The sequence below is a fragment of the Engystomops pustulosus genome, chromosome 3, assembly GCF_040894005.1.
Source record: "Engystomops pustulosus chromosome 3, aEngPut4.maternal, whole genome shotgun sequence".
Taxonomy (NCBI): domain Eukaryota; kingdom Metazoa; phylum Chordata; class Amphibia; order Anura; family Leptodactylidae; genus Engystomops; species Engystomops pustulosus.
This window is the reverse complement of record NC_092413.1, coordinates 40,759,222-41,047,579: the sequence shown is the minus strand read 5'-3', so window position 1 is coordinate 41,047,579 and position 288,358 is coordinate 40,759,222. Positions and strand designations below refer to the sequence as shown.

The 288,358-nt window shown below is 41.3% G+C and overlaps 1 protein-coding gene and 1 long non-coding RNA gene across 4 annotated transcripts; one reads left to right on the top strand and one right to left on the bottom strand.

The window, feature by feature from the left end:
- Nucleotides 1-113,453: 113,453 nt before the first annotated feature.
- BCL11A (BCL11 transcription factor A) lies at nt 113,454-217,936 on the bottom strand. 3 transcript variants are annotated; one of them, XM_072140586.1, is made up of 5 exons: nt 217,876-217,936; nt 217,107-217,742; nt 212,451-212,780; nt 120,116-122,135; nt 113,454-114,984 (listed from the first exon to the last, which is right to left on the bottom strand). In XM_072140586.1, the coding sequence occupies exons 2-4, from the start codon at nt 217,159-217,161 to the stop codon at nt 120,118-120,120; spliced, it is 2,403 nt and encodes an 800-aa protein (XP_071996687.1). In that variant the 5' UTR covers nt 217,162-217,742; nt 217,876-217,936; the 3' UTR covers nt 113,454-114,984; nt 120,116-120,117. The 3 variants fall into 3 exon arrangements, with proteins under 3 accessions (XP_071996687.1, XP_071996688.1, XP_071996689.1); XM_072140587.1 differs by lacking the exon at nt 217,876-217,936 and having other exon boundaries at nt 120,244-122,135; nt 217,107-217,736; XM_072140588.1 differs by lacking the exon at nt 217,876-217,936 and having other exon boundaries at nt 120,396-122,135; nt 217,107-217,736.
- On the top strand, nt 174,783-176,293 carry LOC140121236 (uncharacterized). The gene is made up of 3 exons (XR_011854044.1): nt 174,783-174,875; nt 175,183-175,253; nt 175,877-176,293. It is a non-coding gene; the product is annotated as an uncharacterized lncRNA (long non-coding RNA).
- Nucleotides 217,937-288,358: the final 70,422 nt, after the last annotated feature.

Below are 288,358 nucleotides of genomic sequence, written 5' to 3'. Positions count from 1 at the left end.
GGTTTTTATGGACTGGGGTTCTGGTAGAGGTATCAGACAAGTGGGAGTGTCACAAGAATTGCCTGTGGATGTATTGTTGGGAAATGATTTGGGAAAAATGACAACTGTGTATGTGCCTGATGTACAACCATCATATGAGAAAATGGGCAGAAGCCCAAGGGGACTGGTCTGGGAAGGAGGACAGGATAGCAAGAGCAAGGCTATGCCTGCTCCAGAACCAGAGGTGTCCCAGTATGAGGAAGCAACGGGGGAGGGGGTGGTGAATGGGCCCCCAGAGATAACCCTGCAGTCAGCAGATATGATGAAGGGTGTGAGAGGCTGCCAAGATGGAGTCTCTGAATCTGCACCTCAAAGCTCTAAGGTCCTGAGTGTGGATCTGGTGGAGCCCATTACTCAAGGAGAGGTCCTAGAGCAGACAAGAGGTGTCAAGATGAGTAAGGCTCAGAGCATGAGCCACAAAGATGCCTCTACTCAGACTGGGGAGATGCAGTGTGTCTATGAGCCAAAGACAGATTATACACTAGAACCAGTGCTGATAGAGGAGATTGGGGTCCACAGTGAAGTTGGGTGCCCAGTGATGAGTGTTGCCAGTGCAGTTTTGAGGAGCGGTCAGGAAGTGGAGCAGGAGCATAGGGACTCTCAGGAGAGTGTTCAGTCAGTGGTCCAACCTAAGCCCTGTAGTATCAATGGTAGAGGGAGGAACCCCAATAGCTGTACAGAAATAAGACCAATACATAATTTAACTGGATACAGTAGTCCTCCACTTAACTCCACTGGTATTTTGTCCAGCAGGGAGAGGGTTAAACATTTCACACTTGGTAGAGGGGACACAGAACTTAGTGTTTCTGCAGCACAAAGCCATGAAGTCAGCAGGGGGTCCCAGCACAGCAGTGTACAAGTGACCAGGGGAGATAGTACTTGGCCTTATACACAGGACAAAGGACCAGATGGTTGATGTGCCCAGGTAATCACATCTTATGGCAATGATTTTTATGGTACTGCACTTCTGCAATGTATTATTGGTAATTGGCTTGGGAAAATTTAAAATGGCGTGGGTCATTTCAAATTTGCCCAATCTTGAAAGGGGGAGGTGTCAAGGAGATATTAATTGTGAATGTATAAGATTGGTTTAACTATAGGGTAATTACAAACTTTGTTTAAATATTTGGCATCTATTGAAGCGTCCAGGCAGCTTTTATGACATCCTGGAGCTTTAACAGCCTGATAACCTCTGAACTGAAGACTGGTCTGTTCAGACCCCAAAGGACATTTGGTCTCCCTACCCCCCTCTTCTGCATCAGGATTTGGAAACAAAAGACTGTTTAAATATTCCTGGACTCTCCCCCCTCATTAAAACTTTGCCCAATCGTGAATGACCCTCTGGACTAATTAATGAATGGGCGGTTCTGAAATCTGAACCAAACTGAGAAGTTATAAAACAATATGAAATCCAAGAATTGGTGTTCACATTTTGGGGGCTGCTTGACAAGCTGAGTGTGTCCCTTATTTCTCCCACCTCCAGGGATCAGGATTTACTTTAAGTTGTAAGTTTCTGTTATTTTTCTCCCTTTTTATTTTATAACTGTTTTGCCGTGTTGTGTGTCATTTTATTTTGTAATTCTTTTGTTTTTAATATCTTTTTATGCACTGATCAACTTTTTGTAATTAAAGCTTTTCACTTTAATTTTGGTCCCTGTATGCTCTGCGAACTCATAGCCTTGTGAAGGGTGGTTAGCTGTGTGACTGCTGGAGTGCTGAGTGTGCATGTCTAGTGGTGTGACAAGGTGACTGCCTGAGAAGCAAGAATTGATGTAGAGTGGGATACTTATTGGTCCCAGTATAAATGCAATAAGTGGTGGCAGCGGGTCTGGTTCTGGTGCTGGAGCTGTATGAGGTGTGATTTAGGCTCAATTTGTGTCCTGAGTAAAAGGTGAGCGCAAGTTTGAGTAGGCTAAATTAACCCGTACAGTTGCACCCCAAGTCACGTGACGAGGCGGCGGCGTCCTTCGCCGTGACAACTAAATTAACATTATGACCATAAACCATGACTACCACATTCATTCCTCAGCCATATGAGAAAACAATGGTTTCAGAATGGCTTTGGAGACTTTACTCTTATTTAATAGAAAAAAGTGGTTTGTAAGACGGTAAGACCTAAAATACTTAATTTAATCTGCCTGCACTGATGTATAAATTCTATAGGACTTGGTCTAGATTAAAATAAACGCGTTTCACCCTTTGTATCTGATACTATATTGACCTTTCCTACTGACCCCATAGTTTCTAATTAGAAGTCATTGTCAAAAAGGAAGCCCAGGAAGGATGCAGCATGAACTATTCCCTGATAGCATACGATAGGAAACGTCCGCTCTGTGGATCAAACATTTGGCTGGACTCTCGGGTAACAATTGTTTAGACAAATATTTCATACTTTGCCACTTGTCATTTGATCCTGCAGAAACCTTAAGGAAACATTTTATTTCCAATTGTATAAACTTGTACACTTCTATCAAGCCAAAAGAGGGAAGTAGGAAATCCAGTAATGAAACGTAAGGCCTTCCAGGACTCAGCCACCTGCGTCGCTTACTCAAGAAATATTGTTTCAGCTTCACATCAGCAGAGCTGCAGTATGTTACCATTTAGAACTGTCTTATTTGCCTTGTAACTAAGCATGTCTAAAACTAATACACAGATGTTCAGACTAGGGTGAAGTATGTATGAAATAATGTTATCCCTTTCTGAATCCATTAATTGGAGCTTGCAATAAATGCAAAAAAATGATGGAATGGAAGCTAAGAACTGGAGCTACATTTTAATCATTCAAATAATAATGCAAACAAAGTAATAATAATAAAATAAAAAATATCAATGAAATCCTATGAAATACTGCAGCATGCAAGACTCTCAAACCGTAAGATATGCACTACTAACAATTTTGTCATCATGTGGGCATAATAGGTTAATTATTTTTGGGGCCCATAATAGAGAGCAACGACAACAAGGATCCTCTGGTGTTTTTTTTTGGCAAGGACCAACTCAGAACAATACAGGCAGTCCCCTGGTATGTACAGGATAGGTTCTTTAGGCTTTTTCGTAGCAAGTATATCTTAGAATTATAACTCCAGACAAAGAGAGCTTCACCAGAGGTCATAGTGGGCAGAGAGATCTGTCTGCAACTAGGGGTCCTCTGTAAGTCGGGTGTCCTTAAGTTGGGGACTGCCTGTATCTGTAGCAGAGATCCTACATACACACAACATCTAACAAGTGCAAAAAAGTGCATCAGGTTTTAGCCGGAAGTTCTATCATTGAATTCTATGAACGAGGGGGAAAATAGACTGGCCCCATCTCAGTGTATTTTCAAATAAACTCAAACTCACAATATTTGGAAATATTTATTAAGCTGAATGCACCAGAATTAGGGCTTAATTTGCACCAAGGACTAGAATAAAAAAACACCTATGCCAGAATCAGTGTAGCTGACGGAGGTGTTGAAAGGCCCTCTTTAAGAAGGGACTCTGTATTCAGAGTTCCATCAGAAATCTAGTAAAAAAAAAAAAACTTGTCTGTAAACGACATCTATTATCAGCTTTGCTGAAAATGAATATTACTGACCTTCCTATCCCGACCCCACAAAGAAACTGCTGGATCTAGGTAACAAAGATAATAGGCAAATTTTACATCCCAAGAGCTATTGATTTGTAATAATGAGGCGTAGTTTTCCTTTTCCCACCGTGAAAAACTTATTTGCATATCCCTTACTGTACTTGTAATACTCTATACTTACAAGACAGAAGGACAAATGACAAGGGAACGAAGCTGAATACAGAAGATAAAAAAGAGAGCATTGTAAAAATAGACATCATCTATCAAAATAAATCCAAATATTAAGAGCTAGATTTATTAACTCTTTGAACAACTCCCATATTTAGCAGTAGTTTGATCTACATTTCATTTAGATATTTGGTTTGTTGATATGTTATTCAATGACCACATCAGCCGTTCAATAAGATCTGTCGAGTGCTTTTCCATCCCCACCGAGAAAGTACTCCTTCCTATCATTACCTAAATCTTAAGAGAACCCTTGTCCTATGCAGCTGTACACTCGGCGGTGTATTGTATACATAATGAAACGCCATTAAACATATAAAATGCTGTCACATGATGGCGGAAATAGCAGTGTGAAAGCTGGGATGCTTCTAGTCTGCCACCTATCCTTTATAGAATCATTTATCTAAAACCTGCTTTTCTCTCTCGGATAAAAAGCGCTGTCTCCTCCTCAAAAACCTTTTTATTTCACTTTTATACAAATTAAAGTAATTTTCTCTTTATAACATAGTGTTTGATGTGAAATTCAATTTTGAGAGGCAGCTAGTCTTCAGTAAAAACAGCATTGACAGATTCCCTATTGAGAAGATACTGAGGAAAGGGGAAAAATGTGCATGTAGCTGTGCACGGCTGAAGCTATTAGGACTGGTCTAAGATGGCACCCCGGTGCCCTACCACATCCTGTCTCCTTGGTACCAAAGCTGAGATATTCTTATTGTCATGAGTGGCAGATGATTATCTATACCGAGGGTCTCAAGAGTGCTCAAGGTATGCTGCCAATTGAGCTGAACGCTACAACTGATGGGTTTTAAATGCAAGGCCATAGGACCATTATCAGCCACTTGCTGTATACGAGTAGGGGGAGGGGTGCAAACTGTATCAGCTCCTTCCTAACACTGCATTTTTAGCGACAGTGCCCTTGCCAGTGGACGACAAGGTTATGTCAACGTGCTTAAGGATCCTATTGATCAATGATGAAAGGATTGTGAAATCGTATATAAAACTGTAACTCTTCCATCGCCGTGCATGTTATTAATAAATAAATGAAAGTGAATATTGAGTTTTAGGTAAAATATACATTGTGGCCCAAGTGCTGAAAAAAATGTGTTTTTATAGTATATCTGTTACTACATGGATTAATTTAAGTACTAGAAACACAAGTTGAAATAAAGGAGGCAGAAGAAGTTGTGAAAGTGTATCGCCGTGATTTCACTCCTTTTCTCATTACTAGTTATTTTTGCCTACAATACCCAAGGGTTTTTTTTTACCTAATTTGCAGCTAAAATAAATTGGCTAATTTTCCTATTTAACTGCTGCCTGTATCCACTTTATATTCCTATATAATTTATTGGGTAGTAGTGTTTATGTCTCTACTTTCTGTCCTGCTATTTGTATAAACAGTAGGTCTAATCACAAAAAGTACTGGTGGTCCCCTACTTAAGAAGACCCGACTTACATACGACCCCTAGTTACAAACGGACCTCTGGATGTTGGTAATTTACTGTACTTTAGCCCTAGGCTACAATAATCAGCTGTAACCTTTATCAAAAGTGTCTACAATGATGTATTGTTAATCCAGGTCTTTAGGAAAATCTAACATTTTTAAATTCCAATTGTCACAGAGACCAAAAAGATTTTGGCTGGGGCTACAATTATAAAAAATACAGTTCCGCCTTAAATACAAATTCAGCTTAAGAACAAAACTACAGAACCTATCCTGTGCATAACCCTGGGACTGCCTGTACAGGCAGTCCACGGGTTACGTACAAGATAGGGTCTGGAGTATTGTTCTTAAGTTGAATTTGTATGTAAGTCGAAACTGTATATTTTATAATTGTAGATCCAGACAAAAAAAATGTTTCCCCCAGTGACAATTGGAGTTTAAACATTTTTTGCTGTAATGGGACCAAGGATTATCAATAAAGCTTCATTACAGACACCTTATAGCTGATTATTGAAATAAGGGACTATAGTAAAGCATTCAGAAAGCTTCACCAGAAGTCAGAGGGGTCTGTCTGTAACTATGGGTTGTCTGTAAGTCGGGTGTCCTTAAGTAGGGGACTGCCTGTATAGGAAACTCAAAACGTGAGATTTCTGCATGGTGAGCTCACAAGCACAGGTGAGGAGAGTACAGCTACAGATAAGATCTTTATCGGGGGAGGCACAGCAGATATAACAGTATGTGTTATAGGCGAGATATAGCAGAGCTGTGTGTGTTATGCCTGTGATAGTAGTCATGTGTAATATGCATCTCATTGATCTCATCATCTCTCATCTCTGATCTGTCTTTTTCTATGTATCAGATTCTAGTGAATGTTGAGAAGCTAAATGTAGGTGTAAATAACCCTGGACCCTGATAATCTAACCACATTGTCAGCTCACACAACAAGATGGATAATAAAGGAGCACATTTACTTACCCCGTCCCTGGAGTTCACCTAAAGTGCATTGTCTGAGTCCAATGCACTTTGCCGCGATTCAGTAAGATTGTGCGCCCGATATACTGCATGTTTCACTTCCCCGCTCAGGTCCGACAGAGTTCACCTTCTTCTTCCTGGTGCATGTAAGTGCATTGTCTTGCGACACAATTTGAAAGTTAAATCCCGCACTCGAAACGTAAATGAGCCCCAATGTGTCTGCTTAGAGAGTCACCCCCCACACCCTGGAATTTTACACTGACCATCACTAAGTTATAGAAGCTAAAACAGTAATAAAACTGAGTAAAAAGGGGTTTAAATTATCTCTATTTTGGAAACATCACTAGGGGATTAAAATTTAAGAATTTTCTTTCATGGGCAAACCCCTTTAAAAACTTACCTAGATGTGAGTCCGATAAGGCACATCAGACTCACATCAGAAGATCCCGCACTAGCGCCTTATCTCACTGACAGGTTCCCTTTAAAGGGGGATTCCAGTCAATTCATGTCCCATTCACAGGATCAAGGCTAAGTTTTACATTGGTGGCTCTCTATAAATTTCTTTAGGAGTACCAGGCTTAATCGAGCATCAATTAATCCGGGGACACATAATTTTAAGAATTCCAACTAGTTCTACACAGATGACACTGTATAAAGAACCATCTTCTGCAGCAATTCATGGGAATTTGATGCTGGATGAAAAATGATTAACAAGATGGCATACAACTATTCTGCTACATCAAATATTTGTTGTTAAATTTCATAAGATATCATTGTTTTGGTTGAATGAATCAGTTTTGATGCGTTTTAGGTATGTATGATCAGGCCAACTGTAGGCCAATCAAGCAGTTTGCTGCAGATTATTTATTATTGGTTTATTACAGTATACAAGGAAATTAGTCTTTTTACTCTTTCTGACTTTTCAGAATACCAACATGCAAGATATATTATAGAATTGGAAGTATAACTAAAACGAAAACATAATGGGTCTTCACATCTCCAGAGAAGGCAATGGTAAGAAAGTCTTAGTCAAGTGACCATCTAAGTATCTATAGCTGTCGACTCATTGGGGGTCACTTACCCGGTCCTGTCACGATCCAGCGGCGCGTTCTCCGACGAGAATTCGGGTCGTCCGGCGATTCACGGTCGTGCGCCCGTTGTCCACCAGGTGTCGCTGCTGCGCTGAATGTCTGCATGTAAGTGCGTGTCAAGCGACACATTTAAAAAAAAAAATACTGCAGTTTTTCCGAATCCATCGGGTTTTCCAACGGCCACGCACCCCGATATCCATCGCATGCATGCCGGTGCCGATGCGCCACAATCCGATCGCGGGCGCCAAAAAACCGGGGCAATTTGGCACAAACCGCTAATTTTCTGGAAACCCGACGAAAAAGAGTGATTCAGACCCTTAGTAAATCTGTCATCAGACTAAGAAGGTGCGCAGGATGTCTTTCTCATAGTCTGTGGTTGGAAAAGGAAATAACACTTTGAGTTATCAAGCTGATCTTCTTATATTTGTAATCAATAGCCTCTTTCCTTCTAAAATCAACTTTTAAAATTATGTAAATTAGCCTGAGTGGCTACCCAAACCCCTCTGTGATCTTGCTTTACAGGGGGTGGCACTGTCTCACCCTGCCCCCTTCTTCCTCAGCACTTGTGTAGTGAATACTCCCTCAGGCTTATTAATGTAAATCTAAAAATTTATTTTTGAAGGAATGAGGCCATGGGTATAAATATAAGAAAATTACTACAGTCACGGTGCCTGGATCTATGAGTAAGTGTCCCTGGTTTATCATGATGGATTTTGATTTCCTTTAAAGTAAAGCTCAATACATCAGCCCTGAGTGGCAGAATAATGTACTTAGCCCTTTAAAGACCGGTGAAGTAGATGTCATATATAAATTAGGACTTTATAGTAAGTGACTGTGGTATTCTTAATGGCATAGTGTTGAGATGTGACTCAAGAAGCAGAAGACGCGTAAGGCGAATCCATCACTGATAAGTCACTGCTGGGAGAATTGTCACCTGTGAAGAGTCCACCATGATGAAGACCAGGACCGACCAGACCAGCACAGAGAGGACAGAAGCTGCAAGGGGTTTATACCATTAATGATGGCAGCCGTGGTGTGCAGTATATGTATGATTAATGTATATGTGTGAATATGTTGAGGAGTTCCTATAACAAATCACAGTAGTAGTCGTGGTCTAACCAACTGCTTATCCGCCCTTATTTTAGTAGGGACCTCTGAACTAACCTGTTAAGGTTTCTTAATATGTCTTTAGTTTCTGTGCATTGATCGATGAACAATTGGAACCTATAAAACCTTTAAACTAACACTGTCCCCAAATTTAATCACATTAACTGGTTCACGCCCGCCCGCCGTGTATTTACGGCGGCGGTCGGGTCCCGCTGGATGGAGAGGGCTCACGGGCTGAGCCCTCTTTATTGCCGGTAAGTCTTTGCTGCATATTGCCTAGAATCGTCGATCCCTGTGACATCATCGGGGAGCAGCGATCCATCTCCATGGCAGCCTCGGGTATTCCGAAGACCCAAGGCTATTTTGTTTTAACCCCTTCATTACAATGTACTGATAGCATATTGTAATGAATGAGGATCAAGATCCCCATATACTGCCATACTGTAGTATGGCAGTATATATGATAGGATCGATCAGACAACCTAGGGTTAAAGTACCCTAGGGAGTCTGAAAAATAGTAAAAATAAAAAAATAAAAAGTTTTTTTTTTTTAAATTATAATAAAAAACCTAAAAATGCAAATCAACCCCCTTTTCTCTAGAACTGACATAAATATAAATAAACAGTAAAAATCATAAACACATTAGGTATCGACACGTCCGAAAATGCCCGATCTATCAAAATAAATTAACAGTTTTTCAATGCGTTCAACCCTGTAACGGTAAATAGCGCCCAAAGCTAGCGAAAATGGCACTTTTTTGCCATTTTGAAAAATATGAAAAAATCTATAAAAAGTGATCAAAAGGTCGTACAGTCCGAAAAATGATATAATTGAAAATATTATCAAATGTCGCAAAAATTGACGCCACCCACAGCTCTGTAAAACAAAGTATAAAAAAGTTATTAGCGCTAGAAGATGGCAAAATAAAAAAAAAAAAATTTGTACAGGAGGTTTTAATTTTTGTAAATGTATGAAAACATTATAAAACCTATACAAACTTGTTATCCCCGTAATCGTACCAACCCAAAGAATAAAGTAGACATGTCATTTGGGGCGCTCAGTGAAAGCCGTAATATCCAAGCCCACAAGAAAATGGCGCAAATGCGTTTTTTCACCATTTTCACTGCATTTGGAATTTTTTTCCGCTTCCCAGTACATGGCATGGAATATTTAATACCATCTCTATGAAGTGCAATTTGTTACGCAGAAAACAAGCTGCCATAGAGCTCTTTACGTGTAAAAATAAAAAAGTTATAGATTTTTGAAGGTGGGGAGTGAAAAATGGAAATGAAAAAACAGGAAAGTTCCCGGTCCTCTTACATGTGAAATTTTGCCAGTTTACCAAAACACCTCCAAAGTCAAGGGAAAATGAGCAGAGAGGAGTCATATTTTCCCTGAGATGAGTCAAGCTGAGAGGCTGCAGGGGGTTGTCCATTCAGTCGCCCCTATCTTCAGTTATATAGTTCCTAGACACCTGCTAGGAACCTCATCTTACAGGCCTGTGGTACTTTGATCTATAGAACTGGAGATATGGGAATTTAAAAAACTTTGTTGGAAAAGTGGAGCTGCAGATAAAGAACCGGTTTCCACCCATTCTGTATTTCATGTTCTGTTGCTCATTTGTCTCAAATATTCTCAAAGTTCTTATTTTTAACCCCTTCCTGACATTTGACGTAATAATACTGCATGGCGGGAGATGTGTTCCCGCATTTTGCAGTGTTATTATGTCATGCTTCTGGCACCGGCTCCGTATGTTACAGCTGTCACCAGTCTCTAGTTCCCGTGATCGGAGTTTCCTTGGATATGTTAAAGCATTCCGAAGTTATAACCACTTATAGTGACACAGGGCAGATTTGAAAAAATGGGCCGTGTCAGGAAGATGAAAAGTGGCTCCGACGTTAAGGGGTTAATAACAGAACTATAGAACTCAATATAAAGGCCTTTGAAGTGATTCCCCTGCTTGACTCATTTCAGTGCAAATATTACTCTTCTCTTCTCATTTGCATATGACTTTAGAGGATACTTTTAGGATAAACAAGAGAGATTTCACATAAAAAAGAAAATTCTAAAACGGAAATTTCATACCCTTCTTGAGGGGGCTGCACATTTAATGGAGTAAAATCTGATAACAGTTTCCCCTTAAGTACAGGGAAATGTAATAATGTCGTGTACATACTATATCTTGCTTATATTATTTTAAGAATTATATATTTTCCATTATTTTATGTGTATATTATAAATTTGCCAACATTTTGTATTCAATGCAAGTTATATAATCTGAATTTGGTGTTTCACAAAAATGTAGAACAAGTTATATAACAATGTTGGAGCGTATTTACTCTTGCCCATACCTTGTATACAGGGCTTGGTGTTTCATGCCTTCAGGTTCTGATGCTCTATGGTTCATTGGACAAATTGTTCTGATATCAAGGACCACCTGTTGTGCCAGCTGTCTCCTCCTAAGTAAGAAGCCGTAGAGCTCAAACCTTTTGAAACTGGCATTTTATATAGATATCAGTGACCAAATTCCCATGCCTCTGAACAAATCCAGTGGGGGGAGGGGATGAGCCAGTTCTTTTATACTCGATGCATGAGTGACCTGGTTTTATTCTTGTCCGATTATCATGAAAGAACATCCAAATGGGAAAAAGCCTGTAAGATGTTGTGCACCACATGAGTGATGAGCAATGCCCAGGTGGCAACAACCATCGGACGGGATACTACCCTGACCTTGTCCAGATAAAATAAATGTACGTAAAAGCTGGATATCTTATCACTTTTGTAAATAAGAAAAACAGGCCTTTGTAACTAGACAGTGTCTAGACTAGACAGGGTCATTTATTATTGGCCTTTTTGTGTTTTTTTTTTCTTGCTGGGCCTTGTGCACTATATTTATGAAGTGTCAGCGTCAGAATGGGGCACATTTACTAAGAACAGGGCAAACTGAACTAAAGGCAATGGGGCATATTTATCAGGACCTCTGCGCACCGCCAGTGGCGCAGAGGCCCTGAAATAATCGCAAATGCTAGCTTATTGCTAGCTTTTGCGATTATTTTTCACTATCCGCCACCTTCACGCCAGTGGGGCGTGAAGGAGCGTGAAGGGGGGGTGCGGCCGGCCGAGCCGGAGGTGCGGCCGGACTGGAGTGGGCCAACGCGGGGCGTTACTGTCCCCGCGCCTGCGCACTCGCTGCTGCCGGCGACTTTTCATACGTGAAAAGTCGCCGCTTGCGTTTTTTTCTACGCCAGGCCCTGCCTGGCGTAGGAAAAGCGCTGCGCAGCTGGCAGCCCGATACATGAAGAGGCAGAAGCCTCATCATGAATCGGGCTGCGAATTTGCAGCGGCGGGGCTATCATACGCTGGCGCACGAGCGCCAGCGTATGATAAATATCCCCCAATTTGCCTGTGTGGTGTGCAGGGGGCGCCAGATTCAGGGTTTTTGGTGCACGTTTTAAATGAATCTGGAACTCCCTTCACTGTCCCTACAGAGTTCACCAAATTTTTTTGTTGAACCTTTAACATGGGGCTTGTCGGACTTTGCATGTTAAATCTGGTGCACAGTCTGACTGAGCACTGGAAAGCCCCTTAATTTGTATCGCATGGTGCCTAGTGCAGCTGCGCCAGAAAAGGGTCACGTGCGACACAATTGTGGTGCAGACACTTCTTAAATACATGTGCAAGCAGTTTCCACCTAAAGAACTTGCAAAGTCCGAAAGAAAACTGGTGCAAAGCCCTTAGTAAATGTGCTCCAAACTGAAGCGTTTTTCTTTGGTTGCTCAATTTAAAGGACACCTGTCATCAGGTCTGTGCCACTAGTCCTGTCACCTCTACCTGTTGGAGCAGCTCACAAGGATCCCATCCCAGCCTTTATCTAGTTATTTCATACATTATTCATTGTAAAATCATCTATTCTTTATTATGTAAATGAGACTGGTCACATGGTCAGAGGCAGTGATGTCACCCCTGTTACCCCTCCCCTCTCCTCCCCCTGCTCATGTCTGTGTGTAATGTATAGTAAAGCATGGCAGTGTGTGTGCTGCATCTGCTGACATGCTGCATCCTCCTAATATACAGGTGAGAGACACAGACATCAGCTACACATGAATCTGACATGTTCTGCTGTAACATGGCTGCCTGGAGCTGCGGTATCTCTCCTATACACACACACATGCACACACAGGCTGCAGGAGGCACCAGCACCAGGAAGCACATCATTATACAGCCTCACATCATTATACAGGCTGTCAGTCAAGCACTGGGGTGTGGCTGTGCCTCCCACTCATGAATAGAGTGGACAGCTTGAATATGCTAATGCTTCATTGGACATTTCACAGGTCATTTGCATACAGCTTTAGGACCTCATTGCTTAGGTTTACAGGCATGTAGAGGGACAATAAAGGGATAGAGGCAATGCTCTCTAATGGTAGTTTATGAAAATATATTTAGTTTAGGGGGGTTATTTTGCATGACGGGTTCTCTTTAAGTGTAGAATGGTAGTCCTGACACTTTTCCTGCGCTTCTTGCTGCGGTTTTTTTTAAGCAAATAAAGCTGGTTTACCAAGTTCTATTTCTATAACTTTTCAGTTTTGCGCCAATTTATTAATCCTTTGGGCCACAATCTAACATTCCCGTCTAACTTACCACACAAAAAACGGACCAAGTGACGCTATAAATGTCTATTATTAGACAGCTATCAATAATATACTTTATGTGTCCACTTTATGTGTATATATAATACCAAATGTATATAAATGTCAAGAGGACACCATACCAGAGGGTTCATACCAGCGATTAAATTTAAAGGAAATCTACCATGAGGAATCTACTATCAGAAGTAGATCTGATGGTAGATTCCTCTCTGTCTCTTCCCTAATCTGTAATTTATTAATCCTGGAACCTAATCTAACTTGGTAAAAACTTTTTTAAACTTGGTAAAAACAATTTTAGTAATATGTAAATTACCAGCAGAGGCTACTGGGGCGTGTACTAGCATTAGCTCCCAGTGCCCGGCCAGGCTAGTACACGCCCCAGGAGCCTCTGCAGGTAATTTACATATAACTAAAATAAAGTTTTTACCAAGTTAGGTTATGTTCCAGGATTATTAAATTACAGATTAGGGCAGAGGCAGAGAGGAATCTACCATCAGATCTACTTCTGATAGGAGATTCGTCTTGGTAGGTTTCTGTTAATCTTCAGTTCTTTTTCACCAATATTAGCACACCGTGCAGGACACATTTTAAGCTGTATAGAGTAGCATAGCCAGCGATATAGCAAAGTATATGTTAGGGGATCCGATGTATACTGAATGACTGATTTGTCAAACTCACTGTGTGCTCTGTCTGCACTATATCAATAAAGGAATTATTATTATTATTGTTGTTAATAATGAACAATAGTAGATATTTAACAATCAGTTTATGTCAGAAATCTTAAGAAAAAATTGTCCCCTGCCACATTTATCATTGTAGACAGCTTTTCGGTACTTTGAAAACTAGTGTGACAAATGGGAAATGATCTAGCGGAGATTTCAGCTATTGTCTCCACCAGTTTCCAATTGGAGACTATAGTTAATGTAGCAGGTAGAGGCATGCGGATACAAAATGAATACAAAAGGGATGAGCAATGGATAAGCCTGTGTGAATAAGCAAATTTGTTATCATTTAGCATCAGACAATTTGGGGAATCAATGTAGTTTAAGATGCCTCTAACTTTGTGTCTAAGATCACTTTCACACAGTCAGTATTTGTTCAGTAATTTGCATCAGTATTTGTAAATCAAAAGAAGAAGTGGGCCCAAAACACAGATGAGTAGCAGTTCTTTCAATTCAAATTCACCCACCAAATTCTATACCAGGGTCTTAAAGGGGTTGGCCACTTTCAGTAGATAATTGATATTATTTGTGTAATGAAAAGTTATACAAGTTTTCATTATACTTTCTGTATCAATTCCTCACGGTTTTCTAGAAATCTGCTTGCTGTACTTCTATAGAAAGCTTCTGCATTTACTTCCAGTGGATATAATCTTCCCATGCTGATGTGATGGACATGCAAGTGCATGAGCCATTATCTATGAAACATAGAAGCTTTCTATAGAATGACAGCAAGCAGAGATCTAGAAAATGGTGAGGAATTGATACAGAAAGTATATTCAAAAATTGTATAACTTTTCCTTACACAAACCACATCAAATATTTGCTGAAAGTGGACAACCCCTTTAAGCCATGAAATCCTTGTTATATGTGTACACGGGAGCTATTTCAGGACCTTTCAAAGGCCTCTGAAGGTCCCAAAACTGCATATTGAAAACAGGAAGAATGGACACATCCTCCATTCCCCAAGAAGCTTGATCCTAGTACAGGCATTCCCCAGGTTATGTACAAGATAGGTTTTGTAGGTTTTGTTCTTAAGTTGAATTTGGATGTAAATGGAAACTGTATATTGTATAATTGTAGATCCAGACAAAATTTTTGCCCCAGTGACAAATTTTTTGCTGTAATGGGACCAAGGATTATCGATAAAGCTTCATTACAGACACCTTACAGCTGATCATTACAGTCTGGGACTATAGTAACATCCAGAGAGCTTCACCAGAGGTCACAGTGCGCAGATGGGTCAATCTTTAACTATGGGTCGTCTATATGTCGGGTGTCCTTAAGTAGGGGACCATCTGTAACAGAAGTAGGAAGTGATTATATTAATTATAATAAGGAAGGGGCTATAATACTCATACAGCCCTGGGCCCATTACAGTCTTAATTTAAATACTGATCAAATACTGACAGTGTGAAAGTGTATTTGAGACAATTTTAGTCAATATATTCCATTTTAGGCACAGCTCTTGTCCCATAAGAAATCCAAATACATTTATAATGAGAAAATATTTTTCTACAACTGATCCTGAACCGAACTAAATTTGAAACATTCGCTAATTTTAATTGTATTTTTTTTTTCCTACCGAGGGCTCAAATAGACTTTACCAAGTGCTAAACATCCTCATTTTGTCTGATTAATTTCCAAGGAAAGGGATTATTGGTTTTAGTTCTGTAAATGTTAATACAAAAAGTCAAGTCTGGTGCGACCTATGGTAAAGTAGCGGCGTGGATGTGATTTTGCCGATCACTAGATATAAATTCTAAATGCGATTCTTGTGCGGAGACTCACAATTTTTTTTCCAGGCTTTAGATTGTGTGTGAGTGTGTGTTAAGGGCCGTTGAAAAATAGTGACCTTTAATAAAGGATTGTATCCTGAGACTATTTTCCCAGACACTCCGTGACCTTTCAAACCAGACTGGGGTGAGGGGGTGTGGAGTTTGGACTTTGAACCGGCCGTTTCCCGCTGTGTTGCTGTTGTTTGCCAGGCTACTTTTTATGGTGTAACAAGGGAGAGGTTTTTTATGCAAAGCGAGCGGAGCTGCCAGCCTCAACCTTTGCAAATCAATTTGTCTGTGAAGACGAACCCAGTGGAGTGAAAGATAGCAGAGGAGGACAAACTTCATCCCTCATTGTGATATCATCGCTTGTGGCACTTTTGTCACTCACATCAATGTTAAAGGGTTACGGGTGGAAAAAAAAAAGTCTTTTTAACTCTTTCCTATTGCATAATGATGAAAGAGATTACCCCCCCCCCCCTCTCCCAATTCTCATGGTGAAAGCTTGACTGTCTTTTGCAAATCCTTTAAATAAGCACAGCTGCCCTGGGTTTCTGGACATTTGGCTATTTTCAGTGCCAGAGACTCAATATTAAATTATTGTGCTAAGTATGCCCTGCGGCTGTTAGGCCACTTATATATTGGGAGAATAAAAGAAAGACTGTACAGATTTTCTGTGTTGCAATAAAAAAAAAATTAAAAAAAATTAATTTCGTTATTTAGCTTTTTCCTATTTATTTTTATAAATTGTAATATTTGCATATTTAGATCGATGATCTGGATTGATAGGTAAAACATTATTGATCCTCAAAGAGGAAATTATTTGTCATTTCAGCAACATATGGAAACACATAAAGAATACATACAATAAAAATACAAATAACATCTACTTATGTGTCTTCGTTATGAAGAAATGTGCCTCGGTTTATTAAATAAAAAAAAGTTAAAAAAAAAATACTATTATTATGAAACATTATGTGAGACTCAAGAACATGTGGTTTAATTTGTATCCGTAATTTAAATTGAATAAAAAAAAAAAATATATAATAAATAAGTAATCATGTTTGATGCAAGAAAATAATGAGTACATTGTAGCGATCATCTGAAAAATAGATTATGGAGCTCTAATGCCCTGCAATAAAAAGGAGAAAAAAAACACACACACACAAAGGTCTTGGAGATATGAGAGCATCTGGGTGGCGGAGAGCAGAATGGTATATTTTTATAGGATTCATTAACGTTCCAGACGCGTGGACGCTTCAAGTGAGTAATAACAAAGGAAACTCATGTAAATTACCTGGATAGGAGTAATGTATGTCTACATGAAATAAAAAATGTCCAACCTGAAATTCCGCAATAACATTAACCCCATGAAGAGCGTATGCAAAATGTTCATAAGTGAGAGAAATGGTCAGAAAAGCACAATTAATATATTATTAGCCCCTTCCCGCCGCAGCCCTTTTTCGTTTTTGCGTTTTCAATTTTCACTCCCCACCTTCACAAATCTATACCTTTTTTATTTTTCCATGTGTTATGGCTTATTTTCTGCGTAAAAAATGACACTTCAAAATGGTGGTATTTAATATTCCATGCCGTGTACTGGAAAGTGGGAAAAAAATTCCAAATGCAGTGAAATTGGTAAAAAAAACGCATTTGTGCCGTATTGTTGTGGGCTTGGATTTTACGGATTTCACTGTACGCCCCAAATACATAGTATTACGTCATATATCGGTTAGGGGTTAAATTAAAGGGGTTTACTCATTTCAGGAAATTAATGTTATTGTTTGCATGATGAAAAAAATTACAGTATACTTTCTGTAGCAATTCCTCACGATTTTCTAGATCTCTGCTTGCTGTCATTTCATAGGAAGCTTCTATGTTTACTTCTAGTGGACAGAATCTGACCATGGTCACACAGGTGCACGGCTCGTTATATCATAGAGAGTAATCAGTGTGTGTGATATAACGAGCCGTGCACCTGTGTGACCATGGTCAGATTTCTGTCCACTACAAATAAACATAGAAGCTTTCTATAGAATGACAGCAAGCAGAGATCTAGAAAACTGAGTAATTCATACAGAAAGTATATTGAAAAATTGTATAACATTTTACTATACATACAATACCATTTATTTGCTGATATGGGAAGACCCCTTTAATGCCATACACTCAATATTCCTTACTATACATTAAAGTGTATTATAGTATCGCTAGGTTAGGTTCTATATATTAGACTATAGGCTCATGGACATAACCACATGGCTGCATGGAGCTGTAATATGGCACCTCACACATCCAGGGGCCCCTCTGTACCTCCTTGTGATTTCCTATACTTGTGAACTTTTTCTACCTCTGTACAGGATCCAAGCTTCGTGCATGAGACCTAAGGCCATGTCAGTTTGCCACATCTGTTAGTCATGCAGCCTGGAAGGTAAAATAGTCCTATGATAGTCTCGCCTTTTATCTGTCAGCTCGCACTTAATGTTTACCAGTTGTGATTAGCAAATAACGATCATGTTTAACTTGCCCGTGAATTGCTTCAAGATCTTCATGTACAAGCTCCATTTATCAAAGAAAGTTCAATAGGAGACCAACCAATTTTTTTTTTTTTACCTTACGGGTAATTATGCATCTCAATTGCATCCAAATGTGGGCAGACTCGCTGCAAACACTTGAGATTTGTTTTACTTAGCTGGTGGAAGGTCGATGTTTTATAGCAATAGGATTGTAAATATGTACAATAATTCCTATTACTGAACACTTTCCATTGTAGCTAAACAAACAAAGAGGAAATATTATGCTTGTTGGATGTTAGGATCCTGGGGTGTGCACAGTACCAACAGTGCTGCTTGACTTTGTGGCCTCACTTCCTGTGGGTGCTACATTACACATATAGGGACCCACTAGATTGAGGTCACTGTGGAGTGGTTAGTGGGCTTGTGCAAAATGATTATGATATGTACTAAGGATATTAGGGACAATGAGGCAGATTTACTTACCCAGTCCTGTCGCGATCCCGCAGTGCGATGAGGATTCGGGTCCGCGCGATTCATAAAACTCGTGCGCCCAAGTTCCTGCATCCGCCGCTTCCCCGCCGAGGTCTGTCGGAGTTCACCTGCTTCTTCCCGGTGCATGTGAGTGCTTGATCTTGCGACACAATCGTGTTTTTAAATCCTGCGGACCACCCCCCCAGATTATTGTCGTGTGCACGCTGGAAATTGTTGGGAAAGCTGAAGTAAATGCCCCCGACAGACCCTTAGTAAATGAGCCCAAATGTATTAAGACTGGGGCTTTGTGAGCCAGTCTTAAGGTTTGGCAAACCCAGTGAAAGACACACTAGTATTGCTTAAAGGGGTATTCCAGGAATAAGCATAATTCATATTCAAATGAGTAATTAAAATAAAAGCTAATGTGTAATTAGTCTTTATTCACAATGTTGCTCCCCATGGCAGAAAAATGTTGTGGACATACACTATTATGAAGAATTAAAATGCTACTGGCACTTTAATCAGTCTGTTTATATTGCACTCGATGAGCAGACACAGGACAGAAGATGGCCGCTGGTCACATGTCCAGATCACATGTCCTGCTCCAGCCTGGGCAGGTCATGTGATCACCACTATGTTTGGCTGTAGTCGGTTGGTTGCAGTGCATCCAGTATGGCCAGTGTTGTGGTGAGACATCAACTCAGTGAGGTAATGGGCAGTGATGGCAGTTACACACCATTACTATGGTAACAGAGCAGGACAGTCTGTTACATCATCACTGGGAGCAGAGCATGAGATGGAGGAGGAGTTACTGAGAACTAAAGAATCATGGGACTTTTCAGTGGTGGCCATCTTGGAGATAACTCAAACCAATAAAATTTTGTGAATCATAAAAACAAACTATTTAAGCTCCATTTTGTGATTAATGGCTATGGGGCACATTTACTTACCCATCCCGTCATGATCCCTGCCATGCATTGTGCGACGAGGATTCAGTGCTGCCGGGATTCACTAAGATCGTGCGTCCAATTTCCTGCATCTGTCGCTCCCCCCGCTGAGGTCTGGCGGAGTTCACCTACTTTTTCCTGGTGCATGTGAGTGCTGATCTTGTGACATAATTTGCTTTTTAAATTCCGCAGTTTGTTCGAATCAGTTGGTTTGTCCGACGTCCATATCCCCCGATTTGTGTCGCATGCAAGCCGGTGCCAAAAACCAGGCAAAACTGAAAAAAAATCGCAAAACCCGATGAAAATACAGCATTCAGACCCTTAGTAAATGTGCCCTATTGAGTTTTGTTGTATTCACTTATTTATAGCATTATGGGTTTTTGTAGCAGATGCTCATATTCATGGAATACCCGGAAGGGTTCTGGCCATAGTGAGGTGGCCCGATGTACTGGCTCCAGTCTCTTGGTAGATCCAGAACCCTTCTCTGCAAGGTCAGACCTGTTTAGACCAGGTCTGACCTGGCGTTGTTGTGCAGAAGCTATAACAGCAGAGACTGTGGTACATATGGTGGGCCGGAGGTTTCATACCCCTGTCCACCTCCTTCCTATGCTGCTCTCTGCAGGTGGTGTGCAAGAGCAGAGTGGCAGAACAACTAGTAGGGAAGGGGCTTATTACATGCCTTCTGTGCCATAGAGAATTATGCCAGTTATTTGTAAACAAAGGCATAATAAACTCCCACCGGTCTGCCAAATTTTTTTTTTATTTTAATATGAATGGATTGTGGACAAATGGTCCAAAATTTCCAAGCTATAAATATTAATAACATATCCATGCCTATGAAAGCCGGATGAAGCTCTTTTAGCCCAAAATGGCCAACGCTTTTTTAAAGGGGAACCCCCTGATGTACATCCTCTCTCCCATTTTGATGTTTTACTTTCCCAATCTATGTTTGTGAGTATGTAATTAAAAGATTTCTTGTTTGGAAATCCATAGAAAAGGTCCTGAATATAGTGAGTGATAAGGGTCCAAAGCCCAGCACCCCCACAGAAAGGCTGTTCTCAGCAGCTAATGCTCAGAGAAGGGAACAGAGGACAGCTCCATTTTCAGCTTAGTGACTGAACCAGGACACTGCAGCTAAGCTCTCATTCAAATAGATAGGAACTCATTTGCATCAACCTGATCTGCCCCTTAGACAGAGAACATAACTGGACTCTATTGATTTTTAGACTGAAAAACGTCTTCGAGCAATGATTGATTTACACACCGGTTAGCCGTATATTGCTGCCAAGGCTATATATTATGTTGAAGAAAGATAAATCTTTTTGGTCAACTTTAGAAAAAATTACTTTGATTCAATGTGGTATTAAAAAGTAAAGGTGATCATGAACTCAACAATAGCTTTATTAAAAACCTCCGTGTGGAACCCATTCTGCCTGCGTTATTGATCATAGTACACGGACGTCAGTCTAGACTTCTTGCCTATCATTTTGCATTAAAGCAAGCATTGCTGTGTATTAGATACATGTATCTGTGTATTAGAGCATGTTTCGGCAGCTACAGCCTCCAATGATCAGACTATTGGTGCACATTGATAAAAAATTCCTGATTGGGCACAATCCATCAACTCCTATGAAATAGACTCTAGTAGTCTCCAAAGTGGCTTGTCTTCTTCTGCACCCTAGTATTGGGTCAGGCCAAGGTCCACTTCCAGTACTCTAGTGGGCCGGTCCCACACTGAGTGAAGAAGTTGAACAAAGCAGCTACATTCTCTTTTGTAGTATATACCGGTATATATTTTATTATTTTTGCACACAAGATTGTTTGTAAATGTGTTATTGGCTGGAAAAATAAATCCACAGTGTGCAATGAGTAAGAGCCATGTCTGTTTCATACTGCGCCAACTTCAGAAAGGAGATAATTAGCAAGTCACAGGAATGACACCTACTAATTATCTCCGGAGCTCTACATAATGATGTTCCGAGTTGGTGCTTCAAAAACTATAGCATGCTTAGATGGCTCCATTTTTCCATAGCTTGTGTTTGTAACATTTCAATGTTTTTTTTTTCAGCTGGTTAATTTATTACTTTTACTTTTTACTTATGTGTTTTATCATAGCAAGCTTGCTTTGTCCTGATATCACATTTCCGCTTTCTACCCATTTTCATCTATAAATTCCAATTCTTTAGATTGTGGACATATTCTACTACACATGGCATGTTTATGGATTGTTTTCATTGATTATGACTGCAGCAGTTGAAAAAAGTTGGGTTCTGCCACAGAAAGACCTGAGGAAGGGGGTGAGGTTGTAGCTTTGCAGAGAACTGATTGTTTCTAGCTAGTTCTTTACATGTAGAAAAAGTTGATGATTTTCTCCAAAATGAATGTCCAAGACCCACCATGTCAGACCGTGCAATGATCCGAGAATTTGACATTACAGAGCTCACTTAGCATGTTAAATGTTCAAGTTCATGACAGTGTTTGGTGCTAATACATAGTACTATGTTTAGTGAAAACCAAATCCACTTTATCAGTGCAATTACTTAAACCAACTGTGAAGCATAGTGGTCAATAGGTAACGATTTGAGTGTTTTGGTATTTTGCAGTCATTTAGTTAACCATGAAATGTCTACCAATTTTTCTAGATAACATGTGAAGCCATCTATACAAAGGCGAGAGTTTGTCTAAAACTGGGGCATTCAACAGGACAATGGTTCCAAGCATTTCTACAACTCAATAGCTAGGAAAGGAAAAAAATCCAGCTATTGCAATTGTGTAGTCGCAGTCTAGGCATCAACACAATTGGTATGCTATGTTGCAGAGCTGTGCATACACCCACAAACCTCAAGGAACTGAAGCAAAGAAGAGTTGGACAAAATTCCTCTAGAACATTGTGAGAGATAAAGTCCCATGTTGTAATTGCTTTAATGGTGGTTCTACAATCTACTGAATCAAGTAGGGCTTTTGGCTTCATTTCTGTTAATTATTAACATGAGGGAATTTGTTGTGTCTTTTAACACCTTCTAAGTACTAGTTTTTAAAAAATGTTATGCATATCGTGAATTGACCAGGTATCTGAAAGGTGTAGCCTTGAGGATTTCTACAAGTCTGGGAAAGGACCATGTAGGACATTCTACAGACTACTGAACAGTGAGGTCAACTATATTTATTTACTTTTAGCTTTTATTTCTAGGTTTACTGTACTTTTAAGGAACATGCTGTATTTGTGATCATTGCACATTATTGGACAACTGTTCAGCCAATCTAAAATAACCCTAAGGCCCATTGCATACGACCATATATGGCGGCTGTATGCTAGCTTTATGCAAGTGCATTGTGCATGGCATGATATACCGAGCACACACGTGTATCCCCATACCATGTCAGTTGTGGACAAAAAGATAGAGCATGCTCTTTCCTTTGCCGAAGGATGGCCCAGCAGCACGTCACGCTATGGAGAGGAGAGGGATGAGGAGTGAGGCAAACTGTGCGTAGTTATGGGCCATTATGCTGGTCGAAAAACTGGGGAAAGACTTAACCCAAAGTGTGTGAAAAATTCTGTGAAAGTTGGTGGAAGAAGTGTCATGGTTTGGGGAATGTTTTCTTCAGCGGGAATATGATCGCTGATACAGCAACATGCCAGAGTAATAGCTCTTTTCTATCAGAAACTTCTTCTACAACACGTTCTTCACTCAATCAGCCAGCAATTTTCATGCAGGACAAAACCCATGTGACACAGTAAGATGGGTAAAGCAGCTGAAACAAAAAACATTGAAACAATGAAATGGCCAATCCAGTCCTAGTCTTAATGTTATTAATTGGACCTGATGAGGACGGTTTGTCCTCAAAACGCGTAGTCCGCATAATAAAGTTGTGTTTCATTTGAATACATGCTTTCTCAAGTCTATGAGGCAGCGCGTACACAAAAAAACTATGCTATCCAATTTTCTTAACTCATATGCAATATCACCAGCCAACCACTAATGGTCACAGGATACAGTGCAGCCCTATACCTTTTGTCATACATCGTCTCAGCTACCCTTTTCACATACCTGTGGTGGTGCCACGTGAGATCTTTTATATCTCTAGGATACAGAATTGACACAGATCATGTCCCTTACTTCACAAGTCCTCAAAAACGTACGCAGAATTTGTGTGTCTCGGCCTTGTACCGGTACATCACAGAGTAGAGAGAAAGCTAATGTATTTAGCCACCTGTTACTGTATGTAGGGAAATAGATTTTCCTCAAGTGAACTTTAGCTTATCTCTTTGTTCCTCGCCTCCTTTCACAGGAAGGTCTGTACATTAGATGACTGTAACTGTTTGTTTAATAAAACACACAATGTAACTATATTAATGTCACTCGCTTTTCACAAAAGGTCACCAGCTCCTTCCTTCTTCTCCCCTTGTTAATATAATATATACAATTTAAATGCAATTTTATGTAAATTTTACCCGGTGCATAAATTATGCACATTATTCGCCTGAACTGTAAATACAATGTTAAAGATTGGTGATTGTGTTTTTTCTCATAATTCCGACCTTAATTATTTATTACTGAATACTGGGAGCATTTTGCATATTTTCCTGATGCAGTAAAACCGAACATGTTTATTCTGATATTATCAGATAGAATCTGTATCAAAAAATTTTCACTGACGACCAGATATATGCTACAAAAAAATAGGAGAGATTTATTAATGTGTTGGTCTCTACACCAGTGCAGAGTAAAACTAGACAGATCTCAGCTGCTCCAGATAAATCCCTGTGTCTGATTCTGGATGATTAATCTGGTGTAGTATAAGGGCTCGTTCAGACTACCGTTATGGGCAGTGAACTGGTCACGTGATTTGCGACCAGATCGCAGCACCCATAGACTATGACCATGACCAAGAGCACACAATGTGCCACCGCACCATGACCATGAGTTGAGCAGCCACTGGTCTACCAATTGCGGGGGGACAGAATGTTGATTTATTATAAAGTTTAGCCCCCTCACAATTTAACACACTTTAAATAAATCAGCAATAGTAATATTTTCTAAGGTCATTCTAGGATTTTTTTGGTCTGTTTTTCCACAAGCTTTCTTCTCTCCAATCACTCTCCGTAATCTGCTGTTGTCTCAAAACTGCTCTCTTCTCCTCCCTACAAACAACTTCCATGCAATCTGACACCTCAATGTGATTTTTTTCCATCTTTTTGCCAAGTTGGAATTAAGCAGAGATTTTAGAGTGAAAAGAAAATTAGTAATGTTAGGAAAGAGGGATGGTGATAAGAGCCATGGTTAGTAAAATGGAAGCATTTTAGATACCAAATGCGAGACCACAGCTCCCAAAATGCCTGAGAGAAATTATTATGCTTATATAAACAAGCTTTTTGGGGAATTAAGATGGTGGTCCTGCCATTTTTACATTTTCCATCACTATTTGAGATGAGGGGGCTCTTTCAAGTTTCACAAATCCAAACAGAACACTCCAACCAGTAACACCTGGGACCACTGTTGGCACTCAGGGCCATCACTAGGAAGTTTGGGGCCCCTGAGTGATACATTTTTTGCCCCCCGCCCCTCATAATGATGATCAGGCCCTGTTTGCTCAGTGAGTTCCCTTCACCTGGAAAGGGAGGAGGGTTTTATGTGACCTGGGACCCATTATCCTCCTCAGGGCCCCCTGAACACAGTCACACTAAACCCCCCCTAAAGGTGGCCCTGCTTGCACCAAACGTGGGTGTTATCCTTTAAAAGCCAGCAGTGGCGCTTAAATACCCTGCATTTTACTTAGCATTGTGTATGCATGCACTGAAAATCCTATCTTTGTATCTCTGTTTTTTACTCCCCAACTTTCAAAGGCCACAATTTTCAACTTTTTCAATTTGTAGAGCTGCATGAGGGCTTATTTTCTGTGATACAAATTGTACATTCTAGTGGCATAATTCTATATCCCTGCAATCTACTGAGAAACAAAAAAAAACCTTCCAAATACGGGGAAATCATCTACCACACTGATTATAGTTGTTAACACCTTAAGGCCACGGCCTAAAATGGCCTTCAGGCCTCTTTTACCTTTTTTCCTGCTCAAATTCCAAAAGATATAACTTTTTTATTTCTTAAATGACATGGGCATATGGGGGCTTGTTTTTGCAGTAAGATTTGTTTGTTTGTTATGTTTTTATTCCTCTGACAATACAAGTATAATAAAGTAATAGACCAAGGTTGCTACAGATGGGACAATACAAATGTTGTGTCTGTGTGGGGGTACGAAAATGGGTGTGTTTTGTTTTAATTATTTATTTATTTTTACTTTGTTTAACTTTTTTTACTGTCCCACCAGGGGACTTACATTGGGGATACCTTGATCCCTTGATTTACTGACATCATGTCTATTAGACCCAGTCAGACCCCCGGCTGCTATTGAAATCCCCCTGCGCCCTGAGATCACACTGCGGGGGGCTGATGGAGTGACAGAGGGAACCCTGTCTCTCTTCTTAGCCCCCCGCGATCATACTCAATCTCGACAGTTAAGGGGTTAAACTGCCTAACAAGGAGCGATCTCCCTGCCGGGCAGACGCAGCTGAGTCCAAGCTGTATAGAACCGCTGATCTCCTGCTGTGAATCGCGTTGGCACACTAACATTGCCAGCACAATCCTGAAGACAATCAACGGGTGCTGATTAGGACAATCTATATCATCACGTGGCATCTCGTGGAAAGGGCTCAGCCAATGACCCTTATCCATAAAAGGTTGTGGACCATGTTGTTTAATGATCAAATACATTTTGGGGAATTTAATAACCTAATTGTAGAATCTGTTTTTAATTTCAGATTGGTACAGGTCTGACACCTGGGACCGATGTGGCTCTTGTTTGATGCTCATTCTCAATATCCAGTCTCTCAGTCCTTTGTCCAAGTCTATCATAGTTCCTATGGGACTACTGTCCTGTCCATGTTTTAGCAGGAATAGGGAACATTCTGACTAACAGTTTTAACCAAAGTATGCTATCCATTTTTTTTTTTGCTTATAGCATACTGACCCATGAATCTGTTCACATGTCTGGTTTTTTTTAGACTGTGCAGACTGTGTGAAAAAAATTGCAGCTTGCACTATGTTTTTTCTCATCTATAGAAGTCAATGGATCCATATGGCAGGGTGACACCCACATGACGTCTTGAAAAAAAGTGAATGACATACGCATTTTTTGCAGACTTGCAATGAACACACCTATTTGAATGAGCCCTGAGGTTTTGGAAATATGGTCAACATGTGGACAGTGTGGGGGCATTTATTGTTGACTTTTAGATGGAAAACCAGCAGATTTTTCCTGTTCCTTGTTGTGCCTGTTGCGACTTATTTATGAACTGTGACCACACAACATTTGCGATTTTCTGACACTCACGAGTGGCACTTTTCCGGCGCTTCTAGTTTACCAACACATTTTTTGCCGCAATTTTAAGTGCAAACTTACAGCAGCAAATAGGTTCTATTTCACCTTCATTAATGGAGAGTTAGATGACACCATTTTTACGTGCCAAATCATTAATCCCTTTCAACACAAACTTACATCCCACAGAAAATTATAGCACACTTCCTGCGCCAAAATTGATGTATGCCTGCCCTTATTTCTCAGACTAAACACAGCCTTGAGAAACTGGCCTTAGTCTTTTGTAAAGTTGTAGATAGGAGGTTCAGATCTCTTTGAAAAGACAATCAAAGTGTATCTACTGAAAACAAAAACACTGGATGAAACTAGTTAAGAACACAGGTAAGCTACCGACAAAAAGAAAGAAAAGCGGGAACATGACTCAAGTGTATTAAGGTCTTAAGAAGGTTACCAGAAACACAGAAAAGAATCAATAATGATGAAAATACATGCTGCAAGTGCAGTACCAGATATTAGACTCTGTGAAATGATAAAAAAATGTTTTGTACTTTTGACAAAATGCCAACATATTTCTAAGTCAGATTAACAGTTTTAAGGTAAATTCTACATTTTAAAAATTACCCAGAAGGAAACAAATGCATCTTAAGTTGTTAGCAGTCAGCAGGTTAAGAAGCAGACCTTTGAGCTTGGAAATGTTCACACTATAACTCTGCTTACCTGCTTCATTATCGGAATACTTCTCATTCTAATGTCTGAATAGCATGTTTCCTCCATATCTATCTATCTATCTATCTATCTATCTATCTTGGCATTGGTTCAGCCTCACCTGGAATATGCCGTCCAGTTCTGGGCACCAGTCCATAAAAAACATACCCTGGAGCTGAAAAGGGTACAAGGAAGAGCCACAAAAATGATGAGGGGTATGGACTTTCGGGATAGGGATATAATATTACCCCTGTACAAGGCACTGGTTCGGCCTCACCTGGAGTATACCGCCCAGTTTTGGGCACTGGTCCATAAAAAGGATGCCCTGGAGCTGGAGAGTGTATTGCAGAGAGCCAAAAAAATGATAATGGGTATGGAGGGTCTCAGTTATAAGGTAAGATTAAAACAAATAGATTTATTTAGTCTGGAAAAGAGACGACTAAGAGTGGACATGATTAATTTATACCAATACATGAATGGTCCATATAAAAATATGGTGATAAGTTGTTCCAGGTTAAATCTAAACAAAAGACGAGGTGGCACTGTCTCCGTCTGGAGAAAACAAGGTTTTATCACCAGGGCTAACAGAGCTTTTATACTATGAGAACTGTTAATCTGTGGAATAGCCTGCCTCAGGCGCTGGTCACAGCAGGGGCAGCAGAGAGCTTCAAGAGGGCCTAGATGCCTTTTTACACCTAAATGACATTGATGGTTATGTTATATAGAATTGTTTCCTCTAAACCCCTTCCTTATCCAAACCTTCCTTCCCTTTCTTGGTTGAGCTTGATGGACATGTGTCTTTTTGCAACCATATAAACTATAATACTACGATCTATCTATCATCTATCATGTGTGTATTCAGTTTTTCACATTGCCCTAAAACGGACAGTTATCTTAAATTTCTAGCTTTCCATCTATCACAGCCTGCTCTCCCTACCTACCTACCTATCTACATGCCCTAAAAGGGAAATTATTAAAGGATTACAGCCAAACTCTATCCCTCTAGCTGCAGACTCTCTCTCTCTTGACTATAGTTGGGCTGGAGCATGTGGCCGACCATGCTTCTTGTACTGAGGGGTCAATGTCATAGTGGACATGGTTGTGGTTGTCATGAGCTACAAGCTGGTTTTCTGTTATACCCTGAACCCACATCCAGACCTCTGACTGAAGTCTGGGTCTGTGGACCAGAACCCGCAAAGTTTGGCTTTTGCACTACTCCCAATGACTCTAGGACATATTTGGCAAATGACTCAAGCTTACCATCCCAAGCCTATAAAGAACTTCCTTTAGCTCATGCTACTTCCATCAATGTTGTTGTTGTTGCTGGCGGCACATATTTCCAACAACCATACCAAGAGAGTTGTAGAATGCCTGCACTGTGCTGATACTAAAACAATAAAGCCTAAAGGATTAGGCTGCAGACCTAATCAAGGACTTAAGTCACAGGTCACATGATTAGACCCCAAAACAACCTACAAGGACTATGCAGCATCAGAACTAAAGTGTCAGAGGATAAGTGTGTGTGGACTTTTTGAAAAAATAAGTTAGATGTTTTACATGATCCAAAAATTAATTTTACTTGGGATCTGTAAAAAGAATTTAGACCCTTAGATTAATGAGAAAACAAAACAGAAAACTAGTCAGAACACAGACCAGACCTGGAATTTGAAACCTCAAGTTCAAGTTGCTTCAATGGTACTCAGTAACCCCAAAGTCCATTCGTGGCTCAGACCAAGCCTACATCAAGTCAAATGCTGCCTTAATATAGGCTTGGCTGATGGAGGCCATGTTCCCTTGCCCTACTTCCTGTTTGGAGGCCATGTTCCATTGCCGTACTTCCTGTTTGGGCGCCATGTTTCATTTCCATGCTTCCTGTTTGGGAGCCATGTTCCATTGCCTTAATTTTGGTATCACTGTTATGATTTCACATTCCTGGCACTTACAACTGATGTAACATCTACGCATTAAACCGAAGTTTGTTCACAGCATTCTACATGGTACTGAATTTATTACCATCTTGAAGTAAGTATGAATAACTGTTTGATATAATGACATAATTTATCTTTGTATACACCTAGATGTGGAGTCTCTGATCTCTATATATCTTGTTGCTATTGGCACTTCACTATGAAATTTTGTATTAGATGAAGGATTGTTATGCTTATTTTAATATTGCTGATTGCTATATGCATTTTTTAAAGAATACATTTTTATTGGAACCTTTTTCACAAAACTCGCTATAGTGAGTGTCTATTTGCGCCATTGTTGCAGGTTTTTTTTTATTTTGCATATGCTTTTCTGGCCACTTTGGTGTTGGTGGTTCAGAGTTACAGACAGCAGGCTACACTTAGGCACCAAGAACTTATTGCTGTTTTGGTATACAGTGGCATCGATCTAATTGGGATATAACTCCCTATGGGGTTATATGCATCTCACCAAGTGGTATTCAGGGGAGCAGCCAATTTGGGGTTTTACACTTGGACAACTTTCTGACATTATTACTTGCCGTCTGTGTGTGTTTCCTTTTTTTCTGCTTTATGTTCAAGGCTGCTGCAGCAGCCCGAGTGCCTGTATCTCAGTCTCCTAAATGCATTCTTCCTTTACTTCACACAATACTCCTCCCTCCCCTGCCTGGTCAATGCATATGAAACAAAATTGGAAAGATGGATGAGTGCGGTGAAGAGGAGACCTTTACACAGGGTGGAACTCTGTAGAAACGTACTATTTAACATTGGGGCTCATTTACTAAGGGTCAGAAATAGGGGGGGGGCCATCGAACAACCCGAAGAAGCAGGTGAACTCCGGCGGACCTCAGCAGGGAAGCAATGGAGGCAGGAACTCGGGCGCACAATCTTAGTGAATCGCGGCAGACCCGAATCCTCGTCGGACAACGCACCACGGGATCGCGTCAGGACCGGGTAAGTAAATGTGCCCCTCTGTGTCTAAGCTTCTCTTTTAGTGGCTGCTATAGAGAAGCGCAACACAACATTCCATGTTTTCCATAACTGTCCATGCAATTCATGAATAGCCTCTATGGTCACTACAGAGTGTAGAAATGACTTATTCTATGTATGTGGAGAATGAGGATGTGGATGTCTGGATTCTGCATCACCTTTATTATACTTAATCTTGGAATGGGGTTTAATAGATATTGTAAATATGAATATGATGCCTCGATGTCCACACACTTTATGCTATTTTATGCACATAAAAAGTTCAGCTTGCATATATTAATACTATTTCAAATTAAAGGACAATTTAAGTAATCTGAATTAAGAAGGTCAATAAATGTGGCCAGGAAACTACTTAAGAATGATATATTTAGGGGATTGTCCATGCCACAACCTCTCATGTAAACGTCACTTTTGGCTTTTTAGGACTAGTTTGTGGTTTTTCAGCTCTGTGTCTTTTACTGCCCAGTATGTAATTTTGGGTGCACAACACGCCATTTACGTTTTATTTTACTAACATCTAACTCGTTTATTGTATGCATTAAGGAACCTTTGTCCTCTATGGTAAATGATACAGAAATCACACAATCTTATATAAAAAAGAATGTATACACTTGAGTCAACACAATCAACAAAATGTAACTAATTATTCACGAGCCTTCTTCACACATCTGTTGTTCACACAGAACAGAAACTGCTCCTATTTAATGTTTAATGTATGTATTCAGAGATGTATTTTATTTGATAGACCACAATTCTGATAGCAAAAAATTAGAGACATCCAGTAGCCCTTGTTAAAGATTAACCTGGAAGGCCCAAGTTTGGCCTTCTTAACTATGTGAACCAGGAATGCAAGCCAACACAACATTGGAAGATGTGATTGGTGCCTTGCAATGTGATTGAGAAGGTGAAGCCCAAAGAGGGCTCAGGGGCCCAACAGGGATCTGTTTGCCTGTGGGCCAGTCCAGGCCTGAGGCTTCAGCAACAACTCTGTGATCATTCCTGACTGGCCCAGCCAGAATCCTGATCTAAACCCAATTGAGCATCTCTGGAGAGACTTGAAAATGGCCTCCTATAACATTCACCATCCAACCTGAGGGAACTGGAGAGGATGTGCAAGGAAGAGGCAGAGGGTCCCCAAATACAGGTGTCTAAAACTTGAGAAAACTCTTGGCTGTACTAGCTCATAAGCTACTTCTACTCAGTACTGAGCAAAGGGACTGAATACTTATGACCATGTAATATTTTTTTATAGATAATAAATTATCAAAAAGATCTACATTTTTGTTTTTTTCTTTCAAGATGGGGGCAGAGTGTACATTAATGAGCAAAATAAATACCTATAGGACTCGGAAATACCTAATATGTGCTGCCATTGTGTCATTGTGCTGCTGAAAGCAGCTCTGGGGTCCTTGTCACAAGTGTTGCTATTCAGATGGTCAGCACCCCTCCCCGTACCTGGCGCAGGGGGGTGGGTTGGTGGGGGGTAATATGAGGAAGTCCTATAGGTGCCTCTGTCATGTTTGACTGCGGCACATAAAGGATTAAACAGCCGGGATCAAGGCTATTGCGCTCTCAGCTGTTACATGGGGCTCCCGTAGTGCTGTCACCATTGGCAGCTGTCATCTGTGACAGCAGTGCAGGATGTAAATGCACATCCAGGGGCGGGAATTACCTATGCATTTATATCCTAGGTCCTTAAAGGGTTAATGAATATGTATCATAGCAGACCTCTTGTTAATTAATATAAAGCAGCCTCTCTTATTGTTAATAAAGAGTTTAGTAGCCCCTCCCCTTTATCAATTAATATACTGACGAACTGCTCCCAGTTTAAATTACACTGACCAGCCCCGTTATAATATGTATACTAACCAGCAGCAGTCCCCAAGTTACAATTTCCCTGACCACCATACACCAGTTACAATATCACTGACCACCATCCACCAGTTACAATATCACTGACCAGCATTGATCAGTTATAATATCACTCACCACCATCCACAAGTTATAATGGCACTAATTAATCAACAGTCTCCAGTTACTTAGCACTGACCAGTAGCCACCAGTTACAATAGCACTGACCAGCATCGATCAGTTATAATAGCACTGACCAGCAGCCTCCAATCATAATATAATTGACCAGCAGCAGCCACTTACAATATCACTGACCAGCAGCCCCCACTTACAATATCACTGACCAGCAGCCCTCACTTACAACATCACTGACTAGCAGCCCCCACTTACAAATATCACTGACCAGCAGCTCCCACTTACAACATTATGGACCAGCAGCCCCCACTTACAAGTATCTCTGACCATCATCCCGCACTTACAATATCACTGACCAGCAGCCCCCACTTACAAATATCACTGACAAGCAGCCCCCACTTACAACATTATACACCAGCAGCCCCCACTTACAAATATCTCTGACCATCAACCCGCACTTACAATATCACTGACCAGCAGCCCCCACTTACAAATATCTCTGAGAATTATCCCCCACATATAATATCACTGACCAGTATCCCCACTTGCAATATCAATGACCCACAGCACCCGCTTACAATATCTCTGATCAGCAGCCCCACTTACAATATCACTGACCAGCATCTCCCGGTTTTAATATATCTGACCAGCAGCCCCATTCCTTACACTATTACTAACCAGCACCCCCATTTGTAATATATTTGACGAGCAACCTCACTTATATATATTGTAGCAGCACAGGCAGAGGCACACATTTTACCTGTGCAGACACTATGACACTATGGTGTAATTACAAGGTGATTATGAATTGTGAAAAAAGGTGAATTTTTCTAAAATAGTGTGTAAAATCTGTGGCAGATTACAGTAAATGCAATTTTTAAACTACCCATGTATAAAATCCGGGTTCAATCTCCGCCAGGTCTGACCGGTTTAGACCAGGTTTAACCTGGCAGAGCTTTCCACTTTAGTCTCTGTTGGTATTTTTGGAAGAGACTATAGTAAATGCGGCGAGCCATGTGGGAGGCATTCATGCCCCTGCCCACCCACCGCCTGCCCTGTTCTCCCCACAACCTGCCCAAGGTGGCACGTGTGGCAGAAAAATCTCCGAACTAGAAGATGGGAAGATTAAAGGGAACCTGTCAGCAGAAATTGACCTAATAAACCACCAGCAGTATGTTGTCAAGCAGCTGAACACCTTCCAGACCATGTTTCTTTCATGCCCCAGTGTGGGGGCATTACCTTAAAAAAATCAACTATGAAGTGAGATGTATTTGGATGTATGAAGTCAAGGAGGCAGAGATTTCAGCATTGAAGTCAACCTCTCCTGACCTCAGAATGCCCCCTTTGCTGTCATTGAGGTCATTCAGAGGGCTTCAGAAGAGACAAATAGTGAGACACTTGACAAAAGGTCATCCCATAAAGCAGAGGAGGCATTATAGATAGGGTAAGGAGAGCTTGATTTCAGTGCAAAATTCTCTGTCTCCTTGACTTTATAAATCCAAGTTACATCTCACTACAAAGAACATTTTTTAGATGATGCCACCACAGTGGACCACAAAAGAATTGTGAACCGTAAGGTATTAATCTACTTGACAATGTGGGGTTTATTAGCTCAATTTCTGCTGACATGTTCCCTTTAATGTGCCTTCTTCACTAGAAAACTGATGGAGAAGACATAATAAATCTCCCCCATGAAGTGCAGGGAGATCACCTCTTGTGCACGTACCTTTAGAGGGTGCTCTACAGATTACTTACTACACACAGATTTTCCATGCAAAATTCCTGGCTTCTAGTCTGGTAAAACTCAAGTAAAAAATCGTAGTTCCAGAATCTTCCGTATATCTGAAAATTTTTCACATGTCAGATTAAAGGAATTACAAGATGGTTATTGCATATATGGTTATAAGGACACCTGATAGGATTTGTATTAAACAGTGTGTATAAGATATGCATCGTCTCGTGAACACTTTGGCATGTTTATATTTTGTCTATAAATTCCATTTTTCTGTAAATACCCACAGGTCAGTTGCACAAGGAGGTTAAATACATGAGTTGTAGTTACTGAGCCTGCATGGATGTGAATTATTTCCTTTCTCAACCTTGGTTCTTATTCTATGTGTAATGCAAAACAGCCAAAGCCCGCAATCCTGGAAGGTAAAACAAGAAGGTTATTGTGTGTGCCAGGCTGTGTGTGAGTGCATGTGTGTGTGTGTTTTTCAATTGAACTTCCTGGTTGGTCAGGGCTGGCCTCACAAAAGGGTTCCGTTCTTGTCCAGACACATTGCAGACTTCTGGCAAAATAGCCGCAGCTCACGAAAATTTACACAGCTCTGGCACAGAGCCGAGCCCAGGGCTGTGCTGTAACTTGGCCTGCCTTGTGTTACAGATTCCATTTTTGGCGGTAATGGGGGTGTTTTTTCTGTACGCAGGGTCAGGACTGTTGAAAGGAGTAACAGTTAAAGTACAGAGAGCAATTCATGTAATTATATCTGTCAGATGACTTATAATCAGTGCAGCTACAGTCGCTCGCTGCTCTTGTGGTTTTTCCCTTTTCAGGCTTGTTCTATTGGGATATTAAGGCAGAACATCCAGCTTCCAAAAATATTGTTAAGTTACAAAACTTCTTAGATCTGCCCACTGGTTAATGTGGTCAAAACATAGGGTGAGAAGTTTCATTGGAGGAGGTAAATACATCTGTATATCACTGGCAATATCATGGTTAATCGGAATAAACTCCTGGAATTCAGCAGAGTGAAGCCAGGAATTTTTATGATGATTTTATGGATAAAGATTGTAGTAGTAACAAAGTATGGGGCTTGTGATGTAAAAAAGATAAGTATTTTCCCAGAGGACAGAAATGTTTCAGGATTTTACAGTAGCGGCCAGTAGCCGTGAGTACATGTAAGGTGGCGAAGCCAGGTATGTGGGCAATAGCCTGGCAGAAGGGGTGCTGTGAGGGTTCAAGGTTGCTCCCACTGGGGATGTTGTACTGCAATAGTGATTAGTGAATGCCATCTAATATATAAAGCTGAGTGAATGTATGTATGTCCGCTAAAGGAATCTGCACCGTCGCGTTTACAATCACCAAATTTTGCACAGTCGCTCTCTGTGACTCAGGGAATGTCACAGACTCGGTTTTGAGGCGAGCACTTTCCAAAACACGCTTATTAATCACCATATACAGGAGCCATGGGTACGCAGATCGCACTTTCGTAGTATTTTCAAATGTTTTCAGGATTTGTGCAGCTGAGACAGGTATTTAATTGGGGATTGTGTCACACGTGATGGGATTGAGGCAATGAGTATAAGATGCTTATGTGTGAGGTAAGATGGATAGAGAGAGGAGGACACAGAAAAACAGAGCAACAGGCAGAGTGACAGACAGGGAGAGTGATTGACAGAGAGCCAGACAGGGAGAGTAAGTAACAGAGAGACAGACAGGAAGTGTGAGTGACAGAAAGACAGACAGGGAAGGTAAGTGACAGAGAGACAGACAGGGAGAATGAGTGACAGAGAGACAGACAGGGAGAGTGAATGACAGAGAGGCAGACAGGGAGAGTGAGTAACAGAGAGGCAGACAGGGAGAGTGAGTGACAGAGAGACGGAGAGCGTGAATGACAGGGAGAGTGAGGGACAGAGACAGAGTGTGACTGACAGAGACAGACATGGAGTGTGAGTGAGAGACAGACAGGAAGAGTAAATGAGTGAAAGAGAGACAGACAGACAGGGAGAGTACCTGAGAGACAGACAGGAAGAGTAAGTGAGTGGAAGACAAAGTGACAGCAGGGTGAGTGAGTGAGAGACAGAGAGACAGACAGGGAGAGTGAGTGACAAAAAGACAGACAGGGAGAGTGAATGACAGAAAGATAGGCGAGGGTGTGAGTGACATAGAGACAGACAGAGTGTGAATGACACAAAGATAGACAGGGAGTGTGAGTGAGAGACAGACAGGAAGAGTAAATGAGTGAAAGAGAGAGAGACAGACAGGGAGAGTGAGTGAGAGACAGAGAAACAGCCATTGAGTGTGATTGAGAAACAGACAGAGAGAGTACCTGAGAGACAGTCAGGAAGAGTAAGTGAGTGGAAGACAAAGTGACAGCAGGGGGAGTGAGTGAGTGAGAGACAGAGAGACAGACAGGGAGAGTGAATGACAAAGAGACAGACTGAGAGTGTGTGTGACAGAAAGAAAGACAGGGAGAATGAGTGACATTGAGGCAGACAGGGTGTGTAAGTGAAAGAGAGACAGACAGGGAGTGTGAGTGACAGAAAGACAGACAGGGAGTGTGAGTGAGAAACAAACAGGAGGAGTAAATGAGTGAAAGATAGAGAGACAGGCCGGGAGAGTGAGTGAGAGACAGAGAGACAGCCAGTGAGTGTGAGTTAGACACAGACAGGGAGAGTGAGTGACAGAGAGACAGACAGGGAGTGTGAGTGACAGAGACAGGGAGAGTGAGTGAGAAACAGACAGGGAGAGATAGATAAGAAGAGTGAGTGAGTGGAAGACAGAGAGACAGGCAGGGAGAGTGAGTGATTGAGAGACAGACAGGGAGTGTGAGTGACAGAGAGACAGAAAAGGGTGTAAATGACAGAGAGACAGACAGAGAGTGTGAGTGACAGAGACAGACAGAGAGTGTGAGTGACAGAGACAGACAGGGAGTGTGAGTGACAGAGACAGACAGGGAGTGTGAGTGATAAAAAGACGGGAAGAGTAAATGAATGAAAGAGAGAGAGAGATGCAGGGAGAGTGAGAGACAGCCAGTGAGTGTGGGTGAGAAACAGACAGGGAGAGTACCTGTGAGACAGCAGAGAGAGTAAGTGAGTAAAAGACAGAGACAGGCAGGGAGAATGAGATAGATGCATAGATTGTTAACCATTTGCATTTTGTTATAGCTAATAGCAGTTATTTACCATTCTGGGCCACGCCGGGATCTACAGCTAGTCTCATATATAAATCTGAGTGTATGTGTGTGTGCATGTATGTAGGTATGTCCACTGAAGGAATCTGCACCATCATGTTTACAATCACCAAATTTTCAGTTAGCAGTTAGAAGCTGAGCCATGATTGAGACAGATAGACAGAGACGGTCAGTAGCAGAGACAGGCAGAGACAGTCAGAGGCCGAGACAGTCAGAGGCCGAGACAGTCAGAGGCAGAGACAGTCAGAGGCAGAGACAGTCAGAGGCAGAGACAGTCAGAGGCAGAGACACTCAGAGGCAGAGACACTCAGAGGCAGAGACACTCAGAGGCAGAGACAGTCAGAGGCAGAGACAGTCAGAGGCAGAGACACTCAGAGGCAGAGACAGTCAGAGGCAGAGACAAACAGGGACAGTCAGAGACAGAGACAAACAGAGACACAGATGGAGTCTGCATATTTTTTACCCATTCTATTTTGTTATAGCTAAGAGCAGTTATTTACTATCCTGGGCAATGCCAGGATCTACAGCTAGTACCTAATATTTTCTGAAACCAGTGTAGAGGCTGTTGTGAAGTGGTTAGTGAGGCAACTTGATCAAATGTAGACATGGCGGTCATGTTTCCTGTATGTGGTGTAATGCTTCCCTGGGGCTGGATTTCTTTGGCAGTGATTAGGTTTTCCTATCTGGATTTCTTACCTTTTGCTTTGTTTCCTGATCAGCCCTTGCACCTTGATTCTGTACTTAATTGCCATCTAGTTGTCACCTCAACTTATACTTTGACTTTTCTCTGGTTTGCTATTTTTTACTCATGTGACCTCCCAGATTTTCGACTAAAATTGCTCACTACAGTGTTTTCTCCCCTCTCCGTATCCTTCATGGTATTCAGTAATGGAAGTGATACCCAGTTAGGGAGCATCTTCCAGAGCAATTATCAAGTAGTCATGGACAGCTGAGGGGTGAGATAGTTTCACTGCTCAAGTACTGTAAACCCTCACCAACTATGCATTGCAAAGGTAGGAAGCCATGGGTCAGTTTGTGCAGTGAGGTTTAGTTACAAAACATTGATGCAATTTGTCCACAATGCTTTTATTGCATGCTGCAACTGGTTGGCTGCTGATTACACCCCATGTGGTCCTGGTCTTTAAGGGTTTCTTCAAGTAATTTCTTCAAAATAATAACCGTGACAGTATTTTTTTATAATAACCTCCCACCTGTACCAAGTAAACAGCAAACCCTTGGAACTACATTCCAAAACTTTATTCTTATAAAAAATGTGGGGATCTTTATTAGAAGGGTCTAAGAGCAGAACCTCTCTAGTCCTCCATGGCAACCAATCATTTTATAAACAGCTGTGGGAATATGAAAGCAGAGCTCTAATTGGGATCAGACACTTCGGATAAATCTCCCCCATTGTCTTTATTAGTTTATATGGTATTAATAGGTCTCCTCAGACATTCTAAAAATACAGAATGTTGCTCATCAAGCATTTATGGGCACCTCGTGCTTCTCTACCCACAAAATAACCTTTTTAAAGTTTAAAAACTGCTGCTTCGTACTACCTGGTGCCAGATCACCGAATGTGGTTGCTGTCAGTGATTGGTGCAAGCTGCAACTAATTTGAATGTTGAAGGGATGTCTCCATTTCAGCAAGTAAATATTTGTGTTTGTATAATGAAAAGTTATACAATTTCCCGATATACTTTCTGTATAAATTCCTAGTGTTTTTTTTTTAATTTCTTAAAGTTTTGTGCAAGTACAATAAACAAAACTGAGTAACAAGACCGCTGGCTACTGCTTATTCTTTCCATGTGGTTTTCTAGATCTCTGCTTGCTTTCATTTGATAGAAAGCTTCTTTACTTCCAGAGGATAGAAATCTGTCCCTGGTCATGTGATATCACACAGCTCTGATTACTCTCTGTGACACTAATGAGCTGTGCACGTGTGTGACCACGGTCAGATTTCTGTCCACTGAAAGTAAACATAGACAATTTCTATCAAATGACAGCAAGCAGAGAAAATTGCATAACTATTCATCATTCAAACAATAACATTAATTTGCTGAAATGAGAACACCCCTTTAAGTATTTTTATTATGGTTTCTATCATTATTTTTGTGTTATTTTTGTATTTTGTAAAGTGTTTTACAATTTTAAGTTTTTTAAATATTTTTTTTTGGGGAGGGTGGGTTGAAAATGATTTTAATATACCCAATGCAAGATGTCAAAATTTCTGGTGCATGCCCTAACTCTGGCAACTTTTTCCTTATTTCAAACAGTGGGTGGAGTGAGGATTAACGGGTACTAGAAATACCATAAAAATCAAGGTCAAGCATGATGGTACTCTTAGGGTACATTCACACACGTTTCCATAAGAAACAGCGGCGCACGGCTGCACATGCTCTATCTTTTTGCGGTGTATGGCGTGGATTGGTGCCACACATGTGTGGCACCATACCGCCGTCGTGCTGCCATTGCCATCTATGCAGACGTATATGCAGCCACAAATTTGCGGCCGCATGTACGTCCCCATGAACGGCCGTGTAAATGAGCCCTTACTCATAGATTCATGGCCTCCTTCCTTTTAAAATCAACTTTTAAAATTTTGCTAATGAGACCCTCCGTGCTGTGGCTTTACAGGCTGTTAAACTCACTAACCCACCTCTTACCTAGGCACTTACTCCCTCCATCTGCCTGATGTATCACAAGGCAGCAGAGGTAATTTCAGCACACAGTGGGAGTGGAAAAGTGCTCCTGCAGCATGGAGGGGCTCTGTTAACATCCCCAGAGCCCTTCTGGCTGATTAGAATACTTTTAAAGGTTTATTTTAGAAGGAGCGAGACCATGGCTAACAAATCTAAGATTACCACAGTCACGGTGCCTGGATCTATTCATTGCACCATTTCCACTGTTTTTTTTTTTTCAAAAAATGTTTTTTCCTATCAAGTTTACATTTCCCTTTTGAGTTGCGTATGTTTGCAGTAGCCTGGAGATATTGCAAGCACCTAAATAGACAAATAAACCCCTCCAATTTCTTCCCATATTAAACCAGCACCCAGCACCTTCTATTTAGAAATGAAAAGGACAGTGTGGCATTTACATTGCAGACTTATATGTTTATAGTAATGAAGGTTTTTTTTTTTTGTTCCAATAAAACGCAATATGCTGCATCGAGAAAGGGGCAAAATGCATCAACAAACAACGTTGTCAGATAGCAAATGAAACGGTGAATAGGTTGTAATTTATAATGCTAATCCTTCATCACTTTTATTGGGAACAATAAACTGAAAAGCAAAGGGGCGGGGCTGAACATGGAGATCGGCGCTTGTACGGAGGAATAAAATGGTTCATTTAAATTCTTAAGAACTGTGTAGGAGGCAAAAGAGACAATGAATATCTGAAAGAAAAGAGGCCATGAGTTGAATCAACTAATCACATGGTAATCAAAGGGGAGTCTTTACAATGCATACTTAGAAGCACTTTGGAAGAAGTTGGGAATAAAAAAGCCAATGTCTTTAATAAGTGACATATTAAATTAATTATAGATTAAAATGCATAAAAGACTATCTAGTGAATAGGAGAATGGCTCAGAGCTGTCATTCGACTGTACACGAGCTGGAATGACATGTGTAGAACTATGTCTTCAGTTACCATGGTTTACATATAGACAGGTGATGACTGACTGTGAATGGAAAAAAAAATCGGTGCTTCACTGGTTACCATTAATGAGTTACCATCTGTTATGTTATGTAGGTGTATATGATACTTACATTATTAAATCCTTATATAATACACTGAAACATAAAATGATCATATCAAATGGTTGAAACTTTGTAGTTTAACAAGTGACTGTATGCATAGAAAAATAAAAGAATCAAAACAATAAAATATTGTCAATATCTATTAGGAAAAATTTGTAGGTGCTTTGATTATTAAATAATTACTGTATATACTCGAGTATAAGCCGACCCAAGTATAAGCCGAGGCCCCTAATTTTACCACAAAAACCTGGTAAAACCTATATTTTTTTACTCGAGTATAAGCCGAGTTTGGGTTTCCAGCACATTTTTTTGTGCTGAAAAACTAGGCTAAGGCCCCTTCCACACTAGCGAGTGTGATGCGATGAACTCGCATCACACTCGCAACGCAAGCTGCCGGGAACGCACGGCCCGAACGCTGCACCGCGGGAGTGAACTGACATGCTGAGTTCACTCCCGCGGTGCAGCGTTCGGGCCGTGCGTTCCCGGCAGCTTGCGTTGCGAGTGTGATGCGAGTTCATTGCATCACACTCGCTAGTGTGGAAGGGGCCTTATACTTGAGCATATATGGTACATATATTTTGATTAAAGGGAGTCTACAAACAGCTTTGACCATACAAAACTGCAAGAAAGTGTTAGGCAGGGTCAGCTCCAGGTTATTAGTGGGCCTCTGGGCAACAGAGCCCCAGTGTGCCCTTTTTTCAGTGAACTCATGTGGCAGCTTTAAAAATTCTGAACCTAAATTAGTCTCCTGTTCCCTAAAATATTCCTTAGTTTATCGTCTGAAACAGCCCCCTTATGGTTATTTGATACACAGCCCCCTCATGTTTTTTTTTTTACACATCCTATGGATTCATTAGATTATATTCATCAGCCTTATGTGGGCCCCCTCAGCTGCTTTGGGCCCCAGCACTTGCCCAGGTATGCCCAGTGCTAGCCGGCCCCTGGTGTTAGGTATCCTTTCGGCAGATCTTTATAACCATACATTTTTGTTTATGTAAGAAATAAATTTATATTACCGGATTGTAGCGGTACCTGGAAAACTTTAAATGCACACTATTTTCCTGGGAATCATCGTCCCCTTTGGCATCATTGGGAAGCCACTTTCCCTTTGCGTGCAGCATTTAAAGATTACAGGTTTTGCCAGCAGGGGGCAAGCACCGAACCCAAACTTCTGGCTGAAGTCTGTGTTCAGGGACTGTAACATTGTGGTTTTGGGTCCACTCATTACTTATTATTATTTCCAATATTAATAATAGTAGTTTTCATTATTTTGATGGTTTATTTGTGATGGAGAATTATCCAATGCGGCACAACTTTCTGCTGTAGAAACAACTGGCACAAAAAGGGTTAAAAGCCACGCTGCGGGTTCATTTCTAGACATAGTATAAAGATGCAGCAGATTAATCATCATCCAGTATCGACTATTCCTTTTAACCAACCATCTGGGGGGGGGGGGAGTTGTGTATAAATGAAAAAAACCAAGGCCAAAAAGACATAAAAATTATAGATGCAGATAAAACAGACTCCTGGTGGAGCACAATGGACACTTTATACTGAAAGCGCCCTTATGAACCATATGGAGATCTCATTTGGTACTTCTGGGATGCACAGTTGGCCAGGGAATAGACGATCCACACTGGTGCATGGACTATACATCAGTGTAGTTGGTGTAGGTCATAGCGCAGTTGTGTGCCAAGCAGGGCCTGGCACAGAATTAGTCCGGATGCAAAACCTCACGCACCAGGGCCTCTCAGTATATCCAGCGCATTGTGCGGGATGGAGGGAACCCAATGCGCCAATGGTCATTGTATGGTTGAATTATTCACTTATTATATGTGACTATTCTTTGGTCTGAATGCTCCCATTATTTGGTTTCCATATGGCATATATAAGTATTATTTGGTAATGATGACAATAGTCATGCAGTTGAAAACAAATGGAAACAAACAAGAAAGTAAGAAACATATGTATGGTGAACTTGAATCATGATGTTTCCACAAGTGAATAAAAGTTGATGGGACAGAAACTTCCTTTATTACAATTATCATCCCGTTATGGCATCTCCATGCCAAGGAAGCATGGAGGGGCGTGACGGGTCCATGGCCAGTGGGTCAGAAGGCCAGTTCAGGGGCCTTCCTGCCCCTCACCTGCGCACTCCTTGCAGAAGTGAAAGTTTGCATACTACACATATTTAGGCTTTGCAGCCGCCCTGCAGGATGCAACAGGAAGCCTAAGTCTCTTGATGTATCTGGCAGCACCGGAAGGGGAAGGGATTTCATCATATGCAGGCGTAGGAGTACTGATGTATGATAATTCTTCCCCCTACAGTGTAGAAATATTTTCACCAGTGTCAAACCTTAAGATGTCCATGAAGAGAGAAAGGATGGAAAACGGTCCCCTAGCTTCAGCCAACCCATGTCTCAATTGAAATATCACTCCTCATGATGCTCAGCATGTTTGGAGATACCAATGTCATAGGTTGCCTTGTTAAATGTGTGAAAACTAACAAAATCAAGTGATAGATGTTAATTATTAATTTGCTGGTTGAACTTGAGCATTACATGCCCGCTGCACTGTACCGTTTTATCGAGAGACGATTTCTAACTTCTAGCAAAAGACAAATTATTTTTATGAAGCTAGATTGACCCGCAGTATAAAGGTATAGCAGTTGACCTCTGAAGATTGAGCGACTTGAGAATTTGTGGAGTGACTCTATGGATTGTCTGGACTGAGGAAAGTGAATTGTGTATGTAATGATTCTCCATGTTTATTGTTTTCTCGGCAATTTCGCAGACAGAGCCAGAAATCAGGCTGACCCGATACAGAACAAATGTAGCTATTGCTCTACTTAACTACCATCCGTGAGCCCTTATTTGCCAGCTGCCCGGTCACTTGGTCTCTGGGACGAGATTTAATATTCTTATCTACTGTACTGAACATCAAATATTTTCTTCATGTACAACTAAAATTGCATCAACAAAATTACATTTTTGTAATTAAGATTTTTTTAAAAACCACAAATGAACAAAGCAACAAAAATGACACACAAGTCAATTTGGTGGACAGCTCATCCTTCTGTAGTGTAGTAAGGCAGAAATTAGACCTTAATGGTGAAATAATGACCTAACGAGATTTCGTCTTGCCTTGAGCTGGGGCAAATGACTGACCAATTTAGAAGACGGGAGTGGACTTGAAGTTTTTTTTTTTATCATGATCTGTTTCTTTTCAGGATCTTCTTAATCAATATCTGCAGGAGTAAATTCACAGCTGTCCGCATTATGCATACTATCCATCAAAGAGATCTAATTATGACCCCGTACTAGACGCTTTATCATAAAATAAGGCCTGATCCTAAAAGAAAGCGTAATATTGCCACATCAGAAACGGCAGATGATTTTGAATTATGACCGAAAGAGACGTTCGCAGCTTAAGACGTCTTCGAAGGACAGAAGTAAAAAAAAAAAAAAGTAACAATCTTAATTTGCAGTTACTTTAGAACTTGACGGCTCTTATGGACTTCAAGATGGCCTTTAAATTGGCATCGCTGTAAAAGTTTAGTGCTGCCTCTCCTTTAGAGATGAAAAGAAGGAGAAGATTGAAACCTAAAAGGTTAGGATGAAATGCACTTTACTGCTATCTAGGAGAACAAATGAGTTAAAAAAATTTCAAATACCAGAATACCCTACAGGGAGGAGATATTACTATTAAAGGGTTGTTATAGCTGCAATAAATGTAGGAACAATAAAAATAAATTGATGAAGTAAATGTCAAAGCTTTTCCCCTGAGCTGCCCCCACACCTTTGTCCAAAACTAGAACATCGCCAATTACGGAGGGTGGAATCAGCTTTCAGTGACAATGTGACAAGAGCAGGATTCAGCATACTGGCACGGAGAACACAATTATGCATAGCCTTGAAATATTTTATCAGAGTACAATGTATGGGAGAAATCAATTAATGATTCAGGGTCCCCACCTCTGTCTAATATCTCTGGTACTGAATTAGAAAAAATCATATGTGCTCGAATAGGTTGGGGGGGGGGGGGCTCTTCAGAATATGGCCATGAGTCACAATATTTAAAATTAATGGAGAGCTATGATACTTTGAATATTAGTAGTTTAAGGTGGTATGGAAAGACAAGAGCACTTATTCAATGTCTGAATGGCTTTCAAGAAGGAAAAAATGCTATGAATAGAATGAATACATCCTCTAAAACAATGTGACAAGAAGAGGAAGGAGAAAGTTACAGGAATGTTCAAAGCAATGGGTTCTTCTGCTTTCTATTGATACTCGGTGCAGAATGGAAACATGTTTAACATTGTGGTATGAAAATGTATAAAATGTTTTTTATACAATCTTGCCTGATAGGGGTGGGGGGCATTAACTTTATTAAAAAGGGTCAGCCTCCCAGGTCATATGTAAATCAAACATAAGCGGGCTTATTTATCAAGGCTTCTGTGCCAGAACACTGGCGAAGAAGCCCTGAAAAATCGCAGATTCTAGCATATCGCTTGTACTTGCAATTATTTTCCCCTTTCCACCACCTCTACACCAGTGAGGGAGTGGTCCGGTGCGGGGCATTCCTGTCCTTGTGCCGATGCACTCGCTGCAGCCAGCGACATTTCACATGTCAAAGGTGGCTGGCTGCACTTATTTCTATGCCAGGTAGGACCTGGTGTAGAAATATAGCACTGTGCAGCCGTCCGTGGGATACGCCTCTTGATGTATCCAGATGTGTCGGAAAGGAGGCGAGGCACAAGCCAACATCATAAATATGTCTTTCTTCAAAAAATCTATTGACTGAATGCAGAGAAATCTTTTTTATTTATATGCAAATGAGCATCCCGGTGCACCTTGGGTGTGGTCCCAAGGATTAGCATCTCCTCTCTTGCCCAGTTACTCCACCAAATTATCCAGTTACCCAGCCACTCTTGCAAAATTGGGCAAAAGAGAGTTTTTCAATGTTAGCCAAGGTGCATCTCATTTGCATATAAAAAGTGTTAATTTCTTTGCATTCAAACCACAGATTGTCTAAATAAGATATGCTAATGATGCAAGATGCTTAACCTATGAGGTCATATGATTATGTGTGACACATCAGCTGACAGATCCCCGATGTTGACCGATGTCTGCAGCATCTGTTCTGGTGGTACTGGATCTTCTGCCTTTCTCTGTTCCTCCAGCAATAATGTGCATGGCTTTGTAACGGCTGCATCCAGTCACGGGCCAAAGAAAAGACTTTAACCATGTTCCACAGCAGTCACATTACCTTTGTGACACATCATTGGTAAAGCCTATAAGGAACAGAGGGCATTGGAAGACATTGCAAGCAGTAGAATTGGAGCACCAGGAAGAGGTCACATCTTTTTTGTTTTATAGAATTTTTGTTTTTTGGAGATGGAGATGTTAAGAATTGTTTTTTTGGAGATGGACAACCTCTTTAAGAAGTAGAGTGAAATTCTATATGGTGCATATAATAGTGCAGCCAGGACAATAAAGGGTTGCATGCTCCACATATGTGGTGCAGACACTTCTTAAATACATGTGTAAGCAGTATACATATGAAAGAACATGCAAAGTCTGACAGAAAACTGGTGCAAGGGTCTTAGTAAATGTATCCCATTATGTTAATGTGCATTCTCCGACAAGGATGAAGTCCGCCGAGATTCTTCAAGATCATGCGTCCATTTTCCTGCATGTGCCGCTTCCCCGCTGAGGTCTGCCGGAGTTCACCTTCTTCTTCCTGGTGTATGTGAGTGTATTGTCTTGCGACACAATTTGAATTGTAAATCCCGCACTTAGTCCAAATCAGTCGGGTTGTCTGTAGCCACGCCCCCCGATTTGTGTCGCATGCGAGTCGGCAATCACGTGCGCCAAAAGCCTCACTTAAATGCGGCGCAAATTGGAAATAGCCGGGAAACCTGTGCTGTGCAGACCCTTAGTAAATGTGCCACAATATGTGACATTTAGCATCTTGCTTCTCTACTTCCATAGTTTTGAATGGAAAAGTCACCTCCTAAAAGTGAATAATTGCCCTTCATGATGTATTTAATACTAAATGTTTAAAGACAAATTTTGCTGTGTTTTCCCAGTGGTACCTGTTCCCCACACATGAATGTTGCGGCTCATCTACCAATTATTCTACAACATGATTAGATTTGTCATCGCTCAATTCAATTAATAAATAATGTAATAACCCCTTAATGAAGTATAATAACAGTACACCAAGAGCATTCTATTGAAAGCCAATTAGTATATCAGCCCAAAAGGAAATCTACCGAGAAAATATTCCGCAAATACTCATCTATAATAGTATCCGTCCTGGATGATGCCAATTTGACCATAATATTTGCTAATAATATCTTGAAAAAGGAGCCACATCCCATCAATGTGGAAATGTCACTTCACCTTTTATAAATGAAAGGAGAAGAGGAATAAAACTAATATCGCGCTAATTTGAGCATCGCGGATTGTGTATTTTTGTAATCTTTAAATTAAGGTATAGATCTCTAAGTACATGTGCACTGTACTCATTAACCTTGTCACTTCTATTGGTGGCCCAATTAACCATTTTACAACTTGCTGAAGCAATTTAGAACTACTGGTTGTGTTGTGTTAAGTAGCCCTGTCATTGTTATCAGTGGTGAGTCAATTGTCATTTTCCTTAAGGTCAATTAACCATGTTGCTGTCACACTCATTAATGAACTGATTGTTAGAAGGGGCAGAGCATGCAGAAGCCTTTCTTATAACATTGCCATGGCTATCAGTATATAATTAGGCTAAACTGCACCATATTCATTTCCTCTAGATGTGAACACATGTATACAGTGGGTTAAATATTCCAGTTATATACAATACATAACAGATATGTATATTCTATTAATTAAAAGGGGAACAAAAAAATCTAAATAGATAACTCATTAAAAATTATTATTAATATGCAAATTATTATTATTAATAAATATAATTAATAACACAATCAATAATTAATCCTATTGTATAAGGTTTAAGTCAACTTTCCAGCATGGTTTTTAAAGAACTAAACAACATTCCCTTTAAACTAGCTCTGCCTTCATATTCATCCTTCTCCTTTATGGTGTTCCACTGTTGCACCTTGCTTTATGATTCGGAAATGTATACAGTATATGGTCAATTTACTTTTAAAGGGGTATTCCCATTGTTTTTATTTATGACATAGCCACAGAATATGCCATAATTACTGGGTACACCTACACCTATCCACACTTCAGGAACATCTCAGGAACAAGGTTCTACTGAACCACTGTTCATTGCTTCTAAAGCTCTCCATTTGGCTATGCTGCAGGCACGGGGTCAGTGGACTCCTGTTCCCGAGTCAAGTGTGAGTTCCAGAGATGGAACCCAAACCTATCATGCATTTATGACGTATGCTGAGGATATGTCATAAATACTGACGATGGGAATACCCTTTTAGCTCAAAATTTTGTATGACATGCCCCGGATCAATTTGATGTTTGTCTCTTTTTATTCTGTCCTTCCCTTTAGAAGATATGGCCCCCAGAAATCTATATGTGGAACCTATAAATTTATGGAAACATATTTCCTCTGTAGGTTTCTCTGTGTGCTGTTCCTCCATGATTATTATGACCTCTAGGACTATATCATTTGGCCAAATTGAGGCGGAGCACTGCGGTAATGAAATTAATTATGTAACAGATTTGACATAATTTTAAAAAAAAATTTAAAAAACTAACTCCCACAATGACAAATACTTTGGCCACTTTGGACAATCAGAGGCTACATGCCACACATGTCAGCTTCTCTCCCTGAGGCTAGAAGGCAATCAAATAATGGATGCAGCTTCACTTCTGTTATTCCATTCAAACCAAAAGACAGTGGTGGATAGAGAGGACCACAGGTCCTGGGCTGTTCTAAGAATTAGCTCCCAGTAACCCATTTATCCACCACCACCCTAGAACAGGTTTACTTCTAATTTACTCCAGATCAAACTAACTCACTGTTAAGGTCATTGTATTCCATTTACATTTGACTTTATTGGTCTGTTGACTCCCTTTTTGCAGCCAGGCTGAATGGAGAATTAGTCACACCAGTGGCCACTGTACGTTCATGTCTATTGGAGCCCCAAAAATAACCAACTCAATATCCTTGGCTATTTTCTGCACTGCTATAAGTAGCCCCGGCCTGGCCAAGGGAAGAGAGTAGGCAGACCTATAGGGGAGCATTTATTATTGAGTTTCCGAAAGTTTTTTGTTGTTTTTTTACCTTGCTGCATCTGCTGCGTGTTAGGATCAGTGGATCCTCTGGACCACCGTGGGAGATGTAACTAGCCAACACCCGGAACCGGAGCCTAGCGGCACCTGGTTTTCACCAGAGCCCGCCGCAAAGCGAGTTGGACTTGCTGCGGCAGGATACCACTAGGTCGTTCCCAGGTGTGACTAGCCCACGGTGGCAGCCGAGGTCGAGGTACCTTAGCGGATGACAAACTCGTAGTCGGGTCCAGGCACAGGGTCAGGGCAGGCGGCAGAGATGTAACATCAGGTTCAAGTCCGGGGTCAGCAACAGGAGGTCCAGGCAGGAGAGAACGGGAACACAGGCACACAGCAACAGGGAGGAACACAGGTAACACGGCAACACAGGACTCAGGAACGGGAACACACAGGAATACAGGAATACACAGGAATACACAGGAACACAGCAATACTCGCTAGGAAGCTTTCTCTAAGGCTAAGAGGCACAAAGATCCGGCAGGGAATGATGGGAAACAAAGGGTTATATACAAAACAGGAAATGACCAATACTAATCACCTGTGCGCTGGCCCTTTAAATCTTGAGACAGTGCCGCGCGCGCCCTAGGGAGCGGGGCCGCGCGCGAGACCTAGTCCGGACGGGAGCGGGAGCCAGGAGAGGTGAGTGCACCGGAGCGGGACCGGGGCAGCGGAGGGAGGCACAGGTGCACCCGCGATCCGTGGTATGGATCGCGGGGGTGCCCGCAACGGAGGACCCCCCCCCCCTTCGACCTCCCCCTCTTCTTCTTGGTCCCAAGAAACCTCTGGAGGAGAGTCCGATCAAAAATATTCTCTTCAGGCTCCCAGGATCTCTCCTCAGGCCCGAACCCCTTCCAATCTACAAGGAAGAACCGCTTACCCCTTACGAACTTCATGTCCAGAACCTCCTTGACTTCATATACATCTGGAGAATCAGCCTCAGGAGCCGGAGGAGGGGATTGCTGGGTGAAGCGGTTCAAGACGACTGGCTTCAGGAGGGATACATGAAAGGAGTTCGGGATGCGCATAGATGGAGGAAGGCGGAGCTTGTATGCCACTTGATTAATGCGCTTGATTACCTCAAAGGGGCCAAGGAACCAGGGCCCAAGTTTATAGCTGGGTATCTTAAGCCGGACGTATCTGGAGGATAGCCATACTTTGTCACCAGGAGAGAAGACAGGAGGAGCTCGACGTCTTTTATCAGCCTGGGTCTTGGTACGGTCTGAAGCTCGTAGAAGGGACTGGCGGGTCTGGTCCCAAACAGCCTTGAGATCCTGCACCAGATCCTCCACCGCAGGGACAACAGAGGGAGTAGACAGCGGGAGAGGTGGGCGAGGAATACGTCCATAGACCACGAAGAACGGAGCCGAACCAGCAGATCCCGAGTCCAGAGAATTGTAAGAGAACTCAGCCCAAGGTAGAAGGTCAGTCCAATTGTCTTGACGGGCTGAGACGAAGTGGCGCAAGTAGCAGCCCAAAGTCTGGTTCACCCTCTCTACTTGACCATTCGACTGAGGGTGGTAAGCAGAAGAAAAGTCAAGGATGACCTGCAGTTGGTTACATAAAGAACGCCAGAATTTAGAGACAAACTGGACTCCTCGATCGGACACAATGTGAAGCGGAAGGCCATGCAGATGGAAGATATGTTTGAAGAACAAACTGGCAAGCTGTGGTGAAGACGGAAGACCTGGAAGGGGAACAAAATGGGACATTTTGGAAAACCGGTCCGTCACCACCCAGATGACAGTATTGCCCGAGGAGACAGGCAGATCAGTAACAAAGTCCATTGCCACGTGAGACCACGGGCGACTGGGTATCGGCAACGGGAGTAACAGTCCAGCCGGTTTGAGACGAGAGGCTTTATTGCTGGCACAGGAGGAGCAGGATCCCACAAACTCCCGAACATCTTTGACCAGGTCTGGCCACCAGTAATAGCGGGAGATGAGGGCCAAGGAGCGTTGCACCCCAGGGTGCCCAGCCAGACGAGAAGAATGTCCCCAAAACAGAATCCTCTTCCTGAGAGCAGGTCTAACATACGTCTTGCCAGGAGGCAGCTGCCGAAGGTCCACCGGAGCTGCAACAACAAGCTGATCAGGAGAAATTATGTGCCGAGGAACTGGTTCATCTCCAACAACATCTGACGAACAGGACAGAGCATCAGCCTTGACATTCTTGTCTGCCGGACGAAAATGAATCAGCAAGTCAAAGCGGGAGAAGAACAAAGACCACCGGGCTTGCCTGGGATTCAGGCGCTGGGCTGTCTGGAGGTACAGAAGATTCTTGTGGTCAGTGTACACACAAACAGGATGGAGAGCTCCCTCCAGAAGATACCACCATTCTTCAAGAGCAAGTTTGATGGCTAATAGTTCTCTGTCTCCAATGGAATAATTTCTCTCAGCTGGGGAAAAAGTCTTGGAAAAGAAACCGCAAGTCAAAGTTCGGCCCTTGGGCCCTTTCTGAGTGAGCACCGCTCCAGCTCCTATGGAGGATGCGTCCACCTCCAGAAGAAAGGGTTTGTCCGTATCTGGCCTAGAGAGTACGGGAGCCGAGGAGAAAGCAGACTTTAACTTGGAGAAGGCCATTTCAGCAGCTGGAGACCAGGCACGTGGATTGGCACCCTTCTTGGTGAGCGCCACGATGGGGGACACCAGAGTGGAGAAATGGGGAATAAACTGACGGTAATAGTTCGCAAACCCCAGGAACCTCTGTATGGCTCGGAGACCCTCTGGACGTGGCCACTGAAGAACTGCAGACAGCTTCGCGGGGTCCATCTGGAGGCCTCTGTCGGAAATTATGTAACCAAGGAAGGGAAGGCAGTGCTGGTGAAACAGGCATTTTTCTAACTTGGCATAGAGGTGATTGACACGAAGTCGACCTAGAACTTGTCGTACGTGTGCCTGGTGGGACTCAAGGTCTGGAGAGTACACCAAGATGTCATCGAGGTAGACCACGACACAAGTATAAAGAAGGTCCCGAAAAATGTCGTTCACAAACTCCTGAAAAACAGCAGGGGCATTACACAGTCCAAAGGGCATCACTAGATACTCAAAGTGCCCGTCACGGGTGTTAAACACCGTCTTCCACTCATCACCTTTGCGGATCCGGATGAGATTGTAAGCACCACGGAGGTCCAGCTTGGAGAACACCTTGGAACCACGTAGGCGATCAAAGAGTTCTGTAATCAACGGCAGGGGGTAACGTTTTTTTACCGTGATCTTATTCAGCCCACGATAGTCTATACAGGGACGAAGGGAGCCGTCCTTCTTGGTAACGAAGAAGAAACCTGCGCCAGCCGGAGAGGAGGACTTGCGTATAAAACCCCTCTGCAGATTCTCCTTGATGTAGTCGGACATGGCTAGAGACTCAGGTACAGAAAGAGGATAGACACGACCTCTGGGAGGAGTGGCGCCAGGAAGAAGATCCACAGGGCAATCATAGGGATGATGTGATGGTAGAATCTCCGCCTGCTTCTTGGAGAAAACATCCGAAAAGTCCCGATAACAAGCTGGCAAACCCTCCAGAGACTTGGGAGCCAGAGTCGAAGTCCTCACAGGTAGCGGACGGGGAATCTGCATACAACGTGAAGGACAGTTCGGTCCCCAACGGAGGATATGCCCGGAGGACCAGTCCAGTACAGGGGCATGAAGCTGCAACCAGGGGAGACCCAGCAGTAGAGCAGATGTGCTCTGGGGCAGCACAAAAAAAGAAAGTCTCTCTTGATGTAGGGCACCAACTTGCAGAAGCAGGGGCTACGTGCGAAACCAGATGGGCACGGAGAGAATCTGACCATTGACCGAGGCAATAGACAATGGCTTCTCGAGACGAACCACCGGGAAGTGATGCCGAGAGACCAAGGCTGCATCCACGAAGTTCGCTGTAGAGCCCGAGTCCAGGAAGGCAGTAACCTGGATCTGGGTACCGGTGCCAACGCTGAGGAGCACGGGAAGAGTCAGACGTGGAGAAGCTGTACTTACACCTAGGGACGCTTCTCCCAAGAAGCCTAGGTGCTGGCGTTTCCCGGACGTTGAGGACGGACAGGACAGGAACCGATGAAATGCTCTGGGCTGGCACAGTACAGACAGAGGTTCTCCTGTCGGCGTCTTGAACGCTCTTGTAGAGTGAACCGGGTTCGGTCAACCTGCATGGGTTCCTCAGCAGAAGATTCAGGCGGGCCCTGGAGCGGCCTTTGGAAGACTGTCGCCAGGAGAGGAATGTGTCTAACACGGCCTTGGGGATACTCGGAGCGTAGTTCCTCAGCTCGCTCCTTAAACCGAACATCAATTCGAGTGGCCAAGGTGATGAGGTCACTCAGAGTAGATGGAAGTGCGTCCTTGACCTGCGCAGAGAGCCCTTTCTTAAATGTAGCGATGAGGGCTGCATCGTTCCACGCAAGTTCAGAAGCCAGGGTGCGGAATTGAACTGCGTACTCTCCCACCGATGAGTTGCCCTGACGCAAGTTCAACAATGCAGACTCCGCAGAGGAGGCTCGTGCTGGTTCTTCGAAGACTGACCGGAACTCTAACAGAAACGCAGTGAGGCTAGACACAACCGGGTCATCTATGTCCCAAAGCGGAGTAGCCCAGGTCAGGGCTTTCCCGGAAAGAAGGCTGAGGACAAATGCCACCTTGGACCGCTCTGTGGCAAATTGCGACGGCATGAGTTCTATGTGCAAGGAGCACTGGGTTATGAAGCCCCTGCACATCTTTGGATCTCCATCATACTTGCCGGGCAAAGAGAGGCGTAGCCTGGGTTCAGCAGCAGGAAGATAAGCCGGGGTAGCAGGGGTCGCAGCGGCCGCTTCAGGAGACTGTTGCTGATGTTGGGTAGCAAGTAGTTGTTGGAACATGGCGGTGACTTGCTCTAGCTGATTCCGCTGTGCTGCAATCTGCCGGGACTGGTGGATCACGATGGTAGCGAGATCAGGCTGACTGGGAGAAGGAGCCTCGGCGGGATCCATGGCCGGATCTTACTGTTAGGATCAGTGGATCCTCTGGACCACCGCAGGAGATGTAACTAGCCAACACCCGGAACCGGAGCCTAGCGGCACCTGGTTTTCACCAGAGCCCGCCGCGAAGCGGGTTGGACTTGGTGCGGCAGGATACCACTAGGTCGTTCCCAGGTGTGACTAGCCCACGGTGGCAGCCGAGGTCGAGGTACCTTAGCGGATGACAAACTCGTAGTCGGGTCCAGGCACAGGGTCAGGGCAGGCGGCAGAGATGCAACGTCAGGTTCAAGTCCGGGGTCAGCAACAGGAGGTCCAGGCAGGAGAGAACGGGAACACAGGCACACAGCAACAGGGAGGAACACAGGTAACACGGCAACACAGGACTCAGGAACGGGAACACACAGGAATACAGGAATACACAGGAATACGCAGGAACACAGCAATACTCGCTAGGAAGCTTTCTCTAAGGCTAAGAGGCACAAAGATCCGGCAGGGAATGATGGGAAACAAAGGGTTATATACAAAACAGGAAATGACCAATACTAATCACCTGTGCGCTGGCCCTTTAAATCTTGAGACAGTGCCGCGCGCGCGCACGCCTTTTTTTTTCGGGTGCATAATTTGGGCCCAGCTTGGAAATCCGACACTTTTTCTGCGCTTCCGATTTCCCAACTCCTTGGAGCAATTTTTGGCACACACTAAGAGCTGCAAATATCTAGTCTATGGAGTTCTATTTTACCTTCATGAATGTTGAGATAGTTCAAACCATTTTTGGTCCTGTGTCAATTAATGAACCCACAATCTAACATCCTAGTGTAATGTACCACACAATTCATGCAACAAAAACAAGTATCAATATTGCCAATATTGATAAATGCCACCCATGGAGTGTAATGTAAAGTTAGCAGTCCTGCAGCTTAAACCGCCCCCGCCCATAGCATGATGCTGCCACCACCATTTTTCACTGTTGGGCTGGCTGAAGAGAAGAGATGGTGATGCCAGATGATAGAGAACAACTACAGTCCGAGGACATATAACATGCAGACACTGGGGTATATTTATCACACATCGGCGTTCATGCATTTTTGAATCAGCACATATTAAGAGGCTTCCACCACATATAAAAAGTTGCCGGCTGCAGCAAGTGCGCCGGCGCGGGGATAGTAACACCCCGTGCCAGCCCACTCCCGGCCGTGCCCTTCGGTATGCCGGCTGCGCCCCTCCCCCTCAAGCCCCACTGGCGTGAAGGTGGTGGATAGGGCAAAATAGTCGCAATTCATCTAAACTCCGGCCGGCCCATTCAATCTCCAGCCGCCCACCCAAACTCCGCCTGCAGCCTGCACCCCCCACTTGCCTGAACTCCGGATGCCCACTCCGGCAGGCAGAACTCCAGGCGCAACCCCCCTCCCCATCCGAGCTCCGTACGCCCGCCAAGCCGCCGGCATGGTACACCCACCAGCACGGCCACCACCTTGGACACCCAAACGGCAAGTAACATTATATGTATTTCTATATATATTATATCTGTGTTAGGGCTTATTTTCAGTTATTTGTTATTCCATGCCAATGTGGTGAAATTGGTGGATATCGGCTACAGGAAGAGGAGCCTCAGGGTAGGCTTCGGCACAGATGCAGGACAGGGGGGAAGGCTACAGGAGGAAGGGAGTGGGCTAGAGGACAGTAGGAGGAGAACATTGAAGGGCAGGAGGCTGGAGGACAGAAGGAGGAGGCTGGGGGACAGAAGGAGGAGGCTGGTGGACAGGAGGAGGAGGCTGGGGGACAGAAGGAGGAGGCTGGAAGACAGAAGTAGGCTTGGAGTAGGCTTGGGGACAGGAGGAGGCTGGAGGACAGGTGGATGCTGGGGACAGGATGAGGATGCTGGAGGAGGAGGCTGGGGGACATGAGGAGGAGGCTGGAGGACAGGAGGATGCTTGAGCAGGCTGGTGGACAGGAGGAGGCTGGAAGACAGCTGGAGGCTGGGGACAGGAGGAGGCTGGAGGACCGGAGGATGCTGGAGCTGTCTGGGGAACAGGAGGAGGATGCTGGGGGAGGATGCTGGAGGACAGTAGGAGGAGACTGGGGGACAGGAGGAGCCTGGAAGACAGAAGGATGCTGGAGCAGGCTGGGGAGCAGGAGGAGGAGGCTGGAGGACAGGCGGTGGCTGGGGACAGGATAAGGAGGCCAGAAGACAGGAGGATTCCGGAGGAGGGTGTGGGACAGGAGGCTGGAGGACAGGAGGATATTGGAGGAGGCTACAGGATAGAGGAGACTGGGGGACAGGAGTAGCCTGGAAGACAGAAGAATGCTGGAGCAGGCTGGGGGACAGGAGGAGGAGGCTGGAGGACAGGTGGTGGCTGGGGACAGGATAAGGAGGCCAGAGGATAGGAGAATTTGGGAGGAGAGTGTGGGACAGGAGGCTGGAGGACAGGAGGATATTGGAGGAGGCTACAAGATAGAGGAAGAGGATAGAGAACACAGGAGGTGTCTGGAGGACAGGAGACCACAGGAGGGGCCTGGATGACAGGGGCTACATTAGGAGCCTGGAGGACAGAAGCTACATGAAGAGCCTGGAGGACAGGAGCTACAGAAGGAGGATAGAGGACAGGAGGACACAGTATAAGGAGGATGGAGAATCACACCATGTGAGGAAGAGTAGGGGTAGGAGTACAGATAGTATTATGTGTAAGTTTGGGGAGATAAATAAAAGTGGAAAATCAAATGTAAAGGGAGGATGCAATTAAAGAGGGGTTTTATATGTTGCAGAGTTGCATTAGGGGGTATTAAATGGGTCCATGGGGAGGGGTTGGCCAATTAAGGGGCATTGTACTATGTGGGGACCATTAAGGTTGATATTATACCAGGAGGAGGAGGCTGTAGGACAGGAGGATGCTGGAGCAGGCTGGGGGATAGGAGGAGGATGCTTGAGGAGGAGGTCGGAGGACAGGAGGATTCTGGAGGAGGCTGGGGGACAGGAGGAGGAGGCTGGGGGACAGGCGGATGCTGGAGGAGGCTGTAGGACAGGAGTCTACATGAGGAGGCTGGAGAACAGGAGGCTACATGAGGAGGCTGGAGAACAGGAAGCTACATGAGGAAGCTGGAGGACAGGAGGCTACAGGAGGAGGCTGGTGGACAGGAGGAGGCTGAAGGACAGGATGAGGCTGGAGGACAGGATGAGGCTGGAGGACAGGAGGAGGCTGGAGGACAGGAGGAGGCTGGAGGACAGGAGGCTACAGGAGGAGGCTGGAGGGCAGGAGGATGCTGGAGGAGGCTGTAGGACAGGAGTCTACATGAGGAGGCTGGAGAACAGGAGGCTACATGAGGAGGCTGGAGAACAGGAAGCTACATGAGGAAGCTGGAGGACAGGAGGCTACAGGAGGAGGCTGGTGGACAGGAGGAGGCTGAAGGACAGGATGAGGCTGGAGGACAGGATGAGGCTGGAGGACAGGAGGAGGCTGGAGGACAGGAGGCTACAGGAGGAGGCTGGAGGGCAGGAGGATGCTGGAGGAGGCTGTAGGACAGGAGTCTACATGAGGAGGCTGGAGAACAGGAGGCTACATGAGGAGGCTGGAGGACAGGAAGCTACATGAGGAAGCTGGAGGACATGAGGCTACAGGAGGAGGCTGAAGGACAGGATGAGGCTGAAGGACAGGATGAGGCTGGAGGACAGGAGGAGGTTGGAGGACAGGAGGCTACAGGAGGAGGCTGGAGGGCAGGAGGCTACTGCTGTGTAACTATTACACAGAAAAATATCACATGGGATCCTCTGACATCAATGGTCTCTCTGTGTAATTTGGATTATCAGAAAATGTAAGAGATGGAAAAGTAAAGTCATCACTGGATTTTGCTTTAGAATTAAAAAGCTTGTCTTATGTAATGCATATAATTTGAATCTCAAATGAAACAATTTTGTATTATTTTTACTCAACAAACAACCCTTTGTATGATGTTGTAGCGAGTGATAAGCGTGCCCCAATCACAATATTCAGGTTCATCCTGAATATTGCAGATTCGGATCCATGAACTTGGAGTTCGGCCAAACACTGATCGGTAACACCCATGATCATTGCTGGCTGGTGGTTTTTTTTCCACCAGTGTTATCCTTTTTCTGAGGATCTTTTTACTCCCTGTGACATCCCAGGGTTAAAAGCCGTCGCCGGGTACACAAATCCAGACTTTTGATCCAGGTTTGGCTGAACCTGCCAGATCTGAATCCCCCTTCGGTTTGTCATTTCATACACATATTTGGATCAATTTCCTAGCAGAACTATTTACCCATTTGTAGGGTCATGGAGTATGGGGGAGAACCGGGGAACCCAAAGTTGAACATATAGGGGCAGATTTATCAAGCTGTCTGAAAGTCAGAATATTTCTAGTTGCTCGTGGCAACCAATCACAGCTCAGCTTTTATTTTACCAGTGCTCATGAATATTTTAAAGGGGAGCTTTGATTGGTTGCCATGGACAACTAGAAATATTCTGACTTTCGGACAGCTTGATTAATCTTCCCCATAATCTTGCAAATATGTCTATGGTTGAATTGAAACCCAGGACCAGAATTCTTGCCATGGACAACTAGAAATATTCTGACTTTCGGACAGCTTGATAAATCTCCCCCATAATCTTGCAAATATGTCTATGGTTGAATTGAAACCCAGGACCAGAATTCTAGCATGGCTAGATGATTTCAGATGGACATCATGAACTGAAGTGGAGAGGCTTCTTTTTATTAAAAGCACTACATGGGGCACAAAGAGGGGGTTTTTTTTAAATCAAGAAGAATGGCCTGGGTTTTTACCTTTATCCCCTCAACAAAACATGTGGGGAGCATTTGGCAGATGCCCTTTATCAGATAAAAAAAGCTATGGACCTTAGACTTTAACAAACTTCTGGGTGGAAGGGAGGACACAACCCAACCTAAGGCCAGAACCTAGGTGTGCTTAATTACTCAACGCAACAAGAATCTCATGCATTTCATGAAATACATTTGTATTATGTTACTGGACAAGGTCTGGAATGTATATTGTCTGCAATGTGTAGGCAGAGCAAGAATCTAAGACCTTTGTACCTTTCTACTCCATTAGCATGACAGGTTAGAAGTCCTTCAATGCATAACATGGTTTTTAAGATTAAAATTTTGACCACCCTGAGTAACAATGCCTGCTGATAAAGGGTTACAAGTCCTCCCCATATCACCTAAAATTAGCTGCCAGTGGGGCACTGTACCTTAATTTCAGACCTGACTCTTTGTGACTCTTCTCTCTCTCAGGATGGCAGTGAACCATGCCCCATTATTCTGACTGACAACTCTGTGTCTCTTTAAATCACTGCTTTGCCTCTTTGTACTTAGAAACCGTCTGCTAATATTCAACTACAGACATATAAAGCTCTATGTAGAAAAAAGGAAAAATTGTGTCATTTTTTTACATGGTGGGTGCCTTGTGTTACATTCATGTCATGTGACCAGTGACGTCATCGCAGGTCCTTTAGCCTTCTAAGAATAGCAAACTTTACATCATGTATGTGATCACATGAAATCACAGCAGCCTCCATGGAGAGGAGTAGAAGTCCATTGAGGCTGCTGTGACTTCATGTGGTCAAACTTTAACTTGTGGCACTTTATAATGAGGTGGATTTGAAACAGGTGAATCAATGTATTGAGTAGTATGAGTACTGAGATCTTGTACTTCAATATTCTGTGTATCTGTATCCCCAGCAATGAACACTCTCAGCTCTGTTATACACAGCTATTTCAGGGCTGGGTCAAACTGAGGAGGATATAAAAGAACCTAATGGATATATGTAGCAAAGATAATATGCAAAGTTGTTCTACATACCAAGAACTATTGATTTGTGGGAAAAAATGTTACAGATGTGCTTTAAAGAGTAACTGTAAAGGTTTTTTTTCCACAAATCAATATCTCTTGATGAGTTTCTTTGCTATCCCCCTCAAATTAGCTCATTGCTGCAATGGCTGCCTCCTCTCCATGTGCTGACAAGCCCTATGAATCAGTACTTTGTTTACACTTTGTTTCTGGGTAGGTTTCTGGGGAGGAGCTGCTGTTCCCTACTCACAAAGGAGGAGGTCATGTGACAGTGAATGTAGCAGGCTGGGTGTGTGAATGCAGATGTATCCTGCACAGAATAGTGAGGTACAAGATCTTCCTGTTCCCCATCAGTCCCTCCATCCCAATCTGTGATTCTACAGAACCTTCTCGGTGTCTCCTGTCCTTATACTGCTCCCCCCTTCCCCCACCTTGTCATTGGCAGTATCAGCTCTGTGCAGATAAACTATTAACCCTTAGTGCTCACACAGCCTAGGTAAAGACTTCATGTACATATGATTTCTACCACTTATTGAATGTTTCCTGCTCCTCCATGTAATGGAAGCTGCCAAGCTAGTCACCATATACGTCCTATATGTATACTGTACAGTGTTCAGTGGTTTTATTTGTGGTACACTAAATGGATTTAATACTTCATTATTTTGAGAGAAAACACAAGGCATCATGGGATCTGTGGGCAAGCTAACTGGCCTCAGCTTGAGAGCATAGATTGACAGACATTAGTCTCCTCCTGCTTCAACTATTGTATGAGAGATTTTTGTCAAACACTTTCAGAACAGAAAATGCCATTACTTTGGAAAGAAAAGGACGAGCAGCACAATATCGGCATCATTCTATTTGTTTTCAAGGGGGAATCCCATATAATAATTTGGTAAAGTCACTATAGTTTACATTTACACTTTAAGTCATTGTTACCATAATTCATAACAAAATTATTATTAATAACAGTTTGATGTTAACAGTACATGCAACTGTTACTAAGCAATATTACTAAGTAAGAAATAAGGTCATGATTACTTTATTGATGCAGCTGGCTGCAATACAGCCGCCTCTCAGCCACACCATAGCCGCATCAAAGCCGCACCGTTTAGTTGCACCCTAAGGAGACATTTGGTCAAATAGATTAAAAGACTTAATTCTCCTTTAAAGGATAGAGTGTGCATTATTAGCCAGCAATACTCAGTATATGGTATGGTACAGTTTGCAATTCACATGCACTGAGTGGGCTGCTTTTCATTTAGCAAAACTAATTATATTGTTAATTCGATTAGACTTCATACACAATAATTACAATAGAACACTGCATCCTTTGTGTATGCTAAAAATGGATTACTGTGACATTACCGCCATCATTCAAGTCGAATCCTTGATCCTACATCTTAAAATGTGCACTGTGTGTTTTGTCAAGAAATAGGCTCTGGATACTGCCATTATGCAAAATTATCTATTTGTCTAAACAGGCGTAAGGCTACCTCAATGGCCGCCCGTCATTGCAATGGAAAGACAATAATGTGGGTATTGAAAGGTGATGTTTCGAACATTATCATTTCTTTATCTGGTTAAACAGACTTTTATACATACATGTAGATGAGATAAAAAGATGCATTTATACAAAAGAAAGCAGGACTAAATGCTCATGAATGGTGCAATTGGAGAAGTGGAAATTTGTAAAGATGAACAATAAAAAATATTTTTTTGAGCAGTGATTAGGAATAGTGTTTAACCCATTCCTAAGCTATAAAAGATTTCTACATCATGGACGTACATAGAGTCGTGGATATGCAATTCATTTTGATCGTTTTGCGAGCTGTGGGATGTACAGGTATACCAATACATTGGGGCTTATTTACTAAGGGTCATGTGGATCGCATTTCCGTCGGACTTCCCGACATTTTCGGGATTTGTGCCGCTGGGACAGGTATTTAACAGGGGATTGTGTCGCACGAGATCGGATTTTGGCGCAGTGGCACTGGTTTTCAAGCGACATAAATCGGAGGGCGACTGATTCGGACCGAGCGCAGGATTTAACATTCAAATTGTGTCGCAAGATAATGCACTTACATACACCAGGAAGAAGATGGTGAATTCCGGTGGACCTGAGCGGGGAAGTGTCACATTCAGGATATCGGGCGTACGATCTTAGTGAATAGCGGCACAGTGCATTCCGGTCGGACAATGCACTTTGGGTGAACTCCATTGGCCGGGTAAGTAAATGTGCCCATTCAATGGTACTTAAAGGAAATCTATCATTTGATTTCACGCATTATGAACCAAACATACCTTGAGAATGCTGTAGCTACACGGATGCAGAAACATATCTTGTTTAATCCCTGTGCTGAGTGGTTTTGCTGAAAAAACAATAATAACATTCAAGACCTTGGGAAAGCATGATTGCTTTAACCTGCCATTGATAAACACATTACACAGAGCTTTCTGAACTAATAATGACCCTGAGCTGGAACACTCATACACAGCAGCTGGTGGATCGTGCTGCGATTGATTACTTCTGCCTCTCAGGGATAACACAGGGATTGCATCATCCTCGGGTGCAGCGCATAACTAATGTGAGAGGAAAAGCACTGAGCCCAGGCAAAGGAGCGTCACAGCTTTATTATCATAATTTTATAATTGCTTTTTCAGCAAAACCACTCAGCTCAGAGATTAAACAAAATATTCCTGCATAAGTGTAGCTACAGCATTTTCAAAGGAAGTTTGGTTCATAATGCTTGAAATCAAATGGTAGATTTTCTTTAAATATTAAGATAAAAAGAAAGATAGATATAGATAGATAAATACCTTCTCATGCTATGTATATACAGCTTTCAATACCATGTAATAGATTACCTTGTGGCTACTATAGGTATTAGCTGTTTAAAGAACAGCCAGGCAAAAGTAGGCTACTTGGTTACCATCTCCGGCTCTCGAGAAGGACAAAGAAAGGGAGACCTTGCTTTGACATGCACACTGGTGGCGTGCATAATTACGCTAATACCAGATCGCCGAGCCATCTGTGTCACGGCATGAGGAGTGCCCAAGCATAATAAGCATAATCTTATAATCAATTTTTTTGCCAACAAACTGATTTACAAGACAAGATAAGTTCCTGCATCAGCTTAACAAATGTTGGCTTAAGGTATGTTTAGTTATAAAAGCACCTTAGAAAGTGGTAAACTTCCTTTAACACCTTACCGACGCAAGCTGTAATATTATGGCGGGCACCGGTGCATGGAGAGGGCTCACAGGCTGAGCCCTCTCCATAGCCGGTAAGTCTTTGCTGCATATTGCATTACTGGTGATACCTGTGATGGATGCTAGCACTGATCGCTAGTTGCCGGCGGCTTCAAAAAGATCGCGGCGCATGGGCGCCATCTTGCCAAGTAACGTTGCTCCAACGTTGGATTCGGGTCCAGCCGGGATTCATCAAGGCAGTTCTTCCGACGTCCACCAGGTGGCGCTGCTGCGCTGAAGTTCCCTGAAATGCACTGAAGTTCACGATCCTATACTGGATGAAGGTGAGTGCAAGCTCAGCGACACAATGTCCTTTTTTAAATGCGGCGGTTTTTCCGAATCCGTCGGGTTTTCGTTCGGCCACGCCCCCGATTTCCATTGCGTGCATGCCGGTGCCGATGCGCCACAATCCGATCGCGTGCTCCAAAATCAGGTACAATCGGCGCAAATCGGAAATATTCGGGTAACACGTCGGGAAAACGCGAATCGGGCCCTTAGTAAATGACCCCCAGTGTAATGAATGAGGAGGAAAATCCACATATACTGCCATACTGTAATATGGCACTATATGATAGGATATGATAGGATCAATCAGACAACCTAGGGTTAAAGTACCCTAGAGAGTCTGAAAAAATAGTAAAAATTTTTAAAAAAAGTTTTAAAAATTATAATAAAAAAATCTAAAAATTCAAACCCCCCCTTTCCCTAGAACTTATATAAATATAAATAAACTGTAAAAATCATAAACATATTAGGTATCACCGCATCCAAAAATGCCCGGTCTATCAAAATATAATAAAGGTTTTTCACTGCGTTTAACTCCGTAATGAAAAATAGCGCCCAAAGTCGAAAATGGCACTTTTTTGTCATTTTTTTTTTAAATATTAAAAATTCTATAAAAAGTGATCAAAAGGTCATACAGTCCGAAAAAATGTAGCATTGAAAATGTCATCAAAATGTCACCACCCACAGCTCAATATACCAAAGTATGAAAAAGTTATAAGATTGCAAAAAAAAAAAATTTGTACAGGAGGTTTTAATTTTTGTAAATGTAAGAAAACATTATAAAACCTATACAAACTTGTTATCCCCGTGATTGCACAGACCCAAAGAATAAAGTAGACATGTCATTTGTGGCGCACATTGAAAGCCGTAAAAATCCAAGCCCCAAGTAAATGGGGCTCATTTACTAAGGGTCCGAACACCGCACTTTCAAGGGGTTTCCCGAATATATCTGTTTTGCCCCAGGATTTTGGCACACGCGATCAGATTGTAGCGCATCGGCATCGGCTTCATGTGACAGAATCCGGGGGCGTGGCCATCGGACAACCCGACAGATTCGCAAAAAATGCGTAATTTAAAAAACGATTTGTGTCGGAAGATCACGCACTTACATGCACCAGGAAGAAGAAGGTGAACTCTGGCGGCCCTTGGCGCAGCAGCGACACCTGCTGTATATCGGGTGCACTACCTTAGTGAATCCCAGCAGACCCGAATCCTCGTCAGAGAATGCGCCATGGGATTGCGACTGGACCGGGTAAGTAAATGTGCCCCAATGCGTTTTTTCACCATTTTCACTGTATTTGGAATTTTTTCCCGCTTCCCAGTACACAACATGGAGAATAAAATCCCGTCATTATGAAGTGCAATTTGTTACGCAGAAAACAAGCCATCCCACAGCTCTGTACATGGAAAAATAAAAAAGGTGGCAAATGTTTATATTTTTACAGGTTTAGCTTTGGTAACATATGACATCTATTGGATGGTAAGTCGCTAGTAAGGCAGAAAGAAAGTATATGAAAAAAAATGTACAATAAATTTACAATAAACACTCTCAATGACAAGCCATGGAGGGATATACAATGAAAATTTTGGTCAATCTACTGTTTTCTGCCACACAATGTGAGAAAAGCGCTAATAATTATAAAACAGATACAACACTCAAATCAACATGACCATTTTTATATGGCCTTAAACAGGGCTGCTTTTAGACAAAGTCGGTCCCTTGGCAAAACTAAAAGTAGGGACCCCTAAATAAAACTATTTTATGAACAGTCACATCCAGTAAGACAGTGATTTTCAACCTGTGTGCCGCGGCACACTAGTGTGCCGCGACACAAGGTTGAGTGTGCCGCGGGGGAAAGTTGCCCGAACTAGGCTGCCCCGGTGTCGAGCTGCCGCCGCGCCCCCCTATTTCTGCCCCATACTTACCTCCAAGTCCCGCGTCGGCGATCCGCCCGTCTTCTGTAGCTCCTGTACCGCGCGGCCCATGTCACGTGACTGACGCGACCTGACGTCAGGTCGCGTAAGTCACGTGACCAGAGGCGCGCGGTGCAGGAGCTACAGAAGGTGAGCGGATCGCCATTAGGAGTGAAGGTAAGTGGAAAAAGACATCAAGGGTAAGTATATAAGGTTATTATTTGTATAAGGAAGGTAGCTAGGGTTTTTTTTTTTTTATTAGTAAAGGTAGGCTGGGGCTTTTTATTTGTTAAGGGAGGCCTCTAGGGCCTTTTAATTAGTAAAGGGGGGCCTCTAGGGCCTTTTAATTAGTAAAGGGGGGCCTCTAGGGCCGTTTAATTAGTAAAGGGGGGGCTCTAGGGCCTTTTAATTAGTAAAGGGGGGGCTCTAGGGCCTTTTAATTAGTAAAGGGGGGGGCTCTAGGGCCTTTTAATTAGTAAAGGGGGGCTCTAGGGCCTTTTAAATAGTAAAGGGGGGCCTCTAGGGCCTATTAATTAGTAAAGAGAGGCCGCTACGGGCTCTTAATTTGTAAAGGGAGGCCGCTACGGGCTCTTAATTTGTAATGGGAGACCGCTAGGGCCTTTTTATTAGTAAAGGGAGGCAGCTAGGGGCTTTTTATTAGTAAAGGGAGGCTGCTAGGGGCTCTTGATTAGTAAAGGGAGGCCGCCAGGGGCTTTTTATTAGTAAAGGGAGGCAGCTAGGGGCTTTTTATTAGTAAAGGGAGGCCGCCAGGGGCTTTTTATTAGTAAAGGGAGGCCGCCAGGGGCTTTTTATTAGTAAAGGGAGGCAGCTAGGGCCTTTTTATTAGTAAAGGGAGGCTGCTAGGGCCTTTTTATTAGTAAAGGGAGGCAGCTAGGGGCTTTTTATTAGTAAAGGGAGGCAGCTAGGGGCTTTTTATTAGTAAAGGGAGGCCGCCAGGGGCTTTTTATTAGTAAAGGGAGGCCGCCAGGGGCTTTTTATTAGTAAAGGGAGGCAGCTAGGGCCTTTTTATTAGTAAAGGGAGGCAGCTAGGGCCTTTTTATTAGCAAAGGGAGGCAGCTAGGGCCTTTTTATTAGTAAAGGGAGGCAGCTAGGGCCTTTTTATTAGTAAAGGGAGGCATCTAGGGGCTTTTTATTAGTAAAGGGAGGCAGCTAGGGGCTTTTTATTAGTAAAGGGAGGCAGCCAGGGGCTTTTTATTAGTAAAGGGAGGCCGCCAGGGGCTTTTTATTAGTAAAGGGAGGCCGCCAGGGGCTTTTTATTAGTAAAGGGAGGCAGCTAGGGCCTTTTTATTAGTAAAGGGAGGCCGCCAGGGGCATTTTATTAGTAAAGGGAGGCAGCCAGGGGCTTTTTATTAGTAAAGGGAGGCCGCCAGGGGCTTTTTTATTAGTAAAGGGAGGCCGCTAGGGCCTTTTTATTAGTTAAGGGAGGCATCTAGGGGCTTTTTATTAGTAAAGGGAGGCATCTAGGGGCTTTTTATTAGTAAAGGGAGGCATCTAGGGGCTTTTTATTAGTAAAGGGAGGCCGCCAGGGGCTTTTTATTAGTAAAGGGAGGCAGCCAGGGGCTTTTTATTAGTAAAGGGAGGCAGCTAGGGCCTTTTTATTAGTAAAGGGAGGCAGCCAGGGGCTTTTTATTAGTAAAGGGAGGCAGCCAGGGGCTTTTTATTAGTAAAGGGAGGCAGCTAGGGCCTTTTTATTAGTAAAGGGAGGCAGCTAGGGCCTTTTTATTAGTAAAGGGAGGCCTTTTATGACTGTTTTAGTGTCATTTTGTGCTATTTTGGTTGGTGGTGTGCCCCAGGATTTTCTAAGTATAAAAAGTGTGCCGCGGCTCAAAAAAGGTTGAAAATCACTGCAGTAAGAGGCTCCTTTAGCCCCGCACAATAATAACACTTTGTAGTTACACACAGTAGTAGGGTAAGGCAATGTGTAATTTGGGGCTGTAGGAAAATGTTATGGAGATAGACAGATGATAGGGAGATGGATGATAGAAGGTAAATATGAAAGATGATATAGATTTATAGATGCATAAATATAAAGTAATTTATATATAGATAGGTGATATGAGATATACGTACATGAAAGATAGATACAGTAGAAGAGAAATAAAAGATTGATTGATTAATAAATGGATTGATAAAAGATAGATAGATAGATAGATAGATAGATAGATAGATATGAGATAGATAGATAGATAGATAGATAGATAGATAGATATGAGATAGATAGATAGATAGATAGATAGATAGATAGATAGATAGATAGATAGGATATAGATGGATGGATGGATAGATAGATAGATAGATAGATAGATAGATAGATACATGATAACTAGACAGGTAGGCAATAGACATAAAGCCAGGAGATAGATGATAAGCATCTTTACCCGGGCATTCAACCGAGCGGTATTTAAGGAGCAATACATCCTCTGCCCACAAAAGGACAGTGGGCCCTGGGCAAATGCCCAGTTTGTCACCCCCTAACGCCGACCTTCCCCTAAAAAGAGACAATGTACTCAATGGGGCAGATTTACTTACCCGGCCCATTCGCGATCCAGCGTCGCATTCTCTGTGCTGGATTCGGGTCCGGCCGGGATTTATTAAGGAAGTTCCTCCGCTGCTGTGTTGAAGAGCATCGGAATGCACTGGAATACCTTCACTCAGCCCGGCTCGGTGTAAGTGCAATTTTCGCAACACATTTTTTTTTTAAATGCGGTGGTTTTTCTGAATCCGTTGGGTTTTCGTTTGGCCACGCCCCCCGATTTCCGTTTCCGTCGCATGCATGGAAATCGGCGCAAATCGGAAATATTCGGGTAACACGTCGGGAAAACACGAATCGGCCCCTTAGTAAATGAAACCCTCAATGTGTGAACTCACCCCAAGAGTGTGATTGTATCTTACAGAATGCAGCCACATTATACTTATGGTAAAAAAATATTTTTTATTATATGGATTATTCCCTTTAACCCTATATAATATATTAAAATTGGCACATTCATTGTCAATCTTACCCATGTTTACCTCATGGTGAACACTGTATATTAAAAGAAACATTTCAATAAATTCTATGTATCCCAAAATGTTTTCATTAAAAAATGCAACTTAACCTGCACAAAACAAGCCCTCCCATGGCTATAATGACTCAAAATGTTGAAGGTTCTGGCTTTTCTAAGATGCGGTTGTAAGAAATTACAAAAAGTGTGTAGACTTCTAGGCCAAAAACAGGCTGGTTACTAAGGGGTTAAGTACATTGGGCTTTTATATTATTTTTTATATTTACTGTATAATCCTGAACAAAAAAAAAACTCACTTGCATTTATGAAAGATGAAAGAAAAAATGTTCTCTTACAATAAACATTCATCCTAAAAAAAGTGATCTATTTGATTTATATATAAAGGATAGATGACACTGGACCTTCTGCATATTGTAAGAATGTCATCAATCCCCCAGCTATTCTTCTCGGAGGGCTCCCAGCTTCAATCAATAGGAAGAGCAGAACAATGTAATTGACAAACACCTGATATTTGAATAGCTCCTGTACAAACCAAGTGTAGCCGCTTCATTGTACATTGCTGAGAGGCGATATACCCTTCCGAGCTTGTATTAAAGAAAAAGTACCTAAAGTGCTTATCTAGGTCATAGACTCATGGAGAATAGTAAATCCTTTATGAAACTGTAATTATACAAACAGTTTCAGATATGATATAGTCTACAGGATCAGAGACCTATTCAATGGAGTAATTATTGTATGGGGTACAGGTCCTGGGGGACGGAAACAGGGGTTCTCCACTTTCAGCAAATAATTGATATTATTTATGTAATGAAAAGTTATAAAATTTTCCAATATACTTTCTGTATCAATTCCTCACTGTTTTCTAGATCTCTGCTTGCTGTCATTCTATAAGAATCTTTATTGTTTACTTCCTTTACATAAAAACCAATCCATGGTCATGTGATGTCACACAGATGCACGCCAGAGAGTAATCAAAGCTGTTTGGTATAATGAGCCTTGCACCTGTGTGACACCACATGACCAGGGAGGGGTTCTTATCCTCAGGAAGTAAACAATGTGTGATGGGTCACACAGACCACAGAACTAAAAGTCTCTATGGGAAGAGTCCAGAGGGAGGAGTCTGTGGACCAGTGGACCCTCTGGAACACTGCGGGAGATGGTATGAGGTCCGCGGTGGCAGGCAAGGTACTGGGTATGCAGGAAACAGTCCAAACCTGAGATGACAGCAGCAACATGGAGGAACACTGGTAACGCTGGCACGGACTGGAGACACCGCTGGACTGGGAGGCACAGAAGGAAGCACGGAGGCAGACTGAAGACTTGACACAGGATGGCAGGAGCACACTGAGGTACCCTGGTAACGCTGGAGACAGGAACACGGAGGAACACTGGTAACGCTGGCACGGACTGCAGACACCGCTGGACTTGGAGGCACAGAAGGAAGCACGGAGGCAGACTGAAGACTTGACACAGGATGGCAGGAGAACACGGAGGTACCCTGGTAACGCTGGAGACAGGAACACGGAGGAACACTGGTAACGCTGGAGACAAGATAACCAGAAGTGTATGGGAACGCTGGAGACAGGAGACACGGAGGCATCTGGAAATGCTGGAAGCATGGGAATGCTGAAGACACAAAGGAACACAGAAAAGCGTCTGGAAACACTAATGGCTTAGGGAAGCCTGGCATGGAAACCATAGGAGATCCTAGGAGGAGCTCTGACGAGGAGTGAAGGGAGGTGTCGGATTAGCAGGAGCCAATTAGGAGGACGCTGGCCTTTTAAGTCTTAAAGAGCTGGCGCGCGTGTGCCCTAGCAGTATGAGCACACGGCCTAGCAGGAGTAAAGGCAGGAGCGTGGAGAGGTCAGTTGAGGCCAAGGAGCGGGACAGCGGGTGTGCCCACAATTCGTTACAAGGATCGCGGATGCGCCTGTGACACAATGAAGCTTCCTATAGAACAGTGGTTCTCAACCTTTCTAATGCTGTGACCCCGCAAAAAAGTTCCTCATGTTGCGGTGACCCCAAACCATATACAAGAATATTGTATTTGTGCCAAAAAATGCAATAAAATCGTGGCTCGGATGGCTTTAGGCGACCCGTGTGTTTTGATCGTTCGACCCCCGGCGGGGTCGCGACCTACAGGTTGAGAACCACTGCTATAGAATGACAGCAAGCAGAGATCTAGAACACTGTGAGGAATTGATACAGAAAGTATATTGGAAAATTGTAGAACTTTTCATCACACACACGATACCAATTATTTCATGAGGTTGATGACCCTGTTAATAAAAACAAAAAAACATTTTACAAATAAAAGTAATTTTTTGCTCAATGAGGATTGTTTGCCGCACCATTTATAACTTTTACTTTTAGGTTGTGAATAGACGGAGCAGCCATGATGCAGCTGTGATACATTTGTTATGTGGCTAGCTGAATTAAGGATTTGATAATTCACAACAAAATTATTATTTAGTGACAATTGCATGTTAACAGGACATTATGAATTATCATGAATTATGAGTTCCTTAACGGCGTTGGCAACTTTACCTTAATTTTTTTGTAACGTGTGTGTGTGAGTATAGGGGAAGATATGAGGTAATTTACCAATATAAATCTATCATTAGTCCTGCATCGCTTTCTTGATATGTAAAATGAAGCCTCCTGTCTTTCACCTCATTGGCCAGACATGGCCGCAGATGGAGGGTCATGTGATCTCTAACTGGTGATGGATAAATAAGATCACATGACCCTTCATCTGCGACCATTTTATGAGAACACAGATGCCATAGGACTGAATGCAGCTGCAGGGTGTCTGGGGGTCCTATTATCATGAGCGGAGGTCCCAGCTGTTGAACCATCACCAAATAGGAAGTTACCCCCCAACCTGTGGATTGGGGATAACATCTGAAGTTAGAAAAATCCTGTTAAAGGGAAATTCCTATTTCTTGTACATGCACTAGATTCCCTATCAAAGTGAGATGCATGTGAATCCCACCTCTGAGACCACAACCTACCTTCAGAGCTCAGTACCCAAGGTGCTATTGGAGTCCTGTAAAAGTTTATATAATTGGGAACATCTCAACACATAGTAGCCGTAAACAATGCTCAATTATCCATATCCATAACATTTTCCTGATCGCTTTATCTAATTCTTTCTACACATTAGAAGACAATATAAATACCGGGAAGCGTAACTTATTATTACAAACCAAGCTGCTACACCTCAAGGTTTATTAGGCTTCTATTCACTTAAGGTCATATACTTGGCAAAATAGATATGAAATAGTTTGTTACAAAGAGAAGTATTATTAAGATTCTTAGTGAGAGTTAACCTTGCTTTCAATTAAATTCTTCCTCTTTTTTAATCACAATAGACTCTGTTGTTAGAATTATTCAAAAGGTCCCTGTCATTCTTTGCCTGGGGCAAGAATCTGTTGAAAATATTGTTCTTTATTATAACCCCACGAGACAACTTCCTTCTCTAATGGTCCTTCTTTTGCATTGCACTCTTATGTTTTTGCAATTTTAAAATTGATGATGTGGACCACGGTAAAAATGAGGATCACGCAAGCAGACGTTACCTTGAGATTATCAACCTGTGAAATATTCTATCTTTGATGCACTGTTTTAATGTTGAAAGGCTAGTCTACTGGTGAAAAGGCAACTAAAAGTTATCCAACTACATGTCTGAATATATTCAATGATAGTTCCAAATGTTTTATGTGACATTTATGTAGAATTTAACTGTCACAAATTATATTAATTGAATTTTTACTATTATTATAACTCTTGAAACTGAAAACTCAACGGGCCCATTTTGGCATCTATTGGGTTTGGTTGATACCTCCTTTGCTCAAAGATAAATAGCAATGAGGTAGTAGCTGTCACCATTTTTTTTATCTACCGTATACACATTTTTATATATAGTCCATTCAATGGGGTTTATTTACTAAGGGTCCCACGGGCGCATTTTTGTCGGGTTTCACACAACACAAATCGGGGGCGGGCCGTCAGACAATCCGACAGATTCGGACTATGCTTGGGATTTAACATTAAAAATTGTGTTGCAAGCCAAGCACTTACATGCACCAGGAAGAAGAAGGTGAACTCCGGTGGACCTGAGCAGGGAAGCGACACAAGAAGGAAATCGGGCACACGCTCGTAGTGAATCGCAGCAAACTTCATCCTCGTTGGACATCCCGGATCAGGGATAGCACAGGGACCGGGTAAGTAAATGTGCCCCATAAAGTTTCAATCAGTAAGTAATTGCTGACTTGGATCTCTACAGATTCTCAGGACACAATGGGCTTCACATCCACTACTACACTTCACACCAATGGAGTCACAATGCTATAACCGTATTCAAAGCGAACCTGGTCAAATTCATCAATTTATGACAACAATAAATTACTTGTTTTTCATCACATACTCCATTTTTACTTTTCCAGACCCGAGTTGTGCAATAAAATAGAATGAGCACAAGGGAGCCACATTATTTGGTGATTGGTGGGTGATCCATCAGTGTAGACTGAGTAATGCTAAGCTTTTAACCTAAAATGTGGATAGATAAATGTAGTCCCAGTGTAGTCCCATTTTGATAACCCATATTGGTCAACTTATCCAAGACATCTGAAACACTGTCCCGGCTGCTAATTGTGCACCCCCTGGCACCTTCCTCTCATGTGACAACACCTCACTCTCCCACGCTCCCAGTATGGGAGAGAGAGGTGCGGGGTGTGCATAATTAGCATCTTGTGAGATGCTAAGGGATCACCTAGGGACGGACTAGGGACGGACAGCAACGGGATCAAGATAAAAAGGAGCGGAGGTGAATATCATTTTTTTAAATGTTTTTTTCAGTGGTTAATTTTCTTTAAAGTTAGCCCTGAGAGTAAGGAATACATGACTACAGAGCAGCAAGCCTCTGCTTGTACAGGGGATGGGGGTCCACTAAGCTCCATGCCCACCTCTGGATTTCCCAGTTTAAAAGGGATTCATCGGACAACCTCACAATTTATATAATGATCTAGGTTTCACGATATTCTGGGGGAATTCAGAGAAGGAGGTCCAAAGATACATGGGGGACGCCAGAACTGTGCCTACAAAAGCATTTTTTCATTATACCAATTTGAAACATCTCTATTCACTTGGCCTATAAAAATGTAATGTAGCATCGATACTTTTAATAGGACAAATGGAGATATTGTGTCTAAAGTAGATACTTAATTATTGTATTCATTGAATGGATGGAGCAGATCTTGTTTACTTTTCTTTAATAATGAGGACCTGACATGTTCCTTATAAAACATTTTCTTTTAATAAATCACACATTGTTTCATAGGCATTGATAGTCTCCTATAAACACCATAATTACATGTGTTATTATTTTTGTGCATGAGTCTGAATTAGTAGTGTTCAGAGATCAAGGTTGTTTGTTTTGCACAGTTTGTGTTGAATGCCACCATCAACTTTTCTTATATCCTTGGGAATATGAGTGATATTCAGTGCAAATGACAACAGCATTGTGCTGTTAAGGGACCAGTGAGCGATAGAGTGCTTGTAAAATGGAAAAATGTTAATTATAAACATGGGAACTATTGTCACATTCAGAAGGTCTGATTAAACAGCAGGGATGAAGTAGCCTTGTGCTTCTAACAGATTTCTACCATCTCACAATCCAATTAATCCTATTAAGCATGTTCCCTTCAGATGCAATGAAAAAATGACATTATAAGTTTGAGTAAACCAAAAAATGCATTTACTTCTAAAACCCATATTGATAAGACATGCCAGCAAAACTGTTAAAGGGGTTGTCCAGAACTTGATGGCTTTGCCAGCGGCATTTGCACACTTTAAAGGACATTTACCACCATGATAAAGGATAATAAACCAAGCCCACTGATATACTGTTGTGTGCCACTCTTCTTTAAGCTTCCTATGCCCTTGTTTTTAAGGCTTTAAAAAATATGCAAATTAGCTTCAGGGGGATCAGGCTCCAGTAACAAAAAGGTTTATTTTGTAAAAATCAGGGCATAACAAGCTAAGAGAAGCTGTCGCGACGTGATACCACCTGGTCGTTTCACAGGTGGCCGCCAAGGTGAAGTACAGAATCATAAGGCAAACTCGTGGTCAGGGACAGGCAGGAGGGCAAGACAGGCAGCATAGGATCGAAGTCGGGCATGTAGCGGTAGGTCAGGAAAGGCAGCACAGGATCAGAGTCAATTTGGAAACACAGCAAATCCCATGAAATAGCTTTCTCAGAGGCACTAGTCACAAAGATCCAGCGGGGAATGCTGGAAGAGGCCGGCTTTTATCAATTTCCTTGGAATGGCAGTTAAATCCTTGAGCGCTGGTGCGAGTGTCCTAAAGGGCATGGACGTGCGCCGAGCAGGAACACGGATAGGTAAGGCAGGGAAGGGAGGCGGGGACCTCAGAGAGGAACAGGACCCAGGACGTGGGTTGTGGGGCACCCGAACAGAGAGGGGCCGGGTGTGCCCCCGACCCGGAACGTGGGTCGCGGGGGGACCCATGACAACAGTTATCTCCCAGATTTAGCTGAATAATGATGAGAAAAGGATGACTATTCTGTTTTACAAATACAAATTAAGCAGTGACAACCACATTTTAGCTCCTAAAGAGCACCTCACCCTAACTAATTCCCTCTTCATGAGATGCCCACCTTTTAAGCTGAATAACATAGCCATTAAGACTCCTATTTAGTTCTGATGGACAGAAAAAAACAATGGGTAAAATCTCATACAAGTGGTCCCGGACTGATCACAGTCACTGAACTCAAAAAAGCTTAGACATTGAGGCAACAATTAAATTAAAAAACATCAATCCTTTTTACAACAATCTATAGGATAATCAACAAAAGATTCCTAACAGACAGAAATAGAGATGAGCGAGCACTAAAATGCTCGGGTACTCGTTATTCGAGACAAACTTTTCCCGATGCTCGAGTGCTCGTCTCGAATAACGAGCCCCATTGAAGTCAATGGGAGACTCGAGCATTTTTCAAGGGGACCAAGGCTCTGCACAGGGAAGCTTGGCCAAACACCTGGGAACCTCAGAAAATGATGGAAACACCACGGAAATGCACAGGAAACAGCAGGGGCAGCATGCATGGATGTCTCTGAGGCTGCTTAATCGCACCATTATGCCAAAATTATGGGCCAACAGCATGGCGATGACAGAGTGACCGAATGAGGCTAGATAGCATCTAAAACATCCAATAATTGACCTTGACACTATAGAAGACGGCATGCAGAGGCAGCGGCAGCAGCGGCAGACTAGAGAGTGGCATGGCGCCATACCCCAAATGGACTCAGGCTTCAAACCAATTGGTGGCAGAGAGGAACCAAAGGAGGTGAGCAAGAAGCGCTGAAATGATTTCCTATGTGAACAAAAGGTTGACGGTATATTTAGTCGATAACACAGCATGGTGGCGACATAGTGACCAAGTTCCATAACGTATCTGGTGAAACACCCGAAAAATGAGCCTGACACAGCTCGTTTGATAAGGGGACGACATGTGGAGGCAGCCATGGAGACGACTTCCATGATTAAGAGTGACAGTATGCAGCATCCATATTGCGCTTCTATGATTGCAACTTCAGGTCTCCAGCATGGCGGCGACAGATGCGCCGAGTTCCATTATGTATCTGGTGAAACACCTGAAAATTCTGCCTGACACAGCTCGTTTGATAAGGGTATGATGTTCTGTATATCCTCTCGCGCTCCAGTGTCTGGAGTATAGACAGTTGAAAGTTGCGCATGGAGACATTGGTGGACGCTGTGGAGGATCGTGGAGGCGAAATGGACAGGAAACAGCATGGGCAGTATGCATGAATGCCTCTGAGGCTGCCTAATCTTGAGATGGAGCTGGCGGTTTGCTGCCAGGCGAGCTTTCGCCTGTCCAAGCCCCTATCTCTCGGCTCCTCCCCACCCAAAATGGGCCTGGGGGCCAGAAGCGTTTCCTTTGAAAAAAGTATCATTTTCAAAGCAGGCGGGGGCTACAAACAGCACTTCTAAGAACCTTTTGGATAAGATCAAGTGTAGTACTGTTCTTATAAGTTTTGGTTATGGTGGGTGAGGGGAATGTAAACAGATGCGCAAGAAGCGGTGAAATAATATCGGTAAATGATAAAAGTTTGCCAGTATATTTTGTGGATAACACAGCAGGGTGGTGACAAAGTTTGATGTGGAAGCCATGAAAACAACCCAAAATTCTGCCTGACACAGCTCGTTTGCTAAGGGGACGATGTATCGAGGCAGCTATATGGACGACTTTGGGAGGCAGCTATGGAGATGATGTGTGGAGGTAGCAATGGTGACAACGTGTGGAGGCAGCTATAAAGACGACGTGTGGAGGCTGCTATGGAGACAATTAAATTTGTATAGTGCCTGTATGTTGTCTGACACATGCTGGTGCAGGGCTCCGTGAAACATTTGGCGCTGATGCACCAGCTCTGGCCCTGCCTCTCCGTCTGGCCCCACCACTGCCTCTTCCAACCTGTTCTCGTCGAGGACTCACCTCCGTCTCAGAAGCACTGTGTTCACCCGGCCTATCAACCCAGCTTGGGTCTGTCACCTCATCATCCTCCGATCCCTCAGTCTACTCCCCCCCTAGGACTTCCTGCCCTGACAACAACTTCCCCACTGTCTGACAACCGTGTCTCCTCATCGTCCGACACCTCTTTACACACTTCTTCCACTACGTCAACAATGTCATCATCACCCACAGACTGCGACCGGTGGAGAACCTGGGCATCGGAAAAGAGCTCAGCAGCAACTGGACAAGTGGTTTGTGACTCTGGGAAGGGTCCAGAAAACAGTTCCTCAGAGTAGGCCGGTTCAAATGCCAAATTTTCCTGGGAGGGGGCAGACTGGGGGCAAGGAGGCTGAGGTGGAGGAGCTGGAGGAGTGCTGATTTCGGTGACATGGATGGACTGCGTGGAAGACTGACTGGTGGACAAATGGCTAGAAGCATTGTCCGCAATGCACGCCATCACCTGTTCGCACTGTTCTGGCTTCAACAGTGCTCTACCACGAGTCCCTGTAACTTGAGACATGAACCTAGGGAGTGTAGCTCTGCGGCGTCCCCCTGCTCCCTCATCAGCAGATGGTGTCTCACCCCGCCCAGGACCACGGCCTCTGACCCCTGCAGTAGTTGAACGCCCACGCCCTCGTCCTCTACCCCTAGCCCTCGGGTTCAACATTTTCAAAATTAAAGTGTAAACTGTAAATTTTTTTGAGTTTTTTTGGTGTTTTTTTGGGTTTTTTTGTGTTTTTGTTTTTTTAACAAAACAATGCTATCCTATTGCTATGGCTAGTTTCTAGCCTACACTGACAGCACACAACAGGATTTTGTGCTGTGCCTGATGACTTTGAGTTATAAAAAAAAGAAAAGTAAAAAAAAAAAAGAAAAAGCAGACTGTGCCTAATTCAATGAAACCCCTTATAAATTGTCCCACTTAGGTGTTTGAGATGGATATGTGTGTCACTAAGAGCTAAACAGAACGTTTCCAAGTCTCCCTGCAAATTCGTCACAATATGGTACTAGCTTCACTACTAGTACCAGCAAGGCCAGCCACAAGCAAATCAACAAAATATATATATAACGCTATTGTAGCCCTAAGAAAGCCGGTTGTGTTCTTGTATGCCTAGTTTCTAACCTGCACTGACAGAACACAACTGGATTTTAAGTCACTTTAACCCCTTAAGGACGCAGGGTTTTTCCGCTCATTTCTCGCTCTCCAACTTCAAAAATCCATAACTTTTTAATTTTTACGTGTACAGACCTGTGTGAGGGATTATTTTGTGCGTAACAAATTTTACTTTCCCGTAATGTTATTTATATTAACATGCCGTGTACTGCGAAGCTGAAAAAAAATCCAAATGTGGAAAAATTGAAAAAAAAACGCATGTGCGTCACGTTCTTGTTTCGACTTTGACTTTGCACTCAAAATAACACCACAACTTTATTCTTTGGTTTGGTGCGATCGCGGTGATACCAAATTTATATAGGTTTTGTTGTGTTTTAATACATTTTCAAAAATTAAACAAATGTGTACAAAAAAGAAAAAAATTTTTTTGCCATTTTCTGACGCTAATAACTTTTTCATACTTTGGTGCACGGAGATGTGTGAGGTGTCATTTTTTGCGAAATGAGGCAACGTTTTCATTGCTACCATTTTGAGGTCTGTGCAACATTTTGATCATTTTTTATTTCATTTTTTATGTGATGTAAAAAGGTGTAAAAGTCGCATTTCGGACATTTGGGCACCATTTCCCGCCTCGGAGGTCACCGCCTGCCGTAACCGTTTTTATATTTTGATAGATCGGGCATTTTGGGACACGGCGATACCTAATATGTTTGTGATTTTTACTGTTTATTATGTTTTATATCAGTTCTAGGGAAAGGGGGGTGATTTGAATTTTTAATATTTTATTAATTGTTTTTATTTTTTAAACTTTTTTTTTTCTTTTTTTTCCCACTATTTCTTAGACCATCTAGGGTACATTAACCCTAGATGGTCAGATCGCTCCTACCATATACTGCAATAGTTCTGTATTGCAATATATGGCATTTTTGCAGGTCATTCATTACAATGAGCCACTGGCTCACTGTAACGAATCTCCAGAAGCCATGTAGCCTCATGTCAAAAGAAGACCCGAGGCTACCATGGCAACTGTTCGGGGGGCGCGGCGATCGTAAAAAAGATGGCGGCGCCTGCCGGCGGCAATGACAGAGTTAATAGCCGCGATCGGTGCAAGCACTGACCGCGGTTATTAGCGGTGGGGGTTTTCTGCAAAATGCAAAAACCCCCACCTTTGTATGAAGAGGACTCAGCCCGTGAGCCCTCTTCGTACACTCCTTATACCTCTGCGCCACTTAGGTGTTTGAGATGGATATGCGTGTCACTAAGAGCTAAATATTACGTTCGCAAGTCTCCCTGCAAATTCGTCACAATATGGTACTAGCTGCACTACTAGTGCCAGCAAGGCCAGCCACAAGCAAACAAAAAAAACATAAAATATATCGCTATTCTAGCCCTAACAAGGGCTGTTGGGTTCTTGTAGAATCACTCCTGCCTAACAGGAAGCTAATATATAACAGCCTAACGCTATCCCTGCAGCAGCTCTCTCCCTAACGGCATCCAGACAGAGAATGATCCGAGCAGCGCGGGCAGGGGCTAGTCTATTCCAGGGTCACCTGATCTGGCCAGCCAACCACTGCTATCGACGTGTAAGGGTACCACGTCATGCTGGGTGGAGTGCAGAGTCTCCTGGCTTGTGATTGGCTCTGTTTCTGGCCGCCAAAAAGCAAAACGGCGGGAGATGCCATTTTCTCGAGCTGGCGAAGTATTCGTCCGAGCAACGAGCAGTTACGAGTACGCTAATGCTGGAACAAGCATCAAGCTCGGACGAGTGTGTTCGCTCATCTCTAGACAGAAACTTACCCTACGACTAGTCAACCTTTGGCAACTATAGTAGCCAGCAACATGACCCTTATGGGCCAAATTGAAAAAGTACATCTTAAATTATTCAAGCCAATAAAGTCACAGTGCCCAAAGGTAGCAAGTATAATCACATAGCCCCCAGCAGCCAATAAAATCTCAGTGCCCCCACAGTAGCCTACAACACGCATACTATTAATGTTAGTGCATGGTTTCACCATTAAGACCATTTAAGACCATTTAAAGCAACGGATTAGGGCTACATTAAAGTTATGCAACCCCATATTCAGAAACAGGACTGTGACATCAAAGTTTATTATTTGTGGGATTGGTATGTCTTTATAAAGCCTTTACATTGCCTTCCGTGGATCACCAAAATGTAACTCCCTGTCGTGTAGACTATGACATAAAAGTCCAAGGCCGCAAGAGCTTTCAGTGAACAAATTAATATTCTAGTCAATCATTTCTGAGACAATACAAAGAACTCACATTTCACACCTGACTCATTTACTTACATGATTTTTATATGCAAATTAGTAATTTCATCAAGAACCAGGGCAGAGTAAATAAGCCATTGCAAATTAAGTGACTTTCAGTGCCCATTTGAAGGTATCATTTTAAAGTATATTTCTAGGTATTTGATCAAAACCAGTAATTCTAACACAATTGCTGCATTTGATTGTAAAAGCCTAAATATACATTTGATATTAGCATATGATCCTTATAAAGATCTTGTATTACAATAACTGGCCTGACCCAATGTGTTATTGTACTGCACATTGAATTCTTTAAAAAGAAAACACATAAAAAGATAACTTAATGAAAGAAAATCTACCATGAAAATCCATCATGACAAACTGGGGACACTTACTCATAGATCCAGGCACCGTGTCTGTAATAGTCTTCTTATATCTGTAATCCATGGATGTAATCCATCCCTTTTTCTTCATCTTTTAAAATTATGCTAATGAGTCAGAAGGGTTCTGGGGATGTTACCAGAGCCAATCAGTGCTTCAGATTCACAGCCTGTTACAATGAGCAGAACACGCCTGGGTAATCAGGCAGCAGTAGGAGGAGCAGGAGGAGAAGAGACCTACTCTGCTCATTGTAACAGCCTGTGAAGCTACAGCACTGAGGGACTCTGGAAACACCACCAGAGCTCTTCAGACAGGTTCATTAGCATAATTATAAAAGTTTACTTTAGAAGGAAAGAGGGCATGGGTAACAAAAAGATTACAATTATCAATGTGGCTGGATCTATGAGTAAGTGTCCCTATTTTTTTTTTCCTTTTTTGATGGTAAAATTCCTTCAAAATGTTACTAAGTAATGGACAAAACTCTATGGTGTACATTTACTTACCCGGTCCACGGAGTTCACCGAAAGTGCATTTTTCGTTGATAATGCACTGTGCCGCAATTCACTAAGATCGTGCGCCCGATATCCTGCATGTGTCACTTCCCCACTCAGGTCCGACAGAGTTCACCTTCTTCTTCCTGGTGTATGTAAGTGCACCAGACTTGCAACACAATTTGAGACTTAAATCCCGCGCTCAGTCCGAATCAGTCGGAACGCCCGATGGCACGCCTCCCAATTTCTGTTGCATGAAAGACAGCGCAGCCACACCACAATCCGATCACGTGTGACACAATCCCAGCACAGACACCTGTTAAATACTTGTTGAAGCCACGCAATCCCCGAAAACGGTGAACAGTTTGAAGAAAGTGCGATCCGTGACCCTTAGTAAATAAGCCCCTTTGTATTAAAGGACATTTACCACCAGAAAGAAAGCCTGTAAACCAAGCACATACTGGTGTGTGCCCCCTCTGGTAGGATCTGCTCTTCTTTAAGCTTCCTATACCCTTGTTTTTAAGAAAAAAAAAGGCTTAAAAAATTATGCAATGAGCCTTTGGGGCTCCATGCTCTATAGATGTTAATGGAGCCTTGAGCCCCTCAGACTCATTTGCATAATTTTAAAAGCATTTTTTTAAACAGGCCATAAGAAGCTAAAATAGGAGATCCTTCAAGAGGGGGTTTACAATCCTTCATCCTGGCAATAATGTAGATAATAATATGAAACATGGATCAAGAGTGTTGCCCCTTTAATGTAGCCCTTAGTGTTTATATGCCAACATGCCTATGTGCCGCCATTTTTCCAAGGATAGTTGCTCTCTGTGACATATATCTTGGGAAAATAGCCTGTGCAATCAGAATCCTTGGGAGCATTTGTGGGTATTGACAGTGGGTGGGGTAGGGAGTGGGGTGTTGAGCCAAACACCAAACCCAAACCTAAGGCTAAAGTCCAAAGTCCACACATCACTAGGTGCAATGAAAATTGTATAATCAAGCAAACCTCACCCTCACCACCTAAAGCTGCATCTTATACACTTGTACACTTACCACATCAACTGCTAACGTCTCACAAGGCAGCGGAAGCCATGAATTCTGTCTATTTCTTTATTTTTAATCACTATAAAACCAGGTTTATAGATGGCAAAATTGTGGCAGAAATTCCGAAAAGTACTTTAAAAGGGGTACTCGCAAGGTGGAAAAACATGGCTGCTTTCTTCCAAAAACAGCACCACTGCTGACCATGGTTTGTCCAGGTATTGCAGCTCAGTTGTATAGAAATGAATGGAACTTTGTGGCAATACCACACACTACCCATGCTCAGGTTTTTAAATTGTTTTTGGAAGAAAGCAGCCATGTTTTTTAACCTCAGGAGAATCCCTTTAAATGTTAACTAAATGAGTATATTTTTGCAGCATGTACACATATAAACATATTGGGGCACATTTACTTACCCGCTCCCTCGGAGTTCCCGAAAAGTGCATTGTCCGACGACAATGCACTGTGCCACAATTCACTAAGATCGTGCGCCCGATATCCTGCATGTGTCGCTTCCCCTCTCAGGTCCGCCGGAGTTCACCTTCTTCTTCACGGTGTATGTAAGGGCATTGGATGTGACACAATTTTAATCTTTAATCCCACACTCAGTCTGAATCAGTCGGATTGTCCAACGGCTCGCCCCCCGATTTCTGATGCATGAAAGCCAGCGCCACTGTGCCAAAATCCGATCACGTGCGACACAATCCCCTGCTAAATCCCTGTCACAACTGCGCAAATCCCAAAAATTGTCAGACGGAAATGCGATCCGCGGACCCCTAGTAAATAAGCCCCATTCTGTCCGTAAAATAAGGAGTCCTAGCATGCTGCAATAGTTTTCTAACATTTACCGAGTCCTAACATCTTGTTTAAAATCTTTAATTAAGATATAAACTGATCCAGGGCAATTTATTTATTTTGTCATGGTGACAATTTTAACATTAAGATTTTCCATTCCTAATATTCTAATGAAGTTCCTTGGTAAACAAGAAAATAATCAGTATATATTCACTTTTACGCCCATTAATTTCTTTTAATTTAAAGTACAATAGATAACATCCGGCCGTCGTACCGGAAAAATAAAGTCATTGCAAATGTCAGTGAAAATTGAAATTTGGAAAAATTCTTAAACTGCCTTATCCCAGAATCAGTTTGCACTTTTATTTAAGGTTACCTTTTCATATTCTTCAATTGCCACTGCTTAAATCATGTTTAAAATAACATCTCAGCTGCAAACACATATTTTCCAGTAAATTACTTTTTTGGCTGTGAGCATAATCCTGTTTTTATCCTAAACTGTCAAATAAATGTAATTTTGACAGAAATTAGTGACAAGTTATAGAATACGTGGTAACTAGGATTAGGAAGCAGAGGTTCCAGGATTTAGATGTTAAACAATGGTCATCATTTTGTTGGTCTGAATCTGGACTGTTATTAAGAGAGGGCAAGAATATTTGAAATTAATATATTTAATATCCATAAATACTACAGCTTTTTATGCTTTTTAAAATATGTATTTGTTTTACATGACAAGTTAAATGTCTTGTTTCTCTGGTGTAAAGAATTTAATAGATTCAGTGTCCTATTGGAGAAAGTGATGGATATTTGTAGATACGAATGTAGAGTTGTTAATTATAGTAACCAATCAGTTTCTCTATTTACCGCATATACTCGAGTATAAGCCGATACTGGTGTAATCCAAGGCCCCTAATTTTACCACAAATAATTGGGAAAACTTGAGTATAAGCCTAGGGTGGGAAATGCATTGGTCACAGCTTCCCCAAGTAATGAAATGCCCTGCAGCAGCCCCCCAAATAATGAAATGCCCTGTAGCCCCTTATTAATAAAATACCCTGCAGACCCTATTAATGAAATGCCCTGTAGTGTGCCTATTAATGAAATGCCCAGTAGCTCCCTTATTAATGAAATCCTCTCCAGTCCCACAGTTGAAATCCCTTGTGCCCCCCCCCCTATTGAAATGACCTGCAGCCCCCTATTGAAATACCTTGTAGCCCCCATTAATGAAATGCTCTGCAGTTCCCCAGATAATACAATGCCCTGTAGTCCGCCAAATAATGCAATGCCCTGTAGTCCGCCAAATAATGCAATGCCCTGTGATCCCCCTAATGAAATGTCCAGCAACCCAATGAAATTCTATGCAGCCCCCCATTAATGAAATGCCTTGCAGCCCAACGGTGTATAAAAAAATAAACTTACTTACGCATTTTCCAATCTTCCCCACAGCTTCTCTTACATCTTCTCTTCCCTCGTAGCAGAGCGGGCAGAGACGTGTCCATCTGCTCTGCCAACCAACACAAACTATAATGCGGCTCTGTCACCGCTGATGATGTCATAGGGAAGAAAAGAAGGAAGAGGAACAGCAGGGAGCATTGCAGAGCATCAGAAGGTGAGTATATATTGATATTTTGTATACACTTGTGTATAGGCCAAGGTGGGGGTTTTCAGCACAATTTTTGTGCCGCAAAACTCGGCTTATACGTTACATGAGCATATACGGTAGTTTTTTATTTCAGTCCTAATAAAAAACAAAAACACAGCGAGAGTGAAAAAAACTGCTAACTGCTCACCGACTCCTTTTGGCAGGTGGTCCCACCTTGCTAGTTGATGCTCCAATATGGAACGGGATGGTGAACTGATTGGACTGCAGACGTTGTTCAGTAATAACAAAGGATCAGCCCAGCATTGTGATAAAACTTCTTCAATTATTATTATTTCATATTAAAAGATCATCGAGCATAATGTAGAAAATCGCTGACACGTTTCAGGCAATACAGTGCACTTACTGATCACTAGGATGAGGGGCTGTGAATTGCCCAAAATGCATCAGAGATTTTCTACTTTGTGATTTATGATCTTTTAATATGAAATAATAAAGATTTAAGAAGTTTTATCACAGTGTTGGGGTGATCCTTTGTTGCTCCAGAAAAAATAACCCAACAGCCTGATGTTATGGGCAATAAGTCTCTGCATTTTGAGGAAATGAGTTTTGTAACTTTTCCCAAATCATTTTGTAAGAGGTTGTTTGGCTTATTTTTGCAAAAAATAACATAAAAAGGGCTATGTAATTATTAGCTCCCTAAGATCTGCAGGGCAAATGGACCTGTCATTCCAAGGCGTTATCCATGTTCATCAAAACATCAACAACATGGAATTTTACTGTTGTAGCCAATCCCTTGCCCCAGTGGTCAAGTGGAATACATTCGGGCATCATGACAGCGATGCTCATCATTAGGGCAAGAGTAAAACAAATACCAACCTGGGATCCCAGGGATATTGGTGCAAGGCTGATGTTTCCCAAGCAAGAGTCATTCAATGCACCATGGAGGATTTTCAGATACTGTTCTGCTTATTTATTTAACCATGGTAAAAAAGTTAGTGCTAATTTTTTTTCCAAAGCTTTATCCAACTCCAATTGTGATTTCATGTGAGAGAATAATATAATATTACAGGCAGTCCCTGGGTTCCGTACAAGATAGGTTCTTTAGGTTTGTTCGGAAGTTAAATTTGTATGTAAGTCGGGACTGATATATTTAATAATTGTAGATCCAGAAGAAAAAATGTTTTCGTCCCAATGACAATTGGATTTTCATACTTTTGTGCTGTCATAGGAACAACGTTTATCATTAAAGCTTCATTACAGACACCTTACAGCTTGACATTGCAGATTTACTAAAGTAGAGCACCCACAGAGCTTCACCAGAGGTCACAGTGGACAGAGAGGTCCATCTGTAACTAGGGGTCACCTGTAAGTTAGGAGTCCTTAAGTCAGGGACTGTCTGTACAGTATATTCGTTTTTTGTTGAAATGGTAAAGAATGTCAAAACATGGCCTTTTGGGTAGCTGTTAAGCAGAATTCATGTACATCCAACACTGAACATACAGGAAGCTGCTTTTCTCCAAGCAGAGAAATTCACTTAAATAAATAGGGGGTGTATTTCGGCACTGATTTTTCCAGTAGAATATTAATGGCAAAATAATTCGAGTGAACTGACTCTTAAACAATAGAAACATCCTGAGCAGGAGAGACCTTACCATATAGGGGAACCTGCAAATATGCTATACAGTAGAAATGTATAAATTTAACACTATTGTTCATGTTGAAAATATTAGTCTGACCGTTCTGGTTCCTGACTTAATGGTGTATTCATAAAGATAATTTTCATGGAAAAAAACACATTCCAAGAAAGTTTCTTACATCTTTTCCCGTTGTGGGTTACTCTAACTTAACATGTTACATTTAGAAGGAAACTGTATAGAAATACAACTTTCATTGTGCGGGGACTTTTCTCTCTCCAACAATACATAGCAAACATGCAAATGAAGATATCTGCCATCCATTGCAAAAAAAACGCCTAAAACATTCTGACTTACCCTGACCGATTTATTGAATTTCTTGAATAAATTAAGCGACGCACACCAAATGTTTTATTCCTCAATTACTATGCTTAAATAGAAGCGCACTATCCTGTTCCCATGGAAAACAACAATGGTTAGCTAAATCTTCACACCCATTAATTGCCTCTACCGCGCGCCTCTCTCGTGACATTACTTGAGATTCTAAAGGATGTTTTTAGCAGCTAAGCAATGATATGATCATCAATATGCACTCTTCCCTAATTACTCCAAAATTGTTCTTTGACAAAAATTGAAAAATGTTTTCCACTTTATATTGTATATTCAGCACTATTAAAAAGGATCTGTCAAAATCAGCCTGAATGCTTCTTCCATATTTGTTGAAAAGTTTCTAGGAACAAATCTCTTAAACTATTTTACAATTAAGCTTAGTGCGGTACAAGTAACACCCCACCACCAACATCCCTGGTAAAAATCCACTCCAGCACTTCTCAAAACCCCCACCAGCAGGAGAAGATTAGTACTGCCGAGGGCCCTGGGCTGTATAAATATTATAGACCATACACCATCAAGCTTCTTGGGGAATGGTGGATGTGTCCGTTCTGCATGCTTTCAATCTGCAGTTCTGGTACCTTTGGAGGACATTCAAAGGCCCTGAAATGGTTCTTGTGAATATTTGAATTGAGAGGAGGAACAGATATATAAAGATTTTATGGGTGAAGGTCCATCACAGTATAAAATTTGGTGCCTGGTTTGGGTGGCCATGGGCCCCCTTAAAGGCTTGGGCCCGGGCTCCTGCCTAAACTGCCTACATTATAACCTTTACTGCCCACAACCACCACCCAACCCCCAAGCACCACCAGGAAGTATCTCCTCCATCCAAAAATCTACAAGATGGCAATTATTATGGCAGATTCTAATTGCTAAATTCAACCATTGCAATTGAGAGTTTGAACTCTGGTCCTCAACACAGATAACTCTTCATTGTCTCTGAATGGTGTGATGTTAGTTGTGATTTATTTCCCAGAATCCCCTAGTGGAGCATCAATGGCTATAAATCTGGTAATCTGTTCCTTCTGGATATACTGGTTTGTTGGTAATCCCACATCACGTCATTAGGCTTCCTGAAAGTTATGCTTGATGTTAAGGGGACTGCCTGCAGAGTAGCAGAAGAGGGAGTCTTAACCCCTTCCCAACTTTTGACGTAATACTGCATGGGGGAGGTGCATTCCAGCCACCCCCCGCTAACACTTGCAATCAGAGATTCCTCCGATAGTAGGTGTCAACCCCTTACACACCCTGATGATGCTTGACCTCGGCATGTAAAGGGCATCTCTAGTGATTTGGACACCCAAATGGGGGGGGGGGGGGGGGCGCTGCTCGGATGGCCACTGCCCCAGGGATGCGCAATTACTTCCGTGAGCTGGGTCCTGCCTTCCAGCAGGACTCATCTATAACACACTGAGCATGTGCATCTATATTACACTGTGTTATATGAATGAGAGCTTGAACAAGCGATCAGAGCATCGCTTACTCAAGCCAATCTGTTAAATAAATAAAGTCTTTGTGATAAAAATAATTAATTCAATAAATTAAAAGTCCCCAGAACATAAACATTCCCTATACACATCTAGTAAAGTAGAGAAAAGTACAAAATCACCAAAAAAGCCCACAGATTTGGTATTTCCGCATCCGTAACAATCTGTACAATAACTCTGAAAACATTATTGGACACTCTCGGTGAACGCCGTAAAAGCAAAACATAAAAAACATACCAAAAATATTAATTTTTCATAAAAATCCCTTCACAAAAATAAATGCTTCAAAAAGTGAGAAAAAAAAGTTATGTGTGCCAAAATGGTACCACTGCAAAGGACAACTCACATATAAAAATAAGCCCCAAACCAGCTCTGCCAAACAAAAAATATTAAAGTTATGACTCCGAAAAGATGGCGATACGAAAACAAATGAGATTTTGTCTATTTAAGTTTTTCTCCAGTAAAATGGTAAAAATATACCGAAGACCCGAGGCTACTTCGTTTTAACTCATTCATTACAATGTGCACATTGATTACAACCAGCACATTGGGGCATATTTACTTACTCAATCCATTCGCGATCCAGCGGCGCGTTCTCTGTGGTGGATTCGGGTCCGGACGGGATTCACTAAGGTAGTTCCTCCGACGTCCACCAGGTGGCGCTGCTGCGCCGAAGTCCGCTGAAATGCACTCAAGTACACCGGCCTATTCCTGGTGAAGGTAAGTGCAAGCTCCGCAACACTTTTTGTTTTTTAAATGCGACAGTTTTTCCGAATCCGTCGGGTTTTCGTACGGCCACGCCCCTGAGTTCCATTGCGTGCATGCCAGCGCCGATGCGCCAAAATCCAATCGCACGCGCCAAAAACCCGGGGCAATACAGGGAAAATCGGCGCAAATCGGAAATATTCGGGTAACATGTCGGGAAAACGCGAATCAGGCCCTTAGTAAATTACCCCCATCGTATTGAATGAGGAGGAAAATCCCCATATACTGCCATACTGTAGTATGGCAGTATATGATAGGATCGATCAGACAACCTAGGGTTAAAGTACACTAGGGAGTCTGAAAAATAGTAAAAATAAAAAAAAGTAAAAAAAAAATATGATAATAAAAAAACCTAAAGATTCAAATCACCCCCCCCCCCTTTCCCTAGAACTGAAATAAAAAGAAATAAACAGTAAAAATCATAAACACATTAGGTATCAACGCGTCCGAAAATGCCCAATATCTCATAATATAATAAAGTTTTTTCACTGCGTTTTACCCTGTAGCGGAAAATAGCACCCAAAGTCGAAAATGGCACTTTTTTGCCATTTTGATAAATATAACAAAATCAATAAAAAGTGATCAAAAGATTGCACAGTTCTAAAAATGATAGGAATGAAAACACCATCAAAAGTCGCAAAAAATGACACCGCCCATGATCGCACCGACCCAAAGAATAAAGTAGATATGTCATTTTGGGTGCACAGTGAAAGCTGTAAAATTCAAGCCCACGGGAAAACGTCGCAAATGGGCTTTTTCACAATTTTCACTGCAATTGGAATTTTTTTCCCGCTTCCCAGTACGCAGCATGGAGTATTAAATGCCGTCACTTTGAAGTGCAAAATGTTGAGCAAAAAATAAGCTACCACAGAGCTCTTTATGTGGAAAAATAAAAAAGTTATAGATTTTTGAAGGTGGTGAGTGAAAAATGGAAGTGAAATAACTAAAAAGGGCCATGTCGTTAAGGGGTTAAACGAACGGGTTGCTAGGTGATGTGAAACAAAGTCATAAAGTACCAATTTAAGAAGGATGTGATTTAAAAAACACGTGTGAAAAACGTAAAAACGCTAATGACGCTAAGAAAAAATGAACCAAAAACGCAGCAAAAAACTTCAGTTTTTCACGCATTGCACCCTGACATGAACTGCAACGCAAGTTTGGAAGAGGCCAAAAATGAAGTATTTGTAAAGTGCATCTCATGTTGCAGAAAATAAGCCCTTATATGTCCAAATCGCCAAAAAAATAAAGATTGTATAGCCAATAAAAAGTGACAATGCATAATCTGCTCTGAATGGCGCAGCTTCCCTTCGATGCCCTGGGGTGTGCCCATACAGCAGGTTACCACCACATATGGGGTATTGTTATACGCGGGAGAGATTGGGGATTGGGGACTTGAAAGCTGAGCAGGTGCCTCAATAGCAGGATTTTGCATTTTTTATGAAAATGTGAAAAATCGCACCTAAAGTTCCATGCCCCATAACATTTTGCGAAAATGAGAGGATGCGTAAAAAATAGAGATGAGCGAACATGCTCGTCCGAGCTTGATGCTCGGTCGAGCATTAGCGTACTCGAAACTGCTCGTTGCTCGGACGAATACTTCGCCCGCTCAAGAAAATGGCAGCTCCCGCCGTTTTGCTTTTTGGCGGCCAGAAACAGAGCCAATCACAAGCCAGGAGACTCTGCACTCCACCCAGCATGACGTGGTACCCTTACACGTCGATAGCAGTGGTTGGCTGGCCAGATCAGGTGACCCTGGGATAGACTAGCCGCTGCCCGCGCTGCTCGGATCATTCTGTGTCTGGATGCCGCTAGGGAGAGAGCTGCTGCTGGTCAGGGAAAGCGTTAGGGTGTTCTATTAGCTTACTGTTAGGCAGGAGTGATTCTCCAAGAACCCAACAGCCCTTCTTAGGGCTACAATAACGTTCTACTTTTTTTTTTTAATTTGCAGCTAGTACCATATTGTGAGGAATTTGCAGGGGGACTTGCTACCGTTGTGTTTAGCTCTTAGTGACACACATATCCACCTCAAACACCAAAGTGGGAAAATTTATTAGGGGTTTGATTTCAATTAGGCACAGTCTGCCATTTACTTTTTATTTTACGTTTATTTTTTTAATAACTCAGTGTCATCTCATCTGGCATAGTAGTGTGCTTTCATACTTGGCTAGAAAATAGCCATAGGAGAATCCAAACAGCTTACTTACGCCTACAGTAGCGTTATATATATTTGATTTCTGGTTGATCTGCTGGTGGCTGTACTTGCTGCAGTGCATCTACTAGCAAATTGTGAGCAATTTGTAGTGAGACTTGCGACCGGTGTGTTTTGCGCTTAGTGACGCACATATCCATTGCAAAGACCGAAGTGGGAAAATTTAGTAGGGGTTGGATTTCAATTAGGCACAGTCTGCCATTTTTCCTTTTTTATTTTACGTTTATTTTGTTTCATAACTCTGCGTCATCTCATCTGGCATAGTAGTGTGCTTTCATACTTGGCTAGAAAATAGCCATAGGAGAATCTAAACGGCTTACTTACGCCTACAGTAGCGTTATATATATTTGATTTCTGGTTGATCTGCTGGTGGCTGTACTTGCTGCAGTGCATCTACTAGCAAATTGTGAGCAATTTGTAGTGAGACTTGCGACCGCTGTGTTTTGCGCTTAGTGACGCACATATCCATTGCAAAGACCGAAGTGGGAAAATTTAGTAGGGGTTGGATTTCAATTAGGCACAGTCTGCCATTTTTCCTTTTTTATTTTACGTTTATTTTGTTTAATAACTCTGCGTCATCTCATCTGGCATAGTAGTGTGCTTTCATACTTGGCTAGAAAATAGCCATAGGAGAATCTAAACGGCTTACTTACGCCTACAGTAGCGTTATATATATTTGATTTCTGGTTGATCTGCTGGTGGCTGTACTTGCTGCAGTGCATCTACTAGCCAATTGTGAGCAATTTGTAGTGAGACTTGCGACCGGTGTGTTTTGCGCTTAGTGACGCACATATCCATTGCAAAGACCGAAGTGGGAAAATTTAGTAGGGGTTGGATTTCAATTAGGCACAGTCTGCCATTTTTCCTTTTTTATTTTACGTTTATTTTGTTTCATAACTCTGCGTCATCTCATCTGGCATAGTAGTGTGCTTTCATACTTGGCTAGAAAATAGCCATAGCAATAGGATAGCATCGTTTGGTTTTAAAAACTCAAAAACACAAAAAAAAACAAAAAACACAAAAAAAAGTTAAAAAAAAATTAAAGTTATAACTCTCATTTTAAAAATGTTTAACCCGAGGGCTAGGGGTAGAGGACGAGGGCGGGGACGTGGGCGTCCAACTACTGCAGGGGTCAGAGGCCGTGGTCCTGGCCGGGGTGAGACACCACCTGCTTATGAGGGAGCAGGGGAACGCCGCAGAGCTACACTCCCTAGGTTCATGTCTGAAGTTACTGGGACTCGTGGTAGAGCACTGTTGAGGCCAGAACAGTGCGAACAGGTGATGTCGTGGATTGCCGACAATGCTTCGAGCAATTTGTCCACCAGTCAGTCTTCCACGCAGTCCACCCATGTCACCGAAATCGCCACTCCTCCAGCTCCTGCACCTCAGCCTCCTCCCCCCCAGTCTGCCCCCTCCCAGGAAAATTTGGCATTTGAACCGGCATACTCTGAGGAACTGTTTTCTGGACCCTTCCCACAGTCACAAACCACTTGTCCGGTTGCTGCTGAGCAATTTTCCGATGCCCAGGTTTTCCACCAGTCACAGTCTGTGGGTGATGATGACCTTCTTGACGTAGTGGAAGTGTGTAAAGAGGTGTCCGACGATGAGGAGACACGGTTGTCAGACAGTGGGGAAGTTGTTGTCAGGGCAGGAAGTCCGAGGGGGGAGCAGACTGAGGGATCGGAGGATGATGAGGTGACAGACCCAAGCTGGGTTGATAGGCCGGGTGAACACAGTGCTTCTGAGACGGAGGAGAGTCCTCGACCAGAACAGGTTGGAAGAGGCAGTGGTGGGGCCAGACGGAGAGGCAGGGCCAGAGCTGGTGCATCAGCGCCAAATGTGTCAACTAGTGAAGCTCCCGTGGCGAGGGCTCTTGCGGCGAGGGCTAGATTTTCAGAAGTCTGGAGGTTCTTTAAGGAAACACCGGATGACCGACGGACTGTGGTGTGCAACATTTGCCAAACCAGGATCAGCAGGGGTTCCACCACTACTAGCTTAACTACCACCAGTATGCGCAGGCATATGAATGCTAAACACCCCACTCAGTGGCAACAAGCCCGTTCACCTCCGGCCGTGCACACCACTGCTCCTTCCCCTGTGTCAGCTGATAGTCAGCCCCCTGCCCAGGACCCTGCCACAAAAACCCCATCGTCGCCTCCACGATCCTCCACAGCATCCACCAGCGTTCAGCTCTCCATACCCCAGACGCTGGAGCGGAAACGCAAATATAGTGCAACCCACCCGCACGCCCAAGCCCTTAATGTCCACATCTCCAGATTGCTTAGCCTGGAGATGCTGCCCTATAGGCTAGTAGAGACCGAGGCCTTTCGCAACCTCATGGCGGCGGCCGCCCCTCGGTATTCGGTCCCCAGCCGCCACTACTTTTCCCGGTGTGCCGTCCCAGCCCTGCACCAGCACGTGTCAGACAACATCACCCGTGCCCTGACCAACGCCGTTTCTGACAAGGTCCACCTGACCACGGACACGTGGACGAGTGCTGCCGGGCAGGGCCACTATATATCGCTGACGGCACATTGGGTTAACTTGGTGGAGGCTGGGACCGAGTCTGACCCTGGGGCTGGTCATATACTGCCGACGCCGAGGATTGCGGGGCCTACCTCGGTCCAGGTGTTTCAGGCCTACTATGCCTCCTCCTCCTCCCACCCCTCCTCCACCTCCTCCTCCGAACTACCATCCGTGGGCACGGCGCCATCAGTCGGTAGCTCTAGGCACAGCAGCAGTGCCGTCGCTAAGCGACAGCAGGCGGTGCTCAAACTGCTGAGCCTAGGCGATAAAAGGCACACCGCCCAAGAGCTATTACAGGGCATCACGGCGCAGACTGATCTGTGGCTGGCACCGCTGAACCTGAAGCCAGGCATGGTTGTGTGTGACAACGGCCGTAACCTGGTGGCGGCTCTGCAACTCGGCAGACTGACACATGTGCCATGCCTGGCCCATGTGTTAAATCTGATAGTTCAGCGTTTCCTCAAGACATACCCCAATCTGTCAGACTTGCTCACGAAGGTGCGCCGCATCTGTGCGCATTTCAGGAAGTCCAGCACAGATGCTGCCACTCTCAGGGCAGCGCAGCGCCGCCTCCAACTGCCCGCTCACCGACTGTTGTGCGACGTGCCCACGAGGTGGGATTCAACACTGACCATGTTATCCAGAGTTTACCAGCAGCGCCGAGCCATTGTAGACTGCCAGATGTCAACTTCCACCAGAACTGGTAGTCAGGTCAGTCAGCTTCCTCAAGTCTACAATGAGGAGTGGACGTGGATGTCTGATATCTGTCAGGTGCTGAGTAACTTTGAGGAGTCAACACAGATGGTCAGTGGCGATGCCGCCATCATCAGCCTCACCATCCCGCTGCTTGGCCTGTTGAAAAACTCTCTGATCAGCATGAAGTCGGAAGCTTTGCGCTCGTCACAAGAGACGGGGGAAGAAGATTCCCTTGTTGATAGCCAAAGCACCCTTAGGTCTGTTTCTCAGCGCATATCGGAGGAGGTGGAGGTGGAGGAGGATGAGGAGGAAGAGGAGGAGAATGTTGGCGAGACACAAGAGGGGACCATTGTTGAGTCCTTTACTGTTCAGCATGTATGGGCAGAAGAAGAGGAGTTGGAGGAGTTGGAGGAGGAGGAAATGGACAGTCAGGCCAGTGAGGGGAGTGAATTCTTACGCGTTGGTACTCTGCCGCATATGGCAGATTTCATGCTAGGCTGCCTATCCCGTGACCCTCGCGTTCAAAGAATTTATTCCAGCACCGATTACTGGGTGTTCACTCTCCTGGACCCATGGTACAAGCAAAATCTTTCCACTCTCATCCCTGCAGAGGAAAGGAGTGTGAGAATGCATGAATACCAGCAGGCCCTGGTGCACAAGCTGAAACAGTATTTCCCTTCTGACAGCGCTAGCGGCAGAGTGCGTAGTTCTGCGGGACAAGTAGCGAGGGAGAGTAGGCGAGCAGGCAGCTTGTCCAGCACTGGCAAGGGTACGCTTTACAAGGCTTTTGCCAGCTTTATGTCACCCCAGCAAGACACTGTCACCTGTCCCCAGTCTCGGCAGAGTAGGGCTGATCTTTACAGAAAGATGGTGAGGGAGTACGTAGCTGACCATACCATCTTCCTAAATGATCACACAGCTCCCTACAACTACTGGGTTTCAAAGCTGGACATGTGGCACGAACTGGCGCTGTACGCCTTGGAGGTTCTTGCCTGCCCTGCCGCTAGCGTCTTGTCCGAGCGGGTTTTCAGTGCAGCTGGTGGCATCATCACCGATAAGCGTACACGCCTGTCGACTGACAGCGCTGACAGGCTGACGCTTATTAAGATGAATAAAGCCTGGATTTCTCATAATTTCCAATCTCCACCAGGTGAAGGAAGCTCAACCTGAATAATTGATCCACTCCTCCTCCTCCTCATTTTCCTCCTTCTCCTCCTCTTTGTACAGTAAAGCAGAGGAAACTGGCTATTTTTTGACAGGGCCCACTGGCTCTTGCTATAGTACTTTATGCATTTAATTTTTCTGGAGGGCCACCGACCCGGTCCTCTGTTTTAAACAATTTTTGGGAGTGCCACATACAGGCACTCAATCTATTCAATTTTTCTGGAGGGCCACCGACCTGTTCCTCTGTTTTAAACAATTTTTGGGAGTGCCACATACAGGCACTCAATCTATTCTATTTTTCTGGAGGGCCACCTACCTGCTCCTCTGGTTTGAAAACTTTTTGGGACTGCCACATACAGGCACTCAATCGATTCCATTTTTCTGGAGGGCCACCTACCTGCTCCTCTGGTTTGAAAACTTTTTGGGACTGCCACATACAGGCACTCAATCTATTCAATTTTTCTGGAGGGCCACCTACCTGCTCCTCTGGTTTGAAAAATTTTTGGGACTGCCACATACAGGCACTATCCAAATTAAATTGTCTCCATAGCAGCCTCCACACGTTGTCTCCATTGCTATCTCCAAAAGTCGTCCATATAGCTGCCTCCATACATCGTCCCTTTATCAAACGAGGTGTGTCAGGCAGAAATTTGGGTTGTTTTCATGGATTCCACATCAAAGTTGTTAACTTTGTCGCCACCCAGCTGTGTTATCCACAAAATATACTAATAAACTTTTATCATTTACCAATATTATTTCAGCGCTTCTTGCGCATCTGTTTACATTCCCCTCACCCGCCATATCCCAAACTTATAAGAACGCTACTACACTTGATCTTATACAAAAGGTTCTTAGAAGTGCTGTTTGGGGAGTAGCCTAGAGACAGGGGCTTGGATTGGCGAAAGCTCGCCTGGCTGCGGAGCGCCAGCTCCATCCCAAGATCCAACTAACATAGTTTTAACTGCAGCACCTTTAATCTACTACTAGTTCACTGCCTCCATAATAATAATAATAATCTTTATTTATATAGCGCCATCATATTCCGTAGCGCTTTACAAATCATAGGAAACAAATACAAATGTAATGTAACAGAGCACAACATTTGTATGGAACAACAGGAGTGAGGTCCCTGCTCGCCAGAGCTTACGGTTTATGAAGATGATGGGGTAACACGAGGTAAAAGAATATTTAATGGTCAAGCCATTCTTCTTAGGGAATAGAACAAAATATAATAAATGGAATTGCTGTCGCTTGAACCACTCAGCCGTCATCTTATATACCAGGTCCAGGGTGAATGGGACTGTAGAGAAGTCTGGTGCCTGTTGGTTGCTGGATAACAGATGGGAGGACGACACAGGACGGGTTAGTAGAAGAGTTAAAACTTCATGCAGTTAATGAGTGTTATAGGCTTGCCTAAAGAAATGGGTTTTAAGAGCACGTTTGAAACTTTGGAGGTTAGGTATTAGTCTGATAGTCCAGGGCAGAGCATTCCATAGAATTGGTGCAGCTCTAGAGAAGTCTTGGAGACGCGAGTGGGAGGTCCGCACTAGGGTAGAGGTTAATCTAAGATCACTGGCGGATCTAAGAGCACGGGTTGGGCGATAGACTGAGATAAGAGAGGAGAGGTAGGGGGGTGCAGCATTATACAGAGCTTTATGGATGAGGGTTATTATTTTAAACTATTCGAATGGAGACTGGCAGCCAGTGCAGCGACTGGCATGAACTGTAAGCATACATGGTCCCCTTATCAAACGAGCTGTGTCAGGCAGAATTTTGGGTTGTTTTCATGGCTTCCACAACAAACTTGTTAACTTTGTCGCCACCCTGCTGTGTAATCCACAAAAAATACTGGCAAACTTTTATCATTTACCGATATTATTTCAGCGCTTCTTGCGCATCTGTTTACATTCCCCTCACCCGCCATATCCTAAACTTATAAGAACGCTACTACACTTGATCTTATACAAAAGGTTCTTAGAAGTGCTGTTTGGGGAGTAGCCTAGAGACAGGGGCTTGGATTGGCGAAAGCTCGCCTGGCAGCGGTGCGCCAGCTCCATGCCAAGATCCAACTAACATAGTTTTAACTGCAGCACCTTTAATCTACTACTAGTTCACTGCCTCCATACATGGTCCCCTTATCAAACGAGCTGTGTCAGGCAGAATTTTGGGTTGTTTTCATGGCTTCCATGTTAACTTTGTCGCCACCCTGCTGTGTAATCCACAAAATATACTGGCAAACTTTTATCATGTACCGATATTATTTGAGCGCTTCTTGCTCACCTCCTTTGGTTCCTCTCTGCCACCCATTGGTTTGAAGCCTGAGTCCATTTAGGGTATGTCGCCATGACACTCTCTAGCCTGCTGCCGCTGCCTCTGCATGCCGTCCCCTATAGTGTCAGGGTCAATTATTGGATGTTTTAGATGCTATCTAGCTTCATTCTGTCACTCTGTCATGGCCATGCTGTTGCCCATAATTTTGGCATAATGGTGCGATTAAGCAGCCTCAGAGGCATCCATGCATGCTGCCCCTGCTGTTTCCTGTCCATTTCCGTGCTGTTTCCATCCTTTTCTGAGGTTCCCAGGTGTTTGGCCAAGCTTCCCTGTGCAGAGCCTTGGTCCCCTTGAAAAATGCTCGAGTCTCCCATTGACTTCAATGGGGCTCGTTATTCGAGACGAGCGCTCGAGCATCGGGAAAAGTTCGTCTCGAATAACGAGTACCCAAGCATTTTAGTGCTCGCTCATCTCTAGTAAAAAACCATGTCCAAATAAAGTAGACATTCGATGTATATAAGTGATTAAGTTTTTTTCTGTTATGACTTTGTGTCAAAAAAGTAAAACATTTTCAATTTCGAAAATAGAGAATTTTTCCAAATTTTCATCAAATATCTGATTTTCTCATAAATAAACACAAAAAATAACAACAAATATTTCAACTAACATGAAGTTCAAATTGTCCTGAGAAAACAATTTCAAAGTGGACAAATAGGTTGGCCTCTATAACATGCTTAAAGGGGTATTCTCATCTGGGCACTCACATTCAGTTTCATTAATTTGCCATATATAAACATTTCTTCAATTGGATGTTATTAATAAAAAATGCTCCTGTGTGAAGATAATTTCTCATAAATGTAGTCATTTGGTCCCTTAGAAACGAGATAGCTTCCTCAGATACGGCCACCTCTACTGGAGAGATTGCACAAAGAAACAAAATGTTTTTGTATATGAAATGTCCGGGAGTTACTGCAGGTCCCATAGCCGTCCTGTGGTAATGATTGCTGAATCCTGGTGGTCCGGCAGGGCTCAATAGCGCATGTGTGGCCACCGCTGCCAGAGTGTGACGTGGTCGTATCCGAGGAAGCTATCTGCTTTCTAAGGGACCATATCACTACATTTATAGAAAATTATCTTCACACATTATTAACATCCAATTGAAGAAATGTTTACATATGGTAAATGAATTTAATTAAATGTAAATGCCCTGATGAGAATACCCCTTTAACTAGGGTAAGTGCAAGACTCTTATACCATATTTTACCTGGTACAGTTTATGTAAAGCCACCGGCACCATAATGTCCCATGTCCTGCAGCATTCTGGGTAACAGAGGGGTGCATGCAAAAATAGCAGAGGTTGAAGGGCCATGCTGATGTCCTTGGCACACCCCTCCAACCATTGCCAAAAAGTGTTATGACAAAGGGCGGTACAAACAGTAATGTCTGCATGGCCCCACCATCTGCTTAAAGTCAGTAGGACATGGACTTCAGAGGGTCTTGCTGCCAGTCAGTCACATGACACACCAGTACCTGAAGAACACAAATTTTACCAGGTTAAGTACTATATGAGTGACCCTACTAGAGCCCTGAATTTAACCGAGCAACAGTGGCCAGCCCCTTTAAACTGTGTCAGATTTATCATCTAGCATCCTCCTCTCTGAAAATAAATTTAGGAATTTATTGAATCTAGTTCTAGCACATTTCTTTAAAACTTCTTTTGGTAAAAGTGCCTTAAAAGATTAATAATAATAATTCATAATAGTAAATCTGTCAGCAGTGATGAGCAGACCCGTTCAAAAGAACCCGGACCTTGATAAAAGTTCAGTTTGGGCACCAATCGTGAGTGGCACAATTTTTCTTAGGATCGTTGCTCCCCAATGATGTCACTGCAACATTTAAAGGGTTAACAAACCCGAACTGTGCCAACCTCCATCACTGGTTTCACCAGCGGGGGTGAATCCAAACTTCTGGTAGAAGTCCGGGTTTTTGGGGAGCCAAACGTGCAATGTTCAGCACGGCACCTAAACATTGCGGTTTGGGTCCACTCATGCCAGTCCAAGCTGGGGAACAGAAGGATAATAATAATAATTCTTTATTTATATAGCGTACACAGATCTTGCCAAATTGGTCACTGTCCCCATATTTTGGGGTTGGAGTTCTTTTATAGATGATAAATAATATTTTAAGCCTCTTTTACCAGTGAGCTTGTTTATAGTTTTGTATTTTCATTACAATAATGTTGCGATTTTGCCATTTAACACCAGTAAGAACACAATAAGCTGTAGCCAAATATTTCTATACATACTGGATATTTTGGGTCTCTTGAGACGTGAAAGGTGAAATTGCCCTGATGATAACTCAATTGCAGAAGAGAATTATTGCAGCTGCGTTAACCTGTCACATTCAATAGCTCGTTTTGCATTTTATATTAAGCGATGTTCAAATAGTGTCACATATCAGACTCTTACGGCCAGAGAAAGTAAGATGTTACTTCAAGCTTTGTGATTGCAGGTAAATAAAATATGACAAAACACCAAGGTGCCCGTTTATCAATGATTTACGGCCCTTTACATTATAAAGCCGAGCGCTGCTTCTATGTGGGTAAGAGGAGACGATCTCATTTATCAAGCAACTGCTGCCACTGTGCCTATGCTTCAGCAATTGCAGTTGTGGGTAGGAAATAAAAATACATCTAGTCTGAAAACAATGTAAGCAAAGGGCGACTTACATTCACACTCATAGTGAGCACGTTCATTTAGTAGTATGTAAAGGGGGTCATTTTAGGATTTAAAGGAAACCTGCCATGAGGAATGTACTACTTCAGATCTACTTCTGCCTTCATCTGCCCTAATCTGTAATTTAATAATCCTGGAACGTAACTTGTTAAAAACTTTATTTTAGTAATATGTAAATTACCTGCAGAGGCTACTGGGGTATGTACTAGCATTAGCTCCCAGTGCCCAGCCAGGCTAGTACACACCCCAGGAGCCTCAGCAGTTAATTTACATATTACTAAAATAAAGTTTTTAACAAGTTAGGTTCAAGGATTATTACATTACAGATTAGGGCAGAAACAGGGAGAAGTAGATCTGCTAGTAGATTCTAGAGTTTACCAAAAAGGGTCCCTGTCCCTTATGGGGCTCATAATCTAATCAACCTACCAGCATGTGGGAGGAAACTGTAGGACCCCCATGCAAACACAGAGAGAACATACAAACTCTTTGCAGACGTTGACCCTGGGACATGAACCCAGCTGCAAGGCTGTAATGCTAACCACTGAGCCCACGTGTTGCAAAGACTCAATGCTGTTTATTATCTATACAACAAATTTTAGGGGTCAAGCTCATTTGAATGTTAAATGGAACATCTACTAAGGGTCTGCGGACCGCACTATCATTAGATATTCAGACAATTTCTGTTTTGCGCAGCATTTAGCAGGGGTTTTTGGCGAATGGATTTTGGCGCATCGAGACACAAATCAGGAGGCGGGCCATCGGACTCATTCGGACTAAGAGCGGGATTTAAAATTTAAATTGTGTTGCAAGCCAAGCACTAACATACACCAGGAAGAAGAAGGTGAATTCCGGCGGACCTGAGCGGAGAGCAACACATGCAGGATATCCAACACACGGTTGTAGTGAATCGCAGCACAATCCATGATCGTCGGACATTCCGGATCGGGAATCGCAACGTGGACAGGTAAGTAAATGTGCCCCATTGTATACTTAATGGAAATACCCCAGTTCATTAAAAAAAGGTGGTGTCTTATTTCAACCATTATATAAAAGTCTTTGTATAATGAAAAGTGATACAATTTTCCAATAAACTTTCTCTATCAATTCCTCGCTGTATTCTAGATCTCTGCTTGTTGCCATTCAACAAGAAGCTTCATTGTTTACTTCCTGTAGTATAAAAATGGTCCTGGTCATGTGATGTCACACAGATGCACTGCTGGTTTTATCACACAGCTCTGAATACTCTCTATGATATAACAAGATGTGAACCTGTGTGACATCACACGACCAGGGACTGTTCTTTAAGCACAGAAAGCAAATGAAGCTTCCTTTAAAATGTCAGCAAGCAAAGATATAGAAAACTGTGAGGCATTAATACAAAAAGTATATTGGAAAATTGTATAACTTTCCATTAGCTCAATCTCCCCCCTGAACCAATAATGTTTGCAAATGGTGCTGGCTCTAAGTCGCCATGGGGCATTTAAATTGTTATGTGACAGGACATTACCCTTCCCCCTACGACCCTAAGGTGACACTAGTAACCAAGATTGACAAGAACTAACAATAATACCAAATATTGTCAAAAATTGTCAAAATGCAAAGTACCAAACATTGTTTAGATGATAAGACCTAAGGATAGGTATCCAGGGCAGAACCAATGGTGACAACTCACAGCCAGCTTTCTGTATCAATTCCTCACCGTCTTCTAGATGTACAACGTATGCCCAAAGGAAACAGGTGAGAGTAGCCAGTGGAGGTGGTGGAGAACAGCAATGGAGTGGAGGGGTCCTAGTTCCATGCGTATTATCAGGTTGGGAGCATTTGTGGTTTCCAAGCCCGGACGCAGGCTCTAGATCCAATGTTCGTATGTGATATGTGCACTTTTTATGTGTTTTAAATTGTCTTTCTTTGTTATTTCTTGATTTATATTACAATATTAATTTGTATAACTGTTTGTCACATCTATTTTCTTTTATTATAGTCTGATATTGGTCTGGTTGTATGCAGGGCTGTACTTAGTATTGATGTCGCCCAATGCACTCTCAGTGCCAACAAGCTAATTCCCCAGCATATTACTAGAAGTGATGAGCGCTGGACCTAGGAGGAGTCTCTCCAATGATCCACTTCTAGCATTAGATTCATAAACTGCTTCAGGCTGCGTTCACAAGATATGTTCGCCTTGTGCTTCATCACGTGTAAATACATTTTCTTAGTATCAACATGTGTGTGGTGTGTGACATTTTTAGTCTTCACTATTATTGTTAAAATGCTAAACACATGTTACTACTTACAAAAAACGTATGCGTTTGATGCGTTTTGCCAGTGCATTTCACCACAAGTCCAGTGCAGAGCGGAGGAGTTTTCAATCACATCTGACTTTACGCTGTAGCACTTGCAAACTGGAACCTGCATCACGTGTTTTGCATTGTGCACATATAATCGGGAGAAATTCCTCTCCACTGTGAATAAATTGCGTTCATAAATGTAATTCAAGCGCAGCGTGTGAACCACTGGGAACCTAAATGTGGCCTCTAACCCTAACTCAACTAAACCTAGCCCCATTAACCCTGAGCTACTGACCCACTAACAGATACAGTGTCCTCCATAATTAAAGGCAGTTGCACCCCCTCTGGTGGTCTGGTCCAGTGCTTTGTCTCCCATCACCCCTGGTCTGTATGTATGCAGAGGCATCACAACCAAAGCGGAGTGTGGAGGTCCTGGCTGTGGTCTGCATAATGCTTACACAGGCCGCAGGCGGAGGCTGCAGGGGTCCTGATGTCACAGCTGCACCTCTGTATACATACAGAGACCAGGGGAAATGGGAGGCACTGCCCTGGACTGGAGACCCACAGGGGGGTAAGTACAACTGATTTCTTCTTTATACACCCTCCCCAATCCACTGTAAAAAATATACAAGCCTGGCCAATGCATTTATCTATATATATAGTGTAGGAATGTATAAACACAAAAACAGATCTAAAAACAGATCTCCCTCAGTAGTTACAGTGCTGACCCCAGAAACCAGAACTTGCCACCAGTAGTTACAGTGCTGCCACATCAGTCAAAGTGCTGCCCCCCAGTAAACACTGGACTGTCCCAGGCTACAGTAGTCTCAGTGCTGCCGCCAGTAGCCAGTTTTACCCCCAGGCCCCAATGGTCACAGTGCTGCCCCATCAGCCTCTGTGCAGCACCTAGTGGCACCCATTGTGCCCCCAGGCTACAGTAGTTGCAGTGCTACCCCCATTAGTCACAATGCTGCCCCCGGTAGCCACGGTGCTGCACCAGCATCCACAGCACTGCCCCCAGTAGCTACAGTGCAGACCCACTAACCATTACTTGCCCCCAGTAGCCACAGTGCTGACCTCCCTAACTAGTGTTTGAACCCAGCTAGCCAAAGTGCTGCTCCCATGCCCCGGTTGCCATAGTTCTACTCCAGTAGCCACTGCTATCCCCATGCCCCAGTAGTCACAGTTATGCCAGTAGCCAGTGCCCCCACACCAATAGAGAAAAAAAACATACTAACCTTGCTCCGGGCGTCTTCTTCATAACTCTGGAACAGGGGATCTATAATGGCATGGCGCAGGCGAAGTACAGGAACTAAGTCCCTTTAGAATTTTTTTTTCTTATAATAAATCAATAAATAAATCAATAATAACATAAAAATATATAATAAAAAGGAAAAACGGGAAGAGCTACTACTGCATTGGCGTCCTCCTATATATGAGATATTAGTCACATTATATTTCATTTACCTGTTTTGTTTGTCTTTGTGGGTGATATTTTATTGTGCCCATTGGTTCCATAGGGGCATATTTATCATAGGAGGGCGCTTCCACCTCTTGATGTATTGGGGCAGCCAGGGCCTGGCGTGGAAAAAAATGCAGCTGGCGCCTTTTCACATATGAAAAGTCACCAGCAGCAGCGAGTGCGCCGGCGCGGGGACAGTAACGCCCCACGTCGGCCCACTCCCTCCCTCTGCTCGGCCGGCCCTGCACCCCCCCTTCACGCCCCACTGGTGTGAAGGTGGCAGATTGGGGCAAATAATCGCAAGTGCTAACAATAAGCTAGCATGGCATGGCACAGAGGTCCTGATAAATATGCCCCATTGTATCTATATAGCCCATTTAATTTAACAAAATCATAGATATACCACAGATACCAAATGTGAATTTGCTTCATATATTTGGAGTACCGTATATACTCGTGTATAAGCCGATATTTTCAGCACAAAAAAATGTGCTAAAAAACCTCGCCTCGGCTTATACACGAGTCAGTGATAAAAATAAATACATTAATACTCACCCTCCGGTGTCCCCGATGTTCCTCGCGGCTCCAGGCGGCTCCCGATCCCTGTCGCGGCTCCCGGCGGCTTCTTCACTCTTCACTGGCCGTGAGATCGCGCTGGCCGTCGCACACTGTGATGCGCCGCTGTCGCCGCGGATGACGTCATCAGCGGCGACAGCGCGGCATCACAGTGTGCGACGGGCAGCGCGATCTCCCGGCCAGAGAAGAGTGAAGAAGCCGCCGGGAGCCGCAACGAACATCGGGACAACGGAGGGTGAGTATTAAGTTTATTTCTTTATCTGTATAGGGGCTGCTGTATACTACTGGGGGCTGTGCTGTATACTACTGGGGGCTGTGCTGTATACTACTGGAGGCTGTGCTGTATACTGCTGGGGGCTGTGCTGTATACTACTGGGGGCTGTGCTGTATACTGCTGGGGGCTGTACTGTATACTGCTGGGGGCTGTGCTGTATACTACTGGGGGCTGTGCTGTATACTACTGGGGGCAGGCTGTATACTAGTGGGGACTGTGCTGTATACTACTGGGGGCTGTGCTGTATACTACTGGGGGCAGGCTGTATACTACTGGGGGCAGGCTGTATACTACTGGGGGCAAGCTGTATACTACTGGGGGCAAGCTGTATACTACTGGGGGCTGGCTGCATACTACATGGGGGCAAGCTGTATACTACTGGGGGCAAGCTGTATACTACATGGGGGCTGCTGTATACTACTGGGGGCAAGCTGTATACTACTGGGGGCAACCTGTATACTACTGGGGGCTGGCTGTATACTACATGGGGGCAAGCTGTATACTACTGGGGGCTGGCTGTATACTACATGGGGGCTGGTTGGCTGTATACTACATGGGGGCTGGCTGTATACTACACCCTCGGCTTATACTCGAGTCAATAGGTTTTCCCAGTTTTCGGTGGTAAAATTAGGGGTCTCGGCTTATACTCGGGTCGGCTTATACTCGAGTATATACGGTAAGTTGTCTGAAGTGAAAAGTGCAGTGGTTTGGAAAAAGTTGCAAAAAATGTGTAAATTATTAGTAAATTGTTAGACATTTTAAAGAATAAAAATTTACATAAATGCGTTAATATATACCCCCATAGACTTTACTACTTAGTGTAGCAAATGTGCCTATTCAAGTTTCAGGATCTTTCTCTGCCCATAAAGTACAGCAAAAGATCTGCTGCTGACTATGATTTTGTATTTATTTTTCATTATGCCCTACACTAGTCTGAACACTGGCTTATTTCATCCTTGGTTGTCTAAATTTATTTCCACCACAGACTTTGTTCTGGGCTGCAGTGGGTTAAATTACCTGCGAAGCACAGATCAGTTTTCCATTCACTTACGGTATGTCTCTTGCTAGTCTGGTCTGTCAGGAGGCATTGTGGTGTTGGAAGGGAGCTTCAGCCAGTTGGTAACTGATGTTTAGGTCAAATAGGTAGGGACAGGTGGAGGATCTAGCTTTAGGGTTCATTGTCCGTGTGTCCCCCCTGCCTTTCTATCTTATTGTCCATTCATCATCAGCTGCTTTAAATCAAATTGGTTAAAATTGAGCCTTTCTTGTCCATACTTGTCCTACTGCTGGCTACACTTCCGTTTTCTACGTATCTTATTAAACAGCTTCCAATTGGAAGTAACATTGTACATGCTGTCATTGATGATCATAACCATTCATCAAGTTGTTGTCAATTGAGTCACACATTTCTTCTAAATGGGTTTCCTACCTATTACACCAACACCCATAAATGCTTGGTTTGTCAAAATGTGTCTTCAATGGGGAGAGAGGAGTAGGGTGGTTCCAAAGACCTTGAGTGACAGATTATGTATTGTGAGAAAAACGGATCAGGCATCTTGAAAATCAAAATGCCAATCGTTCTTTCCCTCTAGATCAACTGTCAACCTTAGCTCACTTTGCTCTTCTGTGTATGGGCACCCTTAAGTTAACATGCACCAGATTATTGATTTATGAGGAATGTGAGTATTGTCAAGTATGGTGACCGCTGCTCTTGAAGCTGCTTCTAAACATCATTTTAATCACAGCAAATCCTGCTGACTTCATCCAGACCTAATATGTTTGGCGGTAGATGTCGAAAGAGGTAAGAATTGCTAGTGCTGTCCAGATGTAAGCCATGGAACAAAATGGCGCATAATAAAGAATGGATGGGCCCAGGTACAGATTTTGCTCACTTCATAAACATAAGATTTTGAGACTTTGCTCATTTCATAAACTTTACCAAACGTTCCTGTTTTAGGAGAAGAAGCTGAAGCTCTAATATGTATGAGGAGTTCAGCTATCTGGTGGCAACTAAGCTCCATTCATCTCTATAAAGTTACCCTGCAAAACCAGCACAAACCATGGTCAGGTTTAACACTGTTTTTTGGGGAAAGCGGCCATGTTTTAGAACCTTTAAATGACCTTTTTAATCTCCATGATATGCACAAACTTGCAGTTCCTTAATCAGCGCCTCTTCTTGATGTCATGGCCTCAGTTTTATTTAGCTTCCTCTTACTTTTTCTACTTTTTATTTAATTTGTAGCTTTTTTAATATTGGTTGATGTCATGTTTATGATTAAAGGTGGACTTTTTATTATTTTTGTGGAAGATATTCAAACTCTGACCCCTGACACTTACAAGGCATAGTAAATGTTCTTCCTTTTTTCATATCAACCCATCATTTATTTTTTTTTAAATACAGTACTGTATGTTTTATTCCACTATAAATAACCAACTGGAGAGAAATAATATAATAAAACGCGGGAAAGGAAAATATAACCTGCCACTTTTTCAAATATATATAGATAAAAACATAATAATAGGAAAGAAGACTTCCTTGCTGAAGTAGCAAAGTTGTGCCACCGGCTATTTGATTTAGTGCCGCGCAGCCGAGGTGCAGAGTTTTATTTATCTAAACTTTTCCAAGAAGCTGCAACAGGATGTGAGATCCTGTTGTGTCATCTGAGATGTGAATAGCTTCTCTCAATGATACCTATCTGTCGGGTATTATACGAAAAGTCATTGTAATTTGATCCTTATTGCAATGTAACATTTAAATATCGATAATTTAACACATGAAAGTTCAATCATGTTTTTTTTTCAGGCGATAAGCGTTGTGCCTACATGTCAATATTAAATAACAATATATCACGAAAAATTCAATGAAATAATGCCCATGGCTTTAACTGCCCTGCTTTGTCACAAGACAATCAATGATTTTTTACTATTCTTGCTACGATGTTATTATAAATGCAGAGTGAACTTAAGAGACTGATTTAATGATTTTACAAACATAGTTTACTGTGGGCTCTACCTCCAAGTTTTTGGAATGTTCCACTGCATGCCATGTTATAGGGCAGTGGTGGCGAACCTGTGGCATGGGTGCCAGAGGTGGCACTCTGAGCCCTCTAAGTGGGCACTCAGGCTGTTACCCTAACACAGAATTCACCAGACAGGACTTGATGGATCCTCCTACAGGCCCTGGTAGCCCAAAACGTGAAGCATCTGGGCCTACCTGAGACTGCAGTTAGAGAAGGTGTGGACATGGTCAGATTATCATTGGAGCCATTGCTCTTGGCCCCACAATTCTTCCTGTTCAGGGAAGCTCCAAATGCAATCTTAATTTTCCCACCTTCTGTCAACAATATTGGTGTCTTCGGGACCATTGAAAGCTGTGGTATAGCACAGAGCAAGAAGATTTTAATAATTTAATGCTAGATTTGCTGGGTTGGCACTTTGCAATAAATAAGTGGGTCTGGTTTGCATTTTGGGCACTCAGTCTCTAAAAGACTCCATCTGTTATAGGGTAATGCATTATAGAAGGAGTCCATAAACGGTCATTGTGGCCCCAAGACAATAACAGGTTTCTCAAAAATAAGCTTGTCACACATTGTCCCACTTTTTCACCTCCAGGTATCATAACTGCCTCTCTTTACCTGAACTCTCTGTAGACTTTATTGCTTTTTACCGCCCAGTGTAACATCTGTGCCTGTTTGGGCTCGGTCTTTCTCTACCCATTAAGTAAGGCAGAAGATGTGTTGCTGACTGTGATTTAAAAATTAGTCTGCATTCTGTTCCACACTAGTCTGAACACTGCCTTATTTCATCCCTGGCTATCTAAATGGAATGCCACCACACCCATCAATTAACTGAGACAATAAAAGATTCCCTCAACAATAAGCTTGTCTTACATTGTCAACTTTTCAACCTCCAGGTATCATAATGGCCTCTCTTTACCTGAATAACAAGGATCTATGGATATTGTCAACTTTTGAGAGTGTTGGATTAGTTGATGGCTGCCTGACATGAAAATTCCCTGTACAAATCTCATAGCATCCATTCTCCACTCCTCAGTTTAGCCTGGAGACAAATCTAGTCCAGTGGGTCAAACCACTTGTCCAAATGTCTGATGATGATATGGACCTTGTGAATTAAATTATTTTATAATTATTTTATTCATTGGTACTATACAGCTCTTTGAAAGAAATACTACACAGGATCTTAATTGTTTGGGCCTATGATCATCAACCCTAAAGTAGAAGATTATCCTGAAAGAGTACGCCTGACACACTAAGACAGGCTATATCCACCTTGTTTATAGGATCTTGTTGATGCAAGACAACATTAGTACTTGGTTTTATACACCTAGTTATAGAATCCCATATTGATTATCATTAAAAGTCATCTAGCATCTCCAAAATTACACCATAAGTAAAACCAGGAGTCTCACCTTTCTGCAAATGACTTTCTTGTGGCCCCAGAGGCATGGTCGTACCTGCCAATGCAGTTCATTTCTTCTTTCTACCGTGGTATTATATCATGATTGAACTCCTCTGTAGACTGAAGGTGTACAAAGACAAAAACTGTAGCTCGAGGTAGGGTCATGTCTCTGCTACATTGAAAAGCTTATTTGGTTAAACACAACAATGGAATTTTTTCTAAAAGTATTTACTTTCGGGGTTATTTGGGGATTGACCTTTAAGGTTAAAGTTAGTATTATGCTGATTTTACTTAAGGCCTCAGGTACATGACCATATGCTTTTTCTTGCTCTGTATATACAGCTGTATTTTGGCATTAAATACAGGACGTTTTATGCCCATTTGAGCATGTATGGCACCGTCTTACGTACCATATCTGTATAAAATATGGTTGGCTGACAGAATGCACCTCCCACTGGTTCTGATCTCCCTGGATACTGCTTCTATATACGGCAGCATATAGTGCACAGCTGTATGTAGCACTTCTGAAACCCGTATTTTATATATTCCCATAGACTTCAATAGACCTCAAATACACAAGAAAATAGGACATGCCCTATATTTTCTTTTATGTCTTATTCACGGTACAGTAGGGTATGTTGCACAATACGGCATTAAAATGGATTGCCGCATTGCCCATTGTAATGAATGGGGCTGTATGCTACATGTAAATATGGCCATGTGAATGAGGCCTAACAGTAATAGTTTCTGTACCCTTGCCCATCCACAGTCGACTAGGCAGGCACGGGTATGACACTTGTTTTTCCACCATCACTCTGAGCACTGAGCACCCATGAGAAGATATCAATAGCCGGACTATGTTGGGGACAATACAAATGAATTTTTGAGGAGTTCTTGAAGGAAATATGCTTTAGTGGCCCTAATTTATTAAAGAACTGAGAAATGATTTCATTTGGGAGCCAAAGGGAACAAGTTAATGAAATCTCATCATCCCGGCAATTGACTGCAAAAAGAGGTATTATTATATCAGAAGGAATTCATATCCATTATCTCTTGGGTCCCTTCTCCCTGGCAGTATAGTGTATATATTGGCTTTACAGGGATACACTGAGTCCCTGTTGCTTGATATTACTGAGCTATGAGTACACTGTATGCCAATATTCTATCCTAAAACCAGTTCTTGTGGGGGAAAATATAGCAAATGGACTATTTTTAATAAAATTGGACTTAGACTCTGTAGACCGAAAGATACTTACTTGGCCACATTATGAGATCCCCATTATACTAATATAAAACTAAGATGTTGTGAAAGATGCAATACATGCTGATCTATGTAAAGCCTTAGTGTAGTAAATTTTGGAAGCTTCTTTTCCATTTAGGAAATGCTGTTGCCGACCAAATATTTTGACCTGCTGAACGGATATCCATTCCTCTGGGCATAACTAGAAGACTTCTACATGGGGAAGCCCCTCCCCTTAAAAAAATATATACATTTTTGTACACACACATTTATACAATCACACACATTTATATACTTATATACACACACAAAGTTCTACACACATACAGACATGTATATACACATACAGTAGAAACACATAATATAAACACTCATGCAAATATATACATTCATGCATTTATACACACATACAGTATATCAAATAAGCACACATTCTGAATAGTAAATAGTAAATATATATGTATATATATATACAACATACACTTAAACATGCAGTATATGCACACCATTTATACACATACATACAGTATTAACACACCATATACATGCATACTGTATATACATACACATACCATATCCACACATATATAAATTATATAGAAACCACACATACATACCATACATACATTATATTCACACACATACAGGAGATACACACATACACACCATAAACACTCATATAGCTTATACATTTATACACTCATATACATGAATATACTCACTGTTAGGCAGTCTTATCCTGGGGCCCAGTAGCTGCTGACCACATGGGGAAGTAGATGGCAGAAAGTAGAGCTGAGAACTTCCAAGTCCTGCTGTTCTGCTGTCCACTCCCCCGACACTTCTTATTTGGGCTGCCTGCTCAGGTGTGTACTATGTAAGATGTGCACTGTTATATACTTGTTATGTTATACAAAGTGTAGCATAATAAGTATATAATGATGTACATCCTCCATTCTTTAAAGTGTCAGGTCAGGTGGCCAGGCCACCTGACACAGTGGACCCCCTAGAAACTGCTATGGTTACTACCCCTGTAGTTACACCCCTGGTGTCTATATGATGGGTCAAATCTCCATACAATGCCAGGAAGACCAGCTGCAGCGGCATCTACCAAAGTTGTAGTGGTCACAACCATTGGTTTCAGACTGGGATAGATAAATTTCAACTATAGAAATAGAGGGATTTCATCCTAAGGAAAGGTTTGTCCACAAAAACATTATCATAATGACATATTTAAGGCCATAAAAATATACAGCTTCCTTATAGTTTGGATACTACAGAAACTTTCATTACCTATAGATGAGAGGATGTAATCAATATATCAAACGTTGCCATCATCATCCTATTGAGGGTTGTGCTAAAATTACTTTATACATGGTCCCATATTCCTATATACAAACTTAACTGACCAGTATGTGTACTGAATAATATGTGAAAGCCTAACTGTGCGGCTGCCAGGTGTGGTCAGCTAATGTGTTCTAAGTTATGAGATTTTTGTAATTGATGGTCCTTCTACAACTATGCCAGGAATTTTCAAGAAGTCCCCTTGAGCCTTCAAACATAGGTAAATTATGAAATTCCAATAGATAAGTTCAAAGAAAGTAGACACAAGCTATGACTCCAGATGTTCCAAGTCTGCAAACATGTAACAGTTCAATGTGGAGAGCTCAATGGATCACAAACCTGCATCCACTGTCATCGAGAGGTTGACCGGTGCTGATTATATATGCGTTGCTAGAAGAATTGTCTTCCCACTTAATTTTTTTTCTGTTTTATAGTTTTAGCTTTTTTTTAGATAGTACATGATTGTGGACAAAACATTCCCTGTGCCCTTTTTACACCAAGCATTCAGGGGTTAAACCAGAATATGTTTAAACCGGCTCTGTCATATACACAGAAAAAGTGAAGGATGGGGTCACAGGTTACTCTTTGAGGCTCAACAGACATCTGTAACTGAAACGGGAACCAATTTTTTTTTAAGAATTGTAGCCTAGTGGGTCATTAACCCCCTCACCATCGTTTACCAGACACTAAAATACATTCACGCAGTCAGAGGGCTAAATATATGCAAGGGCAGAACGATATGTTATGTGGCTGCTTACATTAGTGTATTGATTATATCCAATTCCCAAAGTGGCAATGTACTCTTGAACTTGGAGGTGTCGTTATTCTTGTTGCGGTCGTGCGGATCATCTCCTGTATTTATCTGGTACACCGTTTCTCAATAAAGGTAGCGTACAACTTAAGGCAACAATTTCCAACTTTAAAAGAATTTAACAGACCTTGTGATTTCAGGTAACAATCATTGATTTTTTTTGTTGTTTTCATAAAAAAAAAAACAATGAGAAAATAAAACAGGCCTAAATCTTTACAGTTTATTGTGTCAATTTAATTTCTTTTGTGTTTCGGGGGCCTTTTTAAAGGCAAAATGTATAATGTATATTAACAATGATTCCTGGAATATACTTTCAGTATATAACAACAGTTTACATCACATTAAATTCACCCAAAATGGGTAACAATAAACATAAGAACTGGCAAATTTGTTTTACCCTACAATATGTTATACTGTACAAACTGCATTAAAAGGACCCCCAACCCTCCCACACACCCCTTCTGTTCATGATGCAAGCAATATTTAGAATTTCAGGCACTGATACTAGATCTCCTTTTATTCCAGATTTATTGCAACTTGTAGCAACATATAAGTGATGTCAAAACCAAAAAGGAAAAAAAAAAAAAAAACGAGAAATATTTGTTGTACCAACGGTCTTCAGTATCTTTGCAGAAAGTATCGTTGGAGATACTTTTGCCTCGAGAGCTTATACAAGATATTGATGTGACAGTTTTTTTTCTTCTAAAATATAATTGAATTTGGGCCTCCAAAATCTAACAGTAAACGGTTAAGGGTTACCACGTTATTTTGTTTTGTTTTTTTCCGGACTGACTTTTTTTTTTTTATCTCCAACATAGAAATATATTTATAAAATTTTCTCTGGACGTTAGGTCATGCTTGCATGAAATTTTACAGCAGCTTAAGAACACATTATGGGTGCCATATAAATCTGGTGCAGATTTCTAACAAACTTGAAAAGGCCTCAATGGTTCATGGTTTTTATAACACCATTAATTTATCACACAGTTAGAAAATGTCACACTTTGTATTACCATTTTTTTTTGTTCCTTTAGAGCTCCAAGTACAACATGTCATTTGTAAATGATGTTCTTGTTGACTAGGTTTTAAAGCCCCAGTTATCGAGGCTGCACTGTATATTATCTCTTAAATAAGGGTGTTACAAAGTCCTAAAAAGGTCAAGACAGAAAAATGCCCTGCCTAGGCCTGGGATTTTTTTTTTGATAGTATCTCTCAATTTTAGTCCAGCATTTAGTACATTGGAATAACAGTTTATACTCGTACGGTGTTATTTTTGATATTTTTGCAGAATTTGTGTGAAAAAAAAATGACGTTAACGTAAATTTTTATATCTTCACAAGATCTTGATTATATCCTAAATCCTGTGCTGGCTTTTGTGGCTATTTGTCTTTAAGAAAAAAAAAAGAGTCAAAGTCAAGTCAATACAGGGAAGTAATGTACTCTAAGAGCATTCCTGCTAGGTGCAATGACCAATAATACTCAACTACAAGTGTAATACATAGAGGTCAGGTTGAAGGATTATTTTTTCATTTACAATAGGTTGGCCTGTTCATATCAGCGCGTTCATCTTCTCCTTTGTCTTCGTTTCTTCCAAAGCTAGGTGGTAATTTTTTTGTTTTATTATTTCTGGCCATATTGGTATGCATATTTTTTTACACTTTTGCATATCTTTTCAGACTTCTTGCCATATAAATTTGATTGTTCTGTCCTTAGATTTAAAGATGCTGTATTTTCCCCCTAGAAAAAAGGGATACAAATCACACTCTTAGTAAAAAAAAAAAAAAAAAATGTACTACCATAAAGACATGGGGAACAAAAAAAGATTACAAACCATTATGCATAGAAAGAAAACAATCTTGTTTTTTTTGTTTTCGCTTGTTCTAATTGTGTGGCAAATTATTATTTTTTGCCTTTTTTTGACAGATATTCATAAAAAAAAAAAATTACAGTACATGGAATATACAAATAGAAGCCATATGAATGGTGATGCATGCGCGGTTTGTAAAATAAAAAACAAAGGAAAACCAAAAAAAAAACTGACACTTTAATAACTTATACAAATATGGAAAAAGTAATGAAGTTGGTGAAATGTCGGATGAAGTTGTGAGTTTTGTTCCCCAAAATATTTTAACTAGTGTGAAAACATTTTAACTATAATTGGATAAATTTTTAAGTGCCAGTTTACTACAGTTTTTGTTGTTGTTGCTGTAGTTGAGGTTTGTTTTTTGTCTTTATGGCTTGACTTGTTTTTCTAACTTTAAAAGGAAGAACCATTATAAGTGATTGAAACCATCTATGTATCATGGTTGTAAATGTAGAATATATATAGACCTTGAATGCTTAACACTATTTTTAATTAGAAACTATGATGACAAGTGTAATTAATCAAAAATATTTTTTTGTTTTCCATGGTATTTCTTCCCAAACTATATTTCAGAATCAAGTCAAATAAGGTCACAAGAGTCTGATGCCGTGTATTTTATTACTTTTTTATTTTTCAATAAAAGGGACAAAATGGGTATATGAACAGGATAATGCAGACAACTGCCAAAAAAACACAGACAGTGGTTTCTCCAATAGAAATTAACAGACCAGAAACAAATACAATAAAAGCCAGGTTTTTTGCATGACCTTTGGTCATTTAGAAATAAAATTTAAAAAAAAAAAAAAATAATAAGAAGAAAAATATTTTAAAAAAGATCAAAACATGTGCCTCCGTTTTAAACATAAGCACACGACCAATAATAAATAGTGACTCCCATAGTAAAAGATAAAATTTTCAAGTTACGACAAACAGCGATCATTACAGGAATAGAAAAGGCCGATAACAAAATATTCTACATTGCCATTTACAAAAAAAAAAAAAAAAAGAAACAAAAATAGTATCGACTTGAGCGATCTTCCACTTTTAATATGCTTTGCATATGATTTTTATTCCAATCTAAATATAAAGCACCATTTTTTTTTTTAGATTTTGGCAATGAAAAGAAATAAAATGTGTTTCTTTTACTGCATATGAAGTTTTGATGCTGGAATGTAGGTGGAAAAGAGGGACAGAAAGCACGCTACAGAACAAACCAATGCCATCGGGTCGCGGTACTGTGTACAGTATGGCAGCAAGAGAGAAGAACAAAATAAAAAGATATGTACAGCCCTCTGTAAGACGGCTCGTTTGCATGACATTCTAATCGGTATTCCCAAGTAGCCATCATATGGCTTCTGTACTGTACAATGTCACACTGGATTTTTTTTTTTTATTATTTCATTTTTTTCTTGTTTTAAAACATACAAATCATTTGCACTATATTATCCTGCCGAAATAAAAAAAAATAATATATATATTTATATATATATGTATACATATATATATACTGTGGCAGCCTGTGTTTTATTCCACTACCATAAAAAAGGTACACTTATACCTTTTCCCAAAAAAGAACAAGTAACTGTTAAAAATACAAAGCTTCAATATAAATACTATAGTTCCTACACTAGATGAACATTTAAATTCAAATACCATCCTAAAAGTACAGGAAAAAAAAGACAATAGATGTGTTTTTCTTTTGTAGCATAGGAATCGACGTGAGTGTGCATTTCCCTAGATTTAAGTACTATATAACATGGAACCTTTATCCCAATGCACATTTATAAACAACCTGAAAAAAACCAGGATATATCCAAGGCATAGAAATTCCTCTACCAATTTATTTGCAATGAATATCTTGTCTTGAGCAAGACAACGAAGCCCTAAAATACAACTCCCCTAAACGAAACGTATGTGAATATAAAAAAAAAAAAAAAAAAAATTGTACACCAAAAATACCCCTGTACTGTAAAGGCCAAAATGATCATTATTTTGTAATGTACATGTGGTCTGTTTCCTTTCACAGCATTGTCTACATGGTTATCTGTAAGTCAAGTACATAACTGGCAGAGTATATATATACATGCATACTTGTATGTATATATATAATTTTTTTTTATTCATTTATATCTATGTAAGTGTACATGTCTGTATGGGCATGTAGTTGCACATACACACATCTTTTCATATACTTATATCTATATATATATAATTTTTTTTGCAACATTTCCCTTCTATGTAAGCCTGTAAACAGGGAAAATTGTACAGTGCATTTATATGTATCTGAGCATTCTTTATACTCAACCACAGTACCTCTGATTAAAGGAAAAGGTACACACATTTCTGGAAGAGTCAAGTGCTATTTGAATACCAAGCGGGGCAGATAGTAGCTTAATATTGAAACAATGAATCTGTATACTTGTAATAACAATAGACAGTGCAAAGAAAGAAAAAAAAAAGAATAGCAATAGAGATATACTGTTGGGTAGAATTTGTACTTTTATGCATGTCTTTTAAGGGGGTATTTTTTGAGGCAATCCTCAAATGTTCGTAGTTAATCATCATGATATTTAGCTTATATTCCTGCTTCTTTTCATTTACCTCTTCGACTATGTCTCTATTGTGCCACTTGATAGAATATAATTATAACCTACCGCTCCGTACTCTACGGAATTTGACAACATTGTTACCGATTGTCAATCAGACAACCGCATTACGTCGTTAATAATTTATTTTGAGTTCTTTTACATTCATACTTTTTTTACATCTTGCTCACAGAAATTTCTAGCTTAGCTTTAGTGTAAAGGCTCTTTCCTGGGTAAAAAAAAACATTGATGGCCTGTCATCAACATAGGCCATTGGGGGCCCCTGTGTGTCAGACCTATATAACTACACAGGTAAACTGTCATCAGAAATTGGCCTAATAAACCACTACCAATATGTTGTCAAGCAGCTGAGCAGCTTCTAGATGATGTTTCTTTCATGGCCTGGTGTGGTAGCATCATCCAGAAAATCAACACTGAAGTGAGATGTAATTGGTTTTATGGAGTCAAGGAGGCGGGGAGTTTAACACTAAAGTCAAGCTTTCCCTGGCTTAGAACACTACCTTTCACTGTAATTGGTGGTCCTGCGTTCAGGGACATCATTGATCAGATTTACTGAAGGCCGTGAATGATGTCAATCACATGGAAAGAGGTGTTCAAAGGCAGGGAGAAATTGATTTCAGTGTTTAATTCTCTGCCTCCCTGACTTTATACATCTAACTTACATCTAACTTCAAAGTTGATTTTATGGATTATGCCACCAAGCCGGGCCACAGGATATAGAAACTTCTCATCTGCTTGACAACATACTGGTTGTGGTTTATTAGTCCAATTTCTGATGACAGGTTCCCTTTAAGCTGTACAGTGGTTTTAGGGACATCTGAATGAGCCATTGTGCCTGGATAAAAATGTTGTCATGGGACATGGCCACTACAGGAAGTCGGTCTATACGTCACCTTGATGTAACAGGATTGGGACTTTAAATCTATCCGACACACAAAGTTTTACCTGTGTGTAACGACCCTTCTACTGTTGATCATTGGAGGTCAGACTTCCCACTTTGATGACCTATACTAATAAAAGACCATCAATGTTTTTCTTCCTGGAAAACCTCTTAACATTAAGATTTACATATAAAACAGGAAATAAGTATTATATTTCTTCAACTCAAGAGCAACTATCTTGTTATTCTTTCATTTAATAAATATCAAGGGGATCCCTGTCTTACATCTCCAAAACTATAAACTGATGACTTATTCGAAGAGTTAGCAGAATCAGTTAAGTCTTGTACCGTGATTTTAGCCAAATCTGAATGAGCCATTGGGCCTGGATAAAAATAGAAGTGGATGTGGCCAATATATGAAGTCAGTCTATGTGTCATCCCGAGTTAAATGGATTGGTACTTTAAATGTAACCGATACATGGGCAAAGTTTTACCTATGTCTAACGGCCTTCTAATGCTGATCATTGACCGTCAGACTTCCCACTTTACTCATAAAAGACCATCAAATGTTTTTTACTACCTAGAAAACTCCCTTACCCTAAAATTTACAAATAGATAAATCGGGACATAAGGATTATATTTCTTCGATTCAAGAGCAACTATCTTACATTTTATATTAAATAAATATCAAAGAAAAATGATGATTAACTAGGAAAAACTGGGTCATATTTTAGGTAGCCTCAGTTGTAAGAAATACAATATATTATACTTAAACATTAGATCAATGGAGACCTACATATATCCAAGTTGAATTAAGCTACACCTTTTTTTTTTTTTAACATAGGAACCATTGACATGGTTTCAAATAGACTGAAGGCACTCAGATATGCTTAATTTAACCAAATGATAGTACAAATTATTATTTGAAGGCCTTTTTTTCTATGTTATTTCTTGTTTTGCTTCTTTTGCCATACTATTTGCTTCTCAAAACATGAAAAAGTAACCCCTAGCATGAGGAGATGAGGTTCCACCAGCATTTGCAGCACTATAATACCTGTCCCTGGAAGTCTGGTGAAGAGATGTTCCCTCTGCACATCAGAACACAAAAACTGTACATGATATGTATTGCAGAATGTATGCAGCATGGTCACTTGTCAGCACAGAACTGGAAACAGTAATGTTTGTTTTGCAACTAATTCAGGGACAAATGAAAATAGCTAAACATACCATACATGCTGTCTAGCATATAAAAAAAATTAATTTAGAAAAAAACAACATACACAACATGTAAATTATTGCACAAGAGAAAGGCTCAAAGTTTGCGTAAAATGCAATAGTATTGCCCCAATAAAGAACATGCATTCAAACGGTGAGAACAAAAAAATAAAGAAAAAAAAAATTATATAAAAAAAAAATCAGAAGTGCTAGTAATAAGCACGGTCTTGTATCCTTAGCTTTCATTATTTTTTTTTATCACAAGGGACTAGAAAAAAATCTACATGGGTTTTATCGATATACCTCTATTCAGTTTTTATATCATTATTCAAGACTCGATCACTGTGCCATTTTTTCATGTGTTTCTCCAGGGTACTGTACACGCTAAAAGGCATCTGACAAATTTCACATTTGTAAACGTCCTTTCCCACCTGACCATGTGTTTTCATGTGCCGGGTAAGTTTGCTACTCTGCGCGCAGGCGTAGTTGCAAAGCTCACACTTATATGGCCTTTCACCAGTGTGGCTCCTCCTGTGAACAGTAAGGTTACTACAGTTCTTGAAGATTTTTCCACAGTACTCACAAGTGTCGCTGCGCTTGCCCTCTTTAGAACTGGGCCTTCCAGGCCCGGGGCCACTAATATGGGGAGTGCTTCCTCCACTTCCTGTGCCACTACGGCCTGAAATCCCTCCATCCATCTCCCCTGGAGGTGTAGAGAAACGTAAACTACCATTTTCAGATGAGTGCTCTGAAGAAGAGGCAAATGGCGATTGTCTAGAGTCTCCAAAAGTGAGGAATGGATCTTTTAGCTGCCTAGATGCGGCATAGCCAGCAAGCCACTGGGAGTAAACATTTTCTGTGTTAGGCATAGCTGCAGCAGGGAGGTCAAATTCCTTCTCAAGTTTGATGCGTTTAGAAAAAGGACTCATGGAACTTGGGCTACCAAGAAGCAATTTTTTTGACAAGCCTCCTGAAGCAGATTCACCAGGTGAACAACCCCTCCCATTAACAGTACCACCATCTATGCGGTCTGATTCTCCTGCCACTGAGTCTTCATCACAAGTGTCTCTCTGCGCTTCTGGCTCAGATAAATGCCCTCTTTTATGTTTATCAATCAACGCCTGATGGAAGGCATCACTAAAGTGATGCATTGCACCAAGACCCACACCTTGCATGACATCAGGCATAGATCGGCTTTCCTCACCAGATCTGGAGTTGTTTTCATGGTGACGAGCAGCTTCAAGATTTAGAGCAAAACTGTAATCCGGCCTACTGTCTGTTTCTGTCAAATCCTCCTCCTCCTCCTCTTCTTCCTCCTCTTCCTCCTCCTCTTCTTCTTCCTCTTCTTCCTCATCACCATTCTCTGGGATCATGTTTGGATCATTTTCGCTTTTGAACTTGGCCACTACAGACTTGAGGGCATTGCTTGCACTGCCAACTAAATCACTGGTGCCTGGCTCGGGAGAACTGGCCGTTGATAGACCATCATCTGATTTAACTGTCATTGGAGAAGATTTATGCATGTGTGTTTTCATGTGGCGCTTTAGTTTGCTGGCTTGTGTGCAAGCGTGGTCGCATAAGTTGCATTTGTAAGGTTTTTCTCCAGTGTGGCTTCTACGGTGTACTACTAAATTGCTTTGAAATTTAAAAGTTTTCCCACAAAACTCACAAGATTTTGATTTTATAGGAGGCTGGGAGGGAGTAGGTACAGATTGAAGAGGAGGGAGGGGTGGAGTTGCCAAAAATGGTGGTTTGCTGCTGGACTGGAATGGCTGCAGTAACCTTTGCATAGGGCTTGGCCGGTTGGGTGACAAAGGGGGACTGGAACTGGAAGTGTTACCAGCTAGCTCTCTAAGTCTCCTTGAAAAATCCATTGCTGGTGGCTCCATAGCCAGGGGGTTAAGTCGCAGTACCCTGTCAAAGGCACTCGGGTGATGTGTTGCGAGGGCCATTTCTTCTGCACCCAGACGTTCTATGCGATGTGGATCCAAATGATGCCTTGGTGGGGGGCTAAATAATGGGGGAGTTGGTGGGAATCGACCCTCAGATAGACCAGAAGCCTCTCTTGATACTGATCCAGGGATTCTCAATAGGTTAAAAGGATTATTGTCAGCAATATGAATTCCATGGAGTGGTGGCTGTGAAGGACATTCTGCACCCAGTCCTGATGGAATGCCTACCCGGGGTGTAAGAGGACTTCCATGTTCACTTTCCAGATAGATTCTGAAGCCGTGAGTGTTCTGTGCATGTTGCAGGAGAAACCATGCACTGGAGAATGGCTGTTTACATGTTGTACATGTATAGCTGCTGGGCTCATCCTTGCCTATAAAAAACAGCACAATAACAAAAGTCAATTATTGATGAATACAAAGCAAGAAAACAATATTTGAAATTTAAATAAAATCAATGAATCAATCAGAATAAATATTGCTAAAACCTTTTGCACATTTTAAGCATTTTCTGTAAAGAAACTTCTACAAATATATCCAGAAACATAAAGGGAATCAGGAGTCTAAAACGCAACACAAAAACTGTATCGCAGAAGCGAGAAGACTTCCATTACAATAGGACCATACTTGGCCTGACCTGTAATTTACTTTGCAATGCATTTTAATCTCATTAAATGTATCCTGCTCTTGGATAAATCTCTTTACGAGATTAGATCATACAGAATGAAATTAGGTTTTAAACATTTGCTTGGTATGAAATGCGAAAAGTAGCTAGATTTTATAATAAAATACCGATGGCATTACAGTTGCACTGTGCAGTCACTTTTCGGCATTATTTATTGTAATATATGAATTTCACATATCAAAAGTCAGAGTCATACTGTCCACACTCTTGATATAATAATTCATTCAAATCAATTATGATACTACAATGTTCATTTCCTGGCCATAGACTTATAGTAGATGTCTCCATGGTTGGCGTTGAATCTCCCCCAGACACCCTGGAACGAAGACTCTCTGGGGGAATGTAATCATTTTTGGTGCAAGTTCTGTTTTCTGTTGCACAACTATAGTGTGGTTTTTCAGTATGATTTTATATTTTGGCGCATGGCCATTTGACCACAATTAGACCCACCACAAATAAAACAAATGAGCATCAAAAATAAAACACCAAATCTAGCAAAGGGTGAGAAAGATTTTGACTGGGCTAAATAAACGCCACAAAATACCCCCAAAACAGGTCTAAGACGTGGTTCACCTTAGGACTTTGTCGAGACAGATGAAGATACAGGCATATTATGGTGCTGATGAATAAATTTGGTAGACTCTGGCACCAACATATTATTTAAAAAAAAAAGTCAAACAACTAACGTGAAGTCATTAATATATATATGTTCTCCCCATGTTTTGGGAGATTTCTATGGTGTCCAATAGTGCCATAAACTACAGTATAATGCAGAATATTTTGGTAGCACATAGGCAACAGGAAATAAAAGTGTCCTTAAAGGGGTTGTCCAGAGGCCGGAAAACATGTCTCCCCTTATCCAAAAGCACCACCCCACCTGACCATGGTTTGTGCCGAAGTTGCAGCTCAACTGTATAGAGATGAATGGAGCCTAGTTGCAATACCAATACCAATGCCATCCGGAACTGCCCTTACACAATTATTGTCATACTATGTAAAAAATAAGAAAGAATAAATCGGGTGCACCCAGTTTATCCCCGCCCATGGTGCACTAAGTAGCTTGCTTACATAGAAATAAATACTACGTTCTCTCTTCATTCATTTAGAAACAGGAAAGGTACAGTAGGTCAGGAGCACTTATGAAGTGCAAGACATAGGTTTCATTTTGCCTGTTCCAGAAATCATAGCTATAGATCCCCTGTACTGAGAGATGAAACAGAGGGTTAATTTGAATGTATCACTGTTCATCCAAGTTTTCCTTTAGAGGAAACGGAAAGCCTCCATTTATTATATAATGGTGATTCAGCGCACAGTGCTTGATGATTACAGTTTAGTCTTTCTGCTGGCGATATCAGAGGAGAAGTACGGTAATGTATTAATAATAATGTCAATGAGAGGAGTTGTTAACCTGGGACTTCCATATAACATTAAGAGAGCGGCTTTGAAAATGGTAATTATAAGTAGCCAACTAACAGCAAATAATGCATTACTGTTACTCCTTGCTCTCCGGATTTGTCTCCGCCGCCGCTTGGATGCTATTATACTGAGCGGCCTCTTCGCATTCCACAACTTCACACCATCAATAAATGTGCTACTCGCCATAATCAACTAAATTACTTTGTTCAGACCGTCTTCAACTGCCTAAAGATCAGGATTGATCTGCGTGGCAAAATTATGTTTTCATTGATTTGCCGGAGTGTAAAACGTTCATTTGCTTTGAAGAAATAAATTCAAAAATAAAAAAATTTAGTTTTTTTATATTTCAATTTTTTTTTTTTTGCAATTTACGATAAGGCCTTTTTATTATCTTCCTAAACAACTCCAAAAATACCAGGGGGGTCAGTTGATGTGAAATGTGGATAGAAATGCTGAAGGTTGGAGGGAGCTGCAGACCCTGTCTGTTTCTCCGCAAGCTTTCAAGTCTTTAGAAGAATAACATTTACATCAAAGGATTTAACAGTTAAATGCATTTTACTGGCGTAGATTTAACTAATGATCATAATAGCTCGGCGCACACTCAGCAAATGTCACCTATCCGCAGTCGCTTTAATTCGGGAGCATAAAATGACACCAGCACAATCCCGATGAGACCAAATAAACTTGATGCAAAGATATATGGAAGATAAAATTGCTCGATACTTTCCGAGTGGGTCTAAATTCATTTCAGTGTAGCAGCGGGCGATATTATTGTGGACGCTGAAGAGTCGTTTTTTACATGAGGTCCTGGGAGGACAATCACCGTGTGACCCCTAGTGATGGCAAAGGCAGGTCAATGGACACATTAAAGTGTAAGTTAGTAAATAAAGTGACTTGTTCAGCCAAGCATGTGTTAATGATATACCAGGAGAGCATATCGCTCAAAACTCTATTGATCAATGTGAACTTTTCATCCTGGCCAGACATCCTCTAAATAAATAGGATAGTTATCAGCAGCCATGATGACATTGCGACTGCAAAGCAACCCTCATTCTAGATACAGTGTTTGTACAATAGCTCAGATATGTGTATATTTACTCTATCTATCTATCTATCTATCTATCTATCTATCTACACATTCATAGGTTCTGAGACTCGAATGCAACACAAACTCCATTTACACACATGCATTGAATGAACCCAAAGTCCCTCTGTATACCAATGTAACCCAAAAGAGTATAATTTTGTCTTTTATTAGATAGTTTTGTAGAATTGAATTTTTAGCTGCAATTTATAACCGTGCATATTGGGCTCATTAGAAAATATGTTCTGTGTGGTATACGGCCTTTGACATTGGCACCAGATGCCACATTATATCATCCATTAAACAGATGCGTCTGAGGCAGTAATAAGCAGACCTGTTCAAAATCTGGTTCGGCTAAGTTTGACTAAGCACGAATTTAAAAAAGCCGGACCGGACCTCAACCAGTAACACTCCCAACCATTGCTGGCACCAATCGCTGGTGTTTAATGTTCAAATGCCACTGGCATTTGGGGAGGGTGGTCACTCCTGATGGCTTCATAGGAGAGTGACAATCATCCACAAAATTGAGTTGCCCTGTGCCGCTAGCAGGTTCCAGCGCATTTGTGGACCCAGGTAATCAGCACCAGCACCATTCAGCACCAGCACTTGAGTGTTAATGGCAAGGAGGGGGGAGGGGGGATTGAGACAAATACCACAATGTTAGGTATGAACTTGTCCTTTGTTTTTCAGGTCCGCTCAACACTAGTCTGAGGTTTCTCACCTAATGGACAGATAGACATTCAGTGTGAAAAGAGCATTAAACTCATTGCCCATGAGTAAGTTTTGTCCAAGAAAGCCACTCTGTACACGAGCAGAACTTCTCTGCTTCTCTGACCAAACCTCATAGGAATCACTGGACTGAATGGAAATGCTGAGTTCAACTCAGTGATTCACGGTTCGATCCTGGAAATCCTACAAATGTATGGAGAGTGTTTCTTGAACCGTACTTACCTGTGGGCAATGGACTTCAAGGCTGACCTGTCACCTAGAAAAAGCATTTCTGTAATCCTGGAACATAATATGATGGAATCAGGGAGAAAAGTTGTACAGCAAATACCTATCAATGTGTTAAAACCGTCTACGAGACAGAAAAATTGTCTCAGCAAACACTCAGAGCACAACTTTTATGTTTTGTAAAAAGCGGAATATAAAATGAAAGCTGTGCCATTATTGGGTGATAAAGACTTCAGTGACAGTTTTGTTAAATGTACCTTCTGACTTCTGTAAGTGCAATAGTATGACCCTGTACAGCCTGGAATTTGTCGGTCTATGTACATGAGTGATTGGTGGCCACCTCTGCAACTAAGGCCTTTCAGAAGCAGTTGCCATCCAGAAGGCTCCCATTAACTAATCAGTCTCAAATTACTAATTAGTAAGTCATGGATGTAGGGAATAAACTGTGATAGTTCAGGATTAAAATAACATGGTGGCTGAATTCCAGAAACAGCACTACACCTGCCTATGAAACGACGACATAGCTCCGCAGATGTAACCAAAGCTATGATGCAAAGCCACAAAAAACATGCGGAAGACACTGATTCTTGGAAAAAAGACGTGTTTTTTAAATTCCATACAATCCCTTTAAACCACAGTTTTCTTCAACTGGAATGGTAATTACACATCTGTAAAAATAAATTTACATGACAGGACCCCGCTGAAGGATCAACCTTTAATTCAGATTTGATTACTCTCAACTCGTTTAGCTCTACACATGGTTTTACCCACACAAGTTAACTAGGAGTATACATAGAAAAAAGGGGGGCAACACAGATCAACTCCCCCAGCTTAATATAATTATATAATCTGAGGATCCAGTTTCGCTGAAGTCCTGCACTTTTGCCTGAATCCACAAATAGAATAAGAATGAAGAGGACTACATCCTACTCTGTTTAAGGCTCAATACACACAAACGATGTTTGGGGATGTGTGCTGGCCGTTTTTTTCGACAACTAGAATGCTTTTCCTTGTATTTCTATGGGGTAATGTCTCATGTCTGTGGTTTCCACAGCCCAAACCACAAATTATGAAGCAGGTCCTACTCATCCATGAGTTTATGGCTCAGTCCGGTCTTTCATTGGCACATGAGTGGACCTCACACGCCGATGACAAACGGCCTGCGAAAACCGACCAAGATCCCCTTGTTTTCAGCCTGGAAGCACAACAGTGTTGTGTGCATGTCCTACAGAAGTAGCATGTATACAGTGGATTACAAAGACTATTGGGGGACATTTATGAAACTCCACTCCTCAGGCTCTGGCAGATATGTCCAAAGGCATAGAATTGCACTGTTGCCAGCGAATGTTCACAGGCAATAGAGAGCACATAGGTGCGAACATGGACCACCAGCCCATTCTGCTGCCGGCTATGACCGCTCCACACTCGTACTAGTACGAAACACTACTGGTGTACAAACTCTGATAACTGTCCCCCATTGTCCAAATAATCTTGCTATTTCAATATAAATGTCTGTTAATTTAATTTACTAATCATCAAAAGAAGAATTTTTGAAAAACTACAAAACACAAAACGATGAGAAGATTTATTATGTGGAAAATTCTATTCAAACTCAAGAAAGAGGCAAAGCTGTACAATATGTAACTGACTCAATGTCAGTCTTTGGCATGTCCATAGCCACCAGCCGTGGAATCAACCAAGAGGCTGGGGCGCGAGCCAAAAGAGGAGAGAAGCAACATGAAACTACTGAACTATAACAAAAATGTTTCTTTGCCAACAGAATGCAAACCCAAAGTAAATTCCTCACGTGCCAACTAGCTGTAGAAGCCAGTTCCAATATTGCCTCATCTGAAAACGAAATATACTTCAGCACTTCATAAAACATGTGAGGCATTCGGGCACTTGTATGGCTGCAACAAATATTACAGGAATACAAAAATGAATAATTAGCTAGGAAAATAAAAATAAATATTAGGGTTGTATATATATATATATATATATATATATATGCCTTCCTAGTTAACCCTAATGATAAAAACACTGGTCACATTTAGAAAATCTAATTTTCAGCGTTAAATAATGGTTCAGCATATAGGTAAAAAGGTGAAAAAGTGTCTCTTGTCTTCACAGAAATATGATTTGAACTAGAAGAGTGCAATTCTTAACTTCTCCTGTGGGGGCATTGTAGGGAAGCTGAACACAAATTATAGCCTAGACAACTGATTATTGGGAGCCCACAGCCACTTATATGCAAACGACAACTATGATTTTATTTGTAAGATACTGTATTACACTTATCTTGGTTGTAAAGCATATTATGGCCTCCATATAATATTTTCATCAGACACAGATAAAAAATGATTAATTTTCCAAACATCAAAGCATTTTTGCATATACCAAAGTAATCTTACTATCTAATCTTTGCATGCATACCAAATATATCCCCTGAGGCACAAAACATAAAACAAATACTATCTCTTGACTAACAAATGAAAAAAAGTCATAATAATCCATGAATCATAATGATGCTGCCCATATCTTGTCATGCAGCAATGAACGGAACCATGATAGAGATGTATAAGGATAGACGGATATATGGATACATACTGTACATAGATAACGGGAGATTTATATGGGTTGATAGATAGCTCTGTACATAGTGGTTATATGTGTGTTATACATAGGTCACTTAGGCCCATTGCCTGTTATTGACTCTCCACAAGGCTTCTAGAAGGATTCATGTGGGTCAAAGAGATCCTTCTATATGATGTTCTTTTGCCCTACTAGATCTCATACTCTTACGATGTTTTGATAAATTTCGTTAAGGTTCCTCATCTTTATATATTTGTCAATAGATGTTGACGTGATACCTCGTAGCCATGGGACAAAACAAAGGTCCTTCAAAATGTTACCCTCAGGCACAAAACTGGCCATCCATTGATCCATTTTTAGTTAAATAGGTCATTTTGCCAGAAATCACACTTGTTTGTGATAAGTAAGTGCCTTCTAGAATGATAAGGATTTAGGGAATTTCATTTATGGAGCCATGAGGATAACTAGTGACCACACATTTTCTTACATATAATATATAATCCCATTTGCCATATAGTTGTTGTTTTTCTTTTTTTTTACGGTGACAGTATATTAGACCGCATCTGTAGAATCATAACTCATACTTGACCTCCCCTTAGACTGTATATCATCCATTTTACAGTAAAAGGACAACATGGTAAAATGGAGCACAGAAGGCCGATACATGTAACCTTTTACATTGTACCAATTAACATTACAGACGCATGCGGACTGAAGACTCTGTACGGCCGCCACAGAGAGATCTCATTGTGTCACTCGTTATGTGTTCGATCATTTCCTATAATAGAATGTATTATGTCTTACATGTTCAAAATAAACATATTAAAATAGAGCCATATGGTTTGGAAGTAAAAGCACAAATACTAATACAAAATCACCCAATTAGGCTTTCCAGTTACTAATGCAATACAAAAGAACTCCCCAGAGTAGTCTGATGTAATGTGATGTTTAAGGCCACTTTCATCTCTGCTCCCAGGAATAGAAATTGCATTCTGCACTCTTAGTAATCATGACTGCTCTGCTGGATATAAACACTGGATACGTTTCAGTTAAAAATGGGATTTTTTATTCTACAGGATTTTAAACCTTACTTTGGGGACCGACATCAAAACATGTTCCTTCACTTATAAATGTTTCATTGTGGACAAGATTGAGCATGGCGGCTGCATGTGAGACATGCTTTATGATGACTGTGACTAAAGAAGCTGTAATAGTATTATTTCTAGGGAACCAACATAAAGATCTGTACCATATTGAATATGAAAAATTTTTTGAAGAGCTTTTGTTATTAAAGTGATGAGCCAACACACCAACTGCTGTCTGATCTTGTCGGGGTTTGCTCTTTATTGTATCTTTGATGCAGTTATATAAATATGTATTTGTTGCCAGCATTTCCCCTTTGTGTAAATAGGGGATGTGCTGCAGACTTTATGAGAGGAGATGGCGAATGTATGGTGGCATGAACAATGCTTTGTAGATCATTAAAACATTAAAAATGACAACCGTTGATCAACAATCTCGATTGGCAGATTATCTGCCCTTTTACTTCAAGTGGACCTTAAGCCATTGAGTAGGTAGATTGGTCATTTCTAACAAATTTTTAATACAGCCAGTCAACTAGAGGAATTATTTAATTTTACGTCCAATGTCAGACTGGGGTTCCTTGGGCCCATCTTTCATCATCACCCTAAAAAAAAACTCTACTGGCCAACAAAAAGGTTGTCTTCTGTTGTATCAGGGGTCCATACTAGGTTAAAACTTGGGTCCATCAAGGGATCCTCTGGTACATTAGTGGACCAGTCTAACACTGATGAAGCCTATACCTTGAAGGTTGCTTTACATAATAATTCGAGTAAAAGTACTCAATTGGGCAATTGTTAGAGTTAGCATAAACTTACGCAATGGGGAAGTCGTAGCGCCATTAATGGGCACCAGATTTGTGGACACTTGTCCTCCCCAGAGAACAGAGGAATTGGGCATGTTGAAATCCAACAGCCCAATACCTCTTTTCCTCGACATTGATGCAAAGTAAGGACAACCCTTTGCATTGCTGTATGATTACTTGGTTCCACCAAAATTTGCAGGTTCAATCGGCATTAATCTACAATACATGAGGATAACAATGTATATTGCTCTGGCAGCTCATCCTCTCAAGTGTAGCAATCTTTTGATACAAAACAAAAGTAATTATGATTAGGTTTGCTCTTACACAATTGGAAATAAGCATTTATAGTGAGCCAAAAAAGATATTCAAAAATACAACAATATTAATAATGGAACAAAGATGAAAAGCTGAAAGATAAAGCACTATATGGCAGTTATACTTGCTGTTTTACTCCAATCACCTAGAATATTAAATTATGAGCCGTCCCACAGTCATCTAAGATAGAGGAGACAGAAAATGCTTTTTACTTATTGGGAAAAGCTCTAAATGCCAGAGAAACAGCCTAATTATGATAACAAAAATGGAATTGGTTCTATTCACTTTCATTCATATTGAGTAAATCGCTTAATAATCGACTAATATTGTGTCAAACCAATTCACGTTATAATTAGATTTTTCTGAAAGATTACAGGAGACTGCATTACTGTGCTCTTACTTCCACCAAAGTCGAAATGGCATATTCTTGTGCCATATCCAGTAGCCATACATAAGTATATAATAATAGCTATTAATAGCTCAGAAATGTAGTAATAGCTATTTACAGAAATCAAAAATACAAGTGAATATGTAAAACTTTGTAGTATGTGTTATCAGAGAAAACTACCAACTACTACTTTCAACAACCTATAGTTCTCTGTCCTTGGTCTACAAGGAAACAGTCACCTGTTCCCAATAAGTCAAATACTAAACAGGGAGGAGGGATATGCGGCTGCAGGAGCTACCTGAATCATGCTGTGAGAGGGGAAAGGGAGCAGCAGAGAGAGAGATGTACTGATTATTCAAAGCACAGAGAAGAGATCCAACCAGAAAGAATCTACCGACTACGTACATATATAGGTTCATAAAAAGACCCATAATTTCTACTAATTCGGAAATAAATGCAAAATAAATAAAACTATTCTTGTGACGTACATCTATTATCCCTTCCTTTATTCTGACCAAATCTCTGAGATGTGTGCTGAGATTGTAGGCACAACTCCTCAACGGTAGGAATAACGGGATCGGCGTACGATATAGAGGTATGAGAATTACTATGAATACAGATGAGTGAACCACTTCTTTAAATTGTAGATTCGGTACAATTCTGCCAATTTTCTGCCAATGAATCAAATCCCAATTCGGATGAACCAATGTTGCTCCTATTGTCCTGGAGATCGGTATACGACCCTTCCGCCCTTCGCAACCCCCCCCCCCCCCATTTCTCTATTTCTTTTATAAAATGGTCCTTCCTCTTTTCATTCATTTTGTACAATTTTTTTTTCATTAGGTTGAGGCTTAAAGTACAAGGTGATTTGAATTTTTTTGGATAGGACTAGAGGATGTTATATACCATCTTAGTGAACAATTGATGGAACATCGGTTCAGACTGATTCGATTCGGGACCGGAACCAAATCTTTAGAGGAATAGAGGGAGTTGTATACCAGTTTCAAGAACAATTGGAGCAACATTGGTTTAGACCAATTCGATTCGGGACCCAAATCAAATCTTTTGAAATCTTGAATGATTCGTTCATCTGTAGTTAGAAAGGACTGCAAAACTTACTAAAACAGATACGTCAGGAGAGGTGACAGCTCCTTTTTACATGACCAAAGAGGTTTCAAGGTTAAATCGCACACTCCGGAAACAGCACTGCGGTATTGACTTCATACAGCAGTCTGCACTTGTGATGTAGCCATGTTTAGCTGGACTCAGTTCATACGATTATACAGTGTCTTGCTTCCTAGAATATGTAATCATGTCTTCCTGATGACATTTTAAATATCCAAGCAGACAAATAATTGCGGCAATAATTGATAGTCCTGGCAGGCCGAGAGATTATTGATTGGCAGAGTATCCACTGGAAAAAATGCTTCGTGCTCAAGCGTTACACTTTGGATATGTATGTCCGACCATTTCTATTTATTTACCAGGACCTTCCCATGTAGAATCAATGCGCCTATTAATTGTCATACAGAATAAAGTGCAATGGGGAGATTTAACTAATGAATAATGGAGAGTTATGCACGGTAAGTGAAATGGATAGAAGAACTTAGTACATCCATTACTTTTATAAAGGGCTCAAATACCTTACTCACATTCCTTCCAGTCGGGGGCAGAATATTTCTTGTGATTAAATAAAACATGGGCTCATTATTATAAAATATTCCACTATAATATTTATAGTAAATAAGTAATATTGTATCTAAGGGAATAATACAGGTTCTTGTTGTCCATGATAAATGTGCCCTGTAAGGAAGATGATACATTATTTTCATCTATGCATCTGGAAAATGCATTAAAGATAACACAAAGGAAATAGTCAAATGACAAATTTAGCTTTTATGTTTGAGATAAAAGGTTAAAAAAATATTGTAATGTAGAGTGGAAGTAGCAGATTTGAGTGCACTTATCAGTTATTATATCAGTTATTATATCAGTTATTCCAAGGAGACACATAGGGGCCATTGTAAAAAAAAAAAGTTGTGATTCCTGGTGTACTTCATGAGATTTGGGCCTTATGCTACACGCGTGCCTCCAAATGTGGGCCTCAGGGACACAACTACAGTGGTAGAAGCCATAGCATTGGCATGAAGAGCCTGTATGTGTGTGTGGTGTATTTATAATGTATGTGTGTGTATATGCTGAGTACCATAAACTTTTTGTGTCACCAACCTTGAAATGGGTTTGCAGGATGATTAATTAATGACATATCTAAAGGGATGAAGATGAAACTATTGATTGGGAAACAATTTTAGATAAACTTAACACATTGGTTTTATGTCGTTCTAGTTATTTTTGGAAAAAGTAGGAACAGTGGGGTGGGCAACGTGGCAGGTAAGGACGGGGACACTTACACAAAAACTGGTGCAAGATACAGCTAAAAATCACCATAGTGTAGGTTTCAATTCTAGTGCATAGGACCCGCCAAGAGGTATCCGTCACATATCACACCATTGTGGAACTGATTGACACTAACGTACTGAAGGTAATGCCAGTCTTCAAAAAAGTTCCTCCATAGAGTTCTGTCTCCAATCCATATATTTGCCCTTGTGTTCCTCTAGTTAATTCCCTTACCTTCCCCTTATAACACACAAGTGTTCAAAAACCTCCGAGTTATGAGGGTGTTTCCTCTTTTTAGGATTCATAAATGTTTTACAAAGACAGAAACTTACAAGTTGCATTCCTTATACACGTTGTGCTGTTACAAGCTACATCTACTGTTATTTCCCTTTGGTTAATATTAACGACAAGTTTCACTTTTACTGGCCTGAACAGTAGGGTAAAACACTGTTCACATGATCTACTCTGTAATATGTAATAATGAGAGTCCCCAAATGTGTGAGGATTGTTCATAAAGAAACCCGCTGCCCACAGGATATAGAAAAATACCCATGACCTCGGAAAAAGAACTGACACCTGCTCCCTCCCCACTAAGTCTATGTTGTAGTATTTATACCACTTTTATGTATACTGTCCTTATGTATAAAGGTATTCTGTAGGATTATGTGAAGATATGTGAAATTAATAGTCAGTAGGTGGTCCTGGGTTTTTGTAAGTAGGGGGGTGGTACAAAGCCGGGATATCCTAGAAGTATTTATAGGTCATCATTATTAAATGGACATGGCTACTGATCAGCTGATTTCATGGGGCCCTGGCACTTGTTCAAAACCTGTAGCCCAATAATATATTATAATATGGACGGTTTGAGCAACAGATCACAAACATACATGGATACAATGACCTTCGAGGTCCTTTGAAGATCCTCCAAAGGCTCCAAAACTGCAGACCTAAAAGCATTCAGAAGGGACCCATGGTTCTTTCCCAAGAAGCTTAGCTCTGATACTGCATTTAGGCAGCAAATACCCTCCAACCCTGCAATTCTCATACATGTGTTCCGGCCCTTGACACAAATGTATTCAAGGACCTTCCAGGACCTTTGAAAGCTCTCTAACGGTCATTAAACTGCAACTCTGTAAGTGGACAGAAGGGTCCAATCCTTCTGATACTGTATGTAGGCAGTAAATGACCGCCAATCCTGAAATCCTCGAACATGTGTGCCGTCATTTAAAGGGCCTTCCAGGACCTTTGATGGTCCTCCAAAGATCCTTAAACTGCAGTGAAAGCAGACATTCTACTTTCCAAAGAAGCTCGGTTCTGATACTATATGGAGGCAGTAAAAGTAAAATCTTAAAAAAACTAGACTTGTGGGGCCCAGCATTTTCAGACAGCCAAAGGTCCTAATCTGCCCCTGCTGTATATCAAGTGCAGAATCATACATTACATAGCAGCTCAACTGACCTGCATACATTGTAATGGAGTTGGATACTTTAAATGCATTATCCTAAAACTGCTTCTCCATAAAACCCCCTTTAAGCATCGTCACCTTCTAGGTACTATTGTCCCATATTATAACTGCAGGGAACTGTACATTAGGCTAAGATGATTAATATGTGACCTGCATCCACCATGTCTATATCCAGAATGAAAATATTTGAATACCAAGAACTGATCTTCTTGTCTCCGTTCATTTTTTTTCTACTTTTTAGTGAATCATTTACCTTGAGCGATAAAAAAAAAAAAAAGCAATGAATTCAGTGGGTGGTCCTACGGAGGTGGTATAGCGAATGTCAACGTGGACTAAAATTAGATATTACAGCTGAATATTTTAGTGTGGAAGCAAAGAATTTAATTTCATGGAGGGGAGGACCTGCAGATCTGCTCTAACATTCTGAAATAAAGTCATTATGAGCTGATGGAGTCTCATAGCTACTGTTAAAAATCAGAGGCTTGTTAGAGGTAATGATTATCTGTGCCTTGACACTTACGGCATATGAGGGGGCTTGTCGAGCAGCTTTACTCTAATTTACAGTTCTGCAGTTAATTAGATGAGCCCTATGATTTTTTTTTTTTGTCTGCAAATACAGGTCACTATCGACAGCTCTGATCTTTGGTGCTGCCCCTATGACAGTTGCCGGACTGACCTTCCCTACCCTGCCAGGGTCATCTAGACTTTACTATGTCAGGGAATTCAGTCCGGCCTGCCAGCTCTAGCAGGAAGCTCACCAGTGAGGATACAGTGCTCATATACCCTGTTTCCTCACATTAAACAAACGCTGACAAAACCGGCTATAAATAGACTTTTTTTTTTTTTTTGCAGAGAGTCAAACAGGGAGGGAGGTCAAGTAATGTCACAACGTGGCCAGAGTTTCCAGGTTATTATTGGACTGGCATCTGCATGTTAGAGCTTTATGTTAAAGATCACATGCAATGAGGCTATCAGGTCTCAAGATTGTTGGGAAAAAATAGTATGGCAAGGAGATAAGGTCTCTGATCCCAAGGCGGTTTACAATGACCACAGAAGGACTCATTAGCAATGCCATATATATATATATATATATATATATATATATATATATATATATATATATATATATATACACACACACATACATACATATTATATATATTTGTATTATTATCGTATGTATTTGATTTACATTTTTTTTTCATTGAGAAAAAAAAATCACCCGAATTGGCTTTGCGAGACTCGGTAGATCTGTGATTCACACATCTGAAAGATTCACACCTGTCAATGTGATAACGAGATATTTGGGGGTGGCAAAATAGTGAAAAAAAATTGTAATTTTTTTTTTTTAATTTCAAGAATTAATAGTATGTTCATTAAATTCTTATCCACCAGGAATTTGGAGATACAGAAGTCTACTAGTTATCACATATAACATGATGATGGTGGTAAAGAATCCATCAAACGACAGACACAGTTGTCCCAAAATTATAGGTTGCCCTTACTGCAGCCAGCCGGTGGCTGTAACAGTGATTGGTTACAGTCAGTTACTGACATTACCTTTGGACCAGGAAGGGCTCATCGTGATTGGGGAGGTTTTCCATAGTTCTAAATATCTTAATGTAACCCTTTAACTTAGTTAAACCTGACAATTTTGGCAAGGCCAGTGGACTGTTGTCTATTGGGTTGTCCTGACGTTCCCTCAACATGATTTAGGGATGAAAGAACTAATGGTTTGAATACCTCTCTTGGTCACTTCATCAAGCCAATCATGGCTACGTACTGGAAAGTCAGGGGAAGGGGTCTACAGGAATAGCCGTCAGTAATAGCTGTAAGCCATTTTGGCCAATACAGTCAACCCCTTTATAAGCAATGGTGTCTTGATAAGCAAAGCTCGTTTTAGCACAGTGAAGCATTTATCAACATTTGCTCATGTGGTAGTTATTATATAATTTACAAAAGCTTAAAGGTTATCTATGAAGGTCATCAATGGAGGTCACCAAGATAACCCATCACCACCATAGTAAGAAAATAACTTCCATTTTAATGGCACTGTATTCCCGTCTCACATATAAAAGTACCTATGATACAAAATACAAGCCTTTGAAAGGCTTAGACATCAAACTACACCACAAATTGATAAAATTCATAAATTAACATGGAGCGGTCTGTTATAGATGGGTTAACTTTATATAGACTTTAAAGGGCTTTGTCAATGTCCACTTCATCAAACTTTTTAAGATTTTTTTCTGGCATTTGCCTCCGAGATTAAAACGATACTTTTCCCTGTTTGTCAGATGACTTAGATGAATTATTCTGTAATGTGGCAAATAAAACAAAAGACAAGGGTACGCAGGGTGTTCTAGAAATTGCATCAGGTTCACTTAGATTCTTCCCTAGTGTCCGTGGCAATCCAGTTAAGAGTCGACTGCACTTAAAGATCACGCTATTTAAGATAATGGGACAGTGCTGTAACAGGATTACAGGAAATGTGAAAGAAAGGACACAGGTACGAAATGTCATTTAGATAAATTCATCACGGAACGGTTGATGAGTATATTGGTCGACCAAAAACATACACGCTAGCTAATACATTAACAGCTTTGTGAAAGTCATAAATTCTTTACAGTTAGTTGAACATTAACAGGTCACTAAAAAGTGTCCTTGTCACACTAATGACTCGCTATCGCCCGGACCTAATTAATTGGTGATTGTTGAGGTGTCCATTATACCATGATTATCATTATTATGATTGCTAATACAAATAAGACAATCCCAAAATGTCCAAATTCCATAGGATGATATTTATATCCACAACCTATTAATCTTCCTCCTGAAGGAGGAATCAGAGGTAATATCCTCCTGTTTTTACATTTGCATATTTGCCTCACCCTAAGGTCAGGGGTGAAAAATATGCCCAGTAGGATGTTTCAATGGGTCTGATATTTGTTCCCACCCTAAGGGCAAGGGGTAGGTAATGCCCCAGTTAGAAGTTTCATGGGTCACAGGACACACTTTGGACAAGGCATGGCCTCTTTGGACCACAGGGTGTCACTAATATTGACCAGGGAAGGTCACTTCCTTTGTAGTCTCTAGGTCCAAGAAGGCCACTTATTGGCTGAAGCAGGTCACAAAAAACAGAAGTATGGGAACAAGAAAGGAACCAGGTGCCAGAGCAGGATAAGTATATCTTCTTTTCTCCTGTCCATGCCCAGATTCCTTTGTGGGGAAGGGGGAGCAGATTCATATGAGATCCCCAACTTAAGCTTAATATCTTAAAAATGAATGAGTAGCCAAAAGAAATATGCAAATGCATTTTCCAGCGTCAAATAAGGAAAACTTGGTTGGTTTGGCTATTATCGGGGGCCCGTCAACCATAAGGCGAGTGGAGCCACTTGCCTCAGGCATCAACCTGCAGCAAGATAAAAAAAAGGGCAGTATCAGTGGTGCAATTATCTGCTACAAAGCAAAATCTGCCACTTAAAAAAAGTCTCTTCACACTTGATGTCAGCACTGTTATGAGACACTGCATGGAGAATCCACTTACTAAAAAAATAACCATATTACATAAGTATTGGACTTATTATTATTGGATGGGGCAAAGAAGGGGTGCGATTCTATAGCTCGCCTCAGTTATCCCACATAACTAGGCTTCTTTTAAGTAATACGTTGTGTAAATGGGGCTGCCTTTCAAAGTTTTCTTATCTTATCTGGGAAAATGTATTTGCATATTTCCTTCCCAGAATCCCCAGCGGAGTATGCATGGCCTTTAAGGCTCTGTACATTTGAAAGGGTGGCCTTCATAGATAAATTCTCTATTTGCAATCCCAAACATAAAGTATAAAGGCGACCACATGGCCTGACAAAGCTTAGCGCATCTGTTTCACTATACATGTGTGGCAAGGTGGCTAAGTGATCAGCGCTATCGCTTGTAAGATTGGGAGCTTGAATTTGACCAAGGAAACATCTGCATGACCCTGTTTCTGCATGTGTTTCCTCCGGGTACTTAGGTTTCCTCTAAAACTCCAAAAATATAGTTTGGTTCATGTCCTTTTTATCACGGTGGTTTTGGAAAGTGTGGAAGTTGGCAGAAGTAAGAAATACTGACCCTTACAATACACCTACCCAAAGCATGGGGTAATATGGTACCAGCCCGAAAGCTAATGGGATGAGCACCTGCTGCTCAGTTGATAATATACACTAAAAGGAACATATGAAGAAGATTCCAGCTGAAACATTGATACATGTGTTATAGGTGTAAGTGCTAGTTACACTGACGTAGGTCCATTCTATTCTAGTCTATTCACAGTTCATACCAAAAAAAATGAAAAATCTTCGCCTTTTGAAATGCAAGTAATGTCCTGGTTTGGAAAGATCATGTTAAGGAATTTCCCACTTTTATGGACGTCTATATATCTGGTTAATACCTATAGTCTTGTCCACTGAAATAACATTTACATGGATTCCTTATCAGTCAGTACCTCATTGGGGTATTCATTTTGAGAAGGTTTCATTTCCTTATGGAGAGGAGCTCATTTGCATAAAGTTACCAGAATATACTGTACATTCTTATCACTATGTAGACAGAAGTTGGAAAGTTGGAAACAATTCTGGGGCTTCATATTCCAGTTTTCCTAGTCTCAGTATAAGAAAATAAAGGTTATTATATTTTGAATGGGGTGCACAATGTATATATATACACATACATACATACATATATACATATATACATATATATATATATATATATATATATATATATATATATATCATATATATTGCATAGAAGAAGTCTTATAGTCTTAATAAGGTCTTATCCTAGATCCAAAGAAACATGTCACCAGGTTTTACTCCATTAAACCACTATCCCCCTCAGGTATGAAATGTCCTTTCCAGAATTCTCCCTTTTTGAAATCTCACCTATTAGCCTTTATAAAAATCTCAATCCCAATCTTAAATCATGAGTAATTGAGCAACAAAGTAAAAGAGAAAAGTTTTTTAAGATCATCTCTCGCACAAGTTGTTGTTTTAAGTAACCATTGCACAACTTGTGTGATGGTCAGTACTGTTATCCAAAAAATCCAGAATTTAAATCAACATTAAAACATCTACATTTCTTGATATGTTTAATAACACACAAGTACCATTAAAAAACAATATTGAATGTGATGTGTTTAGGAATATAATCCTTAGTCCTACCAGGACTGATTCCATGTGTAGTTGAGCAGAGAAGAGTCATATTTTCTTGAAACGAGTCAACTCCTGAATGGGAATCAGTCTTATCTACGGTTCTATAATACTTAGAAACACACTTTTGGTGTCATATTAAAGATAAGAGTCTGAGGGTTTAGGTTCTTTGAGAACTGGACAGAGCTGGAGAAACAGGCACAAAGAGAAAGGCTGGAACTGGATCTTTTAAGCATGTTTCTAGAACCCTTGAAAAGGGGCATCTGATGCGATGCTCCTCTTGCTGCCTTTAAAATTGACTCATCTCGGGCAAATATGACTCTTCTCCCCATTTTCACATGACTTTGGAGTAGATTTTTTTTACATAATAGAAAGAATTCTAGAAAATACATTTCACACCCTACCTGTGGAGGCTAGTAGTTTAATGGAGTAGTTTTTAATAGAGTAAAATCTGGTATCAGAATCCCTTAAATGCAAATTTTTTCTTTATTTTTGATGAATTTTTAAAAAACTGCCCTCATTTGTGTAATTACAGCTTCCAAGAGCCTGTCCATGATTCACTTTTTCCCTGTTTAGAATTCCGAAAATCCAAATTAGACCTGTCACTGCTTTTTAAGGGGGCGAACAGTGTTACAAAGCTTTTGGTGGATAGTTACGGCGGCTTCCTTAAATAACATCTTTGCAGATTCTTTACTTATCACTCACCAAACAACTACACACCTGCAGAGTCCCACAGGGTGATCAGAACGAGCTTCAAGGACCAAGGTCACCATAGCACTTGTAAAATCAGAGACGGGGTGGGGTATGAATAGAGAGAGGGAGAAAAATACACACTGGAGCAGATCTGCGGATAGAAGGCTCCTTTGGGTGCAGTCTAGTGGCCTCATTACCTAGGCAGCTGGATCTGGTTTCCAGCACTTAAGCTCCCACAAGAGAAAACAACAAATACACATAGGATGCTGACATATGCTAAACCGATAGGAGAGGTGAAAGCTTATCCACCCTTCACAGGGTCAGTAGTGCACGGACATGTGGAGAATGAATGACGTTCTCACGAAATAATAACCCTTTTTTTTTTTTTTTTTTGGTGAATGCCTACTCTCCAGTCATTCAATGGCCACCTCACCACCCCGGAGGTTAACAATGACTTCAACACCTTGCAAATTCTCTCTTTTTTTCAGTTTTTTTTTTTTTAATAATATCGCAGCTGCCCCCTTCTAGCCGCTAAAACAGCTTCCTCATTGTCACAGACCAGACGTTTTCTTGTGTGCCAAGTGATTGACCACAAACAAAAGCTTGTTTGACCAACACTTGTTCCCTAACAAAACACTGGCTGAAGGAGGAAGTGCAGAATAGAAGGCCACATTGATGTACCGATCATTTCAGACCCAGACAGGGAAGCGTTATCCCCTGTTGCTTAACAATACTGTCTGGACTATATATCTTTTTCCTTTTCATCTTTAAGTTTGTCAAGAGAGCTAGCGTCATGGACGTCTCCCATTACCGCTCTATATGTAAAATGATCACATAGTAATAATGACAGCATAATATTTAGAAAAGTTACAAAAGAGATTAATAAGGAACCATTAGAAAATGATTTCTCGGCTGTAAATATAATTTGTTATCATCATAATCGGATTATATCGAGCTTTTACTGCCATCTAATGATCCAAAGAAAGGGGACTTCTTGGTTGGAGAAGTTGGTTATATTCATATCACGTTACAAAGCTCTCGATCACACACTAATAACAGCTTGTATATTTTATACGGAGAAAGACTATTGAGAAGAGTGAATTATGGGGAGACGTCTTGCGCTCAATGGTAGAAGACATCAATACCATACGACACTCTATATTGTTAGAGATATTTTAGGTGAGGGTCTCCAAACCCTCATGCACCTAAAATATCTTTAACAATATAGACGTCCAAACCACACTTGTGGGGAGCAAAAGATATAGGGGCTCATTTACTAAGGGTCCGCGGAGCGCATTTTCGTTGGGTTTTCCCAAATAATTCTATTTTGCGCCTTTTTGTGCCGAATTGCCCTGGGTTTTTGGTGCACGCGATCGGATTGTGGCACATCAGCGCCGGCTTGCACGCAACAGAAATCGGGGGCTTGGCCGTAGGACAACCTGACGGAATGTAAAAAACGAAAAGTGTCACAAGATCAAGCACTTAAATGCACCAGTGCACCAGGAAGAAGGTGGTGAACTCCTGCGGATCTCAGCGCAGCAGCAACACATGCAGGAAATTGGATGCACGACCTTAGTGAATCGTAGCAGACTCGAATCCTCATCGGTCACCGCACCGCGGGATCGCGACAGGACCGGGTAAGTAAATCTGCCCCATAGTCGCACCCATCCCTCTGAGCCGTGGAGTCCCATACAATGTCTATTCCCTAATTCCCAAAACAGACCAGAACACCAACTCTACGAACCATAAATTATAGGTGGGGGCCGAGTACAGATTGTGCTTAAAGTTATACCAGAGATTTTACCAATAAACAATAATAATAATAATCCTAATTTATATGGTTTCTATATATGTATATGACTTCTTTTGGTATGGCAACTAGCAATGCAAAGTATCTGTAGATATCTGTAAAGCTAGGGCTACACAATGGGGCACATTTATCATATGCTGGCACTAAGTGCACCAGCATATCATAATGCCCCTGCCCCCCAGCAACCACTGGATTTATCGAGAGTCTCTTGCCTCCAGATAAATCCCAGCAGGCAGCTGTGATGCGCTGCGGGGCACTGACCTGGAGTAGAATTGCACCGGGCGCAGACAAAAGTGTTGCCAAGCGCCATTAATTGTTTCTAAATCATAGCTTGTACGTCTGATTTCAGCCATACAAGCAGTGATAAATCCCCATCCCCAATGATATTTTGCTCCACACTATTAAGATTTTGACTTCCCACTGTTAATTAGTGATGATAAATGTGAAAATTTACCAAGGTTGGATTTCTACAGACTGTCAGGATGTTGTTCTTTAAATAAAATGTCACAACACGACTACGACTACATCATCAGGTGGGAGGTAGTGGAGCGCTTCCATTAATTTATATTTTAAAACAACAATTATTCATCTGGATCCAAAATTCGATTTACTGTCCTAGTCAAGTGTCTACATATTTGGTGCCATAGTCATTTGGCTACATACAGTACTTGGTGCCCTAGTCAAGTGTCCACCCGGTTCCCTAGTCAAACTTTTATATAACTGGCTCCCTCGTCAAGTGTCATGGCAAGGATTTTTTGTTACTTCTACCCAACTCCCAGCACCCAGACCGCATGCCAGCCCCTCTATAGTTATGCTTTGTCCTTACGATGAATGAGGTTTTATACTATCGATGGTTGTTCACATTATAAAGTCATTGACACATTGTGACAACCAGCTACCTGCAGACAAGGAAAGAGTTAAAACAGGACAAAGTGGCCACGGACATAAATAGACACAAAGTCCATGAGTGGTGGTTACCTTTGCCCTTTCACTCCCATTCTTGTTCATGACACGTGATTTCAGGTCTTGCTGGATATTCTACTATCTGCGCGGCAGCTGAAATGTGTCGATTTCGAGGAAATAAGCGACCAGGGCTGAATACACAATTGTTGCACCGTGTATGTTCGTTGTGATATATTGCTATTTTATCACAGAGTCTGTAACTTGACTGATGTTACTTGCACTCTGGTGCTGTCGTACCCATTGTTCTGCCACCCTCAGGAATACTTAGTGTTCATGCAACCCACAGTTAACCCATGCATTTATAACACCCAGTGCTGGTGGGTGGCCGCCTCTCAAGCATTGTTCTTGTCCTGTATCACACACTAATCAAGCCCGGTGGGAGAGAAGGCAGTAGAGGTCTTTACTAAATACACAGCTGTGGGGTGATATTGCCATCTTAATTGAAAAACAAGGGGGGCTTTTATTTTGGCTTCTATAAAACAGAAGATAAATGTGTCTCTATGCAGTAGTGACATGTGGATTCTCTTACAGATTTGGGACTCATATCTTGGCCCTGCTGTCTGTAATTTCCACTCTTCTCTACATAAGTGCCAGGCGCTGTCAAAGTGGTCAGCAATGCATTACAAAATCCTTTGTGGGTAAAATGATACAGGAACTCAAACATCAGCAGACTCTTTGCTTCCAGTTTTAGAAGAGAGGAGAAAAAAAATGGTCTGATATTAATCAAAAACGGAACAACATTTTACCACCACAAATACAATTTCTTACAGAAAGTCCTAGCACCATGATGGTCCCCAAGCACACAGATGTGCAACTACCAATATCATGACACATATCATTGCTAGGAGTTCATTTGTCTTCTTTCATATAGACGGATACCGGATTCTACTATAATAGTTAATACACTATATATAATACACTATAGATTTGTAGTACAATTATAGACACCAGATTATACTAGCTAATTTATACAAGATAGATAGATAGATATATAGATAGATAAAGATAGATAGGCAGACAGAGAAATAGATAGAAAGAGATAGATAGATAGAAAGAGATAGATAGATAGATAGATATAGAAAGATCTTACTATAATAGTCATTTAACAGCATCTAAAGATACAGACAATAGACAGAACAAATAATAACTAATAAACAGAAATAAAGATTGAGCAATATGTTTTGTAAGAAAGATTGAATATTGTTAATTCCCTAATATATAGTATATTTATTGGGTTGGTCCATTTAGAAGCAGAATCTTGACATATTCACAGAATCCAGTCACAATAATTCTGCTGAAAGCTCTGGATAGATATATGTGAATTGCTCTGAAGATAACTAATACCCAAGTAATGTAGGACCAGCTCCTGTACATTCATGAATATAATATACTGTATTTGGCCAGATAAATGAGTATTTACAAGACTGACTTTCAGGTGCCACATTCTAAAACAGAATATTAAGCCTTTGATGAGAAGTGAAGCAGAGGAAACAGTGCCACTCATGTCAAGAGGCTGTGTCTGGTACTGCAGCATATATCAAAATTTGTGACAGAAGAGACCATTTCCCTCTTACTTCATGAAATTCCTTTTATTATGACAAATAGGATCTGTTTTAGTTCAAATAATATTTTTATTAAGTGTTATTCTGTTCAATATGCATGTGAATGATTATAATAGAATGTATATAGGAATATACTCATAGTGCAAATGTAACTGGGGCGGGGGGAGCTTTATAGTCTGGGACGCTGGGCTAGGACAACTGTTGGTGATAGTTTACATGAGCAGCTCGTAAGCAAACATGACAGCATGGTGTTCAGTGATAACAATTTTGACAAGTTCAACTGAGATATCCCTGCGAACAGACCCGTCTCCTGATATGCAGAACGCTGCGCCAAACAGAGATAAAGCACAAAATAGTTTCTACTTGGTGGCCAATTCCTTATTACATAACAGTTATGAATTTGGAGACGTAATCTTTACATAATATGCTCCAAAACGTGTGAGCATAATACCCTCATAGTGTATATGTATATAGAATCACTCGCTACTATATCTGGGATAAAGTAATACAAAATCTATTAAATTCATGTTCTAAAATTCTCACTAATCTTGCAAAATTTAGAAAAAATGTATCAATTGTGCCACAACAAAATAGCTTATAAAAGTAACCGTACATATGGATAAATCAGTGTAATAACTGGTACTTTATTCACATCACTAAACTGATAACGGAAAATATGGTCCTTCTTCAGGCTCACCATGAATAAGTGTGACTATGGAGGTAGGTCTTGCACGAAGAAGGGTCCTGATTATTCTGAAACCACGGCCGCATTTACATTGGGCTTTCCGACTTTTCGGGGATCGCGCCGCTGGGACAAGGATTTAAAAGGGCAGTGTGTCCCACGCGAGCAGATTTTGGCGCAATTGCACTGACTTTTATGTGGCACAAATCAGGGGGCGGGCCGTCGGGATTTAACTTAAAAACTGTGTCGCAAGCCAAGCACTTACATGCCCCGGGAAGAAGATCGTGAACTCCGACGGACCTGAGCAAGGTGCGACACATGTAGAAAATTGGGCGCACAATCTAAGTGATTTTCGGCAGCAGTGCATTCTCGTCGGGGAACGCACCTCGGGAAACTTGGATGGACGGATAAGTAAATGTGCCCCACTATCTCAGTCCTAATTTCCAGTTATAATTTTTGCCCAATTTTGCCGGATTCTGGATAATAGAATGCTGGATTGTGGGGATTTATTGGTGAAACAAAGACATATTTCTATGTTTTTATTAAAAAAATGATTACCAGTTATTGCAGAGTTTTCCTTTTAGTCTATTTCTGGACAATATATAAATCCAGAGGGGAAAGTTCTTATTTTTTTGTGGTTGACACAAATGTTGGGGTGTCTAGGATGCAGAAGCCAAAGTCGCCACTATACCAGGGACAATATGGCTTTACCACTTTGGAAGGGACACAGCTCAGTCCATGGGTAAATTTTACAGATTCAGATAATCCAACACTACTTTGGTTCCAAATATAACAAATTTCCTTGTACCGTATATGATTAACAAGTTCCCTTTATACAACAATATAGGATCATTTGCGCTGCCAACAATCCTCATTGAGCAGGGGGCACTGAATATCGATTATATACACCGTTGGCTGTATATTGGTTGCTCTGACCTATAGTACAAGCCATACTAATAATAATGCCATTAGAATTATCCCTAATGGTCAGATGCAGCTCCAGACACTGCTCTGGTCAGTCGATCAATCGATCTATAAGAGGATACATGAGATGTCCTATGAGTCTAGACAATCCTAAAAGCGATAGGTTTACATCAAAAGCCTCTATGATTGACAGGCCCTCCACCACCATCCCTGCCCTTCCCCCTCCTCTCGCATACAATGGCTCCGCTCAATGAAATGTGACCGTATGGAAGGTGTGTTATTTTTCACAATATACTTTCGTATTAATGATGTCTATTTCCATTCCTACAGTTCTTCTCTCCAAATGTTGCACATGAAACACTGACATAATTCAAGGTTATACGAGACGTTAGCAAGCTTGTCATGTCTCACTCATTTCAAATGAGTAGCATCCACTGGAGAGTATGCACACTCATTTTCTACTTCAATAGTCTCATTCACTTCAAGGCATGGGCCTACTCCGCACCACCAACACTGGCTTTGTGCAAATTGCCTTTCCCTGGCATTTTCATCTTGAGCACATGCAAAAAATCCCCTATTTTTTCAGCCAGATAGCAGATTTATCATTACTTCAAAATCCATAAATGACAATGCACGGAATTGCTACAACAACCAAGCAGATGCCTACTAATTAATTTCTGCATAGACAATGAAGGTGGCCCCTGCTTTAAAGGACAGAGCACCAGGGTAGGGAGACAGTTGTCCCCATGTGTCCACCTTTGAAGATCTGTCCTTGGGAGAATATGATCCTGAATTTTTTTTCATAGACGCAAAGGTCAAGCGTTCTACTCTACTCTTATGTCAGGTTCTTACGTCAGGTTTTTTGAGACAATCACATACAAAGATTGCATTGTTGTCTATTGATGTCATTTTTATCATTTTTTCTTACATGTAGACAAAATACGGTATATATAAAAAAAAATATATATACATAGACACACATAGGGAAACGTCTATAAGATGACCACATACAATTGGTCCGTAAAGCGTATATTGGGGCAGATGTATCTTTTTATTTGGGTTTTCTTTTTGCTTTCTTTTTTTTAGGCTTTGCACATTTTTTGTGACTTCTCAGAAACTTTTGGCGCACTGGTTTTCCTGCTTTGTTCCAAATTCATCCTCGAACTGCGCCTGCTGCCAGACGTTGGTGCATGATTTGTCACCGATTTGTGCCTAAAAAGTTGCCAAAAAAATATGCAAATACACTCCAGTGTACACCAGGTGAAGGAAACAGTTTTATATAGGTTGTGCCCAAAAATTATGCAAATAAGGAAATTGTGAAAAATGTGCTAAAAAAAGGGCTTGATTTATCTAAAGTAAATCAGCCCAAGGATAGAGGGGAAGGGGGTGGGAGTCCGGGGGAACCTGAATCCACAAAGTTCGGTATGAACCTAAACTCTGCAGTTTGGGTCCACTCAACACTAGTCATCTTCTGCAGAATTTCTAGATGCAAACAAGAGTGGAAAACTGTGATGTGTGACTGAACTAAATGAAATACTTTTTAATCAGGGATTAGGACCATTCGCTGTTATTTTAACTGAAATATTTTTAAGTGTCCATTCTGTTAAAAATGAGAGCATGTCCTAGTCTGAACCTTTATCCACGGATAACTCAAAGATGGTTCATGAGGATCCGAAACAGATGAAAAACGACAATGAGAATCGCCTTGTTCGTGTGCATGTAGCCTCACTGTATGTGGTTTAAATAGTATCAGTGCTAGAAACTTATTTTTAACTACGTTGTCATGCTGATAGGTGGTGCAGAGATAGCAGTGACCTTAGGCCCTGGTGTCCGAGAGGCCCCAATGATCACTTACCACACAGGAAAGCAACTGAATTATAAAGTGTCTTGTAGAAATCTATTACAGATGTTACATTCCCTTAAAAACAATCATGGAGAATAATAAATGTGTTCTAAATAAAGGAATTATCATTATTATTATTAAGTGTTAACAAGGTCTACATAAGCCTGTCCAGTAGCTGGGGAATCAGAAGAATCAGCAAAAGCTTAAGTTTATATAGTTTAACTTTTATTCATCTTATCACTTCCTATTTTTGGAAAATATAATCCAGCATCAAATCTATGGGAATACATACTGAATATTTCTTTCTAAGCATGAAAAAAGGTTGCAGGTCTCCAGACAGACTGCAGGTGGCGCAGTGGAGCTAGTCATGACTCCCAACAACAGCTTCTTCTGGTCAATATGTTTCAACGGAAAACAGATTACACTGTAGTCATGAATGGACCTCAGACTTCATCTATTGCTGCAGTGTCCTTGCTATGTTTGATCAGTCAGTGTTATCGCTGCCGATATCAAAAGAAATTGGGTGACGTTGGAAAAAAAAAAAAAACTTGGACGGCGTACAGCAGCTTGTGTTGTAATACTGCGAAGAGAAAGAGTTATCTGCGCTGTATAAATATTTGTAGAGACACTTATCAAAAGCAGCTATCGTATATCAGGCCCCTTTTAGATGAATGGAGAGGGTAATGATATTACTATAGTCTTGAACTCAAACACAATTATGCAAACACAAATGCACTTGTTAAGTGGCAAAAACAAATAGCCTTGGTTTGTGGAAGTAATACAACTCTCTGCAAAGGAGAATTTCAGCGCAAAATGCTGAGAGGTGCATAGAAATAGATCACGATTGCTCGAAACGTGCAGCGGAGAAAGAGAACCAGGAGCAGCTTTATCCCCTTGTAATATGGGCTAAACTTCCAACAAAAGGAGAAAGACATGGCTTGCCTCACATTATATTACTTTCAACTGATAATATGCAAAAATTAGGGAGGTACAGGGACACCATGAGACTGTTCAATCCTCAGCCTGGGCAGGCGTTAGGGGGTGGCAAACTGGGCAGTTGCCCAGGGCCCCCTGTCCTTATGGGCCCCACTGCATGTGGATTTTTGTGGGCAAAGGATGACCCCTTGGATTAATTCCTGGGTGAAGGTGCTTATCATCTATCTCATGTCTATATATCTATCATCTATCTGCCTAGTTGTCTATCTCATATATATCTGTCTATTGAACCATTTATCTATTTATATATTTAGATATCTTTATATACACCTTTATCTATAAATCTACCTATCTTCTATCTATTGTTTATTTATCATATCTATCCATTTATCTATCAATTTATCTTCTCTCTCTCATGTATATATACCGTATATGAAGTCTACTTTATATTTTTGCATCTATAAATCTATCATCTATAAATCTATATCATCCTACAGTCCCATATTATGGATTCCCTTACCCTACTACTGTGTGTGACTACAAAATGTTATTATTGTGCAGGACTAAAGGAGCCACTTTCGGGATGTGATTGTTCATGCGGACTTGTTTTTTGCAGCCATAGAGTGCACATGTTCATCTATGTATAGATTGGTAGGAGCCAAAACCTGAGCCTGCAGAATGCTAAATGAGATCCAGTGACCCATCGTAAACTACCAGATTACCCAAACTGGAATATTTTGGGCACATCCTGCTTAAAGGGGCATTTCAGTTGACCACTTGCATAAAATTAGAGATGAGTGGACCTGATGTTCTCGTCTGAATTTGACTGCTCTACCCAGACTCTTTGCCGGATTGGCGGCCAAACAGCTATGACTATGATATGTCTGGGTTATGTGGCCCAACCCAAACACAGATGTGGGTCCACTCATCTGGGTGATCAATTAGAGATCACTCAGAACTTTGTGAAAGTAGACATGTCGTTCATTGAGCAGAGACGGGTGATGTCTTGTACATCCTGTCAAGTGAATGCTAGAATCCCCTTACCGCAGTATTATTGGATACACCAGTATTGCCCATGCACATATGACTGGGGCTTCATGAAGACAAATGTGGTTTAGGGGGATGTGTACTCGCGGTTGTTTCAAAAGCTAGAAAACGGCTCATGTGTTTCAATGGGTTCATACATATGGCCATGGTTTGAGCAAACTCGCTGGGCCAGAAATTAGAAAGTCTTATTCCCGCACGGCTTGGTCAGAGTTCTTCATGTACGGGTCATGTACACACGTTCATGTTCAGGTAGCTGAAATTTCCCTTAAACATCACACACACGCAGTATGTATGTATGTATGTATGCATGAATATACACATATATATACGCACACACATACACATACTCCTTGATACAAGTAGCTCCTTGAGACATATAGTAAACTCCTTCATACTACAGTGAAGCCTAGGCCCAGGCTGTGGGCCACCACTATGGCCACTAGACCACGATGAGGTTTGCAGCTTTCTGTAACTGGCCATTAATGAATGTTTTTAATGCTATAAGGTTATTAAATGATTGAAAATGTTCTTCTTTGTAACCGTTGAGGAGTCAGTTATTAACACTGATAGAAGGAAGACATAGTTTGGATTATTACCTGCACTTTTATGACGGTCACATAGTTTTTATTGCACATGAATAACGAGGGTAATGAGAAAACTGATTGTTAAATATTAAATATGCCTCTACACTTAGCTGGGGTCAGAGCTATACTACAGCTGGCATGCCAATAAGCAGAAAATTAAAATTTGTGCAAGTGCATTTTTAATAGGTTATAAATGTCTTTCTTTCTGTTAACGGCTACTGACTACGATTCTAAGGCTACGTACACACTCCTGTGGTCAAGATTTTCCCAGAGGCAAAAAAGTAGAGAATGCGCTTGCCATGTGGTATCTAGACACAGATGACATATGGAAAATGGTAATGAGACCGTAGTTTAATGTAGCAATATAGGGCATGACGTGTCTGGATAATGAATTACAACATTCCTGCTTATGTATGGGGCTTTTTTTTGTCATTTTAAATCTATATGTGTTGGATTATATAAACTTACGTCCATTAGATTATGTTTTATTATTATGTGAGTAAACGTAAAGATCAGACGAGTCACTCAGGCCTCATTTTACTCAACTGAACGTCATATGGTTTCAGCATTAACCTCACATAAACAGTATGGCGGCATTATACGCCAAGTATGGATCTTCTAACCATATCCGACACATGAAGTATGTAATGGGGGCAACGTACATTATAATGCTGATACAGTGGGATTCGCTGTTCGCCTGAAAGCAGAAGTATTAACATTAGTATTAGCCAGTGTGTGGCTGCTACCGATGTTTACAATGTTTTCCCCAGTGATGTAACTGATCTTATATGAACACTTACATCACTACGGACCATTTATGAGAGTACACTCAGTGGAGGACAGGGAAAGATGCAATACTTTACATCCATCACCCTATAGGCATATGGCCATTACTGAGCATAGACATTGCTCTGCAGGAGGAAGCAGGATGGAGAGGCATAGCTTGGTGCCTATTCTCACCCTATGTTTCCCCCAGTATGCAACATATACAGTCAGTAAAAGTCAATGAAAACACTAAACATAAACATCAGAAGTTTTCATTGCTTCCGCACTGGTCATATAGAAAATAGCTTTGAATGTAGCTTTACTCTGATAATTTATCATCACAGAAATAAATGTAACCCAGTAGTTTGTCCTAACCATAACAAGTACTCCCTGTAAAACTGTCAGGAATGCTGTCGGGTGAAAGAGGGTTGTTCAAGGTAAACTAATAGCCCAAGATAAGTCAAATTTTTGAGGCCCTGTCTTTGAATTTATAATAATAACAGTTCACGTATTATAGAATCATATTCCATGTAAACACTGAGTAAGCATAACTATTGTAACACATTATACACCTTTAGAAAATCAATGACATCTTAGGTATCAGAGAAATTTCCTATATAGGTTCCCCCGTCCTCCATGGAATGTCAATACACAATTTAGTAGCTGTTAGTTTAAAGGGGACTTGTCACCAGGGACCCATCACACCTGCAGTGCAAATATGTCTTTCTGCCTTTTCTACGCATTTGCATTGCAATTTAATTGTGTGTTATAACTTACCTTTCACCCTCACAAAATCCTCTGTTAAGTCACAGAGGTTGATCTTCGGTTTGGATGCATTTCAAAAGACAACATGTGACTTGCTACTCACTCCTCAGCTCTCAGTCCCCACCTTTGTGCTCCTCTACAGCTCCTCCCACTGATGTCAGCTCACCAGGCTATGACCCCTGAAGGAGGGCTATGACTTCCTGTGTACAGGAGCACAAAGGTGGGGACTAAGAGCTGATCAATGAGCAACACAGAAAACCGGTAATTACTCACCGGTAATTGTGTTTCCTTGAACCACGACAGCACCCAACCAGAGAGAGAGGGATCCGCCCCCAGGGACAGGAAACCCAGACTTCAAATTCTGCGGTACGCCCCATCTCCTTCAGTGGATTACAGAGACTGTATGGGACTTAATGTTCTTGATTAATTCTGACCACCGTGTCATTCAGTATCACTTTCAATGAGAGAATCTCACACCTCTGTGACACACACATAACACTGAACACCCAAGTGTGAAAAAGAATTTACAAGGGAGGGAATAACCAGGGTGCTGTCGTGGTTCAAGGAAACACAATTACCGGTGAGTAATTACCGGTTTCCCCCTCTCACCACGACAGCACCCAACCAGAGAGAATAACATAGATGAAATCCTTAGGGAGGGATAACCGAAGAAAGAACCCTTCGCCCAAAGGAAAGCTCCTGTGCACCTGCTACATCTAGCCTATAGTGCCTATAGAAAGTGTGTGGAGAAGACCAGGTGGCAGCCTGACAAATCTGATTAACCGACACCTCTCTAAATTCTGCCCATGAGGAAGAAACTGCTCTAGTGGAATGGGCTTTTAGACCTTCTGGTATCGGCTGACCGGCTGCTAAATAAGCGGAGCTAATGGCTTGCCTAATCCATCTAGCTATAACTACCGCTGAGGCCTTCTGCCCCCTGTTCTTGCCACCAAAAAGAACAAAAAGACTATCAGATTTTCTCCAATCTCTAGTCCTATCCAAATAAAGCTCAATGGCCCTCTTAACATCCAACTTGTTAAACTCTCTCTCCCTATCCGTAGAAGGGTTACTACAGAAGGATGGGAGCCTGATCTCCTGGGATCTATGGAATCTAGAGACTACCTTTGGTAAAAAGGCCGGGTCTGTCATCAGAACTACCCTGTCATCCAAGATCTTGAGAAAAGGCGCTCTACATGACAGAGACGATATCTCTCCAACCCTACGGGCTGAAGTGATAGCTACCAAAAATACAACTTTAATGGTCAGCCATTTTAGTGAACAAGACTCCAGGGGCTCAAAAGGGTCTCTTATCAGATAATTTAATACCAGAGTGAGGTCCCAGGGGGGCACCGTACATCTCCTAAATGGGGTCATACGAGATGCCGCTTTTATGAACCGAGCTATCCAGGGATGAGAGGCTAAAGGAGACTCAAACAGGGAGCTAAGAGCAGAGATCTGAACTTTAAGGGTGGCAGGTTTTAGGCCCTTATCTAATCCTGCTTGCAGGAAATCTAATATCTTAGCTATATTTGGATGAGCTAAGTCTATTTTATCTGGGGCACAAAAATCTGAGAATACTCTCCAGACCCTGAAATAGATTTTAGAGGTAACTACTTTTCTACTCTTCTGCAGGGTTGTAATTACCTTGTCCGAGAGGCCTTTTTCCCTCAAGATGCGCCTCTCAAATTCCAGGCCGTCAGATGGAGGTTCGTAATCTGCGGGTGGAATACTGGGCCCTGGGAGAGGAGATCGTGACTCTCTGGGAGGATCCAAGGGTCTGATATCGATAGCTCTCTCAGTACCGAGAACCATGCCCTCCTGGGCCAGAAGGGGGCTATAAGAATAACTTTGGCTTGGTCTTGCCGTATCTTCTTCAGAACCCTTGGAAGAATAGACAGGGGTGGAAATGCATATGCTAGGCTGAAGTTCCACCTGATTGAGAAGGCATCCAGACTTAAAGATCGGTCTCTCGGGTCTAGGGAGCAGAAGAGCCTGACCTGTCTGTTCTTTCTTGTGGCGAATAAATCCTACTTCTGGTTGACCCCAAAGCCTGGTTATCTTGGAGAACACCCTCCGATTCAGGGACCACTCTCCCTGACGTAAGAGATGACGACTTAGGAAGTCTGCCTGCAGGTTGTCCTTGCCCCTTATATGAACCGCCGATATTGATCTTAGATTGGCTTCCGCTAGTTCTAGAATCTGATGCGAGAGGTTCATTAAGGACCCGCTTCGGGTACCTCCCTGGCGATTCACGAACGCCACCGCTGTGACATTGTCCGAGGCAATCTTCAGGTCTGTCCCCCGAATCATCGGCAGAGCTTGTCTGATCGCCTGCAGGATGGCCTCTAGTTCTCTGTGATTTGAGGACTTTTTCCTGGATTCTTCGTTCCATGATCCCTGGAATAAGAGGCCCCTGACCTGGGCTCCCCAACCCGTAGAGCTTGCATCCGTAATCATGGATAGAGGGTTCTCCTCTCTCCAAGGCCGGCCTGCCTGGAGGTTCTCCTCTCTTAGCCACCATCTCAGGGAATCCAGGATCTGTTGAGGAAGTGTAATCCTCTGGTCCAAGGAGGACTGGTCCCCCCTCCAGTTCTCCAACATGAAGAGCTGTAAGGGCCTTGCGTGATACATCGCCCAAGACACCGCTGGGATTGCCGCTGTAAAGAGACCCAGAGTCCTCATAATGTCCCTTATGGTAGGGGATGGCTGTCTGTACAGCCTCTCCACCGAGGTTACTATCTTCACCACCTTGTCCTGAGGAAGGAAAGATCTCTGCTGAGTGGAATCTAATGTGATGCCGAGAAATATCTTTGATCTGGCCGGAGTGAGGGAGGACTTTTTCAGATTTACCATCCAGCCCAGGCGATGTAGGATCTTCATCACCACCTTTATTAAGATCTGCAACTCTTCTGCTGAACCTGCTATCAGCAGGAAGTCGTCCAGATATGGCACAAAGATGCCCTGATATTTCCGTATGTAGGCTCCCACCTCCGATATTAGTTTTGTGAAAACTCTCGGTGCTATCGCCACTCCAAAGGGCAGAGCCCTGAATTGGAAGTGCTCTATCTTGCCGTCCATCCTCACCGCCACTCTCAGGAATTTCTGACTGTCCGGATGAATAGGGACGTGGTAATAGGCATCCGCTAAGTCTATGGAAGCCATAAAACAATCTTGAAAGAGCAGGTTTACGGTTGACCTTATCGATTCCATCTTGAACTTTTCCACTTTTAGGTAGCAGTTTAGTGGTTTTAAATTTATAATGGTCCGGAATGTTCCGTCCGGTTTCTTTATAAGGAACAGGGTTGAATAAAATCCTGTCCCTCGATCCTGCAGTGGCACCTGCCGTAGCACCTCCTTTTCCAATAGGGATCTTACTTCGGACTCTAGAGCCTGTCTTTCTGCTCTTCCGGCCACTGAGGTTATCTTGAAACGCTGTGGGGGAGGGGATAGAAAAGGTAATTTTAGGCCATCTTGTATGATCCCCAAAATCCACTTGCTCCCTGAAATCTTGCTCCACTCCGCCTTGAACAGGGAGAGCCTTCCCCCCACAGGACCCCTGGCGTCATTGCTGACCGGGACGTTTACTGGAATCCTGAGGCCGGGAAAACATGAATCCCTTAGACCTCCTAGAGGGTCGCCACCCCTCCTTCTTGTCTCCGGATCTCTGAGGAGATCTAAATCGTCGTGAGGGGCGAAAAAACTTCCTCTCTTGAGGCCTTGTACTAGGAAAACCTCTCTTCCTGTCAGCTGCCTTTTCCAAGATGTTGTCTAGTGCAGACCCAAACAAGAATTCCCCTTCACAAGGAATACTACATAGATGACTTTTAGATGGGAGGTCACCTGTCCAGTTCTTCAGCCATAAGGCTCTTCTGGCAGAATTAGATAAGGCTACCGATCTTGCCGATAACCTTAAGGCGTCCACCGAGGCATCGGCTAAGAAGGCAGAGGCCTTCTGTGCAGTGGTAACCTCCGAGATGAGATGTGACCTGGATGCACCAGCCTTAATCTTCTCCTCTAGCTGGGAAAGCCACACAAAAAGAGACCTAGAAACGCATGTAGCTGCGACATTGGGTTTGAATGCGCCCGCTGCTGCCTCCCAGGAACGCCTTAAGAAGCCATCTGCCTTCTTATCCATAGGATCTTTAAGCACACCTGAATCCTCCACTGGAAGCGCACTCTTTCTAGACACTTTAGACACGGCAACATCTACTTTTGGCGCCTTGTCCCAAATTTCTGTCTCCTTCTCAGGAAAGGGATACTTCCGCTTCATAGCTCTAGGGATAAAAACCTTCTTGTCTGCCTTGCGCCATTCTGCCTGGATAAGGGAGGAAATATTCTCATGGATAGGAAAAACCTTTCTCTTCTTTTCTCCTAGACCCTGGAACATAACGTCTGTTACAGAGCGTTCTTCTTTTTCATCTTCTAACTCCATAGTTGATCTTACTAATTTTATTAGATGATCAATATCCTCTATAGGAAACAGGGGTCTGCCTGACCTGTCCTCCTCCTCTGACTCAGATGATTCTCCCGAACTAGGGCCAGAATCTTCAAGTTGCCTGGAAGTGCCTGGGGAATTCTCTGACCTGAGGGATCTCCTTATTTCTTGCACAGAACTACGCACCTCCTGCTGGATTAGCATACGCATGGATTCAAACAAGGTAGACTGCTCTTGTGCTAACAGGCGCTGAACACACTGGTCACAGTTAGGTTTTAAATAAGAGTCAGGCAGATTATCTCCACAGATTCTACATGCATGATGTTTAGACTTTACAGTGGCTTTCCCCTTACGAGATTCTTCCCTCTAAAATAAGAATCACATAAGACATCATCAGAACCAGTTTAAAGGCATGGTAAGGCCACACTCACCAATCAGCGGACCATCCCCCTACTCAAACTTTACCGTAGCGGTGTCCACCGACTCTCTACCACCTTCATTGGAACTCATCCTATTCAGTGGTGAGGATACAGCTCCGTTTCCATCCACGACTGGAGCAACTCCTGTGGCTGGCTGTGGGTGCTAGAAACAACACACAGGACTCCTGTGTGGGATCTCCTTTTAAAATTACCGCGTCTGACGTCATCTCCCATGTGGACGCTGGGCGGCGCGTCACTTCCGGTCCTCACCGGAAGTGGAGTCGGCGCCATTTTGGGGAAGACCATCGCAGAGGAAGAGGCCAGCGCTCAGCCGCCCTTCCACACACACGCCTCCACTCCGGATCGGAGGCGTGCCGGAGTCCGCCCGCACCCACAGACTGCGCTGCACCTCGCAGCATTCACTTCTCCACCGCCGCCGAGTGACCACCCTCCGGTAAGCCTCGGCGGGGGACCTGTGCAGCCACCTGGGGGTACCTGGGACTCCCATTCCCCCCTTTCACCGCGACTCCTGAGCCTCACCGAGACTCACTGGATCCCCCGTCAGGGACAGGAAACCACTGAAGGAGATGGGGCGTACCGCAGAATTTGAAGTCTGGGTTTCCTGTCCCTGGGGGCGGATCCCTCTCTCTCTGGTTGGGTGCTGTCGTGGTGAGAGGGGGAAAGTCACATGTTTTTTGAAATGCAACCAAACCAAAGCCCAACCCCTGGGAATACGCAGAGGATTCTGTCATGGTGCAAGGTAAGTTATTACACACAATTATATTGTAATGCTTAGAAAAGACAAAGGCATATTTGCTATTCAGGTGTGATGGATGTCTGCAACCTGTCTTTAGTGAAAATGAGGTCCTTGGTGACAAGTTCTCATAAAATTTTGCTCAGTCAGCAGTTATTCCTTATTAACTTCTCTAACACATACAATCTTGGATCAGCCAAGCAAGCACGTGTCTCCAACATGAATTAAGCTTCATTTAGACATCTCTATTATGGTTTGTTCATTTCGAGAATATAGGATTGTACATTTTCAATTCATTGTACACAATTCTTTTTCTCTCCTGATTTCAAATTGTGAAAGTAGTAGTGGCAAATTTTTCTACCCTTCGCAAAGATGATTGATATGGGATCAAGCTACTGTAAGTTATCCAAAATGTTACGCAGTCACATAGTGACCTGTTGTGGGGTAGTCTACTGTCAGCAAATAATCAATATTGTTTGTGTAATAAAAAGTTATACAATTTTCCAATATACCATTTCAATTCCTAACTATTTTCTAGATCTCTGCTTGCTGTGATTCAACAGGAAGCTTCTTTGTTTACATCCTGTTTATGAAACCGTGCCCCCTCATGTGATCTCCCACAGCTCATTACATCACAGAGAATAATCAGAGCTGTATGATGTAATGAGCTGTGCAACTGTGTCACATCACATGACCAGGGATATAACAAGCTGTGCAGCTGTGTGACATCACATGACCAGAGACAGATTTATATCCACAGGAAGTAAACAATGAAACTTCCTGTTGAATGGCAGCAAGCAGAGATCTAGAAGGCCACAACAAATTCATATAGAAAGTATATTGTGAAACTGTTAATTTCACAAACAATATCAATTAGCTGAAAGTGGACAGCCCCTTTATGGTTCCTTGGGATGGCTGCAAACTTTTCAGGGATTCCCATTAAATTGGCTAGGTCGTAGAATATCAGCAACAATTGTATTATGGATAAAAGCAATAACCTAATGGAGATCTGTTACTGCAAGTGTCAACGTATGGGCCCCACTAATTCCTTGTAACAGAAAACTGCTGCTTGTAAAGATGGGGATTGAGATAATGGAAGTAAATTATGTGACTGCTATAAATACATGTTTGTCTAAAGTAAATGACTGGTGTACAAAAGTTATCAGAATTTTTCGGATCATTATGTCGTTTTGAGTCATCATTGGTCAGTGGAAGTTCTTCAGATCTTTGGACATTGTAAATATTTATTGTCCATAATAAAAGATAATAAGCACAGTATTGTAAGACTATATACATTTTGATGCCACAATGGACACGTTAAACATTAGTACCATCTAAGTTGTTTTGCCAAAAAGCTCCAGAACGTTCCGGTGACCTGTTCCTAGTGACGGCTGTTTCCTGTTATGACATATCTTCTAAAGACACTGGAGGTTATTTATAAAAAGCCTCCAAACTAAAAGGAGAAATTGTAAAAGCCTTCAATCAGAACGCTAGTGTCTTGTATAAAACTGCAGGGGGGCAGTGTCTTTAGTGCTCTCTGATCTAACAGGTCAATGTCAGGCTCCCATCGAAACCCAAAACACTGTTATTTCAGCTGGGGTACCTATCCATTAATCTAGGTGGGCAACGCAAAGAAAAGCAACTCATATTACAAAAATAATAACTAAGGCTTGTGGTTAACAAAAATAATATATGGTTATATGTACGTTCAACGTAGTAGATTTATTGAAACTTTTTTCATATTAGCTTGTTTTACGTTTATCCATATACATATGTAAGGCCCAGAACTAAAGTGGCATTTGTATACTGTGCCGTAGAGTTCACCGATATAGCTTAGCTTTTCTTCTAATATAAAAATACAATTTTGGGGGCTTCAAATTGGTGGGTCCTCAACAGAGGAAAAAATTCCAGAGAGATAGCGCTGCTCGGTGCAAGGTTACCCTTGGTGGTGGGAGAGAAATTATAGATCAACTACATCATAATAAACACTAAACTCTAGACCTGATGAAGCTCCCACAGTAAGGGAGCGAAACGCGTTGTCAACTTTGAATAAACTAACTTTGACCGAATACACGATTAGCCTTGCGTCATTAGAACATCTATTTTTTTCCGAGGGTTCAGCTGACTATCATTAGTCATACATGATACCCCTGTTACCTTCAATTTTGGGGGCTTTATTTCAATGGGCCAGATATGACTGTCACCCATGAGCTCTCCCTCATCTTATGTCCATCTCAATGGCTTATCAGGATTAACTTGAAGAGGTGGTGAGCTTTCAGCAAATAATTGATATTGTTTGTGACAATGAAAAGCTACGGCGGGCAATGACCATCTGAATCCAGCCTAATGAACACATTTTTTAGTCAACTTTATTAGATAAACAAAATGCATAAAATGAGCACAATATAACATCTTTACTGCCTTTGTATCTATGTAATCTATATACAGTTATTGTTCTCTGGGACTATTTTATTGTCAACCAGAATGAATCCTGTCACAGACAGATGCGGGTCATCACATGTTCCATTCTGTGAACCATGGTAAACAAAAGATCCTCTCTTGTTTAGGTTAATTTTGTGTTTCAGACTTTACGTGGCTTTCAAAATCAGCAAACCAAAAGGAAGGCACCAGTTCAAAGTTCCCCTTTTCAGCAGGGTTTGTGGATCTTGCAGGAGAAATAATAACCTTTGGAAGCACAGAGCGCTGTTGGGACATGCAGGTGAAATGTAGGAGAGCAGCTGTCACCTCTAGGAATCACTCATCATACGTGGAGCTGGGTGGGATTGGTTTCAGCTGGACAAACATTTTATCTACATCAACTGATGTGCAGCTCTGTCCTGCTGAGTCGATCAGGTCGGATCACATGCTCTTTAGCTCTCCTTATCGTTCTATCAACACGCTATACAGGTGGCTGTTTTTTTATTGCTGCACCCAGACTATGCAAACAGGTCTAGAAAAAAAAAAGTCAAAAGAGCGGGCCGGCCTCATTGTGACCAGACTGTATCAGGGCATTCAGCTGCTCCAGAGAGGATCACAGCTTGTCCACACAGGCACATAATACATGTTATAAATATCAATTTCTGTACAACTATAATGTAGACACCACATCGAAAGACGTTAAAGTCAACATGCCCAATAACCAGGTTTGACTCGTCTCAAATACATGTCATCGCCTTCAGACAACGCTAATCATATTTTATGATTGGTTGCACCATTCAGCTACTCTTATACATTAATATACATGATTTAATTGTTCAAGTTTGTAGCCAAGGAATCCAAAAAATCCTTTCAAAATCATTAATGGTAGAGAAGATTTTCCACGAATGACGTCATTAGTTTAGAAAGCGAAAATCAGACTTTATGGTGCGTTTAGTGAGAAGCATGTGATGGGTTTGGAACAGAGAAGGAGATATGGTCTGTTTGGCAGCGGCACAGCGTTGCTGTTAATTTTGTGGATTACATATATCAATAAGCTATTAATTCAGTGTAATATGGACTGACTTTAAGGGGGAAGGGGTATAACATATGTGTTCAGGTTTTTTTTAACACATCATATTCAACAGATCAGAGATGGTCTTTACAGAAACTGTAATTACTCATTAATGACTGCAGCAGTAAAGCTTCAAGGCTCCATGGCTGATTATGACATATTGCAGTTTATTACTTAAGGTAGTGGAAATCTTGCCTCTTGATACAGAACATATATAATGTATGGCCATTTGAAAAGATGGATTTTACAAGCTGCGGTACAATTTAGCATAAATGAATATTCTAATGATATATGAATACACATAAACATAACTCATATGTGCGCTGTAAGAACCTCTTCTGGTGGACTGAAAGCTACATTTCTGTCATTAGCTAATAACCAGACATTGGGGCTTATTTACTAAGGTTCGTGGATCACACTTCCGTCGGAATGTTTATGGTTTCCGTGATTTGAGCAGCTGTGACAGGTATTGAGCAAGGGATTGTGTCGGACGCGAACGGATTTTTGTGCAGCTGCGCTGGCTTCCATGCGACAGAAATCAGGGGGTGGGCCGTCGGACGATCCGACGGATTCGGACTGAGCGCAGGATTTAGCTTTTGATTTCTGTCGCAAGACAATGCACTTAAATGCACCAGGAAGAAGAAGGTGAACTCCGGTGGACCTGAGCAGGGAAGCGACACATGAAGGATATTGGGCGCACAATCTTAGTGAATAGTGGCACAGTGCATGATCATCGGACAATGCACGTTGGATGAACTCCAGCGGCCAGGTAAGTAAATGTGCCCCATTGTTTGAAAGTGCATTCAATTATCGCGCCTTATTATGTGACAGAAAATATCTAGAACTTAGGGACTATGATACGCTGGGGAGACAGGAGTTTGGTCATTTGTACCTGACTTAATATATATAAGCCAGTTGCTGATTGGTTTTTGACATTCTGCTGGTACTTCCCGCTGGGAGAGTAGAAGAGTTGCTCCATTCAAATGCTTCTTTACAATGCTACTGTACAGATCTCAGATTGCAAAATACTTGTAAAATAAAGCAAAAAAAAAAAAAAATATATATATATATAAAAACTATGTATGGACGTAAGCATATAAAAAAAATCAATGCCATTTTAAGCTTTTTGTTGTGCTAAACTGCCATTAATATATTAGCATTACATTAGTAGCTTCTCCACCTTGTGACAGTAGATATTACGGCAGAGTTAATTTGTGTGGAAGTAATGTAAAGCATGAATTTCCCAATGTGATGGGGATGGAACCATGAATAGCCTGACTACTGACCACACCATCTATAAGGAATCCTGCTGAAATGAATGATCATCATATGACATGTCATAAATGTAACTGAATGATGAATGCCTACAGGCACATTGATAGTTTTTCATGTAACCTTACTTTGCTTATGCCTCAGAACTTTGGTATGTTGTATTCTATTATTTCAATGACTCAAGTTTTTATGAGGTTATAGGGTGTTAATAGATGTCATTGTGTTGTGGCATGTTGCTGTTGTAAGGTAACAAATGTCCCTTATAATAGATGTAAACGTGTATGTTCACCAAATATCTGTATCATTGCCTTTACTTTTCGGTCACTTGCATAAGGTTTTTTCTGTCACCTCCTTTGGATCTTTTATAAAGAACCTCAACCTGCTTATTGCCTTAATACCATTGCCTCTTCTTATAGGGTTGGGAGTTGTACAATCCACCAGTCATTTCCCTTGCTTAAAGGATTTGTTCAATTACAATTTATCTCATTGGTGCGACCCCCACGGATCATGAGGAGATGGTCAATTGTCCCTCTATTGTACCCCCATGGTACCCCCATGGATCCCAAGAACGGGAATCTGTTGAGTCCTGAATTAATGGAATGGCAGGTCAGTCCATTCACTGCCTATGGTACTGACTTTGCATTTGCAACCCGCTGCTCTGTTCATTTGTGGTGTATCGGACCCCATTCTCATGATCCATGGGGTCTCAGCAATTATCCCCTATCCTGTGGCTGGACAACATCTCTAAGAAATGAATAATTGTTTGAACATGGCTATGCTCCTGTGATAAGTGATGTGAATAAGGTGTTACATTGATTTACATACTGTTATGATACCCATATAGAATCCATATGGTATAAAACATGCGTTTAAGAAACTATGGAACATTTGTTAAGTTTTTTTTTTTTTCTGAGAATCGCCCTGTACTAGTCAGCACAGATGGCTCTACTACAGGGTACGACACATGAGTTGTGCCATATTTATTGCAATTCCACACCCTTTATCTGGATGTTATGATGATGATTACAGACAGATACACAGAGTCACACTGGATAATTAATGGAGAGTATAGCGATTCCAAGAAGTAGCTGCTTACTGCAAACACTTTGCCTTAGGCACTCTAATAAACTCCAATTTTCATTTATGGAGAGCACAACTCTATAGAACACAGTGGTAACATAATATACTGTACACTAAATTATACTGCCAGGTTCATTTTACAGAAAAAATATAAGAATATTTTCATATGGATGCAGCCAAGGAAATACAAGCAACTTTATGGTCAATGAATGGATTCAAAATATTAATATTTTTTCATTTATATAATATAAAAATACTAGCAAGTAGCCATTTTGTAGTAAAGCAAGTACTGGGGTATATGGTAGAGGTGTTTACATGGTAATGTGCTCACCCAATCACTCTAGATCTCATGTCAGATGGTTTTAGGTAGCCCTATATTCATTCATGTACAATAAAATCCATTAGACATGACATAAAGAAAGTACTGATATTTCAGAAATTAACATATAGGCAGAAGTAAAACCTTAGCCTGGCCATTCACATTGGCAGTTGAGGGTCATGGCAGAACATTTGTTTGGCCATCAGGTATCACTCTTAGACCCTCATACATTTGCACACCTTTGGCGGTCTACAGTACGAGAGAAGAGTCAGGGCCCTCAAACAAGTTACATGGTAGACCTAACCCCCTTCAGCAGACATTTAATCTGTTTGGCTTGTTTAGGGATCATCTAGTCAATATATTTATCTTGATATTATTTTGGAATGGTCAAAGTTTCACCTGAATCCTTGGCACTGTGGAAGCCCCACCAAATCTGTCATTATTCCCGATGGTCAGATTAAATGGTTTTCTACAATAATCTTGGTTATTTACCTCAATATCACCCCAGCCTGGCTGAAAACTGTGCGAGACAATACAGGGTATTATATGTATTTCATGAGTAATTAATCATTTAGACGGCTCGAAGTTGTTGCGTTCCTGTGAATAACGCTCTTGTATATTAAGGCCAACATAAGGATGAACATGTTGGGCATCTTGCCACAACAATTATGTCTTCATGGCAAAATCAACACTTGAGACTTGACCTAAGATATCACCAATTCTCACCCTGCTGTGATATCTCTCAGTCATTTTTCTTCTAACACATTAATCTTCACCTCATATAAAATAATGAAATAATCACCAGCGATACTAGGAAAGGAACCTTTGCATGTTAACATGTGTTATTTATGTTTCGACTGGTCTTTCGGTGCTGCCTATGACAGCTGTTGGAATGCGAGTAAAACAGTACAATATTGTAGGTGTATTGGTAGATTCATTATAGAATAAAAGTTTCACAAAAATCTAAGTATTTTATTTCTCTGATTATAATTAGGGTTCGACACTACCCTTCTAAAGACTGGGGTTTGCGATCAGGCATGGAGGGTCACGGACCCCCCGGAAAGTCGTAACTTCCAGTATCATGCTAGATTCCAGCAGATGGGGGGGGGGGGCTCGGGAATTACATTTTCCTGCTGGCTTATGGCAGCAGGTGGGGGCTGTGCAGTCATTACAGTCTGAATCCTCCACCATCAAAACCACTTTTCTATCAGTAATTGGAGGGGCATGCAAATAGACAGCAATGACCGCATGGCCCCCTCCATCCAGGACATGGGGAAGTTACAGGAAGTCCGTGTCTAATCTATGGTGCTGCTGCCACTTTTCCAGTTGCTTCATTAAAGCTGGTTTAGTAGACCCCAACCGCATTGTTCACGTCCCACCCTTACAGTAAAGTAAGGCCCAGGTGAATTAGGCCTGCTACACACTATGATTAAAGAGGTGCCAGAAGCAGGGACAAAGGTACGTGTAAGGGTTGGACTAAAATAATATTTAGTCAAATTTAGGACACCATACCCAAATCACTGTGACAAGTTCCCTTGAAAGCTGCTATAGCCACCTCATAGGGTAGTATTTCACAATGGTGGCACATGATTGGACAGGTGTTATCAAGATATGGATTGAGTTAGGCATTGCATTCTATCTAACCAAGCCTTCATACATGCCGCACATCAGGGTGACACAAGGACGACGTATCCTTTGAAGTTAATTATAGAATTTGGCTGAATCTTTATATGCTGTATCACTACTGTTAAAATAGTTAAAAGTAGCATGATTCTGTTTATGAAACAGCGATTTAGAATGGTTACATTCATTGAATGGCCTCTTTGGTGTATGGGACGGACAGAGACAGTTGTGTAATAAGCGTCTTCGTTGAACAGGAAACACCCTTGATAAAGAGGAACAAGATACAATTCCTGGTTCTACATCATAGACAGTGTCTGTCCGGTCTTCAAAAAGGTAAAACACGAGGTAATGGTTGGCAATCCTCTGCCAGACTTGTGGGGTCAACATGTGATTTTAAGCCTTTTAGATTGATCAAATACAATGAGCACTGTTAAGAGTACAGGCGGTCCCCTACTTAAGGACACCCGACTTACAGACAACCCATAGTTACAGACAGACCCCTCTGCCCACTGTGACCTCTGGTGAAGCTCTCTGGATGCTTTAAAATAGTCCCAGACTGCAATAATCAGCTTAAAATTGTCTGCAATGAAGCTTTATTGATAATTCTTGGTCCTATTACAGCAAAAAAATTTGAAACTCCAATTGTCACTGGGGCAAAAAAAAAATTGTCGGGAACTACAATGATAAAATATACAGTTTCGACTTACATACAAATTCAACTTAAGAACAAACCTACAGTCCCTATCTTGTATGTAACCCGGGGACTGCCTGTATACGGCCAGCCTCCAGTGACTAAACAAGACACAATTGTACCACATCACAGGATTCATATGGTCTTCAAATGTCCTTCTACTGATATGGTCTTTGTGTCTGAGATGTACCCAAACTAATAATACAATGGGCACTATTGCAAATCACTAAGTAGGATCTTTGCGGTTACTCATTACAAGACACCAACATGGACTTCTGATTGCCCATAAGCAATCTACCCAAAAAAAGTGACAAATAAAAAAGAAACATTAATACAGAGAAGAAGTCATACTGGTGTATAGTCACCGAATGCAGAATAAGTCTGAGCGACATGAAGGGCTGGAAGAAAGGCTTCATTACACAGTACAACGCCCCAGGCCAACTCCTCTACAGTGGTGAGACACGTAGGCCCAGCAGTACAGTCAATAGCTACATAAAATCTGACATTTACACAAACAAGAAGGGCTGCTGGCTGCTGTGAGACAAACATCCATAACACAATTTTTCAAGGAATACAACTGTAGGGTTATGTAACACCCGGCAAAGAGCTACATTCTGTATAGGACCTTAACTTTCTTTTTTAACCAACAATGAATCATTCCGGAGATAATATTAAAGTTCTCAATGTCTTTCATTGAGTTCAATAGGATAAAATAAAATGTGGTTTTCTTCTCTGTAGTTTAAGTAGCTTAGAAGCTCTATTCATCCTTTGAGCGCCTGTGAGGTCTCTTTTTGACTTTCTTATTGTCACATTCAGCATGACCTGTGTAGCTCCAATTGGGACTCTGCGCCATATTCAAGGCCACGGAGAAACTTAAAAGGTTTTCGTGCTGTAATATCCTTCTATTTAACCAATGACTAAAAAAAGTCAGCTATGAAGAGAAAGATTTCTGTGTTAATGAAATAATATGAGGTCTATCATGAAGTATATGGACACTAATGACGAGGTAAATAAGTAATTTATGGAAATATATCATTAAAATTAGGGAGACTTACTCACTGATGCAGGAACAGTGACTGTGGGAAACTTCTTATATTTGTTATCAATTGTTTCCTTTCTTCTAAAATCAACTTTGAAAATGATGCCAACTAGCATGAAGGGCTCTGGGAGGCATTACCAGAGAGATTTTCCATTTGTAGCTTCACATGCTGTTACACTGTGTAGGAGTAAGCCCCCCTCCCCTTGCTTCCTTGGCACACATGCTCCTGTATAGTGTAACAGCCCATGAAGCTGCAGGATGTAGGGGCTCTGTTAACACTCCAGAGAGCTCTTCTGGCTCATTAGCATAATTTTAAAACTTGATTTTAGAAGGAAGGAGGTTATGGATGAAAAAATATAAGAAGATTACCACGTGCTCGGTTCTTGTATCTATGAGTAAGTAATCCGGTTTTTCTATGCGTGAATTAGATTTCCTGGTATGTTACATTGGATAACATCATTAATATCTGCTCAGCAAGGACCAGAGAATAGTATCACATCACCTAGCAATATAACAAATCATATAACCAGTTGTACCATTAGGTTTACCAATTTTATATAGTAAAAATTATCAAACTTGTAGCAGTGACAGAACCAAAAATATGTTTTCATAATCATTTTTAGATCCTTTCCCTCACTCTTAGATCCTGTTCAGATTACATTTTTATCTCAGTTTAAAATATATGCCAAGAAAAGATCTTGTTGTATATGTAAAATAGAGGCTGTAATAGATGTTCAATGGTGGCTACAATGAACAATAGGCTAATATGTTACAAACAATGGGGAAGATTTATTAATTTGTCGGGCCTATAGACCAGTGCATGGTAGAACTAGACCGTTCCCTGATGCTCCACGTAATTCTGTGTCTGATGAAGGATAAGACTGGTGAGTTGTACTTTGCGCCTCCTATTAGTTGGTCTGAGTTTTCTGGTACAATGGTCTAAAACTTTCAGTAAATGGGGTGCGGGGCTTTTCAGATCAGAATTTCTCCAGTTTTCTGGCATAGACAGATTGATACATCTCCCCTAATGTTTACAATTTTTTACTTGACTTTAGGCTACTTTCACACTGCCGCATGGGGGAAGTATATACGTCCCCCATAGACGGCAATGGCCGCACAACGTGCGGCACCGTAACGCTCCGTACCCCATGAAAATATAGGACATGTCCTATCTTTTCACAGCATATGGCTCGTGCGCCATGTATCCCTATGGAGAGGGACAGGGGTGAGCAGGGCTCACCTCCTCCTCCTGTCCCCGCACGCTGCTATGGCATGGCAGGCAATGGCTGTGTGAATCCAGCCTAAGTTTTCTATATCGTTCCACCATCTTATTGTGGCAAGATCAAGACCATCATCTGCCTATTGGTCCTATACCTTTAGGTCCTATGGACAAGTTGAGCTTTCACATCCAGGATCTTGTTTTACATAGAACAAAATTTTACAGCTAAAAATTCACATTGACATTCAATGATGAGTTGCGGTGACGCAGGCTTGGGCTATGTGCTCTTTACAACCCAAATAATCATTGTTAGTAAATTAATAGTTGAACTTGTTTTCTTCTTCAATAACAACACAACGTTGGTTATTTTCCTCTTAGGTTGGGAGTCGCTTGTTTAGTTTAGTCCCGGAATTCTTGTCAATGCATATAGAGTCTTTTTACATTATAGGTCCACACCCTACTCCCAAGCTATGATCAATATTGTTGTTTCATCTATGTATGGAGCCTTCAGCTCCTAAAGCTTTAGAGGGAATAGTTTAACAAATCAATATTTTTGGATTTTATGGGGTTTTTTAATATTCTATTGTGTACACGATTACGGGGAGGCCATCTTGCTTGAGCTGTCGTTAACAGCATATTGTGATATGCTTTGCAGTAGTTAAATAGGATCATAGGCAAAAAAATGTGGAGATATTTTGGTAGAGTTTTAGAGCCATGATCTGTGACCTGTCCAGAGGTCATTGTGTGGGGTGAGAGAGTAGATCATCTGGGAACATTATCTATTGTGAGTGGTGGATCCTTTAATAGACATGTTATCTTGATAATGAGAAGACTGCTGAAAAGTGACCAAAACAGTGTCCAGAACAGGATGTGTTAGACTATTATTAGGTTTAGCTGCTCAAGAGAAAAACTACAGGATTTAGGATTTACCTCTAAGTTATATACTGATAGGGATAAAAACCCTATGATGGAACATATCGCAAAACAGTCAATAATAACAATGGGAGAACCAGCACTAAACAGAATTAGTGCATCTGGTGACCTATTTTATGTAACAAACCGGACCTAAAAATATTGCTGTTATCGCCCATGTGTTCGAGGATATGAGAAAGACGAATTAAAATAACTTGCCAATTTGGAAATTAATGCCATTTTGCCCGGCTGCTTTCTGTTCCATTACCGATAAAACACTTAAAGATGCAATTCATGCAGACATAAAGTACTAATGGGTACTTGTTAACATGTTTATAATGCTAATATTTTTCTCTTGTTCAGATGGTTCTCTTTTTTGTTCTCTATATTAAAGGTAGTGGAATACTAATCTGATCATGAAGACTTAAAGAGCTTCAATCTGCATAACTGTACTATTAATGACAGCCATTTTCATCCGCCGCAGCATTTCATATAAACAGTCATCATTCAGTGCACCTCCTCTCCGAGCCGTACCAGGCGTCACGTGCATACTTAATCAGAATGTTGCCCATTTGTCTTAAAGTGGCTTAATATGTAAATATTTTTTATCTTTGTGAGCTATAGTTCATATGTTCAGCATATGTTGCCTGGAAAAATATTGTCTAGACAAAAGTTACATTTATCAGAACTTTGTCAGTGTTGGCATGATATGTGAGAATTGAGTATGGGGTTCATTTCCAAAAGCAATTCCAGGTTAAGGTACCTGAAACATACTGAAGGAAAATAAACATGCCTTGTCAGTGTGCAAGACAAGTATAAAGATCTTTGGGATTGACAGGTAGAGAACGGGGAAGGCGAGTAATGGGCGACGGCATGAACACCCTGACCTGCCTTGTTTACTATAGTCTCTGGCACAAAACCACCTGAAACTATAGCTAAAATCTGCGCCAGGTCAGACTTGGTCTAAACATTTGGCTGACCTGGCAGAGATTGCTTCCGAATTTACCAAGAGGTCGGAGGCTCTTAGTTGTCCCGGGAAATTAAGACTGGTGTTTAAAGCCCCAGTCTTAATAAATTCCTCCAAACTATGACCCAGCAGAGATAGTCTATGGTCAAGAGGGATAATTATTCTCTTTAGAGTTTTAATAGGGTTCACTTATTCACCGTATAGGTGATAAATATCTGATTGTTAGAGCTTCAAAGGGTTGGAACCCCCATTAACCACTAGCACGAAGGTGCCAAGTCCCGAGCTATGACAACACCGTCCCGACCTATGATATTATGGAGGGAATTTATCATGCGCCAGCGCTTCTGCACTTAGGCCTCTTGATGCACCTGTCGGGTGGCATGGCTGCAAGGAAAAACTAGATTCATGTAAAATAGTTTTTTTTTTTTTTTTTTAAGTATGCAGGCACGGGACAGGAACGCCCTGTGCATTCCCATTCTGACAGCAGCCATGACAGCAGCATGGAGGGGACATATACTGGTGTGAAAGCACTGATATGTCTCCCTCTATGGCAGTGGTGGCGAACCTATGGCACTGGTGCCAGAGGTGGCACTCGGAGCCCTTTCTGTGGGCACCCAGGCCCTCACCCCTGCATGAAGTTCACCAGACAGGACTCAAAGAATCTTCCTATAGAATCTTCCTACAATGATAGGCGAATTTGCCCTCCTCCTTTCAACTGCGTTGGTTTCTTTAGGAGGCTGAACAATTGAAAGTTGTCAAAGAACAAGGAGAAATAAATTACTGCTTAAATTGCTGTGCTGGCACTTTGCTATAAATAAGTGGCTTTTGGTTGAAGTTTGGGCACTCAAGCTCTAAAAGGTTCGCCATCACTGCTCTATGGGTTCAAGACATTAGATGCCCAACTGGAAGTCACAGCATCCTAAAATCACTATAACGTTAAGTTATATATTTTATTGTTTTTACTTTAATATGGTATTTTACTTAATTTTACTTTTTACTTGGAAACTCTTTAAATCAATAATCATTTTCTATGGAAACTTCCACAGATGTCCAAGAATATTAAAATGATGCATTTATTAGAAATTGAACAATTATCGGGTTACTTCATGGTTAAATCTGCTTCTGACCTAAGCTTGGTTGCTTCCAATGCTGGTACATAACACTGTATTACATGACAGCGTTCTGCAGCAAAGATCACAAGACTGATTTAGTTTTAATTAAATTCGACAAGTATAATTAAAGTCTTTACACAAATCCATGTAGGTTTGTAGCCCACTAAATAAATAATACATTGAACTGGAGAGATTGCATTGAATATCCATGCAATTTTACTCCATTTACTATGGTCCTATACTACATGGCTGTTCTTATGTGTAGAGTATCAGGCAATGCGCAAGTAGAAAATGTATTTCTCCAAAAACTTTTGTAAACATAAATATCAGAGGAGTCGATACTTACCCTTGTTAACAAGATATACTATAAAAACTAGTATGAAAACATGTATTCAATCTCAGATCCATCTAGAATTCACACAGATTTAGGGCAGATGCACACAACAGTGAAAATCATCCATGTGATGCCCGTTTTATGAACTGTAGGCACACAGCTTCACTAAAGACAATACTTTTTAATGGATCAGTGCTCATGGTCATTATTTTACAGACCATTCAACCAAAATGTTAAAAAGAAGAGTAGGTCCTAATTGTTTTTTATGGCTCACTCATAGACTATAGTTAAGAAAGATGCATGAAAACTGGATGCCAGACTGAAGCAATTCGGCAATGAAAAAATAATGTTAACTTCCCTTTTTTACAGCCGATTTTGCTCATGTTCATGTTAAGGTAAACTTAATAGAGTGAGATGGGTTAAAAATCTGGTTCTGGGGTGGGGGGGGGGGGGGGAGTTATCACATGCCGGTGCTTCACCAATAACTAGAGGCTCCAGCTTATAGAGATATATATATATATATATATATATATATATATATATATATATATATATGTATATATATGTATGTATGGACGTAATGCTACGTCAGGCAGTATGTGACTATTTCAGGGCTTATACACCAGAAGTCTGGCCTACAAGCTCTGATGAATCCCCCCTTTTGACTCAAAGCTCCACAAATCAATAATATGGTGGCCCACTTTCATTGTGGCTCAAAAGGAGTGAAAAATATCAACATGGCTATACATAGCCATATACGACTGCAGGACATGAGAAAATGTATGTTTATCAAAGGAATAAACTTTAAAATTCGGAGTGTGGGTCCACTATAAGTTCTGTGTAACCACCATAAATTCGCTGGACTGGCAGTCAATTTCCAGCGCCTGATAAACACAGCACAGGCAGCATTACCACATGTTGTCATTCCCATTTTATTATGACTGTACTAAAATTTGGCCTAGACCCATCTACAAATACATATCAGGTTTTAATGAGGCAGTAATGTCTGTGAGAAGCGAAACGCGAAGGCTAAAACATGTTCAAACCTTTTCATTACAGTCTGCCAAAAATGTGACAAGATCCCTTCAGGTAACGATGGGTGTGTTCTTCTTCTCTCACACACAAAAATGCACTGACATATTCTCAAGTCATGTGCTCTTTGTAGGTATCTGATATACTATACCTGTAATTATATCGTTAAGCAATCTCATATGTGTGTTCCCCTTAATGTGCGTATAATGCCCCCACCAGACATTGCGGCGGCCACACGCGGCCGTGGTCCTGCTGTAAAATCCCACACCCAAGTGGGTGGAGTTACTGCAGACTTAGGGCAGTTTCAAATGTGGTGTAAATCAATAAACAGACATCTTATAGGGAATGAGAAAGAAAATTCATGTGTTATGTATGGATTAACCATAGATTTCACCCAAATTGGATATGAAGTTGGGAAATCTGTGGTATATCCAACAAATATGAGCAGTGATGGCAAAGACCAGAAAGGAATTCTTTCTCCTTATCTGGGGATTCTGGGTAAGAAAGATGCAACTAAGTTTTCCAGTATGGGAAAAGGAAAATGATGTCTCCAGTGCTACCTTACATAAGGCAGCTCCCTGAATATCAACACCTGACTTTCAGAACACTTAGTTGCATGAGGCCCTTAGGTATTTTTAAGGCCCAAGCACAGGTATGTGTGGATTTCCCCCTGTAATGCATAGCTTCAAATGGCAATACAGTTTATAGCTAGCGTGGAGGATGCAGGTCATCATCGTGCTTCTCGTTGCTATCTCAAATAGACTGTTTTTTCACAACTGGTCCATCCCACCACTATGTGGAGCTCTCTATATGTCCAAGTCTCTATGCAGAAGAGCAGGGGCATAACTTGAGGGGGTGCAGAGGTTTCGATCGCACCCAGGCCCAAGAAGTTTAGGGGGCCCTTATGGTGTCACTTTCCCATATGAGAAGACTATTACTATAATCCATACATTATAGTCGAGGGCCTGGCACAGTCTTTGTACTGGGGCCCATCAGCTTCTAGTTACGCCACTGCAGAAGAGGTATGCCTCTACTAAATCAAATCAAACTCACATCAAACTTCATATGTAGAGAGGTATTTTAAGTAAATAGAAAGCACAGTACTGGACTAAGGACTTTTGTAATTGGTAACGTTGGAGACTCTTAGATATCTCATCCACTTTTATATGGCCCTTTACAGGTTTTTCTGCTCTCCTCCAGGCAGAAGTTTTAAAAGCACATCCTCACCAAGTGCCCACCAGTCCATAAACCCATAACAGGCATATGAAGCCATTCTCAGCGACGCTGCCACATTAAATAGGCCTCTGCAGGTCAAGCACTGTCACCTAATGTCCCCAATGGCTGTTGCTAGGCAACAACCTGTAGACATTCATGGAGTGAAGCGAAGAAAGACGAGCTTTGAAGAAAACAAAGGAGCCACATTGAAGGATAATAGGGACATCGTAGTTTTCCGACAGAACTGTCCTTCAACTAGGTGATGATATTGATCTCAGATCTGGTGGTGACATATCTATTATTAGGGTATATCCTGCATAGATTGGTAGATAGATAAATAGATCTCGGGTCTCCCTATGTACCTATGAGAACTTGAATTAAGTGCCATTCCTTAGCATAACCGCTAGTCCATACCTTACAACTATATCTTCCTAGGAACACTGTATGGAGAACTTCAAAGGTGATCTACATGGAAAGTATGATACATCATCACGTCACATGATCATTGTAGCACCGAGACACAGAATTAACCTGTCCGTCTAAGCAAACATCTTCTCTTTCATCAGGTGAGACAAAGCCTCGGTGATGGCAGGACAATGGCTGACATTTTCTGTCCCTGTGGAGAACAGCTTGTCAGGTACCTAATCTGAAAATAGTCACCTGTGCGTTTCAAACCTCCAACAAGGGAACAGAAAAAAAAATAGGCTTCCGTCATGGCACCCTGTACTTGTTGGTGCCAGATTACATTTCCACAACAGCTGCTTCTTTTGTCTGCTTTCAGTGAAGCCAAACCAGCCTAAAATTTAATTTAATCTGCTGTAAACCAAAGTGTCAGGCACTTAGGTGGCAGCTAAAAGCGCCACTCTCAGATAACTGACTGACACTTGCTAATAATAGGTTTGTGCATTAACAGGGTAAGAGCCGACATTTTGGGCGACTTAAGTTGTGTATGGGAACGGTTCATTGTGGCCAGTCTCAGCTTCTTATAGCAATAGGGCCAGGCCCACCCGGGCTTTTATGTGATTAGCTTTAGCCGCACTAATACCACCAGTGACCTCTCTTTCAAGCCAGGAGGACACAAAAGTCTTGGCTTTTGTTAAGTGGAAAACAAAATGCCACCTTGCCGCAGCCTTGAAATCGTCGCTTTTCATCTTTCACATGCTCTGAAGTAGCCCCTTTATTGTACATTTTTAACCCTTTTCTGTATTCACTTGGGAAAAGACTTTTCCTTGAACAAATTACACGAGTATTATGTTGCAGGTCGACTTCGAGCAAGTGCATAAACCACAAAATCAGATGTGCACTGGCATGAAAAACGCTCGTCTTTCGACTGTCACCGCAAGGAACCAAGTTGACAAAGAGATACCTGAGAAAAATAAGTTTTGTTCTAGATAATAGTAGGTGACATCAGCAACGTGCGTGGAAAATACACATCAGATGTGGATGACAAACGTAGCGAATTCTGCCTACATATACACAATGTACACACCCTTCTGCAGGCAAACAACAGGTTAAAGTAAAAAGTGTGACAAAACAAATAGGCAAATCCTTACATAACCCCTGTTACTACTATTCTGTACCAGCTCCCTATCAGTAATTATACTAATCTGGTGATTTCTTCCTGTAGCAAGAGACGCAGACAATATCTTACTTACAATAAATAGATCAGAGTTCATATTCGACACATGACATATGACCTCCAGCTCCTTCATGGGCTCATACATAGGTAATAACTACAATCAAAAATCTGTCTTTGATTATTGATCACATTTTGGAAAGAAACAGTCCATCAACCAATTGATGAATGGGGGTTTGCAAATTTCCCTTATCTGCTCCATAGCACAGAGACAGGTTTCAGCTGCGTTATATGCTGATCCAAAAGTCCCATATAAGTCAATGGTTCTCCACAGGACAGACCAAACAAGAAGTCCAGTGCAGATAAGGGAAACTTGTGGTCCCCCATACTGTCATTTTCGGAGGGATCAATCCATTGCGAATGTCACAGCCCCATTAAGGGGAAGTTTAAATAATTTATTGTTTTGGCACATCACTACACAATGATCCTTAGAATGGAGGGGCGGTAAGGCTACTTTATCACAATAGCAGTGACAGTACTTACAGAGAGAAGGATAATCACACTTTCCTACCAGCAAGCAGAAATGGAATGTGATCTGCATGTGTCATTCTGTGCCGAGGCATCATGGGATTGATAACAGAGCACGGAAAAATCTAAACATCAAGATGTTGTCTGATTAAGGAAGACAGGGTGGTGCTCTGCAGGGAAGTGAGTGCATCTCATATTGTGAACCTCTGTTGGGCACATTGTTATCAGGTAAGGGTTTTGGGGATGGAGAATAGTGCTAAAATGGTGCTTTCATTTTTAGTTTTAGTATATAATCACATAAGGATTTTTTTAACAAGGCAGCAGTCAGTTTATACCACCCTCTATTCCACATATGCACTTTTTAGGGGGCTGCAATAGGATTTCAATCACCTATGTAGATATTTCTAGTGTTAAACCAGGATGAGATGTGTGTGCACGAGGGGCATAAAGTAAAATATTACCATTTTTGAAGATCAAATTCCCTGATATGCCCCCAAACTTGCTGTTGAATGTGCAGCAATGAATAAAAGCAAAAGGGAATACGCCCATGGACAGCGTGTCTGAGATGTACAGCTGACTGAACGTGTCAGTTATGTTCCAAATGGGTTTTTGCAGGTCAAGGTTCTGTAGGCAGCAAGAGCACATACTATTTTTAGACAGGATAAGGTCATCAGGCCTATAGAGACAGCGAGGTCGACAGCAAAACTTATTGATCAGTCTCTGGAACCGGTACTCTGGAGACTTGTAGATTGAAACAAAAATTGCCCAGCCGTTTCCACAGTAGACGCACCAGCTAAAAGCTTGAAGGTCTAAAGATCTTTTAGGAAATAAAATGATTAGTAAGGAGTAACAGTGTGGGGAGCAGACAAGTTCATTTAACCAGATAAAAGGGGAGAAGGTCACGGGAGAGGAAATCCAACAGAAATAATATTACTCTCCGTACAAGCGTGGCACCGGCAAATACATATGTCACATTTCTATATGTATGGAGTTCATGATATTTTACCTTCTAATAAATACTGGGCATGAATCATGTCCTCCAAAGTATATTTTATATAGTGAACACAATATTTTAAACTCTTATTTCACACGTTCACTATAATACTTAGTCTGATGAAGGAGGGGTTTACTAGAAGAACATGTAGACTAGAACTGGCCTTAAAACTAATAAGAACCTTAGTGAAAGATCAATTAAGGGTCCCCCAATAGTCACAAAACATTAAAGTGATTATACCAAGTTTGCATATTGATAACAAACTGATTGCTAAGACCTCCACCAATCACAAGAATGGAACCCCGGTGCTCTCGTTCTCACTAATTGATGGAGCAGCAGGTGTAGCATGTGTCTTTTTGGTCCATTTACTAGCATGGGAGTGTCAGAGATTACTGACCACAACTCTCAGATGTCTCCGGCACTCACATCACTATTGCTCTGCAATTTTGAACACTCATATGCTATTGAATCCAACTGGAGGAGGTATGCTCAACCTGCCACTCCAACCTTTAGTGGGATCAATACCCCAATTGCTGGGGGTCCATTCTCATGAATGGTTAGGATCCTTGCGATGGGATGCTCACCAATTAACTTAGAGTACATCTATTTGACAGAAGTCAAAGTTAGGACTACCTATCCTTTTTGCAAAAACAATGGGAGAGGTCAGAAGATCCCGCCCCAAATCTGGTTTTATGATTGCTGCACCAAGGGTTATTCTAATAACATATGGGTCCTCTCATCTCGGGGAGCCTTGGCTCTCTCCAGGACATAGTTTCCACATATAAAGACATGGCCACCCATTTTCACTATACAAGGGATAGTAGATATTAGTATTTGCATTATTTCGCCTCAATGGGATCAATTCCCTATTAAAATTTCTTCTTAATAGAAAAAAAAAAGTATTGTCTCTTTTGTAAATCTTCCATTGTTACCTTCCATTGACTTCCATTAAAAATTCTCAAACAATGACATAATCTAGTGCTGCTGAAATACATTTTGGAAACATTTTATATCAGTGGAAGTGATCTTTCTAGGATAATGAATGTTAATTGTTATCATTAGTTGTGGAATAATCCTGGCGATATGATCGCAGTAAATTACACTGGAGATGACTGCATACCTGTGGAGTTGCCAGTAGCTAGCCATTATGTTTAGTTTGGTTGCTCCTGGCAACTTCTCTAGCTATTAGTGATACATTTATTACAATAAAGTGTTTCTATATTTATATAAAAATCCCAAACTTTATACAATGGAAGAAGCACAAGTCTATCCAGTGTAACTAGTTAGAATATGTTCCACTATGCTAGCTTTTTTAAGTACACTATGGGTCTGCCATATTACTATAGATTTTTTATGTTGAAACTGAAACCCACATTCTGTATAAAATATCTTTTTTACAAGAATTAAAGTGCATGTTCTCAAACGCAGTCTTCTCTGCCTCTTGTTATTCCAAGTTATTATTCAAAGTACGATAAAGCTAAGCATCATTTGTGCTTTAGATCAGTGCATTAGACCTAAAATAACAGATTAGGAGATAATCCGAGCCCTGAGGAATCTGTGCTGTGCATATTTTCAGATGGGCCAACATTCTCTGACATGATCACATAAGGGAATTTTTCACCTTATCTTATATCTGTACACAATGCAAGACAACAACAAAATAACAAATTGTTTCCTTGAATCTGTATAAAACAGCACCTGCCCCTCTGAAAAAAAACATTTTTTTTCCATACAATCGCTCACTGGGTGATTCTTTGTTATTTGTCTCTTTCTCTTTCCTTATAAATATTTAATTGTCCAAAATTCAAGCATTCTGTTTCAAGCCGCTGTATTGATTATGCATTTTGCCGACTGACCTGAGGCAATGTCTGCAGGATTTTCTCAGGCTGAAGGGTTTCCTTCTATGCAATCAAGGTACTGGCCCTTACTTAAACATTTCACACTAAAATGAGAGATTTTTTTCTCAATAGCTAAAATACACATTTTCCTGCCAAACCTTCCTTATTCCGGTATCTTGTACAAAGACAATGAGAGATTAGTTAGATCTGGCTGTCAGAGAACTAGTTACTGATATACATACTGTACTGCAGAGTTAGACATTGCACCTGCTAAAGGTCCCTTATTAAGAGTCTCACCCTAGTTAGTCCAATTGCTTTGCTACTTGGTGTGGAGAAGCCAAGTGGGTGAGTAACAGTTCTATGGGTCATAACAGATGTTCTGTTCTGGGTGACAACAAGACCATTTCAATCTTGGGTTCTGTCCCTTCTATCCCAGGATTCTTAATTGACTCAATACTATAGATATTCATGGTTAGTTCTCAGCTGGCCTATGCCATTGTCCTCCCACAAAATAAGTTCTGGAAGTATTAGTATTGCCAGTTTACAATCTAATCCTGTCAGGAGAATCTGCTCCCATGCTCTTAGAACTCCCTGGATGTTCCTTGCTAACTCTGCCAAAATTTAGAGAATTCTGCACAAATTATTAAAGCTCCCCACTACTATAAATTCCCGCTCTCCTCTCTGAACGCCGACACCCTGGCTCCCCAATATACAGCCACCTGTCTAAGTCTGAAGAAGAGGGATGTTCTCCCTCGAAACACGTCACTCCTGGCTTTTATCAATACCCCTGGTTTTTACCAATAAACTATCCTGGATTGGCGCCTCTGTCGACTTTTTACTCTATCGATGATCTACATTACTGGACATCCCTTCTTCCAGAACCTAGGACGCTGTGCTGCCTTCAGCACTGCAGGCTTAATTTAAGTCTGTCACTGGTAACCTCCTTACCACAGGGGATGGGTACCAGTGGGCCACCTGCTATTACTGTGTGACTACTACTCTATGGGAGCATAATCTCTTTTTTTAAATTTTTCTGTACAAATTGTTAAAGCTGCACAGTCTTCCTTATCACCTCTCTCTCTATTCATTTCTATGATGAAAGAAGAAGGTAAAGAAAGGGGAAGTATCATTGTTCAGAAGTTGGTTACAGTCAAGACAAGGTTTAATACTTATGAGTAGTGATGAGTGGACCCAAAGCCACAAAGAACTGGTCTGTGCCAAACATAACAAGTTTGGGTCCCCAAACTCAGACATCAGCCAGTGTTCAGGTGCAACCCCCCCATTAGTAATTATCCTCTGGAAAATGGTGGCACACATGCCGATGGCATTCAAAGATTTACATCCATGATAAGCGCCAGAACAGATCGCGGGTGTTGCTTGTGGGTTTGAGTGTTCAGGTTCAATACCTGAAGCCCAACCAAACTTTAATGGGTTCATTCATCCCTAATTATGAGGAATGTAACTCACTAACCTGTCCACTGAACCCCTAGCTGGGATCTTGACCTCCAAGGACCCTTCCTTCCTCCCTAAACCATCAGGCATACTGGACCACAGCTCTAGACCACTATGGATTTTAATTAACTCCTTCAAGTGCAATTTATAAGACCCACAGGCACGGGCAATGCTCATTGCAGTGTAAAGGTGGATGTCTGGGTGTTAGAAAATCTTGTGGTCAAGCCCAGTTTGTCTAGAATCAGTAGACTACCTTTTCCCTTGTCTATTATAAGAAGTACTATTTGCAAGGTAGTCCATGTGTTCTTGTAAAGATGGCTGCCTACCCCCTAGCTTGCAGACCACGTTGTGTTTACATCTCCTCCGACTATGGCCATATAATGAGAGCTGGTATCTGCAGGCGTTTGCCTGTGTTTATGTATGAAGCTGGACCACACAGCAATGTAAAACATCTCTGTCATCACAATGGTGAGGATAGTGGTGCAGCCTGTGCTGCTCTAGTGTTCAGTAGAGGGGATCTGTTGTCATTGTCTATTGTAACCACCCGTTTGAATTCTAGAAGAGATACAAAAATATATTAGACTCAAAGGCTGCAGTCAGATCTGTAGCTAAGGATCTATGTTAAAAAAAAAAAAATCTCCAAATTGCTTTGTTACGGAGACCTTACCGATTGGTTTCTAACTGCTTCAGCTTGGTGGCAAAGTGTTTGCTTTATTAGTGTTTTTTTAACAATCTTATAAGGTGAGACTTTCACATACATTATTTTAAAAACGTTTTACGTACAGTAGCACCAGGTCTCATCCACATCAAACATTTCAATAATTCTGCGCCTGTAGTGCCTATTTGAAACCGAAATGTGAAGGAAAGATGGACGGAAGAGTAGCTACTCTACATCTTGAAGGTAAAAGGAGGAGGATTGTATACTTGAGCCCCCTACAATGTAATTAAAATTGTATATCAACTCCATGTCCTAACAGCACAACTTAGGATACCTTCATATAACGCTTATAGAATATGCGCAGCGCGTATGCCAGGAAAGATCCCTACGTATATGTAGACATTTACATGAAGATGTATATGTGCTTACAGTATATGTTGTATTTTGTGGAAAACAATGGATGGAAAGAAGCAGGAAGCTACGCTTTTCCATCCTTCTCCATAAATGATCAATGGAGACCATTAAAGATTGTGGGGGATGGATGCAAAGTGTTGCATCCCTCTCCAGCCAACGCTGATCGTAGCAGTAGCCCATTACTGGTTGCTGCCAATGTTTATTCGTCTTCCCACTCTCAGTGGGGAGGTGAAGAAACAGAATGATGTATACCACTGTATGTGGTATATATACATCTTAGGCTACATTCACACTGCCACATGGGGGAAGTATATACGGCCGACGTATATACGGCCAATATACGTCCCCCATAGACGGCAATGGGCGCACGCGCCCTACGGAAGCGGTACGGTGCTGCACACGTGCGGCACCGTACCCCGGAAAAAGATAGCACATGTTTCCCGTATTACGGTGCCATGCGCCATACATCCCTATGGAGAGGGGCGGGGTTGAGCAGCGCTCACTTCCTCCTCCTCTCCCCGTGTGCTACGGTACGGCGGGCAACGGCAATGTGAATCTAGCCTAAGCCTTAGGAATTCACCCAGTGTATCCTTACAATGTAATCTTACAAATACAGCCAAATGTCATAACATATGAATAAATAAATAGCTGAATTCCAAATTTTGTCATTTTGTGTGATTACACATAGGATGGCTCCATAAAATACGGTGATATTACATCCATCTGAAACCGACCTTTGTTTTTGTGAAATTCCAAATTATGGTTCCACAAAGGAAAATATCAGACTTTCTAGATTACTCAGGGCCGGATAAAAGGAATGTCTCTGTCATTTATAATAGCGAAAACTGATAAATCTGCGTAAAATAAAACCTGCTTAGGATGTCCTTCTGATAGTGTATCTCATATTATCAAAGAATAGTTGCCCTCTTTGCCTAAATGATGCAGATGTTTTGTGACTATTAATTAAAATGAGAACAAAGGATTAAACAACTGCACCTTAATTATTCAAGGGGACCCCATGGGAGAGCAAGGACACGGGGACATGGGTGATGTAGCATTTGGTCATATATAACGTTATGTTACTTATAGACATCACTACAGACATAGCAGATTTGAGTTTGTCATTTGTCACTATTCTGTATGTTGCTATGAAACCCAGTGATAGGTTGAGCTCTGCTACATCTGTACACTTTGCATAGGTATTCAATAAAATGGATGCCAAGGTCGCACTAACCTTAATTACCTCTTAGAGATAATATCAGGAAGCTATACCAATATTATAGCACACGAGAAAATAATCATGGGATGGGGGGGGGGCTAATCCGTGTGCACAACGCGTTTCGTCATTCGGTAAAAAGGCTTCTTCCGCAACCATTTACATACTGAAAAGTGCACAATTAATTACCACCGATTTCCCTCCATGTATCTCATGCTGAAATGCCGAAATTGGTCTGCGGAATAAAAATGTATGGAGTAATTAAATGGATATTTATAATTAGAACTTAATAATTTGCATCAGGGACAAACGAGCTCTGATTTCAATCGGCAGTGCATTTACATTAGCCGGGAGATAGCGTAATTTGATGTTTTATAGTTCCCCCTCTCAGATTATGAAACAATAGTGGCTACGGAGCTGGCGTGTTTGTGTCTGGGATCTACCAGGGAAGCTGCAATGAAAATGTTTGACAACGCAAAGGCGCTATAAATTACATGGCAACTGTGTAAAAGCCATGATGGAACAAGTAAAAGGGCTGACCCATAACACATTTGATTCATCGCAGTACACACAGCAGCTCTGCGCTCGCCCGTCTTAGGACGGCAAGTGCACAGCACGACTACTTAGCACACAGAGCACTGTAAATTATCGCTAGTCAACACCATTGATTTCTAGTCAACATTTCAATCAATCTGAGGTAAAAATAATACACAACTCATTCAACAGCCTATTAACCAGTCAGACTCAGGTCTATAGCGTTTTAAAGGTACTTTAACTCAAAAAGGGGGATATCTATCACACACTTGATTAGCCAAGGGTACAGGAACACAATAATTATACGTTTTGACTCCGACTGGATTTGGGAACTTGCAAGAAATCTATTTTTCTTTGCTGCCTTTGACAAATGTTTTAAAGTGGATGAAATTTACTACATTGTGAATCTTTAAAATCCTAGGAAAGAGGTGACAGAGCAGAAAAAAAAAAAAATGTCTCCACAAGAGGAAATTCATGTTTATGAAACAGATATTTTATTTAAAATAATGCATGTGAACGAATCGCTTTGGACGCAATTTTCACATCTTCGGGTTTGATTTTTTTTTTTTTATGAAACACCTCCACGGCTCTCTACATAGGGGCAGTCAGACAAGGTGCTGTAAAATGCAAAAAGGCCTCTTGTGAGAGGAAGGCCTCTAATACATAAAACTGGAGTAGGCCTCAGATAGAAAAGATTTATATAGTAGTTGCCTACAGCAACCAATCAGATTTAAGCTTTTATATTTCCTCCGCAGCTAAGAGAATGAGAGGAATGAGCTGATTGGTAGTTATGGGAAGCTTTGTTTATACTCTGGTTAGTGATGGAAATTACGGTTCTTCTTAGTTACCTGGCCCATTAGGCTACGCTCACTAAGAAGATCCAGCTCTCCTGGCTCCTGAATGGCTCCCTATTACATGTATAATACGGAGCCTCAGTCCAGCCAGTCCTCCCATTCCACACCCCTTTTAGCTCAGTTGCATCGGGTTATAGGGGGCGTGGTGAGCCTGTTAGGGGGCGGGTTAAAACTCCCATCATTCATATAAAAAGAGGTGGCTCATTCGCAAACGACACATCACTAACTCGAGTCACCATTAGTTTTAAATTGTGCTTTTATCAGTTTTGTCACCCATTTCAGCACAAGCCTTTTTGGGTGAAAAGTGCGATTTTCACCCACTTCCAGTACCTCTTGTGAAATTCTTAAAAGTAATAGTTTACATTAGAAAGCTACAATTATAGCACAAACCTATGGCAGATCATAACTAGCATATATACATATGGTGTTCTACTCTAATGGTTTTGGGGTGCTGCCGTATGGACTCCATTGGGTGTAGAGAGATTTTTCACGGATGCACTCGACATGCAATTAAGTAAGCCATTTCTTGATTTACTGTCCCATGTCGTAAATATAGAAAAACCCAGAACCAACCCACCAAGGATAATATACAAACACTATTCAGATATTGCCACTAGATATACATTTCTGATCCCAGTGTAGTAACCACTGAACCACCTTTACTCACACATTATTCAATACTATGATCAGAATATCTTCCTTTCCTAGAGGAAAGGTGCATTTTTCAGGCCGCAAACAAGGGAACATCTATTATTAACGAGTGAGCCATCGATCACAATAGAAAATGATGCCTGAGCCCTAAAAATGGGCAGAATAGGACCTGCTCTATAATTTGCATCATGTGCAGTCGACTCGCCCCCAGCTTCGTGCATGTATCATTCGTGGGCATGTGCCAGTAGAACGTAATGGGGACTTGTGTTAGCCGATTTAAACAATGGTCGTGTGCATGAGGCCTTTTCTTTTTGGCACATCAAAGTCCTTGCCAAGGATCTACAATGGCATGCAGGTCATGGGGTATGCCACCATCAAAATTAGGACACAGTGTGACATTACCATGGAACCCCTTGATCGGGCAATGGGATTTTTAATTTCAATTCTGACAAAATGTTTTCATGTTCTCCAAATCTTCCCTAAACACTTGTAATAATACTTTAACAATATTCCCATGCTTTATTCTTCTCCTTCCAAAATTAATGACTTTCTGACCCTCAAGAACAAGCACCCGGAGGTGGTCGTAACTAATGTATTCTCATGAATAGTTCTGCTTCTTCCCTATCTAACGCAATTTGTAACTTGCACTTTTTGCTTAGTTAATTAGTTTCTGCAATTGTATCCTAATTGTCCTCTAAAGTCTTCATTCACCCAGTCGGACCACACAAGAGCCTCTTTCTGAGCACCTTGTATATACACAAATATACAACTTGCATTTTGGAAAGGTCTAAGGTTATGTAACCCACAGTTCTTACTAAAAGCTGATAATGCAGATAAACTTTCTGCCAGCCATGAATAAAAGATGATGTGACTCGAATCTACATAATAATGGAGGGCCAAGCTTTGACCACCAGGTGTTCACAGGGTAATATTACACATTTAACCCTTCGAGGATGGCAGCCTAGTCTCCCTTCTATAAACTAAAAGCAATTAACTGACAATGCTATACACATTACTAGCCAGTTTCTGCATGGCTGGATTAATGTATGGGAATGCCCTAAGGCAGCCATATCTAATATGAATGAGGAATAGCGTTATTACAGCACCTTTTAATTCTGTGAAAATTAATATAAGATACATTGTATGATGATGGAAATAGCTATTATGTGAGGTGCATTCCATATAGTGTATGGTCTAATAGGTCCCAGCGGTGGCCCTAATTGTAAGTACTTAACACTGGTGTGGCTTTTGCAGCTTCCGATCTTATGGTATTTCCCTATATCTATACCATTAACTAAAAGCTTGTTATAGATATTGCAGGGCAGGAAAGATGCAAAGTACAATATAATATACTATTAGGGACTCATGAGCGTAACTAGTTGTATAGTGGGCATAGCAGCTTATAAGGAGATAAGAGGCATCCCTCCCCTAGTTGCTAAAATTCCCTATGAATAATAGTGAATAAAGGGGTTATGGAAAATTGAACAATAATCACCTAGAACATCCAGGAACTCATATGGGATCATTAATGGCATAAGCTTACTTAATTCTGAAGTTGCATGCAGGTTACAAGTTTGATATTGAACCTCATGGTTACGTATTATGCCCCTTGTATCAAATGGTCATCAACCAGGAAACAGCATGTTACTAATGCATCAAACCATTCTTCAGTGACAACATGAGACAGTTTACTATAGATAAATGTATACCTCTACCCATTCATCTACCCACCCACCTACCCAGCCATCTACCCATCCATCCATCTACCCATCCACCCATTTCACCCATGCATCAAGCCATCCACCTGTTCATCCATCTATCCCACCCCTACGTCTTCCCATCCATTCATCCATCCAGCTACCCATCCATCAGGTCTACTCATAGGAATGGGCAGCACACCAATGTTTAAAGAAGCAAAATAAGGTTTGCAACGTTTTGGTTTATCACACAGGGTAAATAATAAGTAATAAAAAACCTTGTTTTGTAAACCATTGATATTCCCATTCCTTCGTATATTTTAAAATGGACCTAGGATTTGCGCACACGTATGTATCTATCTAACCCTTTCTCCATTCATCTATTTAGTTAACTGAAACATATATAGAATTCACACCCAGATCCACAGTATTTTAGGAGTCCTGCCTATTACTTATTTTATCCATCCATCCACCCAAAAGAGAATTGCTCAGCGGCACTGCTAAAAAAATGAATATGGGTGCCTGCACACAGGACCAGGCTGGGTCCTATAATAAATAAAATAGAAAAATGAAACGGCTATGTTTCATCTTCTTCCGAAGCCTTTCTTAAACTTGTGAAAGGCTTTGGATGCAGCTGAAACGTAACAGTTAGGGAATAAAAACCACTTAATCTGGTTCACTATTTTGGAGTGCGCATCTTTCCTTTTTATCTATCATCCCACCATTTTTATATCACTATCTACATCTACAGATATCTACATGTTCAAGAAAGTGAAGTGAAAAACAGCACTGAAGCATAGGATTATCCATTGCAAATGTTTACTGTTAATCGCTTAACCTAGAAGCCTAACACGGAATAAAGGGGGCACCAGCCCAAGAATACGTGCTACATTCCTATCAAGAATTTCACAGAACTGGTGTAATCTGCACTTACATCAGGTCACTGTGCAAGGTAAATATACAAGAAGTCACAATATGGCTCTCTCAATTAGCTGCAGCACAGCAGGATCTCACAATGGCGCAGCTTACAGTTATCTCCAGTCGTTGCCAAGCACAAATACATCTGAGTTGATTCCAGGAAATATGAATGAATGGCTGAGATGCCAAGTTAGTGTAATAATAACAACACATTTTTTCAGAGTGGAATCCAAAATGCTTCCATTGTGTTACTAATTGGTGTTTGAGAGACTACAGATTTATTGTATAATTTCCTGAAGATTAAAATAACAAATCTTCTGCTTCGGTGATTATTCTGATACAAAAAAAAAAATCAGTTTGACCTATGATCATTTACATCCTGTATTATGCAAAATGGTATCTTATATAAGAGGCAGACATATAAATTACAGAGATTAGCGAGTGCAAACTTTGAGTTCGGGTCCGGGGTTCTGTTTTGCCTCGCACGACCCAGACATATCGCCGGATTGGTGTACCCCATTTGGCCAATCACAGCCATTGCTAGTAGGTAGGGGCATCAATTTGCTCGATTGGCTGAACAGCCACAAATCCGGCAATATGTCCCCGTACCCTGATCCCAAACTTAAAAAGCTGCTTTCTCCCTGATATGGCTCATACTGTGTTATCACCATGAATGTGCAGGGTGCTTTGTTATATAGATGAAAGAGATAAGCAGGAAGATGCTTAATTTTGATCGGAAAGATTCAGTACAACCAGTTCAGGTGGAAGTCCTAAACCATCTACCAGACTCGCAAGCCCAGAAAAAGCTTCTTTTTGAATGAATAAAATACAAGCTGCACAAAATAATTACCCAAAAAATCATAGATCAATTTGAAGGTAAGTAGAAAAGTTCTTTGGCACAAAAAAAAAAACAGTGGCTGATGTATTTTTTGTAGACGTCTATGGCAGGTTGACTGCTTTCCTGCAGAGATATGTGAATGACCCACTGTAATATTTGGCGCACAATCATTTGAATATAGACATCAATGACTGGCACATCGCCATACGGCATCTGTAACTGGTGCTTAAACATTGGCACACATTTTTCAAAATGCGCAGTTTGTATTATGTGAAGTTTGCCTGTGGAGTGCGGCAGATTCATCAAAACTGGCGCACGGTCTTCATTAATAGGGGCAGCACTGTGGCTTAGTGGTTAGCATTACAGCCTTGCAGCGCTGGGGACCTGAGTTCAAGTCCCAGGGTCAACATCTGCAAACAGTTTGTATGTTCTCTCCGGTTTCCTCCCACACTCCAAATCATATTGGTAGATTGATAAGATTGTGAGCCCAATTGGGGACAGGGACTGAATTGCCAAGATCTGTGCAGCGCTGCATAATCTTTGTGAGCTATATAAATAAAGGAATTACTATTATTAATTATTTGTGTGCAGATAAGTGTACACCATTTTTTTGCACTTTGTACATGCTGCAGAATTGTGGCGCACGTCAGTAATAAATGTGTAGCAAACGTTATCTAAGCCCGAACACGCTCGGGCTTTACGTGCACATTTTTCCGTCTTGTCGGGCACAGTGCAGACACAAAACTGGTGCAGACACATCACGTTCTTTTTCAGTGTAAAGTCAGACAGAAAACTGGCTCAAACGCTTTAATAAATGTGGGCCATTGAATATATGTGGCTGGAGAACACTAAAAGACATTTTTGGGCTTCCTCTTTTCGTGAAATTTATATATTATTTCAGATTTCATGGTAATATTTAGCATTATAGATTTTGCAGTCATCTTCTTAACCCTCATTTCAATGCCAGTTAGAGGCCTAACCTTTCCTACGTCTCCACATGTGCCATCGGATAAATGAAAGAACACGTTCCGGGCTTGCTTAAAACCACTAATGATAATAACGTGCCTTTAAAGTAACAAGAATAAATATTCTTTAATAATTGGGATTCAGCCTGGTGCGGTTTAATACAAACTGTTCAAGGTGGGTGTTAATGCCCCTGCATCAGTCGTATTCTTTCCGCCAGTAATTGGCCATTTACAGCCCTGGTTAAATCTGATTATCTTGTAAATATGGTGGGGAGGAATCCACTGTACAACACTGTATATACATTAGGGGCTCGTTAAGGGATAATAACTAAACGAGGAGAGAATGATACAGTCATCTTAACAAAACAGTAACTTGGGGGACATATTTTGTCTTTTTTTATTAGATTTGCCCACATTTAATAGTTAACCTTAAATTGGTTTCCATCAATCAAACCTGAAGGCAGTTCTTAAAGGAGATGCATTATTAATCCATCTGCAACTGCAGCTCATAGGGGTGGGAATGAATTCAGCGATTACGGCTTATGATTATCACCGAGACCTGCAACATTTTACTTGCCGCTTACTGTATTTACAATCGTGGGGTTTTTTTTCATGAAAGGATTAAAAAGAGCATAAAAAACTGTGATAAGAAAGGGAAAAAAGTGTATTCTGCAGTTTGGGAAATACCTAGGCCTCACATTGTAATCCTCCTGCAATGACAAGTATAAGGCTGATTAATGGCACCAAACACTGACATTCGCAAAAAATGCCGCAGTCACAAATCTCGGCCTGGGAGAGGAGGTTCTGTAGAGCATGGCAGGTGTAGGCACATCTCACACTGCTGTGTATTATGCCATGCCAAATTCTTATTGTCGATGTGAAAAGTAAGTTTAGTAAAAGTTACATAAATGTACAGATTAATCCAGAATTAACACATTATAAACGAAAAAATGCATATAAAACACTCTCATATATGTATATGGCTACACTGCCGGGAGTCTGTATACTCTCTCTATAATCACGTCTCCATCACATTTCACTAAGCTCCAGAATCACGTCACAAGTGAAACCAGAATTGTGTAGGGCAGTTACGTATAAGCTTTACTGTTTCCCAGTAATCTATTGTTTCAGGGGAGAAAAATCATCTTTAGTCTTCTCAGTGCACTGGGGGTGGGGACCATTTCTGTTGGTGCACCCAGTGGCCCTCATTTATTTATTTAAGTGTTTGCGCAAGTTTTCTGTCTGACTTTGTACTGCTTGCGTGGGTTGCCTCCAGGTCTCCCGGTTTCCTCCTACACTCCAAAACATACTGGTAGGTTGATTAGATTGTGAGCCCCAGATCTGGCAATTTGTGTGCAGCGCTACATAATCTGTGTGTGCTATAGAAATAAAGAATTATTATTCTTATTAAGAACGTGCAAACTGCTTGCACGTGTATTTATAAGAGTTTGTTGCTCCGCACTGTGTCCTCTGTGACACAAGATTCTGCACCTAAAGGGGCGTTACATGTGCCATATTTATTACTGCTACTAAACAGAATTGTGTTGCACACTCTATGTTAAAGGTACACCAAAAAAAGTTGCTGCACACTTCTCGAGCAGTGCAGGGAACGTTAGATCAATGAAGACCATGCACCAGTATTCAATAATCTGACGCACTCTGCACATTATGTAGGCAAACGGGACATAGTGTAGTAGCACTACTTTAAAAAAATAAATAAAGTGGGCCATTGTCTTCTGTCTCTGCTGTCTAGCAATTAATAGTACTACCCATCCGCCCATACGCAATGATTGACATTTTCCATTAAAGTCATAGAAATTCACAAAGAGGCGTAAAGATCCTTATTTGCATAAAAATAAAAAGGACATTTTTCAAAATAAATATCTGGGAAATAGTAATGGGTTATACTAGGTGAGAATGATAACCCCTATTGACAGGAGAGGAAATAACAAAATAATTGGTGAGGGTTTGCATAGTGGGCCTACCACTAAAGAAGAGAATGCATTCCAGCAATCGGGAGATCGTGGTCCCATTCTCACTAATGATGGATGGAGCTGCAGGTTGTGCATGGGTCCTACAGATCCTCTGTGCACGGCCATCTCTGGCACTCTATGACATAGAATACGCACATATTCACAAAGAAAGTGAATGAGGGTGCAGGAGACAGCTCAGTCTTGTGCTCGGCAATATCCAAAACTCCAATACTATGGCGTGCAGGACACATGCTTGATCTTTCGCTTCACCCATTAGGACCTACATTCTCCAGATTGTTTGGAGTACCAGCAGTTGAACTCTCACTGATCAGCTTCTTAGCGGTTTTCCTATGGACAGGGTGTAACTTGCAAAGTCGGCACCACGACATGAATATTGGGAATGTTGATTGACTCCATTGACTTTAATTGGGTTTATCAGGTTCCCATCCCATCTCAGTATTTTGTTCCCGCGCCTTGTTCTTCCCTTAAAATACCATAACCCTGATTAAAACCAAAAGGATACATGCTTGCACTCATAGCCTAGTATCCATCAGAAGTACAGAACATTGGATATGTCCTGTATTTTTTTATAACCTCATATTTAGTGTATCTTTCAGTTGCATCACTTTTTGCTTACTAGGAGTCAGGATCATGGGACCCTTGTGTTTCTTCCATCTCCTGTGTGATTCTTACATGTACTATCAAGGCAGTTTATATAATGGCACCTGCCTGCGTGGCCAAATGACTGGTCTCAACTGGTTCCCCGAGAACAAAAAAAAAATTGAGCTATTTTGTTTTCCTTTATGCCTTCAGCCACAAGACCTGAGAGACTATGATGAACAGTCAGCAGGTATAAAAAAAAAAATATTGAATGCTCCTGGGCTACGACACTTTCTCATCAAAAGCCTGGACTTCATCCAAGTTCATCTGTTAATGGACAGCATCATCCCACCCCCACCCATCTTCTTTCCCTACACGCTCGCCAGATCTCCTTTAACCCTTCCTCTGCCCCAGGGACCTTCCGACTGCCGCAGACAGACATGCACTGCATACTTTACCGGTTGATCAAGGGTTACCATAACCATTGCTTCAGTTACACTTATGCAAAAGAAATTCGACAGTTCTAGAATTGTGTGTTAACTTTTCAGTTCACGGTATACAATGGTAAAGGATTGTTTGGTAATTTATACCCGTCGACTAATACTCCATATGGCATGATATTAAATATCAAGGGATTTGCAATGACTTTTGTTTACAAGGTAGATGGCAAGGAGTGAAGGGTACACTAACATTGAGGGCATATGCTAGCTACACTACTCGTGCTGGTCTTCTAGATTTCCAAATGATTCATTTTACTTAAATTTTATTATACGCCACATTCCTTTATAGTTATTCATCTAGATTTATTTGTGCCCACTATGGCACAAACAGCTCAAATTATATATTTTTCTTCATCCACCCCCCCCCCCCTCGTGTCCCCCATCAAGCTCCTACAAACTAGACACTGATTATGTCTCCGCTTTCCCCTTGCTATTCAAGATAAACAAAGTGCTTTAAGATCAGGGCACACCCTGGGACCCTTGACAAAGCAATCTATCATTCTGTCTGCTAAACCAGTCTGGCCACACTAAGACTATAGAGGCTGAGGCTCTCGGTGTACAATTTTTCCATTGTGCTGCTGGCCTATTACAACTTACTTCCATTCTTTGCCACTTTCTCCAGAGCAGATGTGATGGACCACTTGGCTTAAGCCCCTCCTAGTCCAGACAGAATTGTTCAAAGAAACCTCGGGAATAAGAAAGTACATGGCCAGGACCTAGACAACACAAAGGCGGCGACTCTCAATTTTGTGCTCTCACCTCCACAAAATGCTTACTATTTATCACTGCAAGCTTTTCAGTGCCATGCTTCTGTAGAGCGAAGATTGGGGAATGAATGAAGGCACAGAGCAGGCTTTTCATGGGTTAGAGAAGGCCATTGTGTTGGCCATGAAAGGATTAACTAGGGTATCTATTAATAGTATTACTGTGTTAAAGGCAATGTGTTTCCATCACTATGTTGTTTTTTTCCCGCTATGATTATTATTATTTAGCAATGTTACTACAATGCGATGACTATGTAGCATTCAACATCTCACCATCATGTTCATCACACTGAGGACAATGCCGTATCTGAAGTTCCTAGGCACGTGACAAGTTTAAAGCTCCACGAAGAACATCATTTACTACAATATTTTTTGCAGTAATACTCATAGCGCTGCCATTGCCAAAGCTCATGAAAGGCTCAGAAGAACACGGTTAACAAATTTTTAGTCGACATGGACATTGGACTGGTACTCTGTGCCTTATTCCAACCCCTTAATCACTCATTGAAAGGGGGAATCCCACTGGAGTGGTTTACAGATTTACACTCAGCGAATGGCAAGAATTCTTTGGCATAAGTGTGTGTTTGTTGATCAAATGTCACATGTGCTTGCCTTTATTATGACTTACAAAACCCTTGCTTCAGTCCCAAGGCTTTGCCAAAGACAACACCACAGTACGATAAGCAAACACATGTATTTATGAATCATGTGAAGTGCTAGCAGCCATTAACGTTTCTCTCCATTTCACATGATATTTCAGAACGCATTTCATAGGCTCGGTGGAACAACTAAGCTTCTTGTGGATGTATCAGGCTTATTTGTCAGATTTCATGCTAATTTGGACAGTTCGCCAACATTTCATTGATATTCATGGAGAGGCTGAGTGGGTTTCAACAAGAGATAGAGCGGCGTTGCTTTGTGACACAATTTGCTTTTTTCTTATTATGTTAGATACGCTATCACTTACGCCTGTATCCAGCGAAAAACAATTATTGTCAGGCTGAAAACATTGCACCTATAGATCCCTTACTGGGCATTTAGATGATGGTTTTTATATATTAAGAGTGGCTGAAATAAAATGCACACAAGATGCTGGATTCATTGTGTTTACCATGATGGTTGGATGGGTCTACATTATGGATTCAATACATGAAAAGGTCTAGATTCGCCATCCATGTACCAAATTAGACATAAGGGTATAGAGGTGAATATCATTTTAGGACTATAAATGCCTTCATATAGTGGCAGCCTACTTCCTCTCAGCTAGTGTCTGAGACCTCATGGAACAATGAGTATTCAAGACCTGTTCACACATGGTGCGGTATTGCATGGGATCTGCTGCTTCCGTGGTGTGGTCCTGGTGAGGACCCAAGGCCCGAAGCAATGGGGGCTATGTTTGCCAGTATGGGTGTTGGGGGCAACTGAGTCTTGGTCCCTGCTGGCACTGTGTTGCAGTCATGGTGGATGCCATGTGATGCCGCACCTAATAGTGTAGTGACCCACTACAACAAGGTCACTCAAGTGGCTAGTGGGCCTATACAATTTGATCAAAATGTAACTAAGATTCTCGAGTTCATTTTCAATTGTTCATGGACAGTTAGAGATCACATGACCCTCCATCTGCATAGGTGGGTTGAGATGTGTTGTACAGTAGATTCCCAATCAGCCATGGCTCCAGTTGGGAAACCCTGAAAGTGGAGAGTGATGAGGACTAGGGTATTGTCTCGACTAGGGCACTGTCTGGACTTGAGTGGCAGTTGATTGGGCACATGTTAGCGATTTTGCTTTGTTTGGACTAATATATATATATATATATATATATATATATATATATATATATATATATATATCCAAAAAACAGAGGCAGCACTCCAGATATTAAGTGAAAAATTGGAAGGGTTTATTCCAAAACCGGCGACGTTTTGGTGTTTATCACCTTTTTCACCGAAACGTCGCCGGTTTTGGAATAAACCCTTCCAATTTTTCACTTACTATCTGGAGTGCTGCCTCTGTTTTTTGGATTTCTATATGAGTAAGTCTTCTACCAGGACTGTAGAGCCTTTGCACACCCCCCCCCTTTTTTAGGGGTTTCTTTATTTTGACATTGTGCTGCTGTGGACTTTTTTTTTTCGTATATATATATATATATCTCCATATAGCTCTCTATATATAGCAGTTCGCTTGCATTGAAAAGGGTGTTGCCTTTCTCATATTTATAGCCAAGGAACGGCGTAAGTTTCCACTTGTATGTACTGACTTTTTATTGCAACAGCCTATCTTTTTATGAGTGCATTTTGTGGTCTTTAGAGTGTTTGCATTATTGGAATACTTACAATGTTTTTCTATGGTGATCTAAACATGGCAGCTTCCATAAACCATGTGCATGCAAGAATGTAGTGAAGGAAACTGTTTCTGCCCAAAATGCTAATGTCCCCAGTCATATTTTATGCAGTGCGTAAAAAAGGACAAATAACCCATTCATTGCCAGTCTTATTTTACGCATAGCAAACAAAACAGCTGACAAAGGCTGACATGAACAAAGTTTGAACAGGGCCTGCTCTCGGATTATATATACAGAGGCCTCTTTGCTCACATTGTTTATATATGCAAAAGCCTTTGTGGCGATTATATACAAGTGCATGTAACCTACTTCACACCAATGGTCCAAAACATGCAAAAAAAAAAAAATCTGCAATATTCCACTGTAATTTTAAAGCACATCTATAGCCTGAAGAGAAATATACGAGAGATGAAGAACAAACTGTAATAATCCCATATTATTACCGTATTGGGTAAGCTAGTCATATGCCACAGTGGCACTGGCCAAAATGGAGGGCATTTTGACTTTTTTTGATCATTTTGAAATGGTAAACTGTCCATTAGATTTCATCATATCTCACTGAAGCAATTACATCAAGAAAATGATAGCGCGTGTGGAATCAATTATGCATGCACTTGGCCAGAGACCAAAGGCTATGGAGTCGGAGAGGGCAGAATCGTTCGACACACACAAATAAAAAGCCCCTAGATCTCACAGATGGACCCCATCAGTTCATCTTACTGCCTAAAAAGTTCATGCACTTAATAATTTATTTGTGTTCTGGATACTGTTTCCAAGCTGAATATTAACAACTGTGGCGTGCTTCTACCACACTGTGGAGCAGAGTCGAAGGCCACTATAAGGTCCCTCCGAGGTTAAGGCATACATTAGGATATAGAAATATTCTGCTCTCGTGTATAGGCTTTTTCTGTCTGCAGTCTATTCAGTTACTCATCTATGGCCACATGGACTTCTATATTCATAGCTTGTGGTTATGGTGATCTGCACGCAGTTGGGATTCTGCATTAGAATGGTAGAAGCAATTGTGATTCTAAGAACAAAAAGTATAAAAAAATATAATGTCAGCATATTTTTTTTGTTTTACATAAACAGCAATGGTGAAACTGGTTTGGTACAATAAATATCTGCCATTTTAATAAATTAGACTTGGTCCAATGTGTGGATTTTAGGGTATGGCACAGATTTCTTAATGTTTGTGAATTTCACCCACTTCCATTGTATAGGTCATTTAGGTCTCCATATAAATCTTCATGTGTCAAATTAAAAATGTGGACATTAAACTTGTGTTACACATGGAGCGCCATTCCTTTTACAGCCCCCATACACATGCAGGTTTGGCATGGCTGAGCGTGTGCACGTTCTTACTAGTGAGAGGGAGATGGCTACTATCAGATGGCTTTGACAGTGGTTCATTGTACCGCAGAGAACAAAAGGGTTGGACATAATGAATTCAAAATGTCTAATCCTTTCTTTCTCTGCAGTCAAATAAGAGATGACACACTGTCATACACATTACATAGTCAACTAGTCCCATTGGACCCACCAATGGGTTTGGTCAACACTAATAATTTGTGGGTGGCCGCCATCAGTCCTCATGCACATGGTCATATATTACATCCCCACATAAGCTCCCGGTCATACAAATCTGTAATATATCATTTGTACATGTCTACAGTGGTTGAGTATTCCTTTAGATGTTGTACTACTCTTCTATTATGGTGCCAATGTATAGCAGCATATGGATTGCTTACAGCTCTTTAGCACAGAGCCAAATGGACTTGGTAATACAGTCTCTGCACACAGCTTTCCCTCTATATAAGAACTTAAGGTGCCCAATCTTCTCTGAATGCTACTAGAAAAACAGACATTCAGAGAAAACCACTGCAACACATTCTGGAACAAAGGATCACCCATGTAAATATTCAATATGCCTGATCCTTCCCCAAAAGTCTTCTTTTGGAGAACAAGGTTGGTTGCCTCTCTCATATAGTTTGTTAGCAAGACGTAAAGTTCTGTTACGTAGAGGATCGCATACGGAGAACTTTAAGATTTTGTTATCTTTGCGCAAATATTACAAAAACCAGATGTGATAATGAGTGGAACCGGGGTAAAAGTGAGTTTTAGATGATGATTGGAAGAACACACGTACCTAGTTCATTTTTACAAGTCGAGCCCAGCATCAATCGATGATAGATGTTTCTGTAAGACCAGTTTTTATATCTTGGAATGCCGCAGCCTGGTGGAACAGTACAAGCGCTAAAGCATTCCGTCTCACTATTGTCAAATTGCTTGCAGCTTAACCTCCCTGCCTTTTTTTTTTGCCAAGATCAATTTAACAGAACCGTTGGGAAAGAGGAAAAAGGATGGAGATTTTTGAAGGAATGTCTCCCCCAAATGGGAACTGTTTCATTGTACATTCCACCAACTGTACTTAACGTAAAGGCAGAAACTGATAAAACATATTTAATTACTGGAGGTTAGGATCCTAATTCCTCAATTCACTAAAGGAAAGTTGGCAAGAAGATGCATCATTTTGCTGCTTTTTCTGCCTGAGCATCTGAGGGAGAGAAGCCACTGAGGCAGCTAATACACAAAACATGATCAAAAGTGATTAACAACAGCTTCATATGCAAATTGCATTAATGAAGGAGTGCAAAGTCATCATGTAAATTAAATATGTCAAATCTCCGGGTGAACTTTCACTCGCAAGAAGAAGAAGAAGAAGAAGGGGAAAAAAAACATCTATTTTTTTTTTTACATCATCAATTTCCGCGGAATGAAAAATTTTAAGAATCTTGGTGCTATAAACAATTTTCACCTTTTTTCTCTCTCCGTCTCCCTCTCTCTCCTTTAGTAGGCTGACAGGCCAGGCTGATATGTGCCGAATGCACATGTTAATAAGCCAATCAAAAATGCAAAACAATTCGCAATTACTGCAAGGACCTAATGGTCATTAGAATTTACAACTAGGTAATGAACTAAAGTCTGCCCACACCATGCATATTCATAAAGCAATTTAGCCTTTGAAGATTAAAGCAGTGCTTAAAATTCAAATGAGCTTTAGCAAATTATCAGTAAAATTCATCCAAAAAGCACAGTGCTGCGTGTCCCATGATTTCCCCCCACCCCACCTCTTTTTAATGCAAACCCGCAGAGCCGCCTTTATAGAGAGGTGCTTAGGGGTGCAGAAGGCAGCACTGCCCCAGGCCTCACGTGTTTTTTTATGTGGCCTTACTTTGCCTCATTTCACTCACAGCCCTTCAAGTATTTTTCGTGCAAACACAATTAACTCCTTCCTCGCTCTAGGGCTTACGTATACTGAAACGACGACTAAAACTTTTACCATATAGCAGCGAAAAAAAGAAAATCGCACACGTTCTACATCCGCACTTCATCGTACTCGATTAGCGTGATTATTGCTATTATTATTAACATCATCGCTATTATTTTGACAGACGAAACCAAGTCAGTCCATTTATTTCCAGGTTTCTTTGCAAGTTGATTTTAACAACTGACACACTGGCAGATGTAAGTTTCCAGTAAATGAATACATGTCTCTTTCTTCAAATCATATGTGGGAAGAAAATTGTATAGAAAGTCATTCATTTTTTTTTTTTTATGTTCCTCTTATTCTTCTTGTTGATGTAGCAGAGCTGAATTTGCTTCTAAGCTTTATAGGGCAACACTTGTGCGCAGTTGTGATTTATATTTATAGGCACGTCTAGCGCCTGGACATAAGCAACTGTGTGCCTGGACCTTTGCATAGGTTTTCTGCTGACTGTCAACTAATACCAAATGTATACCATTTTTAGGGCCCATGCACAGGAGTATTGGTTTTGACCGTGGGCTAGCCATTGTTTAAAGGGCTAGCACATATCCCCATGTATTTTTACAGACTAAGGCTGCATTCACACTGCTGTATGGGGGACGTATATATAACATATATACGTCCCCCATAGACGGCAATGGGCACACAGCACACAGGGAGTGGTACAGTGCAGCACAAGTGCTGTCCTATCTTTTCTCGGAATACGGCGCCATGCCCCATGTTGCTCTATGGAGAGGAGCGGGGAATAGCATCTCTCAAGCCCTCCTCCTCTCCCGGCGTCGTGTGCCTGCTGTGCTACGGTACGGCGGGCACACGTTAATGTGAATGCAGCCTAAGACTTCTTTCCAGGGGCAGATTAATCCAAGGGCCCTGGGCTTAATGAATATTATAGCCTCTACGAGTAAGGACATTTGTCTTCCCACATATGGTACTAGAATCAAGCTTCTTGGTGAATTAAGGACATGCTCTTTTGCCTGCTTTCAATTTGCAGTTTCAGGACCCTTGGAGGACCTTTAAAAGGTTCTAAAATGGCTCTTGTGTACATATGTATTGGGAGCAGGAACAGATGTATGAGGCTTTCATGGGTGAAGGTCCTTCTCAGTATAAAATTTGGTGGGAGGTTTGGGTGGCCATGGCCCCCCTTCAAAGCTTGGACCCTAGGCTATGGCCCTAACTGGCAATATTATAATCTACTACTGCTTCTTTCAGACAAATGTAGGCAACGTGCGGGCTGGAACCGTGGCGGAGCATATGTTCGGATGGAGATGTGGAGGGGTAAGTGCTCCTCACCCCTCCAGTCTCCACAGGGAGAGGTGCCGCTGGGCTGTACATAGAGCACACTCTATCTTTTTTTGCATTTCTGTGGCAGCCGCATTCTGGCTGCCATTCGTTCAGCTAGAATACAGCCACCATATACATTGAGTGAAAGGGGCCTAATAAAAGGGGTTTCCACGGCCCCATGCGTGAACAAAACTTCACATACCAATGACACATGGGCCGCAAACAACTGACCGCAAATCCATTTCTTGAGGCTCATGAATGCACACGTTGGTATTCATCATGGTCAACCATGCTTTTCATGCTGATAGTGAACAAGGACACCATTTTGGTACAAACCAGCATATATGACAACTACATTATATGTACAATATACATTATTATGGTACACCTTAGACATCAGAGGTGTAACTTAATGATGTTGCTGGACCCCCAATTTTAAATCTGAACTAGCCCCCTCCACCCCCCCCCCCCCAACTATAGTGTATTATGTTTATTGAAATCCTCACTCCATATAGTGAAGAGAAACAAGTATAAACTCATAGGCAGGGTGTAGACATCCATAAACACCAGAAGTCCTTTGTAAACCTATGGACTAGCTAGACCAAATTACAATGAATGTGTCTTAATGTGAGTGGTAGCCGGATCAGGGTTCCGACCCGCAATGTAAAGTTTGTATCAACCATGTAAAGTATGTATCCACCAGTCACACGTTTTTTTACTTGGGTAATGACATTGAGGATATTAAATATATGAGTTATATCTGCAAAAACAGGAAATCAAAGTCTTTGGTCATTCAGTTGCAGGGACAATGGGACAATGCCACTAGACGTGACTAGATCCAGACATCAGGACACAACGTTGCATGAATTCTAGTGGTGCAGACAACCAATCTTATTTTTATTGTGAAGGAACAGGGCATTTTTAGGAGAAGTGAAACCCCTGGTAATCTTTAAATATCAACTGTGGTGTCTTTGGACAGTGAAATGCACACCCATGTCTTGAGCTGTCTTTTCGAAAGTGAGATTTGCATGTACCAGCCAAGCCATGTGAGACAGAATCAGTTATTATGTCCGTTAAGTTCTGCTTCATCTTCATTATTTTTGAGGAAGTAGCGCTATCAATCAAGTTTACACTTTCGAGTAGACTCGGCTGTAGCCAGTAATAATACTGACCGTTACTCAGTTTTGCTTTCCTGAAATAACAACTAGTTTCAATGATACTTGCTTTAATGTTTATGGGGGGTTCTACGCTTTGTATAGATTTTTGAGCAATAAAATAGCACTGAACGGTTTACTTTCATGTGTTGAATATCGAATGCGAGTTGTCCATATGTTGAATTTCATGGGTAGCCCTGCCTCAGGTGATATAGGAGATAAAAAGTAGAAGACTAAAATCAAGGAGGCAACTAAAACATTTGCTAAAAGTTAAATGGTATAATTAAAACAGCAAGCTAAACAGCCCATAAGTATAATAATACGACACTTGGCTTGGCCCTAAAGGGTCTTGGAACATAATTATACAAGTAATTAGATGAGTTGCTCTTCAGTAAGGGACCTAATTCCTTATTTAAATAGTTGTGTTGGCTTCTCATCCAGATACATCTATATTACTAACATACATGCAACCGAAATTATCAATAAATTGACTTACGGATTGAAGAATGGGGCTTATTTACTGAGGGTCCGTGGATCGCATTTCCGTCGGGTTTTACAACGTTATCGGGGTTTGCGCCGCTGTGACAGGTATTTAAAAGGGTATTTTGGTGCACTGATCGAATTTTGGCGCAGCTGCGCCGGCTTTCATGCAACGGAAATTGGGGGGGGGGGGGGCGTGCCGTCGGACGATCCGACTGATTCGGACTAAGCACGGGATTTAACTTTAAAATTGTGTCGCAAGACAAGCACTTACATTCACCAGGAAGAAGAAAGTGAACTCCAGCGGACCTGATTGGGGGAAGAGACATATTCAGGAAATCGGGCGCACAATCTTAATGAATCGCGGCACAGTGCATTATCGTCGGGCAGTGCCCTTACGGGAACTCAGAGACCGGGTAAGTAAATGTGCCCCAATATGTCTATTTAAGCAATGGTATCGCAAAGACAGGAGTAAGGCTATTTGTGAAACTTAACTTTTAAGGCCATTCACAGTCAACTTTACACCTCACATTTTTGTTTTTTATTGAGCCCTATGAACAGTAGCGATTGAGAATATGGAGCAATGATCCATACAGTCCTGTATTATTCCTACATTCATGTTTACAATGATAATGGATAACAGATTGAGGCATATTTGTAATGGTTTCATGATGACATGAAACACTTTAGACTAATGTCATACCCTAACCTCATATCTGAATCTAGCTACAACAGGAACCATATGAAAGAAAAGTTGTTGAGTACCTAATTTGCCATCATGGGTCTTAAGCCATAACAAGAGGTACACCTTTTGATAGAGTTATGACCTTGAGACCAATATTAAGTCATATAATAAGCTACAATTAGAGATGAGTGAATAATCCAAGAGGCAACTCATAGAAGCTTTAGGTTTAAGTCCGAATCGAATTGGTCCAAACCTGTATTATTCCAGGTGTCCTGAAAATGTATACATAAACCCCTCTAGTTCTCTAAAACTAAAAATTTAAGATAAGAAAAATCATAACAAAACAAGATTTGTTTATTTATTTTATTATTTATTTCTAAGGAAGCTCCAGCAAGGTGTAGTACCAATTGGTACAAAACTCACTCGTGTCCCTTTCCAGGGAAATCTTTAGCACAAGGTGAAAGTTTTTAGTTTTCTGAAGAGTTCCCAAAATGTATCACACAGATTTAAAGTTTTTTCCTCAACCACACCTCCTCCCTAAGCCCTGGATGACAGAAAGTGACGGAAACAAACCTCAAAAGATTGAAATTTGATTCAGTACCTGAAACAATGTAAAATTGGTAGCAAATCTGCGAACCAATGAATAGATTTGCTCATCTCTACAATCTACAGTTTATCGATACCTCCAGTACCCAACAGTGGCCCAATGATGGCTTGGTTAAAATGTTTTTATAAAAACCTATACTTTATGTCGAAATGTTTTCTACTGTACAACCATATACGATGGTTGTATACATTAGATACATGTTGTCTATACCATAGTTCATCAAATGTATTTGGAGATGTATTGATTTTTTGGGATCTTTTGTCCTCAAGGGAGATATGTCTAGGCATGTCTTACTCCATCCACATTTGCTTGACCAAAGTGGAATTGGAAAAAACACTTGTTTATTTTTAAAGTGAGCCATTGAAAATGTGGAGTAGTTAACACTGACGGTCTTCATTTTGCCAGTGAATCACTGCCTGCGTCTCTCCGTTTCAGATTGAGTAGGTTCTTTCCTATAACTGGTAGGCATATACCGATACCATGAGGCCTGGATCTAGGATCACAGCCTTTAGACACTCTTATTTCCTATGTTCAATGACTATGTATGAATGAGAGAGTACAGAGACATTGCTCCGCGGTGTGAGCGGCAGGATTCTCTAATCACACTCAGTGGCAGGTAGTTGTACTCATTAGTGGCCTCACATTAGAATTTTACACTTAAACATCACAGCGTCTCCTTCACTTTTGATTTGTTTGATACCGAATTCCCAGATGTCACGTATGAGACTCATCGTTAGAACAATGTGAGGCAGCCTAAACGGCACTGTGTGTATCACTGTCTAATTTTCACTAGGCTGCAGATAGAGGAGCCGAGTTTGTCATATAACTATGCGGAAGGCAAAAAAAAAGGGGAACAGTGAAATGGCAAGTTCAGCCCTAAATACACTGTCAATTTTTGACACCCTTTGTTGGTTAAATATTTCCGAAAATGTTTAGGTTATGATAATCTTATACCAATAACCACAGAGGGTGTGCGTCGATAGGACCTCAAGTATGTCAGTATGCAAAGATGGAAAGTTCTGCGCCGTCGGGGGAAAAAAGAATCCAAATCTTGTAATATAAGAAAATAATGAGAAGAATGTGAAGGCAAGTACAAAGCATTCTTGTCGTGACTTCCTCCATAAAGTGAGAAAATCTCTCCCTTGTGCAAGCACTATTTTTTAGCAATTTAAAGTTAAATTAAACCAATTTAGTATATTAGCATGGGGAAGAGGAGACCGCTGCCCCATTAGGAGCTTCAAACTGCCAATTTTATTTGAAATTTAAAAAAAAAAAAGTATCACTAAAAAAAAAAATTAAATAAAATTCCTCCAGACATCTTTGCCAGTCATAGGTCTACATTACATACAATCCCTCCCAGTGGCAAAGTTATTCTACAAGCCCAGCCATAGTTTACATGGACTCAATCCGAGCCAAGACAAAAGACTACACACAGACAATAGCTTACGATGCAAATGCATTTAAAAAAACAAAAACAAAAACAAAAACGGGCCACAATTCTCAACCTGCCAAAAACGTTTCCCCCCTTCTTTTGCAGCATCTGCAGAAAACTAAAGCCGTCTTACCAGGGGGAGACGAAGAAAGAAAACTGTCACAAAGGGAGGTTGAAATATTTCTAAAAATTAAGCAATTAACTTTTCGGCAGAATTCAGCAAGCGATCGTGATAGACTGTTCTGCATAAAAAGCAGGAGTCGTGATCCTCGATCTCAGACCCGCGGCCGGCACAAAGGAGGCAGCCCCTGCACAATGCCTGCTGTCAGCAAGTGAATTATTTTTATACAGGAATTTTTATCTCTATTGTACAAACAAGTATGTGCCTGCGCCGACTTGTTAAGCAATCCACTTGTATGTAGAATAAGAAATGCCTTTTTTTTTTTTACGTCTTTCCCCGCTGCTACTCGTCACACAGACCTAACATCACAAGACAACACATTCTTTGAAGACCCTGATTTTCCTTTCTAAATCGGTTCTTTCAAGGAGCCTTCCTTTATCAGAATTTTTTTTTTTACTTTTTTTTTTTTTTTTTAATTTATTCATTAATTAAAAAAAAAAAAAATTATAATAATTCCATGCCATTTTTATTTGATAAATTAAAAAAAAAATTCCGGCTTAACAACTTTTGTATTGTTTATTTCTCTTTTTTTTTCTGATAACCGTGCCCCAGATTTCTATTGAAATACATAGACGTTGAATGGTGCAGTGTTAAAAATGGAAAATTACCTTCGGCATATAACTAGCACTGAAGGTAAATAACCCTATTTCTGTCACTTTTATTAAGTGCATTGCCTGGGGTCTGTTGTTTCTATCTAGAAGTAACAAATGCAATTGTCAAAAAAGCAATACACATTGTATAGACAGTGCCATTTGTGGCCTACAATGGGCTCTTAAATAAACTATGGACTAAAGGGCCCGTTGTGTAATATATTAGGGTAGTATCCATCATTAATAAGGCATTATGTATGGGAGCTGTAGAAATATCGACATGTATCTTGTCATCATATGAGCTGGTATTTGTGTGGGGGGTTTCTCTTTCGTATCAACCGGTATCTCATAAGCCATCACTGTTTACAAGTAGGTATATGTATTTTTGGAAGGGGGGGGGTTACTTTCTTATACAAATGCCTCTCCTGTCTGCTACAGTTATAGCAACTTAGTCTTAGAAGATGAGACGTGTTTTCTTCAAGCTCACCTCTTCTTGTCTGCACATCTGTGCAAGGGAATTTTTTTGGTGGGTGGGGGGGATTGGTTGTTAAAACTAGATTCTGAAATTTGCGAAGGGTGAGCCAAAAGTCAAAACAGAACACGAACTGCTGTTTTACATTTTACAACCTCAGCCACAGAAGCTCAATAAAATTCTTGTTGTATTCCACACCGCAGGGTTGCAAAACTTAATTTTTAAGTTTGTTAAAGAGTGATGTCAGATACTATGCTATGTAGCAGGGACCAAGTTTGTCGTAGAAAGGGGCCGTCTTTTTTGGGGGGGCAAACTCATTGTACTGTGGTTTTACATGGGACTGCCGATAAACCTTCTACCAGATCTTTTTTATGCTGCTGTAGCTCTAAAGTTCTGCTCATATGTAACTTTACCCAATATTATGTTTACTTATATGATTTAATTTTTGTAGGCACAGGATCCCAGGGCCTTTAGTGCTTTTTTTCTCTATAATCCATCCCGAGCCAGTGCAACTCTGCATATGGCTTTGTCCTTATTAAATATTCCACTGCATTGTCTCAAATGCTGTCCATAGTCTGGTTCAAAAACACCATATGCAGCTTTGTGATTGACAAGCATTTGTCCACCTAACACCCTGAAGCACCCTAACCACAAACAGGTTTCCATTATGGCCCAATGTGGATTCACAAGAGCATAAGAAACTGTAAAAACACTGTCAACGCTCTTTTAACTAAGCAAACTGGGAAGGGGTGAATGTGTTCAAGTGTGTTTTATTATAAGCATGCCTCTTTCTTCTTTGTACACTCTGTTAATTTGGTCCATCTGCCAACGAAGATGTTCTGCCTGCAAAATGGGCATACTGCTAAAAAAAAAAAAAAAAAAAAAAAAACTCCTTCCCACCATTAAACAAAGGAAATGAAGGCTTCTAATGAAAACACCAACCTTTCTGTGCTGGGAAGGGGTGGGGGTGGGCATGAGTTTAGTGAAAACTGCAGAAGTGTTATTCAAAAAGGGTTAATAGGAGCACATAGAACACCAATGCCCACATTTTACTAGCATATTATCGCATTGTTGTATTATACTTTTGCTTGATTGTTTTATACCTGTATTAGCCATGTTAGGACCAGACAATACATAGGCAATTAAAAAATGGTCCATTAGTAGAAAATAGGGTAAGGTGACAGCACAGATGAAGTAGGAAGCAGACATATTGAACATTTTAACAACGCTGTCACTCGCACTAGGCTGAGCATTGTACAATTCCCTGGACTGACTGCACATTATAATTTCAGCGTGTAGCTGTGTACAGCTCTATTACAGAGGAAGGTGAGTGGAGCATTAAGATTCCACTGGTGCGTCTGCCAGGAAATTTGCATGCACTGATCTAAACTTGCATCTAAAGGCTTCTCAAAGGTGCTGTAACTTTGCTAAAATTTCATATAAAAAAGTCCAAGGTGCAGGAAGGCGTCTTGACCTTAACACACCTGCAACTTTTCCCCATTCAAGACCAACTCAGAGTCACTTGGGAAAGCATGAGTAAACCTAATGGAAACATTCAATAATTCACGGTCCCTAGATGAAGAGTCAAATCCTTTCCAAAATGTGCTTACAATGTTCATTGGGTCTGGCCAGACTAAAATGTACATGGGAAGCGAGACCATTGATGACAAGTCACACCAGTCTGGGTGACCAAGTTGTTCTGCAAAGTCATAAACGCACATGGCATAGCTGTGCCAGGACAAACATGGGCATCCAAATGCTATGCTGAAAAATATAGCAGAGCTGAGTCGGCCATTACGAAATAATGAAGGTATCAATGGAGTTTTCTCAATACACCCAACAATGTGTTGCTCGATGACACATTTAAGTTCTCCTATGTACAGACCACTTTATAATCTGCACCAGTTACTGACATGATTATCAAGTTAAGTACATGCAGAATACACTACGCAATGACAGCTTACTGCGAAAATCTATAAATTCATCAGAAATGATACACAGTTTTGAAACAAGGCCAATCTCAGAAGAAATCGAGCTGAAATATGAAAAGAAATACAATGAGATCTTTGATATTTGCGAAGTGTGTATCAGGTGTGTGTAGGGGTGTGAAGAAAAGAGGATCAGACCCCTTTATCTAATCACATAACTGCCAGCATACCCATTGCCACAAACACAACCTCTACCAGCAGAAAGCAAATAAAGATGCTTACTGATTAGATCTCATAGTAAGTGATGGCACAATGCCAGGCAATGTCCAGCTTGATTCTAAGCGTCTTTTATTGCACAAAGCTGGTACCACGGCATACAAATGCCAACTACATTGCTGGCAAAACGGTGTCTAATTCAATATGAAAGGAGCCATTGCTTCTGTAATCAGCTACTTCGGCATCTCCAAAGGGCATCTCCATTATTACGGTTTTTTACATAATAAAGGCATGATGCAAGCGTAGCTGCTGAGCGTAAAGATTATCGATCGAACAACACACATCAATTTTGTTTACTGCTAGTGAATGGAAAATCTTCATCCTAGCACCGGTCTACCCGATTATGCCGTCTTCATCTCATAAGTGTGATCATTGTCTCTGTGGTGACAGTCCCTCCCACCGTTAAACATTATAGCTTTACGATTCACAGTTCAAAGCTTATATGTATGGGCAGGAAAGCTAATTGATACAATTCGTCTACAACACTATCATCTATATATTTCGTGAAACGTTCAATATCTACGATGGACATGTTTCTTCCGTATACTATATCAAACAAATCTGCACAATGCTACTCAATGCATTTTTACGAATCAGAGTATTTAACAATTCTAAACCAATATATTCCTATAGAAGCGGAACGCCGAGACATCTTCCTAATGACTTTATAGCCACACGAAGATAAGTATTCTATATAGCTCCAGCCTAGCATCCAGAGCCTATAACACAAGCCAGACTAGAAGTCTAGTGTGCATAAATGCAATCCTCATGGTACAGTTCCTGTGTATACAATTGCATCTTTCCTACATCAAAGTGCATAGACTTTCTACGTCATATTTACAACTCAGCGGGGCCTCCATAATGACCACATGTTAATTAAATCAATTCAGACCATAGATGAGGGGGTTTTTTTTGTCGTTGAAATAAATGAAACATTTATGGCGGGTTGCCAGAACAGAGGGAACACTATTTTGTGTAATTTTACAATATACAAAAGGATAGACGCAAAATTGTGAGGTCTGTAAAATTAGTTTTTCTTTGCTCTTTTCTAAATAATGTCCTGTCGTGATCGTTAGAGTCTATACTAGACATAGTAAGATTATACCGATCCAGCACGGTAGATGTCAGCTTTAACAATATATCACTATCGTAAGACATAGCTTTATACAATGGACATACACATGGAACATTCTAATGTCACACAACTATGTGTCCTATAAGGAATTCCATCGTCTGGATGAAATTGGAGAAATCCTCTTTGAAGATGCAGTGGAGAAGAACTGTCCCACCAAAACTGAGATGGTCATCATATGTAATATATATATATATTTCTCTAAACTTCCCTAAAATCCAGATCATATATTAAGATTCCACTGATGGAAAGGTCCTCAAAATGCCCATGGCTTACAATGATTTGGACAAAAACTGGTCATCTAGAAGAAAGTCAATCTGAATTGGCAGATATATGTTCTATTCAAATTTTCTTTTCATTTGTAATCGTATAACATATACACGGCACTGAGTAGAATTAACACATTATAAAAGCTAGCCCTATAAATGTTGTATGTTCCACTTTGGCAATGTCCTCCTGTAGGAGGATGTGTTCAGCAGAGATTGAATTTTGTATCTGATAGCACAATTTGACTTCTATTTCCACTCAGAGTATAAGCATTACACCGAACATCATCTAATGAATTACAACATCTTCCAAAAAGCCTTGTTAAAGGATGCCTGAAGATGTAAGAATCCCAAAAGGAAGTTACTTTCGAATGCATGAACCCAAGTCTCCGGATTAAACCTATAAATGGATCAAAGGCTGGAGATGCTCAGGTTGCAGAAGGAAAAGAAACAGAGGAACCAGATTTATAAGATATCTGGGCTGAGGTGAACACACAGTTCCTTAAAGCAGTTCTCCCGTAGGACTGTTTAGTTACAGTAGCCTCCGAATGAACATATGGAGTTTATCAATAGAGTGACCTATTTGGGACAATGGCAAGCAGTCTGCTTTTAATTCCTTCTTGACAGATACTGTGTTTTGTCTTTTAAACAGAGCTCTCCAACATGTAAATATGGTGTTACATCACTCCAATGTTACTCCATATTTGGTGATTTAGAAAGACTTTGGATCTCTGAAGGCTACAGATCCTTTCCACCAATCCCGGCTTCATTAATCACAAAATACTATTCTGCTAATAGGACAGACGGCAATTGGAAATGGTCACTAGGCCCGTTAGAAAGAAAATTAACCATGAAGGTGCCAAAAGAAGCCCCTGTACTATGACAAGTGATGCTTCTTGAGACTTAGATACATAAGTAGCTCTGTTGGAAATAACATTTTATGTTTCACCCGGTAACATCCGGTAACTTAGATCTCGCGACGACAAACGCAACCATCTACGAACTGAATATTACATCTGTATGTTTTTACTGAGATATGATTTGATAAAACAGACTTTGCCAGTATTCTGCCCATACTTTTCAAATACCATTTCTACAATTTGACTGACAGAACAGAGGAACCTAAAGGAACACAACATGTCCTATAAGTTCAGAACAAAGCCTATCCATATTTTGATTAGATCATTAATTGAATATTTGTCATCATAAAACTTGAAAGGACCCAGTGTAAAGTTGAGTTTAACCTTTACACTGCCACCTACAACACACAGCATGCGCAGAACGTGGCCTGTAAGTAGGTGCCAGAACCTACTGTCTTCTATATCCATTCTGTGCTGCATTAAGATGTAACTGTTTGATTTTCACACATGCTGACCTTATACTAAATACACCACACAGTCCTCGTTCTCACACAGTGCTGGGCTTTGAGTCAATTCACATTTCATTGTCTGTGTCTAAAAGGTTAAAACAACAGATACAAAAGAGAGGGAATCTCATAAAGAATAATACACTTGTGACCTATTCTTAGGAATGAGGTTTGCCTGGACGTGGAAAGGCAATCACCGGACTACAACTCTTTACTGTTATAATCCCACTTCGACCACAAGAAATTCTGAACGTGCTATTAGCCTTCTCTGGATTCAAATGGTACAAATGTAGCAGAGCTCAATTTGTCATATAGTGCACCGGGGCACATTGGGTTAGGGTTACTACAAGTTAGTAGGGAAAGCCTAAAATTCTACATTGTGATAAATTGCAACAAATGGATTAGCACTGCTACATATGGATGTATAATAAACAGATATTAAATAAAATAATTATTGTACATAGAAAGATAGATAGATAGAAAGATAGATAGATAAAATCAAATCAAAAGTGCAAGGCTCTGCTAAAGTGTGGTTGCTTAGACCACAAAGAAAATAAAGATACATCTGTCAAAACCACATCAGAGGTATGGGAAAGCACAGAGAGGCATTTATCATTTGGCTGAAGAGGCAGACTGCAGAAAGCGGCCTTTCCTGTCAAACCAACCTTTTGAAATTTCCAACATGCCCTTAAACTTTTCGAATAAGCATGTCTGTGCGCTTCAGCAACTGCCCTCTCTACTCTGGCCTGGCCAGTCGAAAATGGCATCTTAAAGTCAAGGTCAGAGGTGTCACTATGCCATGGGGCTGTGTTTAATTACAGTCTGCATGCTGACAGCCAGTATGGATCCAAGGCTAGCTACAACATGCTTTAACCCTTCCTCTACTTCTACTGTAAACCTGTTTAGGAGAAGCATTTAAAAAATAGATGTCTGTAAACTAAAAAAAAAAAAAAAAAAAAAAAAGAAGATTACAATTTATTATTTTAGAGTATAAAGACAAGTCGTGGTTTAAGAGAAATGAAAACTCATTCATTCTAAGAGTATAAAAACAATGACTTCTAGAAATTAATTTCTGCCCATGTTTTCTTAGTTAACCCATCAGACCTGGAGAGGTTAGATGCAACCAACACCGGAGTGTCCAGTGTCAAGGACCATATAAATGTAGGATTTGCCTGATAATTATATCAGGTATCCAAGTATCATGTTACCATCAAATACGCGGTCAGTGATTTTTGAAATCTTAAAGAAATTGTAAGCGGCGAGTTACACCCTGGTAGGTAAGGTGATACAGCTGGAGTACAAGAGCAGAGGGAAGTGTTTAGTAACTTCCTCTCATTAGATTTACCTGCTGCATTTTCCTGTTTAGGACAAATCCCTCTAGATGACGTTGACAAACAGTCGTCATCCTCCGGCGTGACCTGGATGCCAACCTCCACAGGATTGGACGCTTTCTTCAGCTCACTTGGCGTAGGTGAGGGCGGCTTATCCACAGCCTTCTCTAAGCAAAGGCTGCCATTGCATTGTTTCCGTTTGTGCTCAATAAAAATAAGAATGTCCCCCAATGGGAAGTTCATCTGACACTGGCCACAGGTAAGAAGGTCATGGTCCCCTTCTCCAGTTCCCAATGTGCTGTTGTCTGGTTCATCGTCTGTTAAAATGGCTTCGACAGGTTCGGCTGCAGTGAAGAAAACAAAGAAAACATCAGCTCTCTGGAGAAGGGAAAGGAGAAACAAGCAATGGATAGGCAAGCTTTCTACCCCATACATACTATACCAAAGTATCTGAGAACCCCATAGTGTCAGGAAAAAGAACCATTATGAGGGAATATATCAGGAGGTTTTCTTTGAGACCTTGCTAACATGGTTGATGATGTAAGGTGACTATGTTATTATAGAGTGCAAAGACATTTTGAATGAATATGTAGATGATGCCTGGAAAATGATTTAACCCCACGCTGCTAAGAGATAGAGATAGGCACATGCTCTATTTGTATACAAGAAGCAGGAAGGCAAATACATAACTGCATCGAAATACTTTGGAGGAGTCAATTCTACGAACAAAACATTTAGCTATTTTATGATATTCAAGCACGTTCATACCATGTTTTCCTTCATGTCAAAGTCAGTGTGGTCAAGTGAATGCCACGTTTCACAACCACTAATAGAAAAGTCTATTCCTTCAACCTAAAATACCCATTCTAACAGCTGTCAAACTTGACACATTGTCTACGTGGAGACAAATCATTTTTTTTGGTAACATGAAGCTTCTAATGAAACCTATTTGCAAGGTTGAAATCAAATTGTTCCTAGAAAGCATTTTAACAAGAATGATACTAAAGCAAATCTATGGACGTTCTATCAAGAAAGAAAGAAAAAAAAATTATCTGTGAACCACGTTCTCTGATTCGTCACACAAAGGCAATGGTGACACTACAATGTCAATTAGAGCACAAAGAAAACCCATTTTGAAAATATCATGGTGCCCAATACAACGATCAAATAGTTAATCAGTCTGACCTTCTTAAGCAGGCTGCCAATTTCACATTTTAATGAACTTAAAGCCACAGAGAATCAAAAAATAGATTTTAATTTGGTCGTAGACTATTGGAATGGATCCTGGTAAGGTGCAAAAAACTACTGAACTCAGGTTAAATTTATTTCAGCCCCACGTAGAGCGAATATTGAAGGGGGAGATGTGGAGTAGCTCCCAGTTGAGCAGTATAAAATAATGTAAGACTGACACCTTACAGCACCTGAGCTTCAAGTAGGACAAAGTCTGACTTTCGAGAAGTCAATGCCTCCAAGATTATGTAAAAACCCTTATATTATGAGTCAATATAAAGATTGTCTTGTCTTTACGCTTTAAGTGGCATCTTTCAAGTCAAGTCACTTATTATATATTGTTAAGAAAATACTAGTATGGCTTGTGGGCAACTTCAAGTTCTTCCACCATCTAAAGTCATCAATGGTGCAGTCACCACGACCCGGCTCAGTCATGGTTAAAAGGTATTTGCACAAAATAGGCAAAGTCTACTGAGTGCAGTCACCAGCCTGATTTACAATCAAAACCAGGAAATGAAGTGCTTATTCAGAGGTAGCTGATTACCCCTCCACATTTCACCTAATTAATTTTATAGGAGGCAAAGTTCTTGAAAATAACAAGATGATCAGATGTACAGATATAAAATCCATAACCTTAACATTTCCGATGCTCTCCACGTAAATTATTTCTAATTAGCTGGGAATGCATCCTGATAAATAAGTACATTCAACTTGCGTATAGTTGGCTACTGATGTATACAGATAACGTGGGGGTGTAATACCATTATTCGGCGTTATCATTGTTAAAATCGGAGGCAACTGTATGGACTCTCAAATATATTTTGTACAGAATCAGCTGTGATGTGCACATAGCTCATATAGTTTTTTCTTCCGAGAAGAATTTTCATTAAAGTTTATTTATTCCAAATACAAAAATTGTTAATTAAAAAAAAAAATTCTGACTCTTTCTAGGTATTACTACAATTGTAGGGGCTTTCTTTTTGGCTTTGTGTTTCTCATTCCTAAAGTGTTTGGTAGATTAACATAATAATAATGTTATCCTGAGTCTAGTCCAGGATTTACTAAAAATAATAAAGATCTTGGGCCGGACGACCAGCGTTTTTTGATGTGAACTTTGCAAATAATAAAGGCACAATGGGAGCTTGAACAGAGGACTCTATCCCTCCCTCTTCCTCTCTCTGTCCAAACACGTGGATGAAAGGCAAACATGTCAGACAGTCAACAAGGAACCTCTCTGTTTTAGGAAAAACCTGTTTCTCTCCCCTCCCCCTCTTACACAAGACTTCTTGCCTCCCTTCATCGTAGTTAATAAAGAACAGAACAATGTAAACTTTAAAAAAAAAATAGACCAGACTCAGCGTGCCACAAGCAAACTTTAACTACTATATTCATTTTTGCGAAAATTAATAAAATGAGAATATTGATATTTAAAAAAATTAAATGTTTTTTTTCAACACATGTATCGGAAAAGCTCTTCGAAACAGTGTAATAGATCATGGGAGACTTTCATTTGTTCATAACTATATCCAATATCTTCCATAGAAAAGAAGAAATGGCTATCACAGATTAATATATGTATATATATGTGTTTCGACAGCATGAATAGGGACGTCTGCGAGTGTGAAAGCAGCTGAGGACACAGTTTTTCAAGGTAGTTTAATCCACTGCCTGCATCGCCTCATTTAAATAAAGCACCATAAATTGTAGATATGGACAAAGAAATGAGAAGGAGAATAAAATGTGCTTCCCGTTCACCCCCACCATGAAGAAAAACAAATTATGAAAATGTAGGAATATATGTTGAACCGGTCAGGTTCAAGTTTGTACGTGTTTCCTGATCTTTCTCTGCTCCCTAGCGGTCAGGTCTGGTATCACACAAATGTGTCTTAAGTAAAACCTCATGTTGTCCATCAAGTCCCCCGGAGCTCCCTTGCCAAGGGAGGAGGGGGGGGGGGAAGGGGTTAGAAATGCCAGAAATAAACATTAATGCAGACAACGAGAAGCAAAATAACAGACAATGGTCAATGATGAGCCAAGAATCGGTGAAAACGGCATCTTATAACTGATGAATACAAATGTAAAGAATCTCTAGGCAAATCCTATGGGGATATTATACTACAGGGTCATATGTGGTTATTTGTTACATTGTAACTTTGATCATCTCTAACACATTCCATCTGTAGTTGAGAATACGGATAAAATATATGAATGAAATGTGGCGGAACTTATTCCCAATATGAACCAGAGCTTCTATAGCGCTAATCAATATCTGGGGAAATTGGAATAGGAATTGATTAAAGTTGGGAGATAAGTGAAATATGTCTGGTCACCATATTAAATCTATGGATAGGTTACGGTAACATAGAACGATACAGATGGCACAGGTTACCCAAGGAAGGTTTAATATAAATGTGGACGCCATAAAGGATACATACATGTAGATGATCTGACGCATGGTAAAACGACAACGCAAGTTGACATCAATCAGCACACCATTCACTCATTGTTCCCAGGATCCCTGAGAATCACTTACTGAAAAAAAACAACTAATTCCATACAAAATTCCCCCCCCAACCTGGAATTTTTGGTGCATCATGTATAGGTTACAACACGACTGTCAATGTGATTCCTTGCACAGAGGATCTGCCTCTTCAGATCATTTTTTTTTTTTCTGCTCACTTTTTTTTTTCTGGAGATTATTTTGCTTTTCCTGTCTCAGTTGTTGGCAGGAGATTCTGCACACGCGGTGCTTGTAAACATTCAGACACGAGATTTTTCCCAATCAAAATCCACTTCCACTTTTTTGAAAATCTTCCAAAAAATAGTAAAAGAGAGAGAGAGAGGGAGAGGAAGGGATTTCGTCTGCCAGCTGCTATCGAGGCAAAGTTTTCAAAGAAGAGTTTTGGAAGAGGATTCTTTGAAAGAGCAGAGGCATCTAAGCCCAAGCTATCCCCCTGCACTGCTCTCGCTGTGTGCTCGCTCTCACTGGGCTTCACGGAGCAGCTATTACAGCAGGACAGAAGCAACCCTGGGAGCATGCAGCGACCCTCAGCTCGCCTTAGCCTGTGCTGTCCACAAAGCAATCACCTTCTGCAAAACCTTACACCTCCAAGGCTGCAGCTTGCAAACTTGCAAGTTTCATTTTAACGCTGGACCGTATATGGTGCCCTCATTTCTATATGACTGGCCACTCGGGGCTGCCTATCGAGTTACATGATCTCCGTCAAGTGTCCAGTCTGAAGGCTACAGATGCTTCCTTATGACCATAAACCCGGTGCTTTCTTGGCGGAAGAAAAAAGTATTTCATTCTACGACCAGAGAAAACTCAAAGAAAGTGAAAGGTCTCTATATACAGATAAAATTACTTTCTCTTCTCCCCCTCCCCATCTGCGAGGCTACGTCGGTGTGCAGGTAAAGCATGGATTAAGCAAGGTACTTACGTGAGTATTCCCGTTTGCTTAAGTGCTGGGGCTTGCCTTGCTTGCGGCGAGACATGTTGGTTGGTGGGTGGCTTGTGAGAGCTCGGTTCACATCGGGAGAGCAGGGTTAGAAAGAAGGAGACTCCAGAGAAAATATCTTCATCAAATGCCTTTGACATCCAAAATAAATTAGAAATAATACAAAGATGGTGCAGGGAAGATGAATTGTGGGACAGCCGTCATGCCTTTTTTTTTTTCCTTTTTGGAGGGGGGTGAAAAAAAAGAAGAGAGAGATAGAGAAGGAGAGAAATGAAAAAAATGGCAAAAGCCCCCCTGAGCTGCAAGTTCAAGTGCGGACGTGACGTCCCTGCAAACTTGAACGTCAGGAGCTGGATGGACAGAGACATACAAAACATGGGCAGGGCCAGGGGGAGAGAAGAGGAGGAGGGAAGTCAACACCAATGGACATTCATAAGGGGCTGGACAGGAAAACCAGACCCGGGCAAGCCAATGGACAGTGATCAGAAGGAGAGGGGGTGGGAATGAGGGCACTCACAGTACAAGGGGGAGGGTGAGGAGAGAAGGGGCTAGACACAAGCTGCTGCTTATTGAAAGAAAAAAAAATATAGGAGCACAGTGTTGAGCTGGAATCTGATCCTACAGAGGAGATAGCATAAGAGAGAAAAAAAAAAGATCACAGCCTCTATCACATAAACACATTCTATACGTCCAGCCCTGAGAGATCCAATGCAAGGAGCACAGGGAATCTGCAGAGAAATATGGGACATACTAGATGATGCCGACTTATCCAAGGGTGCCAGGGTCCACGGCGCTCACCGCAGGCTGCAACCGGGGGTGCTATCTACACCAGCAAACACACAAAAGTTTTACAAATGTCTAAGGGACGGTTAAATATAAGTTAAACAGGAGGGAGGGGTTAAGAAGTTGTATCGGAAAAAACTACAGTGAAAGAAGAGGTGTGAGGCATAGCAATTAATTAAAGCACTGTGATCATATATATATATATATATATATATATATATAGTGTATGTAGAAATATGGACAATAGGAATATACAAATGTATCAACTTACGTCGAGCTACTAATTTAAATAGGTCAAGAGCGCACTGGTCAGTCTGAGTTATCAAATTCAGTACACAATGGGTTAAGTCCGAGAAGGAGGAGTTGACAAGGAAGGAGAGATAGGTATGTGCAGACAATGAAGCAGAGAGGACATAAGATTCTATAGCTGGAAGGCCACAAGGAAAGAGGGCAGAGTTCAACTGGTTTAAGGTGACTGGTAAAAGCATTGATTGGTCAAGCAAACAGAAGTGGTTAAAAAAAGAGGAACAGAGCCTCAGACCTTCTGCTTCCCTGACCAGAGGAGAAAAAAACCAGTAACCGGCTGACTTATCAATAAGTACACCTTGTCCAGCTCAGAGATATAGCCCTCTGTCACAGCTGGGTATAGTCTGCACTGATAACAGAGTCCAAGGGAGAAGAAGAAGTAACACAAGAAACACCAAAATATGTAACATGTTTATGGAATTATAGACTCTGCCCCTTTAAGGGAAGAATGCAAATGCTTATAATACTGTACTAATTGTATCATAAAGTAGCCATATGTTATATAGTGTGGGTCCTGTTCTGTAGGGACGCCAGGATAGAGAAAATCATGTAAAATAAAGCAGAGTTGTGTTTCTGCTGACAGGACTTTGTCTTGGGGGCACAGACGGCTTTGAAGAAGCTTATTAAGGAATGTGCAGAAAAGCTGTTGGAAATAAGACACTGCCTGAATCCTACACACAAGTTGCTGCTGGCAGATATCCCTGTCTATCAGAGGCGATGCCGTTTCAGGAGTAGCACCCCCTAGGAGCTCAACTTTATTCTGATACCATAAACTACTTCCCAGAAACAATCGACAGAAATTTCTCTAATCAGGTCGAGAAAATCCGATACATTAGAGGTGGCTCTTCCATGAATGAATGGTCTGAATTTTACCAGCTAGGAAATACTTATGCACCAACATCTGTTACTTCGCCTTTATTGCTTTTATTTTAGGGAGATGATAAGATGTGGTAGTTACAAATTTTTGAGACCATGAAGACTTCTCCGCTTTGCTGTGGACGCTGGTTCCCACCAAGGTGCGTATTCTCAATGGGATGCATATGGCAGCGAGCGCCGAGTGCATTATTTATTGTCACTTGCCTTAGTGCATGCATTGGGGGAGAGGTGTTTACATTCGGGGGGGAGGAGCAGATGGGGAGGTATGGCTTGATGTACTACACGGTGCATATGTCAAATGTCTCCTTGATACATATTATCTATGGCTTGTTAAGTTTACCTGATGACGTGTCTCTGTTTGGGGAATGCTGAAGGGGTTAAATTACCGGGTAAAGTGCTGAAGCGTTCTGCATCATGTACGGTAGATTCTGGAAGATATGTGACAATTTGAGGATGTTATTTATGATATCCAACTTTATATCAAAGTGACCAAAACAAAGATGATAGAGGGGGGGCACAAATAATTGGGGTCAATGTATTGTGTACACTGGAAAATTGCTGTAGTGTGTATTGTAAAGATATATCTGCAGACCTGGTCAGTTGTAAGGCCCCAGCGAATATCCTATCACAAATGTATTTGTATTTGCTTAGAAAGGGATAGATAGATGAAAGAAAGAAAGAAAATAGATAGATAGATAGATAGACAGATAGATAGAGATACAGGATAGAAAGGTAGTTATGAGAGAGACATGGGAGATAAGTAAGTAGATAGATAGATACATAGATAGATAGATAGATAGATAGATAGATAGATAGATAGATAGATACATACATAGATAGATAGATACATAGATAGATAATAGATATGTGAGAGATGAGGGAGATAGAATACGGTATAGGAGAGAGATGATAGGTGGGTTGGATAGATAGACAGATAGAGGGAATAAAGAAAGAGAAAAGAGAGAGAGAAGGAAAGAAAATAGATAGATATGTGAGAGACATGGAAGATCGATAGATAATAGATAGATAATATGTGAGAGACGAGGGAAATAGAATGGGAGGCGTAGGATACATAGATACATACATAGAATAAAGAAAGATATGAGAGAGAAGGAAGGAAGAAAGAAAAGAATTGGAGATAGATAGATAGATAGATAGATAGATAATACAGTAGATAGATAGATAGGAATGAAAGAAAGAAAGAAAGAAAGAAAAAGAAAGAAAGAAAGAGAAAAATTGATACATTTTACAGTAGATAGCAGTAGATAGTGATAGATAGAGAGATAATACAGTAGATAGATAATACAGTAGATAGATAGATAGATAGATAATACAGTAGATAGTTAGATAGAGATAGATAGAAAGAAAGAAAGAAAGAAAGAAAAATGGATACATTTTACAGTAGATAGCAGTAGATAGTGATAGAAAGAGAGATAATACAGTAGATAGATAAATAGATAGATAGATTTAAAAAATTAATTCTTAGTGAAGTTTTTACATTTCCCTCTTTTTTGGCTTTCCTCTTTTCCCCATTGACTTCGGGTCTCTATTTACCTCGCATTAACTGTACAAAGCTCAACCGCAAAGTCGCCCCTGAAATCTTCAACGTCTGAATAAAAAAATTCATTTAAAATGTAATTCAGATTGGCAATAATCCTGTAAGGCGGGTGTGACTAGCCATCTGGATTTACAAGAAGGCAGCCATAGAAAAGTGAACGTTAAAAAGCATTTAGCCAAATAATGTATGCACAGAGGAGCTGGTATGATGCAGAAATATATTGATAGATGGCACGGAAAGGAAATGTATGCATTGTTCTAATGATCGCACCACACTAGAATGGAAAACAATTCATTATATAAGTTTAAAGATGCAGAGGGAGGTTATGGAGAACCCTACAGTGGTTATTTCCGATCAATACATTGCATTGTTTTATTGATTTCCTTAAAGAAAATTCACAATAAATTCTACAGCACTTAGTTACAGTAGATTTATTTATTATTAGACCGAAAAGATGACTTCCCGACCACAGTTCGAGTGCACTCATTAGACTTCTCTGCCCACAATACTGTAACATCAGGGGACTGGACCCAAGAGCTTACACTCGGATATGTCTAGAACCTATTGCTCATAGTTCATCTTCTAAGATATTCTATTAGCCGGTGTTTTGTTTTCTTTTTTGTTTTCTTTGCAGAAGTGTTATATTATATATTTATATTTGTTTGGGTTTTTTTTCCGTCTGCAATAAATAAAGGGAATGTTAAAATAATTTCCGTTTTATTGTGTTCTGTAACGGAATGCCTGCAGGGATCTGCTCCATAATCACTGACTTTCTTCACTTGTCCTGAGGTGGCATGAAGGCGGTAGCTTTCTCCAGCCCAATACTCATGTTGTCTCCTTGTATTTTTTTACCGGCTTCATCCTTCAAACCTTCACGGAAGCTTTATCTTCTAGTGGCAAGTTTTCTAACACAGTCCTCTAGAAGAATGCACATAGATTGGCGCGGTTTCGAAACTCACTGGCGTGGAGTCTACTAGATCTATATCCTAATGCACTGAGAGAGTGTAAATCATAGAGGATTTCATAGCTCTTTCAGTAGTTTTCTGTATGAAGTATGAGCAGCGTGGCCTCCAGACGTAACCTTTTAGAAAAAAAGACGGTGCTTTTATTTTATGGTGTAAAGTGCTTTTAGCTCCGGGGCTCGGGACGTGAACGTGGTCAGCAAACAGTTTCTTGAGTTGATGCCTGATGTAGCTACATCACCTGCTCGAGAGCAATATCATGGAATGAGAAGCCAAAGGGGTTAATAGTTTATCTCAATGGTAATGACAAGATCACAACAGTATCTTCTGGCCATGGCTTTCTAGGCCAACACCTTTCATTATTTACTTAAGAATCAATCTATCCTCGAGGACCGGGCTTCCAGAGAAATGGCCATTTTGGTGGGAAAATGTAATTATATGAATTATAGGGCAAATTATAGTTCTATACGGATACTGAGGACAATCTTACAAAGGGTTCGGTTTTCTAGAAGACTTTTGAAGTAAGAAATATCTCCTATATATTATGGAAGCAGCCAGCTTATTCCTCCAGAGGTCACTTTCACGGATGTCAGTAGAGACTGCAATATTGTCAAGGACTCTTTAGAAGGTTAATATAAACTTGCAACCTATAACAGTGGAGGGGTAAGCAATGATCAGAAGGGTCCTATAGATCACTACTTAGGGAAAGGGATATAGGTGTAAGTGCTGAACAAAAGCAGTATTAATGCCAGTCTGCTGCATCAAAAGTCAGCAAGGTTTTGTTTTATACAAGACAGAACTAGAGATGAACAAACCATCCAAGATCTGATTTGGAGAAGGTTCGTCGAATTTTTCAAAAGATTCGGTTTGACTTAAAATAGGTCCAACCCTATTTACTCCAGTTGTTGTAGAAGTTGGTTTTTAACCCCTTGTAATTCTCTAAAACAAACATTGGGCCACATTTATCACTTTTGTGCGCCTAAGTGTAGTAGTTGTGCCTAAATTCTGGCGCACTGTTTTGCCAGAATTATCACCAACTGTGATAAGGTAATTTCCTGCCTCTTATTAATCACTTTACTTTAACACAGTTCAGGCGCAATTTTGGCGCAGTTTAGGCGCAATGTTAGATTCAGGCAGTTAGATGTGATCCTGCTACAAGCTCCTCTCTGCTTCTCCCACAGCCCAGAATGAAGATAACACTCACAGCAGCACCCAGGTGTGTGACACCCAGCACCCAGTGACCTCCTCAGCAGGGGCTTCTCCTGGAGGGGATCCCCCAGTGCTGGTCTCCTGCTGCACCCCTGTAATTCTGCACAATATCCCCCTCAGACAGAATGGTGATACTGTGCAGAATTACATGGGGGACACTTGTTTGTAGTATCTGCAACATTCTGCAAAGTTCTCTTCTCTCTTGCTGTGAGCTCAGGAGTTTGCAGAATATTTTGTAAATAGAAGGTGATGAACTGTAAATAGAGTCTGCAGCTCCAGTCTGCAGAGCATCTCATGTCTGTATTATATGTACTAGTGTCTGCAGTGTCTGGCTGAGCTTTGCTGCTAGAAATGATCTGTTCTGCAAAGGGGCTCAGTGCTTTCTTCTCAGTTAACGCCACCTTCGGGCTGGAGTGTTTTTGCGCCCGTTTTTGCGCCTAAATGAGTGATGAATATCATTAGGCGCAGCAAAACATCTGGATTGGTAAGATAGATGAGGGAAAGCTTCTTATTTTTGCTGCATGGCTAGTTTGGCGTTTAGTCACAAAAATGTCGCAAAAACGGTGCGCCTGAATGAAAAGGCGTAAAAACAACAGAAAAAAACGAGGGATACATGTGGCCCATTGTTCCTAAAAATCGCCTATCTTGTTTCATTCTTTTTTTTTACAAAATCCCCTTGGCCATTGCCTCTCTCTAAGTTCAGGCATAAATAACAGTATAACCTAGTGACGATTTTCGTCAATTTCATTCCTCAGCGAATCAGAAAAGATACAGATTTTATTTGGGCCTTAAAAATGCCAGATTCATGATCCAACAGATAGATTTTCTGCACACTGCCATGTTTTAGGCCATGATCTGGCCACACAAATTGACACCCGTTGACTTCTATCATTCACAGTCATGGTGCGGGAGGCCACCATGTGTCACCGCATAGTGAACGTGTCAGGTATCTGGGCACTGGTAGTGTGTATGTAGCCTTTGACAGGGGTGTAGGTTGTATATTTATCCAACAGAGGGAAATCAAACTAATATATTGAAGATATCAATTGTAAAGATGGATTATTAAAATTATTCTGGAGAAGAGTGGGGATAGGATTTCCTTTTGTGCCTCCTTACCTTCTGGGTCCATACACCAGTGGTACCGGATGTCTACCCGTCTAGCCCTGGTCCAGCCAATGGGGAGCGCACTGGCCAGCTGTCTAATGTCTAAAGCTGGATTGGCCTACTGGCTGCCCTGCACCTGTGCACTGCTTATACAGACCTGGTGCAGAAGAACCTCAGAGGCGCAGTGCACCACTGACCACCCATGACTTGGGGCAGGAACAGCATAATTTGCGGGTGCACTTAACGCCAACCTATGATGAATGTGCACCTTTCAGTTTTAAAGGGCGAGAGGGGTTCATGTTCCAATTTCTAGAACAATTGGAATAACATCAGTTTGGAACCTCGGATAATTCACTCATTTCCAATCCTGTTCCTTTGACTGCTGTGAAAATGCATCAATATTATAAGTTGTTAAACCCCTTTAAACCTGAACAAAGAACTGAAGATAAGATGCAATATAAGTTTATTGCCCCTTTAAGAGTCCAGCTGTAACATGTTATCTACTCTTTCTGTTGTACTTCTGCCCTTTCGTAAGGTGATATTAACCCACTACAGTGATAATAATCCAGACCAAACATGGCTACCCTCCCGGCGCTCTGCGTACAAGCTTCTCTCTTCACAATTATTGTGCGGCAGTCTAAACATAACCATTTGTAGAAAATTGTTTTTATTTATTTGTTTACACGTGGATAAGGAGGGATTTATATTTTTCCTGCTCCCTTCCCCTCGCAGCCAGGCAATCATAATGAACTGCGGGAGGCGCCATAAATATGCAAATTGCCAAGAAATTACTAGTTTTACTGATCTTACCTTTTGAATGTTAGAAAACTGGCGAATTCATTTATTCAAGGGTCGCTCCTTTACAAGAGATTATACTATGCGGCTGTGCGTGTATTTTATAGCACGTGGACATTTTTGCATATGTAGGACTAATAAAGCTGCACTATTGAGGGGTGAAAATCCGTATTATTGTATTTATGAATATAGGGATGTAGCAGGGCTGACAAGACATCATGACCTCACGTTACAGTAGGTGTATTGTACAAGGGGAGTGTGTCATGTGAGCATATGGCAAAGTCAGCACTGCTACATCTAAATAAAATGAAGGGAACAAATTAAATTATTAAATATAATGTATATACGGTAAGTGTTCAGGGCTCAATGAGATGTAACACATATCACATGGGATCCAGTCATTTGATACTAGAAAACATCTAAACATCTCAAAGGAAAGGTTGATTCATAGACCGAATTCCCTCAAAAGGAAGGTTTCGGGAAATATTCCGGAAACTCACAAAACTGAAAGTAGAATATTTGATAAAAACACAGAAAATAGACCCTGTGAAGGCACGTGCAATATTCTGATTTCTTAAAGCGTCCAGATCTCATCTAATCGATCCACATGAATGAGTAAAAACAAATAGTTACGGCCGATAAAGTTTTGGAAATTTTTGCTCATTATGAGAAGATCACGTGGGAGTCCGACAGGTTGTAAGTAGCATGCGGACATCTAATCTAAAGTCATTCAGATCGGACGCATTGTTTTTAATGATCGCAACGTATAAAGAGGAAGAACAATTGTCACAAAATTTACCCAGAGAATATCCAAGGGCAGCCCCTGACATCTCATCTCTCCACACAAAGCGTGGATCAGACCCAGGATTGTCACTTACCTTGGAGATACGGAGGGTAGCCATTCAGGCTATTGAATCAAGAGGCTGTTTGATCTTATCTGCATCTGTACGCTGACTGTCAACCTTTCCCGGCTGCATATTAAATCATGTATAGTAGCTATATCAAGCTGGGATGATCTGTTAATTCTAAATTTATTAACCCTTGGAGTGCAGTCATCATGTTTAATCTACTGGAGCCAAAATTAGTTTTCGGAGAGTAAATCATTCAGGAAGATATGAGTGTGATTTAGATTAGAGAACCATTAATGAGCGTTACATTAGGATAATTGAAATATACAGCCCTCTATGAGTGAAGTCAGGAAAACATGAATAGATACTCGTACATACAAAATCTGTCATACCCGGCGTGGTATGTACCCCTCACTCGCCTGTATGTATATCAGATGGTCAGACAGCAGTGGCCTGTACAATGTATAAGTAATATGAACTGCTCAATATTACTGACTCCTTGTGACGTCATCACTAAATGTACACAAAGTATTGAACTGTATTTCAGATATTTAAGTGTAAGATCAATAAATGTCATATATGGATGTTTATTACAACCCAGCATTATTTTATATTATTGATAATGTTATTGTTTGATATTATTTACACTGTACATCTAAATATACAAGGTAGAGTGATAGTGAGAAACATAAATGATAGATAGATATTTAGTAGATATATGATAGATAGATAGATAGATAGATAGATAGATAGATAGAACAATAAACAGATGGATACATAATAGGTGTTGCATAGATAGGTGATATAATTGTGATAATAGATAGATGATAGATGATGATGTTCTGCTCCGGAGTTTCCCTTTAATAGATAGAAAATCCAAGCAGTATAGAAAGAAGAAATGAGGATGCATGGTAATATGGAAGGACTTTCAATGTTTTTCCAAATTTAAAAAAAACAGCACTCAAAAGTAAAAATTGTAATATCTAAATGGTCCTCTTTATTCCACATGCTTGGACAATGTTTCAGCTGTGTTGCGCCTTTCTCAGACATGATGGATAGTATAATGAATTATGTCAATAGATAAATGGATAGATACAGTAGAATGATGATAACAAACAATAGATTGACAGGTAGATACAGGACCTATAAACAGATAGGGGCAGATGTATCACTTGTTTTTTTCGGTTGTTTTTGCGCCTTTTCATAGTATTGCACTGTTTTTGCATCAGTTTTGCGACTAAACACCAAACTAGCCACGCAGCAAAAATAACCATGTTTCCCTCATTTATCCTACCAATCCAGATGTTTTTTTCTGCGCCTAATAAGCATTCATTATTAGCAACTTTTTAATTCAGGCGCAATTTAGGCGCAAAAACACTCCAGCCTGAAGGTGGCGTAAACTGTAAAGCAAGCACTGAGCTCTGGTGCAGAGCAGCTTATCCCCAGCAGCAGAGCTCAGCAGACACTACATACACTACAGACACTACCTGCAGCCTCTGTTTACAGTTCATGACCTTCTATTTACAAAACAATCTGCAAAAGCAGAAGCTCAGAAGTTTGTAGGATTTTGAAGATTGTACAGAGAAGTGTCCCTGTGTAGCAGGATCGAAGAGAAGTGAGTGGGAGTTACAGACAGTACAAGGAAGTGTCCATGTGTAGCAGGATGACCTGAGGAGGATACTGAGGAGGATACTGGCCAGAATTACAAGGGGGGCAGTAGGATGTCAGCACCGGAGGATCCCCTCCAGGAGAAGCCACTGCTGAGGACATCACTGGGTGCAGCTTGTCACACACCTGGGCGCTGCTGTGAGGGTCATTCTCATGCTGGGGGAACGAGAGAAGCAGAGAGGAGCTGGTAGGGGGATCACATGTAAGAGCCCGAATTTAACATTGCGCCTAAATTGCACCTAAAGTAAAGTGAGCAATTAGAGGCATCACAGATGGTTGTAGCTTGTGATAATTCTGGCGCAACAATGCTGATAGCTAGAATAATAGACTAATAGGAGGAACTAATAGGAGGACATTAATCATAGACTGGTGCAAAGTACACCAGCCTATGATGCTGCCCTCTGCCCCCCAGCACTCACCGGATCTGTTTTAAAAACAGAGGAAACAGGCACTTTCTGGTGCAAATAAAAGTGGGAGAATGAAATGTTCCCAATAAGTGCGGGGGTGTGCTCACCTTTAGTGAACTGAAAGATGCAGTTTTGTCCGCGTGGATGTAGAATATACTCACATACGTTCCTTCACTAGACTCAACGGACTCTTCTATACCAGTTCAGACACACCTAAACGCACACCTAAGATGCACCTAAATGGATGTAGGCTTTAGGCAGCGCACAGGCACGGGGCAGCGCTGTGGGCCCAGTGCACAGTGCAGCACCTCCCCCTTCCTGCCTAACTGGCATGGAGGGGAAGAAATCGTAATTTCTGGCCTCTCCATCAGGAATAACAGCTTGTACGCCTGTTTTCAGGCATACAAGCTGTGATAAATCTCCCAATAGAATGATGATAGATAGATAGTTAGATAGATAGATAGATAGATAGATAGATAGAACAATAAACAAATAGAATGATGATAGATAGAATAATGGACAGATAGAATAATAGATAGATAGATAGATAGATAGATAGATAGATAGATAGATAGACTGATGATGACAATAGATGGATACATGGATAGATATGGTAGAATGATGATAATGGATGGTAGATATAATGAATTGCTATATACATTAGCTCAGATGCATACATGTATACTGGTAGATATATGGAGGTAGCAGTGTATGCATTGGACTGATGGCATCTAGCAGACAGATGTTGCAGAGCTGGGTTTGTCACGTGCCTCTCCCATGCATAGATGTATATGGCTCTCTTCTATACATGTGCCGTACACCTTTGTAGTAGGTAATGGCAGATTTCCCAGCTTTGATTTCAGGCACATACTGCCAGGCATGCTCCTTTTTTTTTTGGTAATCACGTGTCTGATTTGCCTCTAATGTAGCCTAATAACAATTTTAGCATTCAGATGAAGCGATTTCATTCTGTGACTGCCTTTTCTATTAGATTTGATTTTGAGAAGCCCCAGTGGGTGCCTCCGAGGCAGAGATCTATCTGTGAGGCTGCAGCCGATTCAATAGCAGCCTGAGCTAACCTTGACCTTTCACTAGACCCTGCTCCATCTGGTGCCAGCCTGTTTTTTTTCCTCCTTACTCCTTCATACATTGATCACGGCGGAATCGAGCTTCTCATCTCCTCCAAGGGCTAGGGAGACTGGAAAGGACAGCACATTTCAATATATGGAAATGATAAAGCCTCTTATGCAATCATAAATCTACATGCAGCCTTGTGATTTGATATTTCGCTCACCTCCATCTATTTCCCTGCCTGGATCTCAGAGACGTATAAAGCATAGGCACATATCATAGGACACTACTGGGCTCACATTACTCCAAAGAAAATGGGAAAACAGTCGTATTTACAGGGCGTCTATGTAAAACGCTGCCGAAATAAACCTGGCGTGAGGTTTCTGCGCTCTGATACCTGGGTGGGCGCGATGGGCACCCTACCTTATTACAGTAAATAAGAAAAAACCTTGCTTCCTTGCAGGCGTGAAAGAAGATTAATGACATTTTTAAGGCGTTTTATTGCTCGGCGCTGTCACAAATGTGCATAACGAAGGGGCTCGGAGATACGTCAGGAACTCGTAGCGACTGCATGTGCATCATTAGTTGAGTTCCCGCTACCAGGTTAAGATGGTTAGGAGCTGGGAGCTTGTATTCCCCTACAATACCTATGACATTGATTGCCGGCTCATGTCTTTAATATGTTTTTGTCCTGATCAAAGCTGGAGATGCAGAATAGGAGGGAGGGGGGAGTCAGAGGAGTCACATGGGCAGACCATGGGCAGCAGCAGCAGCTCAAAGGAAATTGACTGACTGGCCGCTTGGGCGCATTTCAATATATGGAAATGACCAGGGGCTTCTGCAATAAATCAACACCCAGCACTGTCATTTTCCCAGTTTTGCCACATATTCCGAGCAGTCCCTTTCTTCTCTCGGTTCTGTTAATTGGAGCTCACTGTCACATGCAGTATAGTATGTGCCGTCGATTTATTCTTTTTTTTTTTTTGGTTGTTTGTTTGATGTATGCATTGCATATAGCGCCCTCTTTCATATTTGACATCCGCTTTCATATGCTCTAGGTAGAAAGCACAGGGCGAATTATTTTTTATCAGCCCTAAATCCAATCTAGATGTGCACATAGCATATGCAGTAATGCATAGATATTTATTGCAATCTGCTTAATTACTTGATATTGTATTGTGCGTCGTATTTCTGCGCTTCCATTCATTACCATAAGGCTCTTGAATACTTGAATAACCTTTGTAGTGTCTTGTCAATTGAAATGGAAGGCAAAACAAGAAGGTTTTTTCGATTTTAATTCAAGTCTTTTTGATCTTTTCTATATTATCCCACTGGCCATGTGCACAATAGGCGCACAGAAGGTCAGAGGTTGTCACCTTTTAAAACTCTGATCCTAATTAATTATATTCCGAGGGGCCTGTTTATGCAATATGATGGATATAGGATATTAACTCTCTATGGTCTGCAGCCTACAGTAATTGTATACCAGTTACCAGTCATGTCAGACATGATTTACATTCAGAGCAGAGAGGGATCCGTTCTTAAGATCATGACTGTATCTTATTTTTTTTTTCTACCCGCGTGCTGATAGAGAAATTATTATTTGGCATTATTGTTTTTATTAGGCTTTTCTACATCTTCTGCTCCCATAAATACGTTACCTAATAACCTCTGGCAAATTTTATATTCAGCCGGCAATTCTCCTGTCCAGGAGTTTATTTCTTAATTATTAGAACATATTTTACATGGTTTATGTGAGCCCGGCATATTTTCCACTTCCCTCCACACGCATAATCACAAAACAGTTCTCAATTATATGCGCAGGTAATCAATTTATCCTGCTAGTGGACTGGATGTCACATCGGCCCGGCAGAAAAGATAACATCATTACAAGCCGCAAAAAAAAATTGCAAAAATAAATATACATTAAAAGTATTTGGAAGAGAATTTACACTGAAATGTATTTTTCGTCAAATCTGATTAATATTTCCAAGTGGGATGTAGAAAACATATTTACACTGTTATTCAGGGTTCACCCCAACGCCAATATAACATGATGTTAGATATATACAACACAAAACCAGACATGGCAGGAGGATGCTCCACGGGGATGAGGAGTCCATACTTTTATTTAGCTACTCCCTACCATGTACCTCCCTGTGTCTGGGATGCTGAACCTTTAAAAGGATATCTATTCCCTTTTTGGGAGGTCATTAAAGGCACTGTCTATTAATAGACAATAATTTTCTTTTCATAGGACCCTCGTTGATCAATAGAACAGAAGCCAAAAGGCTATAGCGAATGTGACTTCTAGGAAAGCCGTCCCGGCAGTCTCGTAAAAGAACCTCGACCTCTACTCAATTCACTTTTGTAGAACTTCTGAAACGTCTTGTAGGTTAGCTGTCGCTTGAATGGAATCCATCACCACAATTTGTTTGCCCGAATTTACTGCAATGTTATGTAGGGCTGTGCCCACACCTTCCACCCATACCTTTGTTTTTATCTTCCAGCTGCTTCTTTTATACAAAAAGTTAACTTTTGAAATAAGCAACTGAAGCTGAAGGTATATGGGTGGCATAGTTTGAATTAGTTTCATTCTGTCCTTACTAGTTTTAACACTGGCTCACTCCTCTCCTAGCTGTCATAATTTATTTCCAGCACACCTGTCTGTCTCTTGTAGATTTTGTTGTGGTTTGTAAACAGTTAAAGGAAATCTACCACCAGGATAAAGAATTATAGACCAAGCACACTGACATACTGGTGTGCCCCCCTCTGGCAGGTTCTACTTTTTTTTTAGCTTCTTATGACCTTATTTTTACAATAAAAAGGTTTCACAAATTATGCAAATGAGCCTCAGGGGCTCCAGACTCCATAGATGTCAATGGTGCTTGGAGCCCCGAAGGCTCATCTGTATCATTTTTAAAACCTCTTTTTCTTAAAAACAAAGGCACATAAAGCTATAAGAAGAGCAACTTCTGCCAGAGGGAGCGCACACCAGTATGTCAGTGTGCTTGGTTTACAATCCTTCATCCTGGTGGGAGATTTCCTTTAAGTTACCCCTCATGGACATAATCTGCCCCTACCCACATTTCAGCCCTGTCTGCTTGTCAGAGAACTGATGCAATTATCTTCTTTTCTGCGACTCTGACATCACATAAGAGAATTGCTGACTTTTTCTTAGTCTTAATTTTAGCTAGTTGGTGTTTATCTTGATTTCAGCATTTTGGATTCCTTTGCCCTTTTCTGTTTTTTGACTATCCAATTGCCTATCGATTTTGTACTGCATTCGTCCTTTTGGTTCTGACCCATATTTTTGTTGACCTCTCTTTGGTAAGCTTAGGGTAGGCTGGTTAAATAGGTAGGGACATCTGGTGAAGGCGGTTTTAGCCTTAGGGCTCATCTTGTCTTTCCTTCCAATCCATTCACGCTATTCCCTTACAGCAGTGATTACAATATTGTTTACACTCTTTTAGATCTTTGGGGGTTTAGTAAAAATTTAAAATATTAAGTGATGATCTCTAAATCAACAATTTTGTATCATCGGCTCCTTTGGCTTAAGATTGCTATAAAAAGTAATACCCAAGATCAGTTCATGTGTTAATAATAACAATAATTCCTTTATTTATATAGCGCACACAGATTTTGCAGCGCTGCACAGAACTTGCCAAATCGGTCCCTGTCCCCAATGGGGCTCACAATATAATCATAAGGCACACAATCAAATCAACCTACCATTATGTGTTGAGCAACAACCTATTGGCAGCCTCTATGGCAGTATGAATAAGGGGTATTAATGCAATGTTTCAAATTTAGTGCCACTACGTGGAGAGAGGAATATGTGACTTTCGTGGACAACCAACACAAGACTATGTGAGAGGTAGGTAGTTACATGACAATGTGGATTAGGGGAATTCAATCCAATTTTCTGTTCTTTGTATTGTTGATTTATTATGATTGTAACCCAATGGCATTGGGGAAATAGTTGTTTTTATAGCATCAATGAACTACACAAAAAGCTTAAAGACAATTTCTAAGAGCTCAAAGAATTTCCAATAAATACATACAGGAAATGGGCCCCATTTGAGGTGGAGGGACATCACCAGCAAAGGCTGTACTATCTAGAACTAAAACATGTGTCTTAAATCAAAAGATCTTCACGACTAAAGTCCAAATTAAGATTTTTAGTCCTGGGTTACAAAAGGCAATTCCCAAAGGCAGCGCAACATAATCCCATCACCCACTGATTCAGGAGACATATTTGCATTAAGGTGCAAGTTCTCAGTTTGATAAAGATGTGTATGGGGTTCCTTTTGAGTAATATAGTAGTGTAACAATCTATTCACATACTAGTGGAGCACAAAAATGTGAATATTTCTCTTAAAATGATACCAACAAGGCCCAAAAGATTCTATCAACTCTAATGGAACTATCCATTGGGGGTCCATTCAGGAGTATGATGACTCTCACTTTTTATCTATCCAAGTCTCTAATTTCACTGCAAGATCTTTTCTTCTGAGCCTCTGATGCAGATGTGAACTTGTCCAAATAATGTGTCACCCAACAACAAACAATTATTTGCCTGATAAGTTTTTATGACTGCTCTACCAAAGATTATTTCTTTTAGACCTTGCAATAAAGTGAACTCTGTTGCCTCTTCTATTCACTGCATAGCGCTACTTCAATGCTATTTGGTGAGGAAAGGAGAAGGCAGAAGCAGTAATAAACAGTTTCTACCTTTTCCTTATGATCTCTGGCTGTCTGTAACAGGCAGAGACCAGTTCCTGCGATCTGTGCAGGAGCATGAGAAGCTGCATTGATGCCAGAAGAAGTTGCTACTCGGGATCTACTGTCAAAAGACAGTGGGTTGTCAGGATTGAGATATATTTCTTATTTATTGCTAACTAAACACAGTAAAAGCTATTTTACCTATTCAGAGGTACAATATCTTAGATAAATGGGGGGGGGCAGTTTTCAATATTTTTTTAGTCATTAATTATCCCTTTTCTTCTCTTTCCAGCCCAGAACACCAGGACAACTGCTTTCACTTACAACTTGACTTTTTCAGTCCATACAACCAGCTCCTCGCGTCATCTAGTAGGCTGCAGGCCTAAAAAGACCACTAGTCTATGAGAGCGATAGGAGATGTACAACTGGAGATGGTGGTAAATAGGAGGGTTTAGTGCAGATGTAACATATAGGGGCAGATTTACTTACCCGGTCCATTCGCGATCCAACAGCGCGTTCTCAGTAGAGGATTCAGGTCTTCCGGCGACTCACTAAGGTAGTTCCCCCGATGTCCACCAGGTGTCGCTGCTGCGCTGTATTCCATCGGAGTTCACTGAAGTTCACCAAGCCAGGCCAGGTGCAGGTAAGCGCGTGTCAAGCAACACATTTTTTAAAAAAAATACAGCGGTTTCTCCGAATCCGACGGGTTTTCCGACAGCCACGCATCCCCCGATTTCCGTCGCGTGCATGCCGGCGTAAAATTCGGGTAACCAGACGTAAAAACGCGATTCGGGCCCTTGGTAAATGGCCCCCATAAAGTTAAAGCAGCATTTTTATACTTACCTTTTCCATCCATCAAGTTACTTTACTTTTATACATAATAGGGCAAATTTACTTACCCGGTCCTGTCGCGATCCCCTATCCGGACTGTCCGACGAGGATGAAGTCCGGTGCGATTCACCAAGATCCTGTGCCCGAGATCCCGCATGTGTCGTTCCCCCGCTGAGGTCCGCGGGAGTTCACCTTCTTCTTCCCGGTGTATGTGAGTATGACATGTTAAATCCCACGCGTTGTCCGGATCAGTCGGATCATCCGACAGCCAACCCGTCAATTTGTGTCGTGTGAAAGCCATCGCCAAAATCCGATCACGTACAACAAAAAGCGAAATTTGTTGGATATTCCTACGATAGTGTGCTCCATGGCCCCTTAGTAAATGAGTCCCAAAATTTTATAGTGTGAAAGTTACTGTTTTGTTCCACTTATTATTCCATATGATAAAGTTACTATAATTTTTTCATTGCGCATTTAAAGTTGAATTATGTTATTACTATTTTCACTTCAAACTCTCCAGAGAGTGACAATACAAAATATTGCGTGTAAGGGGCAGATTGACCTCTTCTACATCTTTCACTGTCATCGTTAAAAACCTACAAAGTATTTCCCACAATCCCCTTCAGTGATCTGCTTTTGACACTTTGTAGAACTAGTTTGTGAGACTTGTCAACACTTGCCAGCTTAAGCGATTCTCAATTAATATGAATAGAAAGCCAACAATCTCTTTCTCACTCTGGGTGACTTTACCATGTTGGAGGTAACTTCCCGGCATCATTTTACAATACTTAGAAGTGCTTTACAGGGAGAAGAATTTGGGGACATTTCCATTTTTTGTAACAGCTACAAACATGAGAAAGGGATTTCCAGACTCTAGTAAATGCGGTACAATAGTTTGTTTCAGTTTCATTAACAGGTTTGTTCACACCTTCTGTTTTTTTGTATTTTAACAAGTTTTGAAGCAGGGAATTTTCGATTTTTAGGAGAGTTGATAACAGTAGGAGGTAAGGGGGATTGTTTATGAGGCAGACAATAGATGATGCTTGTTTTCCCATCAGGTTAGATGAGCAGTGCAAGTCATACCAGGAACTGGACTGTGGATTTTCACAGACATAGAAACACAAAAGACTAAAACATTTTTTACAAAAATACCTTTCTTAAGATTTACATATCGCCCTTTCCCAGCCTTTGCTGCTTTCAGTCCCGTGAAGCCCTTTATGACCCATGCACACCACATATGGCACAGTTAAAATCAATCAAATAGATAGACAGGTTTTCCTTGAAATTAATTTGCTTTATGAAGCTTGACAGAAATGAATGTATAATAATAAAACAACACCCAAAGTAAAAATAAAAGAAGAAAAAAAAAAAACTATTGCATAATATGCATAATACTACATTATATATACCATAGCATTCCATCACATATTTACTGCTCCACCAAGCAATAAACATGCAACAAAATAACAACTAGACCTACAAAACAACATGATTTCAGATTCAGATACTTTATGCTCGAAGAGATGTGGGTTTTTTCATGTGTTTCTTGCAGTTGTATCTATCAAAGAACACACATGTGTCATTTAAAGCCTCACCATCATTATAGGTGAATCTTTAGAATAAGATTTAGTTTGGATCCAAATCGATAAGAACGGATGTTGCTTTATTTGTCCTGGAAATTGGTCTATAAGCCCCGGAAGTCCTATAAAATCTGTTTGTTTGTTTTTTTAAATAAATGCTTCTGTGTTGTTTTTGTTTTGTAAATTTTTATCAATTGTTTACATTTTTCCCCACCTGTCAGCCCTCTCCAATCTCTGGGATGACCGTGTAAGCTAGCCACCAACTTGAAAGATTCATCGAAAGCGAATCAGGAAAGACACAAAAGAAAATGTCAGATTTGTAACAAATCATCTGTAATGTACATGATTAATTACACTATCGCTTGCCATTATATCATTATAGACTGTAAGCTCTTGTGAGCAGCGCCCTCATTCCTTTTGGTTTATCTGACCATGTTATCGCTCTGTAGTGTCTTATTTTCTTTGCATATGTACCCCATAATCTGTACAGCGCTGCTGTAGCAGGACGGGTCTGCTGGTGTCTTTATTGATGTGACATACATGAATTAGAATCTGCTAATAATGGTATCTGATTGCCTTGCTAAATGTGTAACTCCTATCTTAAGATATTCTATGTACAGTAAGGTAATATTCCCATGTGTGTGCTGTGTGGAGAAGGGAGGGGGACTGTGCGCTCCTCACTCCTCCTTCCTCTATTGAAAGGCAAGCAGCTGCACCAATAATCTGGACAAGTATAGGACAAGTCCAGTATGCTCATCGTATCCTGACTGGTTGCCATACACCTCAATTGTAGCCGCAATTATGGTAATGTGAATTGGGCCTTATTTGGATTTGTCCAATTGTTGACCATCCTCATGTGTCAATCCCTTATAGTTGTATTGAAAACTCCCTGTTTGCAGAATATAATGACGGTATATAAATAAAGATATATTATTATATGACTGGTATCCAGAATTGATCAGCAACATCCCCCTGCATTACCATTTTCTTAAATTCCATGATAGTTTTCACATGGTAAAGAGAGGATCCTGCTCCCCTATTTGTCACAAATAGACTTAGAAATACAGTAGTGGCGTGGAGGAAATTATACAACTGTAATAATCAGTGTTAATGTAAATCTAGCTTTGGGGTGATAAAGAGCATTTACTTACCACTGAAATGAAATAGATGACCTATGTAGAATGGGTCATCAGTATCAAAATCCTAAAGAGCCCGGTTGGTACAAATCTCCATTTTTTAGTTTCACCACCCGGCATTGAAGTGATTTCTTAGCAGCTTTATTTCCTTTCCAGAAGCTGAATGTAATGAGGACTAAGGACTTCAGGGATAACAGATAGGACTGTGAGCCTTAAACTGAGCCCCCCCCCCCCTCTCCCAAACTGTTACCCGACTACTTGCCTCTGTGTATCCTAAGCAATGTGGGGTAAAGACAATCCCTCCCTAGGTCACTGGGACAAATCCAGTCGCAAAGGAGAAAAATGCAGAAACCGGTATATATACCATAGAAGATCGACACTACCACATTTTTTTGCAGTATTGAATGGCAAGGACAACTAAAGTCACCGGATAAATAGGGAAAATTTACATTGTGCTCAGCTTGAAAAGTAGAAACATCCAATTACGAAAATAAGAGACAAAAAAATCTTCTCTATTTCATGTCAGCCACAGGACAATTAGGTATATCAAGGCATACGGACCGTTCCACGCACTCCTGCGCATTGTCTGACCGCCTGTTAGGATCAGTGGATCCTCTGGACCACCGCGGGAGATGTAACTAGCCAACACCCGGAACCGGAGCCTAGCGGCACCTGGTTTTCACCAGAGCCCGCCGCAAAGCGGGTTGGACTTGCTGCGGCAGGATACCACTAGGTCGTTCCCAGGTGTGACTAGCCCACGGTGGCAGCCGAGGTCGAGGTACCTTAGCGGATGACAAACTCGTAGTCGGGTCCAGGCACAGGGTCAGGGCAGGCGGCAGAGATGCAACGTCAGGTTCAAGTCCGGGGTCAGCAACAGGAGGTCCAGGCAGGAGGGAACGGGAACACAGGCACACAGCAACAGGGAGGAACACAGGTAACACGGCAACACAGGACTCAGGAACGGGAACACACAGGAATACACTGGAACGCAGGAATACAGGAATACGCAGGAACACAGCAATACTCGCTAGGAAGCTTTCTCTAAGGCTAAGAGGCACAAAGATCCGGCAGGGAATGATGGGAAACAAAGGGTTATATACAAAACAGGAAATGACCAATACTAATCACCTGTGCGCTGGCCCTTTAAATCTTGAGACAGTGCTGCGCGCGCGCGCCCTAGGGAGCGGGGCCGCGCGCGAGACCTAGTCCGGACGGGAGCGGGAGCCAGGAGAGGTGAGTGCACCTGAGCGGGACTGGGGCAGCGGAGGGAGGCACGGGTGCACCCGCGATCCGCGGTATGGATCGCGGGGGTGCCCGCAACGGAGGCACGGGTGCACCCGCGATCCGTGGTATGGATCGCGGGGGTGCCCGTGACACCGCCTATACGAAACACAGGAGTGTGGGAAACAGTCCGTCGTCGGTCTTGTGTGTCTTCATGTACCCTCCCTGTCCTATGGCTGACATGATATAAAGAAGATTTGTTTGGTGAGTGCTGCTTTGTTGGTCTCTTATTTTTGCTATAAAACAAGATAAACAAACAGAAAACTCAATGGGGGACATTTACTATGGGGTTTCTGCCTTTTTTGTGGCGCTCCCAACGCCTTTTCTCCTTTCCAACCTATTTATCAGTGGTGGGCGCCAGAAAAAAAGTGATTTTTTCTTTGCTCCTCTGACTCCGCTCCGAAAAGGAGAGTGGTTTTCATGGTGTGGAAACTCTGACACAATTAATATCTGTCCTTTTTGGGCCCAGAAAAGTGTCAGAGACAGAAAGAAATATGGTCCTGAAGAATAGAAACTGGCGCTTGGGGCAGAAAATTGTCCCCATGACAGAAAATTGTCCCAGGGACAGAAATATGTACCTCATTACCGACAGCTAGTTGGAAACCAAGCCAGCGGAGGTAAGGAAACTTTATATAAATATCCCCCAATAACTCTTCATCAGAGGTCCGGGTCACAGCAAAGAGAGAATATACAGTACAAAATCAGAATACAAAGGAATAGTCAATACACGAAAGACAAGATTGTCAGGAGCAGACCATAAGAAGCTAGCCAGGACTATAACCAGAACTGTACTAGCTGTAAGCAGAAAACATATAGGTACTGCAGTAGTCTCAATACAGTCAGCAACATAAAAAAGTCAAACAAAAACAGAAAGAGAAAATCCACATTCTGCAGACAGAGGAAGACATTGGAACAGATGTTACACTGTATCAAGTTATCTGTATATACACATACAAGTAGATGTCTGTATTGTTTGCACACAGTCATACATACAATAATATCTTTTTGAAAGTTTTGGACAATATATATTTTTTTGTTAATTTATGTATAAATGTATTAAGACAGGTTTATTTTGGGGTTAAGATTTTAAAAGCATAAAACTATTTATCAACAGATTTTTATACAGATAAAATGTCATATGGGAAACCTATGATCATCATAAGGATGAGCAAATCTATAGCACATCATTCATGGTTACGGTATATGGAGGACCACATAAAAGGATACAACCATGGCAGAACAATTTTACTGCAAGATCTGTTTCTTACAAGAGTGAGACTTGTGATAGCGGGCACTACTGTTTCATCATCCTATTGATTTTACTTATCTGTTAGCTGGAGGCCGTTAATTTAAGTGAAGCTTAGGGATTAGGCCTGTACATATCACAGAAAAGATGAAAAAATGGTTTGTCAATCCTCACGATTTCTGTGAGATATAGATGTTTTGCACAAAAGTAATAATTATGAAAACTGATTTATCCAAATTACTTAATTTCATTTCTGCAGTTGTCATTAAAGAAAATCTACCAATCAAAATTAAGCATGATAACCCGGGGACACAAACTTATAGATCCAGGTATCGTGACTGTGGTTATCTTCTTATATTTGTTATCCATGGCCTCATTCCTCCTAAAATCAACTTTTTAATTTATGCTAATGATTATGAATAGAGATGAGCGAACATACTCGTCCGAGCTTGATGCTCGTTCGAGCATTAGCGTACTCGAAACTGCTCGTTGCTCGGACGAATACTTCACCCGCTCGAGAAAATGGCATCTCCCGCCGTTGTGATTTTTGGTGGCCAGAAACAGAGCCAATCACAAGCCAGGAGACTCTGCACTCCACCCAGCCTGACGTGGTAACCTTACACGTCAATAGCAGTGGTTGGCTGGCCTGATCAGGTGACCCTGGAATAGACTAGCCCCTGCCCGCGCTGCTCGGATCATTCTCTGTCTGGATGCCGCTAGGGAGAGAGCTGCTGCTGGTCAGGGAAAGCGTTAGGGTGTTCTATTAGAATAGTGTTACAAGAACCCAACAGCCCTTCTTAGGGCTACAATAACGTTTTATTTTACTTTTTTTCGGTTTGCCTGTGGCTGGGCTTGCTGCCATTAGTAGTGCAGCTAGTACCATATTGTGAGTAATTTGCAGGGAGACTTGCTACCGTTGTGTTTAGCTCTTAGTGACACACATATCCACCTTAAACACCGAAGTGGGACAATTTATTAGGGGTTTGATTTGAATTAGGCAGAGTCTTCTGATTTATTTTTTTTTACGTTTATTTCTTTTTATAACTCAAAGTCATCAGGCACAGCACAAAAACCAGTTGTGTGCTGTCAGTGTAGGTTAGAAACTAGCCATAGCAATAGGATTGCATCATTTTGTTTAAAAAAAAAAATTTAAAGTTTACACTTTAATTTGAAAAATGTTTAACCCGAGGGCTAGGGGTAGAGGACAAGGGCGTGGACGTGGGCGTGGGCGTCCAACTACTGCAGGGGTCAGAGGCCGTGGTCCTGGGCGGTGTGAAACACCACCTGCTGATGAGGGAGCAGGGGAACGCCGCAGAGCTACACTCCCTAGGTTCATCATGTCTCAAGTTACTGGGACTCGTGCTAGAGCACTGTTGAGGCCAGAACAGTGCGAAGAGGTGATGTCGTGGATTGCGGACAATGCTTCTAGCCATTTGTCCACCAGTCAGTCTTCCACGCAGTCCACCCATGTCACCGAAATCAGCACTCCTCCAGCTCCTCCACCTCAGCCTCCTTCCCCCCAGTCTGCCCCCTCCCAGCAAAATTTGGCATTTGAACCGGCATACTCTGAGGAACTGTTTTCTGGACCCTTCCCACAGTCACAAACCACTTGTCCGGTTGCTGCTGAGCTATTTTCCGATGCCCAGGTTTTCCATCGGTCGCAGTCTGTGGGTGATAATGACATTATTGACGTAGTGGAAGAAGTGTGTAAAGAGGTGTCGGACGATGAGGAGACATGGTTGTCAGACAGTGGTGAAGTTGTTTTCAGGGCAGGAAGTCCGAGGGGGGAGCAGACTGAGGGATCGGAGGATGATGAGGTGACAGACCCAAGCTGGGTTGATAGGCCGGGTGAATACAGTGCTTCAAAGACGGAGGCGAGTCCTATAGCAGAACAGGTTGGAAGAGGCAGTGGTGGGGCCAGACGGAGAGGCAGGGCCAGAGCTGGTGCATCAGCGCCAAATGTTTCCCGTAGTCAAGCTCCCGTGGCGAGGGCTAGATTTTCAGAAGTCTGGAGGTTCTTTAAAGAAACACCGGATGACCGACGGACTGTGGTGTGCAACCTGTGCCAAACCAGGATCAGCAGGGGTTCCACCACTACTAGCTTAACTACCACCAGTATGCGCAGGCATATGAATGCTAAACACCCCACTCAATGGCACCAAGCCCGTTCACCTCCGGCCAGGCACACCACTGCTCCTTCCCCTGTGTCATCTGCTAGTCAGCCCCCTGCCCAGGACCCCGGCCCAAACACCTCCCGTGCGAAAACCCCATCTTCGCCTCCACGATCCTCCACAGCATCCACCAGCGTTCAGCTCTCCATACCCCAGACGCTGGAGCGCAAAAGGAAGTATAGTGCAACCCACCCACATGCCCAAGCCCTCAACGTCCACATCTCCAAACTGCTTAGCCTGGAGATGCTAGAGACCGAGGCCTTTCGAAACCTCATGGCGGCGGCCGCCCCTCGGTATTCAGTCCCCAGCCGCCACTACATTTCCCGATGTGCCGTCCCAGCCCTGCACAAGCACGTGTCAGAGAACATCATCCGTGCCCTGACCAACGCAGTTTCTGACAAGGTCCACCTGACCACGGACACGTGGACGAGTGCTGCCGGGCAGGGCCATTATATATATCTCTGACGGCACATTGGGTTAACTTGGTGGAGGCTGGGACCGAGTCTGACCCTGGGGCTGGTCATATACTGCCGACGCCGAGGATTGCGGGGCCTACCTCGGTCCAGGTCTCAAAGGACTACTATGCCTCCTCCTACAATGGGACTCTGGCGCATATGGCAGATTTCATGCTAGGCTGCCTATCCCGTGACCCTCGCGTTCAAAGAATTCATTCCAGCACCGATTACTGGGTATTCACTCTCCTGGACCCACGGTACAAGCAAAATCTTTCCACTCTCGTCCCTGGAGAGGAAAGGAGTGAGAGAATGCATGAATACCAGCAGGCCCTGGTGCACAAGCTGAAACAGTATTTTCCTTCTGACAGCGCTAGCGGCAGAGGGCGTACTTCTGCGGGACAAGTAGCGAGGGAGAGTAGGCGAGCAGGCAGCTTGTCCAGCACTGGCAAGGGTACGCTTTACAAGGCCTTTGCCAGTTTTATGTCACCCCAACAAGACACTGTCACCTGTCCCCAGTCTCGGCAGGTCTCGGCAGTCTTTACAGAAAGATGGTGAGGGAGTACGTAGCTGACCATACCATCGTCCTAAATGATCACACATCTCCCTACAACTACTGGGTTTCAAAGCTGGACATGTGGCATGAACTGGCGCTGTACGCCTTGGAGGTTCTTGCCTGCCCTGCCGCTAGCGTGTTGTCCGAGCGGGTTTTCAGTGCAGCTGGTGGCATCATTACCGATAAGCGTACACGCCTGTCGACTGAAAGCGCTGACAGGCTGACGCTTATCAAGATGAATAAAGCCTGGATTTCTCCGGATTTTCATTCTCCACCAGGTGAAAGAAGCTCAACCTGAATAATGTATGCACTCCTCCTCCTCATTGTCCTCCTTCTCCTCCTCTTTGTACACTAAAGCAGAGGAAACTGGCTATTTTTTGCCAGGGCCAACTGGCTCTAGCTATAGTACTCTATGTATTTAATTTTTCTGGAGGGCCACCTACCCGGTGCTCTGTTTTAAACAATTTTTGGGAGTGCCACATACAGGCACTCAATCTATTTAATTTTTCTGGAGGACCACCTACCTGCTCCTCTGGTTTGAAAACTTTTTTGGACTGCCACATACAGGCACTCAATTTATTTAATATTTCTGGAGGACCACCTACCTGCTCCTCTGGTTTGAAAACTTTTTTGGACTGCCACATACAGGCACTCAATCTATTTAATTTTTCTGGAGGACCACCTACCTGCTCCTCTGGTTTGAAAACTTTTTTGGACTGCCACATACAGGCACTATCCAAATTAAATTGTCTCCATAGCAGCCTCCACATGTCGTCTTTTTAGCTGCCTCCACACGTTGTCTCCGTTGCTACCTCCACACGTCATCGCCATAGTTGCCTCCAAAAGTCGTCCATATGGCTGCCTCCATACATGGTCCCCTTATCAAACGAACTGTGTCAGGCAGAATTTTGGGTTGTTTTCATGGCTTTCACATCAAACTTGTTAACTTTATCGCCACCCTGCTGTGTAATCCACAAAATATACTGGCAAACTTTTATCATTTACCGATATTATTTCAGCGCTTCTTGCGCATCTGTTTACATTCCCCTCACCCGCCATAACCCAAACTTATAAGAACACTACTACACTTGATCTTATACAAAAGGTTCTTAGAAGTGCTGTTTGGGGAGTAGCCTAGAGACAGGGGCTTGGATTGGCGAAAGCTCGCCTGGCAGCGGAGCGCCAGCTCCATCCCAAGATCCAACTAACATAGTTTTAACTGCAGCACCTTTAATCTACTACTAGTTCACTGCCTCCATACATGGTCCCCTTATCAAACGAGCTGTGTCAGGCAGAATTTTGGGTTGTTTTCATGGCTTCCATGTTAACTTTGTCGCCACCGTGCTGTGTAATCCACAAAATATACTGGCAAACTTTTATCATGTACCGATATTATTTGAGCGCATCTTGCTCACTTCCTTTGGTTCCTCTCTGCCACCCATTGGTTTGAAGCCTGAGTCCATTTAGGATATGTCACCATGACACTCTCTAGCCTGCCGCTGCTGCCGCTGCCTCTGCATGCCATCCCCTATAGTGTCAGGGTCAATTATTGCATGTTTTAGATGCTATCTAGCCTCATTCGGTCACTCTGTCATGGCCATGCTGTTGCCCATAATATTTGCATAATGGTACGATTAAGTAGCCTCAGAGGCATCCATGCATGCTGCCCCTGCTGTTTCCTGTCCATTTCCGTGGTGTTTCCATCCTTTTCTGAGGTTCCCAGGTGTTTGGCCAAGCAGAGCCTTGGTCCCCTTGAAAAATGCTCGAGTCTCCCATTGACTTCAATGGGGCTCGTTATTCGAGACGAGCACTCGAGCATCGGGAAAAGTTCGTCTCGAATAACGAGTACCTGAGCATTTTAGTGCTCGCTCATCTCTAATTATGAAGCTTTCTGGGGAGTGTTAATAGGGCCCATATGTGCTTTAACTTCTCAGGCTGTGAGGGCAATTACCCATTTTGTGCACTCTCTTATTTTCAACAAGTGGGCTTTTCCACTTCACTTGGACGGGCTAAAACTGTAGCTCAGGCTGGAGTCTTGGAGCTTCGGTGTGGTTCTTACACTAATCCCTGTTTTGGTACCTAAATAGTAAATTGTACAACAACCCCTGTCTGTTGTTCTACAAGAGGGCGAATACTTTCCTTTTATCTTCAAACATCTAAGGGTACTTCTAAGCGTGCATTTAGTTGGTACGTTGCTATTGGAGGTCTTTTTCCATTTGGTTGGTAGTATAATTAAAGGGATTTTCTGGAGACCTTCAAAATCAAGGGACACTTACTCATAGATCCAGGCAACCCATGTCTTAGTGTGGCCCCAATGCACTAAACTTCTAGGACAGGAAGCAAAACCATTGTCCTTCACAGGTTCTAGAATCGCTCACCACACAAGTCACCACACAATGCCCCCTCTCCATTCACCAGGCAAGATGGAGGAATGGGTTTCAAAGGATGCTCATTTTAGTGATAGGTTTAGGGCACGCCATAGAGTTATAAAATCCTAACTATAAAATTTCAAAAATTGAATATATTATTATAAATGTGGTCCTAGTGCTCTAATGCAGACAGCGCAGCTCAGTGACCCATTACTTCCTTCCAGTAACTGGCTTCATACTACTAATTGTGAATTCACCAATCAAGTCTCATAAATGAGCAAAACATATTTTGTGATTGACAACATATGTCATCATTCCAGCTTGCTACATTAAGCTTTATAAAACAAAGATGAGGAACCCAAGCTTAAAATTATTAATAATTATACCACAGTCATCTGCATTGTCTAACTTTCCATTTCATAGAAAAGCTTTTCACACCAGGAAAATCTCATACTCTAATATTTTCCATATTATCATATGGTTTCTATATACTGTATGTTTGTGGGTAAGCTTATACTATGAAACTTTATGTTTGTCTACCCTTAAAGGTGTTGTCCATGATCGTTAATTTTGTTGTGTTGACCCTGGGTGTTTGGAAAAAAATAAAGAACTTGTATAAACCTGTCTCCGGTTCCATGATCCAGCGTGGCTCGCCCCATTACCCCAGTTCTTTGCGGGTTTATAGCAGCTTGTTACATCAACAGTGAGAACCCGCGACAGCCCCTCGGTGTAGCCTATTTTAGGCTACAGCAGGTGTATGTGTCAGCATGACATCACCACTGTGCCTCTTTATATATTTTTACACAACCTAAGGCCAGTCCTTAAAAAATAACGATACTGAACATCGTCTTTCAGGGATAATCCCATCAGAACAACCTGTATTTGCTAAATATTGGTGGGCCCAACAAATGAAAGCAATGGAGACCACATTGGTGGCTCTATACTGAAGGGTTTCTCTGACGATAAGGTTCAAGCTGACCTTAACTGAAGTGAAAGAGGCCTACAGATTATTAGATGGTCCTCTAGCATCATGTGTGAATTTTGGAGGAATCATGGTTGAGCTGACAATACGGAGCAAACTAGTTTTTTTTTCAGTTTGGAGATAATGGGATTTTTGTTCACATGGCAACGCTCAAGCGCCAGCGTATGATAGCCCCGTTCTGCATCAGTCACAGTTGGACACATCAAGCGGCTCGAGCGAGGGGTCCTGCCCATTCCTCCCTGACTCCTTCCCCCGCCCCAGGCTGGCTGTGCCCCCCGCTTCAAACTGCTCCAGGGGGAAATAATCTGGAAACTGGAGAGATGATGATTTGGGTTTGAGTCAAAGGCTTGTTACGGGTAGGACTAGCACTGCTCTATAATACGTGGTGCAGCTGGCTCACTTGTGGTGCAGTAAAGCACAGTACATTTGCCCAATGGAAATCTATGTAGTTAGACGCTAGCTCATGACACACATATAAAGTCGTGTGCTTGAAGACTGAAATTGAATGGCCTATTTTTTAACAGTTGGGTCCAGTTGGGTTGGATGGTAATCTGACAACCCACCTATAAATTGAGATAAGTGTAAAGAGTCCAAAGCAGAAGGCTGCAGGCCAGGGGCATAACTACAGCGGTAGCAGCCAAAGCAGCCGATATGGGGTCCGTGGTGACAGGAGGCCCCATCATCCAACCTGACACTAAAGAATGGAGGATGTGCACCATTATATATTGGAGCAGATTTTTCAAGCTGTCTGAAAGTCAGAATATTTCTAGTTGCCCGTGGCAACAAATCACAGCTCCCCTTTAAAATATTCATGAGCACTGGTAAAATGAAAGCAGAGTTGTGATTGGTTGCCATGGGCAACTAGAAATATTCTGAATTTCAGACAGCTTGATAAATCTGCACCATTATGTTGCACATTGTACATTATAATATGTATATAACATATATGTGATGTATATATGCTGTATAAGGTGTATTTATGCTAAATAACATTGATGGTTATGTTATATAGAATAATTTCCCCTAAATCCCTCATCCAATCCCTTCATTTCCTTCGTTGAACTTGATGGACATGTGTCTTTTTTCAACCATATAAATTATGATACTATGTTTGTGTATCTGTGATGTGTATATGCTGTATGTGTGTACATATGCTGTATGTCCTTATATGACACTGTATGTGTGTATATGTGATGTGTATATGCTGTATATGTAGAGTGTATGTGTGTGTATGAGTGAAGAAATGTATGTTTATGTATATAGGTATAGAAATGCGTGTAATATGTATATTTTTAAGTGGGAAGGGGGGCCCTATACAGAAGTCTACTATGGGGCCCTGCCTCTCCTAGTTACACCCCTGCTACAGGCACTTTGTAGTGGTCATGCCATGCTATTACAGCTCGACTTCTCATTTAAATGAACTGGAGCTGCGTTTCAAGTAGTAAAGTACTCCGACCCCTGAGTATACTGTATAAAGCTGTCTACTTCTGGCTTTCACCACCATTCGTGGTCATTGGTCCTGTTCTTCCTTCATTCCTTCCTTCATTGGTCCTGTTTTTCCTGTTCATTTTTTTAAATATTTTACCAGACACATTTTACTAAGGCATATTAGAAAGCCTCCGTATTTCCTATTTCTGAATATTATACACGTGGTATGTGTGCCCGGTTGCCTGGCACAGCGTCTCCTGTGGGTTCGAGGACTCCCCCTGTGTGCTCTCCATTAGTCCTCAGTGTAGAGGAAGCAGAGGAATGTAATCTGTGGAAATGGAATACAAGCTTTCCCAGCGCTGATCACAACCTTCTACAATAGTGTCATATTTCATACAAGTGAGGAAAAGCATACCTCTACACCGCTTTGCTTTCAGGTTAGCAATTGCCCTGTCACCCGAAGCGCACTAGGATTTCATTTAAAACAAAAACAAAACACAAACTTTACTTTTCAAATAACACATTTCAGGCAATAACTGCGATATTCTGCCGCTGAATGGAGCCTCACGTTTTAAAAGCTTTTTTCAAGGCTAGACTAAAAAAAAGAGGGCAAATCAGAAGCCGAAATCTACCTATTTGGGATGCGATATAAAAGCAGGTCCAGGCCGGAATGTTTTTATCATTGGCTTTGTTGTGTTGTTACAACAGACTATGGATCCTAAATTAGGGATGAGCGACCTTCCACATTCCAGCTGGCGCAGGTTTTGTGATAAAAACCACATTGCAAAATAACCTGAATGTATTCTTCTATCATAAGAAGACTCTTAGTCTATTCTACTCTATAGTCAAGGGTTTTTAGAATATTATTCTCCATATTGGGTGGAGAGATTACAAATATGATGCATAACTGGACATTATTCATGGAGTATGGGATAAGGGATGTCCTTCTGCACATAGAGTGATAATCATTCCCAGAAGTTGTACGGAGCAGCTGGATGACATTTAACCCTTCTGCCAATGGGGGCCCCTGAGAGAGCTGCACCTTGGTAGCCGAAACTAGACTTTCACATTTTTTTTTTTACTTTGTCAGCTTCTTCTCAAATAACTTTGGTCTTTTTTATTTCACCCAAACAGTAAATGTTTAATACCTGTCTTTAAAGGAAACCGACCATCAGAAGTAGATCTGATGGTAGATTCCTCCTGCCTCTTCCCTAATCTGTAATTTAATAATCCTGGTACCTAACCTAATTAAAAAAAAAACAATATTTTAGTAAATTACCTGCAGAGGCTATTGGGGCGTGTACTAGCCTTAGCTCCCAGTGCCCAGCCAGGCTAGTACACACCCCAGTAGCCTCTGCAGGTAATTCACATATTACTAAAATAAAGTTTTGAACAGGATTATTAAATTACAGATTAGGACAGAGGCAGGAAGAATCTACCATCAGATCTACTTCTGATAGTGGATTCCTCATGGCAGGTTTCCTTTAAAAATAAGGAAAGAAAATTGCATCAACCTTTTAGACGTTGCAGAATGGCCTTGATTTGTTACCAAACCAGTTTTGTTTTATTATCCTCAATTGAACTGAATGTAAATAACATGCTGGTTATTTAAATGCAATACATAGGGTTTAGGCTTTTGGAGTGTAGGGTTTTCCCCCATATTTCTGATTGATTGGGGTCTGTAGCCGTACTATGCATTGTGGATGCTGGATGACCGCAATCTGCTAAACACTTCTTATCCTATGGTAAAGTGATCAATCCAGGTATACCCTCTAAGCATTGTTTGTAAAGGAAAACTCTTTGCAATAGTCTTATAGCAGATATGACCTTTGGAGAAGTGTGGCAGGATTCTTTGGGTAAAATATGCACATTTTTTTTCAAAGGAAATCTGCTTCAAAATCAAGCAGGGACTCTTACTTACAGATCCAGACACCATGACTAAGGACGGGTAATCTTCAAATATTTCTTATCCATGGCTCCCATCCTTCTAAAATAATTTTTTTTTAATTATGCTTGTGAGCCAGAAGGGCTCTGGGAAATATTACCAGAGCCCCTCTGTACCACAGCTTCACAGGTTTACACCCTCCCATTGCTCTCTTAACTTTTCCCCCTCCCTCTGCCTGCTCTAATCGCATGGCAGAAGAGGAAGTTTCAGCACATAGAGGAAGGTAGAATTCCTCCTGCACAATGTAACAGCCTGTGAATCTGCAGCATGGAGTAGCTCTGGTAACACTCCCAGAGCCTTTGTTGTTCATTAGCATAATATTAAAAGTTGGAGAAGGAAGGAGGCCATGGATACCAAATATAAGAAGATTACCACAGTCACGGTGTCTGGATTTATGAGTCAGTGTCCCTGGTTTATCATGATTTATTTTGATGGTAGATGTTAGAAATTCCTTTATGGTTTTTAGAACGGACACATTACACTATTCTACTGTCCCCATTTGTCCACTACATTTGCCATTTTACTAGGTTGCTGTAGTTTTAAGAATTCTAGTGAGATGGATTAAAAAATGTTTAAAAACAAGTAACATCAGCACAAGTAAATTGTTTGAAATCTTAACCAAAGGCTTTTTATTTTCCTGCTCACATCATTTGAGGCATTAGATAAAAAATATGTGCTAACTCAGCAGAAAAGATTTATTTCATGACTAGACATATTCCAACCAAGCATCGCTGACAGATATTGTCACCTGACAACTTTTAACAGCCTTTTCAATTTTTTTCCTAAAACAGAAAATATTCATGAATTATGATTATTTAATTTACTTTCCAAAGGCCTTAGTATTACAGGTACTAGGTATAGGTCTAGCAATACTGCCCCAATGTGTAACTTCAACACTTATTGACAAAAGAATTTTGAGTCAAGATTAACAATTTTACAGCACAAGAAAAAGTTTACTGGGGGTAACAGTAAAATTGAAAGGTGACTCTAGTACCCTGTCGGCACCTCTCCCCTGGATACAAGCCTAGGGGGGGGGCTTATTTACTAAGGGTCATGGATCGCACTTTGGTCGGACTGTTCACGGTTTTTGGGATTTGCACAGATTTGACTGGTATATAACAGGAGTTTACGCTGGGATTGTGTCGCAAGCGATCTGATTGTGGCACAGCTTCGCTGGCTTCCATTCGACAGCAATCGGGGGGCGTCGACTGATTCGTGCTGAGCACAGGATTTAACTTTCAAATTGTGTTGCAAGACAATACACTTACATGCACCAGGAAGAAGACGGTGAACTCTGTCGGACCTGAGCAGGGAAGCGACACATGCAGGATATTGGGCGCACGATCTTCGTGAATCGCGACACAGTGCCTTATCATCGGACAATGCACTTTCTGTGAACTCTGCGTGACCGTTTAAGTAAATGAGCCCCCAGGGAGTAATTTGATCTTAATTTTCTTCCTTTTTTCTGTCTTTTTTGCAACTTTTTTTGGTGCATTGTATTTTTTGCACCTTTTGGGAACTTTTTGAACTGCGCACTGAAGTCTGCCGGACATTAGTATATCATCAGTAAGACGCATTTATCTTCTATTCCAGATGTGCTAAATGTCGCAAATCACATTTATCTTTTCAAATGGTCAAAAATTTGCGCCATCTTTTGGTGCAAAAAACTCCAGACGAAACCATACATAAGGAAAACTTAGAAAATGGAAAGAAGTGACTTGAGACATTTGTGCAACATTCGTTACAAGAAGAAATCTGAAAAAAAAATTTAACAAAAGGAAAAAGTGAGATTGATAAGTAGCAGACGGGGAAAAAAAAGCAAAAATGAGGCAAAACAAACAGAGATAACAGGAGTCATGCATGTTCTGTATGGCATCCTGTGGTATGCCGGATACTTTTTTTATTGTTAGTTATTTAGTATGTAAGGCAAAAACTGCAATGGCGCCAATTCCTATTTATGGTATCTTGCTATGACGCGATTGATTCATAGAAAATGAAAACTTGGTAGATCTTTCCTATGTAGTAATGAGAAATATAGAGATATACACAGATAGTATCATATTTAGGAGGATGTGGTGAATTGTAGCAATTGTTACAATTAGAAGAACATTGTTAAAGAAAATCTACTTCTGAGTTAGCCAGATTTAAATCGAATACACTTACTTGTGGGCCTGCTGTCCCAGAGTCCTTGTGACGTCACCCGTCTCTCAGGAAGTCTCAGGAGTCAGGTGGCCTCAGGAGGGTGGGAGTCAGTGGCATAACTTAAAGCTGATGGGCCCTGGTGCGAAGTCTGTGCCAGGCCCCCAACTATAATGTATGGTTTATAGTACTACTCTTCTAAAATGGGAAAGTGACACCTTATGGGCCCCCTAAGCCTCTTGGGCTCGGTTGTGACCGAACCCTCTGCACCCCTCAAGTTATGCCCCTGGTTGGAGTGGGTGGCTATGTGAGCACGCAGTAGGCGTGCATAATTAGTAAGTGAAAGAGCGCCGGGCCGTCTGTGTGACGTCCACAGGAGCACCCTGTGCTGATTAAGTCTAAATTTTTTTGCCGTAATAAAGGTGTTTCTGCGCTACTCAAGATATTTCCAGTCCAGGACAGCAGGCCCACAAGCAAGTGTATTTCGTTTAAATCTTGTCTACCCCAGTGGTAGATTTACTTTAAATAAAGGCCAACTGGGGCAACACAGTGGCTCAGTGAATAGCACTACAGCCTTGCAGTGCTTGCATCCTGGGTTCAAGTCCAAACCAGGTATACATCTGCAAAGAGTTTGTATGTTTTCTCTGTGTTTTCATGGGTTTCCTCTGGATCAAATCAGGGACTGATTTGCCAAGCCCTGTGCAGCACTGTGTAATATATAAAGAAAAAACATCCAACCTTTTGCTTCTGTAAGTCTGACAACATTTTTCAAGTACAGTGGCCACTGCAGGAGAAATGTGGTATTACATCACAGCCAATTAAGGGGACCTGTCGGTGGAAAATGCCAAATCTCCCCATTCTTGCTGATAGAGGAGGGGGCGGTGACTTTTAATTTTCTTTGGGGTTGTGTCTCTGATCAATAAGCTGATTCCTATAGAAATAACTGAAGATTATGGGGCAGATTTATCAAGCTGTCTGAAAGTCAGAATATTCTTAGTTGCCCATGGCAACCAATCACAGCTCCCCTTTAAAATATTCATGAGCACTGGTAAAATGAAAGCTGAGCTGTAATTGGTTGCCATGGGCAACTAAGAATATTCTGACTTTGACTTCTGACTGTGATGGCAACCAATCACAGCTCCCCTTTAAAATATTCATGAGCACTGTTAAAATGAAAGCTGAGCTGTAATTGGTAGCCATGGGCAACTAAGAATATTCTGACTTCTAGACCGCCTGATAAATCTGCCCCCATGGGGCTCATTTACTAAGGGTCCGAATCACGCATTTTCGTCGGGCTTCCCAGATTTTTCCAATTTGCGCCAATTAGCCCGAGGAATTTGGCGCACGCGATCGGATTGTGGTGCATCGGCGCTGGCCTTCACGTGACAGAAATCGGGGGTCATCGGAAAACCCGACGGAGAAGGTGAACTCGGGCGGACTTCAGCGCAGCAGCGACACCTGGTGGACATCGGGCGCACGACCTTATCCCGGAAGAACCCGAATCAGCGTCGGAGAGCACGTCGCTGGATCGTGACTGGACCGGGTAAGTAAATCTGCCCCTATATGTTTAAAATGGATGAGAACTCATGGGTAAAAAACCTAGAACATGCTAATAATTCTTGTGTAATATGGAAGATTAAATTACTTTATATATGTCAATTATTGGCCTTCTTCAGGATTTTTGCGTCTTTTAATACTATTTTGATAAAAAATAAAACCATCTCTTCAGTAATATATTCACTGTTTTTAATATAATAATAATAATGATGACAATGATGATGATAAAAATTAAGTAATAATACCAATATTTCACCCACTAGCCTTAATTTGCCTTAATATATTCAGATAGACATAATTTGACCCTGCCAGTATTGCTTCTAACCCCCGGTGGCCTGATGTCCTTCACTCCTTGATAACAATCCCTTTTTCCACATTTCTGCATGGATTGAAGGATGACAAGGTGTAATGTGATATGCTGAAATGTGCTAGTAATGCAGTTTGGAAGCAATATTAATATTACAAACTGTATAAAAAATGTGTATGGAAATGAAGTGTGCAATTATTTAAATAAGTATCCTTCTTTGTAAATCAGCAATGATATCCTATCCTCCGTGTGCTCCAGTGCATGATATTCCCAACCTCCTCCAGCTCAACGGATATATTATGAGGCTCCTGCATCCTGATGGGTGGCATAGGATTGCACTTTGACCTACTGTGCTCCGCCTTCAAGTGGCGTAAAGCGGGAAATAATCGCAATTCTTGATCGTGTGCCAGGAATTGCAATTATTTACCGTCTTGTATGCCAGAAAACTGGCGTACGAGCCCTGCTAAATATCTCCCTGTGTCTGTCCATGGTTTATGTCTGGTACTGCGGCTCGGCACTGTGCACTTAGGAAAGTGATAGGATGAGCACTTCATACTCTAAGATCTGAAATATAAATCACAAAAAACAGCACTCAATATGAAGGGCCTAATCTGTAATTATATTACATTACCCAGACAACTCACTGATTTCTGAATTGGAAATATGCAATGCTGAAATGTGCCTATGGAGGCGCTAGAGGCCAACCAAAACATAAGAGAAATTGTGATCAGCCTACTTTTCAGGGACTCCAAAGTAGAAAGCCCCTTCAGTTTCTGCAGATAATGCAGCTATAACCTTGCTGTCCTCAGTTGTGCTCTGAACTTATCAAAGACACACGTTTTTTGGAGGGCTTCCCTGGCACCTCCATGGGCCCTTGCAACTTGTTGAAAAACACCTTTATTCCTTGGAATAGGTGATCAATATGGGATTTGCACAGATGGCACAGCAAACAATACCAAACTCTGCTGCGTAAAGAGGCCCTGGCCTCCTGGAGGAGTGCAGTAGTCACCATATAGAGAGCACCGTATAGTGGCTGTTCTTGGAATTGCAGCTCAACCGCATTGATATGAATGTCACTGAGGTGCAAGCAGGACATAAGACAATTGGACATGAGATCACTGACCAGCTAAGCAGAAGCTGTGATCACAGGGGACTACAAGTGTGGTTGCTGGTTGTCAATTGTACATGACTCACCTATCAGTATTGCGGCTTTTGTTGACTTCTGCCACGTATGTTTTTACAGCAACTACCAATGTAGCTCTAGATGATGTTGATAATAATACGATATGAGCTGTAAAAGGTTAAACCTTATAGGCCACATATGACATATGTCCTCATAGGCGACATATGTATCGGTGACACATAGGGGAATGAAATCTGTGACAGAGCAGAGAGTAATAAGTTGCAGCTTAAATTGCTGTGTTGGCACTTTGCAAGATATAAGTGGGTTGTGGCTGTTGTATGGGCACTCGGTCTATAAAAGGTTTGCCACCTTGCCACTGGTCTAGGGCATAAATACTTCCATGACACGTTGCGAGCACCACATTTCTCTGACGCAAACGTTGGGAGGTAGCAATTTTTTTTTTTACATACTCCTGTGGGTAACTATAAAGTGTACCTGGGATACATGAGGACTTTGCTTTAGATCTCCCTGGTATATGCTTTAAGTGTTAAAGCCCCAATGTGATGTGAACACATCCTTACAAATGAGTCTCAACTGCACAAGCAAACAACAGGCAAAGGAAATAATAGAAGTGATACACTGCTCTCCACGCGTCCCACAAACCATCTTTACAACTGTTCTGTGAAAACCTCTGTATGAAGCGTACTCTGGAATTAATAATTCAGTTCTCAGCAAATGATTATTTCTTAAGCTGTCTCTTGTCTTAACCTGGCTGTTTTTCTTTTGTCACCTAAGCTTTTACTGTTTATCTCTTTTCATTAACTTATTCCATCTTGAACCATGAGTGCTATAACGGCAGCCAGGAGGCGCGTACATCTACTGTTTTTATGGAACTACAAATCCCATCATTCATTCTCTGTGGTCTCATAATAAATAAGCCAGGCAGGAGGGGACAATGAAGCTCTCTGCTTGGTCTTATAACTGGCTGATTGGCAACTCTAAAGAGTCGGGAAGATGAGATAGATACAACAGTGAAGAGGATAGAAGGCGATGATGGTGTGGAAGGAGATAGTAGGATAAAGGAAAAGGAATTTGACAAGACGTACATTTGCTCATTCCGAAAAAGGCTGCAAAAGCGAAGAAGAAAGTTTAAGTGGAAAGACATGATGGAGCAATAAGCATTGAGTAATAGGGAAATGTATACTTACTACTTAAAGATAGGGTATCACTCTAAGTTGGAAAACTCAGGCCCACCACAGTCCAGGTGAATCGGATTGCCACCTGCTCCAGAAAACAGCACATGTGAGAGATAAAGAAACAGTTCATTTTCTACATGAATGCTAGCGAGCTGTAGTTACTCGACCCGACCACCTCACGGAGAATGGAGCTGTATTTTTCATAACTAGAAGCTAACTACAGGAAATACATTGACATCTCCAAGAACCTCCTGAAAGGACAACCTGCCCACAAAGACTCTTTCATGAACGTCTGTTCTACTGACAAGACTGGACAAAGTTTAAAATGTATAAAATTGAAAAAAATTAGATTGTCCGCACCATAAAATGGACTGTTTTTATGAATGATGCTAAATTATATTGACATAAGAGTAAAATGAGGTGCAGCCAAACAAGGATAGGGGGACTAACATTTTTTGGAAATGTGTAAAAATGTATGTACAGGCGGTCCCCTACTTAAGGACACCCGACTTACAGATGACTACTGTGACCTCTGGTGAAGCTCTCTGAATGCTTTACTATAGTCGCAGACTGCAATGATCAGCTGTAAGGTGTCTGTAATGAAGCTTTATTGATAATCCTTTGTACCATTACAGCTCAAAATTACGAAACTCCAATTGTCACTGGGGCAAAAAATTTTTTTGTCTGGAACTACAATTATACAATATACAGTTTCGGCCTATGGAACCTATCTTGTACGTAACCCAGGGGCTGCCTGTACTTTATTTGATATTTTTTCTTATAAATCAGTGTTTGAAAGGTTTTCTGGTCGCAGTTTATTTTTAGTGTTCTATGTTAATACTCTGCATTTCCATATAGATATTTTAAGGGGTTCCCCGAGTTCAGTGATAAAGTTACTTGAATACAAGTAGATAAGGTACTCTAGTTTACACTCGGGTTCAGATTCTGTTATCCTCATTTGTAGCTAAAGCAATAACATCTGAGGTCTAACACATTCTCAAAATGTCTCTTGATTTAAATGGACTCTTATGGCTTCTGTTGGTATCTGTTTACACCACTTCCGTTACTTGAGATGGAGAAAACAGCGCTGCAGCATCTGTCAAATTTTATGCTCAAACGGGAGTGGTGCAAGTGGACCCTTATAGAAAACCATTTGACAGATCCATTAAACCTGTCTTTATCATTTTAGTGACAGAAGATGATAATGGAGGTCCATAGGGTGTGAACTGGACCATACATCTACAACCATCTTTGTACTGTCACCCCTGTCTCGGATCGCGGGTGCACCCGTGTCTCTGCGTGTGCCCCCGGAGCTGCGCGGATCTTACCTCCCCTGGCTCCAGCGACGGCCTCTCTGGCTCCCGCGGCCGATAATTGGCGCTGGCCTGCCATAAGTGCCTGCCTCTTCCTGTGACCCTTGCCGAATCTTCAAGCCATTCCCTGAAGAGAAAGCTCCCATGTGTATCCTGCTTTCCTGTGTATCCTGCTTTCCTGTTTATCCTGCGTTCTTGTGTTCCTGATCTGTGTGCCAGCTCCTGCGATTCCTGACGTGAGCCCTGGTGTGCCTCCCTGTTCTCCCACTGTCACCCGGATGGCAGCCACTGCGGGCTAGTCGCACCTGTGGAAAAACCTGGTGGTACCCCTCCGCAGCAAGACCATCTGGTGAAGACCAGGTGCCACTTAGACTCCGGTCCCAAGTGTCGGCTAGTACCATCTCCCGTGGTGGTCCAGAGGGTCCACAGACTCCAAGCCTTGACATATACTGATATGGAATATGTAACAAATCGCTTCTCAGTCAGGACCATTTTATTACTTTGATGTCCATGTCTAAGTGTATGTAAAAGGCCCTAGTTTGCAAACAGTACAAATCATATATTTTCTTGCTGTTGCTTTTACAGTACCTGCATATTCTAAAGTCCTACATAGGGATTGTCCTCCCTAATATCCCTGTGCCCAACTGTGCTCACAGTCCAATTTGGTTCTTATAGCTTAGTGAACTATATGGTTAAATGACCCATGATAGGGCACAAGAACCCCAAGGTACTGTCCAACAATACATTATATACAGTATAGGGCCACTAACTAAGCCTAAGAAGTCACATTACACAACAGATTTAAGACATGTTAGGAACCTGAGCCCTGAAGAAGATTCTCAGCTGGACCTGAAGTCCCAAAGATATCAAGTGTCGTCCTTGCAAAACCCAAGTGAAGAAGAAGAGGAAAGAAATCAAACCATACATTTTTGAGGCTAATTGAGTACACAAGTGAGGCTAGTTTAGTTACATACAAGATAGGGTCCGGAGGTTTGTTCTTAAGTTGAATTTGTATGTAAGTCGAAACTGTATATTTTATAATTGAAGTTCTAGACAAATTTTTTTCTTTTGTCCCAGTGACAATTGGAGTTTCAAAATTTTTGCTGTAATTGGACCAATGATTATCAATAAAGCTTCATTACAGACATCTTACAGCTGATCATTGCAGTCTGGGACTATAGGAAAGCATCCAGAGACTTCACCAGAGGTCACAGTGGGCAGAGGGGTCCGTCTGTAACTATGGGTTGTCTGTAAGTCAGGTGTCCTTAAGTAGGGGACAGCCTGTATATCAGAAGTTGAGTTTTCAAGAATACTAGTTCTCTTTGCCAAACGACTAGTATTCACAAAAGCTCCCTATCAAATATACTCAGTTAGCCTCAAAAAGGTATTCGCCTAATTTTTTAACTCGTCTTCTTCTCTCTATGGCTACACTACTTGAGTGATGCATCGTTAGCCGGTAATGAGGAAGCATTACTCCTAGTTGTGCAAGCAGGGTGGACCTAGAAGAGGCACTGGGTGAAGCACATGAAGGACATGGCAGTGACCAGGGTGGTGTGTAGAGTTGACAATGAGTGACACAAAGGTCTAGTGCCTTGTCGATGATTAACGTAACGTAAGCATCTATGGGTAACCACAAGATATACTGTGAAAATATCCTGGTAGACCTCACATTATAGTATAAATGTCCTAATAGACCACACTCTATCGTAGAAACCTCATTTCTTTATCTCAATCACATGCAAGGGGCAACATTTAAGGAAGTCTAATAACTTATCAGTATGTTTCAGGACTGTGGGAGGATATTTTGAAACGTAAAATCTCCTTGTAGAGATATTTTTGGGTGACTGGAAATCCAAGTCCCTAGCACTACAAGCCACTACCCTTGTCACTATAAATCCCAGCTGCACAATCTCATACTCACATGTTTTACTTAAAGGGGTTGTCCGAGTTTAAAAAAAAAAAAATATATATGTGGCCGGGAGCAGGCTGCCTAAAATAATAAAGATGTACTTACCTCCGGTGTCCTCCTGTATCCAGCACTGCTGTCGCTCTGGTCCGGGCGCCATGTAAACAAACATGGCCGCCGGAGCAGCGCTGGACTCAGCTTCCGGCCGGCCGTGGCCGGGTACGCCTATCCGTCCCTATACACAGCATTGTGTATGGGGGCCGGAAGGTTGTCGGGTCTGGCCGGAACTGAGTCCAGCGCTGCTCCGGCAGCCATGTTTGTTTACATGGCGCCCGGAGCGACAGCAGCGCTGGATACGGGAGGGCACCGGGAGGTAAGTACAGCTTTATTGTTTTAGTCAGCCCGCTCCCGGCCACATATAGTTTTTTTTGAAAACTCGGACAACCCCTTTAATTAAATTTATTCAAGGTCAAGAACACTTTAATGGGTAACAGTAAACGGACAAAACAAAAACTAGAAGCATAGCACTTGGCCAAATCACAACATAGGATGTCAACTTTAATCCATTTCCATTTTTGGGTTTCCGTTTTGCACTCCTCGCCTTCTAAAAGGCATAAGTTTCTTATTTTAGCATTTACAGAACCCTATGAGGTCTTGATATTGTATTTCCTATTGTCAGTATAAAATTCCCATGCAGTAAAATTGATAAATAGAACGCATTTGCGCCATTTTCTTGTGGGCTCTGTTTTCACAACTTTCGCAGTATTCCTGGTAAGACCAAGGAGATTCCAAATTTATATAGATTTTCTTATGTTTTAATACATTTTTAAAAAATAAAAATCTTACCAAAAAAATCACCATATTCTGAAGCTAATAACTTTCATACTTCGGTGTATGGAGTTTAGTAGGGTGTCATCTCTTGTGGGACAAGCTACCATTTTGGGGACTGTTTGTCCTTTTGCTAATTTTTTTATTAATTTTTTATGTTTGTATATATTAGTGACAAAGTTTGGGCCTTTTTTTTCTATTAAGGGGTTTGCCGCATAGGATAATCATTTTTATATTTTGATAGATCAGGGAAACCTACTGTATCAATCTGTCTATGCCAGAGAACTGGAGTAATGTGCACCTGACATGCCCTGTGTCACATTTACTGAAGGTTTTAGACAATTTTTAGGCTATCTCCAACTCCTCCAAAAAAAGGGGTGAGTCATCAGTAACTAGAGGGTGTGACCAGATAGAAAATAGCCTGTGCGACTGAAAATTCGATATTGTGGTTCAGCAAACTGGGTCAACAAAGAGGAGGTGCAAATTAGGAATCCCCTAATACGGCACCAGATTAATCATCCTATCATTTATTTTTATTTCTGTTCTAGTGAAGGTGCTTTTGTATTGTTTTTGTTTTGTTTTTACTGTCGTTTTAAACCCTAGGAGTCTCTGGTACAATAATAATATTAATAATCATATTACACAATACAAATGAGGACCCTGCTCGCAAGAACTTACAATCTATGTACTATACAATATACCATAATATTGCAGTGTATCGGTAAATTGTTGGATCTGTTATTAGACCCAAGGTCCAATACAGATCCTACCATTGGCTATAGGGGCCTCGGGGAGTTTCAATGAATATACAGCCAGTCCCCAGGTGACATGCAAGATAGGTTATGGACATTTGTTCTTAAGTTGAATTTGTATGTAAGTCGGAACTGTATATTTTATAATTGTAACCCCAGACAAAATAGTTTTGGTCTCTGTGACAACTGGATTTTAAAAATCTTGTATTGCCATAAGAACCCGGATTAACCATAAAGCTTCACTGCAGACACCTATAATAGCTGTTTATTGTAGCCTAAGGCAAAAGTACAGTAAATTACCAACATCCAGAGGTCCGCTTGTAACTAGAGGTCGTCTGTAAGTCAGGTGTTCTTAAGTAGGGGACCGTCTGTACTGTATTTTTTTTTTTTTTTTTTGCTTTGCCTCACTGACCCAGACACATATTCCATCCAGAAACATTACATACAATGTAACATTCATACACATAGACTTATACTTGTCATCTGCAGCTGACTCAATTTATGGACTAGATAAAAGCGGAGACGTCTTGACAGCGCCGCTATTTCTTGGTAATCTTTTAAGTCCACCAGGTCTCCATGTATAATACGACGCATGAGAACCAATGGTCAGTGTAAGCAAACACTCAAGACAGAGCCATGCCTGTAGATTACCATCATTTGTTAGGAGCTAAAAGAGAGCTCACAAGGACCTATTGAGAGAGCCCGGCTTCAAGTACAGACAGATGGAGAGCACAGGGGTTACCACAGCCAGGCCTGAGAATGACCTCTCTGCTACAGAATGAAATCAGTCTGACCCCGTTGTTAGGCCTTAAATTATAGTCCCAGTCCCCCAAATAATGCATCTTTAATACATTGCTGCCCTCTTTTTATCAGGCTCCCTACCTCGAGGGGGTTTTGTTCACTAACTACTAACGTTAAATTGGAGCTCTTTATACTTGCATTTGTGACCTCAATGGTCATCCTGCAGCATCTTTAATTGAGGACACTTCAAAACATAAACCCAAATCCTTACAAAAAAAAAATCCGGCATTCTTTCTCCAAGAACAAAAGAAGACAAGCGAGAAAGGAAGAAAAGAAGGAATCTTTTTTTTTTTTTTTTAAATTAGAAGGATTAAGATGTTCGCTGCAATCTAGTTCTCCTCCAAATTAACACCGAGGCAGAGGAACCATTGTCTTCAGGTTGTTCTCTCCTTGTCCATTGATGGTGGAGACTGAATGCAGATTATTCATCTCACAATTTTTGCTTTATTAACAGATTGACTTAAAATCATGTCATGCCAAGTAGGTTTTATAAGGATAAAAGAGATCATAGTAGGAGGACATGGTGTCTGCCACCGGGAAAGTCATGTGTGTTCACCAACACAGCTCAATACTAAATACAGTCGTGTCCATGGAAAGGAGAAGACAGTCATCAGTGGAAGTGACATGAAACGTCAGATCGTCCTAGTGAGAATTGCCGGGTGGGGGAGTCACAAAACCCTTCAGCACTTCGTGGGAATTATCCATACAGCAGGTGGTAAGGTCTCTTACATGCAGACACAATGGTGACAAGCAGCAATTATTATGGTCACAAATCCTTATTATTTGGAGGACGAAATTTTGAGCTTTATTCATTGTAAATAAACGCTATTGTATGAGACGTAAAAGTGGCAAGATGTTTATTATAATGTGACTGGAAAAAAATAAATAAAATATATTTCATTGAATAATATGACAAAAACAGCATTTTCATAAAAATAAAAAAAACAATATTTCATTTTATGATCTATTTTCTCTGTCTACTTATCTATTTTATCTATCTACCCATCTACCCCACATCTATCTATCTATCTATCTATCTATCTATCTATCTTTCTAAATTCAGCGAAGAGGCAGCACTCCGGGATGTTTTGAAGGGGAGGAAATTTTATTCCATCAAAGCGACGTTTCAGTGTAATGCTACACCTTTATCAAAGCGACATTTCGGTGTAATGCTACACCTTTATCAAAGCGACGTTTCGTTGTAATGCTACACCTTTAACAAAGTGACGTTTCGGTGTAATGCTACACCTTTATCATGCTTGATAAAGGTGTAGCATTACACTGAAACGTCGCTTTGATAAAGGTGTAGCATTACACCGAAACGTCGCTTTGATAAAGGTGTAGCATTACACCGAAACGTCGCTTTGATAAAGGTGTTGCATTACACCAAAACGTCGCTTTGATAAAGGTATAGCATTACACCGAAACATCACTTTGAAGGAATAAAATGTCACCCCCTTCAACACATCCCGGAGTGCTGCCTCTTCACTGAATTTATATTTGGGACCCGTGCCAAGGGATCGTCGGCTTCTGCACCCACCGTTAGCTGTGCTGCTCTGGACCTTCCGTTTTTATCTATTTTTATTTATATCCATTCTTAATTTGTCAATATATTTGGCTCCTTCCCATTTATACAAAATTAAATGTAATATCTATTTATTTATCCGTCCATTTATTGTCTATTTCTCTTTATTTGTTTGTTTGTCCATAATAATAATTCTTTTATTTATATAGCGCACACAGATTACGCAGCGCTGCACAGAGCTTTGTCAAATCTGTCCCTGTCCTCATGGGGCTCACAATCTAATCAACCTACCAATATGTTTTGGAGTGTGGGAGGAAACCGGAGGAAACCCACCCAAACATGGAGAGAACATACAAACTCTTTGCAGATGTTGACCCTGGGACTTGAATCCAGGTCCCCAGCGCTGCAAGGCTGTAATGCTAACCACTGAGCCACCGTGCCACCCATCCAATTTGTCCTGTTTTCTCATGTATCTTTCTTTCTGTCTCCGTTTTGTCTCCATTGTGTCGCCGTTGTGTCACTGTTTTACTTTGGTTTTTCTTCTGTTTTGTCTTTGTGATGCATCTGTTTTGTCACTGTGTCCGCAAAAAAAATGATTTTACGTTACATTTTTCAGCCTCATTAGTGAAAAAAAATGTTTCTTTCATCCATTTTTTTGTGCGGACCCAAATACTTCTATTGCCTTCCATGATCCACATCTGTGAAAAAAATATAACATGTTTCATAATTCTTTCCACAGACAACAAATCAGTGAAAATACGAACCAATGTGAAAAAACACTCATTAATCAATGACTTCGTGAGGCATCTGTGGAAATCACTGAATCACGGACATCTATTACCAATCTATTTCTTTCTAACATCAATCAATCTACGTATGTAATTAATAAATTAATGAATCCATTTCCTCTTTTGTATCTAACTATCCATTTACATGTTTGCCTCCACTGCTCATCTATTTGTCCATCTATCTCCCCAATTTCAATCCTTCTATCTGTCATTCATTCATGTATTTCCTCCATATATATTTTTTTTTGTCCCATCCTGGGAAAGTATTTGTATATTTCCCAGAATCCGCTAGTGGAGCATCAATGGCTATAAGTCTCCACAAGCCTACAAGGTGTCCTTAATTGTGCAAAGTCTCCATAAGGGTCCTTACACATTGGCTTTGTTTTTCCCATCTGTGGTTCAGTGATTTTCATGGATGCCTCACTGAGCCATTGATTTCGCTGGGTGTTTTCACATTGGCTTTTTTTTCACTGATCTGTGGTCCGAGGAACAACTTTTTAAACCAGTCTGTTGTTTTTCACTGATGCCGATCATAAAAGGTAATAGAGGTCTATGGGTCCACAAAAAAAAATTATGAAAGGTCAATTTTTTTTTCACTGATGAGGTTGGGGAACCAGATGTTGTGTTTTCAAAGCAATGTTAAACCTTCAGCTTTTTTTTTTTTTGTAAATGTGAAGACAAAACGCAAGCAATACAGAGACAAAACGGAGACCTAACACAATGGATGCGCAAAGGAAGCGCACAATACACGCCAATGTGAAACAACCCTTAGGACCCTAGTCATTAGCCTCTCAGTTAGCTAAACCAGTTCCCTACACTGTACTGGAGAGACACAACCAGGTTGAAGCAGAGCTGTCTACAGTTGTGAATCTGTTCTTTCTGGAATTCCCGCATTTATCGATCTAGCAGACTTCTGAATGGGGCCCCCTCCCCCCTCATAAAATATACATATTTTTATACTTACACATTTAAACACTCCTACCAACATACACACATTTATGCACTGACAAATATTCTGTACTGTACAATGTGCAGCATATTGGGGCACACTTACTTAGCCGGTCTCTCGAATTCACAGAAAGTGCATTGTCCGTCTATAATGCAGTGTGCGGCAATTCACTAAGATCTTGAATGTGTCACTTCCCCGCACTTGTCCGACAGAGTTCCCCACCTTTTTGTGGCGCGTCTTTAAAATAGGGCTTACTTACCCGGTCCCGTCGCGATCCCGTGGTGCGTTGTCTGACGAGGATTCGGGTCTGCCGCGATTCACATAGCTTGTGCGCCCGAGTTCCTGCATCCGTCGATTCTGCCCCGAGGTCCGCCAGAGTTCACCTGCTTCTTCCCGGTGCATGCGAGTGCTGATCCTGTGACACGAATCCTTTTTAAAATTCAGCGGTTTGTCCAAATCCGTCGGGTCGTCAGACGGCCCGCCCCGATTTCTGTCTCATGCAAGCCGCGCCGATGCACCATAATCCGATCACATGCTCCAAAATCCCAGGACAATTCGAAGCAAATCGTTTATCGCCGGGAAACCCAAAGAAAATGCATCCGACGGACCCTTAGTAAATGATACCCAATATTTTAAAATGATAATCCTAATTATTATTGCACCATTAAGCAGAGAGCTATTATAAGAGATAACATTTTCCTTTTAACTTTTCACTTATAATACGTTTTTAGCTGAGGTAAGGGTGACAGCGGTTACAGGTGACAAGTAATGGGAACAGGAAATCCCATGTGTCCACCATAAGCCACAGAGATAACATCTCCGGCCCCAAAGAGGAACCATCACATTTTGTCATGTTTCACACATATTGCTAGAATGATAGATTTGAAGAAGCCTCATTATATTCTCTTATGTATAGAACAGGCCATGTCTTAAAGGAACAACAGTCCATCCTCCTTCTAATCATTCCCAGAAGAGTGCTCAGTTACTACCAGGGAGATTTTGTTATAAGGTTCCCCAACTCCAAGGGAAGGAGTTTTTGTGCTACCAGATATTCCATTTTATATGTGTTGCATATATTAAAATTATACTAATGAGCCAAATGGTCTCTGGGGTTTGTTATCAGAGCCCCTCCAGGCTGTTAAACTGTGCAGGAGCACTCCTCCTTTCCACTCTGTAACAGCCTGTGAAGCTGCAGCATGCGGGGGCTCTTGGGACGTCCTCTGGAGCCTTTATGGCTCATCAGAATAATTGAATTTATTTTAGATTTTAGAAGAAAGGAGGGCATGGATAACAAAGATAAGAAGATTACCACAGTCATGGTGCCTGGATCTGAGTACCCTGGTTTATCTTGCTTGATTTTGATGGTTGACTTCCTTTAACCGCTTACTGACTTGTGATGCGGGTGATTGGAGAGGGCTCATGGGCTGAGCCCTCTCCATAGCCGGTAAGGGTTTTCTGCATATTGCAGCAAACACCTACCGGTAACACCCGCAATCGGCGCTAGCATGGGCATCGCCACTTCCCATGACGTGCATGCAGCCAAATGTCCACCATTGACTTTTTGCTGTAGATGTGGCCACTGAAAATGCACACAACATGGAGTGATTTTTGTTGCAAAAAACCTGTGGGCATTGCAAAGGTTGAACTCCATAATATAAATCTACAGAAGCATTTGACATGATGTAGATTCATCATCATTTTTAATGCTGCTGGCTGGGAGCCAGGTAATATTAAAGAAACTATTATAAAAAAATTGTAGAATTATTCAGATGGCACTAGGCACCACATTAAAAGGGTTCTTCTCACCAATTTTGGAAAGTTGGGAGGTATGTCCATGTGGCCTCGGCCAAGAGGAACCTCCCTTGTCACACATGGCTTATTGGAAGGCGTTTCTACAGACCAGCCTTATAAAACCAATATATCTAGAAAGGGACTGAACATAAAAGGGGTTTGTGCCCACATTAGATACGACTAAGACACCTTTCTCTCTGTGCAGCTTAGTAATGGTTTTGCAGATAATGGGGGTCATTTACTAAGGGCCCGATTCGCGTTTTCCCGACGTGTTACCCGAATATTTCCGATTTGCGCCGCTTGTACATGAATTGCCCCGGGTTTTTGGCGCACGCGATCGGATTGTGGCGCATCGGGGCCGGCATGCGCGCGACAGAAATCGGGGGGGCGTGGCCGAACGAAAACCCGACGTATTCGGAAAAACCGCCGCATTTAAATGCCGAAAATGTGTCGCTTGGGGAGCGCTCACCTTCACCTTCTATGGGATGGTGCATTCCGGGGCGTTAAGATTATTTTCGGCGCTGCAGCGCCACCTGGTGGACGGCGGAGGAACTACCATCTTAAATCCCAGCCGGACCCGAATCCTGTGCAGAGAACGCGCCGCTGGATCGCGAATGGGCCGGGTAAGTAAATGTGCCCCAATATGTCAAAGTATGTGCCAGTAGTCATATGCACGTCGCATCAATGAAATTTGTAATAGGCATTAGTTTATTTCTCCAGCGACTTCTTTTTACCTATAATAATTTTTGAAGTCTGAAGAATTTCCCCTTTAAGGGAAATCTAACACCAGGATGAAGGATAGTAAACCGAGCACTCTAAAATACTAGGGTGCCCCCTTTGGTAGGATCTGCTCTTCATGTAGCTTCTTATGGCCTTGTTTTTAAGCAAAACAATGGAAAACAAATTAACCTAAGAGGCTCCAGACTCTATTGACATCTATGGATCCCAGAGACCCTCAGCCTCATTTTCATAATTTTTAAAACTTTTTTTTTTTTTTGCAAAAAAGAGGGCCTAAAAAGTTAAAAGAAGAGCAGATCCTGCCAGAGTTGGCACACACCAGTTTGTCAGTGTGCTGGGTTTACAATCCTCCATCCTGGTGGTAGATGTCCTTTGAATCTAAATAATAAAAGCTGACAGGTCCTTTACAGAACTGTGGCTTTGTCTTGATAAGAGTACATAGCCGATATATATATGTAAGATCAGACAGAAGACGTGCGTATTCATACTTACAGACGCAATACATGAATGACTTATCCTAAGGATAGAATACTAAAGACATTATTAACCGTTTCACTGCCGAAACGTAGACTCCATTCACAGGTACACATCCGGTATATATACATCAAGCAGTGATATGGTGATTATATTCTTTAGAACGCCAAAAAATATCACAGTGCCTCCTTCCTTTAACCCCTTATTCCCAGAAAATGAGAAGCCTCCCAGCAACTCAGGTGTTAAAAGTGCTATTGTTTAGCCGCCTGTAGAAATGTGCAGAAGCCAGCAGAGCTATCATTCCACATACTTTTATATGTGAGGTGCGGAATGAAAGCACAGGAATTATAGTAAAATCCCTGCTAAATCAAACTCAGCTTCTTTCTCCAGGCAGACTCAGGCTCGACTAGTTAAGACAGATTCTCTGGCTGACAATTAATATTAATGGGTAGATTTCACAATGTGGCATTATCACACTGTGCGATGGGTGGGCATACCATCTGGGTTTTGGCAGGTATTACATGTAATCAAGGAGATTACTTGGCTCGGGGTGAAATTGAAAACCTTTGGGGTTGTTTAGCCTTTTTTTTTCTTCTTTTGTTTGGACTCATTCTAGGTGTGTTACAATACTTTGCGCTGCTCGGCGTTGTTGTGTTTAACATCCAGGAGTTTCGTTAGGTAATGATATATGAGAGTCAGGCTGTTTTGCTTCTGGAATAATTGCCGCTTTTGCTCTCCCTCCTGTTTGCGTTTTCTGCAATTGATTTCCAACCTACAGTATGTAGACTTCATTTCTCCATCCCTTATTAGCTTAAAAACTTGTCAAAAAATTGCCACACGCATTAGATCAGAGGAAAGCTACACCTGGGACAACCTGCACGAGGATTTTTGGAGAACGTCTACAGCTCTATATTAATACAGTGTCCATAAAAACTGCTGGTGAAGACCATCCCTTGATTTTGGCGCATGATCGGATTTTGGCACATCGGCGCTGGCTTGCATGCAACAGATATCGGGTGGCGTGGCTGTTGGACATCCCGACGGATTCGGACAACGCACGGGATTTAACAATTAGAAATGTGTAGAAATGTGTCACTTACAAGCACCGGGAAGAAGCAGGTGCACTCCGGCGGACCTCGGCGCAGAGGCGACGGATGCAGGAACTCGGGCGCACGATCTTAGTGAATCGCGGCAGACCCGAATCCTCGTTGGACAATGCACCACGGAATCGTGACAGGAGCGGGTAAGTAAACCTGCCCCACTGTGTACAAGTTGTGGAAATTATCCATGTGGAAATCTACCATCAAAAGCAAGTATAATAAGCCATGGACAACTACTCATAGATCAAGGCACCGTGATTGTGGCAATCTTCTTATTTTTTATATCCATGGCCTCCATCTTTAAAGGGGTTGGCCACTGTACCTCATGTATTTTGTAGTGTATGTGTAAGTGCAGAGGGCAGGATATTAGGTAATTTACCAATATACATCTAATAAAAGTTCTGATCTGCTTTCTTGATATGTGAAGTGAAGCCTCATGTCTTTCACCTCATCAGCCAGACATTCCTGTCCATAAAATGGCTGAAGATGAAGGGTCACGTGATCTCAAACCGTCCATAGCTGATCGCCCTGCCTGGACCTTGTGTTCTATTCATGAAAATAAGATTAAGGCCCTGGCAGGCCAATTGTTCACTTTACATATCAGGAAAGCAGAGCAGAACTACTAATAGATGTAAATTGCCTAATACCCTGCTTCCCACACCTACACATGCATTACAAAAACCATAAGGTAAAGTGGCCAACCCCTTATACTCAATATTACCAGATGGCTTCACATGCTGCTACACTGTCTCACCCTGCCTCCTGCTCCCTCAGCACTCCCCCCTCTCTACCTGTTGTAACATCATGGCAGCAGAGGAAGTTTAGATTAATTATTATTTTTATAAGGAAGGAGTCCATGGATAAGAAATATAAGAGGATTACCACAGTCACAGTGCCTGGATCTATGAGTAAGTGTCCCTGGGTTATCATGATGGATTTTAATGGTAGATTTCCTTTAAATTCTACAATCCGCAGCATGAAGATTTTCTGCTGCGGATTTGCATTGGATCTCTCGTCTGTCGATGCGATGAGAAGTTTTTTGTAGAAACCATAGCTATATGCAGACAAGAAAACTGAGTAAGGCCCACTGTCTATGAACGTGCTATCAGGTGTCCTATACAACAGCACACGGACAAATGTCTTTCTATAGACCCACGCATACAACTGTATGGCCCGAACCTCAGGGAATTTATTATTGTGTTTTGGCCAGTTTTTTGGAAGATTTTTTTTCCTTGCTGTTTTGAAATCTTTGAAATCCCCAAACTTCTCCTGCCCTTCTAGTTTTCCGACACTTTTTTGATGCAATTTTTGGCGCACAGTTAGAGCTTCAAAATGTTGTCTGCGTAGTTCTATTTCACCATCACAAATGCGACGTTAATTCAGACCAATTTCAGTAATGCGCCAATTCATTAACCCCTTGTCCCACAATCTAACATCCCAGTTTAAATGAAAACACGAACTGTGCACCAAAAACATGGACTTTGTGCCAATATTAATAAATCCTTCTTCCCTAATGTCCTGTTGTGGTCCATGTTTGTGGTGGGGGCAGTCTTTTTTAATGAGCGGACCTTACACTCCAATAACTCATGGGCCACAAACAACGGACCACGGATTCGCTGTTTGCGAAGAAAGCACTGGTAGGATAAAGCTGCACTAATACACCTGCATGTGTTCTGGACATGATTTTCATGCAGGTCTTTCACACAGATTTGTGTAATGTGTATTGCGTTTTTGTGGATTTTCTGCATGCAGTTTTTAACCACTTTTTTCACTTGAAAAATCTTAAAAAAAATAAATTAGCTATAATATGCATAAATAGAAAGTTTGTGGATTAATGCAGATTTCTTGCAGATTTTCACTTCTCGTAAATGTTCATGAAACGGGAAATGGGAGTATAGGTCCATTTCTTCCACCTGCCAGGGCGGCCAACTGCCTAGAGCGCCACATGGTGGAGGAAACAGGGTGGGCAGCAACCGCACACTGCTCCAAGCATATTAATAAAATCTCAGTACTCACCTCCCCGGGGCTCCTTATCTCCCTGGAATTCTTCAGCAGTAACGCGGGCAGAGCCAAGTCCGTGCGCTATGCAGTGGTAGGACAGATGTCTGGCCAATTTTGACAACAAACTACGATGGGACACACACCCAATGCACAATATTATTCGATAATTCTACAACAACAGAGCCTACTAAGCAACCACTATCAGCATTTGGGATGTAGGACACTAAGTTTTCATAACTATTAAGCTTTACTTGGTTGTGGCCAGTAAACAGGCGCTGACCGAGTCCCCAACCACAAGCATCCTTGGTGCCCTTACCCCAGTCCCAAATTTTTGTGAATGTATATTTGATGTGTATTGTATCTGATATCAATTGTAATATGAAAGGTGCTGTACTGTACAAAATAATTTCCCTGCCGCTATCAATAAAGTGGTATTCTATTCTAGAACTATCACAAAAGCAAAAAGGAGGCAAAATTTCAGAAAATCAAAGGAACAATTGCTAATGGGATATCGTACATTCCTTAAACTACATTCCTAAAAACTAGCATTTCACATGTAGCCAATAGAGTAGAAAGAACTGGCTCATGTTGTTCATATTTGTGTACATGTATTGGATCTTTCTTACTACTACTATATTTCTCTTCTACTTTTGCTTTTTGGTGTTTTTTCTTATTAGTATAGACGGGGATGGGTCGGCTACATGCAACGGGCGCTAACCACCGGTAGAGGAGTATCAACGACAGTGAAACACTGACTCAACTCCAGTACAAGAAGTATTGTTAAAATTAATAATTCATTTGTTAGTAGAAAGTTGTGCAAATAAAATATAAATTCCTTCGGACTGTTTTTTTCTCATTATCATTTTTTCACCAAACCAACACATACACTGTTTTATTATAAGGAACGGTCCAAAAAGAAAACTTTTTCTAACACTTATGTCTATGTGTAGCTGTCTGGATGATCGATGCACAAATGAAATTGGTTTTCATTGAATAGTATTTCTTTGGGGTATCAGATGTCCAATATACAAGGACTCTGGTATCAAGAACCTCCCCATAGGAAGGCAATTGTGACCGTGGCCTATTATTCAACAACATGTTACAGTGTATGAGCAGGGCTATTGCTGGTGATACTGGGCAGGTTGTTATCTAAATGATTGTGGGGGTATCAAGCCAGTAAGAAACGTCAACATCCAAAAATGTCGAAATTTAATCATTCAAAAATATTTTGTGTAATTACTTTACCCTTATTTTTAGGATGAAGACCTCTGCTCTAACGATTGTACTAAAAAATATTTTGACAAATATTTCCATCATTAAGGTGGGAGGTGGAGGGCCCTTCCATTCCATCTGTGCATAGAACACTACACATTCTTATCATCCTCCCCTTGATGTTTCCTTGAATAATAAAATGTGTTTTTAAGAAGAGATGTATTGTTCACGTGATACAACATATTCATAGACAACCCCCTCCCCTTCCTCGCTTTCAAAGGGAAGATTTTATTACTAACTATTTTTGTGCCTACACATACCTCTGCAATTCATCGCTGAGCCCTCTGGCAGTGTATGGATTAACATGTCATTTAGCTGCACAGATATTTCGGTTTGAAGAAAAGAGGATCTCACTGCAAGACGATCCGATTTAGAATTAAATAACAAATGAACATCTTCACTGGTGGCACGCACGCATGGAGGGATAGTACTATTTAATGAAATATTTCCCTTACTATAAGACATTACGTGTATCTGATCCTACGAGGATTTTATAAATGGCTGTGCACATAAAACACAAGGAAAAGAACAATCCCTGCCACTGAGCTCTTATTTATGGGTTTCAGGTACATGACCAGATTACGGGGAAGCTGAATTTTAGGATGTGCTGAGCCTCCTATGTCAGGATGGTCTGGTAACTATCTATATCATATTAAATTAGAACACTTATGCTCCTTAGGGAGAAGAGGCAGGAAGGTAGGGGACATAAGGCAATGCTCTCTGGGAAAATATGCAAATTTCTCTCCCTCTCAAAGAAGTTTTCTTGTATTTTTCTCCTCCTTTCTATTACTTATTTCTTTAATTTTTTTCTTTCTTTCTAACATTGATTCCCTTTCTTCTTTTCCTTCTCTTCTTTCTCTTATTCTCTTTCACCTTTTTTTGCTGTTTCTTTCTGTTTCTTATTTATTTCTTTCTCTCATTCTCTTTCTCGTCCCTTTCTTCCTCTTTATCTCATTCTATTTCTCTTCCTTATTCCCATTTTTCTTTCTTTCTTTTTCTTTCTTTCTTCCTTCCTTTCTTCCTTCCTCTTTTCTTTCTCTCATTCTCTTTCACATTAATTTATTTCTCTCTCATTCTCTTTCCTATTCCTTTCTTTCTCTCATTCTTTTTCTCGTCCATTTCTTTCTTTTTCTTTTCTTTCAGTCATTTTATTTCACATTTCTTTATATGTTTTCTATATTCTTCTATATTCTATATTCATGTTTTCTCTCATTCTTTCTCCTTTCTTCATTTCTTTCTTTCTCTATTTTTTCTTTCTAAATATCATTCTTTCTAATTTCTTTCTTTCTTTCCTTCCCCTTCATTACTTTTTATTCTCTCTCTCTCTCTCTCTCTCTCTCTCTCTCTCTCTCTCTCTCTCTCTGTCTCTGTCTCTCTCTCTCTCTCTCTCTCTCTCTCTATATATACATATACGAATCTTTCTATATTTTCTTTCTTTCCTTCTAGTTCCTTACCTTCCATTACTTATTTTATTTCCCCAATCTTTCTTTTCACATTCACATTAATCATTTTTTTCATCTACTCTCTTTCCTTTTTATTCCTCATGAATTTCCTCTCTCTCCATACTTTCTTTTCACATTTACATTTTTTAAAATCTACCACTCTGCACTCCAGCAGTAAAAGGGTTAAGGACATTTTAGCACGGGTGATCTTCCGTGTCTCATACAATAGGGCGTCCGAAACCTTAGAGACAAATATGTTATTTCTGAATTATTCAGAGGATTTATTTGTTATGTTGAGTGAACCAAAAAAACCACATCCCACGTCTCATGCTTTTTGTAGGAGCTTGCATTGACAGCTATGGCTTGCCATGAATTGCAGGCTCATCTCATAGGGAATGGATTAAAAGCGTTCTTTCATCACACCAATCTTATACAGATCATAAACAGGTAAGGGAAGTCACACACATAGATCCCAATTTCGAGGGCATAATGACCAAATAAATCTCAGGTAATGAAAGAAGCTTTGCCTAAACGCATCAGTCTGTATCCAAAGATAACACATCAACATACAACACAATACAGTTAATAAAAGGAACCTTATTACTTCTGCATCACCAAAAGTTATATCCTCGCCTGTCAGAGTAGCATTAGGTCATTGAAGAAGCCGTTTTCCATTTACAAGATTATTTCTACTTTATAATAAATTATTTTTGTGGTAATTACATATTTTAGTAATGAGCAAGTGTTAGGAGGTGAAACTCTCGTCATAGATCTCTTCACTTTGGCAAATATCCATTCAAAAAAATAAGTCATATTTTTCACTTTTCCCTAAAACAGAGTAAAATATATTGGTTTGATGAAGCCTGTTTGACTCTTCTTGGGTTCTAAGTAGTCCAGATATGGAATCCCACGTGGTGAGCAGTATATATCAAAGAAGTCCCAAATCCATTAAGAGTTTCACAATTAGAGGAATGCATTACAACTCATAATGTATTCTAAATCTGAGGTTTAAGGACTCTTGTTGACATTAGAAGATCTCAGCTGAGGATTTAATATTATTCTTTGTCTCCGCTATGACAAGGGTTTTACAGCAAGATAGCGCCATCTTGAGGACAAGGTGGAAATATGCAAAAGAGGAAGATCAGGATCCGGCAAAGCGTTGCCTCCACATTTCAGCAAGAATGTAACGAGGGTTAATTTCTGTCCATGCTTTAATATAAAAAAATATACAAACTTTATGTTTTTTACTTTCTTTTTTTACCAATGCATTATACCTTTTCAGTAAAGTTTTGTTCACACACCACATTTCATTGACTTTAAAACATGTTGATTTGCAAATAATAGTTGAAATCGATGAGATGCTGTTATAGCAGCGCATAATATTAGTGGTTAGGCGCAGAAATATTCACCATAAAATGTCATTATAACACAGCTTATAGGGAACCTGTCAAGGCAATTTAGGAGATTAAACCACCCACAGCTCCTTATGGTTCAGTTATCAGTCAGGTCCTTATGGATCAGTAGATTAGTTCCTGATACAGCCCCATATGAGTTCTGTTCATGGCCAAAAAAAAGTTTCTACCACTTTTCTCTTACATGGTAGATCAGTGAAGCTGTGTATACGCCCTAGGTGCAGCATGTCCACACTGAACACCAAGAAATATAAGGCGTATTAAGGGCCATAGTAACACATTTGTGCCCCCCACTGAAAATGGTTACAAAGGCCGGACTCCATTTCATCAAGGAGAAAACTAAATATACAGGACAATAGTAGTTGTACTATGCCCATATTTAGAGAATAGGACTACTGGTACTGTGCAGTTCCCGTACATATAGTTTGCTTTATCCATATATGCAGGATAGTATCAGTAATACAGTGTGGTGCCCATATATGCAGGATAGTATCAGTAATACAGTGTGGTGCCCATATATGCAGGATAGTAACAGTAATACAGTGTAGTGCCCATATATACAGGATAGTATCAGTAATACAGTGTGGTGCCCATATATGCAGGATAGTATCAGTAATACAGTGTGGTGCCCATATATGCAGGATAGTGTCAGGAATACAGTGTGGTGCCCATATATGCAGGATAGTATCAGGAATACAGTGGGGTGCCCATATATGCAGGATAGTATCAGTAATACAGTGTGGTGCCCATATATGCAGGATAGTATCAGGAATACAGTGTGGTGCCCATATATGCAGGATAGTATCAGGAATACAGTGGGGTGCCCATATATGCAGGATAGTATCAGTAATACAGTGTGGTGCCCATATATGCAGGATAGTATCAGTAATACAGTGTATTGTCCATATATGCAGGATATATCAGTATTTGGTGCCCATATATACAGGATTGTACCAGTAATGCCCAACCCGCGGGCTGTTTAAGGTAGGGGGTTGCAGGACTGGCCGTGCTCTATAGCTTTAAGAGGAGCATGGCCCGCCCCGCACACCCTCCCACCGGCAGCATTTGGCCGGCGGCTTCCGCTGGCCACACTGGGGTGCAGGTCTGGGGATATTTATTCCTGGGCGCGGAGCATACCCTCCTCTTTCAGGATGGCTCCGCACGCCAGGAAAGATCCCGCCCGCCCGCCCAAATTTTGTGTTTTTGTTAATTATGTTGTTAAATTATTGTTATCTATGTTAGCATTTCTAGAATAGTATTAAGGTTGTTGGTAGTCACAGCTTTGGCCTATGGCAGAATCCTTGACCCTCTCTGGAGTTAGCACAAGATCACCTGACGGATCAACTAGGACATGCCCTCGCGGAGGCGGGGCCTGGCATGCTAGGTGATAGTAGGTAGGGTCTAGGGTTCCCCATTGGACCATCTGGTTTAATTTGTTAAAGACTAAAGCTGTGGCCACCCAAATCCCCCCCCCCCCCCCACACACACACACACTTTTCTCTCAACACACATGTCTGTGCCTTTATTTCCAGCTGGGTGGGAAAGCCGGGTACAATAACTTTAGTACGGCCAGTCTATATTGTCGTGCCCATATATGCAGGATAGTATCAGTAATACAGTGTGGTGCCCATATATGCAAGATAGTATCAGTAATGCCTTGACCTATTGCTACGTCTCTGACTCCGATCCTGAGCTGCCTGTCCTGACCTCCAGCCTGTCCCCGACTACTAGACTGCCTGCCATTTCTGTACCTCGACCTTGGCTGCCACTGCGGACAAGTCACGCCTGTGGAACGACCTGGTGGTACCACTCCGCAGCTTGTCTAACCTGCTTTGCGGCGGGCTTTGGTGAAAACCGGGTGCCACTTAGACTCCGGTCCCAGGTAGTGGCTTGTGTCATCGTCCGCAGTGGTCCAGAGGATCCACACCTGCAAGCCTGATAATCAGTAATACAGTGGGGTGCCCATATATGCAGGATATGATCAGTAACACTGTGTTTTGCCCATACTGTATATGCAAGATCAATAGCAGTGTCCATACTGGATATGTAGGATAAAGATATTAGTACTGTGATGTACCTGTATAAGCAGGATAGGATCAGTAATAATAATAATAATTCCTTTATTTATATAGCTCTCACAGATTACCTAGCGCTGCACAGAGTTTGCCAAATCAGTCCCTGTCAGTAGTACCGTGTGGTGCCCATATATGCAGGATAAGAGTAGCAGTACTGTTCCCTGCCTATACTCTACATGCCGATAGGAGTAGACACACACAACATGTACATACACCTTCTGTTATTACCCCCGCACCCTATCTGTGTCCTGAGGAAGCTCAAGCGAGTAGAAACTGACATGGAGCCTAATGCAGGTGCACCCTTTGTCCTAGGTATATTACAGGTGGCCACCGAATGGGTTTTAAAAATAGTCCATAAGGACCATTTTGTGTTTTAGTGACAGTAGAAGTATTAATACAGGGCTTCATGCTTCAGTTGTGCCTTATGACACGTTGTTAAAAATTGCATTCAGTTGTCCATGTCTCAGGTAAAAATGTGTGGCAATTACACTTCCGACATTACTTGTCACCCAGTTTCCCTTGGCTACTTAAAGGAAATCTACCATTTGTTTTATGCATTACAAACCAAACATACCTTGAGAATGCTGTAGTGACACTGATGCAGGCACATAACTTGTTTAATCCCTGATCTGAGTGGTTTTGCTGAAAGAAGAATTATAAAATTATGTTAATGGAGCTCTGTTGCTCAGCTCTTTTCCTCACCCTAATTATGCACTGCTTCAGCCTTGTCCTGCCCAGCATAAGCCGAGAATACATCATCACTGTGTTGTTCTTGCAGGCAGAAGTAATCAATCGCTGCCCCATCCCCCAGCTGATGTATATGAGTCATCCAGCTCACGTTGATTAGTCCTGTCTGGACAGTTCAGGAAGCTCCGTGTAATGTGTTAGCTAGTAATTCTGTAGCTACACAGATGCAGAAACATATCTTGTTTAATCCCTGATCAAGTGGTTTTGCTCAAAAAACTGTTATAAAATTCAGTACCTGAGATGGGTTTTTTGAGCAAAGCCACTTGATCAGGGATTAAACGGGATATTTTTCTGCATCTGTGTAGCTACAGCATGCTCAATGTATGTTTGGTTCACAATGCATAAACAAGAATGGTAGATTTCCTTTAACACCAAAAATGGCTAGTTTTGTAGTGATCTGGCAAATGTGCAGTGGGGTCACAGCTAAAGACTATGGTGCAAAAGCTCAGCTTTTAACACTTCCTACAAAGCCAAAATCAGTGGTTGCCTGTTCTCTTTATAGGTGCCTATCCCAGTGGTCAGATATATCAGATATATATCATATATACCATATATATCAGATATAAAACCAACATGTTTTATTGCAGGTGTTGATATTCTACTCCCCTGAAGGGAATGGAACTAAGGTGCTATCACAGACAACCTGTAGAGATGTTGTACTGTCACCAGAAGATATCAGACATGCTTTTGTTTTCTCTTGGACCGCTTTTCAGTGTAGATACATAGAATCACTATTGCAAGTGTTTAGAAGAAATTTCTGTTGCTTTTGATAGGTAAAGTAACCTTCCTGAGCTTGTGATACCCTATAATGGCTAACTGAAATATACAAGTATTCAGCACACGAAACCTAGACAAGAGGTCCTTAATATCATTACTTGGTCAGCGTGAATGTTTTATTGCCTCCAAGTTATGACTGGAGTCTCTGATGACCCCACTATCTCAGGATAAAATTTGTTAGATGTTGTAGTAAGTCATGAATCAATTTAATAAGTTGAGTGTAAAGGGTGTCAAAGAGGGTAATAAATTTATATTCCCAAATTTGTGTCTTATTTTTTGACCGGAATTATCCTTAATTAATACTGGAACTTCCATATCCAGGGTATTATGGCCAGGACTGCAGAAGTGTTCGGCCATAGGTAGATGTTTCTCCTCATGTTTTTATTGTGTAGTAATGACACATCATCCGGGCTTTAGTCCCGTCTCTCCAACTTAAAGGCCCCCCCACAGGACCCCATCTCCTCTGTCTCTCTGCCAGTCTCTCCACTGGTTACCCATTCCACAGCAAATACAACTTAAAATACTAACCATAACATACAAAGCCATCCACAACCTGTCCCGTCCACATATCTCTGAACACATCAGGCACCTTCAGCTTCACCGTATTACCATCCGCTCCTCTCACAACCGCATCCAGGACTTCTGCCGTGCTTCTCCCATACTCTCCGTGCATCTCCCATACTCTCCATGCATCTCCCATGGAACAATGTACCAAAATGTGTCAGACTGTCTCCCACTTTCCGAACCTTCAAACATTACCCAAAAACCCACTTGTTTAGGATCACCTATAACACACAGTGGGGCACATTTACTTACCTGTCCGACGAAGTTCATAGAAAGTGCATTGTCCAATAATAATGGACTCCGCCACAATTCACTAAGATTGTGCGCCTGATATCCTGAATGTGTCGCTTCCCCGCTCAGGTCCGACGGAGTTCACCTTCTTCTTCCTGGTTCATGTAAGTGCATTGTCTTGCGACACAATTTGAAAGGTAAATCCACCGCTCAGTCCGAATCAGTCGGATCGGCTGACGGCACAATCCCAGCGCAGACACCTGTTAAATACCTGTCCAAGCGATGTAAACCCTGCAAAAGGTGCAAAGTCCGACTTAAGTGAGCAGCCTTAGTAAATGAGCCCCAATAACTGCTCTCGTCCCGCACCTCGTGTCTCCATCTTCCCTTCCATATAGATCTTCAGCCCTCAGGGGCAGGGTCCTGCTTCCACTTGTCTCCTGGTCGCTGTAGTTTTGTGACTCGCATAGGTTCTTGTCTTAGTGTAATGCATGTGAACCCCTTAACGATTGTACATCACCATGGAATTAATGGTGCTCTATAAATAAATAATAATAATTTTTTATTGCACACCAATGGGGCAGATTTTCTTACACGGTCCATTCGCGAATCACTAAGGTGTCCACTAGGTGTCGCTGCTGCGCTGAAGTCCGTCAGAGTTCACCAAGCTATCCTGGGTGCAGGTAAGTGCGTTCTTTCCGAATCCGTCGGGTTTTCTGACGGCGATGCCCCCTGATTTCCGTCGCATGCATGCCGGCGCCGATGCGCCACGATCCGTTCACGTGCGCCAAAATCCCGAGGCAATTCGGCGCAAATCGGAAAAATTCGGGTAACTTGCCGAAAATGTGCGATTCGGACTCTTAGTAAATGAGCCCCAATATCTGAGATGTACCAGAGGATGTAGTAACATCTTCAGCTTTTCTTCTGCTGACTATGTTCTCGACACAATGATCAGGGATATCCACAACAAAGCCGATGCCAAATCTATATTGTGTCATCAAAAGTGGTGAAAACATCTGGTACTGAAGTGGTTAAGGAAATCCAGTCAAGTTCATGAGTCTAAACTCTGATTTGAGATGATGGGATGCTGTGTACTTTGTAATTGCGCAAGACACCTCTAAGGGCTCATTCAGACAGGCAATGTAGCTGCCAGCAAAGCAAGAGTGCCCCACTGAGAATACAGCTGAGGCTCTAGAAGCATTGATCCCAATGTCTTAGCACCTCTGCTGTATATATCAGGAGAGCAGACACTAGACAACCCATAGCACCCGATATCAACAAACACCATCCATTATTGCTTAATTCACTCAGATATGGAATTGCTGCTTCACTTAAGAAATAATATACATCTATAGAAATGTGCAATATTTTATAGAAGTGGTTCATTTTTCGAAATACACCTGAACCCCCTCAAGTTCATTAGTTTTTTTGCATTTCCATTTTTATAAGAATAATCTTTATTTATATAGCGCCATCATATTCTGTAGCCCTAAAATATTACATTACAGGGTAATATTATATTACAGAGTATTGTTCATATGGAACAATAGGAGTGAGGGCTCTGCTTGCTAAAGCTTACAGTATCAGCTCCTTCCTCAAGACATATGTTTTTGATTTTTCTATAAGAGGGCTTGTTATTGGTGAGATAAATTGTACTTTCTAGTCGCGCCATTTAATATTCGGTGCCATGTACTGAGAAGCTGGTAAAAAAAATCCAAATATGGTGAAATGGTAAATCAAAAAAACAGTTACATGTGCGGTCGAGTTGATATAACACCTTTATTCTTTAGGTAAGTAAAATCACAGAGATACCAAATTTTTTCTTAAAGAGGACCTGTCACCCATAAAAAAAGGCACTAGGAGCTGCTTACGAAAGTAGCAGCTACAACAGTAGTTAGTTTTATTGGAACCCTCCAGTAACGCTAGCAGACACTGCCGTGCTGTAGAATAGGAACACCAGACAGCTCTCAAAGCGGTCCGGCGTATTCATAAGGGGGCGGTCCGAGATGCTGCTTCACCCCCGGACCACCCTGCACTCTCCATAGGCCAGTGGTGACTACCGAACTTCATGCAGCAGTCACCACCTTCTAATCCCGCCCCCTCATGAATACACCAGACCGATTTGATCGTGGTCCGGCATTCCTAGTGTACAGCGTGGCACTGTTTGTTAGCATTATCAGAGGTTTCTGATAACACTAGCAGTGTAACACTGCGGCGTCTGTTGTAGCACTAGGGGCTGCTTATTTTAGTAAGCAGCTCCTAATGCCTTTTTTTTATAGGTGACAGGTCCTATTTAAGAAAAATTTACTAAATCTTGCAATTAAAAAAAGCCTTGTGTCGCCATATTCTGACACCCATCACTTTGTTATACTTCAGTGTATGGAGCTGTGTAAGGTTTCATTGTTTGCAGGATGGAATGACGTTTTCTCAGTTTGGAAAACTGTACAAACTTTTGATTACTTTTAATTCAAATTTTTATTGGAGGCAAAATGCTAAATGAAAGTGGTGGTTCAGACATTTGGGCGCTATTTTCTGTTACTGGTTTCAGCGCCTGGAATAACTGTTTTTTTATTTTGATAGGTCAAACATATTCGGAAACGGCAACACCTAACCTGTTGATGATTTTACTTGTTTATATTTTTTTGTTAGTTTTTTTTTTTTCATATTTTTTTAAAACTTTATTTTAGTTTATTATTATTTCAGACCCCTAGGATCACTTAATCAATATACATATATTTTGTGCTTTATATATATATATATATATATATACACAAAAATGTATATACAATTGTATTTCAGTATATTGTGAATATACTGCTCCTGTATAACAATCTTTTCGACAGACTGTAATACTTATTATACTATGACAACAATCCCAGCTGTCATGGCAGCTGATTGGTGTCCTTCCGATGACATCATTGGGGACATAAATTGGCCTTACAAAATGGCATCGCCCATATGCAGCACTGTTAGTTGCTGTGGCCAGATTTGGCTGTGGCACCTTACAGTGCCAGCACCAACCAAGGCAGTTACAGATGACAGATGCGTATCGAGAGGGCTCATGACCCTCCATGCACCCTTTCATGAATTGCCAAGGTATATTTACCTTGGCCGGTCAAAAAAAGTATTAAATAAAATGTTCCCTGAGTTTTTCCTTTATGCAACATTATAAGACATTACAAAAATGATAAAGAGAAATGAGGCAAGCCTTACCCAGAATACACAGAATTTTACAGAAAGACCTATTTAAAGGGAACCTGTCACCACATTTGCAAATATACAGCAAATTTGCAGGTTCCTATAGAGCTCTAATAACTGACTGACACCCTTCTTTTAGCTAAACACTGGGGCAAATTTACTTACCCGGTCCTGTCGCAATCCCCAATCCGGACGGTCCGACGAAGATGAAGTCCTGCGTGATTCAGGTAGCTTGTGCGCCCGAGTTCCTGCATCCATAATACTATACACGAGTATCCTGCATCCGTTGCTTCCCCGCCGAGGTCCGCCGGAGTTCACCTTCTTCTTCCTGGTGCATGTGAGTGCTTGTCTTGCAACACAATTTGAAATGTTAAATCCCAAGCGTAGTCTGAAGCGTAGTTGGGTTGTCCGACGGCCGGCCCCCCGATTTGTGTCGCGTGCAAGCTGGCGCTGATGCGGCAAAATCCGATCGGGTGCGGCACAATCCCCGGCGCGAAATCACCTTTTTTTTATACTAGCTGCAGCTCCTGGCATTGCCCAGGATAGCAAATAACTGCTCTTGGCTACAACAAAATAGAATGGGTTAACAAAAAATATTTTATATGTATCTATAGACTGTCTCAGACTGTCTTTGACCATCTGTGTGACCGTGTGTGGCCGACAGTCTCTTCCAGTGACCGTGTATGGCCGACAGTCTCTTTCAGTGACTGTCTGTGTGGCTGGAAGTCTCATTCAGTGACTGTCTGTGTGGCCGGCAGTCTCTTTCAGTGACTGTCTGTGTGGCCAGCAGTCTCTGTCAGTGACCGTCTGTGTGATCGGCAGGGTCTTTCAGTGAATGTCGCCGGCAGTCTCTTTCAGTGACTGTTTGTGTGTCTGGCAGTTTCTTTCAGTGACTGTCCTTGGAGCCAGCAGTCTCTTTCAGTGACTGTCTGTCTGTCCCTGCCAGTCTCTTTCAGTGACTGTCTGACTGTCCCCGCCAGTCTCTTTCAGTGACTGTTTGTGTGGCCAGCAGTCTCTTTCAGTGACTGTCTGTGTGGCCGGCAGTCTCTGAGCTCAAGTTTCATTTTTGCACAGCTGTTTATAAAATTACAGCTGATCTCTGATTGGTTTCCAAGGGCATCTGGAACAGTTTTACCTCAGACATTTCTGGTAATCTCCCCATATCTCTGTATCCCTATTCATCTTACCTCACACATATGTTGTCTTCTGCTCATTGCCTGTAGTAGCCAATCAAAGCTCAGAGCTCAAATTAATGATCTGTGGCAGAACAGCAACCAATCACAGCTCAGCTTCCACCTGACACAGCAGCAGCAGACAATGGCTCCTGTACATGGTGGTTAATAAGTGGGTTTTGAAAAGATTGACACAATATTTCCCATCTATACATAGAGCTTTATTGGGTACATTTACTTACCCAGCCGACGGAGCTCACAAAATACGGAGTGTCTGACAATTACACACTTCAGCGCGATTCACAAAGATTGTGCGCCCAATTTCCTGCATCTGTCGCTTCCCCGCTCAGGTCTGCCGGAGTTCACCTTCTTTTCCTGGTGTATGTAAGTACATGTCTTGCGACACAATTTTAAAGTTAAATACCGCGCTCAGTCCGATTCTGTCAGATGGAAGTCAGCACAATTGCGCCAAAATCTGATCACATGTGACACAATCCCCTTCTAAATAGCTGTCACAGCGGCTCAAATCCCGAAAATGTCTAAAAGCCGACAAAAGTGTGATCCGCGGGACCCTTAGTACATAAGCCCCTATATGTCTGTAGCAGCATATTGACAGACAGTCCCTAAGTACAAGGAGGCAGGGAAGTGATTTGAAGAGACACAGAGCTGTCAGTCAGAATAATGGGGCGTGGTTCTCTGACTCTTCTCCTCTCTCAGGCTGCCAGAGATGAGTCATAAAAGCTAATTTGCATATGATAAAAATGGTTGTAAGGTACAGGGCCCCACTGGCAGCTAATTTTAGGTGATATGGGGAGGACTTGTAACCCTTTATCAGCAGACATTGTTAGTCAGGGGGGGCAAAATCTGGTGACTGGTCCTCTTTAAAGAGGTTGTCTGATTGACAGAATAGGGGATAACTTGCTGATCAATGGGAGCCCCAGTGGTCAAACTTGTAGTAGGCAGTCAAATGTCATGAACATGAAAATGATGTCTAAAAGCCATGATGTATGCTGTGTCTGGGTCCGCTGCGGAGTGCTTGCAATGGAAATTACACAGCGGAGGTGACTTGTTTCCCCATCAACACCCCCTTATAGAGGTATTAGGTACAACTTCAACCTCAGTAGTCCTTGTGTCCCTATCAACACCACCTTAAAGAGGTATTTGGTAGATTTCATTCACGATTCTGCACAAAGGTCGACAAAATACCTACAGGTTATATAATACCAACCTAAAGTTAGCCCATAGAACCACAGAAGTCCTGCCAATTACTCCGTATTGGAAATGATCCTAAAATTTTTATTTTTAGAAAAAAGTATAAAAGTGAAAATGTATATAAAAAAAATACTTACATTTTTATAGTAATATAAAATGTACATTTTTTTGCTAATCCTTCTAGTTTACAAAAGGGAAGATTAGATCAGCCGAAAATGAATCTATTGAGGAGTAGAGAATCCAACTCCATCACAATCAGTCGTCCCATCAAAAACATGTACACGCTTTTCCTATAAATCATCACCCGCTTGTACCCCTGTATACAGCATATAACAAACTTCTCATTCACTCAGTAATGGACGCATGATCATGCAGTCAATCACAGCCAGTTGCAGAAAAAAAAAGACTTGAAACCTGTCAAAGAAGGCAATAAATTTCGAGAAATACAATAGAAATAATGGCCATTGGAGATGGTAATCCATGGAATGTATTGATCAGTGGGGGGAAGTAGTTTGGGCTTCACCACAGGCTCTCTTACCTCCTCTACCAGTCGATAACTAGCCGGGAGTGTCCTGTATTTGTCAATATCACTTAATTAAATACCTAGTGTCTAGATCTAGAATACAGTCTGCACAGTTCTAATAATCTCTGTGAGTAAGTCTTATCATATTTCATACTATGTTAATGATGTATAAACAAAACCAAAAAGTTGTACAATCTAAAACAAAGCCCCGAAAAAACAATAAAGGCTGAATTAGAGAGATGATTCTAAAGAGCCTTGAAATGTCATACTACATGAAACAGAGCCTTTTCCGTGGGATTTGTAAGCTACTATCCAATACTCCCCACAGATCTGATCTCAGCGCGGATCTCAAACGCCACCTGTTTACAATTTACTTCTAGGAAAGGCAATTTTAGTAATGGGTACACTTCTCAAAGGGGCTACCGGTTGTTACAAGCTTGCTTAAAATATACCACGCTTTGCTTTTATTTGGCGATTCCAAGCGAGAAAATTAAGAATTAACCACTTCAAGATTGGAAAGTTTTCTGGAAACTCTCAAAATTATCAGCCTGGAAATTTTGACTTCATTTCTTAAATAGAGGAGGAGGATAGGTCAAATAAGAGCACAAGGCGGTCATAGACAGAGGGATTCTTTGTATGTGACATGAGCATCTTATATAAACGCTTTGCAATAATAATTTTTATGTTGTTAAAAATTAAAAATAGGATTGATTGTAGTCCTGTGACTTGGCCACAGGGATTTAAAGGATTGGGAAAACATGGTTTTGTTATTTTAAAAAACAGTACCACACTGGTCCACTTAGTATGGCATGAAAAAAAAACATTTTAAAGGGGTTCTTCCATAATATTAACTTAAAAGGGTTAGCCACTAATTAGAAATGTTACCTAGGTAAGTAGAAGGCCCTAATAGGGTCACCCACATTGTACTTGCCCTAGTAAAGATTCTATTCAGTACATAGCAGTCACGGGTCACATCACCCACTAGCAGTTAGATTCTGGTCTTACTGGTGGACAAAGGAGGCCTATCACTCATTCCTGGATGCCCCCCTTCCATGATAACCACTCCCATTCCAGTGCAGGGGCGTGCAGATATCATGACTGCGTGGCCCCCTTGGTCCGCCAGAAGTCGGCAGGACATTGAACATCAAAGGACATCATGGAGTCCTGCTGCCGACAGATCATGTAAGACTCATCTGCATATGATTAGAGTGATCACAGGGTAGGGATATATGGCAGCTATCTCCAGCACTCTCATAGACAGTAAATTGGATTACCAGAATAGCTAAGGGCTTTGTTTGAGAAATTCGTACACTTTTATAGCATTGAATGTAGTGGCAGGATGCATACTCAAACTGCTGCTTCACTCCATTGGAGAATGGGACTGCTGTGCTCATAAACTGTCAGGTCATTCTCCCAATCCCAACAGTTGGAACTGCACCAATCAGATTGATATCCCATATCTAAGGCATAGGGGATAACAATAATACTTGGTACATCCCTTTAACAAACTGTTGATCCCCTGTCCTACCTGTGCCATTGCTTCCCAAGCTCCCCACCAGTCTTTGTATGTTGGCCTCCAGCAATGAAGCTAGGACACATATATGTGACCATACAGTAGCAAACACCACTATTGTCACTGTATATACAGAAAAAGGTTTGGGGAGGTTTTCAAGGATATTGGGGAACATTTACTTACCCGGTCACTGCACGATATCCAATCCGGACTGTCCAACGAGGATGAATTCTGCCGCAAATCATGAAGATCATGCGCCCGATTTCCTGCATGTGTCACTTCCTCGATCAGGTCCACTGGATTTCACCTTCTTCTTCCTGGTGCATGTAAATGCTTGGCTTGTAACACAAATTTAAATGTTAAATCCCGCCCATAATCCAAATCCATCAGATCATCCAATGGCATACCCCCTGATTTGTGTCGTTTGAAAGCCGGCGCGATTGCGACACAAAATGATCGCGTGCACCACAATACCCGGTGTGATCCCTGAAAAGTCGGGAAAACTGATGAAAATGCGGCCTCGGGACCCTTAGTAAATATCCCCATTGTATTCAACCAAAAGCTGTTGTTTTCCAAGACATTTATATGAAAAAACGTTCATACAAATATACATATATACAAACAATATGTATACTAGATATATACATTACAGTTGCAAATCTCTCTTGTGTGCTCCAAATTCTCCATGCTCAAAAAATCTCAATGCTGTAAATTTCCAGCATATGAAAGAGCCAGTTCAGAGCTGGGCCCCATGTCCACCATATGCCCTATAACAGTGGGATGGTCTGCCACCAGAGATTGACTATATCTTGTTTATCCACCAGCTGATTGGCCAAGCAGTGAAGGCACTAGAGTTTGCATTCCACAGTTTGGATAGCTGCTCGGCAGGTGCCATGCTAACACGCATCCATTGCCTTGTCTCGGTGATTGAATTTTATTAAAGTGATTTTCAGTAGTTTCACATATATTTAACTGCTTATATGTAAAACATTTGTGCTTCAATATCAGAATATTTATGTATCAGCTACAACAGATATAGAATATTTATTAGATAAAAGGCATCAAACTGAAACTGAATGATGAATCCCCTGCAGTAATATTTCACATCCACTGGTATCAGCTCTAAGACATAAACAGGGGAATTCACAGAAATCCTAGGGCCACATAACAAACACCATAGTGATCTTCCAAATTACGGTATAATCCTAAATAATCAGGGATACATGTAGAGAAACACATAGGGGTGGTATAGGCACATGCTGAGAGCTTTTTAGGGCAAGTCTTTAGAGCCAGGTCACCCATTTAAGGATGATTGATCTGCAGAATGTGAACGTGTTTGGTCCCCATGTGGTGTAACCTTGTAGTTATTGGTGTGATTTGTAGAATTACCCTTTCAGCAATTAATACACCCCTCACAATTTCTTCTGTTTGTCGAAAACACAGGTTGACAGCTAATATGCAGTGGTTACAGAAAGTATTCAGACCCCTTTACATTTTTAACTTTGTTTCATGCAGCCAATTG

What these genes read in the sequence shown, in the direction of transcription:
- BCL11A (XM_072140586.1), bottom strand. Translation starts at nt 217,161, where the DNA reads ATGTCTCGCCGCAAGCAAGGCAAGCCCCAGCACTTAAGCAAACGGGAA. An exon ending in AAGCAAACGGGAATACTCAC is followed by an intron (nt 212,781 to 217,106) that starts GTAAGTACCTTG and finishes TCTTCACTGCAG; the next exon opens with CCGAACCTGTCGAAGCCATT. An exon ending in TAAACAGGAAAATGCAGCAG is followed by an intron (nt 122,136 to 212,450) that starts GTAAATCTAATG and finishes TGTTTTTTATAG; the next exon opens with GCAAGGATGAGCCCAGCAGC.